Source organism: Rana temporaria, chromosome 7, assembly GCF_905171775.1.
Source record: "Rana temporaria chromosome 7, aRanTem1.1, whole genome shotgun sequence".
NCBI lineage: Eukaryota > Metazoa > Chordata > Amphibia > Anura > Ranidae > Rana > Rana temporaria.
The window spans coordinates 160342088-160561552 of NC_053495.1; the positions used below are offsets into that span (position 1 = coordinate 160342088).

The window sequence follows — 219465 nt, forward strand, 5'->3', positions numbered from 1 at the left end:
ATGATCTATGTAAATTTGAAAGATATTTACAAAACTTTGTTGCGGATTTCCTACCTTTCTTTTATTCTGAAGAAATCACTGTTTGTTCCTCTGTGCCCCTGTGGGCAACTGAATCTAATGGGAGTAGTTTCATAATGATCAATCATTTGTGGCACCTAAAGGACACTAATGAGGAAAGCTGCTGGGCCTGCATCCCTTTAGAAAAGTTCCTATTGGGAGTATCACACCAAAAATGAAATTTTTGTTGCATGAGATGCCAAAAATCTGACTTGTATCTTAGTGCAGACTTCTGGAAAAATTGGTGAGCCAATCACACAAACAGGAAATGTATGTTTTTGGGGGCCATTCTGTGTACAGAACACCTCCAGGTAGCCATATTGCATTTTCACAAAAGTACACCAGCTGCAGATTAAAAAGAAAGGGTCATTTTAATAACATTCAATTACAATATGACTTGAGTCTCAATTGTATACGCTAGATAATTTTTTCTTTATTTGCTATTTTTTCCCCCCACAAAAGTGGAGTTACCCTTTAACCACTTCCCGCCCGGCCTATAGCCGATTTACGTCCGGGAAGTGGTTATGAAATCCTGACAGGACGTTCCAGAACGTCCTGCAGGATTTCATGCCGCGCGCGCCCGTGGGGGCGCGCATCGCGGCGATCGGTGATGCGGGGTGTCAGTCTGACACCCTGCATCTCCGATCTCGGTAAAGAGCCTCCGGCGGAGACTCTTTACCACGTGATCAGCCGTGTCCAATGACGGCTGATCACGATGTAAACAGGAAGAGCCGTTGATGGCTCTTCCTCTACTCGCGTCTGACAGACGCGAGTAGAGGAGAGCCGATCGGTGGCTCTCCTGACAGGGGGGGTTCGCGCTGATTGTTTATCAGCGCAGCCCCCCCTCGGATCGCCACACTGGACCACCAGGGATGCCCACCCTGGACCACCAGGGTGGGCAAAAAAAAAAAAAAAAAGCCTACAAAAAAAAAAAAAAAAAAAAAAATAAAAAAAAAGAAAAAAGTTAAAAAAAAAGAAAAAAGATGCCAATCAGTGCCCACAAATGGGCACTGACTGGCAACCTGGCAAAATCAGTGCTGCCCCACAGTGTCCATCAGTGCCACCCCAGTGTCCATCAGTGCCACCCCACAGTGTCACCCCACAGTGTCACCCCACAGTGTCCATCAGTGCCACCCCACAGTGCCCATCCATGCCCAGTGCCCACCTATCAGTGCCCATCTGTGCCACCCATAAGTATCCATCAGTGCCGCCCATGAGTGCCCATCTGTGCCGCCTATGAGTGCCCATCTGTGCCGCCCATGAGTGCCCATCAGTGCCGCCTATGTGTGCCCATCAGTGCCGCCTATGTGTGCCCATCAGTGCCGCCTATGTGTGCCCATCAGTGCCGCCTATGAGTGCCCATCAGTGTCGCATACCAGCGCCGTCAATCAGTGCCACCTCATCTGTGCCCGTCAGTACTACCTCATCGATGTCCATCAGTGCCATCTCATCGGTGCCCATTAGTGCCGCCATATCAGTGCCCGTAATTGAAAGAGAAAACTTATTTACAAAAAAATTAACAGAAAAAAATAAAAACGTAATTTTTTTTCCAAATTTTCAGCCTTTTTTTAGTTGTTGCGCAAAAAATAATAATCGCAGAGGTGATCAAATACCACCAAAATAAAGCTCTATTTGTGGGGGAAAAAGGACGCCAATTTTGTTTGGGTACAGTGTAGCATGACCACGCAATTGCCATTCAAAGTGCGACAGTGCTGAAAGCTGAAAATTGGCTTGGGCGGGAAGCTGCGTAAGTGCCTGGTATGGAAGTGGTTAAACATTGTCAGTAGAAAGGCTCAAAAAGGCTTTAAAACCAAATCCAACAACTCTCCCAAGCACCAATATAGGAAGGTAATTCTGGCTTTGTACAAACTAAAAGGTTACTTAGTGTAATCAGTAGCTTCCATCGGAAAAATCCGTGGATTTTTGTCCGAAGGTCGTTGGCCGTGAACTTGTTCTGCATACAGACGGCAGAACTTTTTCAGCCAACATACACAAAACTACATTGTTTTTCATCTCTTTAGCGCTACCCTTTGGCCAACTTCTGCTAATGTTGTCTGATGGTTAGCATTGGTTCGGAGCATGCGTGTTTGTACTTTGGATTTTAGTCCGATGGATTTGTGTACACACGATCGGATAATCCGACGGAACACATTTGTTCTCAGACAATTTGAGAGCATGACCATCCAACATTTGTTGTTGGAATTTCCGACAATAATTGTCCGATGGAGCATAAAGATGGTTGGATTATCCGACAAAACACGTCCATCGGACAATTGTTGTCGAATATTCGATCGTGTGTGCGGGTCTATACATAAACTGAATTGGGTGATATTTTCCTGCATGAGAACCCATTAATATGTTTTCTTTTCTACAGGGTGATATGTCCACTGCACTGTAAAATAGAGGAAGACATAGTGCAGAACACAGATGAATATAGTGTTGTAAGTTACAAATGAATAATACTAAGAAATAACTAAAGCTTGACATACATTGATCGAAATTCGGCTGGTCCAGCAGAAACTGGCTGCATTTCAATCAGTGTGTGGGCTCTCCCACTCAACAGATGTTGATCGTTTAATCAATATCTGTTGGGGGGGACATGTTATAAAAAATGTTATTGATCAGTGGCTGCTGATTCTGAGGCCCCGTACACACGGCCGAGGAACTCGACGTGCCAAACACATCGAGTTCCTCGGCCAGTTCAGCCCTGAAGCCGCCGAGGACCTCGGCGGGCTGAGAGCTCCCATAGAACAACGAGGAAATAGAGAACATGTTCTCTATTTCCTCGCCGAGGTCCTCGTCGGCTTCCTCGGCCGAAAGTGTACACACGGCCGGGTTTCTCGGCAGAATTCAGCCAGAAACTCGGTCGGAAGCTGAATTCTGCCGAGGAAACTGGTCATGTGTACGGGGCCTCAGAGCTGCCGGTGCTGCTGTCAGAATACAATGTCCCAGGGTGTGGGGGTGATTGGGGATATCTGTTTTTGATGAATGAAAAAAAAATTGGCCCGGATTCACATACATTGGCGCATATTTATGCCGGCATAGCGTATCGAATATACGCTATGCCGACGCAGCGCAGAGAGGCAAGCACCAAATTCACAAAGCACTTGCCTCCCAAACTGCGCTGGGTTTCCTCTGCGTAAGCCGTCGTAGGTGGAAGTGGGCGTGAGCCATACTAATGAGGCGTGACCCAATGCAAATGATGGGCCGAGCGCCATACAAGTACTTAAAACGAACGGCGCATGCACCGTCCCGTGGACGCAACCCAGTGCGCATGCTCAGAATCATGTCGGAACAACTGCCTAAGATACGTCGAATCACTTACGCAAACCGCGTATATTATGCGCCGGGCGCAAGTACAATCGTGAATCAACGTATCTCCCTCATTTCCATATTTGAATAGGAAATCAATGGGAGCGCCCCTTGCGGCCAGCGTAAATATGCGCCCACGATACGCCGGCGTAGGAAAGTTACGTCGGTCGGATGAAGCCTATTTTCAGGCGTATCTTGGTTTCAGAGTCCGGCGCATAGATACGATGGCGCATATTTACACTTACGTGACGTATCTCGAGATACGTCGGCGTAAGTGCTTTGTGAATCCGGGCCATTGTGTTTGCCAAGCTTTAGTAAAACTGCAATGAAATGTAATTGGATTTTTTTCTTTTGAAAAAATAAAATAAAAAATAAAACAGGAAATTTCAATATGCGCGGCAGCAATTCATTCCGGAATTCCAAACAAAAAAGGCGCTAAACCATTTATATTAGAAAGAAAACCAGAAGAAAACAAATTCGTTGTAAAGCCATTGCCTAAGAAAGTAGCTGCAAAGAAATCTAAGAAACCTAAGAAACTACCAGAAGGTAAATTATTTATTATCCTATCACTGGCAAAAGCATTTTTTAAATCATTGTAGTTCCAATTTTTTGTCACACGATATTAGAGCAACAGTTTATCAAAAGAACATTTTTGGTCAAATATACTCTAAGACCCCTTTCACACTGAGCCGCCCATAGCATCGGCAGTAAAACGCTGCTATTTTTACCGCCGACGCTATGGGCAGATTTGACCTATTCCCGCTGAGACTGGACACAGGGGGAGCCAATCAGCCAGGACACAGCGATCATTCTCAAGAGAGGCTGAACGGCAGTTTGCCTATGTAAACAAGGCAGACCGCTGTTCTGTGAGAGAGGAAGATGCTAAGCAGGAACACAATTCTCTATCTTCCCCCAGTCAAAGCATCCCCCCCACAGTAAGAAAGCACTCCCTAGGAGCACATTTAATCCTTTAATTGCCCCTGATGTTAACCCTGTCCCTGCCAGTGTCATTAGTACAGTGACAGTGCATTTTTTTTAGCATTGATCACTGTACGCCGCAATGTCTTAGTCATGCTAAAAATTGCTGATCGCTGCCATTACTAGTAAAATTAAAATAAATAAATAAGAATTTAATAAATATATCCCATAGTTTGCAGACGATATAACCTTTGCGCAAATTAATCAATATACGCTTATTGGGAATTATTTTACCAAAAATATGTAGCAGAATACATATTGGCCTAAATTAATGAAGAAATTCGATTTAAAAAAAAAAAATTATTGGGTATGATTAACTACTTGCCGACCAGCCGCCACAGTTCTATGGCGGCAGGTCGGCTCCCCTGCGCGACAGCCTGTAGCTCTACGTCGGCTCTCTAAGCGGCCACTAGGGGCGCATGCGATTGCTCGTTACAGAGCGAAGACCGGGAGCTGTGTGTGTAAACACACAGCTCCCAGTCCTGTCAGGGAGAGAAATGCTGATCTTCTGTTCATACAATGTATGAACAGCGATCAGTCATTTCCCCTAGTGAGGCCAACCCCCCTACAGTTAGAACACACCCAGGGAACATACTTAACCCCTTCCCCAGACCCTAGTGTTAACCCCTTCCCTGCCAGTGGCATTTTTATAGTAATCCAATGCATTTTTATAGCACTGATCGCTATAAAAATGCCAATGGTCCCAAAAATTTGTCAAAAGTGTCCAAAGTGTCCGCCATAATGTTGCAGTACCGAAAAAAAAACGCTGATCGCCGCCATTACTAGTAAAAAAAATATATTAATAAAAATTCCATAAAACTACCCCCTATTTTGTAAACGCTATAACTTCTGCGCAAACCAATCAATAAACGTTTATTGCGATTTTTTTTACGAAAAATATGTAGAAGAATACGTATCGGCCTAAACTGAGGAAAAAAATGTTTTTTTATATATTTTTGGGGGATATTTATTATAGCAAAAAGTAAAAAATATTATTTTTTTTTTTCAAAATTGTCGCTCTATTTATGTTTATAGCGCAAAAACTAAAAACCGCAGAGGTGATCAAATGCCACCAAAAGAAAGCTCTATTTGTGGGAAAAAAAGGATGCCAATTTTGTTTGGGAGCCACGTCGCACGACCGCGCAATCATCAGTTAAAGCGACGCAGTGCCGAATCGCAAAAGTGCTCTGGTCTTTGACCAGCAATATGGTCCGGGGGTTAAGTGGTTATTTTTCATCCATCCGTTTACGGATGTAAAAGGCACATACATGTATCCCTATGAGATAGCGGGTGTCAGCGGGTGAACATCTGCTGACACCGATCTCATCGGTGTCCGCTATGCTCCGATTCTGCAGACAGAGGAAAATCCTATTTTTCCATCCGTATGCAGAGCGGATCGGGTGAACACGGACAGACAGTCCGTGTTCATCAGATCCGCCCATAGGGAGAGCGAATATCTGACAGGGCGGTACCTGCTCAGCGGGGATCAACGGAGCGATCCCTGCTGAGCAAGCGGGTGTTAATGGTACGGATCCTCACGGGATCCGTACGTGGGAAAGGGCCCTTTATAGCATAAAGTAAAAAAATATATTTTTTTTTTCAAAATTGTCTGTCTTTTTTTGTTTTTAGCGCAAAAAACAAAAACCGCCGAGGTGATCAAATACCACCATAAGAAAGCTCTTTTTTTTGTGGGAAAAACGCGACATCAATTTTATTTGGGTACAGGGTCGCATGACTGCACACTTGGCAGTTAAACTAATGTAGTGCCGTATCGCAAAAAATGGCCTGGTCATGAAAGGAAGTAAACCTTCCGGGGCTGAAGTGGTTAAAGAACTTACCAAAAACTATGTGTGTTTTTATTATTCTATACATTTTTGCCAATAAGTAAGGGTATTATGTATGCCTTGCTGGTATCTGGGGACCCCCTTACAGTTAAAGCAGGCTTCCAGATTCCAATAAGCCCCCAGTCTACAGACCCCCACAAATACTGGGCCTGGGTTGACCAGCGAGGCTCCATACTTGGATAAGGGTATGATATAGATTTTGCTTAGAGTTCCCACTTAACATCCACGCAAGACCTGAAGGGTCAGCGGGACACCCATTAGTTTGACAATTTCCCATTTTAAGACCTCCCTCATATCATTTCCTGTCCTGGCCAAATGTTCTTAGCCTATAGAGTTGGGCTATTTTCTCTTTGATCAAATGTTCTTTAACTCTTCTTGTTGAATGTTCCTAAGGCTATTGTAATAAACAGAAACTGACATGTCACATGTTACAAATATTATGCTTATTATTTGTGAATTTTGCATGAATGGTGACACATTATACCCATAAACGATGTTACTGTGCAATTCCAGGTTTCTAAATTAAAAAGGTACATTTTAATTTATATATTTATTAATTTTTTATTACATCTTCAACTCACTGATTACATCACACTAACGTACGGCAAGCTTTAGATAATTTAAAAAAAAAAATCAGGATTCCCTAAGAACTGAACATTTTTTTCAAGAGTTCCGAATCCAAGGAAAAAACATTGAAAAAGGCTCTATTAGAGATTTCAGGTTCACTTTGCAACTTATTTAGGATCACATTTTTGTAACTTGTATTTTTTTTTTTTTTAATTAGACATCTTACTGCTCAATGGTTACAAAGTATACAATATGTTTATTACTTTTATGTGTGTGTACTTGCTATGTGATATAAATTGGGTTTTTGTTTTATATTATAGTTGATGCTTCATGTTCTACGACTGGAGAAGTGCTCAAAGCACCATTAACCATGTATGTATACATGTACATCTGACCATATTTCAATATCATTATTATGAGAATAGTAAGATTTTCATTTACTTTTGCTTTTAAGAGTAACATGTCCAAGAGGATGCATTACTCAGAAAATGCTTGTTAAAGGAGATGTTGTGTACACAGAAGTAAGTGTGACTACTTACTACTCACTGATCATTTAGAAATTATATTTGAAAAAGAAAAACAAATGTATTTTCTGTATTTTAGGACTCATCTATATGCCTGGCTGCAATCCATGTAGGAGTAATGGATAATGATGGTGGACGTAGTTTAGTTCACAAGACAGATGGGCGTAAAACATATGACGGTTCCATTAACAATGGAGTGAAATCAAGTAAATGTGGTCCCTGGCCTAAATCATTTGAATTCTACATGCTTTCCTCAAGTTCAGAATCCTTTAGTTCAGAATCCTCTAGTTCAGAATCCTATAGTTCAGAATCCTATGAAGAATCCTATGAAGAATCCTATGAAGAATCCTACGAAGAATCCTACGAAGAATCATCTGAAGAATCATCCGAAGAATCTTCTGAAGAATCTTCTGAAGAATCATCTGAAGAATCATCTGAAGAATCATCTGAAGAATCTTCTGAAGAATCTCAATCTATTTCTGCTTCCAGCTCATCAGAAGGTAACCAATAATATATTTGGAACATTATTTATTCCCTTAATTAATTTGTATATAGAGAAGCTTTCTTTGTATTGGAAAGGCCAGTAAACTAAAATTACCTTTATTAAGAAATGTTTGGCTAATAATGAAAGGGTTAATTTAGGTTGACTGTTTTTTTGGCTGTTGAGTGATATAATTGTCATGCATTAGGCCTCATGCACACCGTGCATTTGACTTTCTCCTCTGAATTCTGTTTACTACTGGCATGAAAAAGCCACTTATTGAATGTTCCTTTAGGGGGCGTTTAGATATGTCAAGTTTTTTATGTGTTAAGTGTAAGTAAACCCTCCTATCGTGTTTAGCCAAGGAAGCTACCATCTTTGCCTCTTTTTAATCTACAACATCCATAATGCTGCACATGTGATCAGTTATGACACCAGCCATTGGATGGTTTAACAGTTTGGTTGAGAGCACAACCAATGGGAGTGTTTAATTTCCGGCACGTGCCAGAAATTAGACCGTTTTATGGATGGGTTTACTTCCACTTTAAAGGACTCCATTGACCATTAATTTATTCTGCCCACTAGAATTAATGAACGTTCAAGAGCTAAATGCCTTTACTGTTTAAAGTGGAGTTCCACCCATAAATATAACATTACCTCAGTAGTTTAAAAAAAAATTCATTAGTCCTTTAAGAAAACATTTTTTTTTTAAGATGCCTTCAAAGTGTTGTTGCTAGGCAGAATAGTTAATCTTCCCTCTTCCTGCACCTAGGTGCTTAAGCTTTCTAACCTACACCGCACAGACTCCTGGGAATGTAGTGGGTGTAACTTTCCAGGAGTCTGAAGTGTCAACTTCCTCTGACACTCCCGTTGCTATTGAAACCTGATCTGAAACCTATTACACTGCTTGTGCAGCACTGAGCATGTGCGAGATCTGCAAGGCTGAAATCCAGGAAGTCATACAGTCTGGCTTCATGATGCCCACACTTAAGATGGCCCCAGTCAATTTCTATGTTATAAAGTGTCTAAATGCTGTAACAACCTAACAAAACAGACCTTAGTTTACAGACTAACTTTACTAGAATACATTAAGCTTGTGTATCACAGGGGTATTTATATTTAAAAAGTGAAATTGTGGCCGGAACTCCACTTTAAGTACATCAAATATTTTCTCTGCTCAAAAGTTCCTTCCCTAAACATGCTGGTGATGGTGTTTTTTTCAGCCAGTAAACGCTTCTTTTTTAAATGCCTGTAGATGCCTATGTATGCATGGATACGTAGACTAGAAGTGCTTTTACAGGTTAAAAACAAAAGCCAACAGCGGCCTTAGGGTTTAACAAGCTGTATCCACATATTCTCATCCAAATAAGTAAAAGCTGAACTCCATTAAAACAATAAATACACAGATGAAATACATAGGGGTTGATTTACTAAAACTGGACAGTGCAAAATCTGGTGCAGCTCTGCATAGAAATCAATCAGCTCCAGGTATTTTTCTTGTCAAAGCTTAATTGAAGTTCACATTAGAAGCTGATTAGCTACCATGCACAGCTGCATCAGATTTTGCACGCTCCAGTTTTAGTAAATCAATCCCATAGTGTATAAGGCAGCTGTTTTAAATGTCAAAGGATTTGTATTTCTTTCAACCCAGTTCTGAGATTTACACATTGGAAAATACCACAATGTTCGCTCTCCTGCGCTGTGCGATAATTCCAATATAGTGTCAAACTCCTATCTTCACATGTTAATGTATGTGGATAATGTACTCCTCGCTGCTTTCCAATGACTGGGGATGTCCAAGTTATCTGTAAGCTTAGGAAAACACAGATGGCACATAGGCGCATTATCCTCAATACATGTTTTTATTGAAAAATATAAAATGGAGGTAAATATACTCACAAACCAATGCTTGCATCTTAGCTTTAACATAACATCATCTGCTTAAGTCCATATGCGTAAATTCACAATGCTTGTAGACACATCAGCTAACGCAATGTCTGACATGAGAGGAGGCTCTGAGTTGCGACAACACTCAACTGAGAGGCACGGATTTGAGCCAAAAGAGATCCTTACCTATAATAAAAGACATTCAGATGTGGCTCTGAAGAAGAGGGAAACCTTGAAACACTTTAGTCGATGTGTCTACAAGCATTGTGGATTTACGCATATGGACTTAAAGTGGATGTAAACCCTCCATACACGGAGTGAAGTGAACAGCCTCAGATGATACACAGGAATGAACCAAATATCCCTACATAGGTTTTACATTTAAATCTGCTGTCTTCACATTTATATACTGTTTAGAAAGTTCAGAATGTGTTAGGAGATGTTCTCTTCCTGTTTAACATAGAGTGTGATGTCTGGGCATACAGCCAAGATAGATAACATTGCTGATTGGAGGAAAGGCACACACCCCCTCTCATCATAGGCAGAGACTCTCAGAGGTGTTTTTTTAATAGTGCATGCTCCCTGCTATTCTATTTTAGCAACCTCCCCTGACTGGATCTTCAGGCTGCTTTTGTCTAAAGTGTCAGAGAATGTGTCAGGAGTTACAGTATCAGACTGATAAAAGAGGAACGGTGTTCTGTCGAGAAATGCCCTCCATCGAATAGTTAGGGTGAAATGAGTGCAGCGCTGAAATAATATAACTTGCTATTAATTATTCCAATTATTCAAATGAATAATAGCAAATTTTTCAATTTTGAAGTGAAAAAAAGATGAAAAAATAAAACTAAGGCAAGGTCTCAGAAGTGGGTTAGGAAAACTACCAAACCAAAGTTACAATAATATATGAAATATGTAAGTGATTGAATGAAAATAAAAAATGTATAAACTGCCCAAATATTTCAGTTATTCAAAATAAAATCAAAAATAGAAAATAAAGTTCCAATATGATAAAATCCATGAGGTGAAAATAAGGCCTATAAGCATCCAAACAGAAGTGTACAGTAGGTATCAAACTTGCAAAAGGAAACTCGTGACAAGAAATCCTCCATCCAAGATATTCACACCCAGTGAGTAAGTAGTCTCCTTACCAGCTTTCCTTACTGCCATAAGGTAGTCCCACCATGCACAGGGAAATAAAGTCTCCCCAAAACCCTAATGATGCCAGAAACCGCTAAAAACGAAGGGTAATCATGAACGATGCATCAATGTATTTCAGTCTCCACTGTAATTGCGCGGTCATGCAATGTTGTACCCAAACAAAATTTGCATCCTTTTTTCCCCACAAATAGAGCTTTTTGTTATAAGAAAAATCCAATAAACTCAATGATAGTCATACATTTAGGCCAAAATTTATTCAGCCACATGTCTTTGGTAAAAAGAAATGTCAATAAGCGTATATTGATTGGTTTGCGCAAAAGTTATAGCGTCTACAAACTAGGGTACATTTTCTGGAATTTACACAGCTTTTAGATTATGACTGCCTATCCCATTTCTTGAGGTGCAAAAACGCAGGGCAGTACAACCCCCCCCCCCCCATTGACCCAATTTGGAAAGTAGACATCCCAAGGAAATTGCTGAGAGGCATGTTGAGCCCATTGAATATTATTTTGGTCCGTGCAAACCGAACCAGGGGGTGTTCGGCTCATGCCTACTATAGAGCATAGGGGGGAAGCAGCAGCTCAGGATACAAGAGATAGTGAGGGGATGAGCCAAAGGTCGGGGCGACTAGCAAACAAGGATAAACAAAGGAGACGCCAAAGGTCAAGGTCACAAACAGACAGGGATAGTTGAGAACAAGCCAAGATCGTTAAAACAGAGACAGACGTAGCACACGGCAAGCAGGAACTCAAACACACAATGGCTTAACAAACACTGTTTATCAGCACGGCTGGCTTGCAGTGCACAGGTTAATATAGAGTTCCCTGATAGGGCCTGGGGTGGAGCCATGCTAAAGGAGAGATTATTTAAGCAACCAGGTGAGAGTGTCTGGCCTCTAAGGTGAGCACATGGAGGAGGTAAGCTGACAGACAAACATTACTACATTACCATGACAGTACCCCCCCCCCTCTTATGGGCCCCCTGGGCCCAGGCTTAAAGGGAAGGCTCAGATCAAACCTCCTCAACAGACGAGGTGCAAAGACCTTAGATGCAGCGATCCAAGACGCATCCTCGCGACCAAACCCTCTCCAATGGTACTGAAGAATGCCTCTGCAGAGCCGAGAATCCAGAACTTGAGTAACCTCGTACTTTAGATTATCCTCAGAGACCAGAACCGAGGTAGGGAGAGGGTGAGAGGATTTATTGAGGACCAAAGGCCTTTTAGGAATAAGCAAGGGCATGAGAGGATCAACAGGAATCTGAGGAGGATTCCCCAGACCCGTACAGATGAACTGGACATCTAGCACAGGACCAACAGACTGGGAAGAGGTCAGTGGAACCCTGAGGTTGGGTTGGTTAGAAGGTGACATGTCACAGGAGTCAAGCTGGATAGCTGAAAGACAAGCAGAATGCAGAGAACCCTTAAAATAAGGTTGAAAACCCCATCTGGCCGAATGAGGCAGTCTATCCAAAGTATGGATTGAGCCCCATAGGGGTTTGAATGGACATAATAGTATTAGGGTGAGGCGAGGTTGCAGAAGGTCCTGAATAAGAAAAGGAGGCTCACTGGGCATGGGCTGGACTGGCATAACTGGTGCAGAGGATGAGTGAATAGCATAGTCAGGTGTAGCGACTACCTGAACCGCATCGCAAGGCGTAGCGACTGCAGAACTTGCAGACAAGTTGGCCTGGCTGTGCGTCCAAGGGTGTTTAGCGACAGACAAAAGTAAATGGTTCTGCAAACTGAAGTGAATGGTCGGCTCAGGTTCACAGTTGGGCTCCTCATCCAGAGGGCCACATGACCTAGAGAGTGCATCAGCCCGACTGTTGCAGGACACATCCCGGAAATCACTATATGCAGTAGGAAGAGCAAAAGATACTGGGATGGTGGCAGCAGGAAGTTTCTCTTTTGGAGCAACCTTGGGTAGGCAGGATGAGGAACCCCAAGCCAGGATCTGTCCAGTAGTCCAGTTAACGTGTGGAGAATGGAGCTGTAACCAAGGAAGTCCCAGAACGATAGGAGTTGAGGCCTTAGGTAAAATAAGGAAGGATATCCAGTCCTGGTGGAGTGTCCCCACTGACATCTTAACAGGGAGTGTCTGGAAGCAGATAGGACCCAGGAGAACAGTGCCATCGATCGCCAAGACCACCAATGGCGTGGTGAGAGGTAAAAGAGTAAGTCTCATGGAAGATGCGATTTCCCAGTCCATGAAATTGCCAGCAGCTCCGGAATCCACATATGCCGAGACCGAATGAGAAGAAGCACCAACATGAAGGAACACAAAAAGAAGAAAATGAGAAGGTGAAGGTGATATTTCTGGGTCCAATAATCCACTTTCCATATGTATTGGACCTCAACATTTTTCCGGACAAAGAGAGCAAGTGTCACGAAAATTACCTTTGCACCCACAGTTAAGACACAGGCCTAGAGTTCTGCGCCTAGCACACTCCTTGGGGGATAGCCTGGTCCGACCCAGCTGCATGGGTTCCTCAGCTGGCAGGAGATGCCATCTAGTGGACTAAATGTATATGGCAAGTAACATGCCATAATACAATTTTGCTCCTCTTTTTTAAATATGTCCTTAATTAAATGTTTAGCCGTTATTTTTATATATTTTATTTTTTTATCAATTCAAATGATTGTAATAGATTTACTAGTGACTGTCGGAAGGGCAGAATATCTTGTATAATGTAATGGATATGTCCAGTTTACTGTTGCCTTTTTGTATTCAATATGTGATGCAATTGCCCAAGCCACCACTGGGACTGCGCCGTAATTGGTAGCTATATGTGTCAATCATACTGCTCACTTCCGACTTCCAGCCTCCCGGGACCGCGCTGTAATTGGCTGTCCCTCCTGTCAATCATCGCTGTCCACTTCCGGTTTTTCACTTCCGGTTTCTCACTCGGGATTGCGCTGTAATTGGCTGCAAATCTCGTCCATCCATGCAGTCACTTCCGTCTCTTTTTAGCCAAATAATCGTGACCTAGTGACCAGGCACACGCCCCCCTGAAGACGTATTACGAAACGATCGTCGGAGGCGCAGCCTGGTCACGCTTGTAGCTAATCCCTAACACCCTGCTCTGCGAGTCGGCGAGGCAAGAGGAGGACAAACGCTGCATGTCATTTGAGGCTTGTGCCTCCCATTTGTGAGCCTGCAGACCCAGTGCCGGGATGGGCACCTTCTAATGTAGGTGGCCATTTGGCCAATGCTTTGTTTTTAATTAGTTTTTATTAAACCGGTTGCACTATGGAGCTGTCTTTCTGTTTTATGTTCCACCTGTGATACCCCTTGAAGAGGACCTGTCTATGTCAATTACTGGGAGACGCATCATATGTTTGCAGGCATTAATCTGCACAAGCGAATTTGACTCTCTTTTTAATTAAAGGAGTCAAATCGCTTTGGTAAGCGCATTCTATTATCAGCACATTTGGGTGTCGTTCGCTTAAGTGGTGGAAGAGATATTCGAAGCACTTAATAAGAAGATTGCATGTTTTATTTGGAATACACAGAGGATTTACTATTTCAATATAGTGGCTTACCCTTACTTTGGGAACACACGGACATTATTGTTATCTATTCAATATTGGACTAATTTCCTGATGTATGGTTTTGGGAACACACCATTCATTGTTTGAGAATATTTTCATATCACGAGATTTTTCTCAATTTATACACTTATAGTGTTTTTTGGACTGACACTAGCGCATGCAATTTTTATTTTATTTCTATCACATTTTTGTGTAATTGCTTATCACTGAAGCAATCATTTGTTTTTTCATATTTATGTATATTTATTATACACCTCTGACACTCAAAAAATAGGTCATACAAAAAAAAAATAGGTCATACAAATTTTCCTATTTCACTAGCGCCCCCTATCATCCATCATTCTTAGGATTGGTATCATTAGTCTTATTCAGGGTAGCTGAATTCCTTATTATCGGATCTGAGAGGAAATACCGCTTGATGGTAAGTTTCCTCATATATTGCTGCCCAAAGACCAGAGCACTTTTTGTGATTCGGCACTGCGTCGCTTTAACTGACAATTGCGCGGTCGTGCGAAGTGGCTCCCAAACAAAATTGGCGTCCTTTTTTTCCCACAAATAGAGCTTTCTTTTGGTGGTATTTGATCACCTCTGCGGTTTTTAGTTTTTGCGCTATAAACAAAAATAGAGCGACAATTTTGAAAAAAAATAATATTTTTTACTTTTTGCTGTAATAAATATCCCCCAAAAATATATAAAAAAACATTTTTTTTCCTCAGTTTAGGCCGATACGTATTCTTCTACGTATTTTTCATAAAAATAATTGCAATAATCGTTTATTGATTGGTTTGCGCAAAAGTTATAGCGTTTACAAAATAGGGGGTATTTTTATGTCATTTTTATTAATATTTTTTTTTTACTAGTAATGGCGGCGATCAGCGATTTTTTTTCGGTACTGCGACACTTCGGACACTTTTGACACATTTTTGGGACCATTGGCATTTTTATAGCGATCAGTGCTATAAAAATGCATTGGATTACTATAAAAATGCCACTGGCAGTGAAGGGGTTAACACTAGGGGGCGACAAAAGGGGTTAAGTATGTCCCTGGGTGTGTTCTTACTGTGGGGGGGGTGGCCTCACTAGGGGAAACACTGATCCTCTGTTCATACATTGTACGAACAGAAGATCAGCATTCCCCCCCCTGACAGGACCGAGAGCTGTGTGTTTACACACACAGCTCCCATTCCCCGCTCTGTAACGAGCAATCGCGGGTGCCAGGCGGCGATCGCGCCCGCCGGGCACACGCACGGGAGTCGGGGGCGAGCGGGGGGCGCGCGCGCGCCCCTAGTGGCCGCTCTAAGAGCCGACGTTATACTACGGGCTCTCGCCCAGGAGTGCCGACCTGCCGCCGTAGAATGACGGCGGCTGGTTGGCTAGTAGTTAAAGACATTATTGGTTATGTAATCTTCTACATCCCTTAAGTATTTCTTTCTCTTTTTTATGCGCTGCTCTTCCTCCTCTTCTACCATAATTTCCCTGAGTTCTTTAGTATAAACTTGATATAAACCTTCCTTGTTAAAGGGTATAAGTTTTTCTTTAATCTCGTTTATTTCTTGCTGTAATTTAGAGACTTTTCCCTGTTTCCTAGATATCAAAAAACTCAGAAAAGCTAGGCCTACATCATTAAAATATAAAAACCATTCTTTGGGATCCTTGTCTCCCTTGTCCGGGTACACTTGCCACCGCAGACTTCTTGGGATCATCTTCTCCTTGAGATATATCTCCAAGAAGATGATATCCTGGGTGGGATGTAACTCCCATGTAACTCCCACCAGACCCAATGTCATCTATAGGAGAACTGCTACTTTGAAGGATAGATTGGCACCCAGTGCTATTGACATACCCCCCAAAATTAGTATGTTTGGTAACTTGAAAGGCTTCTTTCCATGTATGCGATGTAAAGTATGTAAGAATTCTGAAACCATGAGATCTTCTACTTTTAGTTCATATGTGACATCTAGGACCTACAAAATTAAGGAGTTTATTACTTGCGAAACTAAAGGAGTAATGTATCTTCTTATTTGCCCTTGTGGGCTACAATATATTGGTAGAACCAAAAGAGCACTGAATATTAGAATTGGGGAACACATAGGAAATATCTCCAAAGGTTTTACTGAACATAGCGTTTCAAAACATTTTCTTTTTCACCATAACACGGATCCCTCTTTACTGAAAGTATTGGCCATTGAGAAATATACTCCACACTGGAGGGGAGATGACTTGGTGAGACATATATCTCGACGTGAAACTCGATGGATATATGACCTCCAATGTTATCGACCCTTCGGTTGAAACGTGGAGTGGGACGTCAACTGTTATATAGATAACAGTTGATATGTCCAACCTTCGCCTTCTGAATTTTTTTAAAATATTAATTTTTTAAAAATATATTTTTTCAAATATTTTGTTTAAAAAAAAAAAATTATAATTTTTTAATAATATTTATTTTCGCTAAATTGTAATATTACTACCGACCGATAAAACATTTTTTGCTGTCCTTATCTAAGCAGAGACTAGCTAGATTATTAATCAATTAATAATTTTATGTTTTCTCATATACATATATTTTATTTAAAATGTATCTATTGAAACTATTCTGTCTTTGCTGTGTATATATATATATATCTGTATTGGTAAAGAACATGGGGCCAGATTCACAAAAGAGATACGACGGCGTATCTCCTGATACGCCGTCGTATCTCTGTGATCCGCCCGTCCTAACTATGCGGCTGATTCATAGAATCAGTTGCACATAGATAGCCCTAAGATCAGACAGGTGTAATTGACTTACACTGTCGAATCTTAAGGATGCAATTCTAGGCCGGCCGCTAGGTGGCGAGGCCATTGCGGTCGGCGTAGAATATGCAAATAACTAGTTACGGCGATTCCCGAACGTCCGCACATCATTTAAGTGTGATGTGATGGTGTGGGAAGCCAGACTCCGTTCCCAGTTGAAGCCAGTTATGGAGAAACATGTCGGGTGGAGCTATTCTTAAAACGCCATCACACTCATATACTCCAGCTCTTTGGTTCGTTCCTTGGCTGTATATTTTATTTACAATATATTTTTTTTGATGCTGTTTTTTTCTTTTCTATCCTGAGTTTTTATATATTTTTTATGATGAAGTGACTTGCTGTGAAAATTTTAAAAGTGGATTGGTGCCTGCTGTGAAGTTTTTAAAGTGTTTTTTTTTATAAATTCTTTGGATATACTACACTATGAGGATCTATTTTTTCTCCCTCCATTTCCACTGAGTCTACGTCAGGGGTCTTCAAACTGCGGCCCTCCAGTTGTTCAGGAACTACAATTCCTATCATGCCTAGCCATGTCTGTGAATGTCAGGGTTTTACAATGCCTCATGGGACATGTAGTTCCGCAACAGCTGTAGGGCCGTAGTTTGAGGATCCCTGGTCTACGTGTTCAGAATTTATTATCCCGCATCTTCCAAGCTGAAAACTGAAATCTGACTACCATTCTTCTTGTGTCATACGGCCTGGAAAGACAGCTGAAGCCTTTTCTCTTCCTTCTTGCAAGATAGAAGCACTCCTCCCCAAGATAGTTGATTATACACCTGGGGCCGGCAGGCTAATGCACAAGCTCATCTGACCTCCTTAATAAAACCGGGGTCCAACGGTTGGGTAAGAGTCAGTATTTATATTTCTTCAGCTGAATATAAAGATTCAAGTTTCTTCAAGATGTTGGGTTAAAGCAGTGTTTCTCAATTCCAGTCCTCAGGCCCCCCCAACAGGTCAGGTTTTCAGGATTTCCATTATTTTGCACAGGTGATTTGATCAGTTTCACTGCCTTAGTAATCACCACAGCCTTTTCATCTGAGGGAAATCCTGAAAACCTGACCTGTTGGGGGGGGCCTGAGGACTGGAATTGAGAAACACTGGGTTAAAGTCTGCAGCGATTAATGAACTATTGCTTGGAAGTATCTGGTGGTCAGGATTTTCTTTGATATATTTTTTTGAGGACTTTGATCACTCAATTACCTCTTTCTTTATTCATTTTGGGTTTATTTCTAACTTTTTTGTTCACCTGGTACAGGGTGTATCAACACATAAATTTTTTCATCACTTTATGGTTTTGATATAACATTATTTTGCTCCCTTGTGATTGCACATTTAACTGTTTGGAGTTGCGGGCTTATTTCTTTTTTGTATGTATGTCTTTGAAGTTTAAGTATTTGAGCTTTGAATAGGCAGCAGCACTCCCCTATTTAAATTCATTTTTCATTCATTTTTTTCATTCCTTCCTCTATTTAGAGGTCATATATCAATTTTTCCTCACTTCTAAGTGGGTTTAGCGCAGAGTTTTCCCCCTTTTTTTTATACACGCTTGATACCCTTGCACCTAATGGATTGAATGAGGAACTAGAAATCAGTACCATAATATAGCTACATTATTGATAACACCTTCCAGCCAGCTCACAGTTCAGTTTTCTCCCAAAAAACAATATCCGCACAATAATTGTACACTTCTTTTTGTTGCATTCATACATATCCCCTAGGGCAGTACCCGGGTCCCCATACATTTTTTTATGGCAATAAATAAGCCTTTAAAATTAGCACTTTTGATTTTTCATGTCCCAAAGGCTTTAACCACTTAAGGACCGACTAACGCCGATATACGTGGGTCGAGCGTGCCGCCGGTGTCCCACGATCAATGTAAACACACCTTTCCCTGTTTTTCTCTGTGCCAGTGTCACTGATCGTCTGTTCCCTGTTATAGGGAACGACGATGAGTGATGTCACACCTACAGCCACACCCCCCTATAGTAAGAATCACTACCTTAGGGCACACTTAACCCCTTAGCACCCCCTAGTGGTTACCCCTTCACTGCCATTGTCATTTTCACAGTAATCAGTGCATTTTTATAGCACTTTTGCTGTGAAAATGACAATGGTCCCAAAAATGTGTCAAAAGTGTCCGCAATAATGTCGCAGTCATGAAAAAAATCGCTGATCGCCGCCATTACTAGTAAAAAAAATTATTAATAAAAATGGCATAAAACTATCTCCTCTTTTGTAAACGCTATAGCTTTTGCGCAAATCAATCAATAACACTTATTGCCTTTTTTTTTACCAAAAATAAGTAGAAGAATACGTATTGGCCTAAACTGAGGGAAAAAAAAAGTTTTTTTTATATATTTTTGGGGGATATTTATTATAGCAAAAAGTAAAAAATACTGATTTTTTTTTCAAAATTGTCGCTACATTTTTGTTTATAGCGCAAAAAATAAAAACTGCAGAGGTGATCAAATACCACCAAAAGAAAGCTCTATTTGTGGGGAAAAAAAAGAACACCAATTTTGTTTGGGAGCCACGTTGCACGACCACGCAATTGTCAGTTAAAGTGATGCAGTGCGGAATCGCAAAACGGGGCAAGGTCCTTAACCTGCATAATGGTCCGGGTCTTAAGTGGTTAATAAGGCTCTCATGTTCGCTAGAACTTTTTGCCTGTTTGCAAAGTTCTGGTGCTAACGGAATAGGGGGGCCCAATTTGAACATTTTCACTTAGGGGTGTACTCACTTTTGTTGCCAGAAGTTTAGACATTAATGGCTGGGTGTTATTTTGAGGGACAGCAAATGTACACTATTATTCAAGCTGTACACTCACTACATTGTAGAAAAGTGTAATTTCTTCAGGGTTGTCACATGAAAAGAAATATAATAAAATATTTACAAAAATTGTCAGGGGTGTACTCACTTTCGTGACCATTGGAGTCAGTAGTGGAGAAGGATCTGAGTGTTCTGGTAGATCACAGGCTTAATAATAGTATGCAATGCCACGCTACAGGTTCCAAAGTGAGCAAAATCCTTTCTTGTATTAAGAGAGGTATAGACTTCAGAGAAAAATGCATAATTTTGCAACTGTACAAATCATTAGTAAGACCTCATCTGGAATATGCAGTTCCATTTTGGGCACCAGTTCACAAAAAAGATACTAGGGAGCTGGAGAAAGTGCAGAGAAGGGCAACCAAACTGTTAAGAGGCATGGAGGATCTCAGCTATTCGGAAAGATTAGCTGAAATGATTGTATCTCTTGGATTGGATTGGATTGGAATAAATACTTATAGAGCGCCGAATGCGACTTGAGAAGAGGAGATTAAGGGGGATATGATCAACATGTATAAATACAAAGTGCTCCATATAGTGAACTTGGTGTTGAGAGTTATTCACTTTAAGGTCATCACAGGGGGGTAGGGGCTCTTTGCATCTGGAGGAAAACAGATTTAATCTCCAAATACAGAAAGGCTTCTTCATAGTAAGAGCTGTGAAAAGGTGGAATAAACTCCCTCAAGAGCTGCTTCTGGCTAGCTCAGTACATTGTTTTAAAAAAGCCATGGATTATTTCTTAAAGGGGTTGTAAAGGAAAAAACGTTTTTCTCTAAATAGCTTCCTTTACCTCAGTGCAGTCCACTTTCACTTACCTCAACCTTCAGTTTTGGTTTTAAATGTCCTTATTTCTTCTGAGAAATGCTCACTTCCTGTTCTTCTGCCTGTAACTCACCACTGTAATGCAAGGCTTTCTTCCTGGTGTGCAGAAAGCCTCTTGAGGGAGGAGGGGGCGAGCAGACAAGTCAGGACACTCTCTACTTTGCAGATAGAGAAAGGACATGTGTGTTAGGGGGCGTTCTGACACTCCTGCTCGCCCCCTCCCCCCTCAAGAGGCTTTATCCACACCAGGAAGAAAGCCTTGCATTACAGTGATGAGTTACAGACAGAAGAACAGGAAGTGAGCATTTCTCAGAAGAAATAAGGACAAAGCAAAATTGACGGATGAGGTAAGTGCACTAAGGTAAAGAAAGCTATTTAGGGGAAAAAAATCCTTTACAACCACCTTAAATAGACATAATATAACTGGATATGCATTTTTACAGGTTAATTTGATTTAGAGAATATCCAATTGCCTCTTGGGAGATCAGGAAGGATTTTTTCCCCTATTGGAGCAAATTGGATCATGCTTTATTGGGCTTTATTGCCTTCCTCTGGTTCAATTGTGGGTATAGGATTGTTGTGTATAGAGGATTGCATACATTTTTTTTTTCACTTCTATTGGTTGAACCAGATGGACTTGTGTCTTTTTTAACCAGACTAACTATGTAACATTTGGGCTAAATTACTGAACAATTTAAGAATGTTCACACAACTAATTTTGTGAATATTAGCTTCAATTATACATTCATGCGTAGATAAAATAGGTGAACAGGGATTTTCTTTTCAAATTCTTTGGATAATTCCATAATCTACTGTAGTGTTCGTTATTCACGTTTGAGATTTGGAGTCACGTGAATTGTTCACTGTCTCTATCCTGTACTGTTCTTGATCTGTATCTATAATAACCTGTCATGCCTAGCCTAATACATGAAGAAGTGCTGAGACTATATTTCTGAGCACTCCTCCCTCTATCAGACCCAATATTTAAATAAAGAGACGTGTGTGCAGCAAGCGACACTGTCTGCAATATTAAGCAAAACATGGATGTAACCAGATGCATTTAAAAGGGTCTGGGCATTGGGAATTCCTAATAGATGAGTGGTGAGATGTCTTTTTCAGGTTTTTATTTTTTTCTGAATTTCCATTTGTCAGATTTATTTTTACTTCTCTTTGTGACCACTGTAGAAAGGACAGAAAGCGAGGAAAAATCCAACATTTTAAACATTCATCAGACCAGCAATAGTGGGAAAAATTTCCAAGGGGACAGTTTTTCCAACTGTCAAACTTCATGTTGTGTCCAATAGACAGCAAGAGAAAATCCCTTCATTAGTACACAGATGGCAAAAAATAAGTGATAAAGGCTTCATTAACTATAACTTTCATTAACTTTCAAATAAAAAAACATTTCGGTTTCTGCAATATTTAAACTAAAAGATATAACAAACTGTATTTATGAAAATACCATTAACACATTTTGAGACTGCTGAACTATGATATGTCTATTCTAAAAATTGATCTATAACAAATACCAAATAACTGTACATTCACCAACTGTTTCATTTAAACAGAAGAAGACTGGCCAAGTGAAGAAGAGGAACAACCACATTATACATCCAAAACAAACAAAGGACAAAGGCCTGGCAGAAAAAATAAACAAAAGAAAACCTCAGATAAAATCAAAACAACTAATCCAAACAACAAACACAGGACTAGAAAGGACCAAGGACTAGATGAAGACTCACCAAGTGATGAAGATGTGAAGTCACTGGATACAAAGAAACTAAAAAAAAAGCGCAGGACAACTGGTAAGCCAAAAACACCTGGAAGTAAAAAGCCCCAAGATACAAATCAAGAATCAAATAGACACAAAAAAACTGATCCAAACAAAACACATAATAGTGGAAAGCCAAAAGGAAAATACTACAGACCAGATGAAGATACTCCAAATAATGAAGAGGATCCAAAGAAACCAAATGATAGACTAGGGCCAAATAGAAAACCCAAAAAGCCTGTAACTCAAAAGCCAACCGGAAAAGACCAAAAAACAGATAAAGAATCACCAAGTAATGAAAAGGATGACCCACTGGATCCAAACGAAACAAATGATGGGCAAAAGCCAATAAGAAATCCCGGAAAATCTGGTACAAAACGACCACGTGATCCAAATCAACCCTCAGATGGACGCGAACCAACTGATCCAGACAAAAAACCTGCCACTAGATATCCAACTAGAAAAGGCAAAACACCTGGTGAAGAATCAACAAGTGATGAAAAGGATGACCCACTGGTTCCAAACGAAGGAAATGATGGGCAAAAGCCAATAAGAAATCCCGGAAAATCTGGTACAAAACGACCACATGATCCAAATCAACCCTCAGATGGACGCGAACCAACTGATCAAGACGAAATACCCGGCACTAGACATCCAACCGGAAAAGACAAAAGACCAGATAAAGAATCGTCAAGTGATGAAAAGGATGACCCACTGGATCCAAACGAGGCAAATGATGGGCAAAAGCCAATAAGAAATCCCGGAAAATATGGTACAAAACTACCACGTGATCCAAATCAACCCTCAGATGAACGCAAACCAACTGATCAAGACGAAAAACCTGGCACTAGACATCCAACCGGAAAAGACAAAAGACCTGATAAAGAATCACCAAGTGATGAAAAGGATGACCCACTGGATCCAAACGAGGCAAATGATGGGCAAAACCCAATAAGATATCCCGGAAAATCTGGTACAAAACGGCCACATGATCCAAATCAACGCTCAGATGGACACGAACCAACTGATCAAGACGAAAAATCTGGCACTAGACATCCAACCAGAAAAGACAAAAGACCTGATAAAGAATCACCAAGTAATGAAAAGGATGACCCACTGATTCCAAACGAAGCAATAGGAAATCCTGGAAAATCTGGTACAAAACGACCACAAGATCCAAATCAACCCTCAGATGGACGCGAACCAACTGACCCAGACAAAAAATCTGCCACTAGACATCCAACCGGAAAAGACAAAAGACCTGGTAAAGAATCACCAAGTGATGAAAAGGTAGACCCACTGGTTTCAAACAAAGCAAATGATGGGCAAAATCCAATAAGAAATCCCGGAAAACCTGGTACAAAACGGCCACGTGATCCAAATCAACCCTCAGATGGACGCGAACCAACTGAACAAGATGAAAAACCTGGCACTAGACATCCAACCGGAAAAGACAAAAGACCTGATAAAGAATCACCAAGTGATGAAAAGGATGACCCACTGGTTCCAAACGAAGCAAATGATGGGCAAAAGCCAATAAGAAATCCCGGAAAATCTGGTACACAACGACCACGTGATCCAAATCAACCCTCAGATGGACGCGAACCAACTGATCAAGATGAAAAATCTGGCACTAGACATCCAACCAGAGAAGACAAAAGACCTGATAAAGAATCACCAAGTGATGAAAAGGATGACCCACTGGTTCCAAACAAAGCAAATGATGGGCAAAAGCCAATAAGGAATCCCGGAAAATCTGGTACAAAACGACCACATGAGCCAAATCAACCCTCAGATGGACGCGAACCAACTGATCAAGACGAAAAACCTGGCACTAGACATCAAACCAGAGAAGACAAAAGACCTGATAAAGAATCACCAAGTGATGAAAAGGATGACCAACTGGATCCAAACGAAGCAAATGATGGGCAAAAGCCAATAAGAAATCCCGGAAAATCTGGTACAAAACGACCACGTGATCCAAATCAACCCTCAGATGGAAGTGAACCAACTGATCAAGACGAAAATCCTGGCACTAGACATCCAACCGGAAAAGGCAAAAGACCTGATAAAGAATCACCAAGTGATGAAAAGGATGACCCACTGGATCCAAACGAAGCAAATGATGGGCAAAAGCCAATAAGAAATCCCGGTAAATCAGGTACAAAACGACCACGTGATCCAAATCAACCCTCAGATGGACGCGAACCAACAGATCAAGACGACAATCCTGGCACTAGACATCCAACCAGAAAAGACAAAAGACCTGATAAAGAATCACCAAGTGATGAAAAGGATGACCCACTGGATCCAAACAAAGCAAATGATGGGCAAAAGCCAATGAGAAATCCCGGAAAATCTGGTACAAAAAGACCACGTGATCCAAATCAACCCTCAGATGGACGTGAACCAACTGATCAAGACGAAAAACCTGGCACTAGACATCCAACCGGAAAAGACAAAAAACCTGATAAAGAATCACCAAGTGATGAAAAGGATGACCCACTGGATCCAAACGAAGCAAATGATGGGCAAAATCCAATAAGAAATCCCGGAAAATCTGGTACAAAACGACCACGTGATCCAAATCAACCCTCTGATGGACGCGAACCAACTGATCAAGACGAAAAACCTGGCACTAGACATCCAACCGGAAAAGGCAAAAGACCTGATAAAGAATCACCAAGTGATGAAAAGGATGACCCACTGGATCCAAACGAAGCAAATGATGGGCAAAAGCCAATAAGAAATCCCGGAAAATCTGGTACAAAACGACCACGTGATCCAAATCAACCCTCAGATGGACGTGAACCAACTGATCAAGACGAAAAACCTGGCACTAGACATCCAACCGGAAAAGACATAAGACCTGATAAAGAATCACCAGGTGATGAAAAGGATGACCCACTGGATCCAAACGAAGCAAATGATGGGCAAAAGCCAATAAGAAATCCCGGAAAATCTGGTACAAAACGACCACGTGATCCAAATCAACCCTCTGATGGACGCGAACCAACTGATCAAGACGAAAAACCTGGCACTAGACATCCAACCGGAAAAGGCAAAAGACCTGATAAAGAATCACCAAGTGATGAAAAGGATGACCCACTGGATCCAAACGAAGCAAATGATGGGCAAAAGCCAATAAGAAATCCCGGAAAATCTGGTACAAAACGACCACGTGATCCAAATCAACCCTCAGATGGACGTGAACCAACTGATCAAGACGAAAAACCTGGCACTAGACATCCAAACGGAAAAGACATAAGACCTGATAAAGAATCACCAGGTGATGAAAAGGATGACCCACTGGATCCAAACGAAGCAAATTATGGGCAAAAGCCAATAAGAAATTCCGGAAAATCTGGTACAAAACGACCACGTGATCCAAATCAACCCTCTGATGGACGCGAACCAACTGATCAAGACGAAAAACCTGCCACTAGACATCCAACCGGAAAAGGCAAAAGACCTGATAAAGAATCACCAAGTGATGAAAAGGATGACCCACTGGATCCAAACGAAGCAAATGATGGGCAAAAGCCAATAAGAAATCCCGGAAAATCTGGTACAAAACAACCACGTGATCCAAATCAACCCTCTGATGGACGCGAACCAACTGATCAAGACGAAAAACCTGGCACTAGACATCCAACCGGAAAAGGCAAAAGACCTGATAAAGAATCACCAAGTGATGAAAAGGATGACCCACTGGATCCAAACGAAGCAAATGATGGGCAAAAGCCAATAAGAAATCCCGGAAAATCTGGTACAAAACGACCACGTGATCCAAATCAACCCTCAGATGGACGTGAACCAACTGATCAAGACGAAAAACCTGGCACTAGACATCCAAACGGAAAAGACATAAGACCTGATAAAGAATCACCAGGTGATGAAAAGGATGACCCACTGGATCCAAACGAAGCAAATGATGGGCAAAAGCCAATAAGAAATTCCGGAAAATCTGGTACAAAACGACCACGTGATCCAAATCAACCCTCTGATGGACGCGAACCAACTGATCAAGACGAAAAACCTGGCACTAGACATCCAACCGGAAAAGGCAAAAGACCTGATAAAGAATCACCAAGTGATGAAAAGGATGACCCACTGGATCCAAACGAAGCAAATGATGGGCAAAAGCCAATAAGAAATCCCGGAAAATCTGGTACAAAACAACCACGTGATCCAAATCAACCCTCTGATGGACGCGAACCAACTGATCAAGACGAAAAACCTGGCACTAGACATCCAACCGGAAAAGGCAAAAGACCTGATAAAGAATCACCAAGTGATGAAAAGGATGACCCACTGGATCCAAACGAAGCAAATGATGGGCAAAAGCCAATAAGAAATCCCGGAAAATCTGGTACAAAACGACCACGTGATCCAAATCAACCCTCAGATGGACGTGAACCAACTGATCAAGACGAAAAACCTGGCACTAGACATCCAACCGGAAAAGACAAAAGACCTGATAAAGAATCACCAGGTGATGAAAAGGATGACCCACTGGATCCAAACGAAGCAAATGATGGGCAAAAGCCAATAAGAAATCCCGGAAATTCTGGTACAAAACGACCACGTAATACAAATCAACCCTCAGATGGACGTGAACCAACTGATCAAGACGAAAAACCTGGCACTAGACATCCAACCGGAAAAGACATAAGACCTGATAAAGAATCACCAGGTGATGAAAAGGATGACCCACTGGATCCAAACGAAGCAAATGATGGGCAAAAGCCAATAAGAAATCCCGGAAAATCTGGTACAAAACGACCACGTGATCCAAATCAACCCTCTGATGGACGCAAACCAACTGATCAAGACGAAAAACCTGGCACTAGACATCCAACCGGAAAAGGCAAAAGACCTGATAAAGAATCACCAAGTGATGAAAAGGATGACCCACTGGATCCAAACGAAGCAAATGATGGGCAAAAGCTAATAAGAAATCCCGGACAATCTGGTACAAAACGACCACGTGATCCAAATCAACCCTCAGATAGACGCAAACCAACTGATCCAGACAAAAAACCTGTTACTAGAAATCCAACTAAAAAAGGAGAAAGACCTGGAGAAGAATCCCCAAGTGATGAAACGGAAGACCCACTGGATCCAAACGAGGCAAATGATGGGCAAAAGCCAATAAGAAATCCCGGAAAATCTGGTACAAAACGACCACGTGATCCAAACCAACCCTCAGATGGACGCGAACCAACTGATCAAGACGAAAAACCTGGCACTAGACATCCAACCGGAAAAGACAAAAGACCTGATAAAGAATCACCAAGGGATGAAAAGGATGACCCACTGGATCCAAACGAAGCAAATGATGGGCAAAAGCCAATAAGAAATCCCGGAAAATCTGGTACAAAACGACCACGTGATCCAAATCAACCCTCTGATGGACGTGAACCAACTGATCAAGATGAAAAAACTGCCACTAGATATCCAACTAGAAAAGGCAAAATACCTGGTGAAGAATCAACAAGTGATGAAAAGGATGACCCACTGGTTCCAAACAAAGCAAATGATGGGCAAAAGCCAATAAGAAATTCCGGAAAATCTGGTACAAAACTACCACGTGATCCAAATCAACCCTCAGATGGACGCGAACCAACGGATCAAGACGAAAATCCTGACACTAGACATCCAACCAGAAAAGACAAAAGACCTGATAAAGAATCACCAAGTAATGAAAAGGACGACCCACTGGTTCCAAGCGAAGAAAATGATGGGCAAAAGCCAATAAGAAATCCCGGAAAATCTGGTACAAAACGACCACGTGATCCAAATCAACCCTCAGATGGACGTGAACCAACTGATCAAGACGAAAAACTTGGCACTAGACATCCAACCGGAAAAGACAAAAGACCTGATAAAGAATCACCAAGTGATGAAAAGGATGACCCACTGGATCCAAACGAAGCAAATGATGGGCAAAAGCCAATAAGAAATCCCGGAAAATCTGGTACAAAACGACCACGTGATCCAAATCAACCCTCAGATGGACGCGAACCAACGGATCAAGACGAAAATACTGGCACTAGACATCCAACCAGAAAAGACAAAAGACCTGATAAAGAATCACCAAGTGATGAAAAGGATGACCCACTGGATCCAAACGAGGCAAATGATGGGCAAAAGCCAATAAGAAATCCCGGAAAATCTGGTACAAAACGACCACGTGATCCAAATCAACCCTCTGATGGACGCGAACCAACTGATCAAGACGAAAAACCTGGCACTAGACATCCAACCGGAAAAGGCAAAAGACCTGATAAAGAATCACCAAGTGATGAAAAGGATGACCCACTGGATCCAAACGAAGCAAATGATGGGCAAAAGCCAATAAGAAATCCCGGAAAATCTGGTACAAAACGACCACGTGATCCAAATCAACCCTCAGATAGACGCAAACCAACTGATCCAGACAAAAAACCTGCAACTAGATATCCAACTAAAAAAGGCGAAAGACCTGGTGAAGAATCCCCAAGTGATGAAACGGATGACCCACTGGTACCAAATGAACCAAATGATGGGCAAAATCCAATAAGAAATCCCGGAAAATCTGGTACAAAACGACCACGTGATCCAAATCAACCCTCAGATGGAAGTGAACCAACTGATCAAGACGAAAAACCTGGCACTAGACATCCAACCGGAAAAGACAAAAGACCTGATAAAGAATCACCAAGTGATGAAAAGGATGACCCACTGGATCCAAACAAAGCAAATGATGGGCAAAAGCCAATAAGAAATCCCGGAAAATCTGGTACAAAACGACCACGTGATCCAAGTCAACCCTCAGATGGACGTGAACCAACTGATCAAGACGAAAAACCTGGCACTAGACATCCAACCGGAAAAGGCAAAAGACCTGATAAAGAATCACCAAGTGATGAAAAGGATGACCCACTGGATCCAAACGAAGCAAATGATGGGCAAAAGCCAATAAGAAATCCCGGAAAATCTGGTACAAAACGACCACGTGATCCAAATCAACCCTCTGATGGACGCGAACCAACTGATCTAGACGAAAAACCTGGCACTAGACATCCAACCGGAAAAGGCAAAAGACCTGATAAAGAATCACCAAGTGATGAAAAGGATGACCCACTGGATCCAAATGAAGCAAATGATGGGCAAAAGCCAATAAGAAATCCGGGAAAATCTGGTACAAAACGACCACGTGATCCAAATCAACCCTCAGATAGACGCAAACCAACTGATCCAGACAAAAAACCTGCTACTAGATATCCAACTAAAAAAGGCGAAAGACCTGGTGAAGAATCCCCAAGTGATGAAACGGATGACCCACTGGTACCAAATGAACCAAATGATGGGCAAAATCCAATAAGAAATCCCGGAAAATCTGGTACAAAACGTCCACGTGATCCAAATCAACCCTCAGATGGACGTGAACCAACTGATCAAGACGAAAAACCTGGCACTAGACATCCAACCGGAAAAGGCAAAAGACCTGATAAAGAATCACCAAGTGATGAAAAGGATGACCCACTGGATCCAAACGAAGCAAATGATGGGCAAAAGCCAATAAGAAATCCCGGAAAATCTGGTACAAAACGACCACGTGATCCAAGTCAACCCTCAGATGGACGTGAACCAACTGATCAAGACGAAAAACCTGGCACTAGACATCCAACCGGAAAAGGCAAAAGACCTGATAAAGAATCACCAAGTGATGAAAAGGATGACCCACTGGATACAAACGAAGCAAATGATGGGCAAAAGCCAATAAGAAATCCCGGAAAATCTGGTACAAAACGACCACGTGATCCAAATCAACCCTCAGATGGAAGCGAACCAACGGATCAAGATGAAAATCCTGGCACTCGACATCCAACCAGAAAAGACAAAAGACCTGATAAAGAATCACCAAGTGATGAAAAGGATGACCCACTGGATCCAAACGAAGCAAATGATGGGCAAAAGCCAATAAGAAATCCCGGAAAATCTGGTACAAAACGTCCACGTGATCCAAATCAACCCTCAGATGGACGTGAACCAACTGATCAAGACGAAAAACCTGGCACTAGACATCCAACCGGAAAAGGCAAAAGACCTGATAAAGAATCACCAAGTAATGAAAAGGACGACCCACTGGTTCCAAACAAAGAAAATGATGGGCAAAAGCCAATAAGAAATCCCGGAAAATCTGGTACAAAACGACCACGTGATCCAAATCAACCCTCAGATGGACGTGAACCAACTGATCAAGACGAAAAACCTGGCACTAGACATCCAACCGGAAAAGACAAAAGACCTGGTAAAGAATTACCAAGTGATGAAAAGGATGACCCACTGGATTCAAACGAAGCAAATGATGGGCAAAAGCCAATAAGAAATCCCGGAAAATCTGGTACAAAACGTCCACGTGATCCAAATCAACCCTCAGATGGACGCGAACCAACTGATCAAGACGAAAAACCTGGCACTAGACATCCAACCGGAAAAGGCACAAGACCTGATAAAGAATCACCAAGTGATGAAAAGGATGACCCACTGGATCCAAACGAAGCAAATGGTGGGCAAAAGCCAATAAGAAATCCCGGAAAATCTGGTACAAAACGACCACGTGATCCAAATCAACCCTCAGATAGACGCAAACCAACTGATCCAGACAAAAAACCTTCTACTAGATATCCAACTAAAAAAGGCGAAAGACCTGGTGAAGAATCCCCAAGTGATGAAACGGATGACCCACTGGTACCAAATGAACCAAATGATGAGCAAAATCCAATAAGAAATCCAGGAAAATCTGGTACAAAACGACCACGTGATCCAAATCAACCCTCAGATGGACGTGAACCAACTGATCAAGACGAAAAACCTGGCACTAGACATCCAACCGGAAAAGACAAAAGACCTGATAAAGAATCACCAAGTGATGAAAAGGATGACCCACTGGATCCAAACAAAGCAAATGATGGGCAAAAGCCAATAAGAAATCCCGGAAAATCTGGTACAAAACGACCACGTGATCCAAATCAACCCTCAGATGGACGTGAACCAACTGATCAAGATGAAAAACCTGGCACTAGACATCCAATCGGAAAAGACAAAAGACCTGATAAAGAATCACCAAGTGATGAAAAGGATGACCCACTGGATCCAAACGAAGCAAATGATGGGCAAAAGCCAATAAGAAATCCCGCAAAATCTGGTACAAAACGTCCACGTGATCCAAATCAACCCTCTGATGGACGCCAACCAACTGATCAAGACGAAAAACCTGGCACTAGACATCCAACCGGAAAAGGCAAAAGACCTGATAAAGAATCACCAAGTGATGAAAAGGATGACCCACTGGATCCAAACGAAGCAAATGATGGGCAAAAGCCAATAAGAAATCCCGGAATATCTGGTACAAAACGACCACGTGATCCAAATCAACCCTCAGATAGACGCAAACCAACTGATCCAGACAAAAAACCTGCTACTAGATATCCAACTAAAATAGGCGAAAGACCTGGTGAAGAATCCCCAAGTGATGAAACGGATGACCCACTGGTACCAAATGAACCAAATGATGAGCAAAATCCAATAAGAAATCCAGGAAAATCTGGTACAAAACGACCACGTGATCCAAATCAACCCTCAGATGGACGTGAACCAACTGATCAAGACGAAAAACCTGGCACTAGACATCCAATCGGAAAAGACAAAAGACCTGATAAAGAATCACCAAGTGATGAAAAGGATGACCCACTGGATCCAAACGAAGCAAATGATGGGCAAAAGCCAATAAGAAATCCCGCAAAATCTGGTACAAAACGTCCACGTGATCCAAATCAACCCTCTGATGGACGCCAACCAACTGATCAAGACGAAAAACCTGGCACTAGACATCCAACCGGAAAAGGCAAAAGACCTGATAAAGAATCACCAAGTGATGAAAAGGATGACCCACTGGATCCAAACGAAGCAAATGATGGGCAAAAGTCAATAAGAAATCCCGGAAAATCTGGTACAAAACGACCACGTGATCCAAATCAACCCTCAGATGGACGTGAACCAACTGATCAAGACGAAAAACTTGGCACTAGACATCCAACCGGAAAAGACAAAAGACCTGATAAAGAATCACCAAGTGATGAAAAGGATGACCCACTGGATCCAAACGAAGCAAATGATGGGCAAAAGCCAATAAGAAATCCCGGAAAATCTGGTACAAAACGACCACGTGATCCAAATCAACCCTCAGATGGACGCGAACCAACGGATCAAGACGAAAATACTGGCACTAGACATCCAACCAGAAAAGACAAAAGACCTGATAAAGAATCACCAAGTGATGAAAAGGATGACCCACTGGATCCAAACGAAGCAAATGATGGGCAAAAGCCAATAAGAAATCCCGGAAAATCTGGTACAAAACGACCACGTGATCCAAATCAACCCTCTGATGGACGCGAACCAACTGATCAAGACGAAAAACCTGGCACTAGACATCCAACCGGAAAAGGCAAAAGACCTGATAAAGAATCACCAAGTGATGAAAAGGATGACCCACTGGATCCAAACGAAGCAAATGATGGGCAAAAGCCAATAAGAAATCCCGGAAAATCTGGTACAAAACGACCACGTGATCCAAATCAACCCTCAGATAGACGCAAACCAACTGATCCAGACAAAAAACCTGCAACTAGATATCCAACTAAAAAAGGCGAAAGACCTGGTGAAGAATCCCCAAGTGATGAAACGGATGACCCACTGGTACCAAATGAACCAAATGATGGGCAAAATCCAATAAGAAATCCCGGAAAATCTGGTACAAAACGACCACGTGATCCAAATCAACCCTCAGATGGAAGTGAACCAACTGATCAAGACGAAAAACCTGGCACTAGACATCCAACCGGAAAAGACAAAAGACCTGATAAAGAATCACCAAGTGATGAAAAGGATGACCCACTGGATCCAAACAAAGCAAATGATGGGCAAAAGCCAATAAGAAATCCCGGAAAATCTGGTACAAAACGACCACGTGATCCAAGTCAACCCTCAGATGGACGTGAACCAACTGATCAAGACGAAAAACCTGGCACTAGACATCCAACCGGAAAAGGCAAAAGACCTGATAAAGAATCACCAAGTGATGAAAAGGATGACCCACTGGATCCAAACGAAGCAAATGATGGGCAAAAGCCAATAAGAAATCCCGGAAAATCTGGTACAAAACGACCACGTGATCCAAATCAACCCTCAGATGGACGCGAACCAACGGATCAAGATGAAAATCCTGGCACTAGACATCCAACCAGAAAAGACAAAAGACCTGATAAAGAATCACCAAGTGATGAAAAGGATGACCCACTGGATCCAAACGAGGCAAATGATGGGCAAAAGCCCATAAGAAATCCCGGAAAATCTGGTACAAAACGACCACGTGATCCAAATCAACCCTCTGATGGACGCGAACCAACTGATCAAGACGAAAAACCTGGCACTAGACATCCAACCGGAAAAGGCAAAAGACCTGATAAAGAATCACCAAGTGATGAAAAGGATGACCCACTGGATCCAAACGAAGCAAATGATGGGCAAAAGCCAATAAGAAATCCTGGAAAATCTGGTACAAAACGTCCACGTGATCCAAATCAACCCTCAGATGGACGTGAACCAACTGATCAAGACGAAAAACCTGGCACTAGACATCCAACCGGAAAAGGCAAAAGACCTGATAAAGAATCACCAACTAATGAAAAGGATGACCCACTGGATTCAAACGAAGCAAATGATGGGCAAAATCCAATAAGAAATCCCGGAAAATCTGGTACAAAACGACCACGTGATCCAAATCAACCCTCTGATGGACGCGAACCAACTGATCTAGACGAAAAACCTGGCACTAGACATCCAACCGGAAAAGGCAAAAGACCTGATAAAGAATCACCAAGTGATGAAAAGGATGACCCACTGGATCCAAATGAAGCAAATGATGGGCAAAAGCCAATAAGAAATCCGGGAAAATCTGGTACAAAACGACCACGTGATCCAAATCAACCCTCAGATAGACGCAAACCAACTGATCCAGACAAAAAACCTGCTACTAGATATCCAACTAAAAAAGGCGAAAGACCTGGTGAAGAATCCCCAAGTGATGAAACGGATGACCCACTGGTACCAAATGAACCAAATGATGGGCAAAATCCAATAAGAAATCCCGGAAAATCTGGTACAAAACGTCCACGTGATCCAAATCAACCCTCAGATGGACGTGAACCAACTGATCAAGACGAAAAACCTGGCACTAGACATCCAACCGGAAAAGGCAAAAGACCTGATAAAGAATCACCAAGTGATGAAAAGGATGACCCACTGGATCCAAACGAAGCAAATGATGGGCAAAAGCCAATAAGAAATCCCGGAAAATCTGGTACAAAACGACCACGTGATCCAAGTCAACCCTCAGATGGACGTGAACCAACTGATCAAGACGAAAAACCTGGCACTAGACATCCAACCGGAAAAGGCAAAAGACCTGATAAAGAATCACCAAGTGATGAAAAGGATGACCCACTGGATACAAACGAAGCAAATGATGGGCAAAAGCCAATAAGAAATCCCGGAAAATCTGGTACAAAACGACCACGTGATCCAAATCAACCCTCAGATGGAAGCGAACCAACGGATCAAGATGAAAATCCTGGCACTCGACATCCAACCAGAAAAGACAAAAGACCTGATAAAGAATCACCAAGTGATGAAAAGGATGACCCACTGGATCCAAACGAAGCAAATGATGGGCAAAAGCCAATAAGAAATCCCGGAAAATCTGGTACAAAACGTCCACGTGATCCAAATCAACCCTCAGATGGACGTGAACCAACTGATCAAGACGAAAAACCTGGCACTAGACATCCAACCGGAAAAGGCAAAAGACCTGATAAAGAATCACCAAGTAATGAAAAGGACGACCCACTGGTTCCAAACAAAGAAAATGATGGGCAAAAGCCAATAAGAAATCCCGGAAAATCTGGTACAAAACGACCACGTGATCCAAATCAACCCTCAGATGGACGTGAACCAACTGATCAAGACGAAAAACCTGGCACTAGACATCCAACCGGAAAAGACAAAAGACCTGGTAAAGAATTACCAAGTGATGAAAAGGATGACCCACTGGATTCAAACGAAGCAAATGATGGGCAAAAGCCAATAAGAAATCCCGGAAAATCTGGTACAAAACGTCCACGTGATCCAAATCAACCCTCAGATGGACGCGAACCAACTGATCAAGACGAAAAACCTGGCACTAGACATCCAACCGGAAAAGGCACAAGACCTGATAAAGAATCACCAAGTGATGAAAAGGATGACCCACTGGATCCAAACGAAGCAAATGGTGGGCAAAAGCCAATAAGAAATCCCGGAAAATCTGGTACAAAACGACCACGTGATCCAAATCAACCCTCAGATAGACGCAAACCAACTGATCCAGACAAAAAACCTGCTACTAGATATCCAACTAAAAAAGGCGAAAGACCTGGTGAAGAATCCCCAAGTGATGAAACGGATGACCCACTGGTACCAAATGAACCAAATGATGAGCAAAATCCAATAAGAAATCCAGGAAAATCTGGTACAAAACGACCACGTGATCCAAATCAACCCTCAGATGGACGTGAACCAACTGATCAAGACGAAAAACCTGGCACTAGACATCCAACCGGAAAAGACAAAAGACCTGATAAAGAATCACCAAGTGATGAAAAGGATGACCCACTGGATCCAAACAAAGCAAATGATGGGCAAAAGCCAATAAGAAATCCCGGAAAATCTGGTACAAAACGACCACGTGATCCAAATCAACCCTCAGATGGACGTGAACCAACTGATCAAGATGAAAAACCTGGCACTAGACATCCAATCGGAAAAGACAAAAGACCTGATAAAGAATCACCAAGTGATGAAAAGGATGACCCACTGGATCCAAACGAAGCAAATGATGGGCAAAAGCCAATAAGAAATCCCGCAAAATCTGGTACAAAACGTCCACGTGATCCAAATCAACCCTCTGATGGACGCCAACCAACTGATCAAGACGAAAAACCTGGCACTAGACATCCAACCGGAAAAGGCAAAAGACCTGATAAAGAATCACCAAGTGATGAAAAGGATGACCCACTGGATCCAAACGAAGCAAATGATGGGCAAAAGCCAATAAGAAATCCCGGAATATCTGGTACAAAACGACCACGTGATCCAAATCAACCCTCAGATAGACGCAAACCAACTGATCCAGACAAAAAACCTGCTACTAGATATCCAACTAAAATAGGCGAAAGACCTGGTGAAGAATCCCCAAGTGATGAAACGGATGACCCACTGGTACCAAATGAACCAAATGATGAGCAAAATCCAATAAGAAATCCAGGAAAATCTGGTACAAAACGACCACGTGATCCAAATCAACCCTCAGATGGACGTGAACCAACTGATCAAGACGAAAAACCTGGCACTAGACATCCAATCGGAAAAGACAAAAGACCTGATAAAGAATCACCAAGTGATGAAAAGGATGACCCACTGGATCCAAACGAAGCAAATGATGGGCAAAAGCCAATAAGAAATCCCGCAAAATCTGGTACAAAACGTCCACGTGATCCAAATCAACCCTCTGATGGACGCCAACCAACTGATCAAGACGAAAAACCTGGCACTAGACATCCAACCGGAAAAGGCAAAAGACCTGATAAAGAATCACCAAGTGATGAAAAGGATGACCCACTGGATCCAAACGAAGCAAATGATGGGCAAAAGTCAATAAGAAATCCCGGAAAATCTGGTACAAAACGACCACGTGATCCAAATCAACCCTCAGATGGACGTGAACCAACTGATCAAGACGAAAAACCTGGCACTAGACATCCAACCGGAAAAGGCAAAAGACCTGATAAAGAATCACCAAGTGATGAAAAGGATAACCCACTGGATCCAAACGAAGCAAATGATGGGAAAAAGCCAATAAGAAATCCTGGAAAATCTGGTACAAAACGACCACGTGATCCAAATCAACCCTCAGATGGACGCGAACCAACGGATCAAGACGAAAATCCTGGCACTAGACTTCCAACCAGAAAAGACAAAAGACCTGATAAAGAATCACCAAGTGATGAAAAGGATGACCCACTGGATCCAAACGAAGCAAATGATGGGCAAAAGCCAATAAGAAATCCCGGAAAATCTGGTACAAAACGACCACGTGATCCAAATCAACCCTCAGATAGACGCAAACCAACTGATCAATACAAAAAACCTGCTACTAGATATCCAACTAAAAAAGGCGAAAGACCTGGTGAAGAATCCCCAAGTGATGAAACGGATGACCCACTGGTACCAAATGAACCAAATGATGAGCAAAATCCAATAAGAAATCCAGGAAAATCTGGTACAAAACGACCACGTGATCCAAATCAACCCTCAGATGGACGTGAACCAACTGATCAAGACGAAAAACCTGGCACTAGACATCCAACCGGAAAAGACAAAAGACCTGATAAAGAATCACCAAGTGATGAAAAGGATGACCCACTGGATCCAAACAAAGCAAATGATGGGCAAAAGCCAATAAGAAATCCCGGAAAATCTGGTACAAAACGACCACGTGATCCAAATCAACCCTCAGATGGACGTGAACCAACTGATCAAGACGAAAAACCTGGCACTAGACATCCAATCGGAAAAGACAAAAGACCTGATAAAGAATCACCAAGTGATGAAAAGGATGACCCACTGGATCCAAACGAAGCAAATGATGGGCAAAAGCCAATAAGAAATCCTGCAAAATCTGGTACAAAACGTCCACGTGATCCAAATCAACCCTCTGATGGACGCCAACCAACTGATCAAGACGAAAAACCTGGCACTAGACATCCAACCGAAAAAGGCAAAAGACCTGATAAAGAATCACCAAGTGATGAAAAAGATGACCCACTGGATCCAAACGAAGCAAATGATGGGCAAAAGCCAATAAGAAATCCTGGAAAATCTGGTACAAAACGACCACGTGATCCAAATCAACCCTCAGATGGACGCGAACCAACGGATCAAGACGAAAATCCTGGCACTAGACATCCAACCAGAAAAGACAAAAGACCTGATAAAGAATCACCAAGTGATGAAAAGGATGACCCACTGGATCCAAACGAGGCAAATGATGGGCAAAAGCCCATAAGAAATCCCGGAAAATCTGGTACAAAACGACCAAGTGATCCAAATCAACCCTCTGATGGACGCGAACCAACTGATCAAGACGAAAAACCTGGCACTAGACATCCAACCGGAAAAGGCAAAAGACCTGATAAAGAATCACCAAGTGATGAAAAGGATGACCCACTGGATCCAAACGAAGCAAATGATGGGCAAAAGCCAATAAGAAATCCCGGAAAATCTGGTACAAAACGACCACGTGATCCAAATCAACCCTCAGATAGACGCAAACCAACTGATCCAGACAAAAAACCTGCTACTAGATATCCAACTAAAAAAGGCGAAAGACCTGGTGAAGAATCCCCAAGTGATGAAACGGATGACCCACTGGTACCAAATGAACCAAATGATGAGCAAAATCCAATAAGAAATCCAGGAAAATCTGGTACAAAACGACCACGTGATCCAAATCAACCCTCAGATGGACGTGAACCAACTGATCAAGACGAAAAACCTGGCACTAGACATCCAATCGGAAAAGACAAAAGACCTGATAAAGAATCACCAAGTGATGAAAAGGATGACCCACTGGATCCAAACGAAGCAAATGATGGGCAAAAGCCAATAAGAAATCCCGCAAAATCTGATACAAAACGTCCACGTGATCCAAATCAACCCTCTGATGGACGCCAACCAACTGATCAAGACGAAAAACCTGGCACTAGACATCCAACCGGAAAAGGCAAAAGACCTGATAAAGAATCACCAAGTGATGAAAAGGATGACCCACTGGATCCAAACGAAGCAAATGATGGGCAAAAGTCAATAAGAAATCCCGGAAAATCTGGTACAAAACGACCACGTGATCCAAATCAACCCTCAGATGGACGTGAACCAACTGATCAAGACGAAAAACCTGGCACTAGACATCCAACCGGAAAAGGCAAAAGACCTGATAAAGAATCACCAAGTAATGAAAAGGACGACCCACTGGTTCCAAGCGAAGAAAATGATGGGCAAAAGCCAATAAGAAATCCCGGAAAATCTGGTACAAAACGACCACGTGATCCAAATCAACCCTCAGATGGACGTGAACCAACTGATCAAGACGAAAAACCTGGCACTAGACATCCAACCGGAAAAGGCACAAGACCTGATAAAGAATCACCAAGTGATGAAAAGGATGACACACTGGATCCAAACGAAGCAAATGATGGGCAAAAGCCAATAAGAAATCCTGGAAAATCTGGTACAAAACGACCACGTGATCCAAATCAACCCTCAGATGGACGCGAACCAACGGATCAAGACGAAAATCCTGGCACTAGACATCCAACCAGAAAAGACAAAAGACCTGATAAAGAATCACCAAGTGATGAAAAGGATGACCCACTGGATCCAAACGAGGCAAATGATGGGCAAAAGCCCACAAGAAATCCCGGAAAATCTGGTACAAAACGACCACGTGATCCAAATCAACCCTCTGATGGACGCCAACCAACTGATCAAGACGAAAAACCTGGCACTAGACATCCAACCGGAAAAGGCAAAAGACCTGATAAAGAATCATTAAGTGATGAAAAGGATGACCCACTGGATCCAAACGAATCAAATGATGGGCAAAAGCCAATAAGAAATCCCGGAAAATCTGGTACAAAACTACCACGTGATCCAAATCAACCCTCAGATAGACGCAAACCAACTGATCCAGACAAAAAACCTGCTACTAGATATCCAACTAAAAAAGGCAAAATACCTGGTGAAGAATCCCCAAGTGATGAAACGGATGACCCACTGGTACCAAATGAACCAAATGATGGGCAAAATCCAATAAGAAATCCCGCAAAATCTGGTACAAAACGACCACGTGATCCAAATCAACCCTCAGATGGACGTAAACCAACTGATCAAGACGAAAAACCTGGCACTAGACATCCAACCGGAAAAGACAAAAGACCTGAAAAAGAATCACCAAGTGATGAAAAGGATGACCCACTGGATCCAAACAAAGCAAATGATGGGCAAAAGCCCATAAGAAATCCCGGAAAATCTGGTACAAAACGACCACGTGATCCAAATCAACCCTCAGATGGACGTGAACCAACTGATCAAGACGAAAAACCTGGCACTAGACATCCAACTGGAAAAGACAAAAGACCTGATAAAGAATCACCAAGTGATGAAAAGGATGACCCACTGGATCCAAACGAAGCAAATGATGGGCAAAAGCCAATAAGAAATCCCGGAAAATCTGGTACAAAACGACCACGTGATCCAAATCAACCCTCAGATAGACGCAAACCAACTGATCCAGACAAAAAACCTGCTACTAGATATCCAACTAAAAAAGGCGAAAGACCTGGTGAAGAATCCCCAAGTGATGAAACGGATGACCCACTGGTACCAAATGAACCAAATGATGAGCAAAATCCAATAAGAAATCCAGGAAAATCTGGTACAAAACGACCACGTGATCCAAATCAACCCTCAGATGGACGAGAACCAACTGATCAAGACGAAAAACCTGGCACTAGACATCCAATCGGAAAAGACAAAAGACCTGATAAAGAATCACCAAGTGATGAAAAGGATGACCCACTGGATCCAAACGAAGCAAATGATGGGCAAAAGCCAATAAGAAATCCCGCAAAATCTGGTACAAAACGTCCACGTGATCCAAATCAACCCTCTGATGGACGCCAACCAACTGATCAAGATGAAAAACCTGGCACTAGACATCCAACCGGAAAAGGCAAAAGACCTGATAAAGAATCACCAAGTGATGAAAAGGATGACCCACTGGATCCAAACGAAGCAAATGATGGGCAAAAGTCAATAAGAAATCCCGGAAAATCTGGTACAAAACGACCACGTGATCCAAATCAACCCTCAGATGGACGTGAACCAACTGATCAAGACGAAAAACCTGGCACTAGACATCCAACCGGAAAAGGCAAAAGACCTGATAAAGAATCACCAAGTAATGAAAAGGACGACCCACTGGTTCCAAGCGAAGAAAATGATGGGCAAAAGCCAATAAGAAATCCCGGGAAATCTGGTACAAAACGACCACGTGATCCAAATCAACCCTCAGATGGACGTGAACCAACTGATCAAGACGAAAAACCTGGCACTAGACATCCAACCGGAAAAGGCACAAGACCTGATAAAGAATCACCAAGTGATGAAAAGGATGACACACTGGATCCAAACGAAGCAAATGATGGGCAAAAGCCAATAAGAAATCCTGGAAAATCTGGTACAAAACGACCACGTGATCCAAATCAACCCTCAGATGGACGCGAACCAACGGATCAAGACGAAAATCCTGGCACTAGACATCCAACCAGAAAAGACAAAAGACCTGATAAAGAATCACCAAGTGATGAAAAGGATGACCCACTGGATCCAATCGAGGCAAATGATGGGCAAAAGCCCATACGAAATTCCGGAAAATCTGGTACAAAACGACCACGTGATCCAAATCAACCCTCTGATGGACGCCAACCAACTGATCAAGACGAAAAACCTGGCACTAGACATCCAACCGGAAAAGGCAAAAGACCTGATAAAGAATCATTAAGTGATGAAAAGGATGACCCACTGGATCCAAACGAATCAAATGATGGGCAAAAGCCAATAAGAAATCCCGGAAAATCTGGTACAAAACTACCACGTGATCCAAATCAACCCTCAGATAGACGCAAACCAACTGATCCAGACAAAAAACCTGCTACTAGATATCCAACTAAAAAAGGCAAAAGACCTGGTGAAGAATCCCCAAGTGATGAAACGGATGACCCACTGGTAGCAAATGAACCAAATGATGGGCAAAATCCAATAAGAAATCCCGCAAAATCTGGTACAAAACGACCACGTGATCCAAATCAACCCTCAGATGGACGTAAACCAACTGATCAAGACGAAAAACCTGGCACTAGACATCCAACCGGAAAAGACAAAAGACCTGATAAAGAATCACCAAGTGATGAAAAGGATGACCCACTGGATCCAAACAAAGCAAATGATGGGCAAAAGCCAATAAGAAATCCCGGAAAATCTGGTACAAAACGACCACGTGATCCAAATCAACCCTCAGATGGACGTGAACCAACTGATCAAGACGAAACACCTGGCACTAGACATCCAACTGGAAAAGACAAAAGACCTGATAAAGAATCACCAAGTGATGAAAAGGATGACCCACTGGATCCAAATGAAGCAAATGATGGGCAAAAGCCAATAAGAAATCCCGGAAAATCTGGTACAAAACGACCACGTGATACAAATCAACCCTCAGATGGACGCGAACCAACGGATCAAGACGAAAATCCTGGCACTAGACATCCAACCGGAAAAGACAAAAGACCTGATAAAGAATCACCAAGTGATGAAAAGGATGACCCACTGGATCCAAACAAAGCAAATGATGGGCAAAAGCCAATAAGAAATCCCGGAAAATCTGGTACAAAACGACCACGTGTTCCAAATCAACCCTCAGATGGACGTGAACCAACTGATCAAGACGAAAAACCTGGCACTAGACATCCAACCGTAAAAGACAAAAGACCTGATAAAGAATCACCAAGTGATGAAAAGGATGACCCACTGGATCCAAACAAAGCAAATGATGGGCAAAAGCCAATAAGAAATCCCGGAAAATCTGGTACAAAACGACCACGTGATCCAAATCAACCCTCAGATAGACGCAAACCAACTGATCCAGACAAAAAACCTGCTACTAGATATCCAACTAAAAAAGGCGAAAGACCTGGTGAAGAATCCCCAAGTGATGAAACGGATGACCCACTGGTACCAAATGAACCAAATGATGAGCAAAATCCAATAAGAAATCCAGGAAAATCTGGTACAAAACGACCACGTGATCCAAATCAACCCTCAGATGGACGAGAACCAACTGATCAAGACGAAAAACCTGGCACTAGACATCCAATCGGAAAAGACAAAAGACCTGATAAAGAATCACCAAGTGATGAAAAGGATGACCCACTGGATCCAAACGAAGCAAATGATGGGCAAAAGCCAATAAGAAATCCCGCAAAATCTGGTACAAAACGTCCACGTGATCCAAATCAACCCTCTGATGGACGCCAACCAACTGATCAAGACGAAAAACCTGGCACTAGACATCCAACCGGAAAAGGCAAAAGACCTGATAAAGAATCACCAAGTGATGAAAAGGATGACCCACTGGATCCAAACGAAGCAAATGATGGGCAAAAGTCAATAAGAAATCCCGGAAAATCTGGTACAAAACGACCACGTGATCCAAATCAACCCTCAGATGGACGTGAACCAACTGATCAAGACGAAAAACCTGGCACTAGACATCCAACCGGAAAAGGCAAAAGTCCTGATAAAGAATCACCAAGTAATGAAAAGGACGACCCACTGGTTCCAAGCGAAGAAAATGATGGGCAAAAGCCAATAAGAAATCCCGGGAAATCTGGTACAAAACGACCACGTGATCCAAATCAACCCTCAGATGGACGTGAACCAACTGATCAAGACGAAAAACCTGGCACTAGACATCCAACCGGAAAAGGCACAAGACCTGATAAAGAATCACCAAGTGATGAAAAGGATGACACACTGGATCCAAACGAAGCAAATGATGGGCAAAAGCCAATAAGAAATCCTGGAAAATCTGGTACAAAACGACCACGTGATCCAAATCAACCCTCAGATGGACGCGAACCAACGGATCAAGACGAAAATCCTGGCACTAGACATCCAACCAGAAAAGACAAAAGACCTGATAAAGAATCACCAAGTGATGAAAAGGATGACCCACTGGATCCAATCGAGGCAAATGATGGGCAAAAGCCCATAAGAAATCCCGGAAAATCTGGTACAAAACGACCACGTGATCCAAATCAACCCTCTGATGGACGCCAACCAACTGATCAAGACGAAAAATCTGGCACTAGACATCCAACCGGAAAAGGCAAAAGACCTGATAAAGAATCATTAAGTGATGAAAAGGATGACCCACTGGATCCAAACGAATCAAATGATGGGCAAAAGCCAATAAGAAATCCCGGAAAATCTGGTACAAAACTACCACGTGATCCAAATCAACCCTCAGATAGACGCAAACCAACTGATCCAGACAAAAAACCTGCTACTAGATATCCAACTAAAAAAGGCAAAAGACCTGGTGAAGAATCCCCAAGTGATGAAACGGATGACCCACTGGTACCAAATGAACCAAATGATGGGCAAAATCCAATAAGAAATCCCGCAAAATCTGGTACAAAACGACCACGTGATCCAAATCAACCCTCAGATGGACGTAAACCAACTGATCAAGACGAAAAACCTGGCACTAGACATCCAACCGGAAAAGACAAAAGACCTGATAAAGAATCACCAAGTGATGAAAAGGATGACCCACTGGATCCAAACAAAGCAAATGATGGGCAAAAGCCAATAAGAAATCCCGGAAAATCTGGTACAAAACGACCACGTGATCCAAATCAACCCTCAGATGGACGTGAACCAACTGATCAAGACGAAACACCTGGCACTAGACATCCAACTGGAAAAGACAAAAGACCTGATAAAGAATCACCAAGTGATGAAAAGGATGACCCACTGGATCCAAATGAATCAAATGATGGGCAAAAGCCAATAAGAAATCCCGGAAAATCTGGTACAAAACGACCACGTGATCCAAATCAACCCTCAGATGGACGCGAACCAACGGATCAAGACGAAAATCCTGGCACTAGACATCCAACCGGAAAAGACAAAAGACCTGATAAAGAATCACCAAGTGATGAAAAGGATGACCCACTGGATCCAAACAAAGCAAATGATGGGCAAAAGCCAATAAGAAATCCCGGAAAATCTGGTACAAAACGACCACGTGTTCCAAATCAACCCTCAGATGGACGTGAACCAACTGATCAAGACGAAAAACCTGGCACTAGACATCCAACCGTAAAAGACAAAAGACCTGATAAAGAATCACCAAGTGATGAAAAGGATGACCCACTGGATCCAAACAAAGCAAATGATGGGCAAAAGCCAATAAGAAATCCCGGAAAATCTGGTACAAAACGTCCACGTGATCCAAATCAACCCTCTGATGGACGCCAACCAACTGATCAAGACGAAAAACCTGGCACTAGACATCCAACCGGAAAAGGCAAAAGACCTGATAAAGAATCACCAAGTGATGAAAAGGATGACCCACTGGATCCAAACGAAGCAAATGATGGGCAAAAGCCAATAAGAAATCCCGGAAAATCTGGTACAAAACGACCACGTGATCCAAATCAACCCTCAGATGGACGTGAACCAACTGATCAAGACGAAAAACCTGGCACTAGACATCCAATCGGAAAAGACAAAAGACCTGATAAAGAATCACCAAGTGATGAAAAGGATGACCCACTGGATCCAAACGAAGCAAATGATGGGCAAAAGCCAATAAGAAATCCCGCAAAATCTGGTACAAAACGTCCACGTGATCCAAATCAACCCTCTGATGGACGCCAACCAACTGATCAAGACGAAAAACCTGGCACTAGACATCCAACCGGAAAAGGCAAAAGACCTGATAAAGAATCACCAAGTGATGAAAAGGATGACCCACTGGATCCAAACGAAGCAAATGATGGGCAAAAGTCAATAAGAAATCCCGGAAAATCTGGTACAAAACGACCACGTGATCCAAATCAACCCTCAGATGGACGTGAACCAACTGATCAAGACGAAAAACCTGGCACTAGACATCCAACCGGAAAAGGCAAAAGACCTGATAAAGAATCACCAAGTAATGAAAAGGACGACCCACTGGTTCCAAGCGAAGAAAATGATGGGCAAAAGCCAATAAGAAATCCCGGAAAATCTGGTACAAAACGACCACGTGATCCAAATCAACCCTCAGATGGACGTGAACCAACTGATCAAGACGAAAAACCTGGCACTAGACATCCAACCGGAAAAGGCACAAGACCTGATAAAGAATCACCAAGTGATGAAAAGGATGACCCACTGGATCCAAACGAAGCAAATGATGGGCAAAAGCCAATAAGAAATCCTGGAAAATCTGGTACAAAACGACCACGTGATCCAAATCAACCCTCAGATGGACGCGAACCAACGGATCAAGACGAAAATCCTGGCACTAGACATCCAACCAGAAAAGACAAAAGACCTGATAAAGAATCACCAAGTGATGAAAAGGATGATCCACTGGATCCAAACGAAGCAAATGATGGGCAAAAGCCAATAAGAAATCCCGGCAAATCTGGTACAAAACGACCACGTGATCCAAATCAACCCTCAGATAGACGCAAACCAACTGATCCAGACAAAAAACCTGCTACTAGATATCCAACTAAAAAAGGCGAAAGACCTGGTGAAGAATCCCCAAGTGATGAAACGGATGACCCACTGGTACCAAATAAACCAAATGATGGGCAAAATCCAATAAGAAATCCCGGAAAATCTGGTACAAAACGACCACGTGATCCAAATCAACCCTCAGATGGACGTGAACCAACTGATCAAGACGAAAAACCTGGCACTAGACATCCAACCGGAAAAGACAAAAGACCTGATAAGGAATCACCAAGTGATGAAAAGGATGACCCACTGGATCCAAACGAAGCAAATGATGGGCAAAAGCCAATAAGAAATCCCGGAATATCTGGTACAAAACGACCACGTGATCCAAATCAACCCTCAGATGGACACGAACCAACGGATCAAGACGAAAATCCTGGCACTAGACATCCAACCGGAAAAGACAAAAGACCTGATAAAGAATCGCCAAGTGATGAAAAGGATGACCCACTGGATCCAAACAAAGCAAATGATGGGCAAAAGCCAATAAGAAATCCCGGAAAATCTGGTACAAAACGACCACGTGTTCCAAATCAACCCTCAGATGGACGTGAACCAAATGATCAAGACGAAAAACCTGGCACTAGACATCCAACCGGAAAAGACAAAAGACCTGATAAAGAATCACCAAGTGATGAAAAGGATGACCCACTGGATCCAAACGAAGCAAATGATGGGCAAAAGCCAATAAGAAATCCCGGAAAATCTGGTACAAAACGTCCACGTGATCCAAATCAACCCTCAGATGGACGCCAACCAACTGATCAAGACGAAAAACCTGGCACTAGACATCCAACCGGAAAAGGCAAAAGACCTGATAAAGAATCACCAAGTGATGAAAAGGATGACCCACTGGATCCAAACGAAGCAAATGATGGGCAAAAGCCAATAAGAAATACTGGAAAATCTGGTACAAAACGACCACGTGATCCAAATCAACCCTCAGATGGACGCGAACCAACGGATCAAGACGAAAATCCTGGCACTAGACATCCAACCAGAAAAGACAAAAGACCTGATAAAAAATCACCAAGTGATGAAAAGGATGACCCACTGGATCCAAACGAGGCAAATGATGGGCAAAAGCCAATAAGAAATCCCGCAAAATCTGGTACAAAACGACCACGTGATCCAAATCAACCCTCAGATGGACGTAAACCAACTGATCAAGACGAAAAACCTGGCACTAGACATCCAACCGGAAAAGACAAAAGACCTGATAAAGAATCACCAAGTGATGAAAAGGATGACCCACTGGATCCAAACAAAGCAAATGATGGGCAAAAGCCAATAAGAAATCCCGGAAAATCTGGTACAAAACGACCACGTGATCCAAATCAACCCTCAGATAGACGCAAACCAACTGATCCAGACAAAAAACCTGCTACTAGATATCCAACTAAAATAGGCGAAAGACCTGGTGAAGAATCCCCAAGTGATGAAACGGATGACCCACTGGTACCAAATGAACCAAATGATGGGCAAAATCCAATAAGAAATCCCGGAAAATCTGGTACAAAACGACCACGTGATCCAAATCAACCCTCAGATGGACGTGAACCAACTGATCAAGACGAAAAACCTGGCACTAGACATCCAACCGGAAAAGACAAAAGACCTGATAAAGAATCACCAAGTGATGAAAAGGATGACCCACTGGATCCAAACAAAGCAAATGATGGGCAAAAGCCAATAAGAAATCCCGGAAAATCTGGTACAAAACGACCACGTGATCCAAATCAACCCTCAGATGGACTTCAACCAACTGATCAAGACGAAAAACCTGGCACTAGACATCCAACCGGAAAAGACAAAAGACCTGACAAAGAATCACCAAGTGATGAAAAGGATGACCCACTGGATCCAAACGAAGCAAATGATGGGCAAAAGCCAATAAGAAATCCCGCAAAATCTGGTACAAAACGTCCACGTGATCCAAATCAACCCTCTGATGGACGCCAACCAACTGATCAAGACGAAAAACCTGGCACTAGACATCCAACCGGAAAAGACAAAAGACCTGATAAAGAATCACCAAGTGATGAAAAGGATGACCCACTGGATCCAAACGAAGCAAATGATGGGCAAAAGCCAATAAGAAATCCCGGAAAATCTGGTACAAAACGTCCACGTGACCCAAATCAACCCTCTGATGGACGCCAACCAATTGATCAAGACGAAAAACCTGGCACTAGACATCCATCCGGAAAAGGCAAAAGACCTGATAAAGAATCACCAAGTAATGAAAAGGATGACCCACTGGTTCCAAACGAAGAAAATGATGGGCAAAAGCCAATAAGAAATCCCGGAAAATCTGGTACAAAACGACCACGTGATCCAAATCAACCCTCAGATGGACGTGAACCAACTGATCAAGACGAAAAACCTGGCACTAGACATCCAACCGGAAAAGGCAAAAGACCTGATAAAGAATCACCAAGTAATGAAAAGGACGACCCACTGGTTCCAAACGAAGAAAATGATGGGCAAAAGCCAATAAGAAATCGCGGAAAATCTGGTACAAAACGACCACGTGATCCAAATCAACCCTCAGATGGACGTGAACCAACTGATCAAGACGAAAAACCTGGCACTAGACATCCAACCGGAAAAGGCAAAAGACCTGATAAAGAATCACCAAGTGATGAAAAGGATGACCCACTGGATCCAAACGAAGCAAATGATGGGCAAAAGTCAATAAGAAATCCTGTAAAATCTGGTACAAAACGACCACGTGATCCAAATCAACCCTCAGATGGACGCGAACCAACGGATCAAGACGAAAATCCTGGCACTAGACATCCAACCAGAAAAGACAAAAGACCTGATAAAGAATCACCAAGTGATGAAAAGGATGACCCACTGGATCCAAACGAGGCAAATGATGGGCAAAAGCCCATAAGAAATCCCGGAAAATCTGGTACAAAACGACCACGTGATCCAAATCAACCCTCTGATGGACGCCAACCAACTGATCAAGACGAAAAACCTGGCACTAGACATCCAACCGGAAAAGACAAAAGACCTGATAAAGAATCACCAAGTGATGAAAAGGATGACCCACTGGATCCAAACGAAGCAAATGATGGGCAAAAGCCAATAAGAAATCCCGGAAAATCTGGTACAAAACTACCCCGTGATCCAAATCAACCCTCAGATAGACGCAAACCAACTGATCCAGACAAAAAACCTGCTACTAGATATCCAACTAAAAAAGGCAAAAGACCTGGTGAAGAATCCCCAAGTGATGAAACGGATGACCCACTGGTACCAAATGAACCACATGATGGGCAAAATCCAATAAGAAATCCCGCAAAATCTGGTACAAAACGACCACGTGATCCAAATCAACCCTCAGATGGACGTGAACCAACTGATCAAGACGAAAAACCTGGCACTAGACATCCAACCGGAAAAGACAAAAGACCTGATAAAGAATCACCAAGTGATGAAAAGGATGACCCACTGGATCCAAACAAAGCAAATGATGGGCAAAAGCCAATAAGAAATCCCGGAAAATCTGGTACAAAACGACCACGTGATCCAAATCAACCCTCAGATGGACCTGAACCAACTGATCAAGACGAAAAACCTGGCACTAGACATCCAACCGGAAAAGGCAAAAGACCTGATAAAGAATCACCAAGTAATGAAAAGGACGACCCACTGGTTCCAAACGAAGAAAATGATGGGCAAAAGCCAATAAGAAATCCCAGAAAATCTGGTACAAAACGGCCACGTGATCCAAATCAACCCTCAGATGGACGTGAACCAACTGATCAAGACGAAAAACCTGGCACTAGACATCCAACCGGAAAAGGCAAAAGACCTGATAAAGAATCACCAAGTGATGAAAAGGATGACCCACTGGATCCAAACGAAGCAAATGATGGGCAAAAGCCAATAAGAAATCCTGGAAAATCCGGTACAAAACGACCACGTGATCCAAATCAACCCTCAGATGGACGCGAACCAACGGATCAAGACGAAAATCCTGGCACTAGACATCCAACCAGAAAAGACAAAAGACCTGATAAAGAATCACCAAGTGATGAAAAGGATGACCCACTGGATCCAAACGAGGCAAATGATGGGCAAAAGCCCATAAGAAATCCCGGAAAATCTGGTACAAAACGACCACGTGATCCAAATCAACCCTCTGATGGACGCGAACCAACTGATCAAGACGAAAAACCTGGCACTAGACATCCAACCGGAAAAGGCAAAAGACCGGATGAAGAATCACCAAGTGATGAAAAGGATGACCCACTGGATCCAAACGAGGCAAATGATGGGCAAAAGCCCATAAGAAATCCCGGAAAATCTGGTACAAAACGACCACGTGATCATAATCAACCCTCTGATGGAAGCGAACCAACTGATCAAGACGAAAAACCTGGCACTAGACATCCAACCGGAAAAGGCAAAAGACCGGATAAAGAATCACCAAGTGATGAAAAGGATGACCCACTGGATCCAAACAAAGCAAATGATGGGCAAAAGCCAATAAGAAATCCCGGAAAATCTGGTACAAAACGACCACGTGATCCAAATCAACCCTCAGATAGACGCAAACCAACTGATCCAGGCAAAAAACCTGCTACTAGATATCCAACTAAAAAAGGCGAAAGACCTGGTGAAGAATCCCCAAGTGATGAAAAGGATGACCCACTGGATCCAAACGAAGCAAATGATGGGCAAAAGCCAATAAGAAATCCCGGAAAATCTGGTACAAAACGACCACGTGATCCAAATCAACCCTCAGATGGACACGAACCAACGGATCAAGACGAAAATCCTGGCACTAGACATCCAACCAGAAAAGACAAAAGACCTGATAAAGAATCACCAAGTAATGAAAAGGACGACCCACTGGTTCCAAACAAAGCAAATGATGGCGAAAAGCCAATAAGAAATCCTGGAAAATCTGGTACAAAACGACCACGTGATCCAAATCAACCCTCAGATGGACGTGAACCTACCATTTCAGATAAAAGACCTGCCACTAGATATCCAACTAGAAAAGGCGAAAGACCTGGTGAAGAATCAACAAGTGATGAAAAGGATGACCCACTGATTCCAAACAAAGCAAATGATGGGCAAAAGCCAATAAGAAATCCCAAAAAACCTGAAACTAAAAAGCCAACCAGAAAATACATAAAAACAAGTAAAGAATCAACAAGTGATGAAGAGGAGGACCTACTGGATACAAACAAACCAAAAGATGGTCGAAGTCCAATTGGAAAACCCCAAAATCCTGGTAGAAAACTACCACACAATCCAAATCAACCTTTAGATGGACGTAAACCAACTGATCAAGACGAAAAACCTGGCACTAGACATCCAACCGGAAAAGACAAAAGACCTGATAAAGAAACACCAAGTGATGAAAATGATGACCCACTGGATCCAAATGAAGCAAATAATGGGCAAAAGCCAATAAGAAATCCTGGAAAATATGGTACAAAACGACCACGTGACCCAAATCAACCCTCAGGTGGACGCAAGCCAACTGATTCAGACAAAAGAACTGGCTCTAGACCTTCAACTGGAAAAAACAAAAGACTTGATGAAGACTCACAATGTGATGAAGAGGAGAAGCCACTGGATCCAAGCGAACCAAATCTTTGGCGAAGGCCTTCTAGAAAACCTCAAAAAACTGGTACTATGCAACCAGTAAGTGATGACCTAAATCCTGATGAGAAGCCCAGTATTAGGCAGCCAGCTAGAAAATATAAACACCAAATACAGCCTGGGCAAGTATTGAAAAGGATCAATCAATGGATCCAAGCCAACCAACCTATACATCGAACACCATCAGGTGAACCCAAAAGACCTGGTGAGCAAACTGTGGGTAATGATCAAACACCTGATGACATCTTGCCATCTGGTATTAAACCTACACAAGATGCATATCAACCTTTAGATGGACGTAGACCATATTATCCAAAGAGGAAACCTGGTGGACAGCTAAGCAGAAAGGACCAAAGACCAGGTGAAGACTCGCCAAGTAATGATGAGGAGCTGCCACGGATTCCAAACAAACCAACAGATGAGTTAAGGGCAACTGGTAAACCCAAAAGATTTGGTAGCAAGCAACCTGTAGATGGTGATCTAAGACCAAAGAAAAAGTTTCTGCCTCATTTAAAAGAGTTATATGACTTAAATATACTGTTAGGCAGAAGCAAAGCAAAAGATCCAAACACTATTAGTCAGCCAAAGATCAAAGATGATATGAGGATTGGTAAAATGCTGAAGATGATAAATGACTGGGTCCAAACCAATTTACTTAAGGAAAAAAGGCAAACTGGTGAACCTGAAAGTCCTAGTACAAAGCATTCTCTAGGTGATGATGAAAAATTTCTGCCTGGTGCCAACCAGCCACATTATCCTAATCAGCCCTCAGGTAGACACACACCAACTTATCCAAAATATAAACCTGGTACTAGACAGCGTATCAATAAGATTAAAGACCTGATAAAAATTAACCAAATTTTAAAGTTGATCAGACACTTGATCCAAGCCACTCATCTAACGAGGCAAAGTCCAACTGACAAACCAAAAAGACCTAGTACTGTAAGCGATGATTCAGGACTTGATGAAAAGTTGCAATCTAGTGGAGAACAGCCACGTGATCCAAATCAACCCTCAGATGGACGCAAACTAAATGATCCAAAGGACAGTCTTGATACTAGGCATTCAACCAGAAAGGGCCAAAGGCCGGAAGACTCTCCAACTGATGACGAGGAGCAGCAACTGGATCCAAATCATCCAACTAAGGGTAATGGGCAAAGGCCAACTGATAACCATAAAAGTCTGGGTATTAGGCAACCTGCAGGTGTAGATCAAAAACAAGATGCAAAGCTTCTGTCTATAATCTTTTTACAAAACGGATTACAAGGTTTATTTTTGGGATTGCAGAATGTCATAATGCTGACTCCTGAGCTGATGGGGAGAGAAAACAGGGGATACAGGAACTTTTTTTTTAAAAAAACAATAAAATGTTTTATTCCATGTGGTCATAGAGAGGGGTAAATGACACAGCACAAGCACTGTGCTGTCTATCATGCTTTAACTGCTTGCCGACCAGCCGCCATCATTATACTGCAGCAGGTCGGCACGTTCCCGCAAGCCTTCGTAGGTGTACGTCAGCCCTTTAAGCAGGCATAGCAGGTTCGCGCGGTTCCGCTGCACTGCAGGGGAACCGATGCGTATGGCCAGTGGTCACGTTGTCCCATCCTCCTACAGTTATAACACACACTGAGGGAGCACAGTTAACCCTTTGATCACCCCCTAGTGTTAACCCCTTCCCTGCCAGTAATCAGTGATTTTTTTATAGCACTGATCGATGTATCGATGTCAGTGGTCCCAAAAATGTGTCAAAAGTGTCCACTGATCTGTTCACCACAACATCGCAGTCTCGATAAAAATCACAGATCACCGCCATTACTAGTAAAAAAAGAATAATAATAATAAAATTGCCATAAATCTTTCCCATAGTTTGTTGACGCTATAACTCTTGCGCAAACCAAACAATATATGTTTTTTTTTTTTTACCAAAAATATGTACAATATATATTGACCAAAACTGATGAAGAAATTTGATTTTTAAAAACATTTTTGGGGATATTAATTATAGCTGTTTTTTTGTTTATAGCGCAAAAAATACCACAAAAAGAAAGCTCTATTTGTGGCAAAAAAAGGACGTCAATTGTGTTTGGGTACAACACTGTGTAATTGTCAGTTAAAGCGGCGCAGTATCGTATCGCAAAAAAACCTTCCGAGGCTTAAGTGGTTAAAGGATCAGGACATTTTTTTTTAGGGTTACAACCACTTTAAAATCGTCATTTTGCATATTATAAATAAGTAAGACATCAACTAAAAATAAGCCCCAGTGTGTTTTTTGTAGCCACATTTAATATAAGACCCGGTCTTATTTTAGGAGAAACACAGTATAAGGAAATACTAAAAGTTGAACTCCAGCCGCAAAGCATTCATGTAAATATATCCCTCACTAGAAACAAAACATAAAAAATCAGTTTGCGTTCGCTAAATTACTTTGTAAACCCAGATATAAGGTAAAATCCATAGCCTGTGCAGAGAGCAGAGCTGTGTGAGAGACCCAGCAGGCCCAGCCAATACAGGTTGCATTCAGAAGCTACAGGAGGAGGTGGATACAAGACCAGTCACCCTGCACAGGGAGACAAAGCAGCAGTTTTAACTGGCTCACGCAGATATTCTGCGGCAGAATGTCTCTCCTTGGCGAAATCCCGCATATATACCGCTTTGCCAAGGAGAGCCAGCAGAAGGCGTGAGATCACCACCGGCCATGTGTGATCACGTGCAGGAGAGCCAGCAAGGGGATTTGTGTGTGTAAACACACAAATCCCTGTGCTGTCAGAGGAGAGGAGACAGATTGTGTGTTGCTACAAAGTAGGAACAGCGATCTGTCATTTCTCCTAGTTTAAGGTGACCAGATTTTTCAAATGATCAGCGACTCTCTGCCCGTCGCCGCCCGCCTCACAGCCTTTTAAGTCTTACTCTTTGGGCCCCGGCTACTACTGGGTGGGGTGCAAAGGAAGATCACTCCACCAGGGAAGGAAAGGAGATAGGCAGGCAGGCGGCTAGCCAGGATTTGAGCCAAGGCAGAAAAACATGCGAGAAAAGCTGAATGGGCATGCACCCGAAACTGAAGAAATATTCCCTTCGCTCCGACCAGCACATGATCATCAGAAAGGGGCACAGATAATGGAAAAATACAACCCCCCATGCTAGTAGGCACGGCGGAGCGGGGGGGACAAAACCAGGGACAGACTTGGTCTGGGGACAGTGTCCTCAATCAGGGGACTGTCCCCTGGAACTGGGGATGTCTGGTCACCCTATCCTAGTTAGTCCCATCCCCACACAGTTAGAACACAGTGGGGGAACACACAGTTAACCCCTTGACCGCCCCCTAGTATTAACCCCTTCCCTGCCGGTGAAATTTATACAGTAATCAGTGCATATTTATAGCACTGATCGCTCAAAATGTGTCAAAACTGTCCGATCTGTCCACTGTAATGTCGTAATACCGCTTAAAATCACAGATTGTCATCAATACTAGTAAAAAAATTAATAATAAAAAAGGCCATAAATCTTTCCCATAGTTTGTAAACGTGATAACTTTTGCGCAAACCAATCAATATTCGCTTATTGCATTTTTTCTCACCTCGTCTTTCAGGACAGCACCTGGAGAGAGCGCAGCTCCACCCACTTCCCAGGAAACACTGCAGTCAATGCTATAAATTCCGCCCCCTTCCACCATGGCCTCAGTTGTAGTGTTTCCTCCGGCCATGGTGGAAGCGCTGCAGGGAACCAGGGGTGTGCTGTTCTCTCCCCAGGCGGGGAAGGTGGATTGTGTTGAGCATACCGGTGTTTTAGGTTAGGAGGTGATCCTCCAGAGGCGGACCCGACTTCTCCCCTGACGCGCGGGTGAAGGTCGGGTGCTTCTCCTCTTCGGTCCGGCGAGGACAGAGGCTGCTGGAGGTCCCGCTCCCTTAGTCCGGGCATCGTAGCTTGCGGGGGGGGCGGTCAGGTGCCGTCCTTCCGGCATACGAGGCTCCGGAGCGGAGGGCGTAGTGACGTCCTTTCCGGGTGGAGGCGGGACTTCCGGCGGCGCGTGGCGGCTTCCGGTTCCGGCCGCCTGGAACGCAAGAGGGGGAGTGAGCCTCGGCGGTGCTATTTCCGGGTCTCGCAGCGGCGAGAGGAACCCGGGAGATTTAAAAGAGCTGTCGCACGCCCTCACCGTTCTGGGACCATGGAGCCAGAAGACGCAGCGGAGGTGGCGGGAGCAGGAGCCACAAGCACCAGCCCGGCCCAGGTAGGAGACCCAGCGAGGGTCAATGTACCAGGGTGTTGTTATGTCCCTCTTTTCTGCCCCTTCGGGGGAGGGGAGCCTGCCTCACTCACCCTAGTCACTTCTGTGGGTGCGTGTAGTTTTCTGGTACAGCGGTGATGGGTGCTGGTTTTTATTTGTTCACTAGCTGTGTGCACTTGTGTGTTTTGTTGGCTGGCGTACAAAGGTTAAACATAGCGTTGTTGTCCTTTGTGTCGTTTCAGAAAGTTAAAGAAAAACTTAAAGTGCTAGAACCTCCTCCTTCCAAGAAGCGGTGTGCTACTTGTAAAGCTTCCCTTAAAGGGAACTGGACCAAACCTTTATGCAAAACTTGTATTGCGGAGATTGTCAGGGGGGAAGCCTCTACTAGTTCGGCCTCTGAGCAGACCACCGTCAAGGGAACGGGGGAGTTGCTCTCTTCATTCAGGGAGGAGTTGCACCAGACTTTCCAGTCTTTTCGTTCCTTCCTGGACAAGGGTCCGACTAAAGGATCTAAGGCCAGGGCCAGTACCCCCTCCACATCTAGAAGGTTAGACAGTGAGTCCGAGGAGGAGGAACCTGAAAATGCTATTTCAGGATCAGAGGCGGAGGATGAAGAAGAAAGGGATACTTCTTCCTCACGCTATAAACTGTCCTTAGAGGAGGTTGATGACCTATTAAGGACAATTCATTCTACCCTAAACATTAAAGAAGATGCGACTCAGCTGTCATTGCATGACAGGATGTATCAGGGTTTGGATGAGGTAAAACATCGTACCTTCCCGGTACATAAAGTATTGTCTGAGACAATTAAAAGAGAATGGAAGGACCCAGAGAAGGCACCCTTCTTTTCTAAATCTCTGAAAAGGAGATTTCCTTTTCGATGAGGATCCAACGCAGGCCTGGAATAAAAGGCCTAAACTGGATGCAGCATTCTCAAAAGTTTCCCGCAATACGGACCTGGCTTTTGAGGATACAGGTGCCCTTAAGGATCCCCTGGATAAAAGAGCAGATAGCCTGCTCAAAAAAGCCTGGGATACCTCCTTGATTAATCTTAAACCAGCTATGGCATCCACTGTGGTGGCCAGAAACCTTGAGCATTGGCTGGATCAGCTCAAAGGTCACATCGAGGCCGGTACCTATCGTAGAGAGCTTTTGGAGTCCTTTCCAGTCCTTATTAAAGCGGTAGGCTATATAGCGGATGCTTCGGCTTAATCCGTGAAGCTCTCCGCCAGATCCTCGGCGTTGATAAATTCAACCAGAAGGGCCTTATGGGTTAAGACCTGGCAGGGGGACACAGCCTCTAAGCTGAAACTGTGTGGGTTACCTTTTGAAGGGGACTTGGTTTTTGGCACAGGACTAGACACCGTCCTAGATAGGACGGCGGATAGAAAGAAGGCTCTTCCTTTAAAAAAGGTAGATTCGGGTCCCAAGAAAAATTTTTGTCCTTTTTTCCAAGCCAAGGGTCCTAAGGAGGCACAAAGAGGTCAGGGTGGTAGACCCTGGCGGTCCCAGAGGGGCCGCGGGAAGCCTGGGGTGTTGTTTCGCTCCCCCAGCCAACCTGCTAAGCCCCAGTGACGGTCTCCCAGCTGTGGGTGGTCGGCTCCAAGCCTTCCTTCCACAGTGGGCAGAGGCGACGTCCAGTCCGTATGTGCTCAAACTGATTGCAGAGGGATACGCACTGGAGTTTTCGGGCAAACCACCGTCGCGGTTTTATGTGACCCAATTGCCCAGGGAGCAAGAGAAGTCTCAGGCTATGCTGACATTAGTGGAGGATTTTCTCCAACAGAGGGTGATTACGCCAGTTCCCCAGAGAGAACAGGGGGAGGGCTGTTATTCCCATATATTCCTTGTAAAGAAGCCGTCGGGCAAATTCAGGTTAATTTTAAACCTGAAGGTCCTGAATCTAGCTATCCGGTACAAGAGATTCCGCATGGACTCTATATACTCGGTGAGAAAGCTTCTTCCCCTGGGGTGCTTTCTAGCTTCAATAGATTTAAGGGATGCTTATTTGCACGTCCCGATCAGGACTTCCTCCCAGCGCTATCTGCGTCTAGCCATCAGAACAGAGAGCGGAGTGAGACATTTTCAATTCAGAGCCCTCCCATTCGGCCTTTCCTCCTCTCCCAGAGTCTTTTCAAAGGTGGTGGCAGAGGCCTTGGCACCCCTAAGGCTCAGGGGGATTTCTATAATTCCATACTTGGACGACCTCCTGCTGTTCGCCAAGTCGGAGGAGCAGCTTCTCCTGGACCTGAGGAGGACCCAGGCTCATTTGGAAGGGCTCGGTTGGATCCTGAACAAAGAAAAGTCAAGTCTAGTGCCCTCCCAGAGGATAGTCTTTCTAGGATACGTTATAGACTCTGTTCGGGGGAAAATCTTTCTACCAGAAGAAAAGATAGAGAAAGTTCAGGCTGCGGTGAAGACAATTCAGACGAATGTGCCGATTTCTGTGCGCTCAGCCATGTCCACAATGGGCTTACTCACGGCCGCCATTCCGGCGGTGCAGTGGGCTCTTTCCATTCAAGGGGCCTACAGCAGGTGATCCTTCAGAATTGGACCCATGGGGAATCCCTAGAGAAGAGATTCAGAGTTCCGTCTTCAGTGAAGAGGAAACTTTGGTGGTGGAGAAGCCAGGCAAATCTGCGCCTAGGTCTGTCTTGGTCCTTCCTCCCTACAAAGGTCCTAACTACGGACGCGAGTTCGTGGGGATGGGGTGCTCACCTGAACGGGCAGATGGCACAGGGATCCTGGACGAGGGAAGAGTCCAGAAGGTCCTCCATTTGGAGGGAACTCAGGGCCATTTGGTTAGGGCTAAGGGCCTTCCAGGAGCTGATTCTGGACCAGCATGTCCAGATTCTGTCAGACAACGCCACAGCAGTGGCGTATGTTTCCAGACAGGGGGGCATGAGAAGCAGAGTACTCCTCAGTCTGGCCCTACAGACTCTGTCCTGGGCAGAGGTGAACTTGGCTTCCCTATCGGCAGTACACCTAAAAGGCAGCCTAAACAGGCTGGCAGACTTTTTAAGTCGGACGAGGGTTCTGGAATCGGAGTGGTGTTTATGCCCGGAGGTCTTCCAAGAGCTAGTAAACAAGTGGGGAACTCCTCAGATAGACCTGTTCGCGGCCCAGTCCAATGCCAAGGTTCCGGCTTATTTCTCTCTAAACAGAATGGACCAGGCAGAGGGTCTAGATGCGTTAGCTCAACGCTGGCCCTTCCGCCTGTGCTATGCCTTCCCCCCGGTTCAGATCATTCCCTTAGTGTTACGGAAGCTTCAGGAGGAAAAGACTACTCTGATCCTGATAGCCCCGTACTGGCCCAAGAGGCCTTGGTTTTCGAGTCTGTTGGAACTGGCGGTAGAAGACCCCTGGGTTCTACCAGTCAGAAGAGATCTACTTTTTCAGGGCCCTCTACTGCATCCAGACGTGAGTCGGTGTAAGCTCACGGCCTGGTTACTGAAGAGTTAATTCTTAGCAGGAAGGGTCTATCCAAACGTTTGGTAGATACGCTACTTAGTAGTAGGAAAGAGGTCACGAGGGCCATCTATTTCAAGACTTGGAAGGTTTTCAATTCTTGGTGTGAAGTTAAAAATGATTCTCCTTTGAATACTTGTTCCGTCTTGGAGTTTTTACAAGACGGTATGGATAAGGGTCTGGCAGCCAGCACCTTGAAGGCGCAGGTGGCGGCTTTGTCAGTGTTTCTAGAGAGACGTTTATCTCTAGAGCCCTATGTCATCAGATTTTTTAAGGCCTTAGCTAGGGCTAGGCCTTCCCCATTTAAATTTTTCCCCAAGTGGGATTTATCAGTGGTCCTGGGGGGTTTGACTCAAAAACCCTTCGAACCACTGGTAGACGCTTTTGTAAAGTTTCTAACTTTAAAGTTGGTGCTTTTGGTGGCGGTCACCTCAGCAAGGAGGATTAGCGAGCTTCAGGCGCTTTCCGTTTTGGAGCCTTTTTTGTCAATCTTCCCTGATAGGGTAGTATTAAGAACTGATCCGAGTTTTCTTCCGAAGGTAGTGTCAGTATTTCATAGGACGCAGGAAATAGTGTTACCTACCTTTTGTCCAACTCCTTCTTGTCCGAAGGAGAGAGAATTCCATTCCTTAGATGTCAGGAGATGCATCAGACGCTATCTAGAGGTCTCTAGCGAGTACAGAAGGGCGAATTCGCTTTTCATTCTGTTTTCAGGATCCCGCAAGGGGCATGGGGCTTCCAAAAGTACTCTGGCTAGATGGTTACGCATGGCTATCCATGAGGCATACAAAGCTAAAGGTTTGGATCCCCCTCCGGGAGTAATGGCCCATTCTACTAGGGCGGTGGCAACTTCCTGGGCAGAACGGGCTGGAGCTTCACCAGAACACATCTGTAAAGCGGCAACGTGGACGAGCTTTTCCACCTTCGCTCGTCATTATAGGATGGATTTGCTCTCTGTGTCAGAGCAGTCTTTTGGCAGGAAGGTCCTGCAAGCGGTGGTCCCACCCTAGAGTAAGTACTCGGTTATCATCTCCAGGTGCTGTCCTGAAAGACGAGGTGAGAAAACCTTAGTTAGACTTACCGGTAACGGTATTTCTATGAGTCTTTCAGGACAGCACCGATAACCCGCCCTTTTATTATTAAAGATAATATATATATATGCTAATGTGTGTAGTTTCTATGTTCTGCTTATCTAATTTCAGCGTGGCCGGAGGTACTCGTGAACAACTGAGGCCATGGTGGAAGGGGGCGGAATTTATAGCATTGACTGCAGTGTTTCCTGGGAAGTGGGTGGAGCTGCGCTCTCTCCAGGTGCTGTCCTGAAAGACTCATAGAAATACCGTTACCGGTAAGTCTAACTAAGGTTTTTTACCAAAAATATGTAGAAGAATACATATTGGCCTAAACTGATGAAGAAATTTGTTTTTTAACCTGCTGAGTGGTATTCCTGAGTCTGGCTCGGGGTGGAATTTCAGCACCAAAAGCGGTAACCCCGAGCCAGACTCGCGATTGCATCGCTGGATACAGACAGGGAGTTACTTACCTTGTATCTGGATACTGCGATGCCTCCCCGCTGTGTGATTTAGCTGTCTCCTCGCTCGATTCACACAGTGCCGAGTGCCGCTGAGCTCCGTTCCCTGCGACGTTACGACGCACGGGGGCGGAGATCGGCGCCAAATTCAAAAAAGTTAAAACACAGTACACATACAGTATACTGTAATCTTACAGATTACAGTACTGTATGAAATAAATACACACCCCTTTATCCCTAGTGGTCTGCCCAGTGTCCTACATACACTTTTATATAATAAAAACAGTTCTTTCTGCATGGAAACTGTAGATTGTCCATAGCAATCAAAAAGTGTCCCTTTATGTCAAAAGTGCTTTTAGACCAGCTAGAAAACAGCGATAATAAATTAGAATCACTTGCAGAATTGAGCGATAGCGATTTGTGGGGAAATTCGTCATCAAACACTAAATCTAATGACAGCGACAATTCTGCAACTGAGCAAATTTCAGTGTTTTTGATTTGATTACATTATTGAATAATTTTTATTATAATTATATTATTATTTGTTATAATTATTTATAGTTATTTATTATATTATAATTTATGATTTTGTGTTTCAAATTTTATCATACCCGGGATGTCTACTAGACTCTTGTTTGGACAAAATTAAGTGAGTTGTTCCTAAGATTACAGGCCTACAATATAAAACGCCAAATTTCCATGAAAAATAATGGTACCGCTTTCAGCACCTAAAATCTGAAAGCATCATACCGCCAGGGAGGTTAAAAAAAATTGAGGAATATGTATTATAGCAAAAAGTAAAAAATAATTTTTTGGTTCATAGCGCAAACATTTTTAATGATCAAATACCACCAAAAGAAAGCTTTATTTGTGTAAAAAAAAAAGGCGGAAATTTTGTTTTGTTTGGGTATAGCGTTTGCAAATGGTAAAATGTGTTCTGGTCAGGAAATGTGTTCTGGTCAGGAAGGGGGTAAAATCTTCAGGGGCTGAAGTGGTTAATAAAGGAAGCTCCTACACACAGAGGCAGAGTTTCACAGTTCAATTAGTGATGAGCCGAATGTACCCAAGTCCGGTGACCATTATGGATCTGGAATCCAAACCATATTGAAATCAATGAGAGCGTAATGTTTGTTTTCAGTAATAGCCATTTTTTAAGCAAAAAGCCAGTATTGATGAAGAAAGAGCAGGAGGGGCTAGGCACTGACACGTGGCAGTGGGATATGTACTAAAGGAAAAAAATATTTTTAAAGGTTATAATTTTACAGGAAGAGGCCATTTTGAGGCAGCTTAATTGGCAACATAAAATGCTTGGGGATGCTGTACATGGAATTATAGAACGGTATCGACTCTCATCAGCGACACAATATTCATATTTTTATGCCATTTTTATTTATTTATTTTGTACTAGTAATGGCGGCGATCAGCGATTTTTAGCGGGACTGCAACATTGTGGCGGACAAATCAGACACCTAACTGACACTTTTTGGGGACCAGTGACATTATTACAGTGAGCAGTGCTAAAAAATATTCACTGTTACTGTACTGACACTGGCCGGGAAGTTGTTAACACCAGGGCGATCAAATGGTTTAGTGTGTCCTTAGGGGTGGCTTCTAACTGTGCAGGGGGTTGCTCTGACTGGGTGAAGACAGAGATCCATGTTTCTGGCGATCTGCCTTGTTTACATAGGCAGATCGCCGTTCTGCCTCTCCCAGGAATGATCGCAGGTGGCCGGAGGCCATCGGGTCCATCGGACCAGCTGAATGGCATCCTGTGTCCAATCAGCTCGCAATCGCGCCTCTGGTGGCTTTTGCATGAAATGACATCCAGCTACGTCATATCGACCTGTCGCAGTAAATCTGTGGTAGGCAGTCGGCAAGTGGTTAATGTACTTCTTTTGCAGAAATAAAAAGCTTTCTATTTATCCTACACACCCCTTACCTCAGTGTCCAGCTGACTGTTTTGAAAAACTTCTCCATTACTTCCTGGACAGATCTTGGGATGAGCCACAGGAAGGAGTTTACCAGCTGATATCATTATTAGCACACACCCTGCATCTGCCCTCCCCTTCCAGCTGATCACTACCACCCACCTCCTCCGGTGCATGTTTTTTTAATGCAATCAGTGAATACAGTTCTTTTTAAATACACAGCCAGTAATTGTTCATTTGGCAGAGTGTGTAGGAGCTGAGCGATCAGATAACAGCCTTTGTGGAGCAGCGCTGTAGTATTGAAAACAGAAGTATGTTCTGGGTTCTGTAAAACTCACCATACACTGTACAATCTGATTGTACAATCTCCTTTAGATCTACCATCAACCATGTAGTGCAAGAACGTAAATAAATAAGAACTTCCTACGCCCAGGAAATGTTATAACTGTGAAATTGGATTATTGAAACCATTTAGCTCTGTAACAAGCATGTTTATGGGACTTTGTTTATGTTTAATGAGTATTTGAACTACAGATACGCATATTTACCATTGGTTTGTGTTATTATATGAATTGTATATTAGTTTGGCACCTTTACGCTTCATTTGTGTTTTTCAGAAACATTTTCACAGTGCACCTGGTCATATATACTGGTATATAGTGCAAGGGCCTGCCTGATTGAATACAGATTGATTGGATAGATAGTGTCTCCTCCTATTATATAGTTTTGGTAAATCTAAAGGAGATTATATAATCTGATTGTGCAATGTATGGCCACCTTTATACACCTAAAATTAACTAGTTGTGCTTTCAGTGCCATTTATTGTTAATGGCACACCAGACACGGAAACAAAAACACACATTTTGAAATGTGAAAAAACAAATGACAAACACAGGAAAACACATTGTAAAAACCGTACAATGTCAAAATGTCCTATTAGCTACTTTTACACATGGAGGGCAGCTCATTGAAATCAACGGGCTACCCTATGCCGTTCATTTAAAAAACATGTTGGAAATACACCAGAAAGCACAGTAAAAAAATGCACCACGCTCCACTCTAAAAAACTCCAAAACGCCCTCCAAACAAAATGCGTGTGGGAACTTCTGGAATTTCTGGGGCAGAAATTATATTACAAAATTATTTTGTTTATTATGAAAAGTGAAATTCTGCCTGAAAAATTTGAACTAATGCCTTGTACACACGTTCGTAATTTCCAATCAAGAAAGTCAGACAGAATTTTTTAATCGGATATTCCGAACGTGTGTGGGCCCCATCGGACTTTTTTCCGTCTGAGTTTGGAAATAGAACATGTTTTAGTTTTTTCTGATGGAAATTCCGACCGTCTGTGTGGAACTCCAAAGGTGAAAAAAACACGCATGCTCAGAATCAAGTCGACGCATGCTCGGAAGCATTGCACTTCATTTTTCTCAGCTCGTCGTAGTGTTTTACGTCACCGCGTTTTGGACGGTCGGAATTCGGTCTGACGGTGTGTATGCAAGACAGCAGTGGTGGTTCGTCCATAGAGGGTGCTGGAGCGCCGCCCCCTCTGGCTCTCGCCCGCCACTGAGTCTAATAACATACATTCATGCATTGCATGAATGTATGTTATTGTTGCCAGCTGCTGCTGGTCTATTCAGAGATGGCCGGAACTTGAGGGCCAGCCACCTCAATAACGGCAGCTGGTTGGCTGTGCGGAAGTGCCTATTAGAGCCAGCGGCTCTGATAGGCTTTCCGAGTACAGCCCTCGGCTCCCGGATGTCTTATCCTCGGAACGTACGGAGGGTGCGTTCCTTGGATAAGACTGACGGCCGTCTCAGCCAATCAGGTTCCCCAATTCTGGTTATCGGTAACCTGATTGGCTGAAGCATCACCAAGGCGGGAGAAGACATTGAGGGACGTGGAAGGAGTAAGGTAAGTGCATTTTACAGGGCACAGCGGCGACAATGGGCACAGAGGCACCAAAGGGCACAGTGGCATCAATGGGCACAGTGGTGACAAAGGGCACAGTGGCATCAATGGGCACAGTGGTGACAAACGGCACAGTGGCATCAATGGGCACAGTGGTGACAATGGGCACAGTGGTGACAATGGGCACAGTGGCAACAATTAAAGGTCACAGTGACATGCACAGGGGCAACAATGGGCACAGTGGCGACAATTAAAGGGCACAGTGGTGACAATTGGCACAGTGGCGACAATTGGCACAGTGGCGACAATTGAGGGGCACAGTGGCTGGCACAGTGGTGACAATTGATAGCACAGTGGCTGTGTTTGATGGCATGGCACAGTGACTGCGTTTGATGGCATGGCACAGTGGTGCGAATTGATGGCATAGTGACTGCATTTGATGGCATGGCACAGTAGTGACAATTGATGGCGCAGTGGCTGCGTTTGATGGCATGGTACAGTGGCTGCGTTTGATGGCATGGCACAGTGGTGACAATTGATGGCACAGTGGCTGCATTTGATGGGCACAGTGAGGCTGCAATTTTTTTCTTTTTTTTCGTTTTTGCGACCCCCCAAAAATTTTGAGCACCAGCCGCCACTGCAAGACAGCTTGAACGGAATTCCGACGGAAAATTCCATCAGATTTTATACCATCGGAAATTCCGATCATGTGTACAGGGCATTAGCCTTTAACTCTTTTGAAAAGCTACCAATGCCAAAGAACCCAAAAGTAGGTCAGATGCAGAAGATTCTTCAGCAGTGTCTTCCTACGAGTACTGGTCTTTTACATGGAGTATTTTTTTTCAGTTGTTTTCTAAGTGGAGATAAAGTCACCTCAATGTGTGAAAATACAAAACGAGAAATATTTATTTAATAAATGTTGCTGTTAAGGATGGCTTTCAAGTGCCTTAAAGAGAAGCTCCAGGCTCCTCACAAAAAAATCAAAGTCAGCAGCTTCAAACACTGTAGCTGCTGACTTTTAATATCAGGGCACTTACCTGTCCAGGCATCCAGTGGTGTCCTCACCCGACTCTTCAATCGGCTCTGGGATGCTGGCACTGCCATCTTGACTAAGAGTTTCCTACTACGCAATGCGCACTGCTCTTTGTGACTGGGCTTCAGTCTTCTGGGGCTTGTGAAGTGTCCCAGAAGGCTGCTGGGGAAGGAGGGGGGTGAACTTCCAGCTCATTTCGCCGTGGTGAACTGAGCCAGAAGTGGGAGCGGGTATTTGTTAAAACCAGGTACCCACCCCCCTCCCCCCAAAAGGTGCCAAATGTGGCAGAAGAGGGGGGAGGCAGACAAGCAGAGCTTCCCCTTTTGGGTGGAGTTCCGCTTTAACTATACTTTTTACATCTAGCTATACTTCACCAGTTAAGGACCCCTGCACAGGCACGTACAGGTACATCGCCTTTAAGAGCCCAGCTGTGGGTCGCGAGCGCGCCGCTGGCGGCGCGCTCGTGACCTAGTCCAGAGCTCCGTGACCATGCCCACGGGACCCGCGAACCCAATTTCCACCAGTGTCCCGTGATCGGGTCACAGGAGCGGAAGAACGGGGAGAGGTGAGTGTAAACAAACCTTCCCCGTTCTTCTCTGTGGCTTGTCACTGATCGTCTGTTCCCTGTCATAGTAAATGACGATCAGTGACATCACACATCCAGCCACACCCCCTACAGTAAAAAAAAAAACACAATAGGATACACTTAATCTCTTTGTGCCCCCTAGTGGTTAACCCCTTCACTGCCATTGTCATTTTCACAGTAATCAGTGCATTTTTATATCACTTTTCGCTGTGAAAAGTACAATGGGCCAGATTCACAAAAGAGATACGACGGCGTATCTCCTGATACGCCGTCGTATCTCTGTTTCTATCTATGCGACTGATTCATAGAATCAGTTACGCATAGATATCCATAAGATCCGACAGGTGTAATTGTTTTACACTGTCGGATCTTAGGATATAGTACCGCAGCCGCCGCTGGGGGGAGTTTGCGTCGTAAACCAGCGTCGGGTATCGCTACGTCGTCGCTAGTCTAGTTTCCCGTCGCAAAGTTAGTCGTCGTTTTTGGTGCCTTAACTTTACACAGCAATCTTATTGCTGTATAAAGTATGGCCGTCGTTCCCGCGTCAAAATTTAAAAATGAACGTTGTTTGCGTAAGCCGTCCGGGAATACGGAATTGCGCTACGCGTGTCGCCGTTCGAAAAAATTACGTCACTGCGCGCAAAGCGCAACGGGAATTGCGAAACGGAGCATGCGCAGTAGGTCCGGCGCGGGAGCGCGCCTAATTTAAATGGCACACGCCCATTTGAATTGGCCCGCCTTGCGCCGAACGTATTTACGATACACCGCCGCAAGTTTCCAGGTAAGTGCTTTGTGGATCGGGCACTAAAACTGGAAACTTGCGGCGGTGTATCGTAAACGGTTTACATTACACGGCCGCAAATGTATGTGAATCTGGCCCAATGGTCCCAAAAATGTGTCAAAAGTGTCCGATGTGTCCACCATAGTGTCGCAGTCACGAAAAAAACCGCTGATCGCTGCCATTAGTAGTAAAAAAAATTATTAATAAAAATGCCATAAAACGATCCCCTATTTTGTAAACGCTATAAATTTTGCGCAGACCAATCGTTAAGCGCTTATTGCGATTTCTTTTTACCAAAAATATGTAGAATACGTATCAGCCTAAATTGAGATAAAAAAAATGTTTTTATATATATATTTTATTTTTTTTATATTTTTTGGGGGTATTTATTATAGCAAAAAGTAAAAAATATAATTTTTTTTTTTTCAAAATTGTCGCTCTATTTTTGTTCATAGCGCAAAAAAAAAAAAACGCAGAGGTGATCAAATACCACCAAAAGAAAGCTATATTTGTGGGAAAAAAAGGACGCCAATTTTGTTTGGGAGCCACATCGCACGACCGCAATTGTCGCAAAAACTGGCCAGGTCCTTTACCTGCATAATGGTCATTGTCTTAAGTGGTTAATGTCAGATCTTTCGGATTTTGGAATCTGCACGTTCCTTATCATTTGTTAAAACGAATGCGAAAATCCCCGAAATGTAGACGATAGTGCGAAAACGAATGCACATGTCTAACAAAAACTAAGAAAACAGAAATGCTTTGAATTGATTGGTTGCTGCTACCAATTCATGGAGCTTGTCTCTGCAGCAAAATTTGGTAGTAAAAATAGAAACATTTATTGCTGCTATATACTATGTACTAAATAATTCAATACCAAATTCACTACTTTCTAGCTTTACTTGCTCTTGACCTTTTGAAATCTGTGCATTAATAACCCCTAAACTCTATATGTTGCTTACCCTTGAAATCTTTACATTAGTTAGACCCCTTTCACACTGGGGTGTTTTTCAGGCGCTTTAGTGCCTGAAAGAAGCTGTATCTGCAATCCCAATGTGAAAGCCTGAGTGCTTTCACACTAAAGCGCTTGAAAAATGCCCCAGTGTGAAAGGGGTCTTAGCATTAACCACTTCCATACAGGGCACTTATACACCTTCCTGCCCAGACCAATTTTCAGCTTTCAGCACTGTTGCACTTTGAATGACAATTGCAAGGTCATGCTACACTGTACCCAAACTACATTTTTATAATTTTGTTCCCAAAAATAGAGCTTTCTTTTGGTGGTATTTGATCACCTCTGGGATTTTTATTTTCTGCTAAAAAATAAAAAAATGACCGAAATTTAGAAAAAAAAATATTTTTTTGTTTCAGTTACAAAACATTGTAAATAAGTACGCTTTCTACTTCACTGATGGGCACTAATGGTACTGCACTGACGGGCACTGATGGGCACCGATGAGGTGGCATTGATGGGCACTGATGATGGGCACTAATATGCGGCACTGATGGGCACTGATAGGTGGCACCAATATGCAGCATGGATGGGCACCGATAGGCGGCATGGATGGGCAGTGATAGGTGGTATGGATGGGCACTGATAGGTGGCACGGATGGGCATGGATGGGCACTGATAGGTGGCATGAATGGGCACTGATTGACTGTAATTTGTTTTACTAATGGATGCCAATCAGTGCCAAACAATAATGCCTGCCAATCAGTGATGCCCATTATGGGCACTGATTGGCATCCATTGTGGGCACTGATTGGCATCAATTATTTAGTGCTGATTTGCATCCCTGATGGTCTAGGGTGGCATACCTGTGGTGGGCATCCCTGGTGGTCCAGTGTGGGCATCCTCGGGGGGGGGTGGCTGTGCTGATAATCGATCAGCACAAACCCCCCCTGTCAGAGGAGCAGCCAATCGGCTCTCCTCTATTCACGTCTGACAGATGCGAGTGAGAAAAGCAGATTACCGGCTTTTCCTGTTTACAACGTGATTAGACGTGATTGGACATGGCTGATCACGTGGTAATAAGTCTCCGACGGAGACTCTTTACCTAGATCGGTGTTGCGGGGTGTCAGACTGACACTCTGCAACAACGATCGCCGCGATGCGCGCCCCCGGGGACGAGCAGCGGCTCAATATCCTGAGGACATCATATGACGTCCAGTCAGGGTATTGAAACCATAAGAAAGAGAGAAATAAACCGCGCTTAGGGCCCACCAAGGCTATTCAAGTAACAGTAGAATGCTACGCTAGATTGGGATGGTTGAGCCAGTGCTTGCAAAGGTGCACCTAAAAAGGTGGGTGATCAAGTATGCAGTAGTGAAGTTCCACGCAGTGGTCACGGTGCTCCCCCTCCTGGGTCCCCACTCACCAGAGGCACTAACCCCTGCAGGGGTAAAGTGCAAGTAGTTAGCCTCCTACGGCTCCTCTGCTGTGCTTGGGACCTCCTACGGCTCCTCTGCTGTGCTTGGGACCTCCTTCACTTCCTTGCGATGATTTCCGAGTCCAGGAATAAAAGTTCTTTATAAGTCCACAGTCCTCCGGAAAAACAAACACACTGATTGGTGTATTAGGGGTCAGATGATCAGGGTGGAACTGCAAGGGTTTTGTCTGGTGAGAGGGCTGATGGGTAATCACTCCAGAAAGTTGACTGAAGAGTTGCTGTTCCCCTAAGTAGATATCCCAGGAGAGCGGCGGCGGTTTTCCTTGCTTCCTGGCTTTCGGATTCCCTGTTCTTTACCTGTGACTGGGACAGCCTATTGCATTAGCGTGTGCACCCCAAAGCTCAAACACACATGCATGTATGTGTGACTACATATATAGTACATGGTCCCGGTACATAGGGTATTGAAACCACTTTGCCGACGTCATTTTGCTATATGGCGGGCGGCAAGTGGTTAAAAAAAGCGCCTGAAAGAAGTTGCATCTGCAATCCCAATGTGAAAGCCTGAGTGCTTTCACACTGAGGCGCTGTGCTGGCAGGGCGTCAAAAAAAGTCTTGCAAGCAGCTACTTTGCAGCGCATTAGGAGCGTTGAATACATCGCTCCTAAAGCCCCCTTCCCAATGAGGAAGCTTTTTTTAACGCCAAAGCGTCTGAAAAACGCCCCAGTGTTTTTCGGGCGCTGGCAGTGTGAAAGGGCTCTGAAAGCACACTGGCTTTCACATTGGGATTGCAGATGAGGCTTCTTTCAGGCGTTTTACAGGCTTTTTTTAAAACCAAAGCGACTGAAAAACGCTGGAAAAACGCCCCAGTGTCTAAGGGGACTTACTTCTGACATTAGTCCTGGCTTTTGCACTCAGTGCATTACATAAGCCTTACCCCTTTACTCTGTGTGATATTTACTCCTGACTTCTAAACTCTTTGTTACTGACTTCTGACCCTTATGCCTGTTTCACACCCATGAGTAAGTCAAGTGACCATTGACGTAACGCGTGGGGGAGGAGCTACGAGCGGGACGGACAGTGGATCCGAATGAGTAGATACAACATCAGCTGAGCGGCTCTATGGAGGATTGGTGCATTGGATATCTATGCTTTGTTTGAACGGCGGTAGCGTGAGTGTGCCATTTCTAGAGGAATATCTTTTGTTTCTTTTTGGTGCCATACCATCTGTGCAATGAGCTGTCTTCTTTCCTTTTCATGAGCGGTGTCTGTGTGGAGGAGATCCCCCATCTGTGAGGCAGGAGTGTGCTTGTGATTACATCGATTATTCCTATCACTGCACTGAACTGGGTGTTGTTGTTTTATTTGAAACACTGGTGCACATCTTATACACAATTGGACACATTTTGTGGTTTTGTCCCTATATTGTTTGAATCACTGTTGCAGCACGGTTGGCATCATTAATTAAGTTAATAATTAGCGCAATATTTACATATTATACACTGTTTCACACTATACCGTCGGAATTCCCGCGGGATTCGGCCGCTAGCGGTGCGATATTAACAAGCAGCATCTTTGGAGCAGTGAGAGGAGTGGTGTGTATACCGCTCCTTCCCATTTAAAACAATGGGAAACCGCGGTAAGAGTTTAGAAGTCAGGAGTAAATATCACACAGTATTACCGCGGTTTCCCATTGTTTTAAATGGGAAGGAGCGATGAAGGGGCGGTATACACACCGCTGCTCTCACCGCTCCAAAGATGCTGCTTGCAGGAGATTTTTTTCTCTCCCGCCAGCGCATCACCTCAATGTGAAAGCCCTCGGGCTTTCACATTGAGAATGCTGGGCAGGAGTTTTTCAGGTGGTATTTAGGCGCTATTTTTAGCGCTATACCACCTGAAAAACTCCTCAGTGTGAAAAGGGCTTTACACTCTTTCTGTTACCTCCTGCTGAGTCCTGCCACTCTTTCCATTGCTTCCACCTGACTCCCGCATCCTTTCTGTTGCAAAATTTGGTAGTAAAAATAGAAACATTTATTGCTGCTATTACTATGTATTAAATATTGAAATACCAAAATCACTACTTTCTAGCTTTACTTGCTCTTGACCTTTTGCAATCTGTGCATCAATAACTGGTAAACTCTGTATGTTACTTACCCCTGATAGCTTTACATTAGTTACTCCTGACACATGCACTCTTTGTGTTACTTAGTCCTGGCTTTTGCACTTACATATGCCTTACCCCTGTACTCTGTGTGACATTTACTCCTGACTTCTAAACTCTTTGTTACTAAATTCTGACCCTTACACTCTTTCTGTTACCTCCTGCTGAGTTCTGCCACTCTTTCCATTGCTTCCACCGGACTCCTGCATCCTTTTTGTTGCTTACACCTGACAGCTGCAATTGTTGTAATATTTACTCCTGTCTCCTGCACTCCGAGGGTTACTTACTACTGACCCCAGCACTCAAAGCATTATTTATGCCTGACACCGGCACTATTTACCTTATGTACTCCTGAACCCAGCGCTCTTTGCATTATGCAATTTTGTCCCAGGAAAGAGTAGGTGCAAGTTTTATTAAAATATTTTAAAATTAACCAATAGTCCCGCATTGTAAGTGAAGACAGTGAGGGCTGCTGGCAACTCGGAGCATTAGAGAGCAGTCAACAGCCTGGAGAATGAGGAATAAGGTAAGTAGTACAGCCTTCTCTTCTATCTCCAACACTTAAATAGCAATAACCCTACAAGGGTATATTGTGTATTTGTAAATCCTGAAGTTCAGCTTTAAGTTTATAAAAAATAAAGTTGTGATCACAAGACTTTTCCTTGCACATGATTGTGCGGTTGAAGAGAACACAGTCTCACTTTATTCACGAAGCAGAGTGAAAATTAACTTGACTATGCGCACCATTTCTCTCCTTTAGTAAATCAACACTTTTATGTCAATCATGGGTAGGGCAAGACAAAAATTGAAACAGACATTGCAGAGCACACTAGATAATCACAATAGCCATACTAAGCTTTAAGCATTCAGAGAACTTAACACCAGTAATGTAATCCTAATGGTTGTTCAGAATAACAACAGTTTGCCTATATGAAGGCAATCCAGTGCTACAATAAAACACTGGATGGTCATTATGACTTCATCACTACCTGGGTATAAAAACTGATCTAATGTTTTCTCTTTTCAGTAATTGGATCCTGTTCAACTACTGCCAGAGATCTTCAGGAATCAATTTCAATGTAAGTTTTTTATCTCAAAATAATTTCTCTGTCTGAATCCATTAACTATAAATAGAAATGATAATCAGTATAATATGAGGAATACAACTATTAATATTTTGAATTTCTAAGTGTTCAATGTCCAGCTGAGTGCCAGGTGAACGGAGGAAGTGTTTGGGGAACCGGTGACTACACAGATGTAAGTTATTAGTTTTACCATTTTTCTCATATAATACTAAGTCATGTATAATGTAGAAAAGTCTAACATTAATCTTGCACCGAATGCCACATTTTTTATCTTAGGATTCCTCAATATGTAAAGCAGCTATCCATGCTGGATTACTGGGTAATAATGGAGGACTGGTGACAGTGAAACAAACACCTGGACAACAGAGTTACAGTGGATCAGAAAAGAATGGAGTCAAAACAAGCAATTATGGATCTTGGTCTGGGTCATTTGTATTCCATGGTTCTTCAAAACCACCAACTCTTGAACCTACAGAAGTACAGACCCAAAAACAACCAGGTAGTCTCCTACAACAGACCAGAGTATCCAATATGAAATGTCTCTCAGATTTAGTTAATGTAAAACTGCTCAAATAGATCATTTACAGTCAAATTTATTTTTACAACGTATTGTACTAAGATTACCGTTTGTCCCCATGTGCCTGGAATAAACCACATTTTGAGAGATCTGCCCTCAGAGCAAGCATCCCTGGTGAAACTCTGGCAGGGAAGTCAAAAATGTTGGTCTACACAGTGCAGTTATTGTGGCCACATCAGTACGGCGGTTGCTGGACTCTGTAGCCAATGTGCATGTAAGGCAATTGTTGGGTGGTAGGTCAACCTTTTTACAAGATTGAAAAGGCAGAAAAGAAAAGCTGGACTGTTGCTCAAGTATTTTCATGCATGTGCAATTGGCTAAAGAGTCCTTTAATGCCATATTGGGGTGGCCGCTGTATCTATGCAGTGCAGGGTGGACTTCTCCACTGAGAACTTTAGTGGGTATGCTTGTGTTCTGGGAATCAATAATGCTTGAGAAGTTCTCAGTGCTTGCTCTGCTAAAAATACCAAGAATGTGGAGATCAGTGTGCTGGAGTAGAGGCATCATCACATCCTGACACTTCTCCAGGTAAGTGTGAGCACAAATCTGGTTACATTTTTTACCGTCTGATCTGGCTTTCAAAAGCAGGCTAAACTTTTTAATGCAGACACAAGAATCTAGAGTTGGCAGTAGCTATTTATCATTTTAAAGTGTTTCTGTTTTCTTGGTTTGGGGTAAAAATTAAGGACCAGTATTTGCTTACTTAGTAACCACATGTGGATATTCACTTTTCCAACCACAAAACTAAGAAAACAGAAAAGCTTTGAATCGATTAGTTGCTGCTACCAATTCATGGAGCTTGTCTCTGCAGCAAAATTTGGTAGTAGAAATAGAAACATTTATTGCTGCTATATACTATGTACTAAATATTGAAATACCAAATTCACTACTTTCTAGCTTTACTTGCTCTTGACCTTTTGCAATCTGTATGTTACTTACCCCTGATAGCTTTACATTAGTTACTCCTGACACATGCACTCTTTGTGTTACTTAGTCCTGGCTTTTGCACTTATATATGCCTTACCCCTGTACTCTGTGTGACATTTAGTCCTGACTAATAAACTCTTTGTTACTAGATTATGACCATTACACTCTTTCTGTTACCTCCTGCTGAGTCCTGCCACACTTTCCATAGCTTCCACCTGACTCCTGCATCCTTTCTGTTGCTTACACCTGACACCTGCAATTGTTGTATTACTTACTCCTGTCTCCTGCACTCTGAGGGTTACTTATTACTGACCCCAGCACTCAAAGCATTATTTATGCCTGACACCGGCACTATTTACCTTATGTACTCCTGAACCCAGCGCTCTTTGCATTATGCACTTTTGTCCGAGGAAAGATTAGGTGCAAGTTTTATAAAAATATTTTAAAAAGAACCAATAGTCCCGCATTGTAAGTGAAGACAGTGAGGGCTGCTGGCAACTCGGAGCATCAGAGAGCAGTCAACAGCCTGAAGAATGAGGAATAAGGTAAGTATTACAGCCTTCTCTTCTATCTCCAACACTTAAATAGTAATTACCCTACAAGGGTATGTTGTGTATTTGTAAATCCTGAAGTTCAGCTTTAAGTTTGTAAAAAATAAAGTTGTGATCATTTTAAAAACCTAATCATGGACAAGGAATGTAAAACAGGACTTTTCCTTGCACATGATTGTGCGGTTGAAGAGAACACAGTCTCACTTTATTCACGAACCAGAGTGAAAATTAACTTGACTATGCGCACCATTTCTCTCCTTTAGTAAATCAACACTTTTATGTGTCAATCATGGGTAGGGCAAGACAAAAAATGAAACAGACATTGCAGAGCACAATAGATAATCACAATAGCCATACTAAGCTTTAAGCATTCAGAGAACTGAACACCAGTAATGTAATCCTAATGGTTGTTCAGAATAACTACAGTTTGCCTATATGAAGGCAATCCAGTGCTACAATAAAACACTGGCTTCATCACTACCTGGGTATAAAAACTGATCTAATGTTTTCTATTTCCAGTAATTGGAACCTGTTCAACTACTGCCAGAGATCTTCAGGAATCAATTGCAATGTAAGTTTTTTTTCTCAAAATAATTTCTCTGTCTGAATCCATTAACTATAAATAGAAATGATAATCAGTATATTATGAGGAATACAACTATTAATATTTTGAATTTCTAAGTGTTCAATGTCCAGCTGAGTGCCAGGTGAACGGAGGAAGTGTTTGGGGAACCAATGACTACACAGATGTAAGCTATTATTTTTACCATTTTTCTCATATAATACTAAGTCATGTATAATGTAGAAAAGTCTAACATTAATCTTGCACCGAATGCCACATTTTTTATCTTAGGATTCCTCAATATGTAAAGCAGCTATCCATGCTGGAATTCTGGGTAATAATGGAGGACTGGTGACAGTGGAACAAACACCTGGACAAAAGAGTTACAGTGGATCAGAAAAGAATGGAGTCGAAACAAGCAATTATGGATCTTGGTCTGGGTCATTTGTATTCCATGGTTCTTCAAAACCACCAACTCCTGAACCTACAGAAGTACCGACCCAAAAACCACCAGGTAGTCTCCTACAACAGACCAGAATATCCAATATGAAATGTCTCTCAGATTTAGTTAATGTAAAACTGCTCAAATAGATCATTTACAGTCAAATTACTTTTTACAACGGATTGTACTAAGATTACCGTTTGTCCCCATTTGCCTGGAATAAACTACATTTTGAGAGATCTGCCCTCAGAGCAAGCATCCCTGGTGAAACCCTGGCAGGGAAGTCAAAAATGTTGGTCTACACAGTGCAGTTATTGTGGCCACATCAGTACGGCGGCTGCTGGACTCTGTAGCCAATGTGCATGTAAGGCAATTGTTGGGTGGTAGGTCAACCTTTTTACAAGATTGAAAAGGCAGAAAAGAAAAGCTGGACTATTGCTCAAGTATTTTCATGCATGTGCAATTGGCTAAAGAGTCCTTTAATGCCATATTGGGGTGGCCGCTGTATCTATGCAGTGCAGGGTGGACTTCTCCACTGAGAACTTTAGTGGGTATGCTTGTGTTCTGGGAATCAATAATGCTTGAGAAGTTCTCAGTGCTTGCTCTGCTAAAAATACCAAGAATGTGGAGATCAATGTGCTGGAGTAGAGGCATCATCACATCCTGACACTTCTCCAGGTAAGTGTGAGCACAAATCTGGTAAAAAATGTTACCGTCTGATCTGGCTTTCAAAAGCAGGCTAAACTTTTTAATGCAGACACAAGAATCTAGAGTTGGCAGTAGCTACTTATCATTTTAAAGTGTTTCCGTTTTCTTGGTTTGGGGTAAAAATTAAGGACCAGTATTTGCTTACTTAGTAACCACATGTGGGTATTCACTTTTCCAACCACAAAACTAAGAAAACAGAAACGCTTTGAATTGATTGGTTGCTGCTACCAATTCATGGAGCTTGTCTCTGCAGCAAAATTTGGTAGTAAAAATAGAAACATTTATTGCTGCTATATACTATGTACTAAATATTGAAATACCAAATTCACTACTTTCTAGCTTTACTTGCTCTTGACCTTTTGCAATCTGTGCATCAATAACTGGTAAACTCTGTATGTTACTTACCCTGATAGCTTTACATTAGTTACTCCTGACACATGCACTCTTTGTGTTACTTAGTCCTGGCTTTTGCACTTACATATGCCTTACCCCTGTACTCTGTGTGACATTTACTCCTGACTTATAAACTCTTTGTTACTAGCTTCTGACCCTTACACTCTTTCTGTTACCTCCTGCTGAGTCCTGCCACTCTTTCCAATGCTTCCACCGGACATCTGCATCCTTTCTGCTGCTTACACCTGACACCTGCAATTGTTGTATTGCTTACTCCTGTCTCCTGCACTCCGAGGGTTACTTACTACTGACCCCAGCACTCAAAGCATTATTTATGCCTGACACCGGCACTATTTACCTTATGTACTCCTGAACCCAGCGCTCTTTGCATTATGCACTTTTGTCCCAGGAAACATTAGGTGCAAGTTTTATTAAAATATTTTAAAATTAACCAATTATCCCACATTGTAAGCGAAGACAGTGAGGGCTGCTGGCAACTCAGAGCATCAGAGAGCAGTCAACAGCCTGGAGAATGAGGAATAAGGTAAGTATTACAGAATTCTCTTCTATCTCCAACACTTAAATAGAAATTACCCTACAAGGGTATATTGTGTATTTGTAAATCCTGAAGTTCAGCTTTAAGTTTGTAAAAAATAAAGTTGTGATCATTTTAAAAACCTAATCATGGACAAGGAATGTAAAACAAGACTTTTCCTTGCACATGATTGTGCGGTTGAAGAGAACACAGCCTCACTTTATTCACAAAGCAGAATGAAAATTAACTTGACTATGCGCACCATTTCTCTCCTTTAGTAAATCAACACTTTTATGTGTCAATCATGGGTAGGGCAAGACAAAAATTGAAACAGACATTGCAGTGCACAATAGATAATCACAGTAGCCATACTAAGCTTTAAGCATTCAGAGAACTGAACACCAGTAATGTAATCCTAATGGTTGTTCAGAATAACTACAGTTTGCCTATATGAAGGCAATCCAGTGCTACAATAAAACACTGAATGGTCATTATGACTTCATCACTACCTGGGTATTTAAAACTGATCTAATGTTTTCTCTTTCCAGTAATTGGATCCTGTTCAACTACTGCCAGAGATCTTCAGGAATCAATTTCAATGTAAGTTTTTTATCTCAAAATAATTTCTCTGTCTGAATCCATTAACTATAAATAGAAATGATAATCATTATAATATGAGGAATACAACTATTAATATTTTGAATTTCTAAGTGTTCAATGTCCAGCCGAGTGCCAGGTGAACGGAGGAAGTGTTTGGGGAACCGGTGACTACACAGATGTAAGCTATTAGTTTTACCATTTTTCTCATATAATACTAAGTCATGTATAATGTAGAAAAGTCTAACATTAATCTTGCACCGAATGCCACATTTTTTATCTTAGGATTCTTCAATATGTAAAGCAGCTATCCATGCTGGAATTCTGGGTAATAATGGAGGACTGGTGACAGTGAAACAAACACCTGGACAACAGAGTTACAGTGGATCAGAAAAGAATGGAGTCGAAACAAGCAATTATGGATCTTGGTCTGGGTCATTTGTATTCCATGGTTCTTCAAAACCACCAACTCCTGAACCTACAGAAGTACCGACCCAAAAACCACCAGGTAGTCTCCTACAACAGACCAGAGTATCCAATATGAAATGTCTCTCAAATTTAGTTAATGTAAAACTTCTCAAATAGATCATTTACAGTCAAATTACTTTGTACAACGGATTGTACTAAGATTACCGTTTGTCCCCATTTGCCTGCAATAAACCACATTTTGAGAGATCTGCCCTCAGAGCAAGCATCCCTGGTGAAACCCTGGCAGGGAAGTCAAAAATGTTGGTCTACACAGTGCAGTTATTGTGGCCACATCAGTATGGCGGCTGCTGGACTCTGTAGCCAATGTGCATGTAAGGCAATTGTTGGGTGGTAGGTCAACTTTCTTTTTACAAGATAGAAAAGGCAGAAAAGAAAAGCTGGACTGTTGCTTTAATGCCATATTGGGGTGGCCGCTGTATCAATGCAGTGCAGGGTGGACTTCTCCACTGAGAACTTTAGTGGGTATGCTTGTGTTCTGGGAATCAATAATGCTGGGGAAGTTCTCAGTGCTTGCTTTGCTAAAAATACCAAGAATGTGGAGATCAATGTGCTAGAGTAGAGGCATCATCACATCCTGACACTTCTCCAGGTAAGTGTGAGCACAAATCTGGTTACATTTTTTACCGTCTGATCTGGCTTTCAAAAGCAGGCTAAACTTTTTAATGCAGAGACAAGAATCTAGAGTTGGCAGTAGCTATTTATCATTTTAAAGTGTTTCCGTTTTCTTGGTTTGGGGTAAAAATTAAGGACCAGTATTTGCTTACTTAGAAACCACATGTGAGTATTCACTTTTCCAACCACAAAACTAAGAAAACAAAAAAGATTTGAATTGATTGGTTGCTGCTACCAATTCATGGAGCTTGTCTCTGCAACGTATCGGAGATACGTTACGCCGGCCGGACAGATACGCTCAGGTATCTGAATCCGGCCCTTTGTTACTAACTTCTGACCCTTAGGCCTCGTACACACGGCCGAGGAACTCGACGTGCCAAACACATCGAGTTCCTCGGCCAGTTCAGCACTGAAGCCGCCGAGGAGCTCGGCGGGGCGAGAGCTCCCATAGAACAACGAGGAAATAGAGAACATGTTCTCTATTTCCTCGCCGAGCTCCTCGTCGGCTTCCTCGGCCGAAAGTGTACACACGGCCGGGTTTCTCGGCAGAATTCAGCCAGAAACTCGGTCGGAAGCTGAATTCTGCCGAGGAAACTGGTCGTGTGTACGGGGCCTAACACTCTTTCTGTTACGGTGCAGGTTTTATTAAAATATTTTAAAATTAACCAATAGTCCCCCATTGTAAGTGAAGACAGTGAGGGCTGCTGGCAACTCGGAGCATCAGAGAGCAGTCAACAGCCTGAAGAATGAGTAATAAGGTAAGTATTACAGCATTCTCTTCTATCTCCAACACTTAAATAGCAATTACCCTACAAGGGTATATTGTGTATTTGTAAATACTGAAGTTCAGCTTTAAGTTTGTAAAACATAAAGTTGTGATCATTTTAAAAACCTAATCATGGACAAGGAATGTAAAACAGGACTTTTCCTTGCACATGATTGTGCGGTTGAAGAGAACACAGTCTCACTTTATTCACGAACCAGAGTGAAAATTAACTTGATTATGCGCACCATTTCTCTCCTTTAGTAAATCAACACTTTTATGTGTCAATCATGGGTAGGGCAAGACAAAAAATGAAACAGACATTGCAGAGCACAATAGATAATCACAATAGCCATACTAAGCTTTAAGCATTCAGAGAACTGAACACCAGTAATGTAATCCTAATGTTTGTTCAGAATAACTACAGTTTGCCTATATGAATGCAATCCAGTGCTACAATAAAACACTGGATGGTCATTATGACTTCATCACTACCTGGGTATAAAAACTGATCTAATGTTTTCTCTTTCCAGTAATTGGATCCTGTTCAACTAGTGCCAGAGATCTTCAGGAATCAATTGCAATGTAAGTTTTTTATCTCAAAATAATTTCTCTGTCTGAATCCATTAACTATAAATAGAAATGATAATCAGTATATTTTGAGGAATACAACTATTAATATTTTGAATTTCTAAGTGTTCAATGTCCAGCTGAGTGCCAGGTGAACGGAGGAAGTGTTTGGGGAACCAATGACTACACAGATGTAAGTTATTAGTTTTACCATTTTTCTCATATAACACTAAGTCATGTATAATGTAGAAAAGTCTAACATTAATCTTGCACCGAATGCCACCTTTTTTATCTTAGGATTCCTCAATATGTAAAGCAGCTATCCATGCTGGATTACTGGGTAATAATGGAGGACTGGTGACAGTGGAACAAACACCTGGACAACAGAGTTACAGTGGATCAGAAAAGAACGGAGTCAAAACAAGCAATTATGGATCTTGGTCTGGGTCATTTGTATTCCATGGTTCTTCAAAACCACCAACTCTTGAACCTACAGAAGTACCGACCCAAAAACCACCAGGTAGTCTCATACAACAGACCAGAGTATCCAATATGAAATGTCTCTCAGATTTAGTTAATGTAAAACTGCTCAAATAGATAATTTACAGTCAAATTACCGTACTTTGTACAACGGATTGTACTAAGATTACCATTTGTCCCCATTTGCCTGCAATAAACCACATTTTGAGAGATCTGCCCTCAGAGCAAGCATCCCTGGTGAAACCCTGGCAGGGAAGTCAAAAATGTTGGTCTACACAGTGCAGTTATTGTGGCCACATCAGTATGGCGGCTGCTGGACTCTGTAGCCAATGCGCATGTAAGGCAATTGTTGGGTGGTAGGTCAACCTTCTTTTTACAAGATTGAAAAGGCAGAAAAGAAAAGCTGGACTGTTGCTCAAGTATTTTCATGCATGTGCAATTGGCTAAAGAGTCCTTTAATGCCATATTGGGGTGGCCGCTGTATCTATGCAGTGCAGGGTGGACTTCTCCACTGAGAACTTTAGCGGGTATGCTTGTGTTCTGGAAATCAATAATGCTGGGGAAGTTCTCAGTGCTTGCTCTGCTAAAAATACCAAGAATGTGGAGCTCAATGTGCTGGAGTAGAGGCATCATCACATCCTGACACTTCTCCAGGTAAGTGTGAGCACAAATCTGGTTAAATTTTTTACCGTCTGATCTGGCTTTCAAAAGCAGGCTAAACGTTTTAATGCAGAGACAAGAATCTAGAGTTGGCAGTAGCTACTTATCATTTTAAAGTGTTTCCGTTTTCTTGGTTTGGGGTAAAAATTAAGGACCAGTATTTGCTTACTTAGTAACCACATGTGGGTATTCACTTTTCCAACCACAAAACTAAGAAAACAGAAAAGCTTTGAATTGATTGGTTGCTGCTACCAATTCACGAAGCTTGTCTCTGCAGCAAAATTTGGTAGTAAAAATAGAAAAATGTATTGCTGCTATATACTATGTACTAAATATTGAAATACCAAATTCACTACTTTCTAGCTTTACTTGCTCTTGACCTTTTGCAATCTGTGCATCAATAACTGGTAAACTCTGTATGTTACTTACCCCTGATAGCTTTACATTAGTTACTCCTGACACATGCACTCTTTGTGTTACTTAGTCCTGGCTTTTGCACTTACATATGCCTTACCCCTGTACTCTGTGTGACATTTACTCCTGACTTATAAACTCTTTGTTACTAGCTTATGACCATTACACTCTTTCTGTTACCTCCTGCTGAGTCCTGCCACACTTTCCATAGCTTCCACCTGACTCCTGCATCCTTTCTGTTGCTTACACCTGACACCTGCAATTGTTGTATTACTTACTCCTGTCTCCTGCACTCTGAGGGTTACTTACTACTGACCCCAGCACTCAAAGCATTATTTATGCCTGACACCGGCACTATTTACCTTATGTACTCCTGAACCCAGCTCTCTTTGCATTATGCACTTTTGTCCGAGGAAAGATTAGGTGCAAGTTTTATTAAAATATTTTAAAATGAACCAATTATCCCACATTGTAAGTGAAGACAGTGAGGGCTGCTGGCAACTCAGAGCATCAGAGAGCAGTCAACAGCCTGGAGAATGAGGATTAAGGTACGGTAAGTATTACAGCCTTCTCTTCTATCTCCAACACTTAAATAGTAATTTCCCTACAAGGGTATGTTGTGTATTTGTAAATCCTGAAGTTCAGCTTTAAGTTTGTAAAAAATAAAGTTGTGATCATTTTAAAAACCTAATCATGGACAAGGAATGTAAAACAGGACTTTTCCTTGCACATGATTGTGCGATTGAAGAGAACACAGTCTCACGTTATTCACGAACCAGAGTGAAAATTAACTTGACTATGCGCACCATTTCTCTCCTTTAGTAAATCAACACTTTTATGTGTCAATCATGGGTAGGGCAAGACAAAAAATGAAACAGACATTGCAGAGCACAATAGATAATCACAGTAGCCATACTAAGCTTTAAGCATTCAGAGAACTGAACACCAGTAATGTAATCCTAATGGTTGTTCAGAATAACTACAGTTTGCCTATATGAAAGCAATCCAGTGCTACAATAAAACACTGGCTTCATCACTACCTGGGTATAAAAACTGACCTAATGTTTTTTCTTTCCAGTAATTGCATCCTGTTCAACTACTGCCAGAGATCTTCAGGAATCAATTGCAATGTAAGTTTTTTTTCTCAAAATAATTTCTCTGTCTGAATCCATTAACTATAAATAGAAATGATAATCAGTATATTATGAGGAATACAACTATTAATATTTTGAATTTCTAAGTGTTCAATGTCCAGCTGAGTGCCAGGTGAACGGAGGAAGTGTTTGGGGAACCAATGACTACACAGATGTAAGCTATTATTTTTACCATTTTTCTCATATAATACTAAGTCATGTATAATGTAGAAAAGTCTAACATTAATCTTGCACCGAATGCCACATTTTTTATCTTAGGATTCCTCAATATGTAAAGCAGCTATCCATGCTGGATTACTGGGTAATAATGGAGGACTGGTGACAGTGGAACAAACACCTGGACAACAGAGTTACAGTGGATCAGAAAAGAATGGAGTCGAAACAAGCAATTATGGATCTTGGTCTGGGTCATTTGTATTCCATGGTTCTTCAAAACCACCAACTCCTGAACCTACAGAAGTACCGACCCAAAAACCACCAGGTAGTCTCCTACAACAGACCAGAGTATCCAATATGAAATGTCTCTCAGATTTAGTTAATGTAAAACTGCTCAAATAGATCATTTACAGTCAAATTACTTTTTACAACGGATTGTACTAAGATTACCGTTTGTCCCCATTTGCCTGCAATAAACCACATTTTGAGAGATCTGCCCTCAGAGCAAGCATCCCTGGTGAAACCCTGGCAGGGAAGTCAAAAATGTTGGTCTACACAGTGCAGTTATTGTGGCCACATCAGTACGGCGGCTGCTGCACTCTGTAGCCAATGTGCATGTAAGGCAATTGTTGGGTGGTAGGTCAACCTTCTTTTTACAAGATATTAAAGGCAGAAAAGAAAAGCTGGACTATTGCTCAAGTATTTTCATGCATGTGCAATTGGCTAAAGAGTCCTTTAATGCCATATTGGGGTGGCCGCTGTATCTATGCAGTGCCGGGTGGACTTCTCCACTGAGAACTTTAGTGGGTATGCTTGTGTTCTGGGAATTAATAATGCTTGAGAAGTTCTCAGTGCTTGCTTTGCTAAAAATACCAAGAATGTGGAGTTCAATGTGCTGAAGTAGAGGCATCATCACATCCTGACACTTCTCCAGGCAAGTGTGAGCAGAAATCTGGTTAAATTTTTTACCGTCTGATCTGGCTTTCAAAAGCAGGCTAAACTTTTTAATGCAGACACAAGAATCTAGAGTTGGCAGTAGCTACTTATCATTTTAAAGTGTTTCTGTTTTCTTGGTTTGGGGTAAAAATTAAGGACCCGTATTTGCTTACTTAGTAACTCCATGTGGGTATTCACTTTTCCAACCACAAAACTAAGAAAACAGAAAAGCTTTGAATTGATTGGTTGCTGCTACCAATTCATGGAGCTTGTCTCTGCAGCAAAATTTGGTAGTAAAAATAGAAACATTTATTGCTGCTATATACTATGTACTAAATATTGAAATACCAAATTCACTACTTTCTAGCTTTACTTGCTCTTGACCTTTTGCAATCTGTGCATCAATAACTGGTAAACTCTGTATGTTACTTACCCCTGATAGCTTTACATTAGTTACTCCTGACACATGCACTCTTTGTGTTACTTAGTCCTGGCTTTTGCACTTACATATGCCTTACCCCTGTACTCTGTGTGACATTTACTCCTGACTTATAAACTCTTTGTTACTAGCTTATGACCATTACACTCTTTCTGTTACCTCCTGCTGAGTCCTGCCACACTTTCCATAGCTTCCACCTGACTCCTGCATCCTTTCTGTTGCTTACACCTGACACCTGCAATTGTTGTATTACTTACTCCTGTCTCCTGCACTCTGAGGGTTACTTACTACTGACCCCAGCACTCAAAGCATTATTTATGCCTGACACCGGCACTATTTACCTTATGTACTCCTGAACCCAGCTCTCTTTGCATTATGCACTTTTGTCCGAGGAAAGATTAGGTGCAAGTTTTATTAAAATATTTTAAAATGAACCAATTATCCCACATTGTAAGTGAAGACAGTGAGGGCTGCTGGCAACTCAGAGCATCAGAGAGCAGTCAACAGCCTGGAGAATGAGGATTAAGGTACGGTAAGTATTACAGCCTTCTCTTCTATCTCCAACACTTAAATAGTAATTTCCCTACAAGGGTATGTTGTGTATTTGTAAATCCTGAAGTTCAGCTTTAAGTTTGTAAAAAATAAAGTTGTGATCATTTTAAAAACCTAATCATGGACAAGGAATGTAAAACAGGACTTTTCCTTGCACATGATTGTGCGGTTGAAGAGAACACAGTCTCACGTTATTCACGAACCAGAGTGAAAATTAACTTGACTATGCGCACCATTTCTCTCCTTTAGTAAATCAACACTTTTATGTGTCAATCATGGGTAGGGCAAGACAAAAAATGAAACAGACATTGCAGAGCACAATAGATAATCACAGTAGCCATACTAAGCTTTAAGCATTCAGAGAACTGAACACCAGTAATGTAATCCTAATGGTTGTTCAGAATAACTACAGTTTGCCTATATGAAAGCAATCCAGTGCTACAATAAAACACTGGCTTCATCACTACCTGGGTATAAAAACTGACCTAATGTTTTTTCTTTCCAGTAATTGCATCCTGTTCAACTACTGCCAGAGATCTTCAGGAATCAATTGCAATGTAAGTTTTTTTTCTCAAAATAATTTCTCTGTCTGAATCCATTAACTATAAATAGAAATGATAATCAGTATATTATGAGGAATACAACTATTAATATTTTGAATTTCTAAGTGTTCAATGTCCAGCTGAGTGCCAGGTGAACGGAGGAAGTGTTTGGGGAACCAATGACTACACAGATGTAAGCTATTATTTTTACCATTTTTCTCATATAATACTAAGTCATGTATAATGTAGAAAAGTCTAACATTAATCTTGCACCGAATGCCACATTTTTTATCTTAGGATTCCTCAATATGTAAAGCAGCTATCCATGCTGGATTACTGGGTAATAATGGAGGACTGGTGACAGTGGAACAAACACCTGGACAACAGAGTTACAGTGGATCAGAAAAGAATGGAGTCGAAACAAGCAGTTATGGATCTTGGTCTGGGTCATTTGTATTCCATGGTTCTTCAAAACCACCAACTCCTGAACCTACAGAAGTACCGACCCAAAAACCACCAGGTAGTCTCCTACAACAGACCAGAGTATCCAATATGAAATGTCTCTCAGATTTAGTTAATGTAAAACTGCTCAAATAGATCATTTACAGTCAAATTACTTTTTACAACGGATTGTACTAAGATTACCGTTTGTCCCCATTTGCCTGCAATAAACCACATTTTGAGAGATCTGCCCTCAGAGCAAGCATCCCTGGTGAAACCCTGGCAGGGAAGTCAAAAATGTTGGTCTACACAGTGCAGTTATTGAGGCCACATCAGTACGGCGGCTGCTGCACTCTGTAGCCAATGTGCATGTAAGGCAATTGTTGGGTGGTAGGTCAACCTTCTTTTTACAAGATATTAAAGGCAGAAAAGAAAAGCTGGACTATTGCTCAAGTATTTTCATGCATGTGCAATTGGCTAAAGAGTCCTTTAATGCCATATTGGGGTGGCCGCTGTATCTATGCAGTGCCGGGTGGACTTCTCCACTGAGAACTTTAGTGGGTATGCTTGTGTTCTGGGAATTAATAATGCTTGAGAAGTTCTCAGTGCTTGCTTTGCTAAAAATACCAAGAATGTGGAGTTCAATGTGCTGAAGTAGAGGCATCATCACATCCTGACACTTCTCCAGGCAAGTGTGAGCAGAAATCTGGTTAAATTTTTTACCGTCTGATCTGGCTTTCAAAAGCAGGCTAAACTTTTTAATGCAGACACAAGAATCTAGAGTTGGCAGTAGCTACTTATCATTTTAAAGTGTTTCTGTTTTCTTGGTTTGGGGTAAAAATTAAGGACCCGTATTTGCTTACTTAGTAACTCCATGTGGGTATTCACTTTTCCAACCACAAAACTAAGAAAACAGAAAAGCTTTGAATTGATTGGTTGCTGCTACCAATTCATGGAGCTTGTCTCTGCAGCAAAATTTGGTAGTAAAAATAGAAACATTTATTGCTGCTATATACTATGTACTAAATATTGAAATACCAAATTCACTACTTTCTAGCTTTACTTGCTCTTGACCTTTTGCAATCTGTGCATCAATAACTGGTAAACTCTGTATGTTACTTACCCCTGATAGCTTTACAGTAGGTACTCCTGACACATGCACTCTTTGTGTTACTTAGTCCTGGCTTTTGCACTTACATATGCCTTACCCCTGTACTCTGTGTGACATTTACTCCTGACTTATAAACTCTTTGTTACTAGCTTCTGACCCTTACACTCTTTCTGTTACCTCCTGCTGAGTCCTGCCACTCTTTCCAATGCTTCCACCGGACTCCTGCATCCTTTCTGCTGCTTACACCTGACACCTGCAATTGTTGTATTGCTTACTCCTGTCTCCTGCACTCCGAGGGTTACTTACTACTGACCCCAGCACTCAAAGCATTATTTATGCCTGACACCGGCACTATTTACCTTATGTACTCCTGAACCCAGCGCTCTTTGCATTATGCACTTTTGTCCCAGGAAACATTAGGTGCAAGTTTTATTAAAATATTTTAAAATGAACCAATTATCCCACATTGTAAGTGAAGACAGTGAGGGCTGCTGGCAACTCGGAGCATCAGAGAGCAGTCAACAGCCTGGAGAATGAGGAATAAGGTAAGTATTACAGAATTCTCTTCTATCTCCAACACTTAAATAGCAATTACCCTACAAGGGTATATTGTGTATTTGTAAATCCTGAAGTTCAGCTTTAAGTTTGTAAAAAATAAAGTTGTGATCATTTTAAAAACCTAATCATGGACAAGGAATGTAAAACAGGACTTTTCCTTGCACATGATTGTGCGGTTGAAGAGAACACAGCCTCACTTTATTCACGAAGCAGAGTGAAAATTAACTTAGTAAATCAACACTTTTATGTGTCAATCATGGGTAGGGCAAGACAAAAAATGAAACAGACATTGCAGAGCACAATAGATAATCACAGTAGCCATACTAAGCTTTAAAGGATCACTAAAGAAATTTTTTTTTTTTGCTAAATAGCTTCCTTTACCTTACTGCAGTACTGGTTTCATGTCCTCATTGTTCGTTTTTGCTTTGAAGTAGCTGTATTTCTGCTGTGATCTCCACACTTCCTGCTTATCTAGCTCCTTATGAAAAAAACTAATGGGAGCTTCTCACTGTGGTCTTAGCTGTGTGTCTAAAACTCCTCAGAACCAATCAGATTCATTTTAAAAACAAAACACTGCCCTGGATTTGTTTGTTTTTGTTCTGTGGGTCTCTTTACTTCACATAAACATGAAACCAGTTTAAAACCGAAAGTGAAACTAGAGGCACATTATATGGTAGAATTTAATCTATTTTTAATCATTTTTAAAAGGAATCAGTTAACTTGTATGTCTCTATACCCTGTAAACAGTCATTTCAGCAAAAAAAAAATGTTTCCTTTAGTGACCCTTTAAGCATTCAGAACTGAACACCAGTAATGTAATCCTAATGGTTGTTCAGAATAACTACAGTTTGCCTATATGAAGGCAATCCAGTGCTACATTAAAACACTGGATGGTCATTATGACTTCATCACTACCTGGGTATAAAAACTGATCTAATGTTTTCTCTTTCCAGTAATTGGATCCTGTTCAACTACTGCCAGAGATCTTCAGGAATCAATTGCAATGTAAGTTTTTTTTCTCAAAATAATTTCTATGTCTGAATCCATTAACTATAAATAGAAATGATAATCAGTATAATATGAGGAATACAACTATTAATATTTTGAATTTCTAAGTGTTCAATGTCCAGCCGAGTGCCAGGTGAACGGAGGAAGTGTTTGGGGAACGGGTGACTACACAGATGTAAGTTATTAGTTTTACCATTTTTCTCATATAATACTAAGTCATGTATAATGTAGAAAAGTCTAACATTAATCTTGCACCGAATGCCACATTTTTTATCTTAGGATTCCTCAATATGTAAAGCAGCTATCCATGCTGGATTACTGGGTAATAATGGAGGACTGGTGACAGTGGAACAAACACCTGGACAACAGAGTTACAGTGGATCAGAAAAGAATGGAGTCGAAACAAGCAATTATGGATCTTGGTCTGGGTCATTTGTATTCCATGGTTCTTCAAAACCACCAACTCCTGAACCTACAGAAGTACTGACCCAAAAAACACCAGGTAGTCTCATACAACAGACCAGAGTATCCAATATGAAATGTCTCTCAGATTTAGTTAATGTAAAACTGCTCAAATAGATCATTTACAGTCAAATTACTTTTTACAACGGATTGTACTAAGATTACCGTTTGTCCCCATTTGCCTGGAATAAACCACATTTTGAGAGATCTGCCCTCAGAGCAAGGTGAAACCCTGGCAGGGAAGTCAAACATTTTGGTCTACACAGTACAGTTTTTGTGGCCACATCAGTACGACGGCTGCTGGACTCTGTAGCCAATGCGCATGTAAGGCAATTGTTGGGTGGTAGGTCAACCTTCTTTTTACAAGATTGAAAAGGCAGAAAAGAAAAGCTGGACTATTGCTCAAGTATTTTCATGCATTTGCAATTGGCTAAAGAGTCCATTAATGCCATATTGGGGTGGCCGCTGTATCTATGCAGTGCAGGGTGGACTTCTCCACTGAGAACTTTAGTGGGGCTCGCGGATAGGCGTCAAACTTTTACCCTTAAAAACCTCCATAGGCTACACTTTAAAAATTCTACAGGTTGCATGTTTTGAGTTACAGAGAAGGTCTAGCGCTAGAATTACTGCTCTCGCTCTACGCTCTAACAATCGCAGAGATACCTCACATGTGTGGTTTAACACCGTTTTCACATGTGGAAGCTACTCACGTATGCATTCGCACAAACTCGTCGGGACAGGGGAGCTTTAAAAAAAAAATCTTATTTTTTTTACTTGATTTTATTTATTTTTACACTGTTTTAAAAAAAAAATTATTGGATCACTTTTATTCCTATTACAAGGAATTTAAACATCCCTTGTAATAGAAAAAGTCATGACAGGTCCTTTTAAATTTGAGATCTGGGGTCAATAAGATTTTTAGGCTAAAATGCAATAAAAATGCCATTGAAGTGAATTAACAATCAAGTGATAAACGTGCCTAGTGTTTAGGCGCATCTAGACACATTTTGTAGCGTCAAGCTTTTTTTCTGCTGCTCCTGGACTCATTGGCAGCGGGGGTTTTTCCTGCCTCTAAAAGCCCCTGCCACTAGATGCTGCTAAAAGCCTATGGGGTTGATTTACTAAAACTGGAGAGAACAAAATCTGGTGCAGCTGTGCATGGTAGCCAATCAGCTTTTAACTTTAGCTTTCCCCATTAACCTGCCTAGCGGTATTCCCGAGTCAGGCTCGGGGTGGAACTTCAGTACCATTAGCGGTATCCCCGAGCTAGACCTTACCTTGTCCCCTGGATCCTGCGATGCCTCCCCGCCGTGCGAGCGAGCTGTCTCTTTGCTCGATTCACACAGTGCCCATGTGCTGCCGAGCTCCATTCCCTGTGACGTTGCGACGCACGGGGCGGAGATCAGCGCCAAATTCAAAAAAGTAAAAACACTGTAATATTACAGATTACAGTATTGTAAAAAATAAATACACAACCCCTTTGTCCCTAGTGGTCTGTCCAGTGCCCTGCATGCAGTTTTATATAATAAAGACTGTTTTTTCTGCCTGGAAACTGGAGATTGTCCATAGCAACCAAAAAGTGACCCTTTATGTCAAAAGTGCTTTTAGACCAACTAGAAAACAGCGATAATAAATTAGAATCACTTTCAGAATTGAGTGATAGTTATTTGTGGACGTAATGACAGCGACAATTCTTCAACTGAGCAAATTTCAGTGTTTTTGATTTGATTACATTATTGGTTAATTTTTATTATTAATATATTATTATTAGTTATAATTATTTATAGTTATTTATTATATTATATTATAATTTATGATTTTGTGTTTCAAACTTTATCATACCCGGGATGTCTACTAGATGTCTTGTTTGGACAGATTTAAGTGAGTCATTCCTAAGAATTACAGGCCTACAATATAAAACGCCAAATTTCCATGCAAAATAATGGTACCGCTTTCAGCACCTAAAATCTGACATAATCATACCACCAGGGAGGTTAAAGTAGAACTATAGGCAAAACCTATTTTTCATTTTAGGAGGATTGTAACCCCTGATTTTTGTTTTCATCTGTGTCCTATTGCAGAGATTTCCCTTCACTTTCTGCCCCATAGCCAAACAGGAAGTGAGAGGAAATCCCTGAAAATTAAAGGAGTTCCTTGGGGACCCCTAGGCCATTAGAACCAGTGTCCACATTGAAAGATTTCCCCTATATTACTTTTCTGGGGACAACCCAAAATTTGTGATTTTCTCTTACTAATGGTAAACAATACAATTAAAAAGGGGGGGTCTGCTTAACAGGGGCACAGATAGCAATAAAAACTGACAAGTGTTGTAATCCCTATCCAAAACAACAAAAAAAAAGTTTTGCCTTTACCTGGAAACTTGGAAGCTGATTGGTTTCTATGCAGAGCTGCACCAGATTTTGCACTCTCCAATTTCAGTAAATCAAGTGGACAAGCATGGGTGCATTAAGGGCGCACGGGCGCCACCCCCCATCCATCACCGTCCCCTGAAATGTGTCCGTCCCCTTTCAGGACCCCGCGCATGGATTCCAATATGGGGGGGGGGCTGTTTTTTATGAAGCACGAGGCTCTAATAGGCTTTACTATAGGGTGGGCTTGGTTTCCAGAGATTGCTCTCCGATCCCAGCCAGGTGTGTTACAACAACGAATGAATTTTTGCTGTTGTAAAACTGATCCTCCCCCAGGCCAATCAGGAAGCCAGTTTTGACACTGGTCACCCGATTGGCTGAAAGACGATCCTATTGGACACCTTGGAAGCCGCCATGAAGGAGAGAACACGGAGCCGCTGCACCAAGCTGCCTGCTACCCACTGCCGCCAATGGGGTAAGTGCCGAACCGACTAGCAAACAGCGGGGAGGGGGGTGGGTGCCGCTCCAGGGGGGTGGGTGCCGTTTTTTGGGGGGGGCCTAAAACATAAAACAAATTGATAAGATTAGTTACATCATTCTGATCTATTTTAAATGTGTAAAATATAACTAACAGGCTAACAATTCCCTTGAACCCTTTTTCTAAACTGCACATCTGTATTTTTCGAGAACTAATTGGAATATAATCTTTAGAGACAGTAATAACTTTGTTTACATTTTTTGCATTGATATTATCTATGCATTGTATAGGCAGACATGTGGAATGTTGTAAAATTAACCTTTTTTCAAAAATTAATATATATATTTTTTTTTTTACAGAAGTGAATGTGGATATTAACGTTGTAGATGGTAATGTCGTGTTTTCTATTTTTCATTATATCTCACATCTAAAACAACATATTTGTTTCTATTACAATCATTACAGTAGAAAATTGTATTTAAATAGGGTTTGTTTTTGTATTTACTGTTTTAAAAAAAAAAACTCTTCAGAAGGTAATGACTTGTTTTATATTTTTCAATATATCTCACATCTAAAACCACATATTATTTCTATTATAATCATTACAGTAATGGATTATTTTTAAATAGAGTTTTTTTGTGTTTACAGTTTTAAAAATGGTTGTCAGGTTTTTTTTTTTGTCCCATTGCAGAGATTTCCCTTCCCTTTCTTCCCCATAGCCAAACAGGAAGTGAGAGGAAATCCCTGCAAATTAAAGGAATTCCTTGGGGACTCCTAGGTCGTCAGAACTAGTGTCCCCATTGAAAGATTTCCCTTCTCTTACTTTTCTGGGGACAACCCAAAATTTGAGATTTTCTCTTACTAATGGTAAACAAGAGAAATAAAGAGGGGGAATCTCCTTAACTGGGGTACGGAGAGCAAGAAAAACTGACAAGTGTTGTAATCCTTATCCAAAACTTATACAAATCTATGCATTGTATAGGCAGACATGTGAAATTTTATAAAATTAACCTTTTTTCAAAAATAATACCGTATAAACTCGAGTATAAGCCGAGTTTTTCAGCACATTTTTTGGTGCTGAAAATGCCCCCCTCGGCTTATACTCGAGTCACCTTTTTGCACCTGATCTTCCAGACTTTGGGGACGCGGTACCTGCCGGCCGTAGGTCCCCTGGACCCCAAACTTGGCACACATATAGCCCCACTCTTCCTCTACTAGTGTGTAAAGTTTGTTGTCGGGGGGTCCTAGGGCTGAGGAGCACCAATTTTTCAAAGCTGGCACCCCTTCTATATACTCTCATGTTAAACCTAAGTCTAGTCATGGGCACAGTGAGGCATGGGCACAGTGAGGCATGGGCACAGTGAGGCATTGTCACAGTGAGGCATGGAAACAGTGAGGCATGGGCACAGTGAGGCATGGGCACAGTGAGGCATGGACACAGTAAGGCATGGACACAGTGAGGCATGGACACAGTGAGGCATGTACACATGGACACAGTGAGGCAAAGTAAAGAAAAGTGAGGCACAGAGAGGCATGCAGATGGACACCCTAGGCTTATACTCGATTCAATAAGTTTTCCCAGTTTTTTGTGGTAAAATTAGGTGCCTCGGCTTATATTCGGGTCAGCTTATACTCGAGTATATACAGTAAAAAAATTTTTTACAGAACTGAATGTGGATATTAACGTTGTAGATGGTAATGTCGTATTCTATATTTTTCATTATATCTCACATCTAAAATCACATATTATTTTCAATTACAATCATTACAGTAGTAAATTGTATTTAAATAGGGTTTGTTTTTGTTTTTACTGTTTAAAAAACGGTCATTTTTCAGAGGTTTAAAATAATAAAACGTGTTTGTTTTTTACAGAAATAAATGTGTATATTAACTCTTCAGAAGGTAATGACTTTTCTTTATATTTTTCAATATATCTCACAGCTAAAAACCACATATTATTTCTCTTACAATCATTACAGTAATGCATTATATTTAAATAGGGAGTTTTTTTGTGTTTACAGTTTTAAAAATGGTTGTCAGATTTTTTTTGTCCCATTGCAGAGATTTCCCTTCACTTCCTTCCCCATAGCCAAACAGGAAGTGAGAGGAAATCCCTGCAAATTAAAGAAATTCCTTGGGGACTCCTAGGTCGTCAGAACCAGTGTCCCCATTGAAGGATTTCTCTTCTCTTACTTTCCTGGGGACAACCCAAAATTTGAGATTTTCTCTTACTAATGGTAAACAAGAGAAATAAAGAGGGGGAATCTCCTTAACTGGGGTACAGAGAGCAAGAAAAACTGACAAGTGTTGTAATCCTTATCCAAAACTAAAAAAAGGTTTATTATCTATGCATTGTATAGGCAGACATGTAAAATTTTATAAAATTAACCTTTTTTCAAAAATGAATACCGTATATACTCGAGTATAAGCCGAGTTTTTCAGCACATTTTTTTGGTGCTGAAAATGCCCCCCTCGGCTTATACTCGAGTTACCTTTTTGCGTCTGATCTTCCGGACTTTGGGGACGCGGTACCGGCCGGCCGTAGGTCCCCTGGACCCCAAACTTGGCACGCATATAGCCCCATTCTTCCTCTACTAGTGTGCAAAGTTTGTTGTCCGTGGGTCCTACGGCCGAGGAGCACCAATTTTTTAAAGTTGGCACCCCTTCTATATACTCTCATGTTAAACGTAAGTCTAGTCATGGGCACAGTGAGGCATGGGCACAGTGAGGCATGGGCACAGTGAGGCATTGACACAGTGAGGCATGGAAACAGTGAGGCATGGGCACAGTGAGGAATGGGCACAGTGAGGCATGGACACAGTGAGGCATGTACACATGGACACAGTGAGGCAAAGTGAAGAAAAGTGAGGCACAGTGAGGCATGCAGATGGACACCCTAGGCTTATACTCGATTCAATACGTTTTCCCAGTTTTTTGTGGTAAAATGAGGTGCCTCGGCTTATATTCGGGTCGGCTTATACTCGAGTATATACGGTATTTGTTTTTTTTTTACAGAAGTGAATGTGGATATTAACGTTGTAGATGGTAATGTCGTATTCTATATTTTTCATTATATCTCACATCTAAAACCACATATTATTTTCAATTACAATCATTACAGTAGTAAATTGCATTTAAATAGGGTTTGTTTTTGTTTTTACTGTTTTAAAAAATGGTAATTTTTCAGAGGTTTAAAATAATAAAACGTGTTTGTTTTTTACAGAAGTGAATGTGGATATTAACTCTTCAGAAGGTAATGACTTGTTTTATATTTTTCAATATATCTCACATCTAAAAACCACATATTATTTCTCTTACAATCATTACAGTAATGGATTATATTTAAATAGGGAGTTTTTTTGTGTTTACAGTTTTAAAAATGGTTGTCAGGTTTTTTTTTTGTCCCATTGCAGAGATTTCCCTTCACTTCCTTCCCCATAGCCAAACAGGAAGTGAGAGGAAATCCCTGCAAATTAAAGGAATTCCTTGGGGACCCCTAGGCCATCAGAACCAGTGTCCCCATTGAAAGATTTCCCCTCTATTACTTTTCTGGGGACAACCCAAAATTTGTGATTTTCTCTTACTAATGGTAAACAATACAATTGAAGAGGGGGGATCTGCTTAATAGGGGCACAGATAGCAATAAAAACCGACAAGTGTTGTAATCCCTATCCAAAACAAAAAAAAAAAGTTTTGCCTTTACCTGGAAACCTGGAAGCTGATTGGTTTCTATGCAGAGCTGCACCAGATTTTCAGTAAATCAAGTGGACAAGCATACTAACATTCAGGGGTGTTTAGAGGAAGACCGTCCATTAAGGGCGCACGGGCGCCACCCCCCCATCCATCACCTTCCCCTGAAATGTGTCCGTCCCCTTTCAGGACCCCGGCGCATGGATTCCAATATGGGGGGGGCTGTTTTTTATGAAGCACGAGGCTCTAATAGGCTTTACTATAGGGTGGGCTTGGTTTCCAGAGATTGCTCTCCGATCCCAGCCAGGTGTGTTACAACAACAAATGAATTTTCGCTGTTGTAAAACTGATCCTCCCCCAGGCCAATCAGGATGCCAGTTTTGACACTGGTCACCCGATTGGCTGAAAGGACAGGCGATCCTATTGGACACCTTGGAGGAGCTGGAAGCCGCCATGAAGGAGAGAACACAGAGCCGCTGCACCAAGCTGCCTGCTACCCACTGCCGCCAATGGGGTAAGTGCCGAACCGACCAGCAAACAGTGGGGAGGGGGGTGGGTGCCGCTCCAGGGGGGTGGGTGCCGTTTTTTGGGGGGGGCCTAAAACATAAAACAAATTGATAAGATTAGTTACATCATTCTGATCTATTTTAAATGTGTAAAAAATAACTAACAGGCTAACAATTCCCTTGAACCCTTTTTCTAAACTGCACATCTGTATTTTTTTAGAACTAATTGGAATATAATCTTTAGAGACAGTAATAACTTTGTTTACATTTTTTGCATTGATATTATCTATGCATTTTATAGGAAGACATGTGGAATGTTGTAAAATTAACCTTTTTTCAAAAATTAATATATATATATATTTTTTTTACAGAAGTGAATGTGGATATTAACGTTGTAGATGGTAATGTCGTGTTTTATATTTTTCATTATATCTCACATCTAAAACAACATATTTGTTTCTATTACAATCATTACAGTGGAAAATTGTATTTAAATAGGGTTTGTTTTTGTATTTACTGTTTTAAAAGAAAACTTTTTTCAGAGGTTTAAAATAATAAAACGTGTTTGTTTTTTACAGAAGTGAATGTGTATATTAACTCTTCAGAAGGTAATGACTTGTTTTTATATTTTTCAATATATCTCACATCTAAAACCACGTATTATTCCTATTACAATCATTACAGTAATGGATTATTTTTAAATAGAGTTTTTTTGTGTTTACAGTTTTAAAAATGGTTGTCAGATTTTTTTGTTGTCCTATTGCAGAGATTTCCCTTCACTTCCTTCCCCATAGCCAAACAGGAAGTGAGAGGAAATCCCTGCAAATTAAAGGAATACCTTGGGGACCCCTAGGTCGTCAGAACTAGTGTCCCCATTGAAAGATTACCCCTCTCTTACTTTTCTGGGGACAACCCAAAATTTGAGATTTTCTCTTACTAATGGTAAACGAGAGAAATAAAGAGGGGGAATCTCCTTAACTGGGGTACAGAGAGCAAGAAAAACTGACAAGTGTTGTAATCCTTATGCAAAACTAAAAAAAGTTTTATTATCTATGCATTGTATAGGCAGACATGTGAAATGTTATAAAATTAACCTTTTTTTCAAAAATTAATACCATATATACTCGAGTATAAGCCGAGTTTTTCAGCACATTTTTTGGTGCTGAAAATTCCCCCCTCGGCTTATACTCGAGTCACCTTTTTGCGCCTGATCTTCCGGACTTTGGGGACACGGTACCGACGGCTGTAGGTCCCCTGGACCCCAATATTGGCACGCATATAGCCCCACTCTTCCTCTACTAGTGTGCAAAGTTTGTTGTCCGGGGGTCCTACGGCCGAGGAGCACCGATTTTTTTAAAGTTGGCACCCCTTCTATATACTCTCATGTTAAACGTAAGTCTAGTCATGGGCACAGTGAGGCATGGGCACAGTGAGGCATGGGCACAGTGAGGCATGCAGATGGACACCCTAGGCTTATACTCGATTCAATACGTTTTCACAGTTTTTTGTGGTAAAATAAGGTGCCTCGGCCTATATTCGGGTCGGCTTATACTCGAGTATATACGGTATTTGTTTTTTTTACAGAAGTGAATGTGGATATTAACGTTGTAGATGGTAATGTCGTATTCTATATTTTTCATTATATCTCACATCTAAAACCACATATTATTTTCAATTACAATCATTACAGTAGTAAATTGTATTCAAATAGGGTTTGTTTTTGTTTTTACTGTTTTAAAAAATGGTAATTTTTCAGAGGTTTAAAATAATAAAACGTGTTTGTTTTTTACAGAAGTGAATGTGGATATTAACTCTTCAGAAGGTAACTTGTTTTATATTTTTCAATATATCTCACATCTAAAAAAACACATATTATTTCTCTTACAATCATTACAGTTAGGGTTGTCCCGATACCACTTTTTTAGGACTGAGTACAAGTACCGATACTTTTTTTCAAGTAGTCGCCGATACCGAATACCGATACTTTTTTTAAAATGTGTCCCCAAATGCAGCGATGTCCCCCCACAGATGCAGCCATGTATCCCCCCATCCAGCCATTGTCTCCCCCCCATCCAGCCATTGTCTCCCCCCCCTCCAGCCATTGTCTCCCCCCCCATCCAGCCATTGTCTCCCCCCATGCAGCAATGTATCCCCCCATCCAGCCATTGTCACCCCCCATCCAGCAATGTATCCCCCCATCCAGCCATTGTCTCCCCCCATGCAGCCATTGTCACCCCCCATGCAGCCATTGTCACCCCCCATGCAGCCATTGTCACCCCCCATGCAGCCATTGTCACCCCCCATGCAGCCATTGTCACCCCCCATGCAGCCATTGTCTCCCCCATGCAGCCATTGTCACCCCCATGCAGCCATTGTCACCCCCCATGCAGCCATTGTCACCCCCCATGCAGCCATTGTCACCCCCCATGCAGCAATGTATCCCCCCATCCAGCCATTGTCACCCCCCATCCAGCAATGTATCCCCCCATGCAGCCATTGTCACCCCCCATGCAGCCATTGTCACCCCCCATGCAGCCGTGTCTCCCCCCATCCAGCCATGTGTGTCTCCCCCCATCCAGCCGTGTGTGTCTCCCCCCATCCAGCCGTGTGTGTCTCCCCCCATCCAGCCGTGTGTGTCTCCCCCCATCCAGCCGTGTGTGTCTCCCCCCATCCAGCCGTGTGTGTCTCCCCCCATCCAGCCGTGTGTGTCTCCCCCCCATCCAGCCGTGTGTGTTTCCCCCCTATCCAGCCGTGTGTGTCTCCCCCCATCCAGCCGTGTGTGTCTCCCCCCATATGCAGCCATGGCCGGCTTACCTGCTACCGCCGACTGTGTACTACGGCCGGCCAGGAACATTACAGCTTTGAATAGCTTTGTAATGATTGGCGCCACGCTGCGTGTATAGACACTCCCCCTCGCTCGGGATTGGACAGTTCACCCGAGCAAGGGGGAGTGTCTATGCGTGGCGCAAATCATTACAGCTATTCAAAGCTGTAATGTTCCCGCCCGTATTACACAGTCAGCGGCGTAACGGCGGCGGATCGCAGCGGCGAATTGCGGCTCCGGTGGCGGCGGTCGGCGGCGGCGCGGTGCGGGGGGGGGTTAAGTATTCTATTTGTGTATCGGGGCGGGGTATCGGCGTCTGACTACCGCCGAAAAAACTCGGAATCGGTCCCGATACCGATACTAGTATCGGTATCGGGACAACCCTAATTACAGTAATGGATTATATTTAAATAGGGAGTTTTTTTATGTTTACAGTTTTAAAAATGGTTGTCAGTTTTTTTTTTGTCCCATTGCAGAGATTTCCCTTCACTTCCTTCCCCATAGCCAAACAGGAAGTGAGAGGAAATCCCTGAAAATTAAAGGAGTTCCTTGGGGACCCCTAGGCCATCAGAACCAGTGTCCCCATTGAAAGATTTCCCCTCTATTACTTTTCTGGGGACAACCCAAAATGTGTGATTTTCTCTTACTAATGGTAAACAATACAATTAAAACGGGGGGATCTGCTTAACAGGGGCACAGATAGCAATAAAAACTGACAAGTGTTGTAATACCTATCCAAAAAAAAATGTTTTGCCTTTACCTGGAAACCTGGAAGCTGATTGGTTTCTATGCAGAGCTGCACCAGATTTTGCACTCTCCAATTTCAGTAAATCAAGTGGACAAGCATGCTAACATTCAGGGGTGTTTAGAGGAAGACCGTCCATTAACCTCCCTGGCGGTCTTCCCGAGACTGACTCGGGGTTTGATTTTCCTGCTACGATCGGTAACCCCGTGTCAGTCACGGGCTCGCCTCGCTGAATCCACAGGCACTTTTTACTTACCTTGTTCCTGGATCCAGCGATGCCACCGCGCTGTGTGAGCGAGCGGGACCTCGCTCGATTCACATAGTGCCTCCGTGTGACGCCGATCTCCGTTCCCTGCGACGTTACGACGCACGGGGACGGAGAACGGCGCCAAATTCAAAAACGTAAACAAACACATTACATACAGTATACTGTAATCTTATAGATTACAGTACTGTATGTAAAAAATACACATCCCCCCTGTCCCTAGTGGTCTGCCCAGTGTCCTGCATGTCATTTTATATAATAAAAACTTTTCTTTCTCCCTGCAAACTGTAGATTGTCCATAGCAACCAAAAGTGTCCCTTTATGTCAAAAATAGTTTTAGATCAGCTAAAAAACAGCGATAATAAATTATAATCACTTGCAGAATTGTGCGATAGCGATTTGTGGGGAAATTCGTCATAAAAAAAAAAAAATAATGACAGCAACAATTCTGCAACTGAGCAAATTTCAGTGATTTTAATTTGATTACATTATTGAATAATTTTTATTATAATTATATTATTATTTGTTATAATTATTTATAATTATTTATTATATTATAATTTATAATTTTGTTTTTAAAAAAATGTCATACCCGGGATGCCTATTAGAATCTTGTTTGGTCAGATTTAAGTGAGTTATTTCTAAAAATGACAGACCTACAATATAAAACGCCAAATTTCCTTGCAAATAATGGTACCGCTTTCAGCACCTTTTTTCTGACAGAATCATACCGCCAGGGAGGTTAAGGGCGCACGGGCGCCACCCCCCATCCATCACCGTCCCCTGAAATGTGTCCATCCCCTTTTAGGACCCCGGCGCATGGATTCCAATATGGGGGGGGGGCTGTTTTTTATGAAGCACGAGGCTCTAATAGGCTTTACTATAGGGTGGGCTTGGTTTCCAGAGATTGCTCTCCGATCCCAGCCAGGTGTGTTACAACAACGAATGAATATTCGCTGTTGTAAAACTGATCCTCCCCCAGGCCAATCAGGAAGCCAGTTTTGACACTGGTCACCCGATTGGCTGAAAGGACAGGCGATCCTATTGGACACCTTGGAGGAGCTGGAAGCCGCCATGAAGGAGAGAACACGGAGCCGCTGCACCAAGCTGCCTGCTACCCACTGCCGCCAATGGGGTAAGTGCCGAACCGACCAGAAAACAGCGGGGAGGGGCGTGGGTGCCGCTCCAGGGGGGTGGGTGCCGTTTTGGGGGGGGCCTAAAACATAAAACAAATTGATAAGATTAGTTACATCATTCTGATCTATTTTAAATGTGTTAAAAAATAACTAACAGGCTAACAATTCCCTTGAACCCTTTTTCTAAACTGCACATCTGTTTTTTTCGAGAACTAATTGGAATATAATCTTTAGAGACAGTAATAACTTTGTTTACATTTTTTGCATTGATATTATCTATGCATTGTATAGGCAGACATGTGGAATGTTGTAAAATTAACCTTTTTTCAAAAATTAATATATATATATTTTTTTTTTTTACAGAAGTGAATGTGGATATTAACGTTGTAGATGGTAATGTCGTGTTTTATATTTTTCATTATATCTCACATCTAAAACAACATATTTGTTTCTATTACAATCATTACAGTAGAAAATTGTATTTAAATAGGGTTTGTTTTTGTATTTACTGTTTTTAAAAAAAAACTCTTCAGAAGGTAATGACTTGTTTTATATTTTTTAATATATCTCACATCTAAAACCACATATTATTTCTATTATAATCATTACAGTAATGGATTATTTTTAAATAGAGTTTTTTTGTGTTTACAGTTTTAAAAATGGTTGTCAGATTTTTTTTTGTCCTATTGCAGAGATTTCCCTTCACTTTCTTCCCCATAGCCAAACAGGAAGTGAGAGGAAATCCCTGCAAATTAAAGGAATTCCTTGGGGACCCCTAGGTCGTCAGAACCAGAACCCCCATTGAAATATTTCCCTTCTCTTACTTTTCTGGGGACAACCCAAAATTTTAGATTTTCTCTTACTAATGGTAAACAAGAGAAATAAAGAGGGGGAATCTCCTTAACTGGGGTACAGAGAGCAAGAAAAACTGACAAGTGTTGTAATCCTTATCCAAAACTAAAAAAAGTTTTATTATCTATGCATTGTATAGGCAGACATGTAAAATTAACCTTTTTTCAAAAATGAATACCGTATATACTCGAGTATAAGCCGAGTTTTTCAGCACATTTTTTGGTGCTGAAAATGCCCCCCTCGGCTTATACTCGAGTCACCTTTTTGCGCCTGATCTTCCGGACTTTGGGGACGCGGTACCGGTCGGCCGTAGGTCCCCTGGACCCCAAACTTGGCACGCATATAGCCCCACTATTCCTCTACTAGTGTACAAAGTTTGTTGTCCGGGGGTCCCACGGCCGAGGAGCACCAATTTTTTAAATTTGGCACCCCTTCTATATACTCTCATGTTAAACGTAAGTCTAGTCATGGGCACAGTGAGGCATGGGCACAGTGAGGCATGGGCACAGTGAGGCATGGGCACAGTGAGGCATTGACACATAGAGGCATGGGCACAGTGAGGCATGGGCACAGTGAGGCATGGACACAGTAAGGCATGGACACATGGACACAGTGAGGCATGTACACATGGACACAGTGAGGAAAAGTGAAGAAAAGTGAGGCACAGTGAGGCATGCAGATGGACACCCTAGGCTTATACTCGATTCAATACGTTTTCCCAGTTTTTTGTGGTAAAATTAGGTGCCTCGGCTTATATTCTGGTCGGCTTATACTCGAGTATATACGGTATTTGTTTTTTTTACAGAAGTGAATGTGGATATTAATGTTGTAGATGGTAATGTCGTATTCTATATTTTTCATTATATCTCACATCTAAAACCACATATTATTTTCAATTACAATCATTACAGTAGTAAATTGTATTTAAATAGGGTTTGTTTTTGTTTTTACTGTTTTAAAAAATGGTAATTTTTCAGAGGTTTAAAATAATAACGTGTTTGTTTTTTACAGAAGTGAATGTGGATATTAACTCTTCAGAAGGTAATGACTTTTCGTCCCATTGCAGAGATTTCCCTTCACTTCCTTCCCCATAGCCAAACAGGAAGTGAGAGGAAATCCTTGCAAATTAAAGGAATTCCTTGGGGACTCCTAGATCGTCAGAACCAGTGTCCCCATTGAAAGATTTCCCTTCTCTTACTTTTCTGGGGACAACCCAAAATTTGTGATTTTCTCTTACTAATGGTAAACAAGAGAAATAAAGAGGGGGAATCTCCTTAACTGGGGTACAGAGAGCAAGAAAAACTGACAAGTGTTGTAATCCTTATCCAAAACTAAAAAAAGTTTTATTATCTATGCATTGTATAGGCAGACATGTAAAATTTTATAAAATTAACCTTTTTTCAAAAATGAATACCGTATATACTCGAGTATAAGCCGAGTTTTTCAGCACATTTTTTTGGTGCTGAAAATGCCCCCCTCGGCTTATACTCGAGTCACCTTTTTGCGCCTGATCTTCCGGACTTTGGGGACGCGGTACCGTCCGGCCGTAGGTCCCCTGGACCCCAAACTTGGCACACATATAGGCCCCACTCTTCCTCTACTAGTGTGTAAAGTTTGTTGTCTGGGGGTCCTACGGCCGAGAAGCACCAATTTTTCAAAGCTGGCACCCCTTCTATATACTCTCATGTTAAACATAAGTCTAGTCATGGGCACAGTGAGGCATGGGCACAGTGAGGCATGGGCACAGTGAGGCATTGACACAGTGAGGCATGGAAACAGTGAGGCATGGGCACAGTGAGGCATGGACACAGTAAGGCATGGACACAGTGAGGCATGGACACATGGACACAGTGAGGCAAAGTGAAGAAAAGTGAGGCACAGTGAGGCATGCAGATGGACACCCTAGGCTTATACTCGATTCAATACGTTTTCCCAGTTTTTTGTGGTAAAATTAGGTGCCTCGGCTTATATTCGGGTCAGCTTATACTCAAGTATATACGGTATTTGTTTTTTTTACAGATGTGAATGTGGATATTAATGTTGTAGATGGTAATGTCGTATTCTATATTTTTCATTATATCTCACATCTAAAACCACATATTATTTTCTATTACAATCATTACAGTAGAAAATTGTATTTAAATAGGGTTTGTTTTAGTTTGTACTGTTTTAAAAAATGGTAATTTTTTAGAGGTTTAAAATAATAAAACATGTTTGTTTTTTTACAGAAGTGAATGTGGACTCTTCAGAAGGTAATGACTTGTTTTATATTTTTCAATATATCTCACATCTAAAACCACATATTATTTCTCTTACAATCATTACAGTAATGGATTATATTTAAATAGAGTTTTTTTGTGTTTACAGTTTTAAAAATGGTTGTCAGATTTTTTTTGTCCCATTGCAGAGATTTCCCTTCACTTCCTTCCCCATAGCCAAACAGGAAGTGAGAGGAAATCCCTGCAAATTAAAGGAATTCCTTGGGGACTCCTAGGTCGTCTGAACCAGTGTCCCCATTGAAAGATTTCCCTTCTCTTACTTTTCTGGGGACAACCCAAAATGTGTGATTTTCTCTTACTAATGGTAAACAAGAGAAATAAAGAGGGGAAATCTCCTTAACTTTGGTACAGAGAGCAAGAAAAACTGACAAGTGTTGTAATCCTTATCCAAAACTAAGAAAAGTTTTATTATCTATGCATTGTATAGGCAGACATGTGAAATTTTATAAGATTAACCTTTTTTCAAAAATTAATACCGTATATACTCGAGTATAAGCCAAGTTTTTCAGCAAATTTTTTGGTGCTTAAAATGCCCCCCTCGGCTTATACTCAAGTCACCTTTTTGCGCCTGATCTTCCGTATTTGGGGTCGTGGTACCGGCCGGCCGTAGGTCCCCTGGACCCCAAACTTGGCACGCATATAGCCCCACTCTTCCTCTACTAGTGTGCAAAGTTTGTTGTCCGGGGGTCCTACGGCCGAGGAGCACCAATTTTTCAAAGCTGGCACCCCTTCTATATACTCTCATGTTAAACGTAAGTCTAGTCATGGGCACAGTGAGGCATGGGCACAGTGAGGCATTGACACAGTGAGGCATGGAAACAGTGAGGCATGGAAACAGTGAGGCATGGACACAGTAAGGCATGGACACATGGACACAGTGAGGCAAAGTGAAGAAAAGTGGGGCACAGTGAGGCATGCAGATGGACACCCTAGGCTTATACTCGATTCAATACGTTTTCACATTTTTTGTGGTAAAATTAGGTGCCTCGGCTTATATTCGGGTCAGCTTATACTCGAGTATATATGGTATTTGTTATTTTTTACAGAAGTGAATGTGGATATTAACATTGTAGATGGTAATGTCGTATTCTATATTTTTCATTATATCTCACATCTAAAACCACATATTATTTTCTATTACAATCATTACAGTAGTAAATTGTATTTAAATAGGGTTTGTTTTTGTTTTTACTGTTTTAAAAAATGGTAATTTTTTAGAGGTTTAAAATAATAAAACATGTTTGTTTTTTTACAGAAGTGAATGTGGATATTAACTCTTCAGAAGGTAATGACTTGTTTTATATTTTTCAATATATCTCACATCTAAAACCACATATTATTTCTCTTACAATCACTACAGTAATGGATTATATTTAAATAGAGTTTTTTTGTGTTTACAGTTTTAAAAATGGTTGTCAGATTGTTTTTGTCCCATTGCAGAGATTTCCCTTCACTTCCTTCCCCATAGCCAAACAGAAAGTGAGAGGAAATCCCTGCAAATTAAAGGAATTCCTTGGGGACCCCTGGGTCTTCAGAACTAGTGTCCCCATTGAAAGATTTCCCCTCTATTACTTTTCTGGGGACAACCCAAAATTTGAGATTTTCTCTTACTAATGGTAAACAAGAGAAATAAAGAGGGGGAATCTCCTTAACTGGGGTACAGAGAGCAAGAAAAACTGACAAGTTTTGTAATCCTTATCCAAAACTAAAAAAAGTTTTATTATCTATGCATTGTATAGGCAGACATGGGAAATGTTATAAAATTAACCTTTTTTCAAAAATTAATACTGTATATACTCAAGAATAAGCCGAGTTTTTCAGCACATTTTTTTGGTGCTGAAAATGCCCCCCTCGGCTTATACTCGAGTCATCTTTTTGTGCCTGATCTCCCGGATTTGGGGACTCGGTACCGGCCGGCCATAGGTCCCCTGAACCCCAATATTGGCACGCATATAGCCCCACTCTTCCTCTACTAGTGTGAAAAGTTTGTTGTCTGGGGGTCCTACGGCCGGGGAGCACCGATTTTTCAAAGCCGGGCACCCTTTCTATATACTCCCATGTTAAACGTAAGTCTAGTCATGGGCACAGTTAGGCATGGACACAGTGAGGCATGGGCACAGTGAGGCATGGACACAGTGAGGCATGGGCACAGTGAGGCATGGGCACAGTGAGGTATGGGCACAGTGAGGTATGGGCACAGTGAAGCACAGTGAGGCATGGGCACAGTGAGGCATGGGCACAGTGAGGTATGGGCACAGTGAGGCATGGACACAGTGAGGCATGGACACAGTGAGGCATGGACACATGGACACAGTGAAGGAAAGTGAGGCACAGTAAGGCATGCAGATGGACACCCTAGGCTTACTGTATACTCGAGTCAATAAGTTTTCCCAGTCTTTTGTGGTAAAATTAGGTGCCTCGGCTTATATTCGGGTCGGCTTATACTCGAGTATATACAGTATTTGTTTTTGTTTTTTTTACAGAAGTGAATGTGGATATTAACATTGTAGATGGTAATGTCGTATTCTATATTTTTCATTATATCTCACATCTAAAACCACATATTATTTTCTATTACAATCATTACAGTAAATTGTATTTAAATAGGGTTTGTTTTTGTTTTTACTGTTTAAAATAATAAAACTTGTTTGTTTTTTACAGAAGTGAATGTGGATGTTAACTCTTCAGAAGGTAATGACTTGTTTTATCTTGTTCTAATATATCTCACATCTAAAACCACATATTATTTCTATTACAATCATTACAGTAATGGATTATATTTAAATAGAGTTTTCTTGTGTTTACAGTTTTAAAAAAGTTTTCAGGGCTTTAAAATAAGAAAATGTATTTGTTTTTTACAGAAGTGAATTTGGATTTTAACTCAGTAGCTGGTAATGATTTGTTTTATATTTTTCATTATATCTCACATCTAAAACCATGTATTATGTCTCTTATAATCAATACAGTAATAGATTTAACAGTTTTTTTTGTGCTTACTATTTAAAAAAAAAAACATTTTCAGAATTTTAAAATAAGAAAACTTTAATTTAAATTCTTGTCCCTGCGCTGACATTTGAATATGCATTAGGCCTCGTACACACGACCAGACATGTCCGCTAAAACTGGTCCGCGGACCAGTTTCAGGGGACAGATCCGATCGTGTGTACAGGCTAGCGGACAGATTTCCAGCGGACAAATGTTTCTTAGCATGCTAAGAAACATGTCCGCTCGAAAGCTGTCTGGCGGACATGTCCGCTGGTTAGTACACCTAACCAGCGGACAGATATCTCCCTTATGCGTCAAATGGATTCGACGCATGCGTGGAAGTATTTTACTTCCTGGTTTGGTGACGTGGCGGCATCAACGTCACCGCCCCGTCACCGCGCTATCTGTCCGCGGGGTTTTCGGTTTGATGGTGTGTACAGCCATCAGACCGAAATCTCCGAGCGGACATGTCCGCTCGTCTGTACAAGGCCTCACACATTGCAATTTATTTCTTCAAAAGGTGTTCTAATATTTATAGAATAAATGCATGCTTACACCCAACTAGACAATAGTTAGTTTTCCATTGGCGGAACACATACACTATTAGGCTTCATGCATGGAACGCTTTACCAACCAGCATTCGGTTGGAGGAGAATCACTTGACCTTTAGGAGAAAGATCAAAACCCATCTCTTTTGAGTTCAAAGGTGAAATGGACAAACGAGCACCCAGAGGCGATTTAGTTTGCATGTGCAGCGCTATATACGTTTTTCACCCACTCACTCACTCATGCACACTGGCATAAAAAACATTGCTTCTGCAGGAGTTTTGTGTTCTGCTTGTAGAAGCAAACATTGAGTTTATTATCCATTATCCTATGTGTCCATGTACATTAGGACATTTAGAGGCATATTTTGAGAACAACGTTTAGAGGCAGGAAAAAAAACCTTCTTATTCGCGTTTCTGTTCAGAGCTCTGGCAGAAAAAACGTAAAATTCTCCTAAACTCGTCAAAATTTTGTAAAAAAAATGCTCTATACGGAAGTTTTTTACTCTAAAGAGAACGGGCGTTTTTTTAAAGCGGAGGTTCGCCGGTAAAATGCTGTTTTTACCCTTAGATGGATGCTCATTTAGTCTAGGGGAATCGGCTAGTTGTTTTAAAATCCGAGCATTACCGTTGTAGAGGGCGATCTTCTCCGCCACTTCCGGGTATGGGCTGCGGCACTGGGCGTTCCATCTTGATTGACAGGCTTCCGAAAGGCTTCTGTAACGGTATCGGTATGATATCCCCGTCAAGCATTCCCTCCTCTCCATACAAGAACATCACAGGATCCCCCACACATGAGTCAAGACTGGATGCTGGAACCAAGACTGAGTTTAATGTTATAACACACAGCTTATATGTCATTTCCAAAACTGTTACAATGACAAATCTCCGCCCCCCCTCACACTGGGGCTTCCATACAGATGAGTAGGCAGACACGACGGAGCCGAGTCTGAAAACACATTTTCTTTAGATAATGACATCAGTGGAGTTGAGTACTAGTTGTACTAAATACATTAACTAGACAACTCGACCCCGCATATAGAGAGATAATTACCACAATGAAGCAATCAGAATAATTAACACAAGCCACATAAACACAGATCTCCTTCACACAACACAATAGATCAATTAACCTTTAGAAATAGTGAGGGGACATTAGCACTTCAATAACCGGATGGTAATCACAATGGCAAGCAGGGAGAGCATTAGACTGAAGCATATAGGCAAATGTATCACAGCTTCCGACGGTCGCGTCGCGATTTTCCGAAAGTAGCCGAACGTCGATGCGCAGGCGCAGTATAGAGCCGCACCGACGTTCGGCATCTTTCGGCTACTCGTGACGCGATGGATGCGACGGTCGGAAGCCTGTCGGGAAGACTGTCAATCAAGAAGGAACGCCCACTCCCGAAGACCCATACCCGGAAGTGGCGGAGAAGATCGCTCTCTACAACGGTAAGTAATGCTCGGATTTTAAAACAACTAGCCGATTCCCCTAGACTAAATGAGCATACATCTGATGCCGCGTACACACCATCGTTTTCTGCGATGGAAAAAAAACGTCATTTTCAAAAACGTCAATTTAATTGACCGTGTGTGGGCAAAAACGTCGTTTTCTGTCTTCTAAAAAACGACAGAAAAAAATTGAAGCATGCTTCAATTTTATGTGTCGTTTTTGGCCGACGTCGTTTTCTGTGTTCTAAACATTGACCGTGTGTACGTAAAAACGTCGATTTAAGCCCGCGCATGCTCAGAAGCAAGTTAGGAGACGGCAGCGCTCATTCATGTAAAACGACTGTTCAGAATGGAATCAGCACATTCGTTAAGGTGTTTTTCAGCTTATAGACAAGAAAACGATATTTAAAGCACAGTCACTGAAAATCACGAATCGTATCTCACCAAACTTTTACTAACACGCAGCAACACGATATCAGCAAAAGAGGCCGTCTTCCGCATGGAAACGACCCTTTATAGTGACGTCGTGCGTGATTGACGGAACTGCGCTGTGCTAGAGCGTTGTGAAAAAGCGATGGTGTGTATGCTACGTCGTTGTTCAAATTGAAGTTTGAAAAATGACGTTTTTTTAAAGCACATAAAGCGTCGCATTTTTCCATCGCAGAAAACGATGGTGTGTACGCGGCATAAGGGTAAAAGAGCAAAAACTGCATTTATGGGTGAACTCCCGCTTTAAGCTCAGTGTGCATGGAGCCTTAAAATGAATCACAAGTGATGAAAATAAAACTATTCTGATAAATACAGATGTTGTGAAAAGGTAATGGGAAAGGTGGCCAATGTAAGGTATGTCTGCTGTGTCTTTTACAAGGTTTCAGGAAATCTATGTCAGACATGACATGGCATCTGATTAAGCTGGCTTAACACCAATGTTAATTTCCACATACTAGTGAAGACTGTTCACCTCCCTCCTCCCACACATTTCTATTGGCCATTGAGGCAGACCATAAGAGGGATGGGCCAGTGGGTATGTTTGAAGGTAGGGTAAAATGGCAAATGTTTGACTTTTTACTTAAAAACATCAAAGCTTGTCCAAACAAAACAGTCATCACTGAGGTGAACCAGAGCATAACGAAATCTGCTGAAAAAATATACGTGCACCTTTCAGCAGCTTAGTATTCCTAATCAGAATCTCTTCCAAAAAGCTCTAGACAACAGTGTCAGACACATCATTGCCTCTGATTAGTCTAAGTTTGGGAAAAAGCAACAGTTCTTATACCACCATAGGTCTTACATCTGGAAAACTGGACACAGGTAGCCAGCTCATTCCTAGATGGTGAACGGTTTCAGATTGCCACCCTGCCTGCCAAAGCAGTCTCGCAGGTGGGTCCTCCTTGCTGATGGTCCAAGAGGCAAAGTTTGTGCATTTTTGTTGCTGGAATAGTTTATTATATAATATTTGTAGTTCATAGACTCTAGGGGGCAGATCCACAGAGATCTGCACCCGCGCAGCGTATCAGAGATACACTAAGCCACCGTACCTTTCCTGGCTTTAGTTTGAATCCTGGAAGAATTTGCGCCGTAAGTTACGGCGGCGTAGTCTATCTCTGGCGGCGGAATTCAAATTGGCGATTAGGGGGCGTGTTTCATTTAAATGAAGCGCGTCCCAGCGCCGAACGAACTGCGCATGCGCCGTCCCTAAATTTCCCGCCGTGCATTGCGTGAAATGACGTCGCAAGGACGTCATTTTTTTAACTTAGACGTGATTCCCGATTCACGGACAACTTACGCAAAAAAAAAAAAAAAATTTCGACGCGGGAACGACGGCCATACTTAACATGGCAAATCTAACTATACGCCGCAAAAAAGCAGCTTTAAATATACGCCGGAAAAAGCCGACTAGAGATGACGTAAGAGAATGCGACGGCCGCGCGTACGTTCGTGTATCGTCGGAAATAGCTAATTTGCATACCCGACGCGAAAAACGACGCAAACTCCACCCAGCGGACGCCGAAGTATTGCATCTACGATCCGAAGGCGTACGAAGCCGTATGCCTGTCGGATCGAACCCAGATGCCGTCGTATCTTGGTTTGAGGATTCAAATTAAAGATACGACGCGGGAAATTTAAAAGTACGCCAGCGTATCAGTATATACGCCGGCGTACTCTCTCTGTGGATCTGGCCCTCGGTCTGTACATCTTGAACTGAATTGCTTTCAAACTAGGTTGACAGTTTTCCCCACTCTTCTAGTTGTTGATTTTATGTACGCTGACACTGGCTGAACAAATTTTATTTTTTGGCCTCTCCGTTCAGTCTTGGTGTGCCTCATATGGCTATGACATGTGATCTTGTTAGTTTGATACTAAGACTAGCCAGACATTTGGAACAATAGAGAAGTGGCAAAGGGCAGTTGAACTAGAGGGCAGAAGATATAAATCCAGCCCCGGCTACAAAATAACATTTTCTCAAATCTGTATATTTGTATTTTACAGGGAACGGGGATATGATCTCTGGAGGAGGTAATAGCTTTGTTATGGCTATCTTTTACATTTGTACAACACATAAGCGGCTATGTGAAATGTTATTAAAAGAGAGCTATTAGAAGAATAATTTTTCATTGCATATTTGTATATTACAGGAATAAGTATGGGTGTAAACTTCGGAGCTGGTAATATTTTGTTTTATACTTTTTTACATCTAAAACCACACATTACACCAATGTAAACACATCTACAGTAATCGATTCGATTTACTTTATCTGGAATTGTTTCCTGTATCCACTGTTAAAACCTAACTGAACATTTTAAAGTAGAACTATTTGAAAAACGTTTTTTCATTTTGGATAGAGTAAGGGAGAGTTATAACCCCTCTAAGGTTTATTTTTGCCATCTTTGTCCCATTGGAGAGATTTACCTTTACTTCCTGTCCCACAGCCAAACAGGAAGTGAGAGGAAATACCTACAAATTAAAGGAATTGCTTGGACAAGCCTAACAAGGAACTCGTCGAGGAAAACGATGTGTCTTTTCTGACGAGTTCCTCGGTCGTGTGTACAAGGCCTTAGTGAGCCTTCTGTGACTATGATGTCTTATTTTTGGTTTGATACTAAGACTAACTAAACACATGAAATAAGAGGAAAGCATAGGGTAGTTGGACTAGAGGACCAGGAAGTATAAATCCAGCTCTGGGTACAAAATAACATTTTCTCAAATCTGCATATTTGCATTTTACAGGAAACTGGGATATGATCCCTGGAGGAGGTAATAACTTTGTTTTAATTATCTTTTACAATGTATAAGCAGCTGTATGAAATATTGTAAGAACAATTTTCAATGCATATTTATATTACAGGAATGAATGTGGGTGCAAACTTCGGAGCTGGTAATATTTTCTTTTGTACTTTTACATCTAAAACCACATATTATTCCAATGTAAACAAATCTACAGTAATTGATTATATTTAATTTAGTTGGAATGGTTTACAGTTCCCACTGTTAAAAAACAATTAAATGTTTTAATTACAGTCAATTATTAATAATGTGCTTTTGGTCGCCTTGTTGTTAATTATTACATCAAATATACATTTGGAATGTCATGATCATACAGCTTTCATACTTTTACCAGGAACGCAATTTGATGCAACCTCACAAACAGGTAATAAATTGCAACTCAGCTTTTTACCTAATGAACTCATGGTAAAAAGTTTAAGTTTGTGCATTTTCTCTAGGTCCGCACATTTAAAACTGAACTGCTAATATAATTGGGGGACAGAATGAGCAATTTGTCTTTCTCAACCCTGCTACCCATAGCCTAATGCCCTGTACACACGATCGGATATCTGATGGAATCTAATCCGATGAATTTTTTTGTCAGATATCCGATGAAGCTGACTTTCATCAGTCTTGCCTACACACCATCAGTCAAAAATCCGACCGTGTCCAACGCGGTGACGTAAAACACTATGACGTGCTGGGAAAAATTAAGTTCAATGAAGTTCAAGAGCATGCGTCGACTTGATTCTGAGCATAGCAGGAACAAAGATTGTCTCTGGACAGCCGCACACTGAACAAATTGTAGCCTTTATTGAAAAAATGACACCACTACAAGTCACAGCAAAGTGAAATAAAATAAAACCCAACTTCTGACGCGTTTCGCACTAACACTAGTGCTTAGTCATAGCTAAATGTTCATCTGTGTTTCCACCTGGAGCGGCTATTCCCCTTTCCCCTTGATTCTGAGCATGCATGGATTTTTGACAGATGGAGTTCCACACAGACGATCGTTTTTTTCTATCGTTTTTTTATCCATAGGAACATTTTAAAACATGTTCTTGTTGTTTGTTTTCACCAATGAAAAACAAACCAATGGGGACCACACATGATCGGTTTGTCTGATGAAAATGGTCCACCGGTTTGTTTTCATCAGACAAACCGATCGTGTGTATAGGGCTTTAGTGTGCCTCCACTGACTATGACATCTGATGTTGTTAATGTTATAACAAGACTAGCCAATCAAGGAGGAAAGTGACCCAAGGCTGTTGGTTTAGTGGGACAAAGTAGGAATGTGGCTCTGATTGTGATGACGCATACACACAAGCGTTTTTCTTGACGAGAAAATTGGTCATTAAAAACGATCGTGTGTAGGCTCCAGAGCATTTTTCTTGACGAGAAAAATGGGCATTAAAAATTTAGGACCTGCTCTATTTTTTCTCTCGTTTTTCACGTCGTTGTTTTTCTCGTCGTGAAAAGCGGTCGTGTGTAGGCTTTAACGACGGGGAAAAAAACGCGCATGCTCAGAAGCAAGTTATGAGAAAGGAAATTTGCATAATCAAGCCAAAAGGGTGGCACCATTCGAATGGAACTTCCCCTTTATAGTGCCGTCGTACGTGTTGTACCTCACCGCGCTTTGCTCAAGCATCTTTTTTCACGATCGTGTGTATACAAGGCAGGCTTGAGAGGAATCACATTGAGAAAAACTTTGTTTTTTCCATGACATGAAAAACGGTCGTGTGTACGTGGCATTAGACTCAAAGCTATATATCTGTGCTTTACAGGAAAGAATTGGGGAACAATGCCTGGAGCAGGTAATCATTTTTTATTTATTTTCCAGTTTCTTTGATTATATTTATAACATTAGCTAGCAGTAGTAAGTCACATTCAAATGGACCTGTTCTGTAATGTTGAAGATGTTTTGCTGCTTATTTGAGCAGCTTCTTTGGTTCTAATGAATGCCAAGAACATACCCCAATATATATATAGTCTCCCAAATAACTGGGCCAGTTCACATCAGAATGCAGTGCTAGAAACCCGTGCTCCATGACCATTCCAAAACACATTGCAGCTGCGATCTGTAGCAGGTGTCAATATTAAAGTCATTCTAAAGGCAGAAGGTTTTTTATATTAATGCATTCTATGCCGAGCCACGTCTCCATGTCTGAATGGACACACAGAGCAACAGCTTGGCTCGGGTGCCCCCATAGCAAGCTGCTTGCTGCAGGGGCACTCGGCAGAACGGAGCAGCCAGGAACAACGGTGAGGTACCCGAGAAGAGGAGGATCTGGGTTGCTCTATGAAAAATTAGTACACAGATAAGTATAACATGGTTGTTATATAACATGGTTGCAGTGAGTTTGCAAAAGTAGTACATGTATATGTACATGTAAAAAGTAGTACATGTACTGCTTTTTATGTGAAATCACACTGCACAGAACTGTATGTGAATCGCCCCGGGCCTGGCTCTAAATTCTTTACCATGACATTTGTCAAGACAGAGCTTGATTGCCCAATATATAAAGGGAAGTGTCAAAGCTCATGAAACCACCCTGTTCTATATATAATCCTTCCCATGGTGCCATGAATTAAGTGAAAGGTGTCAGTTGTTCAAGTTGAATGGTCAAATTTGTGTATTGTTAGACTGCCATGGTAGAGATGTTAAAAAACATAGGCCCAGATTCACGTAGGTCGGCGCATCTTTGTGCCGGCGTATCTTTGTGCCGGCGTAGCGCATCTCATATGCGCTACGCCGACGTAACTCTGAGAGGCAAAAGCAGTATTCACAAAGCACTCGCTCCCAAACTTGCGCCGGCGTAACGTAAATTGGCCGGCGTAAGCCCGCCTAATTCAAAGTAGGTTGAAGGAGGGCGTGATACATGTAAATGAACCGTGACCCCATGCAAATGAATGGCCGAACGAACAGCGCATGCGCGCGCATGCTCAGAATCACGTCGCATATACTCCCTAAGATACGACGGCTCAATGCCTACGACGTGAACGTAACCTACGCCCAGCCCCATTCACGTACGACTTACGTAAACTACGTAAAATACGATGGCTGTTCCATCGCTGTTCCGTCGTCCATACCCTAACATGACTTACCCCTGCTTTAGGTGGAATAACTTTACGCCGGACGTACGCCTTACGTAAACGGTGTAGATTACAGCGGCGGGCGCAAGTACGTTCTTGAATCGGCGTATCTAGGTCATTTACATATTCGACGCGTAAATCAATGGAAGCGCCCTTTGCGGCCAGTGTAAATATGCGCCCAAGATACGACGGCATAGGAGACTTACGTTGGTCGTATGAAGCCAAAATTCAGGCGTATCTTGTTTGCTGAATAAGGCGCATAGATACGACGGCGCATCCGTGGACTTACGCGCCGTATCAGAAGATACGTCTGCGTAAGTCCTTTCTAAATCCGGGCCATAATGTGCAGGGGTGGACTGGCCATTCGGGCACTGCCCGAGGGCCCCATGCCAATAGGGGGCCCCATCAGGGTTGCCAGCCTCAGTAAAACCAGGGACAGTATGTAAAAATCTGTGTTTTTTTTTAAATCCCAAGATTATAACTGCCCGCCTCTCCAGTACCTTTTAAGTGTGTGTATATGTATTCTGTGTGTATATACACTGTGTGTGTATATTGTGTGTCTGTGTATACTGTGTATGTATACTGTATGTGTGTATACTGTGTGTCCCCATAATCTCCTATTGCCTGGGGGCCCCATAATCTCCTATTGCCTGGGGGCCCCATAATCTCCTATTGCCCGGGGGCCCCATAATCTCCTATTGCCCAGGAGCTCCTTATTATGTGTATTATACTGTAATTTTTTAATGCATATTTTTTATATTACAGGAATGAATATGGGTGTAAACTTCGGAGCCGGTAATATTTTGTTTTACACTTTTGTACCTCTAAAACCACAGAATTTTCCAATGTAAACACATCTACACTAATAGATTATATTTACTTGGAATGGTGAAACTAAACTCTCATTTAACATGAACTATTTTAATCATCATGCTGATAGCATTAATAAATAGATAAGAGGGTACAGTAATACCTTGGTGTGCAAGTAACGCGGTATACGAACGTTTTGAAAGACCAGCAACATTTTTTTTTTACATTTTGACTTGATATGCGAGCGCAGACTTTATATATATGAACAGTACAATCCATGTAGTAAAGCCACTGGTGTATGCAGTACTATATGTGGCCAGAGGTCCAGGGGCGCTGGTGGCTCCCAGTGCTTCCTGGAGAACTCAGAGACGCTCTGAGACTCTCCCAGCTGGGTGGGGCGGGCAAAACATGCGTCGGAGCACCGGAAAGTTTCCGAGTGTCTCCGAGCATCTCCGAGTTCTTCATGAAGGGCTGGGAGCCACCAGTGCCCCCCCCCCCCGCACCTCTGATCACATCCAATCAGGAGAGAGAGGGGGCAGGCCCAGGCTGCAGCTCTGTGTCTGAATGGACACACAGAGCTGCAGCTCGGCTTGGGTGTCTCCATAGCAAGCTGCTTGCTGTGGGGGCACTCAACAGGAGGGAGGGGCCAGGAGCAGCGAAGAGGGACCCGAGAAGAGGAGGAACTGGGCTGCTCTGTGCAAAACCACTACACAGAGCAGGCAAGTATGACATGTTTGTTATTTTTAACCAAAATAAAACAAGACTTTAGTATCACTTTAATTTCCACTTTAATATGTTTACTGTTAAAACCCAAATAAACATTTTAAATCAACTAAATGCATACCAGGTATATCAGTACAAAAAGGTGTTCAAATTTGTAGGTCCTATTTACACCAGTGTTCTGCTGTCATTTAGCATACACTTGTTGATGTGTGCTTGTTATTGAGCCTTTGGTCACCTTTTTATTCATTATTAGATCAAAAATACATTTGGAATGTCTTGATAATACAGATTTTATACTTTTACCAGGAACGCAATTGGATGCACCCCCTCAAACAGGTAATAGTTTACAACTAAGCAGCACAGAGCTGTCAGCCTAGTGGGACAGAAAGTCTGTCCATTGCGGCCCTGGATATTAGACCCTTTTATCAAAGCTGTATATCTGTACTTTACAGGAATAAATTGGGGAACAAAGTCTGGAGCAGGTAATCCTTTTTTTTTTCTTTCTAGTTTCATTGATTATTACATTAGCTGGTAGTAGTAAGTCACATTCAACTGGCCTTGTTATGTAATGTTGAAAATGTTTCGATGCTTTTTGATGCAGCTTCCTTAGTTCTATGAGTGCCAAGAACAAACCCCAACATTTTTAGCCACCCAAGTAACTCAGTTACTTTATTCTTTTAACCGTGGGATATGTCAAGGCCAGTGGCGTAGCGCGGGTTGTCAGCGCCTGGGGCGAGGCAAGTAATTTGCAACCCCTGACCCATGGATTAAACTTATTTTCAGCTAGCTCCAGTCTGGTCACATGATCCACTGTGTTAGACAGCAGTGGCTGTAGGGAAGAGGATAGCGTGCTTGATAATGACTGGTAAAGCCTGGAGTGGTGACATTGTGCATATGTTCCTATGTCCCATCTGTTGCTGGCACTCCCTCCTCTCCACACTCGTGACAGCGCCCCCCTAAATTTTGCACCCGGGGCGGTGGTCCCCCTTGCACCCCCCACGCTACGCCACTGGTCAAGGCAGATTTTGATTGTCCAATACATGATAAGAAGTATGAAAGTTTGTGAACCACCCTGTTCTATTTATACAATCCTTCCCAGGGTGTCATGTATTAAAGGAAAGGTGGAATTTGTTTGGGTTGCATGATCAAAGGTGAGTATTGTCAGATTGCCATGGTAGAGATGTTAAACAGAATTATATGTGTATTATAAATCTGTACAAAGTATAAGCAGCTGTGTGGAATGTTGTAAGATAATCTTTAGTTTATGAAAGTTTCATATTTATATTTTGCAGGAATGGGTTTTGGTGTTAACTCCGGAGCTGGTAATATTTAGTTCATTATTTTATATATAATTCAAATGAAAAATCTACAGTAATGGATTTAAAGCTGAACTCCAAGTTGTTTTCATTAACTGTAATAAAGTAGAATTCCAACCAAAGCCTAATTAGTCTTAAAAATGTCCCCACCACCCTCTTAACACCTATTCTGATTAACCTATGTAAAAGAGATTGGTGTACTTACCTATTTTCAGCTCACTCTGGTCCGGTCATGTGATCTGGCTCCACGGGGTCAACCAGCGGTGGTTTCAGGAAAGAGGAGGGAGGGCTCAACAATAGCTGGGAAATGGGAGCCTATGGGTGATGTCTTCGCTCCCAGAATTCCCAGTCACTGTCGAGAGCTATTTCCCCTCCCCTGCAGCCGTCACTGGCAGACACAGGGGATCATGTGTCATAGGTGTTAGGAGAAGGGAGGGAGCATTTTTAATACTAGTTAGGTTTGGCTGAAATTCTACTTTAACCACTTCCCGCCTGGCCAATAACATATTGACATCCGGGAAGTGGTTCTGTTATCCTGACCACATCATATGACATCCAGCAGGATAACATGCCAGCGCGCTCCCGTGGGGGACTGCAGTGCGGCGTTCGTGTGTGCGGCATGACAGTCTGACACGCTGCATCTCCGATCATGATAAGGAGCCTCTGTCAGAGGCTTCTTACCATGTGATAAGCTGTGACCAATCACAGCTGATCATCGTGTGAACCAGTAAGTGCCTGTAAACGGCATTCCACGGTTGGCGCTGACAGGTAGAGCCAATTATCAGCACAGCCCCCTCAGATGTGCCAATCACCTGCCAATCAGTGCCCAGCAGTGTCCCCAAAGACTGCCAGTGCCCACCACAGTGCCAATCAGTGCCCACCATGGTGCCAATCAGAGCCCACCACAATGCCAATCAGTGGCCATTACAGTGCAAATCAGTGCTCAGCAGTAATACCTGTGAGTAACACATCAGTACGTCATCATCAGTGCTGCCCATCAGTGCCACCTGTCAGTGCCACCTATCAGTGCCAATCAGTGCCGCCTGTCAGTGCCCATCAGTGCCGTCTGTCAGTGCCCATCAGTTCTGTCTGTCAGTGCCCATCACAGCCGCCTGTCAGTGCCCATCAGTGCCGCCTATCAGTGCCGCCTCTTGGTACCCATCAGTAAATATCAGTGCCTATTAATTCTACATTTCAGTGCCTCCTCATCAGTGCCCATCAGTGCCACTTTATCAGTACCGCCTCATTAGTGCCCGTCAGTGAAGAGGAAAACTAAATTTTATGACAGAAACTGAGAAAAACTTTATTAACACAGGGCAGTTGGACTAGAGGGGCAGGTAGTATACATCTAGTACTGGCTACAAAAGAACATTTTCTCAAATCTGCAATATTTGTATTTTACAGGGAACTGGGATAAGATATCTGGAAGAGGTAATAGCTTTTTTTATGGGTATCTTTTACATTTGTACAATGTATAAGCAGCTATGTAAAATATTATTAAAGCGGTTGTAAACCCTCCTATCTTTTTCAGCCAAGGAAGCTGCCATCTTGGCTTTTGTTCAATCTTCAACTGCCATGAAGCTGCACATGTGATCAGTTATGACACCAGCCATTGGATGGTTTGACAGTTTGGTTGAGAGCTCAACCAATGTGCAGTTAGCATTCCCGGCATGCCGGGAATGTTAACAGTTTTTTTTAAGTGTTACATCGATGGGTTTACAACCGCTTTAAGAGATTAACAGAACCATTTTTCAATAAATATTTGTATATTACAGGAGCGGGTGCAAACTTTGGAGCTGGTAATATTTAGTTTTATACTTTTTTTTTTTTAATTTTTATTGTTTTATATTTTTTTTTATATTTTGTTTTATACTTATATGCATATATGTAAAATAATATTAAGAGAGATTAACAGAACCATTTTTCAATGAATATTTGTATTTTGCAGGAATGGGCGCAAACTTTGGAGCTGGTAATATCTTGTTTTATACTTTTTTTTACATCTAAAACCACATATTAGTCCAATGTAAAAAAATATACTGCGATTGATTATATTTAATTTACTTGGAATGGTTTACTGTATTCACTGTTAAAACCCAACGGAACATTTTAAACCAACTAAATATATATCAAGTGCATCAATACAAAAAGTGTTAAAAATCTTAAGCTGGCCACAGATGGATATTCTTTTTTGTGATCAGTCAGCCAGCTGGTCAAAAAACCTGGACAGATTCCTCTATCTCCACGATTGGGGTGGATGGAGGAATCCTCCCTGCAGCACTGTTGTATTCTGACAGCACGCCTCCTCCACTGTTAGAATACACTGATCAGCGCTGAAGCCAATTAATAAGCTGACTGGGTGAAGATTTTCCTATAGTCCCGTTCAAGAGAATTTGATCTTTAGATGGAGTGGGAACAGTCAAAGATCAATCAAAATTTGGCCGGTTCAGCAGGAATTTTGGGCCAGATTCACGTAGACTATCGGCGGCGTAACATATCATAGATACGTTACACCGGCGCAAGTTTTCATCGCAAGTGCCTGATTCACAAAGCACTTGCAATGAAAACTACGTCGGCGGCCTCCGGCGCAAGGCGGGCCAATTCAAATGGGCGTGTGCCATTTAAATTAGGCGCGCTCCCGCGCCGGACCTACTGCGCATGCTAAGTTGCGCAATTCCCATCGTGCTTTGCGCGCCGTGATGTCATTTTTTCGAACGGCGACGCGCGTAGCGTAATTCCGTTTTCCCGGACGGCTTACGCAAACGACGTTCATTTTTAAATTTCAACGCGGGAACGACGGCCATACTTTAGACAGCAATAAGTTTGCTGACTAAAGTTTGGGCACCCAAAACGACAACTAACTTTGCGACGGGAAACTAGACTGGCGGCGACGTAGCGAACGCGAAAATCTGTTGTGGATCGCCGTAACTCCTAATTTGCATACCCGACGCTGGTTTACGACGCGAACTCCCCCCAGCGGCGGCCGCGGTACTGCATCCTAAGATCCGACAGTGTAAAACAATTACACCTGTTGGATCTTATGGATATCTATGCGTAACTGATTCTATGAATCAGTCGCATAGATAGAAACAGAGATATGACGGCGTATCGGGAGATACGCCATCGTATCCCTTTTGTGAATCTGGCCCTTTGATCCATCTATAGTCAGCTTGAGAGCCTATTTATTTCAGAGTGGTCTGTTTCTGCTTAGCGCACACTTATGATAAACACAGATTTGTTAATTGGTGACTTAGGTCACCTTGTTATCAATTATTATTTCAAAATTTAGAATGTCATGCTCATGCAACTTTTATACTTTTACCAGGAAAGCAATTGAATGCACCATCGCAAACAGGTAATAAATTACAAGTCAGATTTTTATTTATTGAACACATGGTAAAAAGGTTCCAGTCTGCTGAACTGCCTGTCCATGCAATCTGGCTGGGCCCTTATTTTTGATAGCTCTGCAAAATGTGTGTATTTTTTGTTGTTGAAATGGTTTATTGTGTATTTGTAGTAGAACTTTCTAGTAGAGGTTTGTGACAGTTATTTTTTACTCCTTTGTGAGTAGAGTGATGAATCTCAACCCCTCTACCCCTAACAGCCTTGGTGTGCCTTCACTGTCTATGATGCCTGATATTGTGACACCAAGACTGGCCAGTCAAGTGGGGTACAACAAATAAAACATACAAATAGTAGCGCTAAAAACTATGATGATAAAAATCAAATGAATGATATATGAAAAAGTAGAAGTCCGAATATATATAGTGAAATTTTTTTTGGACCAGTAGAAAAAAGGTGAATAGTTCCAAAACCAGATGTCCGATATATAAACCAGAAAAAAGAGGAAAAAATTCCAAATATAAGTGTGGGAAGGAAACTTGATTGATATGTGAACACAGTGAATGGTTCCAAATCAATGGTGATTTTCTCTTGAGAGTGATAAACACTAGTGATGAACCCGCCACCAATATAGCAGAGGCTTACCAGATATATAGAACCCAAATGAGCCTACGCCCAGAGGGTCAATCAAGCTTGATGTATACAAAGGCTGTATCAGGATAGTACTCAATCTTCATACGACAACACCACCAAGGTAAAGGAAGATGTTCAATGGTATAAGATAATCACTCCCGAATGGTCACACCATAGCACCGATGTATGGAGAGAGGTGAACAGAAGAGGCACGTAGCATAATACCGTAGGAACTGGATATTTAATAATGGTTATAAACACTTACATGAAAGTGGAAATAAAACAGCATATCAATCAATATGTCCGTGGCAGCAGTGGAATCACCCAACGCATTTCACAAAAACTTGCTTTGTCTGGAGTGTTCAAGTGGGGTAGGAGTGAAGTGCCATAGAGATGTTGGCCTAGTGGGACAGAATGTATAAATGTGGTCCTGATTATTAGACCTTTGTATCAAAGCTGTATATCTGTACTTTACAGGAATGAATTGGGAAGCAATGTCTGGAGCAATGTCTGGAGGAGGTAATCTTGATTTGTTCCACATTATCATTATTTCATTAGCTAATAGTAGTATGTCACATTCAACTGGGCTTATTCTGTAATGTTGAAGATGTTTTCAGCTTATTTAAACAGCTTCTTTGGTTTTAATGAGTGCCAGGAACATACCCCTAAATGTATAGCCACCAGTGGTGGCTGGTGCTCCGTATTTTGGTGAGGTGGCAAACAAACCTGCCCCCCACACTCACACATAACGCCATCATCCCCTCTACCCTTGGTGCTGCTGGACCTCTCTGCGGCGTTTGACACCATTGACCATTCTATCCTTCTCTCTAGAATGCAATCCTTATTTGGCTGTGAGGACGCAGTGTTAAATTGGATTAGATCCTTCCTGTCCGAAAGAACACACTCCATAAAAATGGAGTCGTACCGCTCAAATACCCAGTCATTGACCTGCGGGGTACCTCAGGGCTCTGCCCTTTCTCCCTTATTCTTTAACTGCTACATGCGCCCACTTGCCGACCTCATTACCAGCTATGGTCTAGGCTGCCAGATCTATGCGGATGACACACAGATCTTGGCAGACCTTGCAAGTGGACCTAATATGCCTGAGCAGCTGAATAAGGGATTATCTAACATCCAACAATGGATGGACTCAAACAGGCTAGGCCTTAACGCCGACAAAACTGAGCTTTTGCTGATCGCCCACAGGCCAACTCTACCTTTTTACCTGCCTGGCCATCCTCGTTTGGCCCTGCCCCAACTCCAGCTAAGCAGGTAAAAAATCTGGGTATAATTTTTGATGCTGAACTAAGCTTCGTACCTCACGCAAAATATTGCATAAAATCAGCCAACTATCATCTGCAATTATTACGGAAAATTAAGAATCTCTTCACTCAGCATAACCGTATGATCTTAGTTCATGGACTTATCCACTCTAGGTTAGATTGTTCTAACGTTTTCTTTCTAGGGCTCCCACAGAAGTGGATAAAACGATTGCAGATTACACAGAATCATGCTGCAAGACTAGTCACAAACTGCCCAAGGCGGAATCACATCTCCCCGGTGCTTAAGAATCTACACTGGCTCCCGATAGCAAAACGGGTTGAGTTCAAGGCACTCTGCCTGGTGTTTCGGGCCTATTGGCAACTAGGTCCGATGTACTTATCGAATATGACACAACACTACTGTCCACCCAGAGAGCTTCGCTTGACTGACGCCCTGTTAGCAATTATTCAATCTAGTCGATCAGCTTCAAACGGTGGCCGCCGGCTCCAAACACTGGGGAACTCTCTTTGGAACCAGCTCCCTCATCAGCTCCGAGCATCCTCCTCCTTGATGGCCTTCCGTAAGGGCTTGAAAACACTTCTTTTTTCACAAGCCTACAGATAGAGACTTGGCCTTCCAAGCCCTTAGCATGACGCTGCCTTAATCCCAGGCTGCGGTCCATGGTCAGGGAGTAGGGATAGGCTTTTTGTGCCCTGACACCCCCCCCCTTCTTTTTATATTTCTGTTTATTTCTTGTCTGTTCCCCTCTTTTATTTAGATGTCCTAGTTTCTTCTTTTTGCTCTTGGGAACTGGATACCCCCAGCTTGTTGGTAAGCGCTTAGACGCGAGTTTCACAACTCGCATTCGGCGCTCTATAAGTATTTATTCCAATCCAATCTACCCAGGGGCGGACTGACAACTCATGGGGCCCCCGGGCAATAGGAGATTATGGGGACCCGGACAATAGGAGATTATGGGGCCCGCAGACAATAGATTATGGGGCCACACAGTATACACATACAGTATACATACACAGTATACATACACACAGAATAAACATGCACACACTGAAAAGGTACTGGAGACTACAGTATTTTTACATACTGTCCCTGGTTTTACTGAGGCTGGCAACCCTGATGGGGCCCCCTAGTGGCATGCTGACAGCCCGAATGGTCAGTCCGCCCCTGCCTCTACCCTACCAGGTCAGCCTTGGTACTCACACTGCTCCCCGCTCTCTGCACCGGCTCCTGCTCTTCCTCCCATCTGCAATCTGTGTAAGCTCGGTCTCTTCCCTCCCAGGCAGCTCTCGTTACAGACGTACCTTGGAGCTATGGGCTCTGCTAGGAGGACGGTGCTCAGTGCGACCTTGCCGAGGGACCATTGTTTCTTCTCACGGCCAAGCAGGAAGTGGGTCCTCAGACCCAATTGGCTGGGAGTCCTAAGACTCAGAGCCTGCTTCCTGATTGGCCTGGAGTAGAAGCAGGAAGACATTAGCGAAAATTCTAATAATGTGCTTAAAAAAAAAAAAACATTAAAATCCATGCGTCTGGTGCCCTGCATGTAGAATAGAGGCTAGGCACATTGAAAGTAGGGGGTTGGCGCCCCTGCACCCCTAATGGAGCGGCCGCCACTAATAGCCACTGAAGTAACTCAATCACTAAAGGGCCCATTCACACCTGAGAGATTTTCTGCTTGTAGCTCTAATGCCTAGTACACTCGATCGATTTTCCCGACTGTCAAAAGACTGCCGGGAAACCCAAAGGGAAAACCGAGAACCGGCTTGGTCCCTTTTCCCCTGTACACATGGCCGGTTTTCCTGACAGGAAAACTGCCAGTAGAACTTTGGTCAGGAAAACCGGCCGTGTGTATGCTCCCTCGCAGTGTTTGCCATAGGGAAAAAAACGCCACATGTTTTCATTTTTTAAACTGCAGTTTTCCGGTCAGGAAAATTGCTGAGGAGCATACACACGTCCGGTTTTCCCCGCCAAAAGAAAACACAGCATTTTTCCCGATGGGAAAAACGATTGTGTGTACTAGGCATAACACACTCAACAAGCCAAATCCTACACAAGCTTCTTTTGGGCAGATTAAACATGTTTTTGGCCCCATAGACTTCAATAGAAAGGCCTGACTTGAGTGTTTTAAGAGCATTGTTTGCTGAAACGGCAGCTCTCCATCCATAATTTCCTCTTCCTCTCCTCCCCCTAGTGCTTTCTATTTGCTAAACCAAAACGCCTGAAGCTGTAAAATGCTTGTAATATGCCTTCAAAACAGCTTGTGTGAAAGCTTGTGAAACCACCCTGTTTTATTTACATAATCCTTCCCGTGTGCCATGAATTAAGGGAAAGGTGTCATTTGCTCGGGTTGCATAGCTGAAGGTGTGTATTGTTGGATTTTCATGTTAGAGATGGCAAAACAGCACTATATGTGTATAATAAATCTGTATAATGTATAAGCAGTTGTGTGGAATGTTGTAAGATGATCTTTTATTTATAAAAGTTGCATATTTGTATTTTGCAGGAATGGGTTTTGGTGTTAATTCTGGAGCTGGTAATATTTAGTATTATATTTATATATAACTCCAGCTAGATCAAGTTGTATTCATTAAATGTATAAAATGTAATAATTTAGCTAGTGTAAGTACCTGAATTTGACTTGGTATCAGCTGCTTGCAATGCCCTAGAGGGCAGAACTCAGGCTTGGAGAGGATGGGACTGAAAGCCAATCAGGTGTACTATATATAAATGCATTGACAAAGAACATGCCGATTGGGTACAGTGTGCTCAGTGTGCTCAGGGTGACATCATCAATCTTCTGCTCGTCTTTCACAGTCCAATCAGCAAGCTGCTAGATGAGAGAGGATACCAAGGTATTCCATAAAGTGGACCTTCAGTAATTTTTAAAAAAAATTCCATCTTCTGCCCTTGTTGTTTTAACTTTATATAGTAAAATATTTTTTTTCTGCCAGTAAATACCTTATACAGCCCACTTCCTGTTTCTTGTATGGAAAAAAAGCCTAGGCTTATGACATCATGCTTCTCTCTCTCTCTCTCTCTCTCTCTCTCTCTCTCTCTCTCTCTCTCTCTCTCTCTCTTTCACTCATGAGAGTTTGCCAGGAAGGGAGGGGGGATGAGTTATAAGAGGGCAAATCATGGCTGTAGAGCTGGAGGTGTGCCTCTGTGTAAATCCAGGAAGTGAACAGGCAGCAGCTTCAGCTGCCCACAGTTAAAATGGTTGCAGCCAGACTCAGTGGAGGGTGATTTCTGAAGCATATTTGCATAATATGCAAAGTGGTTGGGGGGAAGCTTCAGAATGGCAAATATGTTTTTATTACAAATTATGTGAGCAAATTGCAGTTCCTCTTGAACCACTTCAATACAGGGCATTTTCACCCCCATCCTGCCCAGACCAATTTTTCATTTTCAGGGCTGTCACACTTTCAATTGCGCGGTCATACAACACTGTACCCAAATGAAATCTTTATGTTTTTTTCCCCCACAAATAGAGTTTTCTTTTGGTGGTATTTTATCACCTCTGCAGTTTTTATTTTTTGCGCTATAAACAAAAGAAGAGCGACAATTTTGAAAAAAAACACAATATTTTTTACTTTTTGATTTAATAAATATAATTTTTTTTTCGCCTAAAATTTTTTTCCTCAGTTTAGGACGATACATATCCTTCTACATATCTTTGGTAAAAAAAATCGCAATAGGCGTATATTGATTGGTTTGCGGAAAATTTATAGCGTCTACAAAATAGGGGATAGATTTATTGCATTTTTTTTTTCTTCTTTTTTTTTTTTTACTAGTAATGGCGGCAATTTTTATTGTGACCGTGACATTGCGATGGACACATCGGACACTTTTCACACATTTTTGGATCATTCACATTTATACAGCGATTAGTGCTATAAAACTGCACTGATTACTGTGTAAATGTGACTGGCAGGAAAGGGGTTAACACTAGGGGCGTGGAAGGGGTTAAATATGTTCCCTGGGAGTGATTCTTACTGTAGGGGGAGGGGGAATCACAAGGAGAGGAGACCGATGTGTGTTCCTCTGTACCGGGAACACACATTGGTCTCCTCAACTCTGACAGGAGGTGGATCCACACGTCTGTCGTGGTCACAGACTTCGCGGCTGCCCGGCATACACACTGGGTCCCGATCGATGCCACGTGCGTGAGCCGTTCGTTCGGCCATGCATTTACATGGGGTCACGCTCAGGGGCGGACTGACAACTCATGGGGCCCCCGGGCAATAGAAGATTATGGGGCCCCTCTGGCTTTCAGATGGCCACCACGCCAGGAGGCAGTGCAGAGGCAGGGCAGCTAAAATTTTGGGATATTCACATTAAAAGCATGTCAGTTTCGGACATATCAGGGACAGATCTAAAAAAAAAACAGATTTTTACATACTGTCCCTGATTTTACTGAGCCTGGCAACCCTGATGGGGCCCCCTAGTGGCATGGGGCCCTCGGGCAGTGCCCGAGTGACTCAATGGTCAGTCCGCCCCTGGTCACGCTTCATTATAATACAACACGCCCACTGCCTTGCTACTTTGAATTACGCAGGCTTATGCCCGCCCATTTACGTTACGCCGGTGTAAATATGGGAGCAAATGCTTTGTGAATACTGTACTTGCCTCTCAATGTTACGACGGCGTAGCACATATGAGATGCACTACGCCTATCTAAAGATGCGCCGATCTCTCTGAATCTGGCCCAATGTCTTTTAAGCATAATTTTCAGAGATTTACAATATACTGTAGTAGCACTCTTCAAGCAGACAGAGTTTTGGCTGAGTGTATTAGAAATAATTTTAAAGTGGATGTAAACAATGTAGAGAATAAGATTTCCTATCATCTGTGCCCAGTCTTGCCACACCGATTTAATCCAGCTCTGAGCAATCCTCTTTTTAATCCAGCTCTGAGCAATAAAAGAGGATTGCTCAGAGCTGGATTAACTCTGTGTGGCAAGACTGGGCACAGATGATAGGAAATCTTATTCTCTACATTGTGATATCCAATTTAACCATTTAAAATTTTCTTTCAATAAGAAAAATGGTAAAACAGTGCAAACAAAATATTTACAGAAAAAGCTAAAAGAAAAGAATAGATACAATAATACAACACAAAACAAAAAGTATCAAAAGGGGATCAAGAATGCAAGTGCATAAAGTAGTAGTAAACTCTGTTCTACCACTTGTGTATACAGGCAAGGTACTAGGTACTGTGCAGTGGCGGCTGCTCCTCAAATTTTTTGGGGGTGGGCGCAAACGAAAAAAAAACAATTACAGCCTCGCTGTGCCCATCAAATGCAGCCACTGTGCCCATCAAATGCAGCCACTGGGCCCATCAAATGCAGCCACTGTGCCATCAATTGTCACCACTGTGCCATGCCAAACGCAGCCACTGTACCATGCCATCAAACGCAGCCACTGTGCCATCAATTGTCACCACTGTGCCATGCCAAACGCAGCCACTGTACCATGCCATCAAACGCAGCCACTGTGCCATCAATTGTCACCACTGTGCCATGCCATCAAATGCAGTCACTGTGCCATGCCATCAAACGCAACCACTGTGCCATCAATTGTCACCACTGTGCCATGTCATAAAACGCAGCCACTGAGCCATGCCATAAAACGCAGCCACTGTGCCATCAATTTTCACCACTGTGCCATGCCATCAAAGGCAGCCACTGTGCCATGCCATAAAACGCAGCCACTGTGCCATCAATTGTCGCCGCTGTGCCAATTGTCGCCATTGTGCCCTTTGTCACCACCGTGCCCTTTAATTGTCGCCACTGTGCCCATTGATGCCACTGTGGCCATTGTCGCCACTGTGGCCATTGTCGCTGCTGTGCCCTGTAAAATCCCCCCCCCCCCCGGCACTTACCTTTTCTGGGGGTCAGCCATCCTCCTTCCACGTCCCTCAATGTCTTCTCCCGCCCTCGATGTAGCTTCAGCCAATCAGGTTACCGGTAACCAGAACTGGTGAACCTGATTGGCTGAGACGCCTGTCAGTCTTATCTAAGGAACGCACCCCCCGTACGTCCCTTAGAAAATTTTACTCGGGCCATCTGGCCATCTGAATAGTCGGCGGCAGCGGCAACAATAACATAGATTCATGCAATGCATGAATCTATGTTATTGTATCAGTGGCGGTGCGAGAGCCAGAGGGGGCGGCGCTGCGGCGCCCTCTATAGACGCACCGCCACTGGTACTGTGAATATCTCCTAAACTTTCACAGGGTAGGAGGTATTCAGAGTGCATACAGCCGATGATGTTACCGCCAAATGCACTCTGAAGGTCCGGCATACAGTGCTGGACCGAAGGTCCCGTGCCGTAAAAGGCTGCTCCCGTACGCATGTGTGGGACTGATGTCATCGCATCCCTGGCCACTCATGTAGCTGGAAAACGCTAACCCAAATGTGAACCCGAATCTGGCCCAATGTGTCCATCTCTTCCAGTCATGGTTTCTAGGTGTATTGATATAGAATAGAAAAATGAGTTAAGGGTTCAAGCTCTCTGCACCCAGCCTCAGCATCCCTTGTGGGACTTTTACATTTTTACATCTGATAAAGTTAGTGGCATAATAAGACATAAGAGTGGAATAAGAGGGAGGCAGCACAGTGCTATTAAACTGGAAGAACAAGAAGTATAAATCTGCTTTGGTTTAAACAGCTTATTTGGATTTTACAGGAATGAACTGGGGTGCAAACTCAGGAGCAGGTAATAACTGTTTTATTTATTTTTCTTTCATTTAAATGTTTGAATATTATATAGATAACTGCATGGAATATAAAAAAAACTTTTTGAAAAAGATAAATTTTTGTATTTTACAGGAATGAACATGGGTGGAGCCGGTAATATTGTGTTTTAATTTTTTCTACATTTAAAACCACATACTCTTCCAAATATAAGCATACAGTACACTAATGGGTTATATTTAAAGAATTAAACCCACTTTGCCAAAAGAAGGTTGAAATAATAAAAGTTCAAAGAATGTTATTAGATCTTTAATCAGACATATGTTTTCAAATGCATTCTGCCCAGGATATTCAAGGCACACCTCTAGTGATAATCATCACAATAATTAGTGTGCTATGTCAGATTGTTATTCCATCTTTCAAGCCCTATAAGTGGCTGGCATCATAGCTGGTGTGCAGCACCATGGCGACTGCAATCTGACTGTACAATCTTTGTACAATCAACTCTACATTAACCAAAACTGTATTATGAGGACCTACATAAACGATGCAATCAATTTGTATCCAATCAGGCAGGCCCTTACACTATGTTGATCTACTGTTGGTAGATCTAAGGATGACCACACAACATACAATCTGATTGTATAATCTCCTTTAAATCTACCATTAACTTGGTAATGCTTGGGTTGTCTTGAATTGATACTAATTGAATGGATTGTTTAGGTTTCACTTCATTTTAGGTAAATCTAAAAGAGATTGTACCAAGTACAATAAATATGTATAGTGCATGGGCAGCTTAATGGAAATTGTACAATCAGATTTTAATGTCCATGGTGAGCTTAAGATAGCGGCATACTCAGCAGATAGGAGAGTTTAGTTCTGCTTTATTTCAAGAGATTCTGTATTTACTATTAAAGCCCAACTGAATTTTCATTCTAAATCAGCTAAATACATTCCAGGTTCAGCATAACAAAAGGTGTGCAAGGTTCTACAGTTCTGTAGCACCCCCTTGACCCCAGGAGGCATGGCGGTAACCCCCAGAGATGGGGTGGGCTGACATTTCATCTCAGAGGTAGATCTCTTAGGCAAAGTGGGACCTAAAGACAGATGGGCGCCAGTCACTTTTACTTGAAAACACAAAATTATTTATTACTCAGTCAAGGGAAGAGAAGTTTAGACATCACAGACAACAAATTGTCATTGGCTGACTACAGTCATCCAGAACTTAAAGCTCCTTGACATCATTATACCATTACATATACCATTACATTCGGCATCGTAGCGCGAGCTACGGTATGCCGGTCTTAAATTTTTAATCCCCGTACTCACTGTGCTATCGATCATTGAAGTTTCCGACTCCCGCGGGGAATGGGCGTGCCTATGGAGAGGGAGGATGATTGACGGCCGGCTCTGGCACGTCACGCTCCCCGAAGACAGCCGGAGTAGGTCTCGGCTCTTCACGGCGCCTGCGCACAGGCTATGCGCAGGCGCCGTGAATAGCCAAGCCTATTTCGGCTATTTCCGGAGGAGCGTGACGTGCCAGGGCCGGCCGTCAATCACCTTCTCTCACCATAGGAACGCCCATTCCCCGGAATCTTCAACGATCCATAGCACGGTGAGTACGGGGATAAAAAATGTAAGACCGGCATACTGTAGCTCGCGCTACGATGCCGAATGTAATGGTATAATAAAAAAAATTATTATTTTTTTTTTAATAGGGTGAACCCCCGCTTTAATGTTTGGACAATCCTACTTAAGGCAGAGTGGCTACAGTTTGTTTATTTACATTTCAGCCAAAGCCTGAGTACAAAGGCATATCCTGTACCAGCATACTGCAGTGAAGGACCCTTGCTCTATGTAAAAAAACAATGGTCTCTCTCCAGAGGTTTGACACTCCCCCTACTGAGCCAGAGTTCTCCAATTAGCATGAGTTCTGAGTCAGCAGGGGGAAATTTCAACCCTTTGACAGGAACATACCCCAACATGTGCAGCTACCCAAGTAACTTGCTTAAATCTATTACCGTGGGATGTGTTAGGCCTCGTACACACGATAGGATAGCCAGAGGACAACGGTCTGAAGGACCGTTGTCTTAGGTTAACCTATGAAGCTGACTGATGGTCAGTGGCGGCTGGTGCTCAAAATTTTTGGGGGGGCGCAAAGGAAAAAAAAAATTGCAGTCTCACTGTGCCCAATTGCAGCCACTGTTACATGCCATCAAATGCAGCCACTGTGCCATCAATGCCATGCCATTAAACGCAGTCACTGTGCCATCAATTCGCACCACTGTGCCATCAATTCGCACCACTGTGCCATGCCATTAAACGCAGCCCCTGTGCCATACATTGTCACCACTGTGCCATGCCATTAAACGCAGCCAATGTGCCATACATTGTCACCACTGTGCCATGCCATTAAACGCAGCCCCTGTGCCATACATTGTCACCACTGTGCCATGCCATTAAACGCAGCCACTGTGTCATCCATTGTCACCACTGTGCCATACATTGTCACCACTCTGCCATGCCATTAAACGCAGCCACTGTGCCATACATTGTCACCACTGTGCCATGCCATTAAACGCAGTCACTGTGCCATCCATTGTCACCACTGTGCCATGCCATTAAACGCAGCCCCTGTGCCATACATTGTCACCACTGTGCCATGCCATTAAACGCAGCCCCTGTGCCATACATTGTCACCACTGTGCCATGCCATTAAACGCAGCCACTGTGCCATCCATTGTCACCACTGTGCCATGCCATTAAACGCAGCCACTGTGCCCTTTAATGGTCGCCGCTGTGCCAATTGTCCCCACTTTGCCCTGTAAATTGCGTCCCCCCGGCACTTACCTTTACTGGAGTCAGGCATCCACGTCCCACGATGTCTTCTCCCGCCCTCGATGACTGACAGGCGTCTCAGCCAATCAGGTTACAGGTAGCCAGAACCGGCCAACGTGATTGGCTGAGACGCCTGTCATCTTATTCAAGGGGCGTACAGTCTGTGCGCTCCGAGAATAAGCTTCCGGGCTGTATTGGGAAAGCCTATCAGAGCCGTTGGCTTTGATAGACATTTCCCTACAGCCAACCAGCTGGCGTTATTCAGATGGCCGGACATTGAGCGCCGACCATCTGAATAACATCGGCAGCGGCGAAAATAACATAGATTCGTGCAATGCATGAATCTATGTTATTTCACTCAGTGGCGGTGAGAGCCAGAGGGGGCGGCGCTCCAGCGCCCTCTATGGACGAACCGCCACTGCTGATGGTCCATCGTGCGTACACACCATCAGTTAAAAAAACGATCGTGCCAGAACGCAGTGACGTAAAACACTACAACGTGCTGAAAAAAACGAAGTTCAATGCTTCCAAGAATGCGTCGACTTGATTCTGAGCATGCGTGGGTTTTTAACCAATGCTTTTGCATACTAACGATCGTTTTTGACCTATCGGTTACCAGTCCATAGGTTAAATTTTAAAGCAAGTTCTCATGTTTTTAACCTAAGGTTAAATAACCTATGGGACCTACACACGATCGGTTTGGACTGATGAAAACGGTCCTTCAGACCGTTGTCCTCTGGCTATCCTATCGTGTGTACGAGGCCTTAAGGCATATTTTGACTGTGAATGTGAATGTTCATCAAACCACCCTGTTCTATTTACATAAACTTTCTCTTGGTGCCATGATTTGAGAGAGAAAGGTGCCATTTGTTCAGGTTGCATAGCTGAAGGTGTGTATTGTCAGATTGCCATGTTAGAGATGGTAAAACTGCATTTTATTTATTCATACTAAATTGGTACAATATACAAGCAGTTGTGTGGAATGTAATATGATAATCTTTTTTTTAATAAAAGCTTAATATTTGTATTTTGCAGGAATGGGTTTTGGTGGTAATTCTGGAGCTGGTAATATTTCGTTCTATGTTTATATATAACTCCAATTAGAAATCTATTGTAATTGATTGTATTTAAAGCTGAATTCCAAGTTGTATCAATGTATTAAATATAAAAATGCAGCTAGTGTAAGTACCTGAATTTGACTTGGTTTTAGCTGCTTGCAATCAGGGCCGGACTGGGAGTAAAAACCAGCCCTGGAAAACATTTCATACCAGCCCCATAGCATTATTATACCAGCCCAACATCATAACGTCATTATTTTCTTGTTCATATAAGAGAAAACCATACATTTTAAAGAAACATTTAAAGAGCGTATTATATAAAGATAAGACAGATATGAAAGCACATAGGGCTAGGGAGATTATATATATATATATATATATATTTATTACACAGTGGAACCTCAGATTACGAGCATAATCCGTTCCAGGAGAATGCTCGTAATCCAAAGTGCTCACATATCAGTGAGTTTCCCCATTGAAGTTAATGGAAACGAAAATAATTTGTTCCGCATTGACTTCAATTGCATGCAATACCGCATGTGGCCAGAGGTGGGGGGCGCCGGAGAGCATCGGAGACACTCGGAAATGTCACTTGCCATCCGTCCCCTGCCACCAGATTTAGTGTGTCACTTGCCACCCATCCCGTCACCAGATTCAGCGTGTCACTTGTCACTTTGACTGGGTGACAGCAGGGGGACTGGGCGACAGCAGGGGGACTGGCTGACAGCAAGGGGACTGGGCGACAGCAAGGGGACTGGGCGACAGCAAGGGGACTGGGCGACAGCAAGGGGACTGGGCGACAGCAAGGGGACTGGGCGACAGCAAGGGGACTGGGTTACAGAGGACTGGGAGACTGGGTGACAGAGAGCTGGGTGACAGGAGACTGGGTGACAGGAGACTGGGTGACAGAGAGCTGGGTGACAGGAGACTGGGTGACAGGAGACTGGGTGACAGAGAGCTGGGTGACAGAGAGCTGGGTGACAGGAGCCTGGGTGACAGGAGACTGGGTGACAGGAGACTGGGTGACAGAGAGCTGGGTGACAGGAGACTGGGTGACAGGAGACTGGGTGTCAGGAGACTGGGTGACAGGAGACTGGGTGACAGGAGACTGGGTGACAGGAGACTGGGTGACAGAGAGCTGGGTGACAGGAGACTGGGTGACAGAGAGCTGGGTGACAGAGAGCTGGGTGACAGAGAGCTGGGTGACAGAGAGCTGGGTGACAGAGAGCTGGGTGACAGGAGACTGGGTGACAGAGAGTTGGGTGACAGAGAGCTGGGTGTCAGGAGACTGGGTGACAGGAGACTGGGTGACAGAGAGCTGGGTGACAGAGGGCTGGGTGACAGAGAGCTGGGTGTCAGGAGACTGGGTGACAGGAGACTGGGTGACAGGAGACTGGGTGACAGAGAGCTGGGTGACAGGAGGCTGGGTGACAGAGAGCTGGGTGACAGAGAGCTGGGTGACAGAGAGCTGAGTGACAGGAGACTGGGTGACAGGAGACTGGGTGACAGGAGACTGGGTGACAGGAGACTGGGTGACAGAGCTGGGTGACAGAGAGCTGGGTGACAGGAGACTGGGTGACAGAGAGCTGGGTGACAGGAGACTGGGTGACAGAGAGCTGGGTGACAGGAGACTGGGTGACAGAGAGCTGGGTGACAGGAGACTGGGTGACAGAGAGCTGGGTGACAGGAGACTGGGTGACAGAGAGCTAGGTGACAGAGAGCTGGGTGACAGAGAGCTGGGTGACAGGAGACTGGGTGACAGGAGACTGGGTGACAGGAGACTGGGTGACAGAGAGCTGGGTGACAGAGCTGGGTGACAGAGAGCTGGGTGACAGGAGACTGGGTGACAGAAAGCTGGGTGACAGAGAGCTGGGTGACAGAGAGCTGGGTGACAGGAGACTGGGTGACAGAGAGCTGGGTGACAGGAGACTGGGTGACAGAGAGCTGGGTGACAGGAGACTGGGTGACAGAGAGCTGGGTGACAGGAGACTGGGTGACAGAGAGCTGGGTGACAGGAGACTGGGTGACAGAGAACTGGGTGACAGAGAACGGGGTGACAGGAGACTGGGTGACAGGAGACTGGGTGACAGGAGACTGGGTGACAGAGAGCTGGGTGACAGAGAGTTGGGTGACAGGAGACTGGGTGACAGGAGACTGGGTGACAGAGAGCTGGGTGACAGAGAGTTGGGTGACAGAGAGTTGGGTGACAGGAGACTGGGTGACAGGAGACTGGGTGACAGAGAGCTGGGTGACAGGAGACTGGGTGACAGAGAGCTGGGTGACAGAGAGCTGGGTGACAGGAGACTGGGTGACAGAGAGCTGGGTGACAGAGAGCTGGGTGACAGAGAGTTGGGTGACAGAGAGTTGGGTGACAGAGAGTTGGGTGACAGAGAGTTGGGTGACAGGAGACTGGGTGACAGAGAGCTGGGTGACAGGAGACTGGGTGACAGGAGACTGGGTGACAGAGAGCTGGGTGACAGAGAGTTGGGTGACAGAGAGTTGGGTGACAGGAGACTGGGTGACAGAGAGCTGGGTGACAGAGAGCTGGGTGACAGGGACTGGGTGACAGAGAGCTGGGTGACAGAGAGCTGGGTGACAGAGAGCTGGGTGACAGAGCTGGGTGACAGAGCTGGGTGACAGAGAGCTGGGTGACAGAGCTGGGTGACAGAGAGCTGGGTGACAGAAAGCTGGGTGACAGAAAGCTGGGTGACAGGGACTAGGTGACAGAGAGCTGGGTGACAGGGACTGGGTGACAGAGAGCTGGGTGACAGAGAGCTGGGTGACAGAGAGCTGGGTGACAGAGACTGGGTGACAGAGAGCTGGGTGACAGAGAGCTGGGTGACAGGGACTGGGTGACAGAGAGCTGGGTGACAGGGACTGGGTGACAGAGAGCTGGGTGACAGGGACTGGGTGACAGGGACCTGGGTGACAGAGAGCTGGGTGACAGGGACTGGGTGACAGAGAGCTGGGTGACAGGGACTGGGTAGAGAGAGAGCTAGGTGACAGAGATCTGGGTGACAGGGACTGGGTAGAGAGAGAGCTAGGTGACAGAGAGCTGGGTGACAAGGACTGGGTGACAGAGAGCTGGGTGACAGGGACTGGGTGACAGAGAGCTGGGTGACAGGGACCTGGGTGACAGAGAGCTGGGTGACAGAGAGCTGGGTGACAGAGAGCTGGGTGACAGGAGCTGGGTGACAGGGACCTGGGTGACAGAGAGCTGGGTGACAGGGACTGGGTGACAGAGAGCTGGGTGACAGGGACTGGGTGACAGAGAGCTGGGTGACAGGGACTGGGTGACAGGGACCTGGGTGACAGGGACCTGGGTGACAGGGACTGGGTGACAGAGAGCTGGGTGACAGAGAGCTGGGTGACAGGGACTGGGTAGAGAGAGAGCTAGGTGACAGAGAGCTGGGTGACAGGGACTGGGTAGAGAGAGAGCTAGGTGACAGAGAGCTGGGTGACAGGGACTGGGTGACAGAGAGCTGGGTGACAGAGAGCTGGGTGACAGAGAGCTGGGTAACAAGGACTGGGTGACAGAGAGCTGGGTGACAGGGACTGGGTGACAGGGACCTAGGTGACAGAGAGCTGGGTGACAGGGACTGGGTGACAGAGAGCTGGGTGACAGGGACTGGGTGACAGAGAGCTGGGTGACAGAGACTGGGTGACAGAGAGCTGGGTGACAGAGACTGGGTGACAGAGAGCTGGGTGACAGAGACTGGGTGACAGAGAGCTGGGTGACAGAGAGCTGGGTGACAGGGACCTAGGTGACAGAGAGCTGGGTGACAGGGACCTGGGTGACAGGGACCTAGGTGACAGAGAGCTGGGTGACAGGGACCTGGGTGACAGGGACCTAGGTGACAGAGAGCTGGGTGACAGGGACTGGGTGACAGGGACCTAGGTGACAGAGAGCTGGGTGACAGGGACCTGGGTGACAGAGATCTGGGTGACAGGGACCTAGGTGACAGGGACCTAGGTGACAGAGAGCTGGGTGACAGGGACTGGGTGACAGAGAGCTGGGTGACAGGGACTGGGTGACAGAGAGCTGGGTGACAGAGAGCTGGGTGACAGAGAGCTGGGTGACAGGGACCTGGGTGACAGAGAGCTGGGTGACAAGGACTGGGTGACAGGGACCTAGGTGACAGAGAGCTGGGTGACAGGGACCTGGGTGACAGGGACCTAGGTGACAGAGAGCTGGGTGACAGGGACCTGGGTGACAGAGAGCTGGGTGACAGAGAGCTGGGTGACAGAGAGCTGGGTGACAGGGACTGGGTGACAGGGACCTAGGTGACAGAGAGCTGGGTGACAGGGACCTGGGTGACAGAGAGCTGGGTGACAGAGAGCTGGGTGACAGAGAGCTGGGTGACAGGGACCTGGGTGACAGAGAGCTGGGTGACAGAGAGCTGGGTGACAGGAGACTGGGTGACAGAGAGCTGGGTGACAGGGACTGGGTGACAGAGAGCTGGGTGACAGGGACCTGGGTGACAGAGAGCTGGGTGACAGAGAGCTGGGTGACAGGAGACTGGGTGACAGAGAGCTGGGTGACAGGGACCTGGGTGACAGAGACCTGGGTGACAGGGACCTGGGTGACAGAGAGCTGGGTGACAGGGACCTGGGTGACAGAGAGCTGGGTGACAGGGACTGGGTGACAGAGAGCTGGGTGACAAGGACTGGGTGACAGAGAGCTGGGTGACAGAGAGCTGGGTGACAGGGACCTGGGTGACAGGGACCTGGGTGACAGAGAGCTGGGTGACAGGGACTGGGTGACAGAGAGCTGGATGACAGGGACTGGGTGACAGAGAGCTGGGTGACAGGGACCTGGGTGACAGGGACCTGGGTGACAGAGAGCTGGGTGACAGGGACTGGGTGACAGAGAGCTGGGTGACAGAGAGCTGGGTGACAAGGACTGGGTGACAGAGAGCTGGGTGACAGGGACCTGGGTGACAGAGAGCTGGGTGACAGGGACCTGGGTGACAGAGAGCTGGGTGACAGGGACTGGGTGACAGAGAGCTGGGTGACAGGGACTGGGTGACAGAGACTGGGTGACAGAGAGCTGGGTGACAGAGACTGGGTGACAGAGACTGGGTGACAGAGAGCTGGGTGACAGAGAGCTGGGTGACAGGGACCTGGGTGACAGGGACCTGGGTGACAGGGAGCTGGGTGACAGGGACTGGGTGACAGAGAGCTGGGTGACAGGGACTGGGTGACAGGGACCTAGGTGACAGAGAGCTGGGTGACAGGGACTGGGTGACAGAGAGCTGGATGACAGGGACTGGGTGACAGAGAGCTGGGTGACAGGGACCTGGGTGACAGGGACCTGGGTGACAGAGAGCTGGGTGACAGGGACTGGGTGACAGAGAGCTGGGTGACAGAGAGCTGGGTGACAAGGACTGGGTGACAGAGAGCTGGGTGACAGGGACCTGGGTGACAGAGAGCTGGGTGACAGGGACCTGGGTGACAGAGAGCTGGGTGACAGGGACTGGGTGACAGAGAGCTGGGTGACAGGGACTGGGTGACAGAGACTGGGTGACAGAGAGCTGGGTGACAGAGACTGGGTGACAGAGACTGGGTGACAGAGAGCTGGGTGACAGAGAGCTGGGTGACAGGGACCTGGGTGACAGGGACCTGGGTGACAGGGAGCTGGGTGACAGGGACTGGGTGACAGAGAGCTGGGTGACAGGGACTGGGTGACAGGGACCTAGGTGACAGAGAGCTGGGTGACAGGGACCTGGGTGACAGAGAGCTGGGTGACAGGGACTGGGTGACAGGGACCTAGGTGACAGAGAGCTGGGTGACAGGGACTGGGTGACAGGGACCTAGGTGACAGAGAGCTGGGTGACAGGGACTGGGTGACAGAGAGCTGGGTGACAGAGAGCTGGGTGACAGGGACCTGGGTGACAGAGAGCTGGGTGACAGGGACTGGGTGACAGAGAGCTGGGTGACAGGGACTGGGTGACAGAGAGCTGGGTGACAGGGACCTGGGTGACAGGGACCTAGGTGACAGAGAGCTGGGTGACAGGGACCTGGGTGACAGGGACCTAGGTGACAGAGAGCTGGGTGACAGGGACCTGGGTGACAGGGACCTAGGTGACAGAGAGCTGGGTGACAAGGACTGGGTGACAGGGACTGGGTGACAGAGAGCTGGGTGACAGAGACTGGGTGACAGAGAGCTGGGTGACAGGGACCTGGGTGACAGAGAGCTGGGTGACAGGGACTGGGTGACAGGGACCTAGGTGACAGGGACTGGGTGACAGGGACTGGGTAGAGAGAGCTGGGTGACAAGGACTGGGTGACAGGGACCTAGGTGACAGGGACTGGGTGACAGGGACTGGGTAGAGAGAGAGCTGGGTGACAGGGACTGGGTAGAGAGAGACTATACAGTGCAGATTACAATTTGCAGGGGCAGAAAAGGTGACAGAGAAAGGGGGGGTGCACCATGCAACCCCCCTCTCTCTGTGTCACCTTTGCTGCCCCTGCAAATTGCAATCTGGACTGTATAATCGCTCTCACCATTGCATGGAATCCCCCCCCCCTCCCCCTCTGCACCTACCTTTTCTTCCTTCTGCTCCAAGGCTGGCCGGCGCGATACACTTCTTCTCCTCTGCGGCTCTGCCTTCACACGTGGCTCTGCAGGAGAAACATAGTGGGCGGTGCTGGCGCCGCACGGGACGATGGGACGTTCGGTTCTCCTGCTCGGCTCCTCCCCTCCCTCAAACACATGATCGCTCCAGTCCAGTGTGCACACTTCACACAGCGCGGGAAGGAAAGTGCAGCGGCGAGCATGGCGGCCGCAACCCGCCGGCCCGCCGCTGCTCTTTATTAACATAATGTAATAGACATGACACTGGACTGGAGTGAAGGCAGCATAGGGCAGGCATGCGTATAATTGTAAAGTGCGGCCGCAATGGCGGCCGCGGCCCACAGCCACAGGCACAGCTGGTTAATTTGACTGTCAGCAGGCGGCCTACCGGGAATTTTCCCGCTATCCCGGTAGGCCAGTCCGGCCCTGCTTGCAATTCCCTAAAAGGCTTGGAGAGGAAGAGGTGGGACCTAAAGCCAATCAGGTGTACTATATATAAATACATTCACAAATGACCTCCTGATAGAAGGAGTGAGCAGAGAAGTGATATCATCAATGTGTTGCTATTTTTTCACAGTCCAATGAACAGGCTGGTGGTGATGAGAGGATACCATTGTATTTCTTAAAATGGGTAAAAAATCAAAAGGGTTTTACCCTAATGCATTCTATGCAGTATGATACAAAAAAACGTATTGTGCAGCACCCCTAAATATGTACCTGAGCCTGATCTCAATCCAGCGATGGATCGCTGGCTCCTGATTGGCTCAGATACAGCAGCAGGAGCCAGACACAGAAGATACACTTACACATCTTTCCAAAATAAGTGTTCTGTTTTAATTGATGCAATTGAAGGTTTTTATACACATTATTACGTACAGTAGGTAACACATTATTATTACAGCTGTACTTTTATGGTAACAAGGGGCGTAACATAGACAGGCTAATTATAATCAGGACTCGAAATAATGCAAATATGTAATGTACATTTGGATTTCACAGGTATGAATTGGAATGCAAAACAAGGAACAGGTAATATATAGTTTTATTTTTATGACTCATAAAATCTGCCATATAACTTTTAGTTCAAACAGGAACAGTTTTATATCAGGTAAAAAAAGGCTGAAAAAAATATGTATGCCAGCGCCAAGAAAGAAATCTGGAGCATCATCAAATCCATGGCATGTGTGCACGAGTACATGTTTGCATGAGAACTGCATTCTCCCAATGCAAGTCAAAAGGGATGCAAAATAAGTTTGATGCTGTTAAAGTGCTTGTAAACCCTTACATATTCCCAGTAAAGTGACTAGTTTTAGGTGATGCACAGAGATGAAACAAATTTTCTTACATATGTTGTACCTATTCATCTGCAGCCCTCTCTGATCCATAGCGTTCTAATACACACAAAAAAAATGTTTCCCCGGCTTCAGAAAGCAGGGGGCGGGGATCTGACATCACACACTTCTCCTTTAAGTTCTAAAAAAAACAGGAAATGTATAATATTAGTTGATAAACACTTGTCTGAAGCAAATATTGCCTAACTACAAGAAGCGCATAACCACAGCATACAAGACAATTTGGCAATAGCTTGTATGAGAACTGGAACTGTTTATTGAAAACTCACACAGAATTTATAGTATACCAGGTCAGATGAGCCTGATTCTAGTTCTAGTTGAGCAAAAATGGAAATTCTGCCACAGTGACCCCTGTGGTGGGATGACTGTTGCACAACATAACTGAACCAGAATTTGCAGCAGACTTTCAGAATGTTTGCAAAGAAATTTGATCTGGGGTCATGCAATGCGGACTTGCTGTAATTGTGGAACAAACTTGTGAAGGCTGGCAAGTCTAGCAATAGCTTAGCAAGTTATTTTCAAATTTGACACCTACAACCCTGGATACAAAATACTGTACAACACACGTTCTTATAGCACATAACATCCTACAATTGTTCCATAACAAAGTAATCACACGATTAATCTCATCTACAAGAGATGTTCAGGCATATAGAAGCAATAGGTGATTAAATTAACCCAATTAACACTGGGACTGCACCCCAGGAGGCATACAATGGGAGAGGCACACATTTGTGTATTCTGCCCACTAGACAAGTCATTAGAAGAGAAACATGCTTACAATAAACACATTAGAGCACAGGAGACCACCAGCACCCGGTGGCTTGCTGATTATATTAACATCTGCTATGAGTCTCTGAGTCTGAAACAATCATTGTTGGTAATGGGGCATCTAGGCCCTAAACATGGATCCCGGGCCTAAATTCCTAGAATCTGTGTGTTTTGGGGGGACATGAACTTGAATTAGAAACAAGACCACTCCAAGGGTCCCCCAGGCACACACCTCCCAAGGAGGAGTGTTTCCTTGAAAGCCAGGGCCCATAGTCAGTAGGCAAGAGGCTAGCCTGTAGTCCCCTACAAAAGTCTCTGTCTTGGGTGAGTCTGTCACAGAGTTTTTATTCCTACTGGTATTTTGCATTTCTTTTTGTATTGCTTCCAGGTCTGTGCTGTAATCCTGCATAAAACAGTTCCTGCACTTTGCCAATGTGCAGGAATTTCTACTTGCACATGGTGACTGGGCGTTTATCGCCCCCCTGAATTTTTTTACAGGGAGCCTGTAGTGTTTGAACCTGCTGGGTTCCTCTCACAGGTCTGCTCTTGTACAGGCTATTTGCATCATGGTGATGATGTAATTTCTACTTTTATAAAGTTTAGCATTCAGTTTTAAATCGGTATTAAACACAAAACTATTTTTTTTATATATTACAGCTTACCAATGAGCAGATGTTTCTGTTTTCTCCTAGTGATCTGACCAGTAGCACACCTCCAGTTTCATAGGGCCAGATTCACAGTGGAGATACGCCGTCGTATCTCTGTTTCAATCTATGCGACTGATTCATAGAATCAGTTACGCATAGATAGCCATAAGATCCGACAGGTGTAATTGTTTTACACTGTCGGATCTTAAGATGCAATACCGTGGCCGCCGCTGGGGGGAGTTTGTGTCGTAAACCAGCGTCGGGTATGCAAATTAGGAGTTACGGCGATTCCCGGCGTTTTTTCGCGTTCGCTACGTCGCCGCTAGTCTAGTTTCCCGTCGCAAAGTTAGTCGTTTTTTTTGGTGCCTTAACTTTACACAGCAATCGTATTGCTGTATAAAGTATGGCCGTCGTTCCCGCGTCGAAATTTAAAAATGAACGTCGTTTGCGTAAGCCGTCCGGGAATACGGAATTACGCTACGCGCGCCGCCGTTCGAAAAAATTACGTAATGGCGCGCAATGCACGGCGGGAGTTCGGAAACGGAGCATGCGCGGTAGGTCCGGCGCGGGAGCGCGCCTAATTTAAATGGCACACGCCCAATTAAATTGGCCCGCCTTGCGCCGGAGGCCGGCGGCGTAGGTTTTCATCGCAAGTGCTTGGTGAATCAGGCACTTGCGATGAAAAATTGCGGCGGTGTAACGTATCTACGATATGTTACGCCGCCGCTGCCCTACGTGAATCTGGCCCATAGTGCCCCACTGGATGAAGGAGCATGGAAGACACAGCAGCACTATTAGTCTGGGGGGTGGGTAGTGTTAAATATACTAGCAGATTTAAAAACTCATTGAAGCCAAACTGCTGCTAAAAAATTTTTTTCCTTTTGGGATAAAGATTTTACAGCACCCTTGTCGGTGTTAAAATGGTTTGTCTCATCCCTGTAAACTGATACATCTGGAGAAGAGCTTGTTCTGACAAAAAATAACAGACTTACTGGCCAGATCACCAGGTGAAAATAAAGAAAGACTAAAAAAGGAAACTAATGCAATCCTCATATCTAAGAATTGGTAAGCTGCAATATAATAAATGTTTGCTTTTAGGTCTAATATGGCTTTAAGGTCTAAGTGCTTATAGTGGGTTATATACAAAACGTATGTGGTTTAGGCAGTAATTTATATCACATTGCCTTTTGAAGTACATTGAAGAATCCTGTGAATTGATAGTATCGGCATGTGAGACCTAACAATTGTTCTGAAACTCAACATTTGTAAAAACTAAAGTGACAGTTACTGTCATAATAATTATAAAAAAAGGATAGTTTTATCTAACATTCATTGTAGTATTGTGTATCATCCTGTAGAAAATTAACTTTCTAAATTTGCTTTATGTTTTTTCACAATCCAAACAGGAAATAAACAGCAAATGGGACAAATACAAACAGGTAATAAATGTATGACATCTGTATGTATAAAAATATGTGTATTTAGTAAAATAACCTACCGGTAATGTTATAAAATTAAAAGCTTTATTTGCAATACATTTACAACTATCATTTTATAAAAAGAATACCTTTCCTAAATTTGCTTCAAGGCTTTATTTTCAAAATTCCAACAAGAACAAAAAAGGGGAATGGGATATCCACCAGCAGCTAATGCTTTTAGACCTTTGTAAATAGCAAATACTCCAACGATAAATGTAAAAATAAAGTAAATAAATGCAAAATAGCATAATGTTCTAAAAAGTATACCTTCATCTACAATTAATTTACAACTATGGTTTCATAGAAAATAACCTTTATAAATTAGCTTAATTGTATTATTTTTACAATCTCAACAGGAAACAAACAGGGAATGGGACTTCCACCAGCCGGTATTTTTTTTTATACTTTAAAAACAGTAAAACCGCATATGGTGAAATAGAATAACATTAACATTATCCAAGTATAGCATTATCAGTCAATTTCACATTATCATCTTGTAGGAAATAGAATTTCAAAATTTGCATTATGTTTTTTGGAACTTTGTAAACAAATACTCTAAAGATAAATGTAAAAATAAATAATGCAAATAAAATGTAAACCAACCTAATGTTATAAAAAAAATATACCTTCATCTATAATTAATATACAACTATAATTTCATATAAAATAACCTTTCTAAGTTAGTTTAATTGTTTTGTTTTCACAATCTCAACAGGAAACAAACAGGGAATGGGACTTCCACCAGCAGGTAATGACTATTTATAGTTTATAAACCGTAAAATAGTAAAACCAAATATCGTGAAATACAATAGCATTATCCAAGTATTGCATTATCAGTCAATTTCAGATTATCATTTTGTAGAACATAGAATTTCTAAATTTGCATTATGTTTTTTAGACCTTTGTAAATAACGAATACTCTAAAGATAAATGCAAAAATATAATAACATAAATAAATGTAAAATAACCTAATAAAAATTACACCTTCATCCACAATTAATTTACAACTATGATTTCATAGAAAATAACATTTCTAAATTGTTTTATTTTCACAATCTTAACAGGAAACAAACAGGGAATGGGACTTCCATCAGGAGGTAATGACATTATATACTTTATAAACTGTAAACACTGTATATATTAGTGAAATAGCATAACATTATCCAAAGTATAGCATTATCAGTCAATTTCAGATTTCATTTTGTAAAAAATAGAATTTCTAAATTTGCATTGTGTTTTTTAGACCTTTCTAATCAACAATTACTCTAAAGATAAATGTAAATATATGCCAAATAACCTAATGTTATAAAAAAAAAACTTTCTAAGTTAGTTTAATTGTTTTGTTTTCACAATCTCAACAGGAAACAAACAGGGAATGGGACTTCCACCAGCAGGTAATGACTATTTATAGTTTATAAACCGTAAAATAGTCAAACCAAATATCGCAAAATACAAAAGCATTATCCAAGTATAGCATTATCAGTCCATTTCAGATTATCATTTTGTAGAACATAGAATTTCTAAATTTGCATTATGTTTTTTAGACCTTTGTAAATAACGAATACTCTAAAGATAAATGCAAAAATATAATAACGTAAATAAATGTAAAATAACCTAATAAAAATTACACCTTCATCCACAATTAATTTACAACTATGATTTCATAGAAAATAACCTAAATTCGTTTTAACTGTTTCATTTTCACAATCTCAAAAGGAAACAAATGGGAAATTGGATTTCCACCTGCAGGTAATGACTTATATACTTTATAAACTGTAAAACAGTAAACACTTTATATAGTGAAATAGCGTAACATTATTCAATTTCTAAATTTGCATTATGTTTTTAGACCTTTGTAAACAACAAACAAACAAAGTACAAATAAATGAAGTTATAAATGTAAAACAACTATAATGTTATAAAAACTATACCTTCATCTACAATTAATTTACAACTATAATTTCATAGAAAATAATCTTTCTAAATTTGTTAAATTTTAAAGTTTTATTTTCACAATCTTAACAGGAAACAAACAGGGAATGGGACTTCCATCAGGAGGTAATGACATTATATACTTTATAAAATGTAAAACAGTAAAACACTGTATATATTAGTGAAATATCATAAAATTATCCAAAGTATAGAATTATCAGTCAATTTCAGATTTCATTTTGCAAAAAATTGAATTTCTAAATTTGCATTGTGTTTTTTAGACCTTTGTAATCAACAATTACTCTAAAGATAAATGTAAAAATGAATAATGTAAATAAATGTCAAATAACCTAATGTTATAAAAAAAACTTCATCTACAATTAATTTACAACTATGATTTCATAGAAAATAACCTTTCTAAATTAGTTTAATTGTTTGTTTTATTTTTACAATCTCAACAGGAAATAAACAGGGAATGGGACTTCCATCAGGAGGTAATGACTTTTTATACTTTATAAACGATAAAACAGTAAACACTTTATATAGTTGAAATTGCACAAAATGTTCCAATTATAGCATTATAAGTCAACTTTATATTATCATTTTGTAGAAAATAGAATTGCTAGATTTTCATTAAACGTGTATGTTAGGGGTATGGAGGTAAAATTCAAGGCCGAGGTCCAAATCTCAACAATATTTATGGTCAAGTTTAATAAAATATGCTCATCAGAGTGCCCCTTATTTTATATTAAGGGACACTCTGATGGGCATATTTTATATTAAGAGGCATGTTGATGGGCACATTTTGTTATGCCCAACAGTGTGCCCCATAACATACAATGTACCCAGAAGGTCAACATCTTCTGGTAAGCTGACATCCATATATTGAGCACTTTGGGTAATATCATAGTCGGTGAAGGTGGCCCTTTCATCTCCAGGATTGGAAGATTTCCCCAAAGAGTTTATATAGAGTTTACCACCTTGAACTTTCATTCACTCACATGTGTAATAATTTGTAATTTCGGGCTACTAAGGACAATTGATTTTTAATATTGTTTATTTACGGTTGATCACTTAGACCTGTGTGCGCATATTTGCCTTTTTGAATATTGGTGATCGAATGCTAGTAGGTCTCCTATTTTATTGTTTTGCATGTCAATCACTTTCACATAGTGATATTTTCTATGATCACTGCGATGCTGCACCAAACACCTCTTGTATCATTCATCACCACTGATATGTTCAGAGTTGGCCATAGAAATAATAGGATGTATAGATGTAAGCTGATTAAGATGGAAGCATTGCCTAATACCCAGCTCCACCCAAAACTATTTATTTTTGTTGGAAAGGGGTTGAGCACCAAGATATTTCAGAAGAAATTAGCAAGTAAAGCCTACAGAATTTTGTTGCGACAGGTTTCCTTTAGGGTAAGAATGCCTATCGATTTCAGAAGAGGTTAGCAAAAAATGTTCACATATTTTCTTTAGGGGTAGAACACCTAGGGGTTTCAGAAGAGGTTAGCAAGGAATGCCTACATATTTTTGTTATGACAAGTTTTCTTTAACCTACTTTTGAGGAACTGTATTGTGTATTTCAGCATCTTCTATTGTTTGGCTTTCCCCTTGAGAGGACACTAGAGGGTGCCCAACACTGAAGACTGAAATGTCTAGTTATATGTTATATTTTAGGAGCTTTAAAAGTACACTTGTCAGAGGGAAAATATTAGAGCATATTACCACTACAATTTTTGCTTATTACAGGTCACTGAATTTCAGTTGATATACTGAATTTAAAGTGATATGTTTGATTTTGTGACAAAACCATAGAAACGTGATGTGCAGCACGTAGCTCTTTGTAATAGCTGAGTGCTGCATATGAGAAAATAAAAGCCAGCTTGAGTGTGAGGCCTCGTACACACGACCGAGAAACTCGACGGGCGAAACACATCGTTTTCCTCGTCGAGTTCCTTGTTAGGCTTGTCGAGGAACTCGACAAGCTTGCTTTGCGTACACACAGTCAAGCCAAAATCTCCTCGTTCTCAAACGCAGTGACATACAACACATACAACGGCTAAACTCTTGGGGCTGCTTTTGCTAATTTCATGTGTTTGTGTGTTAAATAAAAGTATGGTAAGAGACGATTTGCACTTTTCAGTCTGTTACAGCTTTAAAAATGTGTTATCTCCATTACAAATGCTACTTTTACTCCCGTCTCATACTTTAATCTGAGCAAGCGCGGGTTTCTTAGCATACAGACGTCCGAGTTTCTCGTCGAAAACCAGCCCGTCGAGGATCTCGGCGAGCCAAATCAGACTCCCGTCGAGGAAATAGAGAACTTGCTCTCTTTTTGACTCGACGAGGTTCTCGACAGTTTCCTCGACGAAAATGTACACACGACCGGTTTCCTCGGCAAAAAAATATCTCCCAGCAAGGTTCTTGCTGTTTTTTGCAGAGAAACTCGGTCGTGTGTACGAGGCCTGATTGTACAATAACAGTGCAAACTCCTTTACAGTGAACCTGTTCTTTGACACGCACAGTAAAGCAACAGGTTAATGAAAATTTATAATAAGCCCAAAATTAACATTTTAATATATTGCAGTTTGCCAATTGTTAAATGTAGTGGCTGCATTTTTTTTTTGTCATTCCTTTTTTTCTTTATTTTTTATATGGTGACCTTCCTGTCTTTGGTGTTTCCACTCACTGGAGTGACAATGGAGGTACCTTTGGACAGCCGAATTGTCAATAGTCTGTAAAGAGGGTAGGGTTACAAACACTAGTAGATTTAGATGGACTTGACTAACAAATGAAAGCCAAACTCCAGCTAACACCTTAAAGCGGAGGTTCACACAAAAAGTGAACCTCCGCTTTTTGGATCCCTTCCCCCCTCCGGTGTCACATTTGTCACCTTTCAGGGGGAGGGGGGTGCAGATACCTGTCCGCAAGGCTTCACTGCCTGGTTTCCTCACCGAGGATGGTGACGAAAGCAGCCGAGGACCGAGCGATTGCTCAGCCTCATCTGCTGACATCGCAGGCGCGCTGGACAGGTAAGTGTCCATTTTTTAAAAGTCAGCAGCTGCAGTATTTGTAGCTGCTAGCTTTAAAAAAAAAACTGGTGGACCTCCGCTTTAGAGTGCAGTTTCAGCCTGTAAAAAATAAAAATAGAAGTCAGCAGCTACAAATACTGTAGCTGCTGACTTTTAATATAAGGACTCTTACCTGTCCAGGGATCCTGCGATGTCAGCACCCCAAGCCGATTCCTCCATCGGCTGTGGACACAGGCGCTGGCATTGCAAGTAAAGGAAACCAGTAGTGAAGCCTTCAGGCATGCATGAGTCGCACTGTGCATGCACGAGTTGCCCTGCACTTTCTGAATGGTCTCATCGTCTTCTGGGACACACACAGGTCCCAGAAGGCTGCGGAAGTTTGGAGGATGGGCCGGACATGACGTAGATCACAGTGCGGCGATCTTACAAGGAAGTGCCCCCCAAAATGTGACAAATATGGAAGTGGAGGGGGGAGGGTGCGAACAAGTGGAGCTTCCCCTTTTGGGGGGGGCAATGCTTTAAGCAGTTAGAGTATTTATTTTTATTTTCAGAAAAAGGATTTACATAAATAAATACATAAAAAAGCTGGACATTGTAAGCACCTCTATCAGTGTCAGTGGTTTGTCAGTGGTTTGTCGCAACAATTTTGCTAGACAACTTGGTCTGTTAAAGGAAGTTGAAAAACAAACTTACTGGTAGAGTAACAATAAAAGGGAAAATACGTCTAAAAAATAAAACTAATGCAGCTACCACTTCTAATAATTGGTAAGCTACAATATATTAACCAAATCCTGCCCAGCCCATAGACAAATAACGCCCGGGCGGGAAATTTACTGTTCCAGGTGGACATGTTATGACATACTCTCAAAACACGCCTCGTGTGCACCCCATGGACGTTCTAATGACCGAGCAGCCGCTACGGTACCATGTGATCACTGTGACTAATCACATCAGATTACATGACAGTTGTACACAATCGATGGCTTTCACTCATGCCATCCATTGCGTAATATTGTGTTGATCTCTGTGATTGGTTATAGTGATTGCATTGTAGAAATAGGGCCAATCACAGCCCATCTGTACCATGTAACTGTGGCCAGTCACACAATAGTAAACAACCACAACCACAATAGTAAACACTGAATGAATCGATTTCATTCAGTAAAAATGGTGGCTTATAGCTGTGAAATTCACTGATATAAGCAATCATAATGTGTAAAAAAAAATCGTGATCACTTCCCAAGATTAGTACAATGTTACTATGGTAAAAGTGTATTGCTCTGGTCACAGTGTGTTAAAAAAAAATCGTAAAAAAGGAAAAAAAAATCAATAAAAATGTCAAATGTTATTTTTTTTTTGCTTGTTTTATTTAAATACGGTCACCAGTCAGTGTCCCTGATCACCTCCGCGCCAGTTATAAGGTGACACTTAATTTTCCCCAAAATTTTACCAAATACTTGCAACTTCAAAAAACTTGCCATGCCTCTTACTAAATACATTGGACTGTCTTCCAAAAAAGGATAATTTGGGGGATTTTTGTACTGTCCTGGTGTTTTTGGGCCTCAAGAAATTAGATATATATATACCATAATTTGTAGACAATAACTTTCCTACAGGCTAAATAATAAACACTGATTTGGGTTATTTTCACCACGGAAGTGTAGCAGAATACAGTTTGGCCTAAATTCATGAAGCAAGAGTATTTATTTGCAAAAAATCTATGACAGAAACAAAGAAAAATGTTTGAGTTTTCTTTTTTTAACATGTTTGGTCTTTTTTCATTTATTTAGCAAAAAATCTAAAACCAAGTGCTGATTAAATATCACCAAAAGAAAGCTCTATTTGTGTGAATTTTTTTTAATAAAAATTTAGTTTGGCTACAGTGTTACATGACTGTATAATTGTCATTCAAAATGTGACAGTGCTGAAAGCAGAAAATTGGCCTGGGCAGGAAGGGGGATGAAAGTGCCCGGTATAGCTGTTGCTCTGCCCAGCTGCACAAACCTCCTTCTTGAACCCCCACTTCTACATTCAGCCATTGAGTGTGAAAAGAAAGATTTATGAGTATTGTAGCATGTGACTCACTCCCCATTCCTCCCACGTAACAGAGTTTGTGATTGGCCATTCAGGCACCCAGCACTGGAGAGAGTCCTAATGCTGGCCATGCACTATACGAAAAATCAGCCAAACCCATTTTCGAAAAACGAACATTCGGCCGTGAGTGCAAACGATAGTGCCATCATGAAATGACTGATGAATCATTCAGTGGACATAAATGAATACATTTTTTGTATGTTTTTTTACATATACCTAGTGCAGACAGTTCGGACGGGAAACACATTAACCTTTCAATTTATCATTCGTTGAGCAGAACATTTACAAACCTGTCCTTAATTTTTACGATTATTTATTTTGTGCCCATTAACTGTTCAAAAAACGAACAAACTGTCTAAATGACCGAATTTCGGATGATTTTTCATATAGTGTATGGCCAGCATTAGTCTTGTTGCAAATTGGAGCTAATGTGGGCACCCAGCAGCTGAGCAAAAAAGCACAGGATTCACTGTTTTTGTATATTGAGGATTGAGTACCATTTCAGTGTCTACATTTATGAAAAATATTTGGTAGCTAAACTATAATAAAATGGCATATATGCAGGCATCTATCCCTATACCTGCCAACTTTAGTTGATTAACAGACCTGATCATAATGCAGAGATATTATATACACACTATACTTTGCAGTGGCGGCCCGTCCATAGGGACGCACGGGCGCCAAACCCCCCCCCCCCCCCTGCTACAGTCACAAAAAAAAAAAAAACGGGCCCTTTAAGAACTTTTATTCGGCTAAAATGTCATTTTGACATTTTAACCGCAGTTCTGGCGGCCGTCTATAGAGGGCGCTGCAGCGCCACCCCCTCTCGCAAATAACACACATTCGTGCATAAATGCACGAATGTATGTTATTGGTTGGTTGCCAGCTGCCTGGTCTATTCATATAACCGGACGCGGGACGCCGGTTACCCGAATAGCGGCAGTTGGTTGGCTGAGGGGAACTGCCTATCAAAGCCAGCGGCTCTGATAGGCTTTTCTCCGGCTCTCGCATGTCTATACTCGGAGCGCAGGCAATCTGCGCTCCTTGCATAAGACAAACGGCCGTTTCAGCCAATCAGGTTCCCGGATTCTGGTTATCAGGAACCTGATTGGCTGAAGCTTCACAACAGCGGCAGAAGACATCGAGGGAGGACATGGAATCCTCAGGTAAGTGCTTTTTACAGGGAAAGGGACACAGTGACATCATGGGGCACAGTGGTGACAAAGGGCACAGAGGTGACAATTGGCACAGTGGCATCATGGGGCACAGTGGTGACAAAGGGCACAGAGGTGACAATTGGCACAGTGGCATCATGGGGCACAGTGGTGAGTGACAATGGGCACAGTGGCATCATGGGGCACAGTGGTGACAAAGGGCACAGAGGTGACAATTGGCACAGTGGCATCATGGGGCACAGTGGTGACAAAGGGCACAGAGGTGACAATTGGCACAGTGGCATCATGGGGCACAGTGGTGACAAAGGGCACAGAGGTGACAATTGGCACAGTGGCATCATGGGGCACAGTGGTGAGTGACAATGGGCACAGTGGCATCATGGGGCACAGTGGTGACGATGGGCACAGTGGCATCATGGGGCACAGTGGCATCATGGGGCACAGTGGTGACAATTAAAGGGCACAGTGGTGACAATTGGCACAGTGGCAACAATTGAGGGGCACACTGGCTGCGTTTGATGGCATGGCACAGTGGTGACAATTGATGGAACAGTGGCTGCGTTTGATGGCATGGCACAGTGACTGCGTTTGATGGCATGGCACAGTGGTGACAATTGATGGCACAGTAGCTGCGTTTGATGGCATGGCACAGTGGTGACAATTGATGGCACAGTTGCTGTGTTGCATGGCACAGTGGTGACAATTGATGGCACAGTTGCTGTTTGATGGCATGGCACAGTGGTGACAATTGATGGCACAGTGACTGCATTTGATGGCATGGCACAGTGGTGACAATTGATGGCACAGTTGCTGTGTTGCATGGCACAGTGGTGACTTTTGATGGCACAGTGACTGCATTTGATGGCATGGCACAGTGGTGACAATTGATGGCACAGTTGCTGTGTTTGATGGCATGGCACAGTGGTGACAATTGATGGCACAGTTGCTGTTTGATGGCATGGCACAGTGATGACAATTGATGGCACAGTGACTGCATTTGATGGCATGGCACAGTGGTGACAATTGATGGCACAGTTGCTGTGTTGCATGGCACAGTGGTGACAATTGATGGCACAGTTGCTGTGTTTGATGGCATGGCACAGTGGTGACAATTGATGGCACAGTGGCTGCATTTGGTGGCATGGCACAGTGGCTGCGTTTGATGGCACAGTGGCTGCATGTGATGGGCACAGTGAGGCTGCAATTTTTTTTTTTTCGTTTGCGCCCCCCCAAAAAATTTTTAGCACCAGTCGCCACTGATACTTTGTGTTCTACATAAATAATTTTTTTTTTTAATTGAATGTGGGGAGAGGGTTGGATCCTCTGTCAAGTGTTTATTGCTCTCTGTGTCCCCGTTGGGGAGTATTAACCCTATCAAATTTTAGAGTTGTATCCAGAGGAGAAGTATTCCAATGTGGACATCTGATTCAAAGACTATTATCTAAGAGGGGAAAAGCTCTAAATGCCCCATACACACCATCAGAAATTCCGACAGCAAAAGTCCGATGTGGGCTTTTGAACGGAAATTCCGACCACGTGTATGCTCCATCGGACTTTTGCTGTCGGAATTTCTGCCAACAAAAGATTAAGAGCTGGTTCTCAAATTTTCCGACGGAAAAATTCCTATAGGAAAATCCGATCATCTGTAGCAATTCCGACGCGCAAAATTCCGACACATGCTCGGAAACAATTCGAGGCATGCTCGGAAGCATTGAACTTCATTTTCTCGACTCATTGTAGTGTTGTATGTCACCCAGTTATTGACCGTCGAAAGTTCTGAGAACTTTTGTGTGACCGTGTGTATGCAAGCCAAGCTTGAGCAGGATTCCGTCAGAAAAACCTTGGATGTTTTTTCCGATGGAAAATCCAATAGGATGTACACGGCATTAAAAGCAAAGTGACATTTTCCAGATGGTATACAGGCAGAAAGAAATAACCTGGCAGTGATTTTAATCCTTCCCTGCACTATCCAAAAACTAAAAAAATCTGGATATACACATACTTCAAAGCTGCAAAACCCACTAGCTATTTAAATGTCACCTCTTTGGTGAAATCTCTACCAAGTTAAAAAGCGGTACCTTATGCCTTTGAATAGTTCTGAAGCAGTTGTAGCAAGAGATGAAATAGATAATGGCAGAAAGGGATATCTTACTGCTTTAGGCTCCATTCACTCTTGTACTACTCCAAAGTTGCACCCGACTTTGATGCAACTTTGACACAACTTTGATGCAACTTTGGATGGGTGCAAATTGGATTTGACTTTGGCTTTAAAGTGGAGTTCCACCCATAAATATAACATTACATCAGTAGTTTTAAAAAAATGCCATTAGTCCTTTAAGAAAAAAAAAAAAAATTTTAGATGCCTTCAAAGTGTTGTTGCTAGGCAGAATAGTTAATCTTCCCTCTTCCTGCACCTAGGTGCTTAAGCTTCCTAACCTACACCGCACAGACTCCTGGGAATGTAGTGGGTGTAACTTTCCAGGAGTCTGTGCACTCCCTAGTCTCGAAGAATCATGCGACTTAGACAGTACAAGTGCTGAAACCTGATCTGAAACCTATTACACTGTTTGTGCAGCACTGAGCATGTGCAAGATCTGCAAGGCTGAAATCCAGGAAGTCATACAGTCTGGCTTCATGATGCCCACACTTAAGATGGCCCCAGTCAATTTCTATTTTATAAAGTGTCTAAATGCTGTAACAACCTAACAAAACGGACCTTAGTTTACAGACTAACTTTACTAGAATACATTAAGCTTGTGTACTACAGGGGTATTTATATTTAAAAAGTGAAATTGTGTCCGGAACTCCGCTTTAACCGGTGATAATGGACAACTGTTGCACTGTGACCCATTACCTAATCTATTATTTCTGGCATATACAATTTTATAAGTAAGACAATGCCAAAATACAGGCCTGAAGAAAAAAAAGGCAAAATGGTTCTGCACAGGGGAACAAAATATCACTTGTCGCGTAAATACAAACAAAACACTTTTTCAAAATGTAAAAGCCAGTAGTAAAAGCACGTTCCGGAAGTGAGAAGGAATTACTGACTTGGAGGTCCAAGACATGGTAAGACTAACAAACAAATAAAAACGAAAAAAAAAAAGGGGGGGTGGAGGGGTGGAATAGGGAGGGACGGGGTGGGGGAGGGTGGAGTGGGGAGAGAAAAGGTGAGAGAAAGGAAAGAGAGAACGGAGATGTAGAAATAGGCCAGAAAGGAGAAAGAGAAACAGACAAGATTGGAAAAAGGAGGAGGTGTAGACATAGACAAGGAAAGAGCGCGGGGCCTGCGGGTTGGGTGGTATATTAGAATGGTCCGGAATACCCAAGCTGGTTGGGAGCAGGGTGGGTGGAGCATAGGACAACCATGGGTTCCACATCTTGAGGAACTTAGCATGGGAGTCATGAACTACACTGGTCATCTTCTCATGCAGCACGAGGGTGGTTAAAATCCTCTTCACCTTTGCAATACCAACCAAGGGCTTCCACCAAGCTCTAGCAATAGTGCATTTTTGTGGCAATGAAGAGGTAGGTAGCCAGCTTTTGTTGATATGAGAAGAGGCCCAGGAGGGGGCAGTCAAGTAGTGCATGCCAGATGTCTTTGTAGAAGTGCAGAAAAAGGGTTGAAAGGAGACCATAGACCCTAGACCAGAATCCCACCAATCGTGGGCAAGACCACCAAATGTGAATCTCATTTAATCTATTATTTCGATATATCTGACTTATTGTGACTTATTTTAATACCTCTATATCGTTTTATGACATAGTTGGGTAAGAAGGCATTGCCTATTGACACAGTTACCATACTTTCCGGCATATAAGATCACCTTTTACACCGGAATTACACCAAAAACCAGGGTTTGTCTTATACACTTGGTGAAGCAGCTGCCCGATGGATACATATATGTAGCCTGCTCGGATTGGCAGAGGTTGTTACTCCAATCCGAGCAGGCTTAGCAGGCTCTGTAGTCATCAGGAGAGTGCATCGCCCGCCGGGATTGGCTGAGCGGCGCATGTCCTGAATACATACAGCTTTACAGAGCAACCGGCGAGCTGATATCCATCTGGCATCTGGCGGCCTCTTCTTTTCTGAACATATGGCGGTAAGGGGGTCGTCTTATACATTGACTTTAGGTCAAAACCAACATTTTAAACTGAAAAGTAGAGAGTTGTCTTATATGCCCACTGCCCAGCCGTCTTATACGCCGGCAAATACGGTAGTATGTAAAGCAGTGGCAGTGATATTAACTGCAATAAAGCCTAGAAAATTATTTTCTAAAGGATTTTATGCTGGTTTAACCTAAAAAATTAAGTCACTGTTTCAACTCATAAATGCATATTTGCTTTGTGTATTGTAACAGGAATGAAATCAGATGCATATTCATCATCAGGTATGTTTTTCTTACAAATCTATTTTAAACAGGAACATTATTTTATGTTATATTAGTATTGTAATATAACCGGTTGTGTCAGGACATTATTGCATTTAAACAATAAAATTACAAAAGAGTTGTGTAAAGAACTATGTAAACGCAAGCTTAAAGTGGAGTTCCACCCATAAATATAACATTACATCAGTAGTTTTAAAAAAATGTCATTAGTCCTTTACAAATTTTTTTTTTTTTTTAGATGCCTTCAAAGTGTTGTTGCTAGGCAGAATAGTTAATCTTCCCACTTCCTGCACCTAAGTGCTTAATGCTTCCTAACCTACACAGCACAGACTCCTGGGAATGTAGTCGGTGTAACTTTCCAGGAGTCTGTGCATTCCCCAGTCTCAAAGAATCATGTGACTTGGACAGCACAGGTGCTGAAACCTGATCTGACACTGCTTGTGCAGCACTGAGCATGTTCGAGATCTGCAAGGCTGAAATCCAGGAAGTCATACAGTCTGGCTTCATGATGCCCACACTTAAGATGGCCCCAGTCAATTTCTATTTTATAAAGTGTCTAAATGCTGTAACAACCTAACAAAACGGACCTTAGTTTACAGACTAACTTTACTAGAATACATTAAGCTTGTGTATTACAGGGGTATTTATATTTAAAAAGTGAAATTGTGGCCGGAACTCCGCTTTAAGCAAGAATTGTGTTTTCTTGATAATTTTAGTAAGTGGAATTCCGATCAGCTACAAAGTAAACAAAGTTGGAATACAGTAAGAACCAGCTTTGCCACCCTGAAGTAATTTTCCAAAGGTTACTTAATAGAGCCTTATTCTTTGTTAAAGTCTATGTTAAAGCAAAAATAAAAACAACTATGTTTTTAACAATCTCTGCTATAAATGCACCATTCCCCATGTTTTATCCCTTTTAAAGACCCTGCAAGTACAGAAATGCACTGAGCTTCTAAATTCCTGCTGTGGGCTGACAACACAGCATTTTAGTGCACCAGTTTTTAGAGTGGTGTCTTCCTGCCCAGTTGTCTTTTAATAAACTATTGAAACCCCTCTAGATAGGGAATACTGTAATCTTAAACGTAGCCAGGCCAGGGTCATACACAGCAGATCAGCAGAAGGACAAAGGGATGTTCCAGAAACATAAACATTAGCCAGGCCAAGGTCATATACGTGGAGACAGCAGATGAGGACAGGGAACAAACAAGACAGGGAGAGGATGGATGGATCAGACTGCAGGGCAGGGATATAAGGTAACAGGTGGAACCTGATGGGGATCAGAACAGGGAAACAGGATCAGATACACAGGAAACAGGCTCAGGTGCAGGGTACAGGATCAGATAATCAGGCTAGCAGGTCACAGCACAAGGACGATACCAAGGCAATGAGAGCAATCATCAGCTGGGTATTTATGTGAATGTCTGTAATTGGCCTCAAGTTACACCTGAGTGCAGGAGGTGCTGTCTGCTCCACACTGACGAAATACAGCCGCTGGTGGACACAGGTACTACGGCCCAAGGATCCAACAGTACCACCAGCAGGTGAGTCCTCTCACTACAGTGTAAGAAGACACCCGTTGGTGGACACTGGTCTACTACTATGATTCAAGAGACCGACAGCGCCACCAACGGGTGAACCCTTTCCTGACACAAAGTAAGCGTGTACAGGACAGATATACATGTATCACAATAGACAGTGGATCCAACATGTACCAATTTTCTTACCACAACACATGGTTTAAAATAAATGGCACTGTAACCAACTAATGGGTGTATGGTGTTTTGTGGTAAAGTCTGCATTAAAGTGTTACTAAACCCAGGACCCTGTATTCACTATATCTGGTCTCCCACAGTACACAGAACATGGAAATGCAATTATTTTAGTAAATATAAACTGCTACATACTTTTTTTTATCAGCAGTTAGAGCAGTCTTGTGACTTCTATCAGTGTCCAGCCAAGCACTGGTTAAAGCTTGTAGGAGGAGGTTTTATTCTGCAGACTGTCCTATAAGGCTGCAGGATCCCTGACCCTCTGTCTGGACAGTGCTGATTGGTCCAGCGCTGATCACATGCACTCTCTCAAGAAAAAAAAAACTCTAGCAAATACACACCAAGCTATTTTTTTCTCAGTTTAGGCCAATATGTATTCTTCACAATATAAAGAACCAAAAAGTGCAATCAGTGCAAAAATATTAATAATAATGAACCTCCCCCTCACAATTGCAAGCTGAACACTGATAGGACAATCACAAAATCCGAAAGGTGCAAAATATGTATATGAAAATAGTGCAGCGCAATATAAAATAAAGTGCAATAAACACAATAATTTAAACGATAATAAATAAGTGATAATAATAATAATTGCATATATAATGCATAGATAAAAGTCCAAGAAGTGAAAAAGGTTTCCAACAGTAAGACAACCACTCCAAATCTTCACCGGTGACTTCAAACTTCAAATACAGTGATCGTATCACTTATTTATTATCGTTTAAATTATTGTGTTTATTGCACTTTATTTTATATTGCGCTGCACTATTTTCATATAAATATGTATTCTTCTACATATTTTTGGTGATAAAAATCGCAATAAGCACATTGATTGGTTTTTGCAAAAGTTATAGCGTCTACAAAATAGGGGATAGATTTATAGCATTTTTATTATTATTTGTTTTTTACTAGTAATGGCGGCGATCTCCGATTTTATCAGAACTGCAACATTATGGCGGACACATCGGACACTTTTGACACATTTTTGGGACATTGGCATTTATACAGCGATCAGTGCTATAAAATTCACTGATTACTGTAAAAATGTCACTGGCAGGGAAGGGACTAACACTAGGGGCGATCAAAGGGTTAATTGTGTTCCCTAGTGTGTTTCTAACTGTGGAGGGATGGGACTGACCTAAAGGAAATTACAGATTATGGTTCCAGGCTATTAGGAACTCACGATCTGTCTTTCCCCACAGAACAGAACAAGGATGTGTGTGTTTACACTCACACGTCCCTGTTCTGCCTCTCGCACCCACGATCACTTGTGGCGGGAAGTCATCACGACCGCCGGTCATGAGCATCGGCACTCCTGCATGCGTGCCTGCTATCCCGCTTAAAGGGACTGACGTACAGCTACAACAGTTTGCGGGATCGTGCCGTCATGATGAAGTATAACGACGGCGGCTGGTCGGCAAGTGGTAAAGTCATTGCCACAACAAATTGATGTGAATGGGCCCTTCGTATTATGTTAGAGCAGAAAGATAATGACACAAATGTTTTTATTATTTTCCAGGAGCACTGCGATGCTGCACCAAATATCTCTTGTATCATCACCACTGTTCAAAGTTGGCCATAGACATATAGGGATGGTGAGATGTAAAGGGTGTAATCTGACCAGTCTCAGGCATCTGTTCCTGGAAGTGTCAGGCCTCGTACACACGACCAGTTTCCTCGGCAGAATTCAGCTTCCGACCGAGTTTCTGGCTGAATTCTGCCGAGAAACCCGGCCGTGTGTACACTTTCGGCCGAGGAAGCCGACGAGGAAATAGAGAACATGTTCTCTATTTCCTCGTTGTTCTATGGGAGCTCTCGCCCCGCCGAGCTCCTCGGCGGCTTCAGTGCTGAACTGGCCGAGGAACTCGATGTGTTTGGCACGTCGAGTTCCTCGGCCGTGTGTACGAGGCCTCAGCCCCTTCCCTGCCAGTGACATTTACACAATAATCATTGCATTTTTTATAGCACTGATTGCTGTATAAATGTCAATGGTCACAACAAAGTGTCAAAAGCGTCCGATCTGTCCGCCGCAATGTCACAGTCCAGCTAAAAATTGCAGATCGCCACCATTACTAGTATAAAAAATAATAATAATAAAAATGCCAAAAATCTATCCCCTATTTTGTAGACGCTATAACTTTTGCGCAAACCAATCAATAAACGCTTATTGTGATATTTTTAACCAAATATATGTATAAGGCCCTATACACACGGTCGGTCCATCCGATGAGAATGGTCCGAAGGACCGTTTTCATCAGTTAACCGATGAAGCTGACTGATGGTCTGATGTGCCTACACACCATCAGTTAAAAAAACAATCGAGTCCAACGCAGTGACGTAAAACACAACGACATGCTGAGAAAAATTAAGTTCAATGCTTCCAAGCATGCGTCGACTTAATTCTGAGGATGCGCAGGTTTTGAACCGATGCTTTTGCGTACTAACCGTCGGTTTTGACCGGTCGGTTAGGAGTCCATCGGTTCAATTTTAAAGCAAGTTCAACATTTTTTGACCGAAAGATAACGGACCGATGGGGCCCACACACGGTCAGTTTGGACCGATGAAACTGAAATTCAGTCCATTTTCATCGGTTTTGTCCGATCATGTGTACAGGGCCTTAGAATACATATCGGCCTAAACTGAGAAAGAAATTTTATAGATTTTTTGGGTATATTTATTATAGCAAAAAGTTAAAAATATTGCTTTTTTTTCAAAATTTTCGAATTTTTTTGTTTATAGCGCAAAAAAACGCAGAGGTGATCAAATACCACCAAACCAAAAGAAAGCTTTATTTTTGGGGAAAAAAATGTTTGGGTACAGCATCGCACGGCCGCACAATTGTCAGTTAAAACGACACAGTGCAGAATCGCAAAAAGTGCTCTGGTCAGGAGAGGGGTAAATTCTTCCGGGGCTGAAGTGGTTAAGCACACTTCAACTAAACACTTGGGGGCAGATTCACTGAGCGAGTACGCCGGCGTATCTACTGATACGCCGGCGTACTTTCAAATTACCTGCGTCGTGTCTTTGGTTTGAATCCTCAAAACAAGATACGACGGCATCTGGGTTAGATCCGACAGGCTTACGTCTTCGTACGCCTTCGGATCTAAGATGCAATTCTTCGGCATCCGCTGGGTGGCGTTCACGTCGTTTTCTGCGTCGAGTATGCAAATGAGCTATTTCCGACGATCCACGAACGTACGATCGGCCGGCGCATTCCTTTACGTCGTCTCTAGGCGGCTTTTTCCAGCGTATAGTTAAAGCTGGTATTTCGTGGCGTATAGTTAGACCTGCCATGTTAAGTATGGCCGTCGTTCCCGCGTTTATTTAGAATTTTTTTTTTTTTGCGTAAGTCGTCCGTGAATCGGGATGGACGTAATTCACGTCTATGTTAAAAAAAATGACGGCCTTGCGACGTCATTTAGCGCAATGCACGGCGGGAAATTTAGGGACGGTGCATGCGCAGTTCATTCGGCGGCGTGGGGACGCGCTTCATTTAAATGAAACACGCCCCCTAATCGCCGATTTGAATTACGCGCCGTTACGCCGCCAGAGATAGACTACGCCGCCGTAACTTAATCTTTATGGATTCGAACTAAAGCCGGGTAAGTTACGGCGGCGTAGCGTATCTCTGATACGCTGTGCGGGTGCAGATCTCTGTGGATATGCCCCTTGGAGTGCAATTAAAAGCTAATTGGCTGCTGACCCGCCCTCTCTCTGTCCTTGTGAGTTATATAGGAGGAATATGCCGAAACTAACAGTATTTAATACAATCGCTGATATATATATATATTTTTATGAATACATAAGGATTCAAAATGGTATTTTTAGTTTTGCCAGGAGTTCAGCTTTAGAACATAACAACATTGTATTTGATGAGGTTACTCAATGTGCCTCGCTAAATCAATCTCCAAATCAGTGTCAATCTTACAAAAACAAATCCTGCAACAATGACGTAAAAATATGCAATACTTCCTTTTCAAAACAGTGTTCAACACAAAGGTATTGTACATTTTAACGTCATTATTTTTGCCGGATTTGTTTTTGTAAGATTGACACTAATTTGGAGATTGATTTACGAGGCACGTTGGGTAAGGAGAGTTTACACAAACATTGTACTTAAAGCATTTTCAATTTAGACAGTGATGATGGTTTGTTTTTACAATAGGTTCCAAAGTATATGGAAATCCATTGCAAGGTAATTTTCTGAATTTATTGTATATCAGGGATTGGAACCATTTCAGTGTTTTCATTTATAAATAATATTTTGTAGCTAAGCTATATATTATTTATTAAAAGAGAGCTTTCCAAAAATGGAAGGTTCACGCTGTTGAAAAAAAAATCCACCCCCAAAATCAAACTGATAGTAAAGGCATTGTGGGCGTGTGGGAGTACAAGCCCCCAGTTATTACAGGAGACAGTGATGAGGCACAGCTTAAAGGGGTTGTAAAGGTTCAGTTTTTATTTTCTAAATAGGTTCCTTTAAGCTAGTGCATTGTTGGTTCACTTACCTTTTCCTTCGATTTCCCTTCTAAATATTTTTTTTCTTTGTTTTCTTTGTCTGAATTTCTCACTTCCTGTTCCTCCTCAGTAAGCTGTTCTGGCTGACTAACCACCGCTTGGATAATGGTGGTAAGCTTACTGAGGAGAAACAGGAAGTGAGAAATGCAGACAAAGAAAACAACATTTTGAAGGGAAATCAAAGGAAAAGGTAAGTGAACCAACAATGCACTAGCTTAAAGGAACCTATTTAGAAAATAAAAAACAAACCTTTACAAACCTTTACAACCCCTTTTAGTTTTAACCCACCTTCCTTTTCATGTGCAATAAAATGTACTGGATAAAGGCGAATAGGGATGTAAGTCTTAGACCTCGTACACACGACCGAACATGTCTGCTGAAACTGGTCCGCGGACCAGTTTCCGCGGACATGTTCGGTCGTCTGTACGGCCGACCGGACAATTTTCCGGCGGATCGGACAGGTTTCCAGCGGACAAATGTTTTCAAATGCTGGAAGCCTGTCCGTCGGACATGTTTGGTCGTCTGTACGACTCACCGGACATGTCCGCTCAGCCGAAAGCCCTCACATGCGTCGAAGTGATTCGACGCATGCGTGGAAGCATTGACCTTCCAGGGTCGTCGCCGCATCATCGTCGCAGCGACGGCGCGGCCACGTCACCGCGTTTGCTGTCCGCGGGAAATTTGGTCTTATGGTCTGTACAGCCATCAGACCAAAATCCGCCAGCGGACATGTCCGATGAAAACGGTCCACGGACCGTTTTCATCGGACATGTCCCGTCGTGTGTATGAGGCCTGAAATGTAAAACCATATCACATGTAACTAACCAGATTTATGTTTAAAAATGTGAGTGTAATTTGATGTTTTTATTGCTGTCTGAGGTCTCATTGAAGAGATTTTCTTTTCTTAACTTTCTACACAGTGAAAAAGTTCTCATCCAGGCAGTAAGTCCAACAAGGACACAGGCAGCAATAAAAAGAATAAGGGAAGTTCCAGCCTTTCCCTATTCTACAAAATGATCAATTTAGTGCTTTGTGTCCCTCTTGGAGATTATGCTTCACTTTCTATCCAGGGAGCACATTGCATGTTTTGTCTGAAGATTCACTTGAACTTATTTAGTAAAAGAAATGGAAGGATCAAAGAGGATCAAACAGCCTTCTTAGACTATACGGAGGATTAACCAATTTCTGTTGTGGGTTTAGTAACACTCTAAAAAGAAATTGAAGCTGTATTTTAAATCCTTTTTTTAATTAAATAACAAACATGCCCATACTTACCTGCTCTGTGCAATTTTTTTGCACAGAGCAGCCCCGATCCTCTTCTTCTGGGTTTCCCCACCGGCACTCCAGGCCCCTCCTCTTCAAGGGATGCCCCCACAGAAAGCTGCTTTCCCTGGGTCTGGGGGGGAGCTGCAGGACAGAAGGTTTTTCACCTTAATGCATAAAGTCTTTAGAACCACTTTAACCCTTGCAGTGAAGGTAGCCAGAAATGCCAGAATCAGCTTTATGCATGATAAATGTGCTTTAATATGTACATTTGACAAAAATATTAACATTTGATTAATTTTATCATTTAATTTATGTGACAATGTAGGCAAAGCACAGACATCAAAAGGTAAATTAATTGTTTAATTTGATGCCAAAGTTATATATTGTATTAAATCCGATTTGGGGGTCATAATCAAGACGATCAGATAATATGGTAGATCCAGATAAGTAAGTGCTTTAATTATACAAACATTGCAATGGAGAAATACAACACAGATCTCAGCATATAAGCGAGTAAAAGTGAAAGTGTTTCTGAGCTTACAACTACGGGGTATACAATTTATACGTATGAATATTCATAAGATATGGGTATGTATCAAGTGTATTCTAGGTGTGATAAAGGTGTGATCGTATAGTTTAGTCCAATTAAAGTCCATTTCTTCTTTATAGCAAGGGAACAGTTGAATGGGTGGTTACATCACGTGACTGGCAAAAAAAACTTTTTTAAGAGTCTCTGGCCAGTTCAAATTGGTTTATTAGAAAGTCTATTCTGAACAGGCCTTATCAGCAGCCTGTGTCTGATTGCCAAGGACAAAACGAAGAAGCTGTGAACATCTGTGAAAAAGCAAAGAAGGGTGCATTATAAATCCTTAAATTGAACATCTATATGTATATATCTATATCAATCTCAACATTATCAGCCCCCTAAATTAAACTCAATTAAAATGTTATGCATGTTGATTATCCTAAGCACTTTATGTGAATCAAACTATATTAAAATGGTACATATATTCCCTATGCAGGCATAGAACCCCATACCTACCAACATTAGTTGATTCACCTGATCATAATACAGTGATATTACAAACAGTATACTTAATGTTCTACATAAATGACTGTAAGATATGATATTAATATAATTATTTTGTACTTTATCAAGCCAGAGCCAGCTATGTTCCCAGTCTTTAAGCCACATCTGCCCAGAAAATATAAACCAATAAACTAGTCAAAATGCAAGCCACCTTCACTTTTTTTTAAGTATTTACTTTGTGAAGTAAACATTCTATGCTTCTTTAGAAAATTAATCTATTGTTTTCAATGCATTGGCAGACTTTTATAACTTGTATTTTAAGAAGGAGCAGTAATATACCCCAACTATTGTGTAGCATTACAAAGCAGGAGGTAGAGCCTGCCCATTTAAAAGAGAAGTATAGCCAAAGCTTTTTTGGTTGTACTTCTCCTATGGACCACAGGAGCTGGTCAAGGCTCTGAAAAGATTCCGACCACATGTCAGGATCCACCCAGATGCCTGGACTGGCAGTTGGCTTAGGCTCTCAGCGAGCCACTGAGAGCCTGAGCCAGCCGCTACCACCCCCTTCACAGCCCAGCGCTCCAGTGAGTGCTCCCTGCAGCCTACAGACAGAAAGCTGAGCAATCAGTGGTGTTTGATCGCTCAGTTCTCAGTCTTAGAGCCAGCAGGAGACAGATGCAGCAACCACCTAGGTGTGTGTGTGTGTGTGTGTGTATGTATATATATATATATATATATTTTTTTTTTTGTTTGTTTATCTAAACCCATACTTCTCTTTTGATGTACCAATATGGCCACCTTCCGCAAAATATATAATTACAAATTATACACTGTAAATAATGCTTTTTTCAAAGCAGTAACACACATTGGTTTTGAATTACTAAAGGAAGAGAGATTGTTTATTTGGGAGAGAGAGTTAGGGGATTCAGAACACCCTTACTGACTTGCAGACTCACAGACTCCATCCATAGACCTCCATACTAGTATAGGGGACTTTAAGCTGAAACCAGCTATCTGTATCTTTTCCAGAAGCAGTGTTATCCCCAACAGCAGCAGCCTCCTGATGCTTTCTCAGGCTCTCCACAAGTTATTTGTCTTCAGGATCTTTAGCAGCAGAGTCATCTCTGGTACTTAATCCCAGGCATCAGCTCTCCATCTAGATTCTTGTCTTCTGAGAGGCTCCTTGGGCAGCAGGACCACACTGGACAGACAAGCTCCTTCTGCTTCCAGGCATTTGCACTGAGCACATGCAAAGGCCTCCTGGGTCTCAGACCTAGCCGTCCCCCAGCTGTACAACACACACCCTCCCCAGGCAACATAAATATGTATAACTCAGGATTACTGTGACATCTTGCTTTTATGCCAGAGGAACCAATGATACCCACTGGCAGCAAAAAGCAACAACAGCAACATAGAGCTTAGGGGAAAACCTAATAAGAAAATAGAATATAAATCATCATGGGCTGTCTATCATCCAGCAAGACTAAATGTAGATAGTTACTCCTGCTTAGGGCAGGGTGGTTTCAGAGCTTAAAAACAAGTCACCCCTAACCTATGTAGCTGCTTTTATTGTTAAAATATTAATTCTCAAAGGAGAATGACAGCAGTGCCGATGCATTGGTTTACAGAACTGACCTCATAGGAGGCAAGGCTTTTTGCTTTGTTTTGTGATGGGATTGGGCTGGGCAAGGTTGCCCATCACACTGTAACTTCACCTGGTGTCAACAGGTCTTAAAGGACTGGCAGGCTGGCTGGCTGTCAAGATCTGTTTTCACGAAAGAACATGCTGGCTTGTGTTGTGGACTTTGAGAACTAATTTCTTCACAATGCTTGTAAATACATAGATGAATTTGTGTTTGTTTATTTGTGCTTTTATGGTTTGTTTATAATATGTAAATACTTAAACGTGTATAATCTTGGCACATGTTCAGTTTAAAGTACATCTACAATCCTTTATTTAGATGCTCAAGAACACTACAATTTTTTCTTTGGGGGGAAAAAATGCATAGATCCATTTAGAGTGTGCTGTTGACTTGAGTGTGACTTGATTATCTCATCCACACACTCGATGTGGATGAGGGGAATCACTCCTGCTGAAGTATTGTATTCAGAATACACTGATCAGCACTGCTGGCTATACTCAGCAGCGCCAAACGTGCAGACATTTTCCAACAGGCTGGTTGTACAGAAGTTGATCAATAGATCGACCTTTTTACAACCAGCTTGCCCATACATGGAATGAAATTTGGCCAGTCCCTGCTAAACCGACCGAATTTCGATCCAAGTATGGCCAGCTTCATTTTATACCTAAGTACACATATTAAATTAAAAAGGCATATCTGTTTAACTCTATTTTCCATTTTTACAGGACAATTTCCTAATCGTCGGGGTTAAACAATCCACATTTTGAAATCTGAACTATTGCTGTAGGTATTAGAAAAATGTGCTTTTTGAATTGGACAGTGTTGCTTGCATTTTAAACAGAACAGATCTCTTTATAAAATGTCTGTAATATGCGCCTTACCATAAAAAACTATTGCCTGGCTCAAAATATTAAGCTTTGCTTTTGCAATGCCCTTGCTGGTGGAAATAAAAGCTAAATGACGATACAACTATCAGTGTCTTTTTTTGGTGTTGCTTAAACTGCCATTTAAAGGTCTTGTGCTGTGAAAAATACACAATACTTATTAGTAATAGTCATATTTATGCTACATGACTGACCAGTTAACCTACCAAAGGGTCTGACTAAGCTATGTGACCACATGTGACCCCTTTAAACATTAAAATATTACTAAACATTCATAAAAAATATATATATATATATACAGTATCTCACAAAAGTGAGTACACCCCTCACATTTTTGTAAATATTTTATTATATCTTTACATGTGACAACACTGAAGAAATTACACTTTGCTACAATGTAAAGTAGTGAGTGTACAGCTTGTATAACAGTGTAAATTTGCTGTCCCCTCAAAATAACTCAACACACAGCAATTAATGTGTAAACCACTAGCAACAAAAGTGAGTACACCCCTAAGTGAAAATGTCAAAATTGGGCCCAATTAGCCATTTTCCCTCCCCGGTGTCATGTGGCTCGTTAGTGTTACAAGGTCTCAGGTGTGAATGGAGAGCAGGTGTGTTAAATTTTGGTGTTATCACTCTCATACTGGTCACTGGAAGTTCAACATGGCACCTCATGGCAAAGAACTCTCTGAGGATCTGAAAAAAAGAATTGTTGCTCTGCATAAAGATGACCTAAGCTATACGAATTTTGCCAAGACCCTGAATCTGAGCTGAAGCCGTGGTGGCCAAGACCATGCAGCGGTTTAACGGGACAGGTTCCAATCAGAACGGTCATGGTCAACCAAAGAAGTTGAGTGCACATGCTCAGCATCATATCCAGAGATTGTCTTTGGGAAATAGATGTGCTGACAACAAAGAGTGCTGACAACAATGCTGTAGAGTTGAAGGGGTGGGGGGTCAGCCTGTCAGTGCTCAGACTATACGCCACTCACTGCATCAAATTGAAGCCTCTTCTAAAGATGATGCATGCACAAGAAAGCCTGCAAACAATTTGCCGAAAGACAAGCAGACTAAGGACATGGATTACTGGAACCATGTCCTATGGTCTGATGAGACCAAGATAAAACATATTTAGTTCAGATTGTGTCAAGCATGTGTGGCGGCAACCAGGTGAGGAATACAAAGACAAGTGAGTCTTGCCTACAGTCAAGCATGGTGTTAGGTGTGTCATGGTCTGGGGCTGCATGAGTGCTGCCAGCACTGGGGAGCTACAGTTCATTGAGGGAACCATGAACGCCAACATTTACTGTGACATACTGAAGCAGAGCAGATCCCTTGGGAGACTGGGCATTCTCTATATATGGTCTCCCACAGTACACAGAACATGGAAATTTAATTATTTTAGTAAATATAAACTGCTAAATACCTTTTTGCATCAGCAGTAGCAGTCTTGTTACTTCTATTAGTGTCCAGTAGAGCACTGGTTAAAGCTTGTAGGAGGAGTTTTTATTCTCCTCTGATTGTCCTATGAGGCTGCATGACTTCTGACCCTCTTTCTGGACAGTGCTGATTGGCCCTGTGCAGATCAGAGGGATCCCCCCCCCCCCCCCCCCAAAAAAACTCCTTTTGCAATACACACCAAACTGGCCAATGGTGCCCTACTGGCCTCCATGAGTCATGCCCATGTAATTCTAATACACAAGGCTCCTAAAGACCCCACTTCTTGCGCCTCATACAGGCCTATCGCGCTACTTAATGCAGATTTTAAAATCCTCACCAAACTCTTGACCATGAGAGTACAGCCCCTACTGTCTACAGTTAAGACGACTATTTACCAACAACTGAATGAGGGCTTCAGGGTGACTGCCTCTCTGGACATAGAAAAGGTTTTTGATACTGTGGAGTGGCCTTTTCTATGGGAGGTCCTCTGCAGAATGGGGATCCCCTTGATATTCATCAATTGGCTGCAGTTACTCTACAAAAACCCTATCTCCGCCATTAAACTGGGGGGGCTATAACAGTCCTTCCTTCTGTCCAAGGGCATGCGGCAGGGTTGCCCTCTCTCTCCAGCACTATTTGCCATCGCGATGGAACCAATCCCGGAAACCCTTCGCACCTCCCTACACATCAAGGAACTGCGTATCGGATGGCTGGAGGAGAGGGTTGCCCTGTATGTGGACGACCTCCTTCTTTTCCTTACGATGCAGATCATCTCTCTAGACAGGCTTCAGATTTCACATCCTTAAATCTATCCCCAGTGCTTCAAGAGGTTCGACTTAAGCTGAAGGTGTGGAATTCACTACCCCTATCACTACTAGGGCGCATAAATGGGCCTGGCGTGTCCAGATCTTTATAGATATTTTTTGGCCACCCAATTAGTCACCACTTCCTGGTGGCTCAATCCAGACATAACCAACCTCGCTACCCTAGTTGAGGCGGCAGTGGTGAAATCCCTGGAAGTGCTGAAATTCTTACTGTTTCCATGTCCTCGGGCCCCCTACCCATTGCACACTACACTGCATGCGTGGAGGGCCAGTCTCCAAATTGAACCTTACCCTAAACATGTGGTCTCTCCCAGAGCCCCCCTATGACTAAACCCCACCCTGGATCATATCTATAATTTGCCTGAACCCCATGCCTGGACTAAATTCAACATAAAAACAATGGCCCAGGTAATCTCCAACCACTACAACAAACAGTAGCCTTCAGAGTCCCATTCGCACTAGACTACAATCTTCTATACCTTCTCATCTTGATGGAGAAAGAATGAATGTGTGAGAAAGAATGACTGCCTTCTTACCCAATTGAACTAACAACCTCCATGAACCTTTTACTATTATTTTCAAGTTTATAAAAAACTGTGTGCATGTATATGTATATAAAAAAGTCTAATATATACCACCCACTTGGGTCAGTTCTAACTACTAGAACTGACCAATAAATAAAAAATATGTAATTGAAAACTAGTTGCATCTCTCTTCACCAGCCTCAAAAATATCCCCATGAAACAGTTATTAGATAATATAACTTTGGACCATAACTGGAAAAGGATTTGGTAAACATCAGTGGCCCGTAGAGCTGTTAGGCCTTATTTCAAAGCTTGTCATTTCTTCAGTATATTACACCAAGATTTTAAATATTGCACAAAGACAAGCTGATGTCACAGTCCATTCTTCAGTTTGACTTCATCACATCTCTCACCATCTCACTGAAAGTAAGCTTATTATGCTTTGGGAGCTCCAATCCACATAAGTCCAGGATCTTCAATTTCCAGGCACAGGGTTTCATTTATAAAGATTAAAAGAAAGTATGTTTTTTTTTGGGCTATTTATACTTACCTCGGATACTTTGCGTATCCAATCAGAGATTTTAGGGGGGGAAGCGTGGGACCATTTGATGGGGATACATAATTTGGCCGCATTGATAAGATGTATGATAATAGAGTTTTTATATATCGAATTGGGTAGCGAAGATAGGTGTAGTAGGTATTGTTCAGCTGTTAAGTCCGGGGTGTAAGTGGTAATAGATACTATAAGAAAATCTTGTATCTTGACCAATGATCCTTTCACAAAACATCTTGTCCTCTATGTGCACTACATTGACAATATAATTATCATGCAGGAGGTGTAAATAGAATCTGTTTCACCTTGTGTAGCAAGGTCTTTTACCTCTTGTGGTCTAATGAGGATCTCCAAGGCCAAAGATAGCTGACATCCTTCAATGTGTGGTTGGTTGTGAGGCATAGTGGGTTCAAAGATGGTGAAAGACATTGGACGCCAAACACGTTGTGGATGTAAACAAGGTTTTATTTCTTTTGACAGTGCTTTTTATGTATTTTGGGGGAAAGAGGGTTAGGGCCAGACTCCAAGACTCCAAGACATCAATAAGAGAACAGCCGTGCAGGGAAAGGCACCACTTCTGCATATGCATGATGGCTGTCTCCTATGGTAACAGTCCTTTAACAGTTCCTAACTCAAACGTATCAATTCTTTCAGCTCCACTACAACTGCTCCTCGCAGTTCCCAATACTGAGCTACTGGACTCTCACTTGACCCACTGATTCACTGACTATGAAAACCCTTGAGCGCCTCCAAGGTTTGCGGTGGTATCCCCTCAAGGGTCACCCCCGCTTCCCTGCTGGGTCCCTAGCTTGGCACTCCAGATACTCCTCACGCTTCACTCCTGCTAAACGTCTCGGTCCCTGGCTTGACACACAAGGCTGCTCTGCAAGCGTCTCCCCCACTGATTGGGTCCCTGACTTGATCACCGCCTCAAGTTTCCCAGTTCTCCACTGTGCTCTTCAGTGAGAATATGGTTCCCGTACATGCTTCAGTTACTTACTATGGTCCCTGGTAAATGTGATTGGTCCCTTTGTGGCAACATCTTCCCTTCTACCTCTGACCACTGACAGGTTCTCCACCCGGCAGAACCATCACTTCTGTTTGGACTGTAAGCCGCAATCCCAACCCTGCACTGCTCTCTCACTTCTGTATAGGCCCTCACATAGTCTAGCAGCCAGATACCCCTGGGATAGGCCCAATCTCTGGCCTAGCAGCCCGAGGCGTACGACACATGTCCACCCAGACAGCCGTCCAGGTGGCACAGACCTCACCCGAATATATAGTTTCTCCCAGCAGGCCAAGGGATTTAAGAAAACCCCTGCCAATTGGCTGGGACACCCACATACCAATAATCTGACCTTGGGTTGCCCTTCTCGTATCTTGTACCACCAAGATCCCGGCCACCTAGTAGTAGAAGTGAAAAGCGCAACAAGGCCAAGCTAAGGGAGAAACCAATAGATCCCTATCAATAGATTAAGACAACTACTCTTGGCAAGTGAATTTGTGAGGAGCTCCCTGACTAAACTCCAGGGTGCTACACTTGTTAACTACTATAATGACAATTCACACCACATGAAATTCACTTATGTAGTGGACCCAAACTAAAAAATTTTGGGGCTTTACTGTTATCCTGGGGCTTCAAAGGGTAACATTTCAAAATTCATATTTAAGGAGACAGTGGGTGATTCTTACCTTAGCCAAAATAGTTGTCATCACCCAAGGTGAAAAGACTCACAGACTCAGTCAGCAGGATTACTTGATCAAGGCCTGACTAAAAAAAAATCTGCTAAAGGGTTATAGGGAAGGACACATACATGAGGCCCTCACTAGATTTATAGCTGAACCCTGTAAATCCACTGAAAAGCTCTTCCAGCTCAAAACATTACAGCCACGTTTATTACTAAATTCAATAGTCAATATTATACAATAATAACAGAAAAGTGAACAAGCATTGGTCAGTCTTACTTCAGGATCCTGTCTGGAAAAAAAGCTTTCCCTATGAAACCCAAGTGTTTAGGAGGGCTAAAATTATACAAATTATAATTGCTCCAAGAAAAATAAAAGGAAAAGGCACAGGTATCTGCAGGCCCGGATTTACTTCATTTGCCGCCCCAAGGCCAGGTCCTCCCCACCATCACATGTGGGGGGGGGGGGGGCGACGCACGGGGGATAAGCGACTGGTGTTAGTGCTTCAATCATTCCGGCACCATGGTTGTTATGGTGTCAGGATGATTGAAATGCATTATTTCTATCATTACATTGTAATATAAAATTAAATAGTTCATCTCACAAAGCTGAATGAGTGGGAGCCCTGAGTATGTCACCTGCCACCGTCGCTTGTCACCAGATGGGAATGTCACTTGCCACACTGCCTGCCACCAGATTTGAATGTCACTTGCCACGCTACCTGCCACCAGATGAGAATGTCACTTGCCACACTGCCTGCCACCAGATGGGGATGTCACTTGCCACACTGCCTGCTAGCAGAATGGGGTTTGCCACAGTTACCTGGCTGCCACCCAAAAAGTACCAATTTGTCACTAATTGCATGTAAAATCAAGCCCCCCCAGCATTGCAGAGTACTTGCAGCCAGGTACAACACTGTCAGCCTCTCCTCTCCCGTGCTGGGAAATTAGCTGTAGGTGAACCGTGAAACAGAGGCACATGAGACTCAAGTGAGAGATGAGAGTGAGGGCGGGCGGTGAGAGATGACGTCATTCGCTCTCTTCTGTGTCGCGCAGCCTTCACGGCCCTGTAAGGGCGGAAGTTGGAACAGCAGTGTGGGCAATGAGAGAAGATTTAATCTCTCTTCACTGCCGCATTGGCCCGCACCACTGAAAAATTACTTGTCTCCTCCACCGCCCCTGCACACAGTGCCGCCCTGAGGCCTGGCCTTGTTGGCCTTGTGGGAAATCCGGCCCTGGGCATCTGGGATATTCCCATGTTTCTTAACACCCAGGGCTGTCATAGTTGCAAAAAGAAGTGCTTAGCGTGCAATTTCATTCATTAATCATGAGCAAAAAAAAATTTCTGATGAGAATAGTGAATTTTATCAAATAAAATAAATCATAAATTGTAGTACGAAGTACATGGTCTATATGGCATAAATTGCCCTTGAGGTCTCTATTACAAAGGCTGTATGATCCATACAATGCGTAGCAGATTTGGTGAACATTGTAGGTTCACACAGCAAGCTGACATTGTTCACAGTGTTCCACGCAATGTTTTAAAACACCATAATAACATAGATGGCAACATTCAGAAAAAACATTTAGGGACATTTTTTTTGTATGTAGGCGGAGTCTTATTTTAATTAGAGGTGGGGCATACATTTTTAGGCATGGTCCCAAAGGAGGGTGAAATGTGCCACGCTCTGTCACGTCGACGTGACAAATGGGCGTGGTTTACATTACACTACATATTAGGCATGGATTAAAGGGGGTGTGGTTAAACAGAGTAGAGGTAATATAAATAGAGAGATGGCTTACATAGTAGAGAATGTGGTAATATAGTGGGAAAGAAGAAAACAGAAAGAGGGTTGGAGGGAGAGAGAAAGAAAGAAAAAGAGAAAAAGAAAGAAATGGGGATGGAGGGAGAGAGAGGGAAAGAGAGAGAAAAGGAGAGATAGAGAGAGGGAAAAGGAGAGATAGAGAGAGGGGAAGAGAGAGAGAGAGGGGGGAGAGAGAGAGTGAGGGAGAGACAGAAAGATATTCTAAGCTGAGCTGCTGCATGTATGATATTCTCAATGAAAAACAATTGCATTCAGCTGCCGAAAAGATTTCCTCACCTCATGCTGTTTTGCAGTCCGCTTCTTTGCAAAGCAGCTCCATGCCCGGCCGGACAATGCACTCATTGGCTGTGACACAGGCTCCTGCTACCTCCTCAGCCAATAACTGCTCTTCTTCGCTGTTTGTTCCCTCTTCACGTCACCGATAACCTCCCGACTCCCAGCACACCCACCTTACTGTGTGGGTGGGCCGGGGTGACACTTTTGCAACATCCGCATGCTGAACCAAGTGACTACGGAGCAGCCTTTTTATGGGGGATTAGATTCCCCCGACCCAGACAGACTCTGCCCGGGACAAAGCCCGATTTCTGGGATTCTGCCCGGGAAGGGCTCAGATCAGAACATAGGACCGAAATTCGTGAATGTCTCGGGCTGTTTGCCACTGTGTAATAAGGCATGCAGCGTCTTGATCCTGTTTGGCATTGAAACAAGTGCTGTGAGTATGCCTGCACCAGAACGTTTCTCAAAATGATGTATTAGAGTACAGGGAATGTATTAGCTTCAGATTTTTTGTTATTGTATCAGCTTATTAAAGGTTACCTTTGTCCTCATATGTTTACGCTTGTTGCTACCTCTGTGCCACATTTTTTTCTCTTATTGGAATCCTCTTAAGATTATTATCTTCACCTTATGCTAAAAGTTATATAGAAATTAAAGATAACTTAAAGGGGTTGTAAAGGTACAATTTTTCCTAAATAGCTTCCTTTACCTTAGTGCAGTCCTCCTTCACTTACCTCATCCTTCGATTTTGATTTTAAATGTCCTTATTTCTTCTGAGAAATCCTCACTTCCTGTTCTTCTGTCTGTAACTCCACACAGTAATGCAAGGCTTTCTCCCTGGTGTGGAGTGTTGTGCTCGCCCCCTCCCTTGGACTACAGGAGAGTCAGGACGCCCACTAACACACAGCTCCTTTCTCTATCTGCAACGTAGAGAGTGTCCTGACTCTCTTGTAGTCCAAGGGAGGGGGTTAGCACGACACTCCACACCAGGGAGAAAACCTTGCATTACTGTGCAGAGTTACAGACTGAAGAACAGGAAGTGAGGATTTCTCAGAAGAAAAAAGGACATTTAAAAGCAAAATCGAAGGATGAGATAAGTGAAGGAGGACTGCACTAAGGTAAAGGAAGCTATTTAGGGGGAAAAAATTGTACCTTTACAACCCCTTTAATATGACTAAGCCTTTCACCTCCTCTCCTATGTACAGGCTGTGGTCTATTTCTATTTTTGATGTGTATATGTATGACACTGTTTGCTCTGTAACCCCCAACCTGCTTTATAGTGAGGAGGCTGACATATAACAAAGCTGGTATTACTTGCCCTTCTAAACCAGTTCATCTACAGAAAGTTCAATGGCCCTGAATTATTCTTACAAAGAATTGAGCCCCATAAAATTCACTATAAATATAGCAGAACTGCAAATGTGGAACTCACAGGACTAGCCTCAAATCTATGGTAGCACCAAACTTCATCCCTTTTTATAATCTGTAGGGCAGGATTACACTTTAGGTTTAGCTTTAAAGTCAGAAGTTTTTTTATCTTAATACATTCTATGCATTAAGATAACAAGTCTTCTGTGTTCAGCAGCCCCCCTCAGCCCCCCTAAAACTTACTTGAGGTCCCTCTCTGTCCAGCGATGTCCACAAGTGTCTCAGCCAACCCGAGATTCTCTGACATAAATTGGTTGAGACACAGCAGTGGCACCATTGGCTCCAGCTGCTGTCGATCAAAGTCAGCTAGCTAATCAGAAGAGAGAGGGGATGGGGCAGAGCAGGGTGGGGCGGGGCTCCGTGTCTGAATGGACACGGGGAGCTGTGACTCAGCTTGGTGCTTGCTGTGGGGGCACTCGACATGAGGGAGGGGCCAGGAGCACAGAAGAGGGATCTGAGAAAAGGAGGATCCGGACTGCTCTGTCCTTATCCCCTAAAAAGGGCAGGTAAGTATAACATGTTTGTTATTTTTATAGGAAAAAAACAAGACTTTACAATAACTTTAAGTCCACTTCATATTTTATCTCATAATTAGACATGTGCACTGGTGAATTTTTTTTTCGTTTCACTTGTTTTAGGGTGTCTTTTTTTTATTTCATGCGTTATGATCAAAATTCATTACTTCGAATACACTTTTAACATCGAAGAAATTCTAATTTGTTATGTTCCATTCGTTTAGATACAGTGGGCCAGATTCACAAAAGAGATACGACGGCGTATCTCCTGATACGCCGTCGTATCTCTGTTTCTATCTATGCGACTGATTCATAGAATCAGTTACGCATAGATATCCATAAGATCCGACAGGTGTAATTGTTTTACACTGTCGGATCTTAGGATGCAGTACCGCGGCCGCCACTGTGGGGAGTTTGCGTCGTAAACCAGCGTCGGGTTTGCAAATTAGGAGTTACGGCGATCCACGACAGATTTTCGCATTCGCTACGTCGCCGCTAGTCTAGTTTTCCGTCGCAAAGTTAGTCGTCGTTTTTGGTGCCCTAACTTTACACAGCAATCGTATTGCTGTATAAAGTATGGCCGTCGTTCCCGCATCGAAATTTAAAAATGAACGTCGTTTGCGTAAGCCGTCAAGGAATACAGAATTACGCTACGCGCGTCGCCGTTCGAAAAAATGACGTCACTGCGCACAAAGCACGACGGGAATTGCGAAACAGAGCATGCGCAGTAGGTCCGGCGCGAGAGCGCGCCTAATTTAAATGGCACGCGCCCATTTGAATTGGCCCGCCTTGCGCCGGACGTATTTACGAAATTGCGAAACAGAGCATGCGCAGTAGGTCCGGCGCGAGAGCGCGCCTAATTTAAATGGCACGCGCCCATTTGAATTGGCCCGCCTTGCGCCGGACGTATTTACGATACACCGCCGCAAGTTTCCAGGTAAGTGCTTTGTGGATCGGGCACTAAAACTGAAAACTTGCGTCGGTGTAACGTAAACGGCTTACGTTACACCGGCGCTAATGTACCTGAATCTGGCCCAGTATTCGTATATTCAAAAATTCGGAAATTACAAAATTCGGAAATTACAAAATTCGGAAATTACAAAATTCGGAAATTCTGAAATTTGAACATTTGGAAATTCAGAAATCCGAAAATTAGAAAATCCAAAATAATAACTAACTAATAATAACTAACTATTAAATTATAGGTATTGGAATTTCCTTTCAAATTTGGCTGTTTATGAACGTAACGAATACACATTTATCCAAAGTTACGAATTATGCCACTATCCTGGTCTCTCACTTTCATCCCCACACTGTTCCATCCACCTCTTCTTATCATTGCTAACTCTCACTCCCTTCTCCTTTGTCCCTACCACATGGTTCCTAGCACCACCCCCCCCCCCCATTTTTTTTCAGGGGTGGGCAGGATGTGTGGGGCTCTGATCCTGCTGGCCCTCCTCTCCTATTTCTCCCATATGATCAGAGCAGTACACATCCTGTCCACACAAGCAGGCACAGTAGCAGGATGCTTTGGCACAGGGGTTCTTCCTTAACCCCTGAAAAGCACCAGTAGAGTGAAAGAAAATGGGAGGGGTAAAGGGGGGGTGTCATTCCGATTGTAGATTTAGCCAAGTGACAGAGTGTCAGAAGAAGCAAGATCTGTGACAGCAGCTTCCATGTGCTGCTCTTCATGAGCAGACCATATTTGTATTATACATTATTGTACCCTATACTGCACCCTTCTACACCCTTCTGACCCCCTGTACTGTGCCCTCCTGACCCCTGTACTGTATCGCCTTGACTGCCCTGTACTGTACCTTCCTGCCCCACTGCACTGTACCCTTCTGTCCACCTGTACTGTGCTCTACAGCCCCCCTCTGAACTGTGCTCTTCTACCCCCTTTGTAATGTGAGAGGTGAGAAAAAAGGGTAAGGAAAAGAAAAAAAGGGAGGAAAGAAAAGGAGGGGACTGAAAGAAGGGAAAAACAGGGAAAGGAAGATGGAGAAAAAGAAAAAGGGCGAGAAAAAAGAAAATATGGGGTAACAGAAAATGGAGGGGGAGAAAAGAAGAGGTGAACTCAAACAGGGAAAAAGAAACAGGTAAAGGATCAAAGACAGAGAAAAAAGGGTATGGGTAAACAAAAACCATTTGCCAATATTGATTTAAATGACGGATTAACCTGAGACCACCTACAAAGTACTGTCTAATTTGGTAGGTATCCAATCAAAGCACAACAATAAGGCCGAGGGATTTCTCAAGATGGTGAGATACAAGAGAGGGCTTTGCAGGCAATCTATACTATCCAGCCAATAAGTATCCATTGTTCTCTTTTCCCCACTTTGGTTCCCCTACCTGGCTACGTGTGTCTGCTATAATGCCCCTCGGAGGAGTGTCCTCGAGCATCCCTTGTCCTTGCTGTTTCTCTTTGCCTACTATTTTGGGTAAGCAACCAAATTCTCTTCTTTCCTTCACATACCACTTTTTGAAATCTTCTTGTCTATCTATTACTACATTGAATTCTTATTGTATTGTTATAGATTTATTGTGTAATTCCTCCTGTAGAATCGGACTCAACACATCTCCAAAGAGTAACCACATCCCTTTAACAAACAACAGCCTGCTTTGTTAAGTTTTTTAATTTGCACACTTTTTCTTTATGGACATATGTCTCTGTTTTGAAGTATGGATTAATAAAACTGAATATGTTTTAAATATTTCTTTGTTATCCTTGGGTGCTGAGATAGTCTATTCATTCTTGTGTTAGGGTCACATGAGGGGTGCCCCTGAACAATTAATTTTTTCTTCCAATTGTTAGGATGATGGTACCCTTCTTTCTATGTATTATTCGTGTCAACCTCTGAGGCCTATATCATAACCTAATTACTTTCCATTTTGTTACTTCGTAAAAATAAACTATGAACACTTCTATTTCTGAAAGCATTCTTAATTTACAGCATTCTTTCACAATTGCCTAAAACATATGCACAGAACTGTATACTGTATGTAATATTCATAGTGCAGGGATCAAGTTATATAATGTGAGTAGATCATTAAAAAGTCCTGATGATTGAATCAGCCAGTCTGCAGTGATCCTTCCCTAATTGCCAAGATCTCACTTCAATGTGATCAGGTTACAACAACCTCCAGCAAGCGATGACTAAGTCACGTGACGAGTGACGATACATGTGGGGGAGAAGCCTACAGTGACGGACCATCGGATGTCTATCCCGAGTGAAGAGTCCACTTAAACTGAGCGGCAACATACCCTGTCTATAACATAAGCAAGGATATGTGAGTGCACTAAGTGCAGCCTTTATCCACATCTATATGGTACAATATTGCGCTATGTTTCCTTTTCCTCCTCTTTTGCATGTGACTGAATGAAACTGGAAACATCTGATCGCTTGCTGGAGGTTGTTGTAACCTGATCACATTGAAGTGAGATCTTGGCAATTAGGGAAGGATCACTGCAGACTGGCTGATTCAATCATCAGGACTTTTTCATGATCTACTCACATATATTAAGAGTTTCTTCACCAGGTTTTTTTGCTTGATTGTATATGTACGATTCACATTGCACATGAGTTAATACGAGCGCATCAGTATTTATTCATTTATCATTTGGTTTAACTAAAAAAGAGTGCACCAAGGACAACGCTCAAGGGGGAAACTGCACAGTGCACTTCCCGGCGCCCAGGAAAAAACTTTAATATAAGATGAACAGGAAATGGACAAAGTCTAGAAAGGTCTAATATATATATAAAATTAGCAGAAATAGCTAAAGTCTCTGCTAAAACCCAGAAGGTGATGTATATATATTACAGCAGCTGTTTAAAAAAAGATATGGCACATCTATTAAAAATGTAAACAAAGAATCAATCGAATACAACCAGTAAATAATGGTTATAGAATGATAAAACAGCGCTAAGCATAAGTGAAAAACATATAGATAAAAGATGTTGGAAAAAAGTCCATAGATCAGTGAATCAGGCAAAGTTCAAAGTAGTATAGGAAATGTTTCCAGGAATGGTAGTACACCCTCCACCGATTTCCAATCTTCACCAAAACGTGAGACACACTTCCCCTCTGGGGTTTAAACTCACCAGAAAATCAATAAAGTAAAGCCTTGAAATAAATCATCCTGATCGGACCTCCAACCACATTCCAGAAGCAGCAAGGGATTTTTTAAAAACTCCAAACAGGGGTTCATAGAAAAAACAAAGGGCACCAAATAGTGTAATATTGCTTTAATAAGTAAAATCCCATGTAAACACACCCCGCTTCCTATCTACGTACAATGGGTATACTTGTAAATGAGCATAAGAATGAAAGAGTAAACTTCACCGCTCTCCTCTGCACACAGGGGGTCGCGCTTGTGCTGGATGCACGCTGCTGGGGACGCCTGGTCTGATAGGGATGGTACAGCGGTGGAACGCACTCTTCACAACTTCCTGGATACGCCGTCGTAGCCACGCCCTGGCTACTCGGCGCAGATCACGTCTCTATGTAGTCCCCGATCGACGGCTATTGGATAGGACGCGCGCACCCATCCGTTCCCATTGGTGTATCAGGGGACGGAAAAGAGAGCGGACGTCAGCCGTGTCAAAGCATTAGGGAAAAACAATAGACACGTGACACATAATAGAAAATGGACCCTGCACATACGATCGCAAAAATGCTGCAACGTATTTGAAATTACATGACTCTGGACCGCAAATAAAGCATCTAAGCAAACAAGCAGACATCCATATGTAAAAGGTCATAATAAATGTAAATTGGATATCATTATATCACAGATAGTCCACACATGCTTTAACCCATAAGCGATCGAAAAAAGACACCTCAAAATTGTGGATGGTAGGTCAGGAGATCGGAGACATAACAACTACTCCATTAACCCTTCAGATGCCATTCACTGTCAAATATGGTCACTATGTCCACGTTAACCCTTAGGCCCCGTACTCACGACCAAACATGTCTGCTGAAACTGGTCCGCGGACCAGTTTCAGCAGACATGTTTGGCCGTGTGTAGGCCCGAGCGGACCATTTTCGGGCGGATCGGACAGGTTTCCAGCGGACAACTGTTTCCTGGACTTGCTTTAAAACAGTCCGCTGGAAACCTGTCCGCCCGGACATGTACGGTCGTCTGTACAGACCTACCGTACATGTCCGGCCGCCCGCCATCCCTCGCATGCGTCGAATGACTTTGACGCATGCGTGGAAGCATTTAAAAGGCAGGCCCGCCCACGTCGCCGCGTCATTGTCGCGGTGACACCGCGTCATCGACGTGGCGACACCGCGGACACGCCCCACGTATTGTTTACGCGCGGACTTCTGTTCGATGGTGTGTACAGCCATCGAACAGAAGTCCCCGGGCAGACATGTCGGATGAAAACGGTCCGCGGACCGGTTTCATCGGACATGTCTGCTCGTGAGTACAAGGCCTCACAGGTCAAGCAGTGGTTCTAGCATATGGGACTGTGTGTTAGAGAATACATAAAATGCATAAAACAAAATATATAAAAATTATATATATATAAAACACACTGGTAAGTAACAGTATATTTATAAAGGAAGAGGAAAAAGGAAAAAAATATATATTATATGTGTATATAGAGGATAATAACCTCAAAAATCTCAACATTGCAATAAAAATTAATGCAATATAAAATTAATATAAAATATGGATGTTCAAAATATTTAAAAAATGTATTTTAAAAATAGCATAAGGTTGAAGTAAAACTGAGCAGGGGAATAGGAGTAAAAACTCCCTAAGAGGTGTGCTCTATATTGTTTTGGTGATGGTTACATGTGAAAAATATGTAAATACTGAGCACATGGAGATGGAGATATATATATGCATATCTTGTACAGGCCCTGCAGGGAAGCAGGGCCTATCTTAGGGACGATAATAAACATAAATATATCTAAAAGACATTAAAAGGTACTAGTAATCGCTAATAAAACAATTGATGTCTAACTCGACATTTAACCCTTTCGGCACCAGTGTATCTACAGAAAAAATCCACTCAGTTTCAAGTTTTGACAGCTCTCTTACACAATTCGAACCCCTCCAAGAAGGTTTTAGGTGACGAACTCCCCAAAATTTAAAACCTGCTGGATTCTTGTCATGGAAAATTTTGAAGTGCAAGGAAACATTATGGTCCTTATATCCCAATTTGATATTGGCTATATGTTCCGCTATCCTGACTTTCAATTCTCTCTTTGTGCGGCCTACATACATAAGCTTATATGGACATTCTAGGACATACATTAATGGGGAACACCATATTGTTGGATGTGGAAGTGATGTTTTCAATAGCTCTCATTTGGTTTAGTTCACCGTTTTTTGATTGCTGCTGTATTATTTAGTTATTTTTTGTGCGGTTTCTTTGAGATTATTTGTTAGTAGCGCTGTAGTCCTTTTCACTATAAGTTATATAATGTACAGAGTGCAGGAGTCAAGACTTTCCTTTGCCCCCCAATATTTCCTAGATTTCCAGCATACTGCAGCTTGTGCCATACTCTACCAGCCTTCTAAGTCCCCCAGTCTATAACCCTGTACAAAGCACAGTACCCTCTCACTTCCTCCAACCATCACCTACCATCGAACAAAGCCCAGCAACCACAAAATCTCATGAGACTATGGTTGTCCCCCCTCCTCTATGGAAACCTTTGTTGAGAGTTAGTGGAATAGCAGCCCAGAGGGAACAATCTTCCTCAAATGGAGTGGTGTGCTACCCTGAAAGATACATACAGTTCATGCAAGGAGTCCTGTGGGTGGAAGCTGTGTGGGCCACCAACAGGCAGCCCCAACAAAAATGTTGTAGTAGTCACTATGGAGGCAATAAAATTTGGGTCACTTAATGTTAGGGGTCTCAACTCCCCACAGAAGAGATGACAGATTTTATATAATATGCATAAGCAAAGAGTTCATGTACTCTTCCTACAAGAGAACTCAATTCAAAACATCATTAGTATGACATATGCCTACTTGTTACTATAGTGATTGGCATCTTAGTAATAATTCAGTTAGTAAATCCAGAGGAGTGCCCATTGGCTTTCATACCTCGCTCTCAGTCTCAGACATTCAAGAAGTAAGTGACCCATAGGGCCGAATTCTCATTCTCAAATATAAAATTACAATATTATGTTCTCTCTTGTTAATGTCTATGCTCCCAACCAGGGTCAGATCTCTATGGTGCTTGCTCTTTTGCAAAAATTAGGCCCTCTGGCGGAGGGAATGATACTCCTGGGAGGAGATTTAAATATTATATTTTTTTTCTTTTTTTTAAATCCACTTTATTTTTATTTTCTCATTTCATACATAGATATGCCTATTCGGCATCCATTGCAGTTCAATTAACATGCATTATACAACATTTTTACATTCCTATGATATTCCCATGTACATCTCTTTATTATCCTTGTACCAACACATAGGGACACAAAACAATGGCCCAATACATGTTAAATACGGCCCTTCCAAGATTAGATCAGGACACTGTTAACCTACTAAACATGCCTTTCACTACACTGGAAATTCAACAAACAACTGGGGCCCTTCCATCGGGTAAGAGTCCAGGCACTGTTTTTTAACAGTGTTTTATAAACAATTACTGGATGTTTTATCACTAATTTTAGATACTACATTTAGTTCAATCTCAGATTCATATACCTTTTCCCACCAAACGCAGGAAGCTCATATTCCCCCTATTCATAAAGACCAGAAAGACCCTGCCGCATGTTCAAGCTATTGTCCAATTTCTCTAATAATTGTTGACCTTAAAACATATGCTAAAATAATAGCAGATTGCCTAAAATAATAGCAGAAGCAGCTATTCCCTCTATTATTGGTTTAGATCAGGTGGGCTTTGTCCCAACTAGAGAAGCAAGGGATAATACTATTAAAATAGAATCTCACAATGCTAGCTACATAAAGTCCCACTGTGTCTTCCTTCGCTAGACGCAGAAAGGGTATTTGATCGCCTAGACTGAGGCCCCATACACACCATAGAATCTATCCGCAGATAAATCCCATCAAATGGGTTTCTGCGGATAGATTCTATGGTGTGTACACTCCGTCGGATATTTATCCGAGGATAAATCTCCCCTGGGATGGATTTCCAGCAGATGGATATTTGCTGACATGCTCAACAAATCCATCTGCTGGAATCCATTCCAACGGATGGATCCGCTCGTCTGTACAGACTTACCGGATCCATCCGTCCAAAGGGATTCCCCGCACGCGTCGTAATGATTTGACGCATGCGTGGAATTCCTTATATGACAGCGTCGCGCCCGTCGCCGCGTCATAATAGCGGCGACGGCGCGACACGTCATCGCCAGAGGATTTCAGCGCGGATTTCAATGCGATGGTGTGTACACGCCATCGCATAGAAATCTTCTGAAATCCTCGAGAGGATTTATCCGCGGATACGGTCCGCTGGACCGTATCTGCGGATAAATCCTCTCGTGTGTATGGGGCCTGAGAGTTTTTGAAAGCAACAGTGGAACAAATAGGTTTGTCCCCAGGTCTAATTAAAAAAATCATGTCCTTGCATTCAGCTCATATACGAGTGAATGGCCTACTCTCGGTCCCGGTTCATTTATCGAATGGAACCCGTCAGTGGTGCCCTCTTTCGCCACTCCAGTATATATTAGGAATGGAGAATTTGGCGATGGTCTTGCATGCTAACAACTCAATACAGGGTTTTGACATTGTTGGTAGGCAATACAAGAAATGTTTTTTGCAGATGACCTCTTGCTTCATATAACTAATCCAATAATTGCATTTCCGGCGCTCTTAAAGGAATTAGAACTTTTCGGTATTCTAAGCAATTTCAAAATTAATGCGGCAAAATCACATTGTTTAAATATTACTCTTTCGAAGGACATCCAAGTTTCTTTTGCTGATAATTTTTCATTCCATTGGGCCCAGTATTCTATCAATTATTTAGGGATCCAGATACCCAGACAACGTCACAAATTGTATGAGCTCAACTACCTTCCACTTGTGAACGTGCACTATGAACCCTCGCGCCCATTAAGATCCAAGACCCAACATTTAGCCACAGTCATTCCATCTAAACTTTCTTCCATGGGAGGCAAACGACTCCAGAGTAGGGGTGCCATGCTGTGGAATGCCCTCTCCTTGGAACTTAAGATGACATCTAACCTGCTCCTCTTCAGAAAAAAACTAAAGACGGAACTGTTCATCCAGGCCTATGGTTAAATTTATATTCTTTTCCCTCTTACAGTCCGCCCCCTCATTGAAGGGGCCACTTGCCTCTCCAATAACTATGATGTCTTCTACCCCTCCTCTAGTATCCCCACTGTTCCTTTTTTCTTTTATATTTTTTCTCATACACTTCACGGCTCATTCCTCTTGCTCCCCTAAGGGCTGGATACCCTTTCCTTTTACCACCCTCTCTTCTCTTTTCTCTCTCTTCTTCACCACGGATTGATTCAAAGTTACATCTCACCAGCGGCGCTTAGACGCTCACTTCACAGTGGGCATTTGGCGCCTAATTAAGCTCAAAAATCAATCAATCAATCAACGTCATGCAATCTCATCTTAAGAAATGGTCATCAATGTGACACTCATGATTGGGATGGATGTCACTCTTTAAGATGGACATCCCCCATAGATTTATTTATATTTTTCAAACAATTTGAATTAGGGTCCCACGTTTTTTAGATCAACTAGATTGATACTACTAAAATATGAAGTGCCTTGCAAAAGTATTCACCCCCTTCGCTTTTAACCTATTTTGTTACACTACAGCCTTTAGTTCAATGTTTATTGTGATGGATCAGAACACAATAGTCTAGGTTGGTGAAGTAAAATTAGAAAAATATATACATAAAACTATTTTTCAGAAATAAAAAACTGATAATTGGCAAGTGCATATGTATTCACCCCCTTTGCTATGAAGCCCATAAAAAGCTCTGGTGCTACCAATTACCTTTAGAAGTCACATAATTTGTGAAATGATGTCCACCTGTGTGCAATCTAAGTGTCACATGATCTATCATTACATATACATACCTTTTTGAAAGGCTGCAGAGGCTGCAACACCTAAACAAGAGGCACCACTAACCAAACACTTCCATGAAGATCAAGGAACTCTCCAAACAAGTAAGGGACAATGTTGTTGAGAAGTACAAGGCAGGATTAGGTTATAAAAAAATATCCAAATCTTTGATGATCCCTAGGAGCACCATCAAATCTATCATAACCAAATGGAAAAAACATGGCAAACCAATAGAAAGCCGCACACCAAAACTCATGGACCAAGCAAGGAGGGCATTAATCAGAGAGGCAGCAAAGAGACCTAAGGTAGCCCTGGAGGAGCTGCAGAGTTCCACAGCAGAGACTGAAGTATATGTACATAGGACAACAATAAACCGTTTACTCCATAGAGTTGGGCTTTATGGTAGAGTGGCCAGAAGAAAGCCATTACTTTAAGCAAAAAACAAAATGGCACGTTTTGAATTTGCGAAAAGGCATGTGGGAGACTCCCAAAATGTATGGAGAAAGGTGCTCTGGTCTGATGAGAAAATTTAACGCTATGTCTGGTGCAAACCAAACACATCACATCACCCAAAGAACACCATGTTTTTCAGCAGTCAGGACTGGGAAACTGGTCAGAGTTGAGGGAAAGATGGATGGTGCTAAATACAGGGATATTCTTAAGCAAAACCTGTACCACTCTGTGTGTAATTTGAGGCTAGGACGGAGGTTGACCTTCCAGCAGGACAATGACCCCAAACACACTGCTAAAGCAACACTTGACTGGTTTAAGGGGAAACATGTTAATGTGTTGGAATTGCCTAGTCAAAGCCGAGACCTCAATCCAATAGAAAATCTGTGGTCTGACTTAAAAAATGCTGTTCACAAGCGCAAACCATCCAACTTAAAGGAGCTGGAGCAGTTTTGAAAGGAGGAATGGGAAAAAATCCCAGTGTTAAGATGTGGCAACCTCATAGAGACTTATCCAAAGCGGCTTGGAGCTGTGATAGCCACAAAAGGTGGCTCTACAAAGTATTGACTTTAGGGGAGTGAATAGTTATGCACATTGACTTTTTCTATTTTGTCCTATTTGTTGTTTGCTTCAAAATAAAAAAGAAATGTCTTCAAAGTTGTGGGCATGTTCTGTAAATTAAATGATGCAAACCCTCAAGCAATCCATGGTAATTCCAGTTTGTGAGGCAACAAAACATGAAAAATGCCAAGGGGGTGAATACTTTTGCAAGGCACTATATTGGGCCTAGATTCCCGGCTAGACTTAGATATGACATTTTGGTGAAGTGGAGAGATACCGGTGGTGCAGGCCTGCTGCACCTGGAATTATACCACGTGGCGGCTTTACTTAGTAGGATGCTAGATTGGTTCCATCATGGTTCACTCAAGCAGTAGGTTACTCTCGAGTCTGACCTAGTGTCTGCACCACTGACCTCTCTCCCATGGATTCCCCCTAATGATCAGCCACATTCATCACAAGTGACACCTTTGATTTCATCTTCGTTATATGTATGTTATTACAACATATAATGTATCTTCACGCCCAGGGCCATTGACTCCAATATTGGGCAACCCAGGGTTCCCAGTGGGTATGTCAGAAAAAAGTTTTCTTTGCTGGCAATCAGTACATCCTTCGTCCATTTGTCATTCATGTACGAATAGAGGCTTGAAAACTTTGGGTGAGATCATTTCCTGCACTTGGTCGAAGGCAGGGCTTTAATACTTCTCTATAGGGACTTAACAAAGTTTGAGGAGATGTTCCTTTCTGATTCAAAGTGTCCCCATGCATCACCCGTGGGTAGAGATTCTGGAGTCTCCTCAGCTGCTACCTTTACTGTGATTATGGACCCTGTCTGCTGGATGCTATACCTATATACAGTATCTCACAAAAGTAAGTACACCCCTCACATTTTTGTAAATATTTTATTATATCTTTTCATGTGACAACACTGAATAAATGGCACTTTGCTACAATGTAAAGTAGTGAGTGTACAGCTTGTACAACAGTGTAAATTTGCTGTCTTCTCAAAATAACTCAACACACAGCCATTAATGTTTAAACCGCTGGCAACAAAAGTAAGTACACCCCTAAGTGAAAATGTCTAAATTGGGCCCAATTAGCCATTTTCCCTCCCCGGTGTCATGTGATTCATTAGTGTTACAAGGTTTCAAGTGTGAATGGGAAGAAGGTGTGTTAAATTTAGTGTCATCACTCTCACTCTCTTATACTGGTCACTGGAAGTTCAACATGGCACCTCATGGCAAAGAACTCTCTGAAGATCTGAAAAACAGAATTGTTGCTCTACATAAAGATAGCCCAGGCTATAAGAAGATTGCCAAGACCCTGAAACTGAGCTGCAGCATGGTGGCCAAGACCATACAGCGGTTTAACAAGAAAGACCTCGCCATGGTCAACCAAAGAAGTTGAGTGCACATGCTCAGAGACATATCCAGAAGTTGTCTTTGGGAAATAGACGTATGAGTGTTGCCAGCATTAATGAAGAGGTTGAAGGGGTGAGGGATCAGCCTGTCACAGCTCAGACCATAAGCCGCACACTACATCAAATTGGTCTGCATGGCTGTCGATGAACAAGAAAGTCTGCAAACAGTTTGCTTAAGACAAGCAGACTAAGGACATGGATTACTGGAACAATGTCCTGTGGTCTGATTTATGCAGACATATAACAAACCATACCAAACAATAAGGTCATTATCAAGCACCAATTCTGCTAAGGGAGATCAATAAACTACGCTCCTGTGTAATCAGACCTACTAGATATTACTGCTCAGGGGCTAAGAAGTATTTGCACAGAGCAAATGTTTTTTTTTTTTGATAAATCTTTTTTTATTGACAGAGCAAATGTTTTACCATTGATGGTCCCAACATCAAAGGAAACAAACACTTCCTACTAACTTGAAATACCTGCTTGAACTAAACAATTTAAAAATAAAAACAAAATGTTTCTGCTCAGAAGGTTCTAATTAAGTAACTTTGATGGGATGTTACTAAATAACTGTAGATTACAGGCTACTGCTGACTTTATGAAAAAAATGCTGTGCCATTTGCACGTGAAACAGCACATTATGGGTACCATGATTCACAAACCGCTTACTTCTATATTTTGACACACTCATTCAAAATTGTTGAAAGTCTGGTTTACTTGGTTGGAGTTCAATCACAATGTCAATCTTCCAAATCATCCAGTCTATAATCCTATACAAAGCACAGTACCCTCTTATTTCCTCGACCTGTAACTTACCAGATATGCCAACAAAGACCAAAAACACCAAATCTCATGAGACCATGGCTGTGTCCCCATCCACTATGGAAAGCTTTGTTTTGAGAGTTAGTGGAATCCCAGCTCAGAGGGAACAATCTTCATCAGTGAAGTGGTGTGCTACCCTGAAAGATACATACAGAAGATGTGACTGTTAGGCCTCGTACACACGGGCAAGAATCTCGTCAGGAAAAAATTTTGTTTTTCCCGATGAGATTCTTGGCAAGAATCTCTTGCCACCTGAGTGTACACACAGACCTTTCAAAAGAATCACAGTTTTCTTGAAAGGCAAGAACGCTGTGACGTCATCGCGTATGATGAGCATGCGCTCGTCACATTCGATGCCGTCGCCGCCATCTTGCTTCACCCTACCTATGTCGTGGAAGCTACCGCACATGCGTCAAAGTCATTTCGAGCATGCGCGGGTTTCCACGGCGACAGGTAAGTATACACACTTTCAGGTTTCTCGTCGGGAAACAGGCCGACAAGAATCTCGACGACGAAATAGAGAGCAGGTTCTCTATTTTTCTTGTCGAGATTCTGGCCAGAAAAACCGAGCGTGTGTAAGAGGCTTAACAGGCAGATGGGGTTTCTCAGCACACACAGCAATCTCTCTTACACAGGCAGAGTGTCGCTCACCAACCTTGGTCAATTTGGATACCAGTATCCACACTGCAACCAGGTACAAAGTTTGCACATTATGTCATTCGCAGAGCACCACCTAGATTACATGTCAGGCCTCGTACACACGACCGAGTTTCTTGGCAAAAACCAGCAAGAAACTTCCTGGGAGATTTTTTTTGCAGAGGAAACCGGTCGTGTGTACATTTTCATCGAGGAAACTGTCGAGAAACTCGACGAGCCAAAAAGAGAGCATGTTCTCTATTTCCTTGACGGGAATGGAGAAAATTGGCTTGTCGAGTTCCTCGACAGCCTAACAAGGAACTCGACGAGGAAAATGATGTGTTTCGCCCGTCGAGTTTCTCAGTCGTGTGTACGAGGCTTCACTCAAAGGAGCCATTCCATTATCTATCTAGAACAATGTTTCTCAAACTTTTTACTTGGAGGAACCCTTGGCAAAAAGTTTGAGATCTCGGGGAACCCCTGAAGTTATGTTCAAATCTATAGCTCCCAGAACATTGGTGTGATCAGCGACATGTTAAGATAACAACTATTTTTTGAAAAATAGCATTAAATATTAGAATCATTAATAAAATGTACATGTTAACTGTAAAACTTTTGCTTGCTTTTTTCTGCATAGATGCTCAGTTCTGGGCAAAACTTGAGATAAGCAGTGTACAGGGGTTCAGGAGGGCACACTACTTGTGGGGCAGCACTACACATTAGATAGGAGCAGAGCACATTATGAGGCACACAGCAAGGCACCTTACATAGGATCTAGGCACCTGGGATCAGAGCACCTTACATGGGATCAGGGCACATGGGATCACAGCACCTTACAAGGGATCAGGGCACGTGGGATCAGTGCACCTTACATGGGATCAGAGCACCTTATATGTGATCAGGGCACGTGGGATCAGTGCACCTTACATGGGATCAGAGCACCTTATATGTGATCAGGGCACGTGGGATCAGAGCACCTTACATGGGATCAGGGCACGTGGGATCAGTGCACCTTACATGGGATCAGAGCACCTTACATGGGATCAGGGAACGTGGGATCAGTGCACCTTACATGGGATCAGAGCACCTTACATGGGATCAGGGCACGTGGGATCAGTGCACCTTACATGGGATGAGAGTACCTTACATGGTATCATGGCACATGGGATCAGAGCATCTTACATGGGATCAGAGCACCTTATATGGGGTCATGGCACTTGGGATGACAGAACCTTACATGGGATCATGGCACATGGGACCAGAGCATCTTGCATGGGATCAGGGCACCTTGCATGGTATCAGAGCACGTGGGATAATTTGCAAGTAATGCAATTCATTTAGGCACAGTTTGCAGGTCTTGTTGGGGCTTAGTTTTGAGTAATAATGAGCACTTGGAAGACTTTGTAGAAAGTCATAGAAGAAAAGAAAATGAGCCTTTTAATGAGCTGATGCCACAAAGGAGCAGTACCACAATGTATTGGGTTTACTAAAGAAGTTGTTGCCCAATTATCAAAGTGACTGTCAGTAAATAAGGTGAACTTGTGTTTACTTTGAATACCCAATCATGTGCAAGGAAAAAAAATATTATTTTGCAAGCACATGATTGATTAAAATGAACAGGTTTTGCGTTATTTTTACAAAATTCAGCGAATGGTTACTATGATAAGTCTTTACTCTTTTGGTAAACCAACCCCTAATTTTAGCAAAATCCACCATTTTCATTAGAATACAGAATACAGGACTTTGCTCAAGGTGGCATAGTTTTTTTCCCATTTTTTGATACATTTTTCTATTTTGTTTGACTTTTTTTTCTCCAATCTATCTTATTTGCTTAAAGTGACAGGTTCAATTTTTTTTTTTTTTAATAACAAACATGTCATACTTACCTCCACTGTGCAGTTAGTTTTACACAGAGTGGCCCCGATCCTCCTGTTCTGGGGTCCCACGGCGTCTCTCGCGGCTCCTCCCCACAATAGGTAACCCCCTCTGGGAAGCTCTCTCCCGAGGGGGTTACCTTGCGGGCGCTCTCCAGTGTGTCATACACTCGGCGTCCATAGCCGCCGAGTGTATGACTCCCTGCTGTCAGAATTAGGGTTGCCAACTCATCCCTTTAAAACAGAACACATATTAATTACACAGGTTCTGAGGCTAAGTTAATGCAAATAAGGCACCAAGTGAGTTTAATTACCTCCTTAATCAGCCACAGAACCTGTGTAAATAATATGTGTTCTGTTTTAAAGGGATGAGTTGGCAACCCTAGTCAGAATACACTGATCGTCTACAGTGATATCTCTGCCATCCCTGTTATTGGAACTACGAGAGTACGGGGATCTGTCCAATTTTAAGGTGAATTACAGTAAGTCAGAGGCGATGGGCGTGGAGGTGAATGCCCCTATGCAGCATGAGTCAGAAGCCCCACAAGCTTTCTTACAAGCGTGGGAAAGGGATCTGGGGACCACATTTTCTGAGGCCCAGAAAACTAAGATCTTTTAGCCGGATTCAGGTAGACTTACGACGACGTATCAGTAGATACGCCGTCGTAAGTCCGAATGAGCGCCGTCGTATATTTAAGCGTATTCTGGAAACCAGATACGCTTAAATTTGGCCAAGATACGACAGACGTAAGTCTCCTACGCCGTTGTATCTTATGTGCATATTTACGTTGGCCGCTAGGGGCGTGTACATAGATTTACGCGTTGAATATGTAAATGAGCAAGATACACCGATTCACGAACGTACGTACGCCCGTCGCAGTAAGATATGCCATTTACGTAAGACATACGCTGGCGTTAAAATAAACCACCAAAAAGATGGCGCAGCCCATGCAAGGTATGGACGACGGAACAGTCATTATTTGCGTATTTGCAACGTGATTCTGAGCATGTGCCGTACGAACGGCCTTCATTTACATTGGGTCACGGTTAATTTAAATGTAGCCCGCCCACTACATGCCTACTTTGAATTAGGCGGGGTTACGCCGGCCCATTTGCGCTACGCCGACGTAACTTATGGAGCAAGTGCTTCGTGAATACTGTACTTGCCTCTCTATTTTACATTGGCGTAGTGCAAATGAGCTGCGCTACGCCGGCTTAAACATACACCAAACTACGTGAATCTGGCTATTTATGTTTACACATAAGGCGTCTCTGGCCACCAGATATCAGGAAGGGGGATACAAAATTTTGACTAGGTGGTACAGAACCCCAGTATTACTAAAGCAAGGATATTTCCACAAGTGTCAAATCTGTGCTGGCGTTGCCAGGGGACGGAGGGCACCATGATACACATATTCTGGGGATGTCCAAAACTGAAAGAATTTTGGAAGATGGTATCTGAGATAGTCAAAGAAATTATTGCAGTGACTCTTGGAGAAAACCCGGCAGCATTTCTGCTGCATGACATTCCATTATCTACTGAAAAATACAAAAACTCTCTGCTAAGGCATTTGCTTACGGCAGCAATGGCCTGTATCCCAGTCCTTTGGAAGAGCACGGCATCTCCAACAAGACTACAATGGCTAGGTAGAGTAACAGAGATCCAGCAGATGGAAAACCTTACCATGGGACTGAGAGAACAGGAGGAGAAATATCGGAGGGTATGGACTCCATATATTAGGTACAGGGAACAAAGGGCCAGATCCACAAAAACCCGGCGCAACATATTTTTTTCCATTTAAGTTACACCGCCGCAAAATCTCTACCTAAGTGCCCGATCCACAAAGCACTTACCTAGAAATTTTGAGCGGTGTAACTTAAAATCGTCCGGCGCAAGGCGTTCCTAATTTCATGGGGCGAGTCCCATTTAAATTAGGTGCACTCCTGTGCCGGACGTACTGCGCATGCTCCCGAAGTCATTTTCCCGACGTGCTTTGCGCGGTTTTACGTTACGCCGAGTTTTGTGAATCGTGCCGGGTAAAAAAAGTTGCGTCAGGAAAAAAAAAAGATACTGCGGGCAAAAAAAAAAAAAAAAAAAGTCGCGAGAAAGAAGGGTCTACTTTTACAAGGTGTAAACAGTTTACACTTTGTAAAAGCAGCCCTAATTTTACACATGCAACTTAAAACTTACAGAGAAAAAACGAAGCGTAAAAGCTTTGTGGATCTCCGTAAGTGCTAATTTGCATACCCGAAGCGGCATTTCAAATCGAAATGCCCCCAGCGGCGGATGCGGTACTGCATCCTAAGATCCGGCAGTGTAAGTCCCTTACACATGTCGGATCTTATGCCTATCTATTGGAAACTGATTCTGTGGATCAGTTCCTAAGATAGAAACAGGGATACGACGGCGTATCAGTAGATACGCCGTCGTATCCCTTTTGTGGATCTGGCCCAAAATCCCTAGTAAGTAATAACAACAACTTTTAGTAGGGAGCATGGGGAAGGGGCTGGTTATCTTTTTTTTTTTTTTTCTTCATTTCTTGAAACGGGGTAGGTGGGAGGACAACCAGGATTTTTTCTTGGTTAAGGTAAAGGTGAAGGTAGAAATGGTATGGCTAACCCTGTCTGTATCCCCCATTCCATCCCCCCCTTTTTCTTTTTTCCTTCTTCTTCCCCCTTTTCCCCCCTCTTCTCTCTGCTACACCTGATCTCACTTCTACTTCTATTTTAAGATAAAATTAAGCACGGGGAGGTTCTGGCTCTTTGATGCCATCCATGTTGGTATAGATTGCAACATACATGTCGCTATAACTGATCTTTAAGTGTATCTAAATACAATGTCATCTTACAATGTTAGCTGAACTGTGTACATAACCCTTTTGTACCTCTCTTCTAAAGACATGTATGTCTTTGTTGTAATGTTGGAATTTCTCCATATGTGCTTTCTCAATAAAATATATATTTGCAAAAAAAGAAATGGTATGGCTATATTAGGATACACAGGAAATGTAAATGGCGAACAAAACACATGTAATTAGATGATGTGATATATGGATGTACCTGTATATAATGCTGTATCCATTTCTTTGTGGAAACAAAAAAAACATAAAATAAAGAATAAAAAAAAAAAAGAATACACTGATCAGCACCCCCGACTATAGTTGGGGTTGCTGATCCAGCATAAAAATCAGACAGGGCTGTTGAACTGCAGATCAGCATCTTTACAACCATCCTGCCCATACATGGATCAAAATTTGACTGGTCCCTGTGCCAGACAAATGTTTATCCTTGTATGGCCGGCTTTACTAACTTATTTAACCACTTAAAGCGGGGGTTCACCCAAAAATAAACTTTTTAACATTAGCTATATCCCTCGCGCGTACTGCTAACATCTGCAGTATGCTTTTTTTTTTTGTACTTATCGTTATACGAGCCCTTGTTATCCGGCTCCGAGCGGAGGATTACTTCCGGGTATAGGCGTTCCTAAGCGAAGAGGAGTTGATTGACGGGCTGCTAAAGCGCGTCACGCCTTCCGAAAATACTCAAAGTCACACTCGGGTGTTTACGGCGCCTGCGCAGTCAGCTCTACATGGCAGGTGCCGTAAACGCCCGACTGTCACTTCGGGTATTTTCGGCAGGCGTGACGCGCCTTAGCAGCCGTCAATCAACTCCTCTTCGCTTAGAAACACCCATTCCCCGCAGGATTCCCCGCTCGGAGCCGGATAACAAGGGCTTATATAACGATAAGTACAAAAAAAAAACAGCATACCGCAGATGTTAGCAGTATGCTGGAGCTAATGTCAAAAAGTGGATTTTTGGGTGAACCTCCGCTTTAAGGACCGCCTAACGCCGATATACGTCGGCAGAATGGCACGGCTGGGCACAATCACGCGCCCGCGACCCAGTCCGAAGCTCCATGACCGCGGCCGCGGGACCCGTGGATCCGATCGCCGTCAGAGTCCCGTGATCGGTCCCCGGAGCTGAAGAACAGGGAGAGCTGTGTGTAAACACACCTTCCCCGTTCTTCACAGTGGCGCTGTCATTGATCGTCTTTTCCCTGATATAGGGAAAGTCGATCAATGATGTCACACGTCCAGCCCCGCCCTCCTACAGTTAGAAACACATATGAGGTCACACTTAACCCCTTCAGCGCCCCCTAGTGGTTAACTCCCAAACTGCAATTCTCATTTTCACAGTAAACAATGCATTTTTTTTGCATTTTATGCTGTGAAAAGGACAATGGGCCAGATCCACAAAAACCTGGTGCAACTTAAAAAATCCCATTTAAGTTACACTGCCTTAAAATTTCTACCTAAGTGCCCGATCCACAAAGCACTTACCTAGAAATTTCAGGCTGTGTAACTTAAATCCGGCCGGCGCAAGGCGTTCCTATTCAAATGGGGCGAGTCCCATTTAAATGAGGCGCGCTCCCGCGCCGGCCGTACTGCGCATACGCGAAGTTACGTTATGCCGAGTTTTGTGGATCGCGCTGGCTTAAAAAAGTTGCGTCGGGAAAAAAAAAAATTTGACAGCGTCGCTCGGCATGCATTCCTGAGAGGGAGAACTCCATGCCAATTTTCAAAGAAAAAACCGGCATGGGTTCCCCCCCCAGGAGCATACCAGGCCCTTAGGTCTGGTATGGGTTGTAAGGAGACCCCCCCTACGCCGAAAAATCGCCGTAGGGGGTCCCAATCCATACCAGACCCGTATCCAAAGCACGCTACCCGGCCGGCCAGGAATGGGAGTGGGGACGAGCGAGCGCCCCCCCTCCTGAGCCGTACCAGGCCGCATGCCCTCAACATGGGGGGGTTGGGTGCTCTGGGGCAGGGGGGCGCACTGCGGGGGCCCCCCCACCCTAGAGCACCCTGTCCCCATGTTGATGAGGACAGGACCTCTTCCCGACAACCCTAGCCGTTGGTTGTCGGGGTCTGCGGGCGGGGTGCTTATCGGAATCTGGGAGTCCCCTCAAATAAGGGGGCCCCCAGATACCGGCCCCCCACCCTAAGTGAATGGATATGGGGTACATCGTACCCCTACCCATTCACCTGGAGGCAAAGTGATAGTTATTAAACACACAACACAAGGGTTTTTAAAATCATTTATTAGTCTGCTCCGGAGGCCCCCCCTGTCTTCTTTAGCTCTAATACCAGGGGGGGCTTCTTCTTCCGCTCTCCGGGGGGGTCTTCTCCGCTCTCCGGGGGGGTTTCTTCTTCCGCTCTCCGGGGGGGGTCTTCTCCGCTCTCCGGGGGTCTTCTTCTATCTTCGCCGCTCTCCGCTGTTGACTCGGCGCACCCCGGGTTCTTCTCCAGCTGTCCGGTGCCTTCTCCTTCAGCGCTGGCTGCCTGCTATCTTCGTGTGTTAGCTCAATTACTAGCAGGCAGCCAGCGCGGTCTTCTGTGACGTCATGTTCTTCTCTTCTCTTCTCCCTTCTTCCGATATTGACTCGACGCCTCTTGTCACTGCAATGATGGAAGCACGCCTTGCATCCCATTTATATAGGCATCACCGTCCCATCATGCTCCGGTAGGTACCCACGTGGTGGGTGCACGTGGGTAGGCACCCACCACGTGGGTACCTACCGGAGCATGATGGGACGGTGATGCCTATATAAATGGGATGCAAGGCGCGCTTCCATCATTGCAGTGACAAGAGGCGTCGAGTCAACATCGGAAGAAGGGAGAAGAGAAGAGAAGAACATGACGTCACAGAAGACCGCGCTGGCTGCCTGCTAGTAATTGAGCTAACACACGAAAAGATAGCAGGCAGCCAGCGCTGAAGGAGAAGGCACCGGACAGCTGGAGAAGAACCGGGGTGCGCCGAGTCAACAGCGGAGAGCGGCGAAGATAGAAGAAGACCCCCGGAGAGCAGAGAAGACCCCCCCCCCCCGGAGAGCGGAAGAAGAAACCCCCCCCGAAGAGCGGAGAAGACCCCCCCGGAGAGCGGAAGAAGAAGCCCCCCCTGGTATTAGAGCTAAAGAAGACAGGGGGGGCCTCCGGAGCAGACTAATAAATGATTTTAAAAACCCTTGTGTTGTGTGTTTAATAATTATCACTTTGCCTCCAGGTGAATGGGTAGGGGTACGATGTACCCCATATCCATTCACTTAGGGTGGGGGGCCGGTATCTGGGGGCCCCCTTATTTGAGGGGACTCCCAGATTCCGATAAGCACCCCGCCCGCAGACCCTTGACAACCAATGGCCAGGGTTGTCGGGAAGAGGTCCTGTCCTCATCAACATGGGGACAGGGTGCTCTGGGGTGGGGGGGCCCGCAGTGCGCCCCCCTGCCCCAGAGCACCCAACCCCCCCATGTTGAGGGCATGCGGCCTGGTACGGCTCAGGAGGGGGGGGCGCTCGCTCGTCCCCACTCCCATTCCTGGCCGGCCGGGTAGCGTGCTTTGGATACGGGTCTGGTATGGATTGTAGGGGGACCCCCTACGTCGATTTTTCGGCGTAGGGGGGGTCTCCTTACAACCCATACCAGACCTAAGGGCCTGGTATGCTCCTGGGGGGGGAACCCATGCCGGTTTTGATTTTACAAATTGCCGTGGAGTTCTCCCTCAGGAATGCATACCAAATGCCGTCGCTTGAATGGGCTTTTACAAGGTGTTACTAACTTTACACTTTGTAAAACCAGCCCTAGTTTTACACTTGCAAACTAAAACTTACGGCGAAAAAACGAAGCTGAAAAGCTTTGTGGATCGCCCTAAGTGCTAATTTGCATACTAGAAGCGGCATTTCGACTCGAAATGCCCCCAGCGGCGGATGCGGTACTGCATCCTAAGATCCGGCAGTGTAATTCAATTACACATGCCGGATCTTCTGCCTAACTTTGGAAAACTGCTTCTGTGGATCAGTTCCAAAGTTAGGACAAGGGATACGATGGAGTAACAGCAGTTACTCCGTCGTATCTCTTTTGTGGATCTGGCCCTACGGTCCCAAAAATGTGTCAAAATTGTCCAATGTGTCCGCCATAATTGTCGCAGTCACTAAAAAAATCGCTGATTGCCGCCATTAGTAGTAAAAAAAAAATAATGAATAAAAATGCAATAAAACTATCCCCTATTTTGTAAACGCTATAAATTTTGCGCAAACCAATCGATAAACGCTTATTGCGATTTTTTTTACCAAAAATAGGTAGAAGAATACCTATCGAATTAAACTGAGGAAAAAAAAAATATTATTTATTTTTATTTATTATAGCAAAAAGTAAAAAATATTGCATTTTTTTCAAAATTGTCACTCCAATTTAGTTTGGGAGCCACGTCGCACGACCGCGCAATTGTCAGTTAAAGCGACGCAGTTCTGAGTTGCAAAAAGGGGCCTGGTCCTTTACCTGCATTTTGGTAAGGGTCTTAAGTGGTTAAATAGGTCTCGGCATCTATGCACAAGTAACTTATTACTGATGATCATTTTTGTAGGCAAAACATAAAAATAAACTAAAGAGGAAAGGATGGGTTACTGTTATGGCCAAATATTTTTGTTTCATTCATCAGCATTCCTGTTATCACTACAGTATTTACACAGCTCTCCATCACTGCCAATAAGTGGACTCCTTATCTATGATACATTGCAACACAGTTACTGTGAATAGGAGCACTACAAAGCTACATGGTTCCAAAAGAATTCTTTGTTATTTTAGATACAAAAGGGAAGAGTTGAAACTTCTGTCAGATTTTGATTTCTATTTAGGTTTCAATAAAGAGAGGTTTTACTTCAAATAAAATGGGCCAGATTCAGAGAGATTGGCGTATCTTTAGAGCGGCGTAGCGCATCTGATATGCGCTACGCCGCCGTAACATAGAGAGGCTCGTACTGTATTCACAAAGCACTTGCTCCCTTTCTTGCGCCGGCGTAACGTAAAATGGCCGGCGTAAGCCCGCCTAATTCAAAGTAGGCAGGTAGTGGGCGTGTTGTATTAAAATGAATCGTGACCCCATGTAAATAAATGGCCGTACGAATGGCGCATGCGCGCGCATGCTCAGAATCACGTTGCATATCCTCCCTAAGATACGACGGCTCAATGCGTACGACGTGAACGTAACCTACGCCCAGCCCCATTCAACTAAGGACTTACGTAAACGGCGTAAAATACGACGCTGTTCCCGCGTCCATACCTTAACATGACTTACCCCTGCTTTAGGTGGGATAACTTTACGCCGGACGTACGCCTTACGTAAACAGCGTAACTTACTGCGACGGGCGCAAGTACGTTCGTGAATCGGCGTATCTAGGTAATTTACATATTCGACGCGTAAATCAACGGAAGCGCCCCTAGCGGGCAGCGTAAATATGCACCCAAGATACGACGGCGTAGGAGACTTACGTTGGTCGTATTAGGCCAAAATTCAGGCATATCTTGTTTCCTGAATACGGCGCATAGATACGACGGCACATACTAGAGCTTACGCGGCGTATCAATAGAGAAGCTGACTGTGAATATGGCCCAATGTATGTACACTCTAACACAGAACTTCTCCTGTTTGCTCCCTTTTGGTCTTTTCAATATATTGTTGGAGCGTCTTGTTTCCATAAGTGCAAAAATAAAATCTTATTGAGCTGATAACTTCTTGTGCTCTCTGCTTGTACTGCACTCTAATCAGTAAGAGCCGGTTCACACAGGGGCGACCTGTCAGGCGACTCAGCCGCCTGACATGTCGCGGTCCGCTCTATTCAATGGAACCGTTTTAATAGGAGCCGCGCAAGTCGCTCCAACTTAGAAAAAGGTTCCTGTACGACTTTGGGGGCGACTCGGGGTGACTTGCATTGACTTCAATACAGAAGTCATTTTGCAAGTTGTCTCTCAAGTCGTCTTAAGATCGCCTTGCCGAGTCGCCCCCAAAGTCGTGCCACCTGTGTGTGAACCGGCTCTCTCTTTGTGTGATCACCAGATGAAAAAAAAAGGAAAAAAGTATATATACCGTATAGCCATCACATTTAGAAATCTGCAATATACAACATATTCTGCTCAATCCTACCGTTAATAAACAAATATTGTATTTCTGTGAAAAAGGGGAAAATTACTGCACTAATCTAGAAATATAAAGTAAGCAGCTACACAAACAATATGACAAAAATTGAAATAGAAACAGTGAAAAAATATGCAGCGCTAAAAATTCTTTTACAAAAATGCAAATTATGCATCAATGTGATGTGAACACAGTGACCTGTGAATGAGTGTCCATTTAAAACAACCAACACAAAAGAAAAACACAGAAAAAAAGTCCATCAATAGGGGGTGTATGACCACATCCTCATCATTGGAAAAACTTTCTGCACGATAAAATCAGGAGTAGATGGAATACTCTTACCAGATGACGTGGATCTGCTTGTCAGCGACAACAGATCATAAACGCATGTAAGGACTCCACTCGGCTCTGCTCGGCTGGACGATGGCACAATAGTAGACTCACCACGGGGTATCCTGATGAATGGCTGTGAACCTGGACTGGAACTTCACCGTAGGTGTACTTGCTCCAACTCCAATTCGTGAACAGGAACAGAGGGTCCGCTTGTTTAAACGCCAACTGGTGATGTGAACAGTGGTGTCCACTGATGCAAGGTGCACACAGACATGGAGTTTGAAAAAACTTTGTATCCAAGCAAGTCATGCAGGGAAAAGAAAGAAAACAATGCTCCGGATGGTGCAGGTAAAAGAGGGTAGGTTTTATTGTAATAAAACCAAAAACATAAAAGTGATCACTTCAGTATAAAAAGAGAGTAAAAGCAATATGGGGTGCAGGTATAGCAAGCCCGACGCGTTTCGTCCAAGTGGACTTCAACTGCTCCATAGGCTTGTGGATATTACCCTCCTGGGTCTTGGCAGGAATGATCAGCCACCTCTCCTTCACTGCTTCACTCCTCCAGCATTCTTCTTACTACATCAAATGTAGCATAATAACATTTTATTTAAAATAACTTCATATAGAGGTCTTCTGTACCTTCTTATCAGTGACCAGGATGTGAGGTGGGGAGGGGAGAGATGTCCCAGGACCTGAAAAATAAATAGAGAAAGCCAGCAGAAATATTCTCTACCTTTTATTGTGTTAAATTACAGCTGTGACCATAGAAGACCATACAGGAAGAAAAGGAAAAGGAAATGATTAAGTTGTCCCATCTCATTTCACTATTACATTTCCACCAAACAAGCAGCTCATCAGTTGAAAAGAGAAGTTATTTGTTTAAACACTTGCTAAAGCTCATCTGTGACAGACGAGTGGTCTATAATTCAAACCAGCCCTGGGGAATCTTAAAGGAAGTGAAATACTTAAAGTGGTTGTAAAGTCAGAAGGTTTTTTACCTTAATGCATTTTATGCATTAAGATAAAAAAAACCTTATGGGTGCAGCAGCCCCTCTAACACTTACCTGAGCCCATGTCGACACAGCGTAGTTGCAGGAGAATCACGGCTGCTCAGGACTCTCCCTCCTCATTGGCTGAGATAGCAGTGTGGCGCTATTGGCTCCCGCTGCTGTCAATCAAAATCAGTGAGCCATAAGGAGAGAGAGGGCCAGGGCCGAACCACAGCTCCGTGTCTGAATGGACACACAGAGCAGCAGTTCGGGTGCCCCCATAGCAAGCTGCAGGAGGGAGGGGCCAAGGGAGCCAAAGAGGGACCCAAGAAGAAGAGTATCTGGGCTGCTCTGTGCAAAACCACTGCACAGAGCAGGTAAGTATGACATGTTTGTTATTTTTAAATGAAAAAAACTGAGACTAAGACCCCTTTCACACTGGAGCGTTTTTACAGCGTTTTGCGTTAAAAATATCGCTCTTAAAACGCTCATAAAACGCTCTCCATGCATCTCAATGGACCCTTTCACACTGAGGCGTTTCGGTGGCGGGGCGTTGAGAAAAGTCCTGCAAGCAGCATCTTTGGAGCAGCTTTTTGGTGCTAAAAAAAAAAACGTTCCTCTTCATTGAAATTAATTGAAAGCGCTGTAAAAATGCCTGAATAGCGCCTATAATCCGCTCTGAGCTGTAGAAAAGTCACATGTACTCCCAAAAATGTAAACATGCAAGCAAAAAAAAGAGCATCTACAACAGCAGGACTAAAATTGCCCATACTTCAATAACGCTGGAAAAACGCTGTTAAAACTCCCCCAGCGTTGCGTTATTTTTACTGCTAGCTCCCTAAAAATGCGGTAATAGCGCTAAAGGCGTTTTAGGGCATTTTTGCAGCGCCTCAGTGTGAAATAGCTCTAAGTATCATTTTAAAGGGGTTGTAAACCCTCAAGGGTTTTAAGGTGAAAAACCTTCTGTAGTGCATCACACCCTCAGAGCCCCCCTTTTACTTACCCGAACCAGATCATTCCATCGACGGGGACAAGCCCAGCAGCTCCAGCCGCTGTCTTGGGCCCTCATTGGATAGATTGATAGTAGCAGGAGCCATTGGGTCCTGCTGATGTCAATCAAGTCCAGTGACACAGGAGCCGGGGGGTGGGGCCAAGTCATGCTGTCTGTGTCAATAGACACAGGAGAAGGACTCGGGAGAGCACCCGCATGGGTTTCTCCGTGGAATGTGGGTCTCCGAGGGGGCACTCGAGAAGAGGAGGAGCCAGGAGGATCGGGCCACTCTGTGCAAAACCCTTGCACAGAGGAGGTAAGTATGACATGTTTGTAATAAAAAAAATTAGCACTACCCCCGAAGGAGCTGCTGGATTGTTTTGGGTGGCATGTTACCTCGTGTGTCTCCGCAGTCTAGGGGTGTCTGATGAAAGTTGAAGCAAATGGACTGTCCACACGGCAGGTGTCTTTTCTGTGCTCTTTATTACGTTTTGCCATGTTTAGCGGTGTTTTGCCGCGTTTTGCGTCTGAAATGTGAAAAACTTTTGCGTCTGAACCCATTTTTTTGCTTCTGGAAAAACGAGGATAAACGCAACTGTTGTCCGAAGTGTCCGCCATAATGTCGCAATCACGAAAAAAATCGCTGATCGCCGCCATTAGTAGTAAAAAAAAATAGAAAAAATAAAAATGCAAAAAAACTATCCCCTATTTTGTAAACGCTATAAATTTTGCGCAAACCAACCGATAAACGATTATTGCGTTTTTTTTACCAAAAATAGGTAGAAGAATACGTATCGGCCTAAACTGAGGGAAAAAAAAATGTATATATGTTTTTGGGGGATATTTATTACAGCAAAAAGTAAAAAATATTGCATTTTTTTCAAAATTGTCGCTCTATTTTTGTTTATAGCGCAAAAAATTAAAACCGCAGAGGTGATCAAATACCACCAAAAGAAAGCTCTATTTGTGGGGAAAAAAGGACGCCAATTTTGTTTGGGAGCCACGTCGCACGACCGCGCAATTGTCTGTTAAAGCGACGCAGTCCCGAACTGTAAAAACCCCTTGGGTCTTTAGGCAGCAATATGGTCCGGGGCTTAAGTGGTTAAACGCGGCTAGTAAACGCAGCAAAACTGACATTGATTAAACGTTGGTTACTATCTGTCAAGTTAAATCGTTCAGGAGAGGTTTCAAAACATCCTTAGACCTTTGACCGTTGCTCCTTGGGCCAGTTTATAAGCAGTTGGAAATTCTGGAATAAAAACCAATCCAGGAATTACCTTATGTTTGCCTGCAAGGTATTTTGCATTAAGCCAAATGTCACAATGTTACAGGAACCTAATTACAGGTGGAGACAGACTACATCATTTTAATTGCATACATGACATGTTTGTTATTTGTTTTCAGAACAATAGGTTTGTTGCTACAATTGCTTGTCCCATACTACCACTGCAATTATGACAGAAAACAGTACCAGCAACAATGCTTTTTTTTTTTTTTAAGATCATTATCTCTCTAGAAATCTAGCCAGGGGCCAGCACACCCGTAAACATTCCAGAAAGGTTGTGGAACCCAAAATGTTGCATTTGCACTTCAGGAATTATTAGGTAGATTCACGTAGAAAGGCTTATCTTTAGGACAGCCTAGCCTAGCCTGTTTAGGCTACACCGCCGTAAATTAGTTAGGCTGGTAGTGATTTTCAAACCACTTACCTAGTTACATAGTTACATAGTTACATAGTTAGTCAGGTTGAAAAAAGACACAAGTCCATCCAGTTCAACCACAAAAAAACAAAATAAAAAAACACAGTAAAATCCTATACACCCAACTCCATACCCACAGTTGATCCAGAGGAAGGCAAAAAACCCCAGCGGAGCATGATCCAATTTGCTACAGCAGGGGAAAAAATTCCTTCCTGATCCCCCGAGAGGCAATCGGATTTACCCTGGATCAACTATACCTACAAATCTTAGTACTCAGTTATATTCTGTACATTTAGGAAAGAATCCAGACCTTTCTTAAAGCAATCTACTGAGCTGGCCAGAACCACCTCTGGAGGGAGTCTGTTCCACATTTTCACAGCTCTTACTGTGAAAAAACCTTTCCGTATTTGGAGGTGAAATCTCTTTTCCTCTAGACGTAAAGAGTGCCCCCTTGTCCTCAGTGATGACCGTAAAGTGAATAACTCAACACCAAGTTCACTGTATGGACCTCTTATATATTTGTACATGTTGATCATATCCCCCCTTATTCTCCTCTTCTCAAGAGTGAATAAATTTAGTTCCTCTAATCTTTCCTCATAGCTGAGCTCCTCCATGCCTCTTATCAGTTTGGTTGCTCTTCTCTGCACTTTCTCCAGTTCTCCTATATCCTTTTTGAGAACTGGTGCCCAAAACTGAACTGCATATTCCAGATGAGGTCTTACTAATGATTTGTACAGGGGCAAAATTATATCTCTGTCTCTGGAGTCCATACCTCTCTTAATACAAGAAAGGACTTTGCTCGCTTTGGAAACCGCAGCTTGGCATTGCATGCCATTATTGAGCTTATGATCAACTAAAACCCCCAGATCCTTCTCCACTACAGACCCCCCCAGTTGTACTCCCCCTAGTATGTATGAGGCATGCATATTCTTAGCCCCCAAGTGCATAACTTTACATTTATCTACATTAAACCTCATCTGCCACTTAGTCGCCCAATCAGACAGAGCATTGAGGTCGGCTTGTAAATTGGAGACATCCTGTAAGGACGTTATTCCACTGCATAGCTTGGTGTCATCTGCAAAGACAGAAATGTTACTTTTGATCTCAGACCCAATATCATTTATAAATATATTGAAAAGTAAGGGTCCCAGCACTGAACCTTGGGGTACACCACTCATAACATTGGACCATTCAGAGTAAGAATCATTAACCACGACTCTCTGAATTCTGTCTTTCAGCCAGTTTTCTATCCATTTACAAACTGATATATCCAATCCTGTAGACCTTACCTTACACATGAGCCGTGTGTGCGGAACTGTATCGAACGCTTTTGCAAAATCCAAATATATCACGTCCACAGCCACGCCTCTGTCCAGGGTTTTACTTACCTCTTCATAAAAGGAAATCAGGTTTGTCTGACAACTTCTGTCTTTCATGCATCCATGTTGTCTGCTGCTTAAATAGTTTTTTTCCTGCAAGAACTCATCCATGTGGTCTTTTATTAAACGTTCCAGTATCTTCCCAACTATAGAAGTTAAACTAACAGGTCTATAGTTACTTGGTAAAGACTTTGTTCCCTTTTTAAATATGGGCACCACATTGGCCCTGCGCCAATCCAGTGGTACTATTCCTGTCTTTAATGAGTCCCTAAATATTAGATACAGTGGCTTTGAAATGACAGAGCTCAACTCACCTAGGATCCGTGGATGGATGCCATCAGGTCCAGGTGCTTTATCCACCTTTATTCTGTCTAAATATTTCTGGACCATATCACTTTTGAGCCATTGTGGATTTGGGGCTGTGTCACTCCCACCCCCATTTTGGACATGAGCTCCCCCATGCTCCATTGTATACACAGAGCTGAAGAAAACATTTAGTAAATTTGCCTTCTCTTTGTCCCCAGTCACCCACTCTAGATTATTTTGTAAGGGGCCTACATGCTCAGACTTCACCTTTTTACTATTAATATATTTAAAGAATTTTTTGGGGTTTGTCCTACTATCTTTTGCAATCTGTCGTTCGTTTTGAATTTTTGCATCCTTGATTTCCTTTTTGCATATCCTGTTATATTCTTTGTAACATTTAAACAACACTAGTGTTCCTTCATTTTTATATTTTTTAAAAGCTACTTTCTTATTGTTTATAGCTTTTTTAACTTTGACCGTGAGCCACATAGGTTTTATTTTTAGCCTTTTAAACTTATTGCCCATGGGAACATACTTTGCAGTGAGGTTCCACACAGTCTTTTTGAAGAATTCCCATTTCTGTTCTGTGTTCAGCTGTGCCAATAGTCCCTCCCAGTCCAAGTCCTGGAGAGCAGCCCTCATCCTTGGAAAATTTGCTCTCTTAAAATTTAGTGTTTTAATATTTCCTGTATGTATTTCTTGCTTATAGTTAACATTAAATGAAATCATGTTATGATCACTGCTACCCAGGTGTTCCTTTATCTGAACATTAGTAATAAGCTCTGCATGGTTTGAAATTATCAGGTCCAACAGGGCATCATTCCTAGTTGGGGCCTCAATAAACTGCACCATAAAATTGTCCTGCAATAGGTTTTTAAATTTTTGTCCTTTAACTGTCCCAGAAGTGCCATTAATCCAGTCAATTTCTGGGTAGTTAAAATCCCCCATTATTATCACCGTCCCAGACCTTGCAGCCCTTTCCATCTGTGCAAGGAGCTGAGTCTCCACCTCCTCATTAACATTGGGTGGTTTATAACAAACTCCAATGATTAATTTTGAACTACGCACATCTGTATGCAGTTCCACCCATAATGCTTCAGCCTCATCACACTCTCCATCAACCAGGTTCTCTTTCACGCTTGCTTTGAGGTCACTTCTCACATAGAGACAGACCCCTCCACCTTTCCTTTTTACCCTGTCTTTCCGAAAGAGAGCATAGCCAGGAATATTAATAGCCCAGTCATGTGAGGATTGAAGCCAAGTTTCAGCAATACCTGCTAATCTACGGCGGCGTAGCCTCAAACCAGCGGGCGTAAGGGCGCCTAATTCAAATGACTTGGAGGGGGGCGTGTTGTATGACACTGCGCATGCGTCGGGCGGCTACATTTCCCAGTGCGCATTGCGGCTAAGTACGCCGTACGGGCCTATTGATTTCGACGTGGACGTAAACGACGTAAATCCCGATTCGCGGACGACTTACGCAAACGATGTTAACATTTCGAATTTTGCGGCGGGAACTGCGGCCATAGTTAACATTGGCTAGGCCACTAGAGCATAGCTCTAACTTTAGGCGGCCTATCCGTTACGGAAACAACGTAATTCATTGGCGTAGGCCTGGCGTACGTTCGTAATTTGGCGTATCCCCTCATTTACATAATCTACGCCGGCCGCAATGGAAGCGCCATCTAGTGGCCATCAGAAACATTGCAAGCTAAGATAGAACGGCGCAAGCCGGCCTACCCTAGCTTTGTTTAAGCGTATCTCTGTTTGAGCATACGCTTAAACAAATGCCGGCGTAGATTCAGAGTTAGGTCGGCTTATCTACTGATAAGCCGGCCTAACTCTTTGTGAATCTACCCATATTTGACCATCTGGGTACTATTTGACTGCTCCAAACTGAGGGTTTTCAGCCAAAATGTTCTCACCAACATTCAGCAAAAGTGGTCAAATTACATACCCTCTCCAACTAGTGACCTATTTTGAAGTGCAACCTAACTGGTTTGTTCATTAGCGTGTAGGCAGGTTAAGGTGGGGCCCATTAGGTTAGGGTGACCAGACATCCCCGGTTTCAGGGGACAATCCCGGATTGAGGACACTGTCCCTGGACCAAGTCTGTCCCCGGATTGGATTTGAACATTGGCTGGGGCAATTTCAAAAACAGTCAGTGCAGAATTTAAAAAAATTATCAGAATTACACACCCCGCTCCGCCGCTCCAACTAGCTTAGGGGGTGTATTTTTTTTCCATTATCTGTGCCCCTTTCTGATGATCATGTGCTGGTCAGATTGGAGGGAATATTTCTTCAGTTTCGGGTGCATGCCCATTCAACTCCGCTCGCATGTTCCCCTGCCTTGGCTCAAGTCCCGGGCAGTGGCCTGTTTATCTCCTTGCCTTCCCTGGCGGAGTGATCTTCCTCCGCTCCCCATCCAGTAGTAGCCGGGGCCCAGAGAGTAAGACTTGACAGGCTGTGAGGCGGGCAACGGCGGCGATGGACAGAGAGTCGCTGATTGCCGCCATTACTAGTAATAAAAAAAAATATGTCCCCGGATTTCATTAAAAAAATCTGGTCACCTTACACTAGGTGGCCCACTTAAAGGGGAGTTCCACCCACAATTTCACTTTTTAAATATAAATACCCCTGTAATACACAAGCTTAATGTATTCTAGTAAAGTTAGTCTGTAAACTAAGGTCCGTTTTGTTAGGTTGTTACCGAATTTAGATAGTTTATAATCTAGAAATAGACCGTGGCCATCTTAAGTGTGGGCATCATGAAGCCAGACTGTATGACTTCCTGGATTTCAGCTTTGCATATCTCGCACATGCTCAGTGCACAAGCAATGTAATAGGTTTCAGTCAGGTTTGCAAGGACTACTGGGAAACATGATGCCTATCCCAGAAACCCTTGCAAATAGCCTAGGCAAATAATGAGGAGGAAGTAATGAAGGACTACAAAATAAAGGTATTTACAAGCAACAAATTAAATAAAAATTGTCCATTCTGAACACTATGAGATTAGAGCATGCAGCACAGACAAACGTAAAAAAAAATGGGTGGAACTCCACTTTAAGAGTGTGGCTCTTTTAAATCCTCCAGGAAAGAGGATGATTTCACTTCCTTCCTGGCAGGATCCCCTTATATATGTTGGAAGTTTAGATTGAGAGCTCTGGCCGAGGGAAGGAAAGCCATGTGAAAGAGGATCACTTATGGGACAGTGGTTTTAAAAAACTTCCCCCTTGGAGGGGCTTCCCTGGATATGGGCACAGATATGCATTCCAGCCTGATTGGACTGAGCATAACATTAGGAGAAAGATAGCTAGATTCAGAGAGACTCAGCCTAAGTCAGAATTTGCATTGGCGCTAATGTAAGCGTATTCTGGTAACCAGATACGCTTAAATTAGGCTCAGATTCGAGAGGCGTAAGTGTCTTACACCCTCGTATCCTAAAGTGTAATTTTTAGGCTGACCGCTAGGTGGCGCTTCCATTGTGGTCGGCGTAGAATATGTAAATCAATAGGTACGCCTATTAACGAACGTACGCCCGGCTGACGCAGTACAGATACGCCGTTTACGTAACGCATTATCAGGCCTAAAGTTATTCCATCAAATAGCTGGAATAGTAATGTTAAGTATGGCCGCCGTTCCCGCGTCGAAATTTGAACATTTTACGTCGTTTGCGTAAGTCGTCCGTGAATAGGGTTTTACGTCATTTACGTCCACGTCGAAATCAATAGGACCGTGCGGCGTACTTAGCCGCAATGCATACTGGTATATGTACACAGACGGCGCATGCGCCGTTCCAAAAAAACGTCAATCACGTCAGGTCAACCCAAATTAGCATAAAACACACCCCCATCAGCCTATTTTGAATTAGGCGCGCTTACACACGCCTCATTTACGCTACGCCGCCATAACTTAGCAGGCAAGTACTTTGTGAATCATGTACTTGCCTGGCTAACTTACGGCAGCGTAGTGTAAATACCATACGCTACGCCGCCGCAACTATGCGCTCGCCATACTGAATCTAGCTAAGAGTGTTTTATGCTGAACTGTGTTGGGGCCTAGGGCTTGAAGCACTGTATGTAATGCTGAATTATCTAGTAAAGGAAAAGTTTATCTACATCTGGCCTCTGTGTGAAGTTATTCAGATCTCACAGTAGATGTGGTGAGAAAGATAAGAGCTGTCAGTGATCTCACCTGGCTGTCGAGCCCTGGGAGAAGGTGGGCTGGTGTCTGGTTACCCCAATGAGTAATGGGGTACAGCTGCACAACCAGGACAGTGGGTAGAGCATCTTGTCTCCGGCCCCCATGGGGAAAAAAGGAAGAACAAGGGAGAGCAGGGGCTGATATGTCTGACACAATAAAACACCTTCTCATTCCACATTCATTGGCCATTCTATTCATTCTCATTTAGAATGCATTCTTCCATATTTTCCTCTATATTTATATGACATATCCCCCCCATTTTTTTTCTTCTTCTTCTGCAGAGACTTTTTTAGCACCCTTCAGCTATTCACATCTTTTTTATATACTGTATATATCTCAACATTTTCTCACTCTCTGCCTTGTGGTTTGAGACTGGCTGAAACTGACTTCCTAATTTCACAAGACATGTTAATAAAAAATACATTTTAAACAAATAAACCTTTTATTAAAACATTGTTATTTTTTACTCTTAAAATTCGTATTTTGCAATTATCTTAACCTTTTAAATCTATTCAGATTCCTCAGAAGAGGAAATTTGGCACCAATAAAGTGGAACTAAACCCTCCGATCATTTTCAGCCAAGGAAGCTGCCATCTTGGCCTTGTTTAATCTGCAACTGCCATGATGCTGCACATGTGATCAGTTATGCCACTTATAGGCACAGATAAGGCAGCACTGATAGACACAGATAAGGCGGCATTGATAGGCACAGATAAGGCAGCACTGATGGCCACTGTTAAAGCCTCGTACACACGATCAGTCCATCCGATGAGAACGGTCTGAAGGACCGTTGTCATAGGTTAACCGATGAAGCTGACTGATGGTCCGTCGTGCCTACACACCATCGGTTAAAAAAACGATCGTGTCAGAACGCGGTGACGTAAAACACAACGACGTGCTGAAAAAAACGAAGTTCAATGCTTCCAAGCATGCGTCGACTTGATTCTGAGCATGCATGGATTTTTAACCGATGGTTGTGCCTACTAACGATCGGTTTTTTCTCATCGGTTAGGAATCCATCGGTTAAATTTAAAGCAAGTTGGCTTTTTTTTAACCTATGGTTAAATAATCTATGGGGCCTACACACAATCGGTTTGGACCGATGAAAACGGTCCATCAGACCGTTGTCCTCTGGTTAACCTATCGTGTGTACGAGGCCTAAGACGGCACTGATGGGCCCTGATAGGTGGCACTGATGGGTAGCACTGATAGGCACAGATAGGTGTCACTGATAGGTACCATTGATAGATGGCACTGATGGGCACTGATAGGTGGCACTGGTAGGTGGCACTGATGGGAAGCACTGGTGATGAGGCACTGATTGGTGACATTGATAAGTGGCACTGTGGGCACTGATAGGTGGCGCTGCTAGGCACAGGAAGGTGGTTCTGCTGGGCACTGGTAGGCATCACTGTTGTGCACTGGTAGGCGGCACTGGCAGGTGGCACAGGTGGGCACAGATGAGGCGGAGGTTGCTCTCCTTGATCGGAAACCGATGTCCCTCTGACAGCTGCCGGTGATCAGCTTTTTTTTTCCTCCTCATGTTATCAGCATGAGGAGAAAAAATAGCCAATTACTAGCTCTGTTTACATCACATGATCAGCTGTCATTGGCTGACAGCTGATCACGTGGTAAGGAGTCAGGATCAACCCCTTACTCCGATCTGTGATAAGGCGAGTCTCATAGACTCGCTGATCACAGAGCGCGACGCACGCCCCCTGCAGGGGGCACGCAGGCCGTTCAAGCATGGGAGGATGTCTATTGACGCCCCTACCAGCAAAGTAGGTCCACGCTGTAGCCATCATTCGGCTATAGCGCGGATCTGAAAGGGTAAAAGTCTGTGGAATTAAAAGCCAGAAAAAAGTTCCTGTCCCTTTGCATAAAATGCATAGATGTGAACATGACCCATAGGAAACCATTTTAAATGGACTGTAGTGTGTTTCTGCAAAACTGAAAATGCACTTAAAAATGCATAGCTGTGAATCAGGCCTTCGTGCATAAAGCCCCATGCACACGGGCTGAATGTCGGGAGACATTTGCTGGACCAGTTTCAGCATACATGTTTGGTCGTGTGTACGGGGCCTTAAATGACAAATTTTTTTTTTTTTGCATTTTAGTCTAAATATGAGATCTGAGGTCTTTTTGACCCCAGATCTCATATTTAAGAGGACCTGTCATGCTTTTTTCTATTGGAAGTGGAATATGTGCAGCGCTTGAAGAGTGAATAAACCTAGTAAGTGGGTTTATGACAAGTGTCATGAGTCAAATTGGGAAAAATGAAACATGATAATGAAAAACAATAGCCACTTGAATTACTGGGAGTGTGAACAACCTGAATTAAATGGCCAATAGTGGGCATAATAAAAAATGTGAGCAATGAAGTTGGATCAAGAAACATGTATGTATACACAGTAACCCATCCTAAGTTTTCACAATAACATTACCTCTGCTTGATTGACTCAAACCGAAAGGTATGTGGGTCCACGCCATATGGTAAGAGTATCCAACCTATTTACTTAGGGATTGCCTACTTAAGGATTGTCTTCATATCTATGTCTCCCTTATCCCAATGAAGATCTGCTAATATTTACTACATCTGCCATATATCCACCACATGGTCGATTAGACTTTTATTGTGTGCACTCCTTTTATTAGACCTCCAGGATCAGCTGTTGGACTATTATTAGTCATTGTTTCCTGAGAGCTCATATACCCAGCGATTCATCTACCCAGTGACTCATGTTATTGTGAAAACTTAGGATAGGTTGCTGTGTATACATACATGTTTCTTGATCCAACTTCATTGCTCACATTTTTTATTATTATCACTATTGGCCATTTAATTCAGGTTGTTCACACTCCCAGTAATTCAAGTGGCTATTGTTTTTCATTATCATGTTTCATTTTTCCCAATTTGACTCATGACACTTATCATAAACCCACTTACTAGGTTTATTCACTCTTAAAGCGCTGCACATATTCCACTTACAATTTTGTCACATATTTTCTGTTAGGTAGATTCACAAAGAGTTAGGCCGGCTTATCTACAGATAAGCCGACCTAACTCTGAATCTAAGCCGACCTATGTTTAAGTGTATTCTCTAACAGAGATACACTTAAACATATCTAAGATAGGACGGCTTGCGCCGTCCTATCTTAGATTTCAATGTATTGGCTTACCGCTAGGTGGCGCTTACATTGCGGCCGGCCTAGATTATGGAAATTAGGGGATCCAACGATTCACGACGATTCACGAGCGTACGCCGGGCCTACACCGTCGCATTACGTTGTTTCCGTACGCGATAGGCCGCCTAAAGTTATTCCAACTATGAGGTGGAATAACAATGTTAAGTATGGCCGCCGTTCCCGCCACAAGGTTCAAATTTTTTACGTCGTTTGCGCAAGTCGTCCGCGAATCGGGATTTACGTCGTTTGCGTACGCGTCGAAATCAATAGGCCCGTACGGCCTACTTAGCCGCAATGTGCACTGGGAAATGTAGTCGCCCGGCGCATGCGCAGTGTAAAAAACGTAAAAAAAGTGAGGTCAAGCCTCATTTCCATACTACACGCCCCCCCTCCCAGTCATTTGAATTAGGCGCGCTTACGCCCGCTCGTTTTAGGCTACGCCGCCGAAAATTTGAAGGTAAGTGGTTTGAGAATCACTTCTAACCTAAATAATTTACGGCGGTGTAGCCTAAAAAGAGTAGGCTAGGCCGTCCTAATTTTAGGCGCCCCTACGTGAATCTACCCATGTATGTTTAGTGCTAGCAACTACCCCACTTCCCTCCAGCAGCGCGGTAATTTTTTCCATATTTCATGCTTTTTTCTATTACAAGGGATGTTTACATTCCTTGTAATAGGAATAAAAGTGACCCATTTTTTTTTGTAAAAATTAATAAAATAAATAAAAATAAATAAGAAAACAATAACAATAAACAAACAATAAATAAGAAAACAAAAAAATAATTTTTAAAGCGCCCCGTCCCGGCGAGCTCGTGCGCAGAAGCGAACTCATACATGAGTTGCGCCCGCATATGAAAACGGTGTTAAAACCACACAAGTGAGGTATTGCCACGATCGTTAAAGCGAGAGCAATAATTCTAGCCCTAGACCTCCTCTGTAACTCAAAAGATGCAACCTATAGAGGGGTAAAAGTTTGACGCCATTCCAGGAGCGGGCGAAATTTTTACATTCCTTGTAATAGGAATAAAAGTGACCCATTTTTTTTTTGTAAAAATTTATAAAATAAATAAAAATAAATAAGAAAACAATAACAATAAACAAACAATAAATAAGAAAACAAAAAAAAATTTTTTTAAAGCGCCCCGTCCCGACAAGCTCGCGTGCAGAAGCGAACTCATACATGAGTTGCGCCCACATATGAAAACGGTGTTAAAACCACACAAGTGAGGTATCGCCATGATCGTTAGAGCGAGAGCAATAATTCTAGCCCTAGACCTCCTCTGTAACTCAAAAGATGCAACCTATAGAAGGGTAAAAGTTTGACGCCTTTCCAGGAGCGGGCGAAATTTTGAAGCGTGACATGTTGGGTATCATTTTACTCGGCGTAACATTATCTTTCACAATATAAAAACAAAATTGGGCTAGCTTTACTGTTGTCTTATTTTTTAATTAAAAAAAGTGATTTTTTTCCAAAAAGTGCGCTTGTAAGACTGCTGCGCAAATACGGTGTGACAAAAAGTAAGTATTGCAATGACCGCCATTTTATTCTCTAGGGTGTTAGAAAAAAAATATATAGTGTTTGGGGGTTTTAAGTAATTTTCTAGCAAAAAAAAACTGTTTTAATCTTGTAAACATGAGTCTGAAAAACAGGCAAGGTCCTTAAAGGGGTTGTAAAGGTAAAAAAAAAAATCCCTAAATAGCTTCCTTTACCTAAGTGCAGTCCTCCTTCACTTACCTCATCCTTCGATTTTGCTTTTAAATGCCCTTATTTCTTCTGAGAAATCCTCACTTCCTGTTCTTCTGTCTGTAACTACACACCGTAATGCAAGGTATTCTCCCTGGTGTGGAGAAAGCCTCTTGAGGGGGCAAGCAGGAGTGTCAGGACACTCTCTACTTTGCAGATAGAGAAAAGAGCTGTGTGTTAGTGGGCGTCCTGACACTCCTGCTTGCCCCCTCCCCCCTCAAGAGGCTTTCTCCACACCAGGGAGAATACCTTGCATTACGGTGTGTAGTTACAGACAGAAGAACAGGAAGTGAGGATTTCTCAGAAGAAATAAGGGAATTTAAAAGCAAAATCGAAGAATGAGGTAAGTGAAGGAGGACTGCACTAAGGTAAAGGAAGCTATTTAGGGATTATTTTTTTTACCTTTATAACGCCTTTAAGTGGTTCAAAAAAATGTACATACTGGGTGTGCACCACTTTTGACAAGCCAATGATCATGGCAGCTCGTGGAGTTAATTCAACTGCAGATACAGGCAAACGTATACCCCTGCCTTGCATTTT

The 219465-nt window shown here is 42.9% G+C and overlaps 1 protein-coding gene across 50 annotated transcripts; it reads left to right on the plus strand.

Moving 5' to 3' along the window:
- Positions 1–7385: 7385 nt before the first annotated feature.
- LOC120945819 lies at positions 7386–170343 on the plus strand. Of its 50 annotated transcripts, XM_040360256.1 has the most exons (61): positions 7386–7782; positions 22374–47171; positions 47373–53924; positions 73813–73864; positions 73976–74042; positions 74147–74369; positions 76445–76496; positions 76608–76674; positions 76779–77001; positions 79114–79165; positions 79277–79343; positions 79448–79670; positions 81560–81611; positions 81723–81789; positions 81894–82116; positions 84229–84280; positions 84392–84458; positions 84563–84785; positions 86893–86944; positions 87056–87122; positions 87227–87449; positions 89993–90044; positions 90156–90222; positions 90327–90549; positions 93716–93745; positions 95229–95258; positions 96372–96401; positions 96580–96609; positions 97924–97953; positions 98131–98160; positions 99137–99166; positions 99345–99374; positions 102886–102915; positions 104180–104209; positions 104386–104415; positions 105603–105626; positions 106700–106729; positions 106909–106938; positions 108315–108344; positions 108515–108544; positions 113126–113152; positions 113272–113301; positions 113865–113891; positions 113983–114012; positions 114256–114285; positions 127602–127631; positions 131785–131814; positions 131928–131948; positions 135666–135695; positions 143265–143294; positions 146442–146474; positions 146870–146902; positions 147229–147261; positions 147578–147610; positions 147875–147907; positions 148230–148262; positions 148539–148571; positions 148907–148939; positions 165083–165112; positions 167027–167047; positions 170100–170343. In XM_040360256.1, exons 1-61 carry the CDS (start codon positions 7401–7403, stop codon positions 170123–170125), a joined length of 35226 nt encoding a protein of 11741 aa, XP_040216190.1. In that variant the 5' UTR covers positions 7386–7400; the 3' UTR covers positions 170126–170343. The 50 variants fall into 50 exon arrangements, with proteins under 50 accessions (XP_040216190.1, XP_040216191.1, XP_040216203.1 ...); XM_040360257.1 differs by lacking the exon at positions 167027–167047; XM_040360269.1 differs by lacking the exon at positions 148907–148939.
- Positions 170344–219465: the final 49122 nt, after the last annotated feature.

Excerpts from the sequence above, each read along its gene's own strand:
- LOC120945819 (XM_040360256.1), top strand. The coding sequence starts at position 7,401 with ATGGATAATGATGGTGGACGTAGTTTAGTTCACAAGACAGATGGGCGT. Across the intron at positions 95,259-96,371 it reads GTATATTAACTCTTCAGAAG|AAGTGAATGTGGATATTAAC; the intron begins GTAATGACTTTT and ends TTTTTTTTACAG. Across the intron at positions 96,610-97,923 it reads GGATATTAACTCTTCAGAAG|AAGTGAATGTGGATATTAAC; the intron begins GTAATGACTTGT and ends TTTTTTTTACAG.